At 51.5% G+C, this 285,334-nt stretch overlaps 4 protein-coding genes and 8 long non-coding RNA genes across 32 annotated transcripts, besides 1 other annotated feature; 5 read left to right on the plus strand and 7 right to left on the minus strand.

Annotated features, from left to right (window-relative positions):
- Positions 1-32,072: 32,072 nt before the first annotated feature.
- Positions 32,073-39,177, minus strand: Gm33579. 2 transcript variants are annotated; one of them, XR_001778678.1, is made up of 3 exons: positions 38,999-39,177; positions 34,620-34,757; positions 32,073-32,540 (listed from the first exon to the last, which is right to left on the minus strand). It is a non-coding gene; the product is annotated as a predicted gene, 33579 (long non-coding RNA). The 2 variants fall into 2 exon arrangements; XR_388118.2 differs by having other exon boundaries at positions 33,585-34,757.
- Positions 39,178-51,310: 12,133 nt separating this feature from the next.
- Gm46071 lies at positions 51,311-53,517 on the minus strand. Its single transcript, XR_001778763.1, has 3 exons — positions 52,969-53,517; positions 52,750-52,815; positions 51,311-51,374 (listed from the first exon to the last, which is right to left on the minus strand). It is a non-coding gene; the product is annotated as a predicted gene, 46071 (long non-coding RNA).
- A 16,924-nt stretch (positions 53,518-70,441) lies between these two features.
- Positions 70,442-98,670, minus strand: Fendrr (Foxf1 adjacent non-coding developmental regulatory RNA). 2 transcript variants are annotated; one of them, NR_130109.1, is made up of 7 exons: positions 98,534-98,670; positions 89,083-89,630; positions 82,225-82,406; positions 81,167-81,339; positions 80,388-80,558; positions 75,802-76,289; positions 74,362-75,376 (listed from the first exon to the last, which is right to left on the minus strand). It is a non-coding gene; the product is annotated as a Foxf1 adjacent non-coding developmental regulatory RNA (long non-coding RNA). The 2 variants fall into 2 exon arrangements; NR_045471.2 differs by lacking the exon at positions 82,225-82,406 and adding an exon at positions 70,442-70,612 and having other exon boundaries at positions 75,045-76,289; positions 81,154-81,339.
- Positions 98,671-99,945: 1,275 nt separating this feature from the next.
- On the plus strand, positions 99,946-103,714 carry Foxf1 (forkhead box F1). Its single transcript, NM_010426.2, has 2 exons — positions 99,946-100,934; positions 102,279-103,714. The coding sequence occupies exons 1-2, from the start codon at positions 99,959-99,961 to the stop codon at positions 102,437-102,439; spliced, it is 1,137 nt and encodes a 378-aa protein (NP_034556.2). The 5' UTR covers positions 99,946-99,958; the 3' UTR covers positions 102,440-103,714.
- Positions 103,715-107,187: 3,473 nt separating this feature from the next.
- Mthfsd (methenyltetrahydrofolate synthetase domain containing) lies at positions 107,188-123,973 on the minus strand. 18 transcript variants are annotated; one of them, NM_001372388.1, is made up of 11 exons: positions 123,848-123,897; positions 123,082-123,202; positions 122,430-122,533; positions 121,134-121,247; positions 119,952-120,065; positions 118,474-118,564; positions 116,984-117,096; positions 116,679-116,804; positions 114,559-114,712; positions 114,268-114,331; positions 112,165-113,485 (listed from the first exon to the last, which is right to left on the minus strand). In NM_001372388.1, exons 3-11 carry the CDS (start codon positions 122,490-122,492, stop codon positions 113,422-113,424), a joined length of 903 nt encoding a protein of 300 aa, NP_001359317.1. In that variant the 5' UTR covers positions 122,493-122,533; positions 123,082-123,202; positions 123,848-123,897; the 3' UTR covers positions 112,165-113,421. The 18 variants fall into 18 exon arrangements, 17 of the variants coding, with proteins under 17 accessions (NP_001359318.1, NP_001359317.1, NP_001359316.1 ...); NM_001372389.1 differs by lacking the exons at positions 112,165-113,485; positions 123,082-123,202 and adding an exon at positions 107,188-110,806; NM_001372387.1 differs by lacking the exon at positions 123,082-123,202.
- A 7,757-nt stretch (positions 123,974-131,730) lies between these two features.
- Foxc2 (forkhead box C2) lies at positions 131,731-134,455 on the plus strand. The gene has a single exon (NM_013519.2). It carries the CDS (start codon positions 132,175-132,177, stop codon positions 133,657-133,659), a length of 1,485 nt encoding a protein of 494 aa, NP_038547.2. The 5' UTR covers positions 131,731-132,174; the 3' UTR covers positions 133,660-134,455.
- An 8,789-nt stretch (positions 134,456-143,244) lies between these two features.
- On the plus strand, positions 143,245-146,204 carry Foxl1 (forkhead box L1). The gene has a single exon (NM_008024.2). The coding sequence runs from the start codon at positions 143,522-143,524 to the stop codon at positions 144,530-144,532; it is 1,011 nt and encodes a 336-aa protein (NP_032050.2). The 5' UTR covers positions 143,245-143,521; the 3' UTR covers positions 144,533-146,204.
- Positions 146,205-182,475: 36,271 nt separating this feature from the next.
- Gm33633 lies at positions 182,476-183,744 on the minus strand. Its single transcript, XR_388119.3, has 2 exons — positions 183,395-183,744; positions 182,476-182,889 (listed from the first exon to the last, which is right to left on the minus strand). It is a non-coding gene; the product is annotated as a predicted gene, 33633 (long non-coding RNA).
- Positions 185,663-186,699: an enhancer, noted in NCBI's record as "VISTA enhancer mm241". NCBI's record gives its function as "enhancer in: branchial arch[8/11] | heart[5/11]" and the evidence as "EXISTENCE:transgenic organism evidence [ECO:0001131][PMID:17130149]".
- Positions 187,884-198,963, plus strand: Gm42046. 2 transcript variants are annotated; one of them, XR_879267.1, is made up of 3 exons: positions 187,884-188,671; positions 189,125-190,557; positions 198,846-198,963. It is a non-coding gene; the product is annotated as a predicted gene, 42046 (long non-coding RNA). The 2 variants fall into 2 exon arrangements; XR_879268.1 differs by lacking the exon at positions 198,846-198,963 and adding an exon at positions 192,805-194,823.
- Positions 198,964-215,635: 16,672 nt separating this feature from the next.
- Positions 215,636-219,056, minus strand: 5033426O07Rik. Its single transcript, XR_388120.3, has 3 exons — positions 218,430-219,056; positions 217,103-217,186; positions 215,636-216,046 (listed from the first exon to the last, which is right to left on the minus strand). It is a non-coding gene; the product is annotated as an RIKEN cDNA 5033426O07 gene (long non-coding RNA).
- A 10,310-nt stretch (positions 219,057-229,366) lies between these two features.
- On the plus strand, positions 229,367-238,277 carry Gm33739. The gene is made up of 4 exons (XR_879269.2): positions 229,367-229,559; positions 234,690-234,798; positions 235,728-235,882; positions 237,460-238,277. It is a non-coding gene; the product is annotated as a predicted gene, 33739 (long non-coding RNA).
- A 39,071-nt stretch (positions 238,278-277,348) lies between these two features.
- On the minus strand, positions 277,349-280,134 carry Gm33823. The gene is made up of 3 exons (XR_388123.4): positions 278,811-280,134; positions 278,019-278,179; positions 277,349-277,652 (listed from the first exon to the last, which is right to left on the minus strand). It is a non-coding gene; the product is annotated as a predicted gene, 33823 (long non-coding RNA).
- Positions 280,135-285,334: the final 5,200 nt, after the last annotated feature.

Raw genomic sequence — 285,334 nt, forward strand, 5'->3', positions numbered from 1 at the left:
ACATGTTTGCCCCTGGGGGGACTTCTGGGGTGCTCCCGTCCCAGGAGGCCATTTGAGCTCTCTCTCTCTCTCTCTCTCTCTCTCTCTCTCTCTCTCTCTCTCTCTCTCTCTCTCTCTCTCTCCCTCCCTCCCTCCCTCCCTCCCTCCCTTTCTCAGCAAGGAACAAAACGTGGGAGAAGAAAAGGAAAATGGGACCAAGGGGTGGGGTGATGGTGGTAGTGGAACAACACCTGTCCTAAAAAAGATCTTTCTGGCAAGTTCCAGAACCATCTATAGCAGTGTTTCTCAACCTTCCTAATACCTCCACCCTTTAATACAGTTCCTCATGTTGTGGTGACCCCCAACTCATAAAATTGTTTTGTTGCTACTTCATAAATGTAACTTCATTACATTTATGAATCACAATGTAAATATCTGATATGTGACCCCACCCCACAAGGGGCTCAGACCTGCAGATTGAGAACAGCCTATGCCAGAGTATCTCAGTAAGTCAACAAGTTCTCTTTAATGAGCCTGGCAACTTTGTATCTATTTTTAAAAGTTTATGACCCTGGATCTTCGAGTAGAAACCAGCACAGGGCTGCCCGCAGCTGCAGCTGCGCAGGCCTGAGAGCTTGGCAGTTTCCACTGCCCTCCGAGTGCCATCCATCAAGATAAGGGAGAGGGGGAGTGGGAGCCAGACTCTTGAGACCGCCCAGGCCTGGCTGGGCGGCTTAGATGGATGGCACCCTAGGCCCCAGCCTTTAGCCAAAAAAGGGCGCTACAGCCAACCTCCATCCTAGGCTACTGCCAGGGTATTGTCTAGGGCTCCCGGCCAGTGCTCTTCCCAGTACTATCTGCTTCCTTCTGGGACATGAAGAACCAGAATGAGCAGGCACAGAAAACCAGGAACAGGGAAGAAAAGGGTCTTGTTGGGTATGAGGGCCCAGTGGCTGCTATCACCATTTTCTATAAACTGGGTGGTGGTGGTGGCGGGGAGCGTCGCTTAGAACCAAGGAGTTTGTCTGCCCACTATGAAATGTGAAATGAAGGTGTTCGCAGCTGCCTTCACTCCCAGAGAGATTCCTTCCAGGCTCTGACTACTCTGGGCCTCTTATCCTAGGATTCCCCGATGTCACCCAGGAGGGGCTCATCTAAGTGTCTCCTTTTCAAACAATTCCAGCTCCCACAGCCGTAGTTAGAGATGCCTCCTTCTTGGGCTGCCGTCCAATGAATCACACCTACATAGGTGTGCATGCCTCTAGGTCACCCCGAGTGGCCCAGGGTCCCCAGGCTCATCTAGCCTGACTTCAGTTGCATCTTAGGGGATCTATGACACCCCATTCTGGAGGTCAGAGTACCCACAGGCCCTCACAGGTCATTGCCAGAGGCAGGAACTGTGAAGTTGGTCTAGATTCAAGCTCCAGGTCCCCTACTTACATGACCCAGTTCCTTCTCTGTCAAGTAAGAATCATAAGAGTATTTTACACACCCCCTGAACCCAGCTGCAGAGAGCATAAAGGAGCTGTTGGCCATAAAAGGCAGAGCCGGCAACCACCCAGTGAATGGGACCTTGGACTCAGTCCCTTCAGGGTCTCGATGTTAGGACCTGGACTCCCTATGCTTCCCCATCAAGTTCATCACAGGGCTGGCCCTCATCCTGAGAACCAAAGGTGGTTCATCTCCCAAAGCCTGACTCAAGCTATTTAAATCCATAGAGCCCTCTATGCAGGCATATCCGCAGAAATCCCAGTGTCAAGCAGATAGAGGAATGTTGGCCGCTGGCGCTGCCAGGGGGCGTGCGATGAGGAGGAGCCAGGACCTGCCAGGAGCCTCCCAAGAGCTGCTGTGCTAAGAGGCTCAGTCATGGGCCCTGGAGGAGCCGAGCTGTCCCTGAAGATAAGAGCTCTGGCTCCTCTCTCCCTTCCCCCTTTCCCTTCTTTCTCTCTCCAGCTTCCATGATGCTGGAGACCGAACCCAGCAGGCCACATCTCCAGACCCCTCTTTACTTTAGGTTTCCCTGACTGGCCTTGAACTCATGATCTTCCCACCAAAGAGCCCTGAGTAGGCAGGGTTATTGGCCTGAGATTTTTTTAAATGCCCTTCCTGTGAACATGCTAGGTATCCTGGTTAAGGTTAAAATTCAGTCTCTCTCTCTCTCTGTGTCTCTCTGTCTCTGTCTCTCTGTCTCTGTCTCTCTGTCTCTGTCTCTGTCTCTGTCTCTGTCTCTCTGTCTCTCTCTCTCTCTCTCTCTCTCTCTCTCTGTCTGTCTGTCTCTCTCTCTCTCCAGGGTTTCTCTGTATAGCCCTGGCTGTCCTGGAACTCACTTTGTAGACTAGGCTGGCCTTGAACTCAGAAATTCACCTGCCTCTGCCTCCCAAGTGCTGGGATTAAAGGTGTGCACCACCATGCCCAGCTTAAAATTTATTCTCTTTAAAACAGCCAGTTTAGCTGGGCAGTGATGGCACATACCTTTAATCCCAGCACTTGGGAGACAGAGGCAGGTGGATTTCTGAGTTCAAGGCCAGCCTGGTCTATAGAATGAGTTCCAGGACAGCCAGGGCTACACAGAGAAACCCTGTCTTAAAAAAACAAAAACAAACAAACAAACAAACAAACAAAAACCAGCCAGTTTCTTTTAAAGTCCAAAGTCTTAGAAAATCCAAGGTCACCAGGTAGTGGTGGCGCTCGCCTTTAAACAAAACAAACAACAGGAAAATCCAAGGTCTCTCAACTGTGGGCTCCTGTAAAAAAAAATAATAATTAAATGCATTCTTACTTCAAGAGGGAAGAACCTGGGTACAGTCACGATCAAATTAAAAATTAGACTTCAACTGGGCAACACCTTCACCAGTGGCCTCTCCTGGACTCTCTTCGGGACTCCAGCCCTACTACACAGTGCCAAACCTCAGCTGCCCTCCATGACCCCTTCATGCCTTCAAGACCAGCACCACCTGAGTGACCCTTACACTATCAAATTCTGTTGCCAGCACAAGGTACAAATTTGGCTGCCTCTGGACCACATCTCCTGTGTGCTGACCCCGAGGAGACACTTCCCAGATTTCACCCCAGTGAATGCTGGTTTCTTCTTAATCACAGCTGTCTCTTCAGCCCTGGCTGACTGGAACCACAGATTCTTCACACAAATGGTCCAGTAGAGTCTTTGTACGACTTCACAAGCCAGGCTCCATGGTCTGCATTTTTGTCAACATTCTTATCTCCCAAGCGCCTACAGAACAGCTCGCTGAACTCCCGACACTTAATGGCTTTCCTAGCCCAGAGTTCCAAAGTCCTTCCACCATCCTCCCAAAAGCATTGCCACAACGCCACCCCGCTATCCTGGTGCCAGCTTTCGTCCTAGTTAGGGTTTCTACGATTTGCTCTGATGAAAAGCAAATCAAGCCGGAGAATGGACTGACTGGTTTTGTGTGTCAACTTGACACAAGCTGGGGTTATCACAGAGAAAGGAGCCTCCCTTGAGGAAATGCCTCCCTGAGATCCAGCTGTGGGGCATTTTCTCAATTAGTGATCAAGGGTGGGATGGTCCCTTGTTGCCATCCCTGGGCTGGTAGTCTTGGGTTCTATAAGAGAGCAGTCTGAGCAAGCCAGAGATAAGCAAGCCAGTAAGGAACATCCCTCCATGGCCTCTGCATCAGCTCCTGCTTCCTGACCTGCTTGAGTTCCAGTCCTGACTTCCTTTGGTGATGAACAGCAATGTGGAAGTGTAAGCCAAATAAACCCTTTCCTCCCCAACTCGCTTCTTGGTCATGATGTTTGTGCAGGAATAGAAACCCTGACTAAGACAGAGAAGGAAGGGGCTTTTGGCTTACACCTCCAAATTGTGATCCATCTTTGAAGAAGTCAGGACCAAAACTCATAAGGACAGGAATCTGGAGGCAAGAGCTGATGGAGAGAGCACGGGGTGCTGCTTACCAGCTTGCTCAGCTTGCTTTCTTGTAGAACCCAGGGCCACCAGCCCAAGGATGGCACCACCCCCAATGGGCCGGGCTATGCCCCATCAATCACTAAGAAAATGCCCTATAGCTGATCTTATGGAGATATTTTCTCAATTGAGGTTCCTCCTTTAGATAACCATAGTTGACATAAAACTAGCTGGCACAGCAGGTCAAGAGACAAGATGGAGGACTTGCACCTTAAACACCCACAAGGATTTAAATACATATAGGTAAATACGCACATACATGGGCTTGGTATGGGAAGCACAGCATCTGGCCCCCCGTGCAAACCACACAGCCACTGTAGTCAGCTCGTCTCATGTCACGTGACTGCAGCTCACAAAGAAGCTAAAGGTAGTGGGTGAAAACACTTGTGTTTGTGCTGAGTGGGTTGGTTTCTAGGAATAATAAACAAAATGATGTTTAATACATGCCCAGTCCTGCCCCAGGTGGCCTATGGCTAGACCTTCCAGACATCTCTGCTCTTCACTCAAAGGGTGACTTGGGATACAAGGGACACAGAGCATCTCTTCATGGCCTGGCCACTCCCCTACACCAGTTCTGTTAAGACTTTTAACTTCCCAGTGCATCCAGAGCCTGTCGACAAGGCTCTCCCAAAGAACAATCTATCTGTTGTTATCATCAGGTATCGCCATCACATATAAATACCTACCTAGTAATCAGTCCCCATCTCTCTGTATGTCTGTCTTAGTCAGAGTGTCACTGCTGTCAAGAGACACCATAACCAAGGCGACTCTTATAATGGACAACATTTCATTGGGGCTGGCTTACAAGTTCAGAGGTTCAGTCCCTTCTCACCATGACAGGAAGCATGGCGGCCTGCAGGCGGACATGGCGCTGGAGGAGCCAAGAGTTCTACATCTTGATCCACAGGCAACCAGAAGGAGACTGTGCTCCACAGTGGGCAGAGCTTGAGCATAGACAACCTCAAAGCCTGTCCCCATAGTGACACATTTCTTCCAACAAGGCCACACCTCCTAACTGTGCCCTACCCCCACCCCCCAGTGGGCCAAGCAGTCAAACACATGACTCTATGGGGTCATATCTATTCAAACCACTATATGAGCTATCATCTATTAATCATCTATTAATCACCCATCAGCCACCACTGTCTATTATTTACGTACAAATGTCAGTCAAACAGTAAGGGCCCAGTTTTCAAACCCCAGCAATTGCCCTGACTCCCATTAAGAGTCGCAGATTTGAAATGACCCTCGTAGCTGAGTTGTGTCCTCCACCGAGTGTTCTCATGGTGTGCAGTATCTCAGGATTCGGAGAGCTCATCTAGATTCCTACACACCATGGTGTGATGTAAATGCCAGAGCATTGCCACCACAGCCAGGAGCCTGAGACCCTCAGTGAGAGAAGCTCATGGAGATCTGTCACATGCAATGTGCCAGGCATCCACAAGGAATACCCCAGGGACGAGAGGCTCTTGTCCTGGAGGAGATCAGCAGCTGATAAGGATGGCTTCCCATAGTACGGAGTGTACTAGAAAGCTAGTCATTAGTGTAAGCTGGACTGCTCTGTGGGGGAGGATGTCGTATAGATGAACAGCTCAGCTGAATTTTTAAAAGGCAATGAAGGTGGCTAAGGGGCTAACGTGCCTGCCACTCCAGCATGAGGACCCGAGTTTGATCCCTAGCACCCATGCAAAACACTGGGAGTGGCATCATGTGCCTTCAACCTCAGCCTTCGATTAGACTGAAGCAGGAGGTTCCCTGGGGCCCATGGGGCAGCTCATCTAGCTGAGAGGCCCTATCTTAAAAAATGAGCTAGAGGGAGGAGGAAAACACCCGTAGTCAACCTCTGACCTCCAGCATGTGTACACAGGTGGAGGGTGCATGTGCATGTAGACACACACACATACACATCACACACACATACATGTGTATACATACATGCACACACATATACATCACACACACATACATGTGTATACATACATGCACACACACATATACATCACACACATATATGCACACACATACATGTGTATACATACATGCACACATACATATACATCACATACACATATATGCGCACACATACACATCATACACACACACATGTGTATACATACATCACACATACATACACACATCATCTCACACATCACATACATCCACACGTATCATCACACACACACTCACATATGCATACCCCCCCCCACACACACACACACACGAATGAAGATGGTGACAGGTGGAATGTAGACCATTTCCTGCCTAGCCTTATTTTCGGTGCTGGGGATTGAACCCAGGACCCCACACCCCAGGCATGAGCTCAGCCTCTTTTTGACTTTGCATCTCGAGACAGCTTCTTGTGAAACTGCCCAACCTTAGCCTTGAACTCACTGCATAGCCCAAGCTACCCATGATCCTCCTGCCTCAGCTTCCTGAGTAGCTGGGCTCACAGATGATAGCCCTACACCTCCACTGGGAACAAAAAGCAGAAGTCCCTAGACCAGGGGGAAGGGAGCCTTGGTCAGCCTGTGGCATTTTCTAGGATTCTCACCGTGTTCTTTCCTCCCTCTCCTCACTCTGTGGGGTCAACTGCGGGGTCAAATGGGATCTCGTGGTTGCTGTTTTTCTGGCTCTTGTTGTGTTTTGAGTTGACATGTAAAGTTACTTAAAACATTCGCTGAGTGCTAGCGTTTCTGTGCTGAATTTCCTGACATGAAATCAACACTCTATCTCGAAGGCTCTGTCCTCCGGGGACTGGCTGGACAGCAGACCTGTTTCCCTTGGCAGTGGCTGGGTTTCTCCCCCACGCCAACAGTAAGATGGGCTGATAAAGTGGCGTTTGGGTCTTGGTTCCTAGGAAAACACCCGCAGTGTGGCATCCTCTGTGCCCAAATGGGGTGGCAGGGTGGCTCCAAGAGAGTGCTTGGGGTCCCGGGGTAGGGGTCAGTGCAGAGGCACAGAATGACCGGACACAGAAAGGGCTTCTATCACTCTGTGTCATACCTCCGGAGACACACACAAGGCAAAACTTGCAAAGAAACCTCCTTGGAAGAAACTTCCTAGCAGAAGACAGTGGGGCATGCTGTGCACGCACAGACTATGTGCAATTCCAGGCACACCTAAGAGGCAGCAGACTGCTCTCTTCCCACAATGCTTCCACCACCAAGATTTATGAGTTTTGGCCCTAAAGGAGTATCCATGAGGCAAGGGTCACTCTAAAAGGCCTGGTGGAAGGTTCTTTGGGGAAGGGAAGCCATAGAGCAGACAGGAAAAGACCCTGGGATCCCCAAACCAGTCTTTTATCTCCACTACCCCCAGCCCCACCAAAGTGCTCAACAGATCTCATGACTTCAGCTCCTCCAGATGGGGGATGGGGAGTAGGGGATGGGGAATAGGGTACCCTCACTCTTTCACCACCTCCAGCAAAGGCATCCTGAACCGCAGCCCCTCACCCTGGCTCTGAACCTAGTCAGTTTCTCCTGTACCCAAGCCACTGTCACCTGATGGTATAGCACTACCCACACCCAGGGCTGCAGTGACCTTAGGGCTCCCAGCCCTTCTGCTGTTCTTTCCTGCCATCTCTGGAACCAATTTGACAGCCGAGTGGGTTTTACGGGCTCTAAGCATCCATTAGCTGACCTCATCATTTTCAGAGATCAAAAAGCCAGTGTTATCTGTGGTCCCACCTATTGCAGACTGGGATGGGGACGGCTGCTTCCTCTCTGCACTGCTTCTCCAGAGAGAGAGGCTTACCCAAGGAGGGGAAGGTCTGATTGGAAATATTTTCATTAAAGAAAGAACTCAGAAGGCTCAAGGGGACTGATAGAAAAAAGAACGTGGGGGCTGAGGAGGTTCAGTCAGTAAAGCAACTTGCCGCACAAGTGTGAGGACCTGGTGCGGAGATCCCGAGCACCCATGCAAAAGCCCAGCCTGGTGTGACCCTAAACACTGTGATTGCAGAGACAGAAAGATGCCAGAACTTGCTGGCCAGTCTGGGCAATCAGTGAGCTCTGGGCTCTGGCAGAGACACTGTCTCTCAAAAACATTGAGGAAGACACCAGATATTACTCCCTGGCTTACACACACACACACACACACACACACACACACACATGCCTGTGCACACAAACACACACTACAGGATATTGTGTTGTACCATAGTTGACCGACATGCACAAAGTCCTGAGTTTAATCCCTTGCCCCTGCCCCCGACCCCTGGGGCAAATCAAACAAGGTGTGGTGACTCATGCCCAGGAGCACTTGGGAAGTAAAGGCAGGAGGATCAGAAATCCAAGGTTACCTCCAACCACATAATAAGCCGGAAGCCAGCTCAGGACCTGGTCTCAAGATGGGGTGGGGAAGGAGAAGGAAGAGGCAGAAGCAGAGGCCCAAGGTCTATTTGTAGCATTCGCATTCCGCTGCGGTGGCAAGCCCTCCCCGCTATGGGCTTCAGACACCACTGGGGGACTGCGAAGTCAGAGGCCACACCTAAACACACGTGGTTCTTTCCAGGGCCCTGACCCTTTCTAGCCATGGGCAGTGTGATTTCTCCTTCGTGGTACTGACTGGGGTTTCTTCCCAGCACACCCTGGCAGGGTGGTTCTAACCCTGCAACCTTGTATCCGTCTCAGTCACCGAGTAACATTGTTTTTTGGAGAGCCCCGCCCTCTCCACCTCAGTGGTATCCAGGTCTGCTCTCCATCACCTCCAGACACTCACTGTTGTTGCCCCTGGTAAGCACAGATTCCCGGCAGTGCCACAGTCACCCCACACCCCACATTGCACCCCTCACTTACAGAGATCCACCCACCTCTGCCTCCCAAGTGCTGGATTAAAGGCGTGTGCCTACCTTGCCCGGCTCTATTCTTTGTTTATATTTGTGTTTTTAATTGCTTCCACCAAAACGCTGTGTTGGTTTCCACCCTCTGTGTGCTAACAGTTTGGCTTATTTCTTTCCAAACTATCATCTTCCATACCACAAAATAGTCACTGTGCCTCCAGCTACCATTTGCAGAAATCACGGCAAACAGCAGGAGAAGACAAATGCTTTCTTCTTTATATCTCTTGTTTTGATAACAAGAGAGTTTAGAGAGAGGAGACTGTGTCCCTCACTGAGCCAGAATAATCCAGGTGGACAGGTTCAGGGGTCAACATACCGAGTATGACACTCTATGACAGTGGCAGAGAGCCTTCCATTCACGTGTCTCTGCATTTCCAACTGTACATGCTGATGACACTGGTGCCCTCTTCAGAGATGGAGGTGAGTGGTAACCATACTTGGGAGTTCGGGGACAGCTCAGCCACAGGGACCCACCAAGCTCTGACCATTCGGCATTTGTCTTCTCTGCCTTTCTGACCAGCCTCGGTCAGCATCCGGCTTAATAGACCCTTGAGTTGCTGACTGATTGACGGGAGGGGAACTTGACATCTGTGAGACCAGAGAAGGGGCTGAGGTGTCGGAGACACGGGGGCTGACAAGCACTAGCCGGGGACCACCCAGCTTGCCGCAGGCCGCCTGCTCGGTGACTGATCCGTGTCCACGTCCCAGCCATCCACACTTGGCTTTCATCTGGCCGCCCCTCGGCCTCGGCTGACACTGTGTCAGGGCCCCGCTTGAACACCTCAGGTGCCAGCTCCTTAGTCAGTCAACACAGGCTCTCTGCTTGTCAATGGCACCGAGCTCTCTTGCTGTGCAGATCCATTGGCCACCCGGCCAGACGGCCCCCCTGAAAGAGCTGTCAACTGGTCTATCCTAGGCTGTCCATGTTGACTCAAGAGGGGTAAAACCAGGCTCTGGGTCCACCATGAAGACATGTAAGGGGCCAATCAGGACATGGCTTTAGGAATCCCAACCCTATGCACCACAGAGGCAGGTTTCAGGCTTTGCCCCTCTAACTGGGTGTCCATCTCTAGACATGGTCCTTAACCTCTCTGAGCCTCTGTCTGCAAACCTAGAGGGTTGAACACTCTGGTCAAGTCCTTCCAGTCACGAGTCTACAGTCAGTTTCAGAATGTGTGGCAACAGACGGTGGGGGGTGACAGTGCTAACTCAGAGAGGCTAGGGACAGCTGAGTGGATCATCAGAGGTCCTGGGTGCCTTCTGGCAGTCATATCTGCAGGTCCTCCCTCCATGGAGGAGCAACAGCTCCCTGTGATGCCCATTCCTTCCCTAGACCCTTGTGTGAATCTCCCAGGACTGCGCAGACAAACAATGCCCCACCAAGGCTTCTCACAGCTCTGGGGGAGAGAAGACCAAAGCCAAGGGGTTCCTCAGCAAACCCCTAAATGAAGCACTAAGGAGTGTCCTTCCCACCTTTGAAGACTCTGGTGACTGTTGCCATCCCTTGGCCTGGAGCTGCCCCACTACAGTCTCTGCCTCCACCAGCATGGAGCCTGTCTCCATCGCTGGTCAAATCCCCTCTTCTGCTAAGGGCACTGCTTGATGGGTTTAGAGCCCCACTAGCCCCAGGATCACCTCATCCAAGATCTTCCCATCTGCAAACACTGTTTTGCAAGATGTGAACCACTATGACAGAGTAAAGACGAATCTATCTGTCTGTCTGTCTGTCTGTCTATCTATTTTGCTATTTATTTGAATTTTTGAGACCTATGTGAGAGTCTCGCATAGTCCAAGCTGCTTTTGAACTTACTATAGCCAAGGATGACCTTGAACTTCACACACACACACCTTCACCTCCAGACTTCTGAAGTATTAGCCATGCATTACTGTGCTCAATCTCTGGGGTGCCGGGGATGAACCCAGGGCCTTGTACGTGCTTGGCACACTCCTCACAAATCGAGCTACGTCTCCAGCTTAAAGACACTTTAGATTTTAAGAGCTGGATGATGATGATGGTGTATCATGGTTGGGGGCAGACTGCTTATGCCACAGTGTACATATAGGGACTGTCAGGGAGTCAGGGGACAGCCCTGTACAGTCTGCTCTCTCATCCCACCTTACATCGGCTCTGGAGATGGAAGTCTGGCTATCTGTAATGTTTACACTGCACAGCAAAACTCTTTACCTACTGACCTGTATCTCCAGCTCCGGTTAAGCCTGCACAGTGGTTAAGCTGCCCTGGAACACCCAGCCTCCCACTGGCAGTGACATGGCCTCGGGCTTAGAAAGGCCTGCGTGCTCACTCAGGTGTCCAGGGCACCTCACAATGCTCTGCAATGAAGCTTCTCCATGCAACTGAGAGGAAGCCCACAGGCTGGCAGAAACCAGTGTGGTAACAAAGGTCGGGCAGGTGCACTCTCGTGTTGATGGCTGGGTGTGGTTTCTACGTCTTCCTTCCCGGCCCACTGTGTCCTGACAAAGTCAGAAGGGTGGAAATCAGCCTCGGGCAAATGTAACGCCAAGAAGGTTCAACCCTGAGGAACAGGGGCTCCAAGTCATCGTTGAGAGCAGACAGGGTGAACTGTGCCAGCAACAGTGTGGTACTGTGTTCTCAGGGCAAAGCCAGCCCAGTGCATGGAAAAGCCGCCCTTCCCTCCACGATGCCCCAGAAAGCAGCCAGGATTTCTGTGGCTGGTTCCTCGGCGTTGCCGGCTGCCTGCTCTTGCCTGTTGTTTTCGGATTAAGCAATCAGCCTGTTGTGTGTGTCTCCAGACCACAGCTAAAAGGCCTTCAGATGAACTGGCATTTGCACAGCAGAGACACTGCAGGCTCCTCTGCCTTGGACCTGGGGCCAGTACAGCAGGCTCAACTTGTCCACGATGTGGCTACCGAGATTTAGAAAGCACTGGCAAGGGGTAGACCCTGAGCTCCCAAGAAAATCCATCTTCCCTCTGGACTGGAAGTATTCCAGTGACCGGACTAGTGACCTGGGCACCCACAGGACCTTTACATGACGAAAGCAGGCGACCACCACTGCTCAGCAGACACTCTGAATCCTTTAGCTTGATCTCCACAAGGACCTTTCAAGCCAGGAGCCATTCCATCCCTCAGCCAGGCCTTTCCATGTGAGCCCCAGACAGAGATCAGCCAGCTTGGCTATGTCTTAGCTGAACTCTTAGCACATAAAGGGCCATAGAATGAAGACAAGGACCCCAAACATGGAGTCCAGACCAACAGTGCTCTACAACAGTTAGAGGCAGATGCCTGCCAGTCTGCCCTCAGGCCACTAAATATCTCTGAAGTCATGAGACATATCTGGACCTTCCCTAGAAGAGAATCTACAGTCCCACCTGTGCCTTATTCCAGTTTAGAGCTCAGGGCCTTGGTGGCCTTGGTGGCCTGGGTGGTGGGGTGTGGCAGCTCCTGTGACACCTGCGGGACCGAGGCTGTGGGTGTACCTGCAGCCAGCAGAGCCAGGCACGCAGTGGGGTAAGAAGGACAGGATACAATGACCCTCAGGGACTAACTACCTGCCCCCCAGGATGCTAGAACTAAAGGCCCCTCCTGACTCAGAGTATCCCATGGGCTTCTCCAGAGCCAGGGATACAGTTCCATCCTGTCCATTGCTGCCTGCCCTGGCTTCTCGGAGGAAGGCAGGAAGGTGCAGAGGAGGCCTCCACAGGGCAGAGATGCTGCCCTGAGATGCAGCAGAGACCAAGGATGCCATGCCCCGGGGGCTGCTGGGTACTGAACCCCTGTGAGGTGGCTTTACAGCTCAACTGCTTTCCAGGTGAGGAATCAGAAACCCAGCCCTGCTGCTGCAGCTGCATGAGAGCTTTAGAGCCTTTGCCTGCCCCGCCCCCACCAACCTGCTGTGTTCTGCTCCCCGTCTTTCCCAAGTCTCCAGTGTGCTGCCAAGTTCCCACCATGCCAAAAAGGAACCGGAGAGCCGGAGGCCTGGGTTCTGTCCCTTTGATTTCTGGCTTTACAAGTCTGCTCTTGGCTGAGTTCACCAGACCGCTGCAGATGGTCATCCTTTGTCTCTGGTGGCAGAGAGAAGCATACATCTCTCCCTTCCACCCTGCCTGGCTTCTTCGCTCCCCTCCTGGCCTCACTCCTCCTCAGGCTGCCCTGTGGACTTCTGGTCTGTGCCTCCAGGTGCATCCTTCCGTCCACCTGCCAGAGTTGCGAGAGAGTCAGGGTTGTCTTACTTCCTCGAAAAACCTGGGTGTGGAGTGACCCTGGGTGCTCAGAGGCGAAGCCTGGGATGTGCCTGAAGTCTGTGACAGACTCCGATGCTGACCCCAGCCAGCCAGGAGGAAGTCTTTCTTTGCACCAGAGGTGCAAACAGCCAAGCTACACTTGCACCTGAGCCCACAGGCTGCCTAACTCTGACCTCACTTGTGAGTGCTAGATCACCTATGGGATATATCACCCCTGGCCTGGAACGGTCTTCACATGTCTCATCCAAGCGCATAGTGTCTGAGAGGACATCAGTGGGGTGCTGCAGAATGCCTACCTCCAGGGAATTGAAGGCCCTCATCTCTGAGTTTAAGGAGCCTGGGCAGGGACAGGGCCTGCATCTTTTTTTTTTTTTTTCAAAAGATGTACACAGTGTCCCACTGCCAGGAAGGGACAGAAAGTTCTAGAAAAGTCAAGAGGTCCTGCTAAGAAAAAGCCTGTAGACAGATACAAACCCCGTTCAGATTAGTCAACCTTCAACTCTGCCAAGTGGCTATTGTTAATACCTTGGGAGCTGGGTGGAGCCAGGTCCTTTCGTGTTCACCTTTGACCTTACCTCTGTGCTCTGTTGCTCATGCCTGGTGGAGAAAGAGGACAGGAAGCAACGCAGTCCTAGGTCAGTGCCCACCAGCCGTGAGTCCCTCAGCCTAGCTCCAGTCTACACGTGGGTAAACTGAGACCCGAAACACTATGCTACATCCCCAGGCTGGAGTCACCAATTGGCATCTGTTAAGCCTCCAGGGCCTGCTTGATGAGAGCTTAGTAACCCAGGCACCGTTAGCACACAATCAGGGAGCTGAGACAGAAGGACTACAAGGTCAAAGGTAGACCGGGTGACTTAGTAAGACTGTCGCAAACTCAAAACAAGACGGAACAAAACAAAAAAATAAAAGAGCTAGAGAAGCCGGGCTGTGGTGGTGCACACCTTTAATCCCAGCACTTGGGAGGCAGAGGCAGGTGGATTTCTGAGTTCGAGGCCAGCCTGGTCTACAGAGTGAGTTCCAGGACAGCCAGGGCTATACAGAGAAACCCTGTCTCAGAGAGAGAGAGAGAGAGAGAGAGAGAGAGAGAGAGAGAGAACTAAGGCTAGACCCTGGCAGAGGATCTAGCTTTGCCTAGCACGTGTCAAGCCCTGGATTCCATCCCCAGAGACAAGAAACAAGCAAAGCTTTAGCCCAAATGGCTGAAGCCGGGGCCTCATCCTAAGTGACACCCGCACGGCAAGGCTGGGAAACTGAGGCAGAGGCAGGTGGCAAACACCTAGCCATTTGTCATCCAGCCCATGACAGAACTGTCTGCTGGGCCCTGCACTCCAGTGCTGATGTGTGACATTGACTTTATTGTCTCCACGTTTGCCAACTCCCACCAAATATCCAGGGGTCCCCTAGCTGCACCTCTGTTTAGGCTCACCCTTGTTCTTGCAATCCCACCATGATAAACCCTGTCAACATAAGACCGATCCCTTGGGGACATTTTCTAAGTGGATGATCCCAATGGTGACAGAAGCAAGGGTCACAGACCCAGTAGCTCAGGCTATCGCCACTCACGGCTGGAAGGTATGTCCATGCTGGCTGGCTGGCTGTGTGTGGGGAGAGTGTCCTGACGAAGGTGACGCCCCCACATCAATCCCACAGCGCCCCAACTCCGACAGGAAGCAGAGTACAAAAGCCGGAAAGGACATCAAATGTACCGGCTTGGCAGAGGCGTGGATGTGTGGGATTGCTGTCAGAGTTCAAAGGAGGGGCTAAGACAAGGAGGGTCCTGCGCAGCGTCTCCCCCTGTGCCGGTGCTCCTCGAGGGCACTGGAGACAATCACAGGCTGCACATGGTCTTCCTGATGGTGACCTGGAGCCTGTAGGTCTGCCTGTGGCTGCCCTTGCGATGCATGCTGGGAGGCAGATGAGGTGATGCTGGAGGCCAAGTGCTGATGGCTGGTGTTCTCTGAGATAGTTCTATACACAAGGACCGTGTCCATCCTCAGCACCCTCTCTTCACTGCCCCCTTGCCTATCTTTTTTTAAACCAGCAAAGTACGAAGAAGGGAATACTCTCGCCTGAGGACTAGCAGCCAGGGAGCAAGGAGAACTTAGAGCCAGGGAGAGTAATTAAGCTGGGTTTTGACGGATGAATAGGAGTTTTATAGGAAGCAAGTCAGGAGATGAGCTGAATTCTCCATTTCAGAGCCCCTGTTTACATTGCATCTCCATTCCCTTCCCTCCCTCAGCCTTTAATAATATTCTATTATTAAATGTGCTAACATATAGAAGAAAAGAAACCCTTTATTTATTTGTTTGTTTTTTTTTTTCGAGACAGAGTCTCTCTGTGTAGCCCTGGCTGTCCTGGAACTCACTCTGTACAACAGGCTGACCTCGAACTCAGAAATCCGCCTGCCTCTGCCTCCCAAGTGCTGGGATTAAAGGCGTGCGCCACCACTGCCCCACAAGGAACCCATTCTTTAGACTAGGAAAACCTGCTTGGGCTTCCTTTATGGTGGCTGAGGATTTACTAGAACTCAAGCCTTTATGATACTAGCACGGAGTGGGAGGGGCTTATAGCCCCGCCCCCTAACCGTGGAGCCATCCACACCAGCTGGCTTCTAAGAAAAGGTGAGTCAGTTTTCTGTAACTATGTAGCGCCTGGCAGTTTGGTCCTACTCCTGTGGATGGTCACACACCCAAGAACCCATAGCAACACAAACTGAAGTCAAAGGATTATTAAATTAAAAATAAAGGGAGATGGGGGGGGTCTGGGAGGAGTTAAGGAGAGGAGTCAGGAGGAAATAATATCAACATACAATGTTTAAAATTCTCAATTAATAAAAATATTCACTTTAAGTCTTGAAAAATACTCAGAGATAAAGTGTGGATCTCTTATACATATAAAATGTGTAGTGCAGAGGCTGGGGAGATGGCTTAGCGGTTAAAAGCAAGGGCCGGAGGTTCAATTCTCAGTAACCACATGGCCACTCACAACCATCTGCAACTCCAGTCCCAGAGAATCCGATGCCCTCACACAGACATACAGGAAATGAAAAGGTTTTTTTTTTAAGTGTGTAGTGAATTTAATTCATACAGATATCATAGCTCTTAGTTATGGGCACTGGAAGGAGTTGATTTTGTTTGTTGGAGTGGGTGTGGCCCTGTTGGAGTGGGTGTGCCACTGTGGGCGTGGCCTTAGGACCCTCATCTTAGCTGCCCGGAAGCTAGTCTTCCACTAGCCGCCTTCAGATGAAGATGTAGCTCTCAGCTCCTCCTGTACCATGCCTGCTTGGATGCTGCCATGGTCCCGCCTTGATGATAATGGACTGAACCTCTGAACCTGTAAACCAGCCCCAATTAAATGTTGTCCTTTATAAGAGTTGCCTTGGTCACAGTGTCCGTTCACAGAAGTAAAACCCTAACTGAGACACACAGTATCTTGGGTATTGAGCCAGGTGATGCTCCAGCCCTTAGTTGGGGAAGACAAGAGACAGACAAGTTAGTTAATGTGTGGAATTGCCAGAGCTAGGGAGTGCCCACACAGCACTGTGGCTGCTTAGGGACAGAGACTGCCCACGGGGATATAGGGGGCAGGCATCAGCAATGAGGTGGCATAGATATAAGATTTCAAGACACCTGGAAGAGCCAGGAGAGACATGGGGGAAAACGTGGAAGGAGAACAAGGAAGAAAGGATCATTAAGTAATCGCCATCACTGTCACCATCTTTACCACCAACAGCACCATCAGCACCACCAGTGTCACCAAGGCTATCAGCATCACCAATATCACCTGCATCATCATCATCATCACCATCACTATGATTACTATCATTACTGCATCAACATCACCACAATCACCGGCCTCAAATCTCCATTACCATCATCGCCATCACCGGTGCTATTACCATAATCATCATCACCATCATCACAACCATCACTGTAATCATCACCCTCACAATGGCCATCATAATCACTACTATGATTGACATCATCAGCATCGCAAACATCGCTATCACCATCATCACCAACTTGGCTCCACCACAATTACTACTGTTATTACAGTTATCACCATCACCACCATCACCACCATCATCACCACCACCACCACGATTGCTGCCATTGTTCTCAACATCCCTCTTTAGAAAGCTTGTCCTTAGCTCTGAACATCTCTAAACAAAACATGCTTAATGCTGACATGACACCCATCAGCAGCCAGGATCTTTGACTGAGAGGAAGGGAAAGCCAGGGCATCTCAGTCATATCGGTCTTGAAACTTCTTCTCCCCCCTCACCACCACCACCACGGCCTCACATCTACGTGTGTCTTTACTTCCTGCCACTGAATACAAGCAGCATTTTCAGAAACAAGCAGAGGCTCTGGAAGCCCTGCAGTTATCCACTGCGTATCCTCAAGAGGACTGAAGCAAGTCTGAAGCTTCTGGCATCCAACAGGAGTCTGAGACTTAATCACGCGGGAGCCCAGGCCCTCAGCGCTAACAGGATGGCCGCTGTGGTTTGGGTTTGTGAGTGTCTGAGGAGGTCGAACGAGAGAAGCATTTAAAAGCTAAAACCCGGCGGTGGCCGGGTGACCAGCTCTTTCTATCAGCATTGATGTATTGTCTAGGTGGCTTTCCTAGTCCAAATGCACTCCTTTTATGTTAAAGATGAAGCGCTGAGGGCCATCAAGCAGATAAAGGGGTTGCCATCAGGCCTGAGGACCTGAGTTCCGTCCATGGAATTCACAAGGTGGAAGGAGAGAGTGGAGCCCCACCCACATGATGCCCGGTGTTCTCGCCACCCCTCCCTGGATTGCCAGTGACCTCAGGCTCTGGGCTCTGGAGGTCCTTGTGCCTCTGCAGAGGTCAGAGATGACAGACGACTAAGACGTGAAGGGAAGGCCTCTCTATCTGGCTGGGCGGGTCAAACCCAGCTCATCCCTGACTGGGAAAACTCATTAGCCAGGCTCTCTTGGCCTCAGCTTCCTCTTGTAAAATGGAATTGATAAAGGAGGGCAGGGGGAGCCGACGACACCGTGCAAGGGAAGTTGCCTGGAACAGGTGATCTCTCTCTCTCTTAACAGAGGCAAACACAAGGTGGCTTTATTAAACTCTTTCTCTGCTTTGCCTTGAGACCATGGTGGTCTGATTGACAGGTATGAAAAAGAAAGCAAGAAAGAAAGCAAAAAAGGATAAATAAGAGGGGTATACTAAAAACACATGAACACACACACACCTGCATACACACACATGCACACATTCATATACATATGCACACATGCATACATATGTGCACATATATCCATATGCATACATGCACATGCATGCACACACATGTACACACATGCATATATACATGCATACATATACACATGCACACACGTGTACACACATGCATACATACACACATGTACACACATGTATACACCTACAAACAGAAACCCACCCCCCCTACACACACACACACTCACAAAAGCCAGTTGAGCGACCCTGTTAACGTATAAACAAAAGGTGGGGGGTAACCCTCGAAGGCTTCACTCTGACAGCCCCCGGCGGCAGTGATGAATTCGAGAAGTTATCTCATTTCCCACTGTTTTAATTAGAGACTTGGGCTCTGAGGCCTCGCAGCTGGCTGCTTTGTGCCTCGTTCTGTTGCCTGACAGAGAAAAATGTCTCCATGATGTCAGCCAAGCTCCCTGCCAGACCCGAGCAAGCAAAACTTCTGAGATTCATAAACTTGTGGTTTGGGGCCCGAGTGCCATTGAAGCTGGGCCTCCGTGGGGAGAGGGTGACACAGACAGTCCTTCTCTTGGGTGACCTCTTTCAACCAAAGTGGGGGGCCTCTGGCAGGACTGCAGGAGGAGCAGGTGGGGCCCGGGACACAGCCTAAGATGATTTCCTGCATCTCTGGGTCTAGTTTCCAAGAAATGGACACTCCTTGCGGCTCCTAATTGAGTCAGCTTGGAGGAGGAGGCTCTGCTTCTCCAAGACAATGCCTTTGACTGGGGAGTGTGCTGTGCGCTCGGGGTAACTGAATCTGATGCTCATCTTCTGCCAACGGAGCCTTTATGACAGTGCCATAGCATGCGGCTGGGGCCAGGTTCTCTGGGTCTCTGTCTCCCCTGTGATCACCTGCAGAAAGGCGGCTGGCAGGTGGAGAGAAGCCAGCTAGGGAAACAGCCGCCTCTGACCTCAAATGGTGAGCACAGCTTGGAGATCTATCTAGCTTGGAGCTTGTCTCTTTGCAAAGACCCTAAGTAGTCACCTGGCTCAGAACATCTTGAAAATGAACTCCAGGGAAGGGAAACTGCTAGCTCAGAACTAAGGAAATGGTCCCTGTGAGGCCCACATGCGACTCTGGTAAGAGGCATGATTAGGTCCTGCTTGTGTGCACTCCTGCTGAGACCACCCAGGACGGCCACCTTGCTCAATGCAGACACAAACTCTCTAGACTCTAAACAGCTGTCCAGAAGTGACTGTCAGAAGTCATCTCCCCCTGCCTTAGAGGATCTCACTCAAAGTCAGCATCTGGGGGGTGTGGAGGGGGGCTGCACATGCTCTGTGAGCAGCAGATGCCCAGAGCTAGCTGTGGTCAGCAGACAGTTACCTAGGATCAAGCCTGTGGTCGAGGCTGTGGGGGGTGGGCAGCTGGCTGAGGCTTGATCTCTTGCCTGGACATAAGAAAATCTTTCTCAAATAAGGGAGCTTACAGGTGCTCCAGAGATACCTGTAGTAGGTTGACTTCTTGATCCAAAAATAACGTAGTTGCTATAGACTCCAGAGTATGACCCAGTTGCTCGCTTTGTTCATAGAAACCAACTCTCTAGCCCATACTAGATACTTAAATAGTTATCGAAACCAGTCACCTTTTGATGATAAAAATGTAAGTATTAAAAAGATAAAGTTTTTTAAAAAAATATTTTTAATGTTGCTCCTGGTCAAAATAAATGGCAAGTAACTCCCCTAATGTACATTTTAATCATGAAACTGTCATTTTAAAGTCATGGAGCTATCCAGCAGTGAAGGGCAGTGATCTGAAAGATCAAAAGTGAGTGAACAAGCCAGGCAGCTTCCAGTCTGTTTAACTGACTCTTTACAAACCCTAAGAAGATCGAGAAATTAAAAAGCACCCAGCACCCAGAAAGCAAAACGACAACCCCTGACATCAATCCAAATGACAAGGCACAGGGTCAGAAGGGTCACGTGGCAAAATAAGACATGAGATCACAAAGGAAGGGCAGAAATGGACCCAGAGACAAACCCAGCAGACAGAAAAATCAGTGCACCAGGGCTTGTGGGTCAGACGGAAGTGGGGAAATGAGCAGAGGTGCTAGGTGTGTTTTGTAATAGATTCCAATCAAGGTCATGAAAGATGAGCCTAAGGCACTGAAGGAGAGGGGCTTGTGCCTTGAGGCTGGACCAAAAGGAACTACCCAAAGGGAAGTACAGAGAGAAAACCTGAAGGAGTAGATAGGGGCCCTGAAGGAGCACAGGGAGGGGAGGGGGAGGGGAGGGGGAGAGAGAGGCAGGGGGTGGAGGAGAGGAGGGAGTGGAGAAAGGGAAGGAGAGGAAGGGAGGGGAGGAGTGGGGGAGGAAGAAGGGAGGGGAAGGAGAGGAGGATAGGGGAGGGAGGAGGATGGGAGGAGGGGGAGGGCAGAGGGAGGAGGAGGAAGGGACAGGGGGTTGAGAGGAGGAGGAGATGGAGGAAGGGAAGGGGAGGGAGAGGAGGGGAGGAAGAAGGGAGGGGAAGGAGAGGAGGGTGGGGGAATGAGGGAGAGGGGAGGAGAGCGTGGAGGAAGGGAGGGACAGGGACGAGGAGGGGAAGAGTGGAAGAGGAAAAGGGATGGGAAGGAGAAGAGGATGGGAAAGGGAAGGGGAGGAAGGAGGATGGGAGGAGGGGAAGGGGAGGGGAGGGGAAGGGATGGGGAGGGAGGACAAGATAAGGGGAAGGAGAGGATCACAGGGGAGATTGAGGAGGAGAGAAGGGGGAGGGGGAGGGTTGGAAGGAAGAAATGGACACAAATACTTGAAGAAATAACCAATGAAATGTTTCCAATTATGGTCAAAACTGCAGCCCAATGACATCACAAGAAACATACGTGAAACTACACCACGGCATAGGATGATCAAGTTGTTTAAACAATCAAAATCCCCCAATAAGAAAGAGGAAATTCCCCAGCTGTGGTTATGCCTGCTTGTGATCCCTGCACTTGGCAGGAGGATTCTTGTGAGTTCAAAGCCAGGCTGGGCTATATACAAAGTGAGACCCTATCTCAAAATAATAAAATAAAATTTAAAAGCACAAAACATCACAGTGACTATGGTGGGTAGCAAATTTCTTATGGAAACAACACAAACCAGAAGACCATGGAACTGAAAAGGGTTAAAAACCAACCCCCCCCCCAAAAAAACAACAAAAAAACCCCAGCTTCAATCTGGAACCTTACACTTATGACAACAGCTTCCAGTAGCAAAGGCAAAGAGAGGATTTTTCACTCCAAAGCAGGAAGAATTCATCACCTGAAAATAATAATAATGACGATGATGATGGAACTTGTGAGGCCAAAAGTGGGAACACAAAAGAACAAATAGGATGGACACCAAACTATGGCAAGACCACAGTTTTAAACATAATCATATCAAAACCACACTAAGTGTAAATGGTACAAAAACTTTAAAAGGCTGAGATTATCAGACAAAATAAAAAAGGTAAGTCCTGACAGAAAGGACAAAAGACATTTTTCTTAAACTGCTTTAAAAGAAAAGATTAAAATGGCAAAGATGCATCTGGGGATTGAAAACACATTTATTTATTATGTGCCTGAAAATAAGCACAAATGCCAAAAGAGTAGAAGTGGAATAGGCCGTGGCTATGTCTTGTGTGAGACGTACCACAGGCAGGCAGCCTGAGGTGTGCCAAACGTGTGCATCCCATGTTGTGTTCTCAGGAACAACTAAAAATAGAACCTAAGATAACTGCTAAGAAGCCAACAAAAGGAGACAGAATGAAACAACACCGAAATAATAGCTGGTTAATTAACAGAGAGATAGAAAAGGAGGAGAAAATGGAGACAATACAGAATAGCAAATAGCAAGGTCTGCGTAAAGAGCTGGGCGGGTGAAGTTTTTACCCAGCAAGCATGAGGCATGTATGCATCCCCAGAAATCACATAAAAGCTAGGTAGGTCACCACCTAGGACTCCGGAGCCAGAATCATGGGATCCCTGGGTCACACTGCTTGCTAGGCTAAGATTCATTGAGCTCTGGATTTATCAAGAGCCTGTCTCAATGAATACAATGGAGAGTCATGGGTAAAGATACCCAACAACTTCACCTCCTGCATATGCATCCATGTGCCCACTGAAATGTCTTCAGGTTGTATGGGCTGTGAGCACCTGTGTGGTTCCTATGATCCAGTTAGATCTGCTCCAGGATCATCACTACTCAGGGAATGACCCTGTGGCAACAGCAGCAGAGTCCCGAGGGAAACCCACCACAAACTCATTTGAAAACTTTGCTTATGTTTTTGCTGTAACATCCCAGTAGCTGGATCAAGTTTGAGTCCATGTCCCAGAGTCACAGAACAAGGGAACACATGCAACCCTCAACGAACGGAGCTTCGAGGCCCAAGATAAAGGTGTGCGCACACAGCAAAGTAGGGAGTCTGGCCAATACTGGAACCCACCCTGGGCATAATTCATGTCTCACAAAGAACCTTGAGCCACAAGATGTCACAAGCTCACTCACACTCTACAAAGAACAAAATCGAGTCTAATCAGTATCCAGTTTTTCTCACACCCAGAACAGGGCTGGGCAGTTTGTCTTGAGTTTGGAAGCACAGATGTGGTAGCGGCAATGTTCCTCTACCTTTACACACTATGGTGACCACAACAATGTAAGAGTGGCTGATAGGGGCTGGCGAGAGGGCTCAGTGGTTAAGAGCACTGACTGCTCTTACAGAGGTCCTGAGTTCAATTCTCAGCAACCACATGGTGGCTCATAACCATCTGTAATGAGATCTGACACCCTCTTCTGGTGTGTCTGAAGGTAGCTATAGTGTACTCATAAGTAAAATAAATAAATAAATCTTTTTTTAAAGAGTAACTGGTAGGTTCCAGTGTCTATTGTGTATTAACACACAAACACCTGATGCACACTCTTTTCTCCTAAAAGAACCTCGATATTGTACAACATCATGGGGAGACAATGTGATAGGTAGGTTGGTGTGTGTGTGTGTGTGTGTGTGTGTGTGTGTGTGTATGAATGGATGGATAGATTATGGATGGATGATGGGTGGATGAATGGGTGGATGGATGGATGGATGGATGGATGGATGGATGGGTGGATGGATGGATGGATGGATGGATGGATGGATGGATGGGTGGAAGGATGGATGGATGGATGGATGGATGGATGGATGGATGGATGGATGGATGGGTGGATGAATGGGTGGATGAATGGGTGGATGGATGGGTGGATGGATGGATGGATGGGTGGGTGGGTGGATGGATGGATGGATGGATGGATGGATGGATGGATGGATGGATGGGTGGATGGGTGGATGGATGGATGAATGGGTGGATGGATGGATGAATGGGTGGATGGATGGATGGATGGATGGATGGATGGATGGATGGATGGATGGGTGGATGGATGGATGGATGGATGGGTGGATGGGTGGATGGGTGGGTGGAAAAATGGATGGATAGATGGATAATGAATGGATGGTGGATATATGGATGACAGATGGATAAATGGAGAAGTGATGGATGATTAATGGATGGGTGAATGGTGAACGGGTGATGGATAGATGGATGAGTGACTTGATGGATAGACTGACAGATGAGTGATGGACAGCTATTGGGCAATCAAGAGGTGATGGCTGGATGACTGACAGTGTATCAATGGGTGGATCATGACTGCACTAAGTTCACCGTGGCAGTCCTGGCTTCATCGCTGGCACCTCCCTGTGTGGTCTTAAGAGCTTCTGAGCCATTTCCTTCCACTTTTTAGGTTAACAGGTTGACCCCCATCTCCTGTGCAGACTTACCAACTTGCTCCACTTAAAGCTATCCCCCATAAAAGCCCCTTAGGCTGAAGGCCCTTTTCAATCCTACAAAAACTGGGGCTGGAGGGTGGGGAAGGGTTAGGTAATTCTGACGTGTCTCCTCCTCATCTGCTTCCACTAACATTTGCTATATAGGGCCCTGCTATGGATCATGATAAGGCTGGCAGCTGGATTTACCGAAAATGAGAAACCTCACCCCTTCTCAGTGACATGCCTAATTAAAACCAAGGGCTGAGGGCCTTGGACTTGAGAGCATTAACCATGTCCTGCTATCGGGCGGAGGGAGTGCACTGCACAGGAATGCAGAGGCCACAGCTGCAGGGCACGGAGTTGGGGCTTTAGACTTTGCCCTCTGTCCCTGGGCTGGAGGACGGGATCTCCACAAGGATGATGGGACTTCTTTGTGGACAGGGCTCTGCTGGGGCCAGCATCTGCCTCTGCACACCCCTCCCGTCCCTGCTTGCTGTCTTCCTCCCTTCTCTCCGACGTCCTGTCCCTCTCTCCATGGCTCTTCTGCCTCTCCCTCTCCCACTTTCTCTGCCCACTTGCGCTTGCCCCTCTCAACCTGTCTCCTTGGTTCCCCCCTTTTACTCTCTGTCTTATCCTTCCTTCCACCCCGATCTACTCTTCCACTCCATCTTCTCTTCCAGCTCTCCTCGTTCTCTCCTTCTCTTGCTCCCTTCCTCTTTCTCCTTCTTCAGCCCATTTTCAATCTCACCATCAACCAACTGATACAGCGCAGGCCTTAGCCAATCCTTGGTGCGGCATTACAGTAGAGGACTGCTCTATCTACCCAGCAATCCTCTTGGGCCATGAGGCCATCACTAGGCCCATTCTAAACCAAGATGCCATCTTGGGTGTAGTGAGTCTCCTGAGCTGGCAAATCTTCCAGGAGCACTAGGGCAGCTATCCTGTCTCCTTGGCCATGTCAGGGACTTCAACATCTCAGCTCTAGAGGCTAACATGAGTCTGGTCCAGATGGAGGAGAAGAAGAGGTTTGAGGAGGCAGAAGAGAGGGGAGCCAGGGCTGCATGGGGTAGGGGTCTGGCAGAGCAGAGGCTTTGGATCTTATGGCCAGGACACCCTGGTCACTCACAGGCTTAGTTCAAACAAGTGGGTGTGGGTATGTGCTGTGTGTGTTTTGTGTGTGTGTGCATGTGTCTATATTGTGCATGTGCATGTGTGTTGTATGTATTTGTGTACACATGTGTATATTATGCATGTGCATGTGTGTGTGCATTGTGTTTGTTGTGTGTGTATGTATATGTTGTGTGTGCATGTATATGTTGTGTGTTTGTGCATGTGTGTGTATATGTTATGTGTATGCATGTATGTAGAGTGTGTGTGTGTATGTGTGCATGCATGAAGGTTGGGAGAGATAAGACAATGTAAAGAAATGCACTCAAAGAAGCAGACTGCCTGGCTTCTCAAGACTTGCTTGGCAAGACAGTCAGATGGAGGAAAGGACAGGGATGAGACTCAGAGACAGGGAGACCATCCAGGAGCCAGTCTCATGAGAACATGGAAGGAAGGAGACTGTAGAGAGGGAAGCTTCCCCGAGCCCAGAGGGAGAGGCAGCAGCTCAGGCGGGGGAAGCTGTAAAGTCGGGAGCCATTACTTGGAGGCTGGTGAGGTACCAGGCATCTGTCAATTGCCCTGTCTGGGCCCGTGCACCTTGGCTGGTAACCCTAGTGTGGGATTTTGTAAGTGCAATTTGGGAGCTGGCCACACCATCCATCTCTTAAGGCTGCCCATGGCCACCTTCCTCATGGTGCTGAGGCTAGTGATGCGGGTCACAAGCTTCCCAACCTGCAGTCAACCCCCCCCCACACACTCCCTCCAGACACTGCCTGCCAACTCAGAAAACTCGCTCCTTCCTTTCCCACTGTGCTTACTCCATGGGTTGTTTTAATCAGGGTCACACAGTGTGCAGAGAGCATGGGAGATGGGAAGGGGACCCTGGCTAGGCTGTCCTCAATGCTCCCACATCTGAGTCCCAGCCAGCACCAATGGGTCCCCTCTAATAGCCCTTGGCTCTCCAGATCCTCTCACAATCTCTCGCATCTTTCCACTGTTTTTTTCCTACAATAAGAGAGGCGCAACAATCTTACCTTTCTCTGCAGAAAGGCCTAGAAAGGCCTGCAGAAAGGGCCTAGAAGCCACCACAGGAGCTCCCACCAGGACCGCCAGAGCATAGAAGAGGTGGATGACAGTACAGAGATGGGGTGGGTGTAGATGAAAGGCCTGCTGAGGGTGGTGTTGTTATAAGGAGCCTGGGCTCTTGCTGGTTCTACCATTGGACACCTTCTCCTGTTGGAGGTGCTCTGTCATCCTGGGACACATTGTTCTCATTTCATTGTGAGCTCCTGCCTCTCACAGCTCCGATCCTATCACCTGCTTCCTAACCCAAGGCCTGGACAGAAGAGGTGCCATTCAGCGAGAGAGCCTGACCCTTGTAAGCCCCAGTATGGCCACTGCTCTCAGTTCCAGTCCTCAGGGATGGAATTCAACCACCTTTCTAAATGGATGCTACATCCTGGGGTTACCTGCACGCAGTGTGCTGCCTCAGGGGACCAAACACTGATTTAAAGAGATGCCCACTTCAAGTCCTCAGCCGTCTCCGTCCCCAGCATGCCTGCTCTGCCTTTGGGGCTCAAGTATTCAAGTCTCACAGAGATTTCAAACAGCATCCATCTTAGGTGAATAATGTTGGGGACCCAGGACTTCCTGGGAAACACACGCTCCCCAGATTGGCTCACTCTTGCTGGGAAATCTCCTATTCCCACCAAATAAACAAGAAGCCCCATCCATTTCCAGGCAGCCAGGAGAATGTAGGCTTCCACGGCCCCAGGACACCTGCCCTCCAGCAGGAATAGACCCCATTCAAGTAAACACCCTGCCTGGGGGAGGCGGCCAGTGGAGAAGGGATCCATCCGCCAGGCTCCGGACATCCTGGATTGCAGTCAGAACACTTCCTTCCCCATCTTAGAGAAAAATGTCATATTCGTCCAGCCAATTCTTCTTTCCTTTCACACGGAGAACGGTACCTGGTGTGATTTCCGAAAAGCAAGAACAGCCTGGCTCTGTTCCCCAGATGTCGGCCTGATGGCTTTCCTCAGTCCTCCGTGCCTTAGTGTTTACTCAACAGACATTGTCTGAGTCCAAGCTCAACCGAGAGTCCTGTTCCTGGGGCGCTGTGTGATGTGCGCACGTGACGATCCACTATGGTCAGCCTAATGAGGACCTTGCTGTCCCCCACACAAGACAGTGTTTCAGGTACACTGAGGTGTGACTGGCAGACCACTGTCCAGTCAGGAGCCCCTCTGATCGGGTTGTTCAGATGTGCTTGCCCCTAGCACTGAATAGCGAGGAAGTCAGGGACACGAGGACCCTATTATGAGCAAGAATGTTTTTGATTCCTCTATCCAGATGTAGTCTCTGATTGCAGAGAACATCTTTGTTCCACAGGAGGAAGAGCTGGTCCTACAACAACCCTCTAGAGCCACTAGTCGTCACTAGCTCTGGGAGTTGTGATTCTGGGTGTGAGGGCTCACTTGTTACAGCAGCCAAACTAGCCCTTGAAGGGGTTGAGCGGTGCCTACAAGCACCCCTGACTCCTCAAGCATAGAAATGGAGATGGAGTTAACCCAGCACCTTCATGACTCAGCTGCCTCTCATGTCTGTGTTCTGTTTTAACTTCCACGGCTTCTGAGGGAACCGAGGGGTGTTAAATTGGAAAGATCGTGGGCAACAAAATTGATAACTGACCCCATATCTGTCTATATTGGCTCCTTCCCTTCCATGAAGAAACCCCTGCGCTCTACCCTGCTTCCCACCATCGCCTCTGCACCAAGCTCAAACCATCCTCTCAATGTCTGTTCCCAGCAGAACCAAGCTACGACAGAGGAGCTCAGAGAGCCCCAGCAGATCACCCAAAGCTGCCCGGCGGCCTGCGGGCTGACCTGCCCTCTGCCTTGTTTTCTCCCTGTGATCTCATTGACCCTGGTCTTTCAGATAGTTGTAGTTTTAAAATGACAGCCACCGCCGCACACTCAGGGACACCCCTTGTTCAGAATCACCCTGAGTGCTCAGGCACAAGACTGTCTTGCACATTCTAGAGACAGTGTGGGCTTTCCTGGGCTAAGGAATGTTCTAGAAGGAGCTTGGCACTGCCTGCTGGCCAGTAGCCAGCCTGCGGTCCCCCTCATCCTGAACGCTGTGGGACCTCTGGTCTCCATGGAGTTGTGAGGAGATGTGGGGGTGAACTTGAGTCCTGGGCAGTAGGGGAAGGGGGCTCCTTCCACTTCCCCTCTGCTCTCTGAGCCTGCCTAGTACCTAGTGATAGATGGCCTCTCCACAAAGCTTTCAGAGGGCATCCCTTAGTCACCATGTTTGCCTGGGATAACATCACCAGGACTGCAAAAGACAGCTAGGACACACAGACCATAGTGTCACACAGACAATGAATTGTCTGTCACAAACAGGTAAATACAAGGCAGCCACAAGAACAGGATGGGGCCAATGTGGAGACCCTTCACTGGGGACCAGCAAGGTCAGTTCAGACCTCCTGGCGACATCTGACAGTTAAGTTCCTGAAGTGTAGCTACACCAAGCAGCCAGTCACCAGGGACACTCCTCTGAACGCCTGTGTCCCGCTTCAAGTTCCTGGGGGCACTTTGGGCACTGTGAAATCACATTTATGCAGAGGTGGGAACCATTCTGAGCAGCCATTTATCCCCCGACCTCCGAATAGGTTCCCAAGGCTTGTCAGAGGCAGAGGCCGTGAATAATATTTCACACTGCCCGGGGCTTCCTCGCTCCCTCAGAGCCTTGGCTGCTTGGGAGAGATTGGCTCTTCTGGAAGCCCAGGACCTGGTTGGACGCGCCTGTTTTTGCACCCTCGACCGTCTGGGTGTGCATTCACCAAATGGATGTATGTGTGTTGAAGTTGGCAGTGGAACTTTGGAAGTGGCTGGGCGCTGTGAGGAGATAGGGCCCTGGCTGAGAATTAATTTGCATTCAGCTCTCCCTCAGCCCCTCCGGGGCTGGCTTAGAAAGGAGGCTTATTCATCAGCCACCATGGAATTTGGTCCCTGGGGTTCCTGGCTATGCTGACCATGTAATCAATCATGCAAATAGCCATATTATCTGTGAAGAGAGATGGAGTCACATGGTAGAAGGGTGGGGGAGTTGGCACCAGTGGGGTTCTGTGACCCTGGGGTGGTGTGGCCTTACACTTGTTGGTCAAGAGACACCTAGGTCTCTCAGAGGGAAGCAGAGGACAGGGAAGTGTCTTGCTGCACAGTAAACTGGGTCTAGATCCCCCAAGGCGGTGAGCAAGCAGAGAGCGGGCAGGCCATCTGTCTTGTCTAGATACCTCTCACATCCCTAGTAGGATGCACGTAGGCCTCCAACAAAGCAGAGACAGCTCTTTACTGCCTTCCCTTCCAAGACCAGTATCTCACTGTATGTGTGTGTGTGTGTGTGTGTGTGTGTGTGTGTGCACACGTGTGTGCGCATGTGTGTGCATGTGTATGTGCATGTGTGTGCATGTGTGCATGTGTGTGTGCATTTGTGTCTGTGTACACGCACGCATGTGTATGCATGTGTGTGGATGTGTGTGTGCATGTGTGTGTATGTGTCTGTACATGTGCATGTGTGTGTGTGCGCGTGTGTGCAGCCACCCCACAATGGCCTCCTAACCTCCTTCTTCTTTGCCCAGGCTGGCTGACACACACACATGCTGATGCTGGAGAATCAGCTTTGATCACTAAGGTAAAAGCATCTCTCTTAGTGCAAAAGGCCAGAGGGAGGAAGCTAAGCCTCGAGTTACCATGAGGAGCAGGACACCCAGCCTGATGGCCATGTGTGTGTGTGTACGTGAACTCGAGTGTGAGAGCGGGTGGTGTGCGAGCAGTGTGGAAGCGTGAGTGTGTGCAAGCATGAGTGGGAGCATGCGTGTGTGCTTGCATGTGTGCATTTACCCACTGTGAGAAGAAGACCAACCGTGTGTCTCTAGCACCAGCTTGGTTGAGTTGACTGACAGAAAGGGACTCTATCTGGGGAGCAAGTGTGCTCTGTACTCACCTCCATTTGGAATGGCTGTCAGGGAGAGCACAGTGTGCCGCAGGGGACACACTTTCTTCCCGTGGGATACCTGAGGTTGACTTCTGGGACCGTTCTCTGATGATTTTTTCCCAGAAGGCTCATGGTCACCTGGCTCCAGCAGAGGAAGATATGAATTCCAATCCCACACCTCCACTGTAGTGGCGATGGCTGGCAGTTTTCCCTAGTGTCCCTACTACACGCATGCTCTCTTTGAGGCTCCGTGGACTGTACTCCCAGCTCACAAAACCCTGTGATAGAGCACCTGTCCAGCATGTGTGACCCCCGTGGGTTCCTCCCTTGTTATATTCACTAATAAGTGAGCAAGCAGTGCATGTGACTTCTAACGTGGCGTTAGTTGCCCATGTGAGACCGCCCCCCCCCAACAGACACCCTATTCACGATGAATCCTGCTCTGTCCTCCCAGGTCCCCTGAGTGATCTCGGTGTCCCTAGAAGCCCACAGTAGGTCTACAGGGTAAGCATAATGAGGCCTTTGTTACTTTAAGCCACTGGAACATTTGTTACCCTGCAGAACATACCCTTCTGACGGTCTAATTCAGCGGCTATCTGACCTTTAGTGGGTACTTGGCTCCTCCGGGCCTCAGTTTCCCCACAGGATGGAAGGAGAACATTTCACACTTCCTTTGGCTTGTGGAAGACAAAGTGGGGAGTGACGCCTGACAGAGCCTCAGTAGGCTTGGGTGTTCGGAGGACTGTGAGTCTGCTGCAGTCCTTGGCAGGCGGTCTGGGTTGATTCGCACTCAGCACCCACCGTCCCTCGCGCCTCCCTTTCCTCTCCTTGCCAGGCTCTGTTCCCAGGCTCCTCTATGTGTTCCAGGCCCCTGGGATTTGACGCGCTCTGTTTGACACCCAGGTGACATGTTACAAACTCCAGGAGCCTCTGCCAGGAAGGCGAGAGAGCTTTGCTCGCTCCTCAGCTTCCTTGAGCCCCCCCCCCCTCGTCGTCCCTTCCCCTCCCCCTCCCCCCCGCTCCCTGGCCCCAGGATTTTTTTTTTTCTTCTTCTTCTTCGAATACACCTTTTCCATTAACTGGACTTTTATAGCTTGGATGGAAGACAGCAAGCCGCACATGTTTCCAAGAATTCCCGAAGCCTGCTTCATGGCGTACAGAGCCCATTAAGAATGTATCAGATCCAGCTTTGGACCCAGAAACCCAAAAAGCCCTGCAGAGAGTCATGTGTGTCCCTGTGGCAGTCTGGGGTTTGTGTCTGGGCATCCCAGGGCCCCAGCAATGACTTATCCATCCACAGCCTGGTTTCCTGATCTCTTTAAATCTCGGTTTTTCTTTCCTGTAAAGTATAATAATGACAGCGAGTGCCTGCAGGTCTCCTGGCAGAGTCCTGCCATCCCACTGACTTAGAAGCTGAGGGAGGAGGATTCGAGGCCGTCTACTGCTTGAGCTTCAGGGTGAGTTCAAGGGCAGACTGCACAGCTCAGGGAAACTGTCTCAGAGGCAGGTGGATTTCTGAGTTTGAGGCCAGCCTGGTCTACAAAGTGAGTTCCAGGACAGCCAGGGCTATACAGAGAAAGAAGCCCTGTCTCGAAAAAAATAAATAAATAAATAAAAATTTTAAAAAAGTAAGAAAAGAAAGCTGAAGGGCAGGTCAGCGATAGAGCACCTGTCCAGCATGTGTGACCCCCGTGGGTTCCTTCCTCGTTATATACACTAATAAGTGTCATCTCTGAGGTTGATATTTGCTGACAGTATTTAATCCATAAAACCTTTCTAAAATCCGCGAGGAACAAAAGCAAGAGCTCAGCAAAACTTGCATGTTACCCTCCTCCTCCTTCCCTTCTTCCTCCTCCTCCCCATTGTCATCATCACCAGCATCACCCCCACCACCATCATCACCACCACCATAGTCAGCAAACCCGTTATTATTTATTCCCGTTTTAGACCCCAGACAGCCTGCCTGGTTTCCTATGGGGAATCTCCTTCCCATCCGCAAATATTCTCGGGCATAGTGATCTCCTGTGTGGCAAGTCACAAAGAATTTGCTAGGAAGGATGATTTACAGCGATGGGTGATTGATTCTCTGCTGTGTTAGAAAGTAGGCATGAGTCAGTGACCTTTCCTTGAATGATCTGCAGTCATCAGCCACAGCCTCCTGCATGGACGGCGCCTGGGCGTGGCGTGGGCTGTGGGACCCCTGCTCACCTCCCCATGCCCGAAGGACGCATGCGCAAGCGAGCCTGTGGCGTGGCGGGCTGAGAGAGGAGCTGCGGAGTCCTACATAGTGATTGCCTAACTAGTATAGATGGACAGACGGGCAGACAGATGGACTGAAGGACGGATGGATGGCTTTTTCTGTGCCCAGCTGGTGACAACCATCGCAGAGTCTGGCGTGCACACAGCACTATTCATCTGCTGAACAAACCAACAGAAAAACCAGCAGTTAAAACCTCCGAGGAAGACCATCCTGCACCCGTCCTCCCCCTCACCCCACCATACTTCTGGCCACTGCTCCCCCTGCTCCTGGCCACCCCTAGAGCAACAGCCTCTCCTGTGCTCCCAGCCACCGCTCCCCATGCTCCCAGCCATTGCTCCCTGTGCTCCCAGCCACCCTGAGAGCAGCAGCCTCTCCCGTGCTCCCAGTGACCACTCCCACTTCACAGCGGGAGATCTGGGGCCCGAGTCTTCATCTGAGAGCCCCAGATCTTAGCATGATTGATGTCTGCTGAGCACAACTGGGAGAGGGATGGAGGAGCCTACGGTTGTGTAGATGGCAGTTGTGTAGAAGGGACCTCAGAGTAGAGGAAGTGGCAGGACCATGGGTAAATAAAACTCGGCCATGAGCTAATGTGAGCTACAGGAGCAAGGTGTCCGCTGTAGCTTCTCTTCATAGCTTCTTCTAATCTTGTCTAAAGGAGGCTTTTATTTTCACAGAAATCACATGCAAAGGAGCCTGACTTTTATGCCGGCTGCCAGTCTCTGCTGGTCTCTGCTGGGAAGACCCAGGAAGACAGCAGCCATCCACCTAGGTGGACACACTTCCCTCCTCTCTTTTGTGGCTTCTCTGTTGAAGCTAGAGGGGAGTCTTGGGATTCGCACTGTAGACAGGGGCTCCCACTCTCAGAGGTTGACATCCAGGCTGGGAGAGCCTTTGCTGTGGGGGTTGGGGTAAGGGTAGGGGTGGGGTGGGGTGGGGGTGGGGTATGTGCCTCACTGTAGCAGTCACTTTCTTGTCTCCGTCTGTCACCTCTACCCCAGTGGCACCCCAAGCTGCAAACTGGGGTGACTTCAGGCACTGTCAGGTGTCCCCGGGGCACTCGGCCCTGGGTCAGAATCACTGAGAACGTGCTGCTCATTTCCATTTCCGAAGGAGATCTCAGTCTCAGGTCCTTCCTCTAAAATACAATGTTTCCAGTCCGCCAGGCTGCCCTGAGCAACAAGCCCGTTTGTTGAGCCCACCTCTTGGCTTTCAAGCCATCGGGCGGTTCCTGGGATTGTGTCGAAAGCGCTGGCTTTCACCTCTGTTTTGCCAAGTCCTCCGCAGGCCACATTTGGCCCCAGTCTTGCCTCTCTTTGGTCTTGTAGAAAGTTCCTGGGAAGCCGTGGGCTGGGCTGAGCAGAGGTCTACGGCAGAGGAACTGCTTTGAAGGACCCGGCCAGCGTGGCCTTCACCTCTCCATAGATTTCCTGGTGAGCTGGGGCCTCCGAGTCGCTGAACAATAGCCGCGGCTCCCGAGCCTCAGTGGCAAACCTCTTCCCCTGAGGTTACAAACCAACTCAGACTCAGAACATGGAGCAGAGCCAACACAGGGGAGCAGCCTCAGGTGTCCCCCTCCTTCCCTGAGTCACTCAGAGCCGCTGGCTGGGCTGCTGGAGCGGGCAGTGACCTGCCTCCAGCAACCTTCCAGGGCTCTGGGAACAGAGAAGAGGCCAAGGTCATAAGAAGTTAGTCATCTTCTTGTTGTGTGGCCTCCCAGGCCTCTTGGAGCCTGCCTGACCCTCCGTGTCTTCGCCTGCAGTGAGACCTGAATGTTTCCCTCAGGCCCCGTGGCTGTGTCTACAGGTAGCTTGCAGACCACACCACCGCACAGAAGCAACGGCATGGAAGGGACCGCTCTCCCAGGTGGAGGCTCTCCCAATTATAATCTTCTTCAATTACATATCACTACATGGGAAACTCAGGGCAGGAAAGAGAAGTCACTCTCAGAAGTCAGGTGACCACAGTGTCACCAAGGGTGCTGCCGAGGGAAGATGAAGATATCTGAGGCCCTTTGGGCTGCATGATGCGACTCTGTCTACAAAACAGAAGAAAAAAGAAGAAAAGAAGAGAGAGTCAGAGGAGAAAACGAGCTGGTAGGCTAATGGAGAGAGGAGGCTGCCATGAGTGTCTGACTTAACCAGAGCATGTAAGACGTGAGCGGGACAGTGTGCGGCCTCCTCGGGCACCACTCCACCTGGCGACTCTGCTTTGGGTGTTCTTAGATAACCACTCACGTGCTGACAGCCAGTAAAGATAACCTTCACGTTTGCACATGCTTTGCGTATTTATCCATAAAGCATTTCCTGCACGCTGGAGCACATCGTCCTTCTGAGATGTGAATCCGTAGAGTAGCCTGGTCACCACCGCCCTGTCTGTAACAGCAAGAGATGGAAATTCAATGTCCAGGAGGTGGGCAATGTTTTAAACGAAAACTGGGGCATGTTTTGAGTGAATGCGACACGGCGGTTAAATGGATGAAAGGAATGTCTGTCTGTCCAGGAATAGGAAGATCAAGCAAGATATAGCAAATCAAGCAATATATAGTAAATAGGGAGAGAGCTGGAGAGACGGCCTGACAGTAATGTGCTTTCCTTGCAAGTATGAGGGCCTGAGTTCGATCCTGAAAACTCACAATCTGAGGGAGGGAGAGAGAGGAAGAGAGGGAGGGAGAGGATAGGGAGGGAGAGAAAGAGAGAAAGAGAGAGAGAGAGAAAGAGAAAGAGAAAGAGAAAGAGAAAGAGAAAGAGAAAGAGAAAGAGAGGGAGGGAGGGAGAAAGAGAAAGGAGGAGGGAGGGAAAAGGGAGGGAGGGGGAGAGACAAGGAGGGCAGGAGCTGGGGCATAAGTGTGGTAATCCCAAGGGTTAGAAGGAGGTAGAAGTGAGTGGGTCCCTGGGACTCACTGGCCAGCCAGTCTAGCCAAATCCTTGAGTTCCAGGTTTAGTGAGAGCCTCTGCCTCAAAACTAAGATGGAGAGCCATAAAGGAAGACATCTGACATTGACCTCTGGCCTCAGATGACGCATGTGCATGGTTTTCTGGCTTCTGTGTGTGTGCACACTCACATGCGCAGTTACGGATCAGAATAAAAGAAGGCACAGCACTGGATGCACAGGATGTCATGGAAAGGTCATGGTCTGCCTCCTGTGCTCGACTGTATCTAGAAAGCAGTTACTCACTGACAGGCTGCAGCACCAAACAACCTGAAGCTTGTGCCTGAGTGACTTAGCAAACTCCACCCACAGAAGGTAATCAAGGGACAAGAGCCACTCCCCCCCACCTCCCCACCCCACCCCACCCCCATGCATCTCCAAGTCCAGTCCATGAGCAGCCCATCTTTCTAAGCTGGCTGTAGGCATGGAGGTCAGGAACGGACAAGGCAAGGCTCCCGCCTGGATACAGCGCTTGTCTCTCCTGCTCATAAGTCATTGGCAGATAGTAAATGCTTGATCCCCTTGGCCACAGGGGACCTGAGCAGATGCAGGAGACACAGATCCCCCTGGTGCCTGGGAGGGAGGAGCTGACCTATGTGGCAGAGGTCAAAGACAGAATGACCCCTCTCTGAACCCTTAAATTTTTTTCTCACTTTTAATAATGTGTGTGCACGTGAGTACAGTATCCACAGACTTAATAAGTGGGTGTGAGATGCCCAGGAGCTGAAGTTAGAAATGATCCTGAGAGCTGGAAACCGGACCCTGATCCTCGGTAAGAGCAGCAAGTGTTCTTAACCACTGAGTTATCTGTCCAGCCCCGAAATCCACCTCAAACATCCGGCCACCGTTATTCACTGCCCAAACGTGAGGTGAGAGTTTCTTAAACCTCCATTATAGAAGCTCTCAAAGGCGAGCCAGGCTCAGAGTAGCTCACACAAAACATCAGTGCCGTCGAGGCAGGAGCGAGGCCACAGCAGGCTGGCAGACAGCAGAAAGTTCCGTCCGTCCGTTCATCTCTCATGCATTCATTCACATTGCACCTACTGTGTGCTGGGGTGGAAAGGGCTCTACAGTTAAATAAGGAAGACCTGGTTAGCCAGGTGTGGTGGCACACATCTGTAATCCAAGCTCATGGGAGGTGGAAGCAGGAAGGTCAATCCAGCTTTGATCACAGCGTAAACTCCAACAAATGACAGGCTCTCCCCTGATGCAGTCAGTGGTTTGTAGTGATGTGAAACTCTGACCTGACACCAGATATTCATGTTCAAGTCCCTTCTCGGAAGGTTGTTTTCTTGCTGGTTCATACCTAGGAAGATTTGCTGCACCAACGTAGCTAAGGCAGAAGGTGCATTGGCTGAAACATGGGATGGGACAGCCCTGTGTAGAAGCAGTTACGCATCCTCCTGCCTCTGCAAGGGATGGCTGTGGCCTGCAATGTGTGTTGGAGGGGGCCCTCGGTCAGTCGTTCCTTTCTTTGGGCTGATGGACAGCTCCCTGAAGCTAACCAAATCCCTTCTCCGTACCTCCTCTGATCTCTCCGCTCACATGCTCACATGTACAGGCTGAGCTGGAAACCCGTCTGCCAGGAATAATCAACTTTGCATCTTATCAAAACTTTGAAAGCTGAAGCTCTGTTCGGAGGAAAGCATTTGGGGTCCGTGAAGGGGGTGGGGGAGAATGCTAGGATCTTGGGATTATCATGATTTGGATTAGTGTGCAATTTCCTGAGTCCCCCCCCCACCCCCACCCCTGACTTCACAAATGAGATTAGAAAGGTCCCTTTCTGAACGGAGCCCATTAATCTCCCGGCTGTGCGAGGAAAAACCGCAGTCGGCACAGGTGTGAACGGTCTCACTGTTATTTTTGGGAGCATGCGAGCTGAACAGTCACAGGAAGTGCACGGGCTCCCACCAGCATCCTGCTGTGTTATTTTAGGCTGCAGAACTGAGGTCTGTGAGCAGAACCCGGCTTTCAGCACACCTTTAAAGGCAGAGGGGCACTTGGCAGGCAGGAGCCCTGCTGCAAAGCCGGGGGACATTCAGACAACGTGTATGCTCAGAGGCCACACTCAGAAAGGGTCACCTGTGGACCTCCCGGGAAGCCACATCTTCCCAGGATGCAGTGGTCACAGCCCATCAGACAACGAGGAATGGGTGGGTGAAGCCCAGTTTTGTGGGGCTTCTGGGGCTTCATATTGAACACATGACAGAGCCCACAGAGGTCTGTAATAGGGCAGAGCAAAGGTTCAAGGCTCTCTGGGCTGCACAGCCCAGGAGCAGCGGTTCCACACTGTCGTCCAACATGACAGCCATGGGAACGGCCAATAATGAGCACCCAGACAGTATGTCATCATTTTCAAGGTTTTGACTTTTCAGCCATTTTAGCAGGTGAACCTAGACCAGGCTCCCCAGCTCCGGTCACAGGCATTGTTGAGGCCTTGAGGCATTGTTGGCCCCTCTACTGAATTGAGCGCATACTACCCTGATACCATCACCAGAGGCCTGTGGGCCGAGCAAGCACACATGACAGAATGCGAGCATATGGCCCATCCCCAGACTCACAAGAGAAAGGAGCAAAGAGCTAAAGTGTGGCCCTGCAGCTTTGGGAAGGTAGACAGGAAGAGTCAACCTAGGACCCTTATCTCAGCGCTGAACCTCAGAAGGCCTGTGTCCCCCACGGCTCTCCGGGGTATGGGCTTTCTGATTTGTTTGTTCTTCTATGCAAGCATTTCCTGGTCACCTGCCATCCACAAGCCTGGAGGTAGGACAGGGGTAAAGCTAAGACCCTGTCAGTCCATGGCATCCCTTCAGGGCTAGCAAAAGCACAGAACCTGTGTCTGAGGGTACATGTGATAAGACAGAGACCCAAGGGCATACTGGATGCCAGTGTGGAGCAAGTCAGGACAGTCCCATGCTGGAGTGTGTGAGGTAAGAAGTGGGAAGTGTGTCCAGACCATGGGTTTGGAACCCTCATGGCCTAGGGCACCTGTGGCTCGTCTCTTTCTTTCTTCCTTCCTATTTCTTTGTCTCTCTGTCTCTCTATCTCAATGTCTCTGTTTCTCTGTCTCTGTGTTTCTGTGTCTCTGTGTCCTTGTGTCTCTGTTTCTCTGTGTCTGTGACTCTCTGTCTCTCTCTTACCCTCTTTGTTTCTCTGTCTCCCTTCCTTCCATCTCTCTGTCTCTCTGTCTCTCCCTTCTTTCCCTCCCTCCTTCCCTCCCTGTCTTTGTCTTTGTCTCCCTATCTCTCTGTTTTTGTCTCTTCCTCCTTATTTCTCTGACTCTTTCTCTGTCTCTCCCTCTCCTCTCTCTCTCTCTCTCTCTCTCTCTCTCTCTCTCACACACACACACACACACACACACACATACACACACACCCACCACACAGCTATCTGTCAGTTACCTCATCCGCGACCACAATAGGGGGCACATCCTCTCCCCCCCCTCCCCCATGGGGCCAGGCTGACACTATAGAATGGGATTCCTCACTTTCTGTCCACCACAAGGATTTGGAGCTGCTGGGTCAGAAGGATGAGGGCAGGGGGTGTGGCTGCGGCCGGCCTCAGACACAAGTACAGGGCACCTGGGGCTGTAAGCAGAATAGCCTAGACAGACCCTAAATCTGACATCAGGGACCCCTGGGAAGACTGCTCTGGGAAGGCCTCAATGCTTCCTGGCCAGGAGCTCACCTCAGTTTGCTTCCATCTCTCAGTCTTTCCATCTGTCCAATGGGTGCAGCAGTCCCTATGCGATGCCTGCCAGACTTGGGACCTGAGCTGCCACCTTCCTATGAAGGACTGTCAGTGCCTTCCATAAGGGATCCGTGGGGTCCTTGCAAACGCGGATCCCAGGGGGCCTCCCTCACCCCAGCCTGACAGAGCAGCAACTGGAAGGGGCTCTCTCTCTCTCTCTCCTGGCCTCACATGATCAGGCAGGAAAGGAGATCGCCAACAACTTCAGTCATAAATACTGGCCTTCCCTTTTAGCACGTTTACAACGCTCCCTCTTTTCCGACGCAGTAACTTTCTCTAATGTCTTCCTCCCACTGCTTTTGCTACCCGCTGACATCTGTTTAAATGTGAGGCCAGGGGAACCAAGTAAATCACCGTCTGCTGATTGCACGGATTTGGTTCCACCGGGCGCTGCAGAGACCACGCCAGCTTCCCAAGGCAGGCCGGCAGCCACAGACCTTGAGCGAAGCTCTCAGCCTTATCTTGATGAACCAGACATAAATCGTAACTCCCCTCCTGCAAAGTGGGAGAACCCCGAAACGCTATCAGGCAGATCTGGCGGATGGAGGGAGGGAGCGTATGACTCTCCCACCGTGTGTCCAGGCAGCCATGAATCAGGTCTAGAGGACCTGCCACCAATTGCCAATGCTGAGACACCCAGAGGACCTGGGGAGAGACAGGAGAGACGTACCACTGGTCTCTTGAGCTCCTGTTGCATCGGAAAGACTCCCAGGCTCACTTTTGCTAAAGTCTTAAGTCCCTGAAAAGTACAAGTTCATTAGCACTGTGTTCTGCTGCACAGGAACAAAGCCAGACTGAACTTGTGGCTTATCCCTGCGACATTTTATTCTTTAACATAAAAGAGAGGCCCGTTCAGAGCTGAACAGTGCTTGCATGAAATTGTCTAAGGTCCTATAGCTCCTTTAGTTCCCTTACGGCCTAAGACAGCCGTTGAAGCTCCAGCTATCACATCCTAGCAGCAAGATGTCCAAAGCAAGAGAGAAGAGAGGGCATGCGCTTCCCTTTAAAATAAAAAGGAGAGAAACGGAACAAAATATGTTTTCTTCTGCAGAATGGTTTTAGCATAATGAAGAGTCATAGAAATCATTCAGAGAACCCCGTGAGCTCTGCCTTCACTAACGTCTTTCTCTGGTGTGGGGTCTGAGTTCCACCTAGGGTCATCTTTGACTGGAGACTCTTGCTTGATTGAGGCTGGCCTCGTTCTCCTGCCTTGTGCTGGTTCCCTCTGGGGATCCCACTCTCCCCATCCAGGGTCTCCATCCTGGAGCCACGCTGTCTGACTCTGCCCCTCGCTGCCTACCTAAGCTCCTTGGGACCCTGAAGCCGAGCCAAGCCATTGCAAGATGCAGAGACAGGAGCTGGGCCACAGCTTCGTGGTTAAAGTGTGTACTTACCTGCACACGCTGAGCTCAAGCTACAGTGCCTACATTAAAATATATATATATATACATACATATATATATATATATATATATATATATATATATATATATACTACATATACATATACTACATATACACACACATATATATATACTACATATACATATACTACACATACATATACTACATATACATATACTACATATACATATATCCCGGCATGGTGACATGCATTTATATTCCCGGGACTGGAGAAGCCAGGCATATTCCTGAGGCTCACTGCACACATGGCCTAGCCTACCTGGTCAGCTCCAGGTCAGTGAGAGATCCTGCCCCCGCCCCCCCCCCCCGAAATCAGGTGGATAGCCTCTAAGGAATGGTGACCAAGATTGTTCTTGGGACTCTACACATGTCCCTGAATACACACAAACACATGGATGTGTGTGCGCTCACATGATTCAGAGAGAGACTCAGAGAGTGCAAACCCACTGTGTAAGCAGGCATTCCTATAAGCTAGCCGCAGGAGCTATATCAGCTAGCTGCCCTGTTTTCGGGAGCCTGACTGTTCACATGGTCCTCTCGTGATCCAGACAGAACTGTGGGGAGGGCTCCGTGTGGAGATCTGGGATCCAGGATCTATTTTCTAAGATCTTCTCCTAGACCACATCACCTGCCCAGTGGCAGATAGCAAAAAAACGCTAGGATCAGGTTCAGGGCCAGACACCTCCGCACACCTCCAAAGTCTAGAACCCAGACAGGGTCATGTGACAACACGAGTCAGGAAGTGGGTGGAGGGGGGGATAGGACAGCTGGGTGAAGACACAGCTGGGGGAGGGGTAGAGGGGGACCTGAGTTCACTCTCCAGGGCCCATGTCAGTAGCTAGTCTTGATGACACATGCCTGTAATCCCAGCCTTGGGAAGACAGGGAGGCAGGAAGATCCCTGAGGCTCACAGGCCAGTCAGCCGAATCAGCAAGCTCCCAGGATCAGTGAGGAAATCCTGTCTGGAAATCAAGGCTGATCACTTCTGAGCACCCTGAAGTAGACCACTGGCCTTCGTGAGCCCACATGAGCACCCACATAAAAATGAACACTCTCTCTCTCTCTCTCTCTCTCTCTCTCTCACACACACACACACACACACACATAGAGAAAGGACACAAATGAGCTGATCCAGCTCTCAGAGCATCTCAGTGGTCTCCCAGGACAGAGGGGCATTCCTTGGCCGGTGCACAGCAAGGCTGGGGTGTCAGAGAAAGGGATATACCGTGGTCCAGGGCGGAGCCTGCCCTGTCACCCTTGGCAAACTTCTTCTGGAATTCTGGATTCGAGCTTGCAGCGCAGAATTGTAGCCTCCCTTGATGGAGTCCAGTCCAAGGTCCCAGGAACACACCGTGGGCAAAGTCCCTGCAGACGACCTTACAAAGGACTCCACAGAACCCCAAAGCTAGCCATCCCAGGAGCAGGAGGGAAGGGCGACAGGTGTTTACATTTGTTGAAGGGATCATTTGGGTGATGGACGACAGGCCCCGGCCTCAGAAGATCACGCAGACTTCGGCTTTCAATCTCTCCAGGGTCAGATACAGTGCAAGGCTGACACAGAGCTCAACTTCGGGAGCGATGCTGCTGTGGACAGCCGCATGCCTCTGCACTTCTGGTTTCTGGGGGTTGCGTAAAAGTGATACCAATGTCACACACACCCCTGCATGGCTAGGGTCCCATGTATCCTCAACACCTTGGCCAAGGATCCATCTGTGGTTCTTTATTCTGGTTCCAGTGGTCTTCAGTAGGTGCCCACACTGGGCAGAGCTCACCTCCAACTTGGGATAGTCTGTTGGGGTCTACAGCCCCCAGCCATATACAACTAAGGAAGGTGCAAAGCATTATGGGTAAATGATGGCTGACTGGCATCAAGACTAGCTTGGAAACTCTAATGATAGGTGATCTTAGCATTGAATGCCAAGCTGGCTGGGGCCTGTAGCCCTGCTGTCTCCAGAAAGCCCACCCAGTCCTGTGGAGGTATTCAGAGATTACTGGTCCCAGTACTGAAGACAGGGCCCCAACAGGGACGATCTATGTACTCTGTCATCCAAGAATGACCCGGCTGTCCACGGATATCTACACAGCAGCACCATGGCCGGGGACAGGACAGAATTTGCTCAGAGAGAGGCCTGTTATGTCTCTGGAAGGGCAGTTCAGCCATGGTGCCCGCTGTCACCTTGCTAGAGCTGTTCTGGATGGATCTTTGCGTGTGACTTTTCCAAGTGCCATTTCCCTTCATCCCTCTTCAGAGGCTGCCAATGCCTGGGCAAGATTTCAGAGGGATTTCCCATGGCAACAGCAAGATTCTCTCAGGCCTGAGCCTGAGATGGTTCAAGACACAAGAACCCCCTCTTCTGCCATCAGACGTTTCTGCCCCGTAACCTCCTGGAAGCCAGCTTCACTCTTGTCTCCCACTCAACACTGTAGGCCCCACAGGAAGGCAGGCTGTGAGGAACGAAGGTGGTGTATGCCGTAGGCTCATAGGACACCAGCCTGGCATGGTTGCCTCTCAGAGGCAGCAGGCATCAAGACTCATTACACATGGACTCAATGAGGCCCAGGAAGAATTTCTCTCCTGTCCTGTCAATGGCAGCCTGGGAGACGCTCTCTGCATGCCTCACCCAGAAAGATGAGGCAATGATGGTCCCAGCCACTGGAAGCCACTACAACTAAGAGCCAAGATGGTCTCTTAAAGGTAGCAGCAGACCCTGGCTAAGCGGGAAGATAGGCATAAACACTGACCCTTGACCTCTAGGCTTTTCCCCAGAAGTCACCTTAGTTGTGGCATTGAGACAACAGGAACAAGGAGAGAACTCTATCCAGGATTCACCACCCTGGGGGGTGGGGTGGGAGTAGAGGCTGCAGAGAGGAGCCAGCGCTGACCCTGGGGGGTCCTCTCCTCCCACAGACCTCAGGCTCACCACCCTCGCCAGCAGAGTCCTGCGAGCTTATCTCAGGGTTCCTAACGGGAAAAGGAGGTATTTACAAGAGGTGAAGTCCGCCCTGGCCACGGGCCAACTCACATCCTTCGCAGAGGGCAAGTGCTTTTTTAGACTTCCAGAGCCTGTGAAGCTGAAGAAATGCACTCCTGGTGCCTTTCTCCCTGGAGAACGAACGGGGAGGAGTCGGATGACATTTGCCTGGCTCAGAGCAGGAGAGCCCGCCTGCCCCAACTTACAGCTGCAAAATAAATCACATGGGAGGAGCGGGTGGGACCGGGGACAGCACTTGCCTAGCATGTACAGTCCTGGCTCCAAGCAGAAGAAATTAACTGTTTTTCCCTAACCTGACATCAAATAGTCCCTGACACACATGGGCACTGTACTGTTGTTATGTGAGGTGACCAAGAGCTGACAATTGCTAGAGTGAGTCTGTGGGTCATCTGGTCACCAAACAGGTACAAATCATCTGGGAATTGTTTTAATATATGTTTTACTTATTAATATATTATAATAATATATAATATGTTAATGTATAATGGGGTGTGGCTGAGTTGGTAGAGAGTCTGCCTAGCATACATGAAGCCCTGGATTCAATCCCTGCCTGGCACCGAATAAACCAGATGAGGTATACATCCTTTAATCCAGCACTCTGGAGCTGACAACTAAGAGCCAAGATGTTCTCTTAAAGGTAGCAGCAGGCCCTGGCTGAGAGGGAAGACAGGCATGAACACTGACCCCTGACTTCTAGGCTTTTTACCAGAACCCACCCTAGTTGTGGCATTGAAACCCCAGGGAGATAGGGAGTTCAAGGTCACCCTTGGCTGGCTTCATTGTGAGTTTGAGGCTAGTCTGGGATAAGTGAAATTTTATCTCAAGTAGATAGATAGATAGATAGATAGATAGATAGATAGATAGATAGATAGATAGATAGATTCATAGGTAGATAGGTAGATAACATACATACATACATACATACATACATACATGATACATATGATACAATATGGTATGATATAACATGATATGATATAGATAGGTATTGGTATAGATATAGATAGACAAAGATTCACAGGTGTGGTGGTGCAGTCTATAATCCCATTCAGCATTCAGAATCTAAGGCAGAAGGATCATAAGTTCAAGGCCGACCTGGGCAACTTTGTAAGAAGTCCCTGGCTCAAATTTTCTAAAGAAGCTAAAGATATAGCCCAGAGGTAGAGAGCTTACAAGTGTCTGTGAGGTTCTGGTGACATTCTGGGTTCCATCTCTAGCTCTGCGAATAAATAAAGGAGTAATAAATACATTTACAACCCCAGTTCATGTACAGACAATGTGAAGAAATGGAGAAAAAGCTACACAGGAAGAGTTGGTCAGCGAGTCCAACCAAGTGACTCAGCGGATGGAGGGCCTTGCTGCCAAGCCTGCCGGCTGAGGTCGGAACATACCTAGTGGGAGGGGAGAACCAGCTCCAACAAGCTGTCCTCGGACCTGCAACACACACACAGAGACACACACACACACTCAGACACACACATATACACACACACACACAGACACACACATTCAGACACATACACACACATGCACACACACAGACACACACACACACAGACACACACACACACACACAAAAACGGGTTGATCCATAGAGGTGTTGAGATCATGGGTCAGTTATTACTCTCAAATATAGGGAAGAAATAAAAATAAAATTTAAAATATTAAATATGACTGGATTTCAAGGTCACTTAAGGGGTTTAAAATAGTGAAGATGTTCCCAAGTGGGTTTGGGAGGGCTAGGTGGGAAGGAACCCTAGAGCCCCCCAGGGCCCCCAAAAGCTTGCTGAACCCCATGCAGTAGCAGGGACTTGAACCCTGTCTTGGAAAGGCCAGGACATGAGGCTTACCTTTGCTAAAGTAGAGTGTGTGTGGAGGTGCAAGGCTCAAGAGATCCCCAGAGTCTCTAAATGTCCACTCTGCACCCCCCGCCCCCTCTGTTCTGTAGTATGTGAGGCACCCTGGAACAGAGCTGGCCTGTGGGCTGTTCTGGTTGTAGAAGCGGTCAGCATGAGTCCATTGTGTGGCGCAGCCTTTCTCCTGACACTTCTCAGCATTGTTTGGCTCTCAGCCCTCCATCCCCCAGAACCAAGCAGCTCTGGATGTCCATAAAACACGAGGCCCTCACCTTCCTGTTTTTCCAGCCCTGGCTCCCTCAGGATATGCCTCACCTCGGGGAGTTTGCTCAGGTTCCCAGGCATCTCTGAGTGTGCAGCTCCAAGATCTGCAGCTGCCCAGAGCTTGACTCACTAGGGAGAGCCTTGATCCACGGTACAGGGGGCCGGTGTCCAGAAAATTTTGGAGGATGTATGTAGTTGGGCATCCATTCTTCTATTTGTGTGCTCAAACAGCAATCATTTAAGGAATACATACCCCATACATGGGCTCCCGTCTTCAAAGAGATAAGACTCCAAGGAGTGTCCCAGGTAACTAACGCTGTGTAAAGAGTTACCCCAAAACTTAGAGCCATAGCTCAGGAATCATCTGCTATTGCCTGTGTTCATTTGCTGAGAACGCTGGGCCAGAAGACCACTCCTACCACAGCCCCCACTCCAGGGAGACTTATGCAATAGAATTTTATTCTCTCAAAGATCTGGAGGCTAAACATCGGATAAAGAAGTGTCCACCGAGCTGGTTCACTCTTGGAGTAGGAGGGAGAACCAGTTCTGAGCCTCACCTGGCATCCTGTCTGCAGTTGGCTCAGGGCTCTGTGTCTTGCAGATCCAGCCTCTGCCATCATCTCTGCTTAGTGTGCTCCCGTGCCATTTCTGCTTCTGTCACTCTGGAGTCCAGCCCACCCTCGAGGCCTCTGATTGGCTACTTTGCTGTTGCTGTGATAAAACACCATGACTGGAAGAACATAGAGAAGGAAGGGTTTATTTCAGCTTAGGTTCCACGGGGCTAGGAATCCATCACAACGGGGAGACAGGAGTGGCAACTGGAGCAGGGAGCTGAGGGCACACACTTGCAGATGTAAGAGTGAGGCGGAGAAAGCAAACCGGTAGTTGGATGAAGCTATATACTCTCGAAGTCCGCCCCAAAGACACTTCCTCCAGCAAACTGCACCCCCTAACTTCCCCAAACAGCATCACCATCTGGGGACCAAAGTGTCCAAACACTGAAGATAACGGGGTGAACATTCTCAATTAAAGCACTGCAACTTCCTTTAATGTGAGCCTCTGTAAAGACAACACTACTGAGTAAAATCACCCAACAGGGGTTGGGACGCAACATCTTATTTACGAGGAAGGGTTCCTGTGTGCACGCTTGCATCCTCTCTGGGTCCCGTGGTTGCCACAGCAGGTTAAGTTTCTACCCTCCTTAGGACGTCTGAGCCTATGAAAGCTAGTCTCAAATCACATTGTGTCCCAGCTACTCCATGCCACAGTTGAACTTCTTTGTCACCTAGAATAGATACCTACATGCGTCAGTACATCCCAGAGACTTAGAGGCCTGGTGTGTGGAGAAAGCCCCTTCCTGTGCACCCTCTGCTGGGGTCTGGGTGCACAACCAGATCTAACACAGCACAGCATTGCAGGGTGTGTCAGCCTTCCTAGAGCAGAGTTGGCAACCTGAAGACCAGGGGCAAAGCAGATGCCCTGTCGGGTGACTGGCTGAGCATGGGGAGGCGGGGAGCAGGTGCCTCCCTGGAAGGAGGGGCCCGAGCTTGTCTCCAGGCAGATTCTCCAGGGGTCCCCAAGGCTTACACCAGTCACATCCGAACATTTCTGAGAACCTAGTGCCTCCTCCTGTCGAGACACGTGTCCAATATCATAATCTTCTTTTCCCCTTATGTCATAAAAACACTTGTCACATTGACAAAAGAAAGTGGGGTCCTCTAGACTCTGAGTTGTGGCGACATCACACTGAGGTGGCATGGCTGCTGGCAGGGTCAGACCTGGGAACAGAGCCGAGAAGCAAGGACAGATGCAGGCCACCAGATAGCCTTCACTCCGGGATGGCATCGGCTTCCTTTGTGAGCCTCCTTGGGCTCTTCCTCATTTTGTACACAGAGAAAGATGCGGAGCCAACCCCTGGATGGACATTTGCAATGTACCTTCAAGCTCAGTTGTTTCACAGAGTTGATGACTTCAAAACCAGAAAGGCTCCGCTGTAATCAAAGGCTTCCTCTAAAATTCCCTTCCACGGCTCAGGTACTGAGTGGCTGGAAGAGCCAGCAAAAAACTCAAAATGCTCCAAAAAGACTCTGGGCGAAGGATGGGACGCTGACCTTGGAAGATTTGGGGAGGATTTGCCTTGTGTTTACCAGCGTTTCGAAGATGTTTGAGGCACCGCAGCATCCATATTTTCCTTATTCTAAAAGCGATTAGTTACTTTTTTACTACCTTTTAAAAAATGTGGCAAGAGAAGTGAGCACAGAGCAGCAGGGGAGTTGGTGAAGCTGTTTACAGACAGGCCTAGAATCGGAGTTCAATCCCCAGAGCCTACAGAGCGGAAAGAGAACCAACTTGTGCAGTTTGCCCTCTGACGTCCACTTGTGGGTCATGACACGAGTTATGTTCACACACGTTGCGCAGAGAACAATGGGGTGTGATTTTCTAAGTGGACACGTAAGGCAGGACTTGGAAGTGAGTGAATGATGAATCACTGGTCCGCAGTGTTGCAGATGATTTTAAGAGCAGATGGTGACATGGCTAGGACCCGTCTCCATAAGACCCAGGACCTAATGGAGGGAGGACAGTTCCCAGCCTGGCCACGTCATCCTCTCCCTCCCTTTGAGGTCGACTGATCCTTCTGGCCTCAGCAGCACCAAGAAGAGCCCAGTGCTGAGGCTGACACAGCATCCTCTCTGCTGTTTCCATAGCAGCATGGGAACCATGACTGAGTCTCCTCTACATCCTTTGTCACGTGGGCACCATCACCACTATTCATCATTTGAGCAATCCCAAGGGGTGTGCGACTTTTTCTTATTGTGGTCTCTTCCCTTTGATTTCTTCATGGATGTGTGTCTTTGTGGGGTGTGGGTGCTTGTGTGCACTTGCGTGTAGAGGCCAAAGGTTGATAACCATGAGGCAGGATCCTCTACTCGACCTGTGGTTCACAGATTCAGATATTCAGCCCACGCTGAGAATCCCGTCTCTGCCTTTTAAGTGCTGGGATTGCAGGCAGACTGCCACACCAAGCCAGCTGTTACATGGGAGCTTTGGATCCAAACTCGGTTTCTCAGACCCACATGGTAAGCCTTTACCTGTGTATCTGCTGAGCCATCTTCCTGGCCCTTGCTACCATTTCTATTTGCATCTCCTAGCATGAGGTGAGGTTTAACTCCCCCATCTTGGACACAGGATAGGATGCCTTTGGCAGGGAGAACCCACCATCCACTGGGATATATTACAGCTGTCTTTCCCCGGGCTTTTGTGGTCAGCATTGGAGCCTTCGTGCTAATGTGGAGAGGAAAATGTACAACTTCAAGGGATGGCTCATCAGAGGTAAGTGGGAATGACCTATGGGGTGTGAGTCTGTGTTTATCAGATGCCAAAATCCAAACTGAATCCTGAGTGCCCCCACCAACCCCTACCGCTCATCGGGCACCAGATGTTTGGCATGGGGTGGTCACATCTGCTCACTGAGTGGAGTATTCCAGTTGTCAGTCTCTTCCAGACTTAGAGATCTATCATGCCTCACGGTCACACTAGGAAAGGCCAGCCTCATAGGAAACGGACCCTATCTATCCTGGGAAGTGTCCATACCACATCATAGTCTGCCCCCTCCCCCAGACACACCGCCCCCGTGAGCGGCCACTTTGAATGACAGTATTAAAGGGTCAGTCTAACACATGATCAAAACAAGCCAGGCACAGAGGGAGCGGCCCGGAGCTGGCCAGGGCCGCACATGGTTTCTTAACGTGGCCTCTGCAGCGAGGTCGGGATTTCACAGACCTGCTTTACGGCTCCCTTAAGTAACATTATCTTGTTAAAGACATTAACCTCAGGCCTTGGCTGTTACATATTTAGTTTTATTGTTTTTTCATCCTGGGGAGAGACCTGTAGGAGACACTCCTCGGGCGAGAAAAGGGTCGAGGGTCAAGAAAACATTGAATGTCAAGGTGGCCAAACGGCTGCTTGGGGAACGCTGGCCAATTACAGAGAACAGACCGTGCTGCTCTCCGTGGTCTGTTTTATGGTCTAAAAAGAAACCTATGAAATAGCAAACGTTAATAACCCTTTCATAGTTCTGCCCAGTGTGACACAGCTGTGTGAGAACGCTCCTAAGCTCCAGGGTGGACGTAGCAGGGAAAGGCTGTCTTCCTGTCCCACAGGGCTGAGGCCACCCCAGTCGGGGAGGGTCTTCAGAAGAGGGAAATCCATCCATCTGCCTTGGCACTCCACCTGCAGGCCCTGTGTCCCCAACCAGCCAGCCAATGGTTTCCATTCCTACTGGATCTACTAGGGGGACTCTGCAAACAGAACCTGAGCTTGTATGTTCTCATCTCAGCTTGTCTAAGAGTTAGGATTTCCTCATGTGGTGGTTTGAATATGCTTGTCCCAGGGAGTGGCACTCTCTGGACGTGTGGCCTTGTTGTAGTGGGCGTGGCCCTGTTGGAGTGAGTGTGGTCTTGTTTGAGTAGGTGTGTCACTATGGGAGTGGGCTATAAGACACTCATCCTAGCTGCCTGGAAACTAGTATTCTCCTAGCTGCCTTCAGAAATAGAGGTGGAACTCTCAGCTCTGCCTGCTCCATGCCTGCCTGGATGCTGCCATGTTCCCACCTTGATGATAATGGACTGAGCCCTCTGAACCTGTAAGCCAGCCTCAATTAAATGTTGTCCTTAGAAGAGTTGCTTTGGTCATGGTGTCTGTTCACAACAATGGGAACCCCAACTAAGACGCCTCATCTGGAGAGAAAACTCCAGGTAACGGAGGCTAGCGGGAGCCAGATGGATTCCCTGGAGCTGGGGTTACAGATGGTTATGAGCCACTTGCTGGGAACACACCCTGGCTCATCACCTAAAAAATCATCGCCAGGTACGATTTACAAACACCTGTGTTTCTTGTGCCTGCTTCCCTCCCACGTCAGGGCCCTGTGGTACTGGTCTCAGAATCTACACAGGAAGCTTGTCTGCGCAGGAACCCTGGACCTCAGTGCTGTAGCAGAGCCATGTTCCTTCCACATACCACATGGCTTCTCCTTGGTCATCCCCAAGATTGGCCCACAGAGTCTGAGGCCACAAATGAGTGTCAGAGAAGGTGTGACGGACGGTGAACCAGGGACTCGGATGTCTGAGGTTCCTGCCTGGATGACTCCTTTGCCTGCCTTCTTCTGACTAATTAGCGTTGTGAGTTCGTGGCCTGTCACTTGACCGTCCTGTATACAGTTAGCTTCTTGATTTGAGGCAGCTCTTCTGGTGTCTTGGAATGGAGCTGACTCGGAGCGGCAACTTGCCCACTCTCTTCCCTTCCCATGCACACACACTTTGGAAGCCCCAACTGGTCACAAGCTGATGCTGGAGTCAAGGCTTTCCTGAGAGGTCTGCACAGAAATCAGCTTCTCCATCTTTCCTTCCAGCCTCCTGTTTCCTTCTTCTGAAGGCACTGTGAAGTGCTGGCCCAGCTTCCTAAAGTAAGCAGAGTATTCCAACTTGGAATATCATCCGAGTCTCAGTGGCCAAACAGCCTCTGCAATACTGGCATCTCTTTTCAAAACCCTGCCTACCCTCAACCCTGCTCTTCAAAGTATAGACTTGTTCAAAGGGCTTTTCTGGAAGTCTATGTAGTAATATCTACCAACTTTGAATAAACAGCAACTTGGCTTGCCCAAGGTTAGGGATTACAGAGAGGAAATAATTAAGGATGTGTGTGCACTTGCCGATGAGATGTTCGCTGCAGTGATGTTTATCTAGATGTCCGCCCGTAAGCGATGCCAGCAGCCCTAAACTGCAGGAGATTCCATTCAGAGAACGAAAATGAACCGGATATGCAGCCACAGAGAGAGCCATCACAGCTGCCTGCCTGTATCAGTGTAGGAGCGTCTGGGAAAGGATGAGAGCTCTAGTGGAGCTCAGCACAAGGCCTTGATTCAGTTCAATCCCAGTGCCACAGTAATGGTGGGGAGGGAGGGAGGGAGAGAAGGAGGGAGGAAGAGAGAACAACAGGAAGGAGAGGGAGGGAGGGAGGAAGAGATGGAGGAAGGGAAGGAGGAAGGGAGGGAGGGAGGGAGGGAGGGAGGGAGGGAGGGAGGGAGGGAGGGAGGGAAGGAGGGAAGGAGGGAAGGAGGGAAGGAGGGAAGGAGGGAAGGAGGGAAGGAGGGAAGGAGGGAAGGAGGGAAGGAGGGAAGGAGGGAAGGACTGGGGATATGAATAATCAAGGCCTTGCAAGCACATGGACCCAAGTCCTATCCCTAGTACCTCACAAAGCTGGGGTGGCATCCCATGCTTGTATTCTAAGTCTTGGGAGGTGGGAACAGGTGAATCTCTGAGGTTTGCTGGCCTACTTCCAGGCTGATAAGAGAAACTACCTTTTAAAACATCAGGAGAATGAAGTGGCTAAGCGGGTAAAGGTGACTGACTGTGGCCTATCCTCAGCAGCTTGGCCACCGGATCCCATGGTGGAAGGAGAGAGCCAACTTGACAGAGTTGTCCTCTGACCTCCACACACATGTTACAACACACACACACACACACACACACACACACACAAATAAAACATGTGCATGACACAGCCAAGGTTGTCCTTGGTGTGCACACACATATGCATGCACACATGCTCATGCACGCACAAGTGCATACATATGCATGCATGTGCACACATACACGTGTGTGTACATACATGTGCACACCTGTGCACTTGCTCACACACACAGACACATACTGACACATGGACACACACACACATATGCAGTCACACACACATGCACACACACAAAGCAGACAGATCTGGGTGTTTGTCTCAACTTTCCTCTGTTTTCAGTTGGTCTGGGACTTCATCTCAAGGGTCTGTGCTGGTCATATTAGGGATGGGTGTTCCTATTTTGATTAATCCTCTCAGGAAACATTCTTATAGACACACCCAGAGGTTTTGTGTCTTCTGTGTGATTCTAAATCCAGCTGACAGTGGAGATTAGACACCTCAAGCCCACCCATCGCCAACTTGAGGCCTAGATCCAACCATTTTAGACCACAGGACTCTGTACCTGACCCTCACAAGCCTACCTCGCCTCATAATGCAAGATACCGTCAGTCCAGCTGCAAAGGTCAGCATGGTCTTAACAGTTTCAACATTTTAATATTCCAAAGTCTCATCTCATACTCACAGTCATCTCAGTGCGGCCCAATGAGATGAAAAACAAGTTAGACTCTTCCAATAAACAGCGGCCATCCTGTGGAGAATGGGGCATAGTAGGCAAAGACCAGATCAGAGCTACACCAAAACAGAGCACGGCAAAGACCAAGCCCTGCACCTGGGGCTCCAGATGGACTCTTTATCGATCCAACAGCTCTGAGTAGCCCCACCTACCTGTAGTATCTACTACCTGTAGCATAGGATAGCTCCACTCGGTGACTCCAGCTTTCCTTGATGGATGTTCACTGTCCTGGCATCCTGGCATCTTCAGTATCCTCAGCGACACTCAGGGCGTGTTGTCTGTTGTTCCACTGAAGAGCTGGAGGCTTCTCTTTATTGGCATTAGCACCTTCAACAATTACCGCTACTTTCTCCACACTGCCTGGCCTGAGACACGAGGCTTGCACACTCTTCCTTCCTAGACAAACAGGCTTTGCTGCTCGCTTGCTTGTGTCTGTTTGCTCATGGTTTTTCTTTTAGTCTTTCTGCTCTGCCTCTCACCAGACCACCGGCCGAGGGCAGCGAACAGTAACCGCACCACACCCTGGATGCCCTCCTGTCTTGAAATTTCCTATGTCGAAGAAGGCAGCTCATTACTCTTTAAAATCAGACTTGATCATCTACTTTTGAGGACACAGGCAGAATGTAGCCAGGTTCTTTGCCATAAGGTGGCCTGAAAGGCCTCTAGCTCGGTTCCCAAGAGAGTCCTCGTTCCCCTCAGCAACCGCATCAGGCACGTTCCTCAAAGCATTCTTATCTTCCAAGATCCCACCAGAATGGCCCACTGAGCTCTGCTGTGTCCCTTACCCCACAGCCCAGACTCTGCAACACTCCTCCAGCGTGCTACTTTCAAAGGCCAGAGTACCCATACTCCCATACTCTGGTTATCAAAGCATCGGTGTCACCTGGTGTTCTAGTCACTTTAACAAAAGCACTGAGAGGAAAGGAATGCTCCATTTTGTCTTGCTGCCATCAGAGAGGTGACGGCTGCTGCTCAGCTCTCCCTCTCCGTATTTTTCCAGGTAGGTCTGGGCACTGGCCCAGAAGGTGGTGCCACTCACACTTGGGGCGGGTCCTTTGTCCCCAGTGAAGCCTTGGTGGCAACACCCTCACACAGACCTCGAGGTCTGGTTCTCAGGTGAATGGAATCCTGTCAGGCTGGCAGCAAAGATGAACCATCAGATGTGTGTTTCCTTATAAATGCTTACAGTATTTCTAGGCAGAGCAGAGTCCTAATGGTGGTCGCCAAGGGGAGGTCAGTACCCAGTGTCTGAAACAAGGACAAGACAGGGGCAGGTGGATGCGGTCTTGTGTTTTTTTGTATTTTTTAAATCATATTTGTATTTTCTTAGGAGCAGGCCAAGCCCCTACGAGGGACTTCTCGTGGATTAAATGCTTCTCTGCGGTCAAGTTGGCTTGCCAGCCATCTTTTCCCACAACTGTCAAAAAGCACCAGGCTATGGTATGAGACTTTCGGCACCACCATCCTCCAAGGGCCTTTTCCCTCATGTAGACAGATTACCTTAGAGATACAAGCTGCAGCCCCTCCTCTCAGCACAACTTACGATATAGTCCCTTGGAGAAAGCTGGGAGCCCGGATGCCCCCACTCTCAGCAAAGAAGGAGAGAGAGCATGACCTGCCCACGGGTGGGATCAGGAGGGTTCTGACTCCAGATGCAGCTGAGGCAGCCACAGCAAGCACCTTGGACTGTCGGCCAGGAACACGCAGGGACACCTGTCCACATTACAGGATGGGGTTGTACTTCCAAGTGGCCTTCTGATCAGGCAGGCAACGGTCACGCATGCTCCTATGGCTTTGTCTGGGTAGAAAAGGCCTGCAGTTCAGGGGTGTGGGGGGGGACGACAATAGAACTTGCAGAGCTGGCAGAAGGGACAGGGGAGTGACGGAAGCACCCAGAGGCAAGAGACACAATGGTTCAAGTTTCCTACCCACCCATCAGTTGTCCTTCGTCGGCAGGGTCGGTGTGTACTCACAGCCGAGGTGCTCCAGACGGCAGGACTCGATTCTAGAATGTTCCGCAGACGTTTCTCTTTTTCCAGTTGACTGGGAGAGCTGACTCTGCAGCCCTGGCTTCCTGTACGCCCTCCTCCTCCACGGTAGGCAGCTGACTCCAGGACTGGGTTTCCCACGTACATCTGTGAGAGAAGACTGTCCCTCTTAGGTGAGCCTCAGTGGGCAGCGGGGCCAGGCTCCCTGGGTGTCACACAGCAGGAGCGGGGTGGGCAAGCTGGGAAGGTCTCAGAGAGGATCATCTGTGCCCATCCCTGAAGGAGCCATGGAGCAGTGGGGTAACTCAGAGGGACATGAAAACGGAATGTCAGGCAAATAGAGGAAGACTGCAAACACTTAGCCCATCAGGTACACTGACATTCACTCTGGTTTGTTCCAGACAGGTGTTCCAGCCTCTTACCCATCCCAGGCTGCCAAGGTTACCTAGTGCTAGCTCCTGGCAGGACCACCACCAACTGTTTCTCTTCCTCCGCCTCTTCCTCCTGCTTTTCTACCTCCTCTTCCTCCTCCTCTTCTTTCTCCTCCTCCACCTCCTTTTCCTCTTCTTCTACCTCCTCCTCCTCCACCTCCACCTTCTCCTCTGCCTCTTCCTCCACCTCCTCCTCTTTCTCCTCTACCTCCTCCTCTTCCTCCTCCTCCTCCACTTCCTCGTCCTCCTCCTCCTCCTCCTCCACCACCACCACCACCACCACCACCACCACCCACTCTGCCACCACTGTACCTAGGGCAGGGGATGAGGAATTTTCCCAAAGCGACAAAGAAGTATTGTAGGCTGAGCCAACAGAGTGAAAGACAAGGAAAGGAGTGGGGTGGGGATAGCATTAATACCAAAGCCACCATGACAAGGAGACTCAGGTCAGGCCTAGCTCCCAGCTGAGCAGTCTTGGGTAAGGAATAAAAATCCTAAGCCCTCTATAAAATGAAGACTGGATCAGCCACAAGGTGATAATGGAAACCTAGCACACTATGAATAAGGGGCAGTGTGAGTGACAGGAAGTTCCCCCCCCCCCCAAAAAAAGTGGCTTTGGTGGTCTAGGACCTCTCAACTGGAGATGGACCTTTGGGCCCAATTGCTCTGCTTCACAATGCATCTAGGGGATCGGTCTCCCTCCTGCCTTGCACTCTGTGTTCTCTCACGGGCTTTTCCTGCCACGATGGTGATTTAGTCACCAGCCCCACATGCACAGGTGATGTAGGACAAAAGAGAGACTATGTCAGAGAACGGCACGGAGGTTTCAGAGAGCTGTCACGAGGCCATAGTGATTGAGGAGCTGATCTGGACAGAGGGGGGAGGAGGAGACCCAGATCTAACAGCAGCTGGGGCCTCCGCCCATCGCTCCATCCCTCAGGCATCTGTAGAGTGGGTTGTTCCCAGGGTCACCCTGAATCATAGCGAAAAGGTGTCCATGTCTAATGGATACTGCCTAGACTCCAGCTTAGGGCACTTCCCTAAAAGTATATAGAGTGATCAGTCCCTCACCCCTCAGCTGCCCTAGGATGCAATCACCCATCCTGGATGCAGGGCACTCTTGAAGTCTAACCTCCCTGCCAGGGAAACTGAAACTGGGCAGTCTGTCAACTTTCTTCTCACATGTATTGTAGAACCTAGGGAGTGGGAAAGGGGTCCCACTATTTTAAAAAAAGGGGCAGAGACGACAGACAGGCGGGCTACCGCACTCTGCCCATCAGCCAGAGCAGGCATTGCCAACAGGGAGACAGACTCACAGCTCAGTCCTGCTGTCAACAGAAGGAATAAGAAGCTCTCAGTGCCCAGGTTCCCAGAGAGGCACAGACCAGGTGGTACCTGGTGGCCCTCGGGCAATTAAAATCAGAGTGGTTCTCACACACAGGTCACCACCTGGAGTCCTCTACCACCCTGTGACTCTGTGTGGAGACGCCCACCCTGAGCAAGCACCAGGAGGTGCATAGAAAACCTGTTTGCCCGTGGCCTGCAAAATGGGCCTTGTGGGACCTAGTAGGGTTTGTGACAGTCCCAAGGAAGCCTGAGGATGCAGTAGAACTGGAGATGGGTGACAGGCTAGGCTGTCCCTGGGTTATCTCAGGGTGATGGTTCATCTTCACTGTAGACTTGGCGGGGCTAGGGGGGTGGGGGGTGGTGGTCGTGGGGGTTACAATCATCGAGGAGATACATCGTGTCTTCAAGGATGTTTCCAAGGAGACATAATGATGAAGGAAGATACATCCCAATAGGGTAGCTCCATTCCTGACTGAATACAAAGTAACTAAGAGGAGGGGTTTATTTTGGCTCAGTTTGAGGCTACAAGACCAGTAGGGTGGGAAAGCACAGTGTCTGTCAGAAATGTGAGGCACTGGGCAGGTCCATGGCGTCCACGGTTGGGAAACAGAGGTGCTCAGCTCCCTTTAGAATGTGTCATCTCATCTCAACCAACTTCATCAAGACAATCCCTCCCAGGCCTGACCAGAGGCTAACCTAAACTAAGTAACTCCTCACAGACCTGCCTGCTGGAGGCCTGTCTCCTGGGTGATTCCAGATCCAGTCATGTTGACAAGCTATGTTGACTGTCACCATAAGCTTGAGGTCACCGGTTCTGTGGCTGGTTGCAGATCCAGTTCCTCTACTCCCTGATCTGCAGGTCTTTAGGCAAAATGGCGTAGGGTTTCGCAGCCTTGGCTCTGAAAACAGAAGACAGCAGAGCCTGCCCCAGGGTGGTGTGAGGGGTTGAGGAAACCATGAAGGCCAAGCTCTTGTTACCATGATGGGTAGGGCAGGCTCCCTGAGTGACAGTGAGTGGCCTTCCATTTGAAGTGGCCATGAGGAGTATAACAAGCCTCCCCCAGCACAGTGGGCACATCACCAACCATTTAAATACATATGGAAATATAGTATCAATGACCCAGAGGGAATCTAAATGGGGATGAGGGTGGGGAGGAGGCCTGAAGAAGGGCCCCCCGCCTTCTTTCTGACTTTCTGTTGTCTAAGCCACAGTTCAAGGTCATTGCCAGACCCCATGCTATGTTCCTGTTGGTGAATGGTGGAGAGGGAATCACATGCCCACCCTCTACCAAGTGATGATGCTGAGCTACACCAGTGCATCTGTGGCTTCAGCTCGCCAACCCAACAGATCATCTGGACACACAAGTGCTGTGGTTTAATGTGTCCCCAAAGTCATGTGTGGGAACCATCCGGCCATGTGCCAATAGGAAGAGGTGAGACCCCAAGGGGGAGACTGGGTCTCAAGAGAAATATCCTTGTGGCTGGGGTTAGGGCTTGAAGGGGAGTCCAGTCTATTCCTGTCATCCCTTCTACCATACAAGGACATGGCATTTGAGATGCCATTTTGGAAGCAAAGACCACCCCCACCCCCCACTCCTCACTAGACCTGGAACCAGCTAGCAACTTTCCAGAATCCAGAACCACAAGAGAAAGGAATAAAAACCTTTGCTGTTAGCCAGGCGTAGTGGTGCACACCTTTAATCCCAGCACTTCTGAGTTCGAGGCCAGCCTGGTCTACAAAGTGAGTTCCAGGACAGCCAGGGCTATACAGAGAAACCCTGTCTCGAAAAACAAAACAAAACAAAACAAAACAAAACAAAACAAAAAAACAAAACAAAACAAAAAACTTTGCTGTTTGCTTGTGGTGTCATGTGGTGGTCAGCCGTCATAGCAGACGACTCTCACACATGGGGTGCTCACCTTGAGGTATCCCCAATGGCTTATCTCATGAGGCAGTCACAGCAAACCGCGAGACCTAAGACTAGTCTCTAAGGGTATACCCCTGAAGTCCGAAAGTGTCCGTCACTTTGGGTAACGCATGACAGAAGCTTGCAAGGGCTGGCCATCTCCACGTTGTGTTCTGACTGATTCCCTTTCTTTCCTGGTCACTGAGTGCAGAGCCATGTCCCTTTTGCTCTGAGCAAGGGGCAAGGCAAACATACGCTTGTAAAAAAATCATCTGGGATAAATTTGAAATACAAGCTTTAGGAGGCTGGGAGATGGCCCAGTCTGTACAAGCATAAGGATATGAAATTTATGTCCAGTGCCCACATTCAGAGCCCAGTGTAACGGAGGAAGCGGAGACTGAAAGATCCCCAGGGCTCACTAGCCGGTCAATCTAGCTGAACGGGTGACCTCTGGGTTTAGTGAGAGAGCCTATCTCAAAAAAGTAAGGAGGGTGACAGAAGAGGAAGTGGATGTAGACCTGTGTGGCCTCCATGCAGAAACATATGCACCCACGCACGTGCCCACTTACGCAGCACGTGCCCACCCACATAGCACGTGCCCACCCACACAGCACGTGCCCACCCACGCAGTATGCACGTACCCATCCGTGCACCCGCGCGCCCACCCACGTGCCCACGTACGCACCACGTACGCACCCACGCATGCACCCACGCACTACTGGTAAGCATCTGCCTCTAGCACCTAGTTCTGAGTTCTGATTTTGACCTGTGTCTGGCTCAGGAGAGGGTACAGGGATCCTGGCCCCTTCACAGCAGCCCCATCCAACCCCCACCCCCACCCCCCCAGGAAGAGTCATTGCCCTTCCGGACCACTTCCTGGCTGAAGAGCAGCCTCCTCATCATGAACTTGATCATGAGTCAAGCATGGGGCACCGTCTCTCCTGGGCCCCCTCCGTTGGGCCCCTTGGAGCAGGTGTTCCCCGGGCGAGGTCTCAATGCTTACATAACCCTGGTTCCATTTGGAAGGATGAAAAATCACCCCGCGGTTCACTGTAAACAGGCTTAGGCTCACCCAAACACACCGAGGAAAGGTCGGCCGATTATTCATGAGCTTCTCCTGCCCCTTTGCCCCTCCACCCCACCCCAGCTGCAGACATCCTGGTACTGACCCTCTCCACCTGGCTATCCAGGACCTGGCGATGGGGGTCACGGGTCTCTTCAGTCGCACCTCACTGAGGACCCTGTCCTGGCAACCATTCCCACTGGGTCGCCAAAAGAGGCCAGGGGGAGGGGCACAGGAAGTTACTGGAGAGGCTGCAGTGAGTAGAAGTTTGCTCACAGAAAGGCCATCTTTCACCAGGACAGAAATGGAGCTGGGAACTCGGAAGGAGGGGCCGGAGAGTTTTGTTTGGAGGAACAAGGACTCGGCTGCACACCAGCTAACGGAGCCCCATAAGACCTTCATACAGTGCATGGAGCGTTCACAGGTAGCTCACACAGACTTGAGATAGCCTCTGTTCTCTAGGCTCTGCGTGGCTGCAGCTGGATCCCCATCCAAGATGGTACAAGGTAGATGGTGGCAGCTGATACCCCCCAGGTAAACGCTGAGACTTAGTAAGGGTCTCAAGAAGTGTCCCATTTGGAAATGTAAGCTGTCATAATAACCAGGAGCCCGCAGTTAGGCATTCTTTCTGCTAACACACGGGAATGCCCTGTTGATGGGATCCCAAATAGGCAGTAGCAGACTCATCTGAGAAATCGGTGGAATTAACTTGGGTGTCACCCAGATCTCCTGAAATGTCAGGGACATGAATGTCAGGACACTTCTATGTTCTCTTATTTGCTTGTGTGTGTGTGCGCGTGTGGATGGGGCTAAGGGTGCCCTGTGAGTGCTCAGAGAGAATAGTGCTGGCCCAGAGCCCATATGTGGACAGCAGGGTTAAGTGGGAATGAGGCGCTGAGAGAGGGCTCAACCATGGAGAATAGTTTGGGGGTCAAGATCATGAGAATTTGGGGAGTACAGTCAGGGCAGAGGCCGCTTAGGGTGAGTGAAGCATCTTGAGCCTACAAGTCCCCAACAAATAGTGTGATGGATCCCATAAACCCAGTCAGAGTTTCTATGGTCATATCTATTCTTAGTTCTTCATTTTTGATGGTGTGGAGGTTTGGATAGGAATGATATATGTAGATTCATGTGCTTAAATTCATGGACCACAGGGGGTGGCACCATTAGGAGGTGTGGCCTTTTGAAGTGGGTGTGGCCTTGTTGGACTAGGTGTGGCCTTGTTGGAGTGGATGTGGCCTTGTGGGAGGAACTGTGTCACTGTGAGGGTGGGCTTTGAAGTCTCAGATGCTTGACCCAGGCCTAAGCCAACATTTACATGTCTGCTGCCAGCAGATCAAGATGTAAAACTCTCAGCTTCTTTTCAGCCCTATGTCTGCCTGCACACTGCCATGCTTCCTGCCATGATGATAATGGACTGAACCTCTGAACCTATAAGTCAGCCCCAATTAAACGGGTTTTTGTTGTTGTTGTTGTTGTTGTTGTTGTTGTTGTTTATAAGAGTTGCCACAATTGGCCGGGCGTGGTGGCACACGCCTTTAGCCTTTAATCCCAGCACTCGGAAGGCAGAGGCAGGCGGATCTCTGAGTTCGAGGCCAGCCTGGTCTACAAAGTGAGTTCCACGACAGCCAGGGCTATACAGAGAAACCCTGTCTCGAAAAACCAAAAAAAAAAAAAAAAAAAAAAAAAAGAGTTGCCACAGTTATGGTGTCTGTTCACAGGAGCAGAAATCCTAAGACAGAAGTTGGTACCAGAAGTGGGGTATGGCTGTGATAAGCCTGACAGGCTTTTGTTTGGAGAAACGTGGACTTTGTAACTTTGGATTAGAAAAGCAGTTGAATGCTTTAAGTGGAGCTTAGTGGGTTGTTCTAATAGGAGCCTGGAAGACAGTGGTGCTGAGGATGATTTGAACTATGAACTACGGGGGTAGGGGGGTCTGGCTCAAGAAGTTTCAGATGAGAAGGATGTTAGTACGTGGCCTAGAGATCATTCTTGTGATATTTTGACCAAGACTGTGGTTGCTTTTGAATCTTGTCTGAGAAGTGTGCCTGAGGCTAAATTGAAGAGTTTTTGGATTCATCACTTTGGCAAAGGAAATTTCGAAACAGCCTAGTATTGACTCTGTCCTGTGGCTTTTATAAGTGTTCACTCTTATGCAGATCTATAATGCAAAGGAGCAGATTGGGCATAAAATTACAAAATGTACAGTTTGGGGAGAAAGGGGCACTGCTAAGTGAATGGAGCTAAGCCCTGTGTTCAAGGAGATGAACAGGCAAAAGAAAAGCCTGATGTTTAATGCAATGAAAGGGGGCCATGAACTCAGGGCAATAAATATCCTCTCAGCCGAGCTTCCAATATGTGAAAAGGAATCACAGGACAGCTTATGTGCAGAAGTGGTGGTGCACACCTTTAGTCCCAGCCCTCTGGAGACAGAGGAAGTTGGATCTCTCTAATTCTGAGGCCAGCCTGGTCTACAGAGAAGGCAGCCAAGCTTAGGCAGCAAAGGAGATCATGGAAAACCGAAAGCTGGAGAAGATGGGATTGAACGAGGGAGCCATGTTCCAGCCCCAGCAAGAAGCAGAACTTGGCAGCTTCGGCCGCGTGGTTCTGGCTTTAGAGTCAAAGACAGAAGAAAGGGGTTATGGGCTCTCCCTCTATAACCAGAAAGCTGCTCAGGCCGACCTAACATGCCAGGGGTGTCCCTGCATGGAGGCCTAGAGAGGCCATTGTGTGAGGCTGTGAAGGTAGAATCTAGATTGCCTTGGGGACCCCAAGATATTGGAGATGCGAGAGCCTTGGGACACCTGCGAGGAAAGCTGCTAACAGCGACTGGAACCTGTCAGAGGAAGAAGTTTGTTGCAGTCAACAAAGCTGCAAGGAGTTGGAGCAATGAAGAGCGCTTTGACATCGGACATGGAGATGCAGGGTTTGGAGTTTGCCCACCTGTTTACTGGTCCCCAGTATTCCTCTCTGTGTTCCCTCTCCTCCCACTTGGAATGGTCATGTATGTATATCCCATGTCATTGTAGGTTGGAAGTATGTGATCTGCCTTTTTATTTTGGTTTTATAGGGGATTACAGTTAAAAGATTGCTGTGAATCTCAGAAGAGACTTTGAATTTTTTTTAATTATTAACTCTTTGTGAGTTCTGCATCATGTACCCCAATCCCATTCATCTCTCTGTTCCTTCACCCACCCTCCACCTTGCAACCTCCCCCAAAACAAAAACAAACAAACGAAGAAACAAATAAAATAAGAAATAAATAAAACATATTTTTTTAAAAACCCTCATCATGGAGGATTTGGTGTGTAACAGTGTGTCCCACAGTTCACCCTTTTGCCCCCACTTCTTTACTTGCAAGTGTTCATTTGCAATGAGTCATTGTCTAGTTCGCTGCCTCTGGTTTCTGCTGCCCCATCAATACTGGACCCTCACTGGGACCCCTCTCAGACATCCTGCTGTTGCCCTGTGTCATGGACGTCCTGCAGTTTGGGATCTACAGGACTGGCCAGCCCTTTCGTGTGCCCCAGCAGACCACAGATGAAGTAGCTGTCGGGATGGGCCAGCTCAGAGCCCTGGATCTGGACCTGGGTGGCCGCTGAGTGGGTCAGCCTATCACCTCTCCTGCACTATCACCTCTCCTGCACCATGACCTCCAGGGGGAGCTCTCCAGCACTCCCTGGGCTAGCACACCCAACAGTAGCCAACAAGGGGCACGGCCAGCTCTCCTCCCTCACGGCCTTGGGGGAGGATCACCTACACCCATGCCACCAGAGCCAGCCCTACTGTGCTGCCCGGGGTCCCCACTCTCAGGAGTGCTGCAGCCGGTGTGGGGCGAGGAGGTGAGGGAACTCTGAACTTTTAAATAGGGCTGAGACTGTAATAGACGGTGGTGAGTTCAGGAGTTGGACTGAATGCATTTCTGCATTGTTTTATGCCTGCAAGCCTATGGGGGACCACGGAGTGCAATGTGGTGGCTTGAATAGGTTTGGCCCCCGTAGACTCATGTGTTTGAATATGCTTGGCCCATAGGGAGTGGCACTGTTAGGAGGTGTGGCCTTGTTGAACAAAGTGTGCCACTGTGGGAGTGGGATTTGAGGTTTCAGATGTTCAAGCCAGGCCTAGGGGCGACATTTACTTCTGCTGCCTGCAGATCAAGATGTAGGGTAGGGGTGATGATGGTGGTGATGGTGATGATGATGGTGATGATGATGGTGGTGATGATGGTGGTGGTGATGATGGTGATGATGATGGTGGTGATGATGGTGGTGATGGTGGTGGTGATGATGGTGATGATGATGATGGTGATGATGATGGTGGTGGTGGTGATGATGATGGTGGTGATGATGGTGGTGGTGATGATGGTGGTGATGGTGGTGGTGATGATGGTGGTGATGGTGGTGATGATGGTGGTGGTGGTGGTGATGATTGAGGTCACATGATATCAATGGTGGGTGGTAATAATGACACGATGACAGTAATGGTAAACTCTGGCCCTAGTCTGAATCTTAACAAAATGAGAAGAAGAAAAAAGAGGAGGAGGAGTGGAAGGAGGAGGAAGAGCATTGTGGTGCTTTCTCTACCTTCCCTCATCTCAGACACAATGGATCCAAGGATGTCTCCTACCTGGTTCCCACACCCACTTCACAGGGCACCTCTCAGAATCATCCTGATTTATTTCCTGGGCAGCTGGTCTCTTGCCCTGTGGATCCTGGGTCTTTTCCCATCATCGTATACAATGTTTGAGCAAGGCAGAAAATGTGGGTTTGTTTCCAGATGTAACTGTAGAGCGCATACTCCTTTTAAAAACTCCCTGAGCCCAGTCTCAAAGCTGACCTTCCCAGACTCCGTATGAGATGGACTCTGTGGGCTGCTTCAAGTCCAAACTCCAGCTCTTTGAGAAGAAAATCCCAGCATGGCTAGGAAAGTTTGTAAAACACCTGAAAACAAATGTTGACATCACTCACCCCACCACTCAGTATGGGTTTCTCCAAGGGGCTAGCCCTGGGCACCAGAATTTGGAAGTCTGCAAGCCTGAGGTCAGCTATTAGCACTTACAATTAGAGATTTGTGACTCTGAATAGGTCACTGTGCCTCAGTTTCCCAACATGTCCAAAGAAATAGTGTCTTAGTCGGGGTTTCTATTCCTGCACAAAACATCATGACCAAGAAGCAAGTTGGGGAGGAAAGGGTTTATTCAGCTTACACTTCCACACTGCTATTCACCACCAAAGGAAGTCAGAACAGGAACTCATACAGGGTAGGAACTTGAAGGCAGGAGTTGATGTAGAGGCCATGAAGGAGTACTGTTTACTGGCTTGGTTCCCCTGGCTTGCTCAGCCTGCTTTCTTATAGAACCTGGGACCACCAGCCCAGAGACAGCACCACCCACCATGGGCTGGGCCCTCCCACCTTAATCACTAATTGAGAAAATGCCTTACAGCTGGGTCTCATGGAGGCATTTCCTCAAAGGAGGCTCCTTTCTCTGTGATTACTCCAGCTTGTGTCAAGTTGACACAGAGAACCAGCCAGTACAAGTTGTAACGGCAGTAGTTGCCTAAGAGAGCTGTAGAGATGAAATGAGAAGTGTCTGGTGTGTGCTCATAATGGCACATGGATGTGTGCACGGACAGATGGCTGTGCGCATGGACAGACAGATGTGCTTGCAGACAGGTGGATGTGTGCATGGACAGATGGATCTGTGCACAGACGGATGTATGCACAGATGGATATGTGCACGGACAGATGAATGTGTGCACAGACACATGGATGTGTGCACAGACAGGCAGATGTGTGCATGGATAGATGGATGTGTGTGCAGACAGATGGGTGTGCGCACGGACAGACAGGTGTGTGCACGGACACATGGATGGATGCTAAGTGATGAATGAATGTGTGAGTGGATGGGTAGAGAGTAGACAGAGTGGGTGGGTGAAGCATTGGTGGAGGGTGAATAGAAGGTAGGTGGATGAATAGTAGAGAGAACAAGTGGACAGACATAGGTGAGAGGATGGGTGGGGGTGGGCTGATGAGTGAGTGGATGAATGGGCTGATGGGTGGGTGTATGATGGTTGACAGCAGATAAGCAGATGGAAAATGCACAGATTAGAGACGGTAGTTGGACTGATGGAGAAGAGATGGATGGGTGGAGGAATCAGTCTAATCCCACCACATGCTCCTATGCAGGCCTCTCTTTCTTTATCCAGCCGAAAATTACTAGACAGACTCTGGGTCCTCACCATATAACACAGCTTAGGGCTGGGGTGTGGTGCTGCAAACACATTATGGAAACCCGAAGCCGAGGCATTAAATGGATTAGGCTTCCAAAGTGAAGCTGGAAGCCTCTTTGAATCAACAAATTTGTGAGCCAGTCAGAAACAGAGCATGGGCCTGAACAGCGAGTTCTCAGCAGGAGAAGTGCAAACACCCAGTGGACTTTTTTTTTATGCTCAAGATCCATAGCCACCAAATAGATGACAACAAAAACTGCTTTGAGAGTCTGCTGGGAGAGAAGAGACGTCCATTGTCCAACCCAGGGGCGGAGCCCATGGGCAACAGTATCGATTTATCAATCAAGATGTATCTACTGGTGATAGTGGCTTGATGGCTACGAGAGTAACCAAGCACTTGATACTTGGAGCTGAGGCCTGTTTACTGTGAAGGAATGTATGCCTGATACTATAAATCTGGTTAAATGCTCATGACTCGGGAGATCATAGGCAGTAGGATAGAAACTACTACTGCTATTTTGCTTAATAGATGTGTTGCAAAAATATCTTGTAAATATTTCTGTTTCTACCCAGAGATTAGTGCTGCTCCTGACCTTGGTTGGGGAAACATCTTTTTGCAAGAGGCAGAAGTTAATGCAGACTCATAACTGGTCAAAGAACTAAAAAAAATGTGACGGTGGATGCTCAGCCATAGACAGGACATCTGTATCAACCATCTCTCTGCCCTAGGTCCAGGGAACATCACGGAAAGGGACATGGGACGAATGTAAGAGGCAGAAGATGGAGCAGGGCTGTGAAATGCTGTCCCCTGGACAGGACATGGCTCTTGCACTCGTGAACTCCCAGCAGCTGGGGGTACAGAGCACGACATCAAGCCAGACAGCACTGGAGCACAGATGGGGAGGGGCGGGGCTCGTGATGCTCCACCCCTAGACAAGGAGTTTTGACAGCTGATGGGGGCTGAGGGAGGGAGAGTGACTCTTCCTTGGGGTGTAAACACTGGTAGGGTGCCCATGCTCTGGTGACCCCACACCCATGCACACCTGGGCAGCACTACCTGAACCCTGTAGGTTTAAAGTAAATAAAGGGGAGAAGCACATGTAGTCCAGGAAAGGGACATGAGGGGATCCTGGGGACACCTGGAGGAGGTAGTGGGAGAAGATAGGATCAAAGTACATGGCATACATGTGTAACATTCTCAAAGAGTAAGTACAAGTTGTATAGTAACGTTGTAGAGACTACATAAAGGGCACACAGTAGCATGGGTGCTACATACACCAGGTCAGTGGGTAAAATCAAAGAAACAGAATAAACATGGCCTGGGAGACGGACAGGGGGAGGGGACAGCAAATTCCAGCCCAATCGCTGCGATACTTGCTGTTCCTGTGCCTCGGTGGGATGGCATACTCTACCGGCCTGAATTCAGTTCATATTTTAAAACCTCAAAGGACACTGGGGTATTCTTCCCATGTCACAGATGGGGAAACTGAGGCTCCTCAAGAGCATTGGACATTTACAGTATGCTTCTCCAAGGTCATCACAGGGCAGGAGGCTGAATCTGAGAAGTCATTTAATGGCTTGGATCCTCCCACTGTCTGAAGTGACTCAGTTTCCCCTCCTCCCTCAGCTCCCCTACTGAGTCCAAGCACATACTCTGAACCAAATCCCATGCTGGTTCAGCAGCCCCCTTTAATGACCCACTGACCTCTAATTTCCCACAAACTTGGAGCCAAGATTCTCGGTGGGGGGCAGCCATGGGAGTGCCCCCCCCCAAGCCTGCTCCAGGAGGCTCAGCAGCAACTCAGATGTCAGAGGCTTCATTCAAAAGCATCAAGGGGAAGCTCTGGGAGGAGGGGTCATGAGTCACCACAACTCCTCCCCACCATGGTAGTAATGCCAGCCTCCACCAAGCCAAACCAGGGGCAGGCGAGGGCTGCGAGTTCAGTTTATGGGTCTCTTGGGCCGTTTTCGGGTCTATATCAGCAGCAGGCAGCAGGTCAAATCTGTTATGACTGGGCCTTTTCCAGCCCTCAGTGGTTGGAGGCAAAACCAGCCTTACATAGTCGCTCATCCCATGTCCTGGCTACAGCTTTCCTCGATGACACTCCAACCTGGGCACTTTCTAATGTCCCAGTGGGGGTGCTCCACAGCCCCCCAGTACTCCTCTTCCTCTGCTCCTAATGAGAGGTACGCATGGCTTCTGAGGAAGATGGTGGGTCTTTCTGCATTCTGTTCTCACACTGGGAGCATCTGGGAATCAGTACTGCCCAAGCATGCCCCAGGAGTTTAAACCACAAGGGAGGGACGCAGGAGCTTCTACTTACAAACCAGCTCCTCCCAGGTATCAGTGAGGTAGCCTAGTCAGAGAGCCAGTTCTGAGGCTCTGTTCATGGTTGTCAGAGCCACAGGACATGAGAGGGATCAAAAATGAACTCCCCACTGTCAGCACTTCCTGTTCAGTAAATATGGGATGTGGCCAGGAATTGATATCATTGTTTATAGTTATTTTTAATTAGCATGCAAAGTAACGGGTTCCAGGGAATGGAGGTTGGGGCCAGAGATTTCATTTAGTGCGTATGACGCTCTGAATTCGATAACCGCTATTGTAAAGAGAACAGTGAGCTCCCTATGGCATGTCCATACTAGCATTGCTTTGTTGGACCCCCTCCTCCCAACTGTCAAAGCTCTTAACTGACAGCTTCTCTAAGCCAGGGGCTGCAAGCCTGTCAACCCAGCAGCTCCAGAGACTGAAGCAGGAGGATACAAAGTTAGAACGTTCAAGGCCAGCCTGAGCAACATGGGGAATTCACACCAACCAGGCAACTCCAGCCTGGATTGGGTGGTGGTTGCTGCTCACCATGTCAGTGACACCTTCCTCACCTTTCAGGGTCAGCCTAGGTCACTCCTAGAGCCACTCCAGGCTTTCTAGGACCCACTCAAGTCACACAGGCTCCTGTGTCAGAGCTCTGGGGTGGAGATGTTTAGGGTCCCCTAAAGCCAGCTGCTGAGTGACACAGCCCACAGGTTTCCTTGTCTATGCCTGGGGGGAGCCAAGAGCTGCCTTTGGTGGTTTTTGCTCTGAGATCCTCCCAGCTGCCACACCTAGGATGCTCATGCCCAGGTGCTTAAGCACAGGTGCCTGATGCAGGTGGTCTCAGGGAAGGCACCTGGCCTCTCTCCTGAAACATGGGTCACTTCGGTGCATAATGGGACTTCTTGCCTGATGCCTAGAGATACCTGGCCAAGAGGTGCCAACCCCACATCCCACCCATGGAATGACACCTTCTACTACCAGAGAGAGAGAGAGAGAGAGAGAGAGAGAGAGAGAGAGAGAGAGAGAGAGAGAGAGAGAGAGGTGGGGGGCTGCAGATGGACTGGGGTTTTAGGATTACAGGAACCTCTGGGTGACCTCCAAGTACCAGGCCAGGGTTGCCATATTAACAGTGACAGAGCTGGAGACCTGGGAGACCCTTGCTGGGAAGAGAAAATGACCTAAAACCTTTTCCTGGGCCAGGGCAGGGACTGGAGTGAGCTGGGAGGGGGGGGGGGCAGGCATCTAATTCACACACTGAAATTTAGATGAAAAAGCCACAAGGCTCATCTCTCCAGAGTATGCAAAGACTTTTATCAAAGTCTAAATGTAAAGGATGGAGTCTATGGCTCAGTGAGTGTGAGGCTTGCCCAGAATACATGACACTCTCAGGTTCCATTCCCAGCGCCATGAAGCTGGTATGCTTGCACATGCCTCTAATTCCAGCACTTGGAAGGAGGAAGTAGAAGGAGCCGTTTAAGGTCATGGCCATCCTTGGCCATACAGTAATCACATGACCTGCCTGTGCTACATGAGACCGTGCCTCAAAAAAAAAAAAAAAAAGATAAATTAAAACTGCAAAACTCCATAACAAGTATAAAATATCAAAAAAAAATTTTTGAAAGGACAAAAATAGGATTCTGACTTCCTAACTGGCCCCTCCCTGATACTGGCCCATAGCCTAATAAAACTTTATTTATAAAACAACAACAATAACAACAGCAGCAGCAGCAAACAAGCTAGCCAGTTACAACAAATAATGGTTTAGCATTTTCATTTTTGCTCCTACTCTAAAATATCAGTCATCATGATCACCCAGATTTCAGAAACACTTTCGTTTGTTTTAAGTTGCTGGAGACAGAACTCCGGCACCAGCCCACGCTGATAAAGTTCTCTGCCACCAGGCTGCACCCTTGTCCCTAGAGTGCATTCTGCAGGTGGCCCTGCCCTGTGCCTCACTTCCTGAATCTGCCTGGCCTGATGCGTGGTACACTTGAGGCTCATGAGTGGTAGGGCTTTGATTTGGGGGTGCAGCTGTGGTTTTTCTGGGTCCTGCCTTGCTTGGTGAGCCTGTATATTTGCAGAGAATGTTCTGGGGTTCATTCTGCTGACGGGGCACAGCCCTTGCCAGGGGTACTGGCATCAAAGTCTTCTCAACTTTAATGATGTATGACATTTTTGAGACAAAATACGGTTGGGCTAATCATATTTTAATAGCCCTACCTTTCTATGCAGCTGGCCCTGCCCTGTGCACAGTGATGATTTAATTTCCCAGCCCTGATGAAGCCTCATTCCAGCAAGGCATTCAGTTTCCCCACTTACAAGTTTCTCTCCCAGATGTCGGATGCCAGGGAACTCTCCTGAACAAGTCCACAAATACAATATTTAATATTGGATGTCAGTTTGGGTGTTCCACTCAATTTCCTGGAAAGAGCTTGAACCGTCTCTCCTTTGGGTGGGACATCCAATCAGCTCTGCACTCCCAGGCCCGTGGAGTGCCGCCGCGTAATACCACGGAACGGAGCGCTCTAATTTCTGAAACGAAAATTTGGAGCAGATGTAAGGAAAATGTGTCATTTATTTCCAAATGCAGCCAGGTTATCAGGCCAGGCAGGCAGGCAGGAGGGACAGTTAGCAAGGACCAAGCTTGTGAACCCCTTCCCTCCGCTGCACGGCAGGCTATCTGGGTAGCTTACCAACCCCCAAAGGAAAGGTGGGTAATGGTGGCTAGCTTAGCACCACATTCTTGAGGAGGAATGGGGTAAGATGCAGAGGCTCAGAACAGGCTTTTCACTGGAGTTGGGATTTCATTTTTTAAAAAGGGTTTGGTATAGCTCAGGATAGCCCCAAGTTCACTATGTAGCCCAGGATACACTTAAATTTATCCTGCCTCTACTGCCTCTACCTCCCCAGTGCTGCGATTACTGGCATGTCCATCACAGCTGGTCTATGCCCTGGGTGGAACCCACGGCTTCTCCTATGTTAGGCGCTCGACCAACTGAGCAGTATCCCTGGTCTCCGACTTGGGAGTTACAGAGCCACGTTCTTGGGATGCAGACACTGGGAAGAAGTCAGCCCGTTTCCAGATATCTACCCCAGTTGGAACCCAGGCTCATGAATGTCCTCTGTCCAGCTGTCTCTTAATTTCTTGAGGTCACCCAGTTCTTTGAGCCTCGAAGTTTCTGTTCCTGGCAGAGGTTCCTTGGTAACTTTATGCTGAAGTAAGCTGGAGAGAGCCCCAGGGCACTGTCATGGGTGGAAACAGAGCCTCAGACATCCAGGGCTGGAGTCAGGGCTGGAGTGTGCCAAGGGTGGGAATCCTGGATCAGGAGGCCTCTTTTCTAAAAAGCCCCAGACGCCTCAGTGGCCCCATCCCTTGAGGAAATAAATGATGGGCCCCTGAATCTGGTCCTTCCCTGCTGCAGATGGTGACAGAACTAACAGAACCAGGAAATAAAATGCCCAACTGCCTGCCAACAGGACATTTAACTCTTGAGACCTGTGTGCTCACTCTGGGCGAGCCTTCCGGGGAATCCGACGTGAAGTCAGGAGGTTGGGGTGTAGTTCCAGTTCTCACTGCACACTGCTCTTGTGTGGTGCTCATTGTTCAGTATTTATCACATAGTACTTACTGCACAGGGTAACTGGGACATTCTCTGCAAGGGCTAGCCTGGTGTTTGAGGGGTGAAATTGTGAAATGACCCAGGCAAAAGGAGAGAGCTCTTGGCTTCTGAAGAGAGCAAGCTCTCTCTGTAGACCACATGTTCTCACCCTTGCCATGGTAAAATATGGACTCTGGAGTCACTGCACTCTACCCGATCCATCATACGTCGCGAGACCGGGCAGTGAGTCCCAGTTAGGACTGTGTCAGTCCCTCTGCTACATCAGGCACACATTTGTCCCATGGCAAAAACCCTCCCACGCCGAGCGGTGGTGGCGCATGCCTTTAATCCCAGCACTTGGGAGGCAGAGGCAGGCGGATTTCTGAGTTCGAGGCTAGTCTGGTCTACAAAGTGAGTTCCAGGACAGCCAGGGCTATACAGAGAAACCCTGTCTAGAAAAAAAATCAAACACACACACACCCCTCCCACAGTCCCGACTCTGCTGTGAACACTAGGGACACACAGGAACGAAAGGAGCAGGCCCTGGACCCAGGTATACATACACCTGGAAGTCAAGCCACGCCTCCCAGCCTCCTTTGCTGGTAGCTGAGATTATGTGACCGCGCTATGGCTAATAAGATTAAGGTAAGAATTTGTTCATCTTATCCCCTAAACGCAGCAATCAGCTGACCAGAGTCCCCACCCTTCCTTCGAGGCAGTCCTCGTTCCTGCTGGCTGGAAATGTAGGCAATGCGTGGAACTTGAAGTAGCCATCTTGAACAAAGGTGTGTGAGGGCAGAGGGTAAGAGGGTGTCACACAGGAGAGAGCCACTGCCCTGGGGCCACCGGTGAAGCAGAGAGGAGTCCTCCTTCTCAAAGCTCCCGTTTGCTCTTTTGCCATTCTCACCTGGAGACCACTGCAACCCAGTGCAAGAGACTCTGGCTACACGGAGAGGGTGCCACCCTGTGGGAAGCTCTGGGCTACGAGGGGCCTGGCGGTTCCTGCTCTGCTCTATGAAACCGACCTGAGACACTCGTCCTGTGTCAAAGGGTGTGAGCCTCTGATAGGACGCGTGTCGTCCTGCACAGGACAGAGAAGCCACCTTCTGAGTGTGAAGACTGGTACAGCCCTGATCCCAGCTCCAACCCGGGGTGTACAGCACCTGTGGTGTACTCATTCCACAGCGCGCCTTGCACAGTGCTCATCACAGAGTGCGCACAGTGTGGTACTCATTCTACAGTACTTATCACATAGTACTCATCACAAAGTGCTCATCACACAGTGCTCATGTGGTGTTCACTGTTCAGTACTTATCACATAGTACTCATTGCACAGTGCTCATCACACAATGCTCATGGTGTGGTGCTCATTCTACAGTACTTATCACATTGTACTCATTGGCTCAAGCCTGGAAGCGTCCGGGTGCTCCTGGGTGTGCTAACTTGGTTCTCGGCTAGTTTTTGTGTTACAGTCAGGACTGAATGTCTAACCTCTGTGTGCATGATCCCAGCAGGCACCGGAGGCTGACAAATGCCCCAGTTACTCCAACATCCACAGAGGCTGCTGTGGGGAGACCCTCAACTGCAGACTTTGCAAAAGACAGCTTTGCCTAGCATTCCCAAACTGTGCAAAACAAACTCTTTTCCCATTTGGTTGGGGAGGCGTGGGGAGGGGAGTATCCTTTTATGGGAAACAGGCTCAGTCCTGTGTATGTTCCTCACATGAAAGCTACCCTGCCCTCACTTGTGGCCGCCTGACCACAAAACAAAATCTCTAATTAAAATCGGTTTGGTTGTGTGTATGTGTCTTTCAAAGAAAACCATGGAAATGATGTCTGTGAGTCAAGACCTGAGAGACGTTACTCTAGCTGCCTCTTCGTTTAGCCTGTCCCCTATGAGACACTGCATGGTTGGGAGGCAGAGCCACTGTGAGGCTGTGGCTGGAGAACCCCTCTGAGCATATTTGCCCTAGTCTTCACCAAGGGCAGGAGGACAAGGCAGAGGAGGATGCTTAAGGTATTCCCTATGGCAGGCCTAGGCCAGAGCTGGGGAAGGTCTGGCCCCACGTGGCTGGGAGGCCAGGGCCAGCCCAGATGCATCTGCTCATTACCCACACATGGCCAGGGGGGATGCGGAATCGGATGGCTTTTGGGAACTGTGTCTAGCCCAGGAATGAGCCTGCGGAGACCTGCGTGCCATCTAACATGTTAGCAAGATTAATGCTTAGCATTGTTTTTGGGAATCCTGTGGTTGGGCGTTCCGTGTCTTTTCCTCTGCCAAAAAAACTCGCTGCTCTCTTCACCCTTCACTCGCTGCAAAGGACAGCCAGGGCTGCACAGGACAGAGCCCTGCACTAGTGAGACCCAAAGCGCCAGGCTCTGCTCTCAGGCTTGCCCACCCTGAGCAGTGCTCTACTCCTGCTCTCAGAGACAGTTCCTTTTCATCACAGATCTTTTCAAGTCTGCAGCATGAACCTGGACTCTGGTGCAGCTGGCACCACCCAGCTCTCACTCCTTCCCAGCTGTGCTCTGATTCCTCCCCAGCTGTGCTCGGATAGCTACATAAGCCCAGGTGGGCATCTGGGCTGCTGGAGCCCCATGATCCAGGGGTGAGGGCAGAGTCCAACTGTGACAGGACACAGATGTACCAACCTGGGACAGGGAGTTAATTATACACGGTCAGTGATAGAATTTGCATTTTAATTTATGAGCAAAAGAGAGTCCAGAAGAATAAGAGTGGTTTCCTAGAAGAGCGGCTGAAGCAGATGCTGAGAGCTAGTCAAATGAGATGCAGCAGGGATTGTGTCGTCCACGTGAGCCCTGCACACCGTGCACGTGTTTCTGCAGCATATTAGCCGTCGTCTCACCGCTGTAACAAAAAGCACCTTAAAGAAGGAAGGGTTCGCGCTGGCTCACAGTGTGAGCGTGCACAGTCCGTCATGGCGGGGAGGCACAGTGGCAGGAACATGAAACAGCTGGTCACATGGCACCCACAGTCAGGAAGCAGAGAGGGGTGACTGCTGGTACTCCACTTGCTTGCTCCTTTTCATTCTGTCCAGGACCCCAGATCACGAAGAGATGGCACTGCCAACACGCAGGGTGGCTCTTCCCACTTCCGTGAACACACTCTAGAAGCTTCCTGACAGGCATACCCAGTGGCTGGTTTCCATGGTGACTCTGAGTCCCATACCCAGGTTTCCATGGTGACTCTCGGTACACATCCCAGTGATATACATGATGCATAACCGGATCTGTTCAGATCCCACCCTCAGCTGATGGAGTGAATGAGTGAGACAGACCAACAGACTCATGAGGCTGGCACATTCCCGAGCGTCATTTTGACATCAGGGAATTCAGAGTACTCACCCAGCAGCTGTAGATGCCTCCATTCAGCACAAGAGGCTGACACCAGGTCAGAGCTCTGGGTGGGCAGGCGGGTAGGGGAAGGAACATTGTCATCTGTCACACGCAGCTGAATAGCTGGTCCTCTGGCTGCAGGGGAGCTGCCTAGAAGATCTCAAGGTAGCTGGAAGTTAAGGAACAAAGCCAAAGCAAGCCCTGCTACCAGTGCCATAGAGGCATGGTGGTTGTGGGAGCCACCCGTTTTCTGACGGGATCTGAGGTCTGCTTCAGAGGAGGGAACACAAATCTAGTGCCATGCACCTAGTCAAAAGCTGTGGGTCCGGAGGTCATAGGCCCTAGGGGAGAAACTACCGGTTAAATGGACACGCTGTCAAATTGCCTTCTCAATATTTCTATTTATATCCATAAATTAGCATTGCTCAGGAAGCTGTTTCTTCCAGTGTAGTGGTTAGTGCTGGGACTCACGGCTTGATCAAAGTGCTAACAGTAAGTGACCGTGAGTGTTCACCCCTGATGGGACACCTATATCCACCTATCCCCTGTGAAGCTCAGGGGACATTATGGGAGAGGAAGCAGAAAGAACATCAAAGCTAGAGGCTGGGAGAGGGGAGTGAAATGCTGTCCTCTGGCCACGATGTGTGAGCATCGGATTCACGAACTCACAGCAGCTGTGGTGATTCACACACGATGGAGTCAGTCAATATCCAGCATGGACGGGAGAGGCTCATAAAATCCCATCCCTGGGTGAAGATCTACTTACAATGGATGCTTCCAAGGAAGGACGGCCGAGCTTCTCCAAAGGTATGGATGACTGCTGGTAGGTTGCCCAAGTCCCTGGGATGGCTCAATGCCCATGTGTGTTCAGGCAACACTCACTGGACTGGGTGTGGTTTTAAAGAAGAGGAGGAGGAGAAGGAAGAGGATGGAGGGGAGGGAGAAGAGAGGAGAGAGAAGAGATTTTGGGAAGACATGGGGGAGTAAGGGGTGTGGCGTAAAATATAATCAACAGACAGTACATGTGTACATGTATGGAACCATCAAAGAATATATATTCATTCCTTAAAAAGAAGGCAGACTCATTCACGGCTAACAGAAGCAGACATGGGAGAGCGCTCATCCCTGACCAGCAGCCGCAGAGAAGAGCATATTCTAATTAGCCTCATGTGGTCCACAAGATCCTTGGATAGAGGATTCCAGTTGAGGTACCATGTCAGCTAGGAGTGACTCTCAAGTGGGTGCTGTGGGCACCTGTGTTAGGGAAGAAAAGAAGGAAGCAAGTTAAACACAAGATCCAAGGGAGAGCAAAGATGAGAAAAGAGTAAGAGACCAGCAAGATGGCTCAGCAGGTACAGGAGCTTGGCGTCAAGGCTCATAATCTGGGTTCAGTCCCTGGAACCTGTATGGTGAAGGAACTAACTCCATAGAGAGGTCCTCTGATCGCTACACAAATGTGCTGGCAAACAAACAAACAAACAAACAAACAAACAAGCAAACAAGCAAACAAAAGTAAATGTAACAAAGAAAACATTAAAAACAAGGAAATAGGGAAAAAGCAGAAAATTAATGAAGACCCAAAGCAGTATCTTTGAAAGAGTTGATACAGGGGATGGATCTCTGTATCAAATGACCAAAAAGGAAACCGAAGGAAACAAAGTAACACACAAGTCACAGATACTGAGGACAAAGGAGGAGCCATCACTACAGACTTTACAGGTGTCTTTTTTAAATGATCTGCATAGCCTGGTGCTGGTGGTGAATGACTCTGGGCCCAGCACGTGCGGGACAGAGGCAAGTGAATCTCTATGAGTGTGGGGCCAGCCTGGACTACAGAGTGAGTTCCAGGACAGCCAAGACTACACAGAGAAACCCTGTCTTGAAAACAAAACAAAACAAAACTAAAACAAACAAACAAAAACTTGATCTGAAAAACACAGGAGCCGGGTCATGTTAATAAATTCACTGAGTTAAAATGTAGAAACTACACACACACACACACACACACACACACACACACACACACACAAATGCACCTGTCTAAGTAGCAAGACTATTTCAACAGCTGAGTCCACCATCTTCCTTGACTTTCAGGTCTTAGGCAAGCCTCGGTCCCAACACCCATACCTACTAGGTGACAAACGCAGCCTATGCACACTGGGCTCTTGGCAGACACCCCTATAATGCACCCCCTTTCCATATTTACCTCACAGAGTGAAGAAGACAGCAGGAGCCTGATCAGGGAAATGAACTCTCTTCCAAAGCCACACAGCTGTATCAGGGCAGGCCGTCAAGCTTTGAGAGTCCCCGGGCAGCATATGCTTTTAGCCACCAAAGTCTATAATCTCCTTCCCTCTCCTAAATAGGAATTCTAGCTAGCCAGCCGGACCTACCCAGTAATACAGCCTTATGGGACCCAGCAAAAGGCACAGGTCAGATAGGCTAGGTGATTCACTCGTGGCAACACAGCCAGGATCTGCATATGTGTCCTTGTAATAAACTATCAAGTTGTCCAAGATAGACAAGGGACCCAGTGCTAGCCACCCTGTCTGCCTCCTCCTGGTCCTGTCCTGGGGATCACAGGGTTTATGGAGGGGTAGTGCTAACCCTGATGCTGAGATTCCTTGAGAGATAAAAAGAAATACATTGTTGTAGATGAGAAAGGCAGCACCTGCTAGCCCTGCCCCGCCCGCTGGTTCCCAGCAAGTCTCACTCCAACAACAGGAGCCACCGAAGGTGGCAGCTATCATTCTGTTACGGTTAATCCCAAAAAGCAGCTCAGAGAATTGCATTAGCTTGCCTGAGGCATATAGCCATAATGGAACAATTCTATTTAAAAAAAAAAATGCTCTGGGGAGCTCTGAAATTCCTATCAAAAATCCAGCCAAAGTCCCTTCATGTTCTTTCCTGTCCCTTCTGGATGGCTGGATGGCTTCTGTAGCCTTATGGGTAGACCTTGAAGGGACTCCACCACTCTGAGCCAGTCCCCAGGCAGCCTGTGCTCCAGAGGGAATATTCTGTACACACACACACACACACAAACACACACACACACCACACACACACACACACACACACACACACACACACACACACACAGAGAGAGAGAGAGAGAGAGAGCAAGAGAGAGAGCTTGAGTGGTTTGGATATTTGGAATAATTTCTGTTCACTAGTGGAGCCAAATAGGGCCAGATGGCAGGGATGCCTGTTGTAAAATGCACTTTTCTTGGGTGGTGAAGCACAGAATGTCAGTCACTGCACTTTGAGGACATCCTCTTCTCTCCCTCCCTCTGTCTTTCCTTCCCAGAAGCCACCATCTTGCCAAGGCTGCAGGGAAGGCTGCCTTCCTCCTGGTCTGGGAACCATTTTGTGTGGGAAACGGAAGCAGCATTTTTGATGAAGGAACGGGACGGAGTAATCGCCAAGCGCGCACAAAATCATTTTCTGTGCTGGGAGCAGCCAGCACGCAGCTTAATTACACAGTGGCCCATGCTCTGCAGAGAGCAATTACACAGTGAAGCTTCTCCAGAGCATGCACAGGCACACACGCATGCACACACAGGTGCACACACAGCATTCACACTTAGGTGGATCCAAGCCTCCTCTCATCCCAAACACCTACCCACACTGCCTTCCTCCCCGCTCCCTCTCTCAGGAGTGTATGTGTCTGTCCCTTTCCAGGGTGCAGGAGTATTTGAATGGGCAACTTCTCACATGGCTGACCCAGAGTCCACAAGGCCATCGGCCTACATTTCTTGCCCCCACATCATCTGTCACCACATGTAAGCCTGGAGCTCCAGGCTGACAGCCTAACTTGTACCTTTCAGGGATCCAGTCATACTGCCTACCCATGCCTGATCCTTCTCCTACAAGGAAATAACTTCCTAACAGAGATGTTTGTTAGTGCTCTGTTCTACCTATTTACAGGGAATACACAAACACACAGCTCTCTGTCCCCAGCAAACACATGTATATGCACACACATACACACATTTGCATATGCATGTATATACACACATGTATACACATGTACATATGTACACATACCCGCACACATACACATGCACACACATACGTGAACATACACTTATACACACATATATGCACACACATCCACACACATGTTCACATACATATATGCACACATGTGCACATACACACATGTGCACATACATGCATACACACACATGTGCGCATACATACATGCACACATGTGTACATGCCTACACATGTGCACGTGGAAGACCGGACATGTGCCCAGAAGCGCATGCGGCTGGGGTCCCGCCCACCCCGTCAGCTCCTCTGAAAGGCCCCTTTGTGACAGGAGGGCTCTGACCCCACACAATGCCCTCTTGTCCACTGGCTTCCAGAGAAGGAAGGGAGTAATTTCGCAGCGGTTTCCCCAGCGCTGAATTCTGCCGGAGACTCACGTTTCCCAGACTGATCTGCAGCACAGACTCTCTCCCCAAGGAGACCCAGCCTGTGCCTGGAGAAAGCCAGCAGGGTGGAACACAGGAATTCAGAGCCATCCTCCCCGGATGCTGCAAAGTTGGACTGGGCTGTGGCCATACTCTGGCGGGCCACTGGAAACAAGGTACCCAGAAGAAAAACCCAGCCTGGCAAGCCAGGCAGGGCCGTTCTTCCTGTGATTTGAAAGGAAAGCTCTGCGTGTTTGGGAGGCCGATTGAACTCTGGATGCTCTGGGGTAGGAACAGATCTCTTCTCCTCGCTGAAGTGTCAATCACAGAAACTTTATCCACACTACTGCTTACAGGTGCCACCTGGGGACGGACCACACTCTCACCGTGGGACTTGCAGTCAATTTCTCTAGAACTCCTACCTTGCCCCAGCATTGCCCCCTCCCCAAAGATGTCACTCAGCCCCAAGACTCAGCTGAGGGCTGATTTGTGTTGAATCCAGCAGGAAGAAAGTTTGGGTTTTTGTGCTGGCTTTGGGTAAGCCTGAAGCCAACCTACAGCTGATTGGAATAAACAAAGCTGGCATTCGGGAAATTCTTTCCACGATTCTCCTGAGTTTGCAACAGGAGTGACTTCTCAAAACGTTCCAGAGAGGGGACCCTGAGACCAAACTCTCCTCCGAGTAAGGAGATCTGCATCCTGCTCCTGCTTGAAGATGGGCAGACACTCCCTGGGCTGCCAGCACAGCGTGACACAGAGCAGTGACATCCTGAGATGCCATAGAGCCATAGAGAATCACCTGTCTGACTGCCACTTCTCCATGTAATGGCTGTGTGACTCTCAGTAAGTTCCTGTATCAGGGACCCCATTTTCTCATATCTAAGCAGTATGTGTAACTACAGCCCGGGGTATACATAAGGAAGTTAATACTTACAGTGGATGGAGACTACTGATGCATAATAAATGTCCGGCATGTCACTGTGGCTGTCTTCATCCTCTACACACATGTGATGGCCCCATTATAACCACACGGGCAGGGCACAGCTCTACCAGGAGGGCACAAAGACCAGTGGTGGAGGTTGGGACTCACCATGCAAATTTGGACCTGGAGGATGTCAACACAAACTCTAATTAACAACACATCTGAGTGCACTGGTTGAAGAGTCTCAGGCCAGGCATGATGGCCGACACTGGCCTGCTTAGTACCCCAAATGGACCTGCAGGGCATATGGACGGTGGTAACCTTGCATCTCTGATCCGGCTGCAATCAAGCCCTCATTGCTCCCAAGGCATTTGGTGGACATGGTGACCCTCCAGCCCCTCTAGCTTTAAGTAAAGAAGGCAACCAGATATAAAGAAAAACTAGGATTTCCAGGACTGGGGGAAAGCACCGCAAGGCAGAGTGTTGGCACCTGTGTCAGAGTCTGGCTGTGGCTATCTGACAAGTATCACCACTGGTGGGCCGGCTGACTTGTTCATCTCCCTCCAGTGTCTCCCCACCCCCACCACAATCCCTCTCTGCACCATGTACAGAAGCAGGCACTAAGCCTTCACCAGGACATGAGCAAGCCTTCACCTTGCTCTTGGAATTCTGGGTGCCTGGGCAGGTGAGAAGTGGGTGTTTCTGTGTAAAGTGATGGGGTCCACGGCCTCCTCCTTTGAGGACTAGCACCCCATTCGTGTAACCACTGGTTCCGTACCTCGGTTCCGTACCTCTGGAGATCCGGGAAGGTCTTCCCAGAAAGTGTCACCATCATCTTCAAGCACCATTCCCACAATGTCGGTCCCTCCTGTGATGTCATCATGGGACATCTGGTCTGGTTCTGGTCACTCTGGATCCTGTTCATCTGTTGGTCTGCCTTGTCGTTTTCTTCTTTGTGTGATGTCTGGCACGACAGATCGAGAAGCCACCGGATATGGGGGTGAGTGTTAGGGATGTGCCTGTGGGCAGATCTACAGACTCCAGAAAGCCTGGACTATGTTTGTTCTAAATGTTTCTTGATTCTGTTTCTACCCTTGACCTCTGCCCTTAGGTAAACAGGAAGAACGAGGTCCTGGCGTTGATACGTCCCTTCCTCCAGGTTCCCACGCGGGAGGCTTCATCTTCAATGTGGCAGAGCTGGGATGTGGTAGGACATTTAATAGGCATGTCCTAGGGAAAGGTGGTTGGGTCGCTGGGAGCATGGCATTCAGCGGAGATTCCTAGTAAAGGACGTCACACTCCAGTGAGACAGCCCCTCTGAGTCCTTAACTGGGATCTAACCTTGTCATTCCAGGAGGAATGACACTCACTGTCACTATGATGCCTTTAGTCACACCAGGGCACAGCCAGGGCTTTAACCACATCTCACCTCATGCTGGTCAGGGTTGAATTTGTTGTTGTTGTTTTGTTTTGTTTTTCAGTCTTTTGTCAACCTGTAGGCTGCCATCATCTGGGGAGAGGGAGCCCCCTGCCTCTATCACACTGGTCTGTAGACAAGTCTGTGTGGGATTTTCTTGATTAATGTGGGATGGCCCAGCTCACTATGGGCGATGCCATTCTCTGGGCTCGTGGTTCTGAGTTAGCCAAGAAAGCAGACTGAGCAAACCGGTAAACAGCTTGGTCCTCCATGGTCTCTGCTTCAGTTCCTGCTTCCAGGTTCCTGCTTTGAACTCCTGTCCTGATTTCTCCCAATGATAAACTTTGAAGTGGACCTGTACCAGCCAAATAATCCCCTTTTCTTCCCAAACTGCTTTTGGTCCTATGTTTATCACGGAAATAAAAAGCAAACCTGGGGGGCCGAGCGGGCATGGTGGTGGTGGGAACTGGAGAGGTGGCTCAGCAGTTAAGAGCACAGATTGCTCTTCCAGAGGTCCTGAGTTCAATTACCAGCAACCACATGGTGGCTCACAGCCATCTGTAATGGAGTCCACTGCACTCTTCTAGTGTGTGTCTGAAGACAGCTGCATTGTACTCATATACATAAAAAAATAAATAAGTCTTTAATAAAAAGGAAGCAAACTAGGACCCCTCCCACCCCAACACACACACACTGGTATCAACCTTTTCTTTTTATAAAGTGCCAAGCCTCTGGTATTTTATCACAACAGAAAATGCACTGAGGCATATTGCAGGAGAGTAATCTGTCCCCAAACTCATAAGGAGACTCTAGAGAGGCAAGATTTGCATGAACTGACTGAGTTAGCCATCCCAGCCAGGGCGATGGCACACTATGGTAGGGCTCATTTCTGGGAAAACCTCCACAGAACAAAACCCCAAACCCCACAGACCCGCCCCCACGACGCTCTGCCTCATGGCGTCTCCACAGTGCTGGGAAGTTCATCACTGAAGTGGGTTTGAAGAAAAGCAACTTCTCTTGTTTGATATGGCCACATGTGTTATTTAATGGAGTAAAATCATTAAACCAAGGGGCCCCATGCAGCTTTGGGTTTTTATCTTTACCATCGCAGTTGACGTAATAATCGTACAATAACAGAAGCCCGAGAACTTTATCTGTCACCTATGACTTGCAATTCTGGATCTCTTATTTAACAATACATGGAAATTAGATTCTTTGTTGTAGACAGCTTCCTGGGACCAGCTTCTCCATTTGTCTCTGACTTGGGGCCTTAGACAGCACAGTCTATTTTCTCTGTGCTCTGGAGGCCAGAGGCTGGAAGGTGAGGGCACAGCTGGTCCTTCTGGGAGCTCTGGGACTGTTCTGCCTCTCTACAGTGTCCTGTGTCTCAGCCATCTCAGACCTTCATCACTGAAACGACCCCTCCAATGTCACCATAAGCCCACCTCTTAAAAGGGGTGGGGGCTGGAGAAATGGCCCAGCAGCTAAATGTGCTTGATACCAAGCCTGGTGGCCTGCATTTGATCCCTGGAACCCACATGGTAGAAAGAGGGCATATGTCCAGGTGGGCATAGTAGCACAGGCCTCTAATCCCAGCACTCAGGAGGCAGAGAAAGGTGAATGTCTGAGTTTGAAGCCAGCCTGGTCAAGAGATCTAGTTCTAGGACAGTCAGAGCTATACAGAGAAACCCTGTCTCAAGACAAAAGAAGGAGGAGGAAGAAGACAAGGGAGGGAGGGAGGGAGGGAGGGAGGGAGGGAGGGAGGGAGGGAAGGAAGGAAGGAAGGAAGGAAGGAAGGAAGGAAGGAAGGAAGGAAGGAAGGACGGAAGACACCTCCCCAGTTCACCCAATCTGAGACCAACTCATGAAGACAATTTTTGGCTACCCATGTAGTACACACCCATAATCCCAGCACTTGGGAGGCAGAAGCAGACAGATCTTTGAAAATTCAAGGCTAGCCTGGACTACATATTGAGACCAGAGGAGCAAGAGCTACATAGTGAGTCACTGTCTTAAACAAACAAACAAACAGAAAGACCATTTTATTCCTTTTTAATTGCAGAGTAACAAACCATAACAAGGTGAGCGTGGTTCTCAACATGCACTGAGACCAGCATCAGCCATACCAGCTCAGGCCTGCCTTGCTCCCTTCTGCCCCGCCCACACTCCCACCCCTCTCATTCGGCTGGGGTTTACCCTGTATCTGTGGGTGGGGCTGGCTTCCATGGAAATGAGACTGCTGGTCCTGACATATCGTGTCTGGATGAGGGACAGACACCCTAATTTCTCAGAAAGGGTAAAAGAAAAGAACAGGTAAGAATACACACATTCACATGTGTACACACATGTACACAGGCAGGCAGGCAAAGCATGCAGACTCATACATGGGCATGCAGACACATGCCACACACACACAAGTACACACACACACACTGTGATTCCAGGTGCTTAAAAGCCCTCAGTGACAGGCACAGATTAAGGACTCAGCACCCAGACACTTCTTCAGCACCTTCCAGTGGGAAGTGAACCCCACTGAGCTGCAAACTCAATCCCTGAAGGTCACGTGATATAGGGCATCAGCACCCCTGAGGACTCAGTCTCTCCATCCAGCTCAGCCCCTGGTCTGGATCCTCACTCTGCTCCGTCACTCCCTAGTGTGAGCTCCTGGAGTCCCTCCACCTCTCCCACTCCCCACTGTGACACCCTGGGGGGACCCCTCCACCTCCACAGGTTCTCATCAAATCCCTGTCTCCTCATTTAGCCTCTGTGAGCCTCACTGCTCTCCTGGGAACAAACCCTCTGTTTGCCTCCTAACCACCAACCAACACAGTGAACAGAGCCAGCAGCAAGAGGCAGAGGAGAGCTGGGGACCAGAGGAGAGGGCTGGACTTGGGCTCCCAGGCCAGGTCCCAGGTTGCCTCCCTCAGCTCCAGCCTGGGCTGAGCAGAAGAGATTCCAAGTCACCCCCTTCCAGTTTCCTCTCTCACCCCACTGTCCTGTACCTCACCATCCTGGGAACTGGTGGCCTAGGTGGACCCCAAGCCTTTCAAACACACTGAAAGTAACACAAGCCTCAGAGGTCACAGGTTCTTCAAGCCCAGATGAATGCTGTGACCCCTTCCCCTTTGGCTCCTCATTTAACTTCTTTGATTCTGAGAAACAGGGAGAATAGGATAAGGGCACCTGCCTCAAAGGGCTGTGGGGACTGAACCCCTGTGGAGAACCTACCATTTCCTTCCCAGGGTCACACGATATTGCCACCATAGAGCTCCAGTGACCTGCCCTGAAAATGCTCGTGTGTGTGTGTGTGTGTGTGTGTGTGTGTGTGTGTGTGTGTGCGCGCGCACGTGCGCCTGCTCATGTACATGTGAAAAGGATGGTAAGAACTGTCTCCCTTCACCAAGCCTGGAGGTCAGGCCCAGCCCCACCTAGGACTTTGAATGGTCACTAAGGAAGGAGAGCAGTAGCATGCGTTCTGGAGGCCGAGAGACTATGTGCACGTGTACATATGTGTCCGTGTCCATGTGTTTATGTGGTACATGTGTGTATGTGGTATATGTGTGTGTCCCAGCAGGCAGGGCCTAGAAGGCCCATCCTCGAGCCAATACAGCTCACACCACTGTGTGAGACACTTAGGATCTCCAGGCAGGATTATGGAGTATAAGGAGAAGGTCTTACTTGATCTTGTCTGACCTGGAAGCTGAAAGTTGAACCTTGGCCAGCTGGGCTGGACACCTAGCCCATATTCCTCTAGATCATAGCTGGTGTGTGTGTGTGTGTTTGTGCGCGCGGGTGTGCATGCATGCGTGTGTCTGTGTGTGACTAATCTGCCCCCCAGAGACCTCGGGCAAACATTTAGACTGGGGACTCCCTCCTCTCCTCTTGATACATCCAAATATTTGTAGCTTGAGGGTCACCCAAGCCACTTCCTGAGAGACAGGATTTGGGATGTGCCTGCCCACACAATCCTGGTTCCTCAGAGTGAAACTGAGAGGCTTCAGTGTGTTCCAAAGATTTTTGGGTCCACCTGGGCCACCTGTCCCCAGGACAGTGCGGCATGGGGCAGTGGGGTGAGAGAGGAGGCTGGAAGGGGGTGACTTGGAAGCTCTTCTGCTCAGCCCAGGCTGGAACCTGGGGCCTGGCCTGGGAGGCCAAGTCCAGCCCTCTCCCCTGGTCCCCAGTTCTACTCTGCCCCTCGATGCTGGCTCTGCTTATTCATTCCTCCCAGCAACCCAGAGTTAACCCTCTACTCTAGCTCACCCTTTCTCCTCCCCCTCCTTCCCTCCCTCCTCTCCTCCCTTTCTCTTCCTCCCCTACCCATCACATCTCCCCTCTTTTGTGATGGGATCCAACCCAGGACTTCAGGCAGGCTCTCCCACCTAGCTGCACCCCCAGTCTGACCTTCCTGCTTCTAGTAGTCTTTCCCTGACCTGCAGCCTTCACTGAGCTCTCAAGGGTTAACTCCTCTCAAGGGTTCTGGGAAGAAGCACAGAGAGGCTGAGTAACCCACCCAACCCACCCATGGCAGCCCAGCAGCCTGCAGACTGTTATCCATTCCCATATTGTTGCTAGCACCCCTGTGTACAGTCCTCTGGAGGATGCGTCCCAGCTGCAAGCCTGGTGGGCATTTGTCAGAACATCAGCTCCTGGTCCACAGCAGTGCAGCAACTCAGAGGCAGATGCCAGGCCTGCGGTGGGCACAGGCAATACCAGAAGAGCCTGGAAGCCGGCTGCTCCTGCCTGGGTCGCCTGGAAAGCCCAGCCTGTACTTAGCTCTCGTGGTAAATAACAACCCTGGTTTATGCTAAAAGGATTCATTCCCAGAATGCAGTCATTTCCATGCCCTGCTCCGTACAACCCTTATTTTATGGCTAAATATACGCTGTAATGAGGCTCTGGCCTGATAGCGTCGTTAAGGAGATATTTGACCTCGGGTTTAATTGCAGGATGGAAGAAATGTCTGGGGCGCACACAAGGGACCCTGCCAGCGCGTTCAGGACTTCGCATCTGGTGTCCCTGGCCTAGGAGAAAGTGGAGTGACAGAGAAAGCCTGGGACCAGGGATACTCAGCCCCGGAGACCCCAGACTGGCAACATGAGGGCCACCCTAATCCTGAAGGGCTCACTCTCTTATACCCTCCTGCTCCTGCACCCCAGGGGCAAAGGGAAAGGCTGGCCACTGCACAGGACAGACTACACACCCACACTATTTGATGGCACACAGGACGTAGACTGCACCTGTGCCCACCAGTCAGCCAGAAGATGGATGGGTGCCCTGCCCACTGAGCACCCAGCCCGGCAGGAACGTGGGCACGAAGTTGTAACCTCGCTGGCCTGTAGCCACAGAGAGGCTTCCCTTTCCGACTCCTTGCTCTGCGTTTCTCTCTGCAAGCTTGGATTCCTCTGGAGGCTGCTCAGTGTCAGTGCAGCAGAGCCTGTCAAAGGGGTGTCAACAAGTCCGCGGGGTTTGAAGAACGTCTTTCAAAGACAGCTGGCTGCCAGTAAAGCTTTGTTCTGCTCTGGTGGGTTAGGACCATCAGGGTCTGGGAAAAGTCAAGGTGCTGCCTGCTGTTGCCCCAGTACAACCACGAACCTCCCTCACCACCCAAGATCTCTCGGTGACTAATTAAGAAAAGCCCAGCACGGAGGTGTATGCCTTCTGTGCTTGAGGCAAACCTGATCTACTGAGCAAGTTCCAGGACAATAGGACTACTGAGAAAAACTGTCTATAGATAGGTTAGATAGATAGATAGATAGATAGATAGATAGATAGATAGATAGATAGATAGATAGATAGATAGATGATAGACCAGAAAAGAAGGAAGGGAGGGAGGTAGGGAGGGAGGGAGGGAGGGAGGGAGGGAGGGAGGAAAAATCAAATCCCAGCTGGGTCACTGGCTCCATTACAAAAGGTGGGGACACTGAGGGGCCAGCCAGTGCCCAGGAGCTCAGCACTCAGCCCTAAGGTGGCTGAACAGAGGAGCCAAGACCTCAAGTGCTTCCCATGAGAGTGTGAGCCTGCTGGATGCCTAGCCCTAGAGTTCATCAGGCCTGTCATCCCAGCCTTTCAGAAACTGAGGCAGGAGAATCCCAGTGAGTTTAAGACCAGTGCTCGGGAGCTCCAGTTATGCTGTAAAGCAAGACCCTATCTCAAAAGTAAATACAGACATATATTTTTTTCAAACCCAAAACTCTCCTCTTGAACGAACACCCCATCCAAGAACAGGCTTGTGCCGGAACTTCCTATGGGGTCACTATCCCAACCCACTCATGTTAAGCTCCTGACGTTTTACAGTTGGGAAGAAGGCCCTAAATGAGAAGACTGTGGTGCCCCCAAAACTGACTTGATGTTCAGCGCTCTAGGTGGGAAGTTGACAGGGCCCGTTCTCCCTGCAAGCAACCACACACACACCCCGAGGCCAGGTCCCATCTAGTCTGCACAACAGCGGAAGTGTGTCAGATAACCCTAACTGCCCAGTCCACCATCTTCCAGGAAAAGATCGGACAAGGCTCTGAGCTGACAGAGTGGACTGTCAGCTGGGTGGACAGTCCCTGAGTGGGTCTGACTTCAGGTCAAGCTGCTATCCTGGAAAGAGACTGGAAACACCTTTCCAAAAGTCGGTCAGCCCTCTTGTCCTGGTTCAAGCAGCTGCCCGTCTCCTACCTACTTGGACTACCACCCACCTCCCCTGCTTTTATTTTTGTATTCTGAGTTCTCCTTTGACAGAAGCCTGTTCCTGCAGCCTGCTCTCCCTGTTTTCAATAGGAGGAGAAAGAAGGACAGATGCAGTTGTTGGCGAAAAGGAGGGGAAAGATTGTCTTGGGATGGGGGACCTGTGTCTGTGTTTGGACAGACCACTGCTCTGGAGAAGGGAGATTTCCTCAGGAGTTCTGGAGAACTCCTGGCAAATTCTGTTGCTACGAAAAGAAAGGGAAAGTCTGGCTTGGTGGGGAAGGGGGAGGCCCTCCCAGGGCCCTTTTAGAAAGAGCCCTTTGGGTCTTTAACGAGGTTTTTCTCCTCTGTAAACCCAATTGCACTGCCGCCTGGGGCAGTAGGGTTTTCTAGTCGGGAGAGCCAGACGGATGCACGAGTTGGAGTGGGGGGGGGGGGGGTTCCTGCAGCACCACCCCATGCTGGGCGGGTTCCCGCTAAGTCTCTCCAGGCAAAGTGAAAGCCCTTTCAGTGTGGAATCCCCAGTGGCCCCTGACTCCGATTGTAGGCTGTTTGTAACCCCATCCCTTTTCCATTAACGTAAACACCACTTGAACAAAAATATACAGGGCCACCTACTTCGCAGGGAAGATGGTCCAGCGCCCACTGGCCCGCCGGCTTCTGTCCAGGCGGCGCTCGGGGTTGCCGATTGTCGCCGGGCGCCCCCTTCCCCAAGGCCGCCGCACCTCGGGCAGCTTTGAAGTCTGGGACTCCAGCCTCTCGGGTCTCACTCCCACCGTCAACCGGCTGGCGGAGCCGGGTGGCGGTGCGCACGTTGTCAGCTCAAATTCCTGATTAAGCCGCTTGCTGATAACACCCGGGGCTAGCGGACTTCTCTCTACCTGCCCGCCAGGACGCTCCCTGCCCTGCGGCACAGACCAGGGTGCCCGCCGCCGCCTTTGTGCTAATTGAGTTGGAGCCGGCAGGCCTTCTTTCAATTGGAGGCTGAGAGGGTAGGGGTTGGGGGTAAGGCCTGGCCTGGGACCTCAGCTAGGCGTTGGCGACTGGACCTTCTGGTGGAGTCAGATCAAACGCATGCAGGAGTGAAGGGTGTCTCTGCAGTCCTGGGTAACTGACCGCTGTGGCCTATTCGGAGCTCTCTGGTTTCCATTTGGGCCCTGTGATCGCTGGAAATGAACATTGAAAAATTAACCAGACTCCGCCGGCTTCCAGGGCAGGTGAAGCGGGAAGCCGGCCTTGCCACTGGCTCAGGCTAAGCCTCGATATAACAATACCCCCTCTTGATGTGTCTTCTGAGGATTTTGCATGACTGAATCCACGTCTCCCAGTGTAACAAACACTTCTTGGGTTTTCATGTCCACAGACGTGGTCACCTCACCTCAGAGGCAGCCTGGGCTGCACCCTTGCTCATTTCTTCCCTCCAGGCCCCAAGGTGGAGGCTGCCAGTACCCAGGGTTGAGTACTCAGAACTTGTCCAAAGGAGATGTCCAGGGCAGAAGGTGCTGAAGTGGGTCCCCCCAGAAAGTGGCTGATGTGTATCCCTGTGCCTTGGTCCCCTGACCGCCCCCCCCCCACCCAATGGCAAGAGCAGAAGGGAAGAAAGGTGGAAACCTACTTTAATCCCAACCCAGAATGGCCATTGCCCAGCTGGTATGTGTGGAGATGGGGTGCATTGGGAGAGAGCCTCAGCCAGTTTCCCAGAAGAACGGAGGGATCTTGTCCCGAGGGTCTTTCCCCAGTTTGCACTCCTCCCCCGGCTGGTGGAGGGAAAATAAACACCGAGTTCACAAAATCAGGACCCGTCATTAGTCCAACCGCAGTAAAAGAACTGCTCTCTGCACAGAGCAACGGGAACCAGCCAGGCACCCTCCTGCTGCCTTGCCCTAGGGGACTCAGACCCCGCTGCTGCTGCTGCTGCTGCTGCTGGGGTCAACCGCCCAGAACCAACCCGACTCAGTCAGCTGCTAATGGTACTTTCTGGGCTTTGCCGGTCATCCAGACCAACAACATACCGCCTCGGCCGAAGGCCATCGAGAGATGTTTTTCCCCCACCGGGAGACTACGATGGAAAAAAAATGCTCCCGGTAGACTCACAGAATCGAGTGTGTCTCAACTGCTTATAAAGGAGAAAGAGAGAGAGAGAGAGAGAGAGAGAGAGGAAGACTTAGGAGCAGGTAGGAGGCTGCCAAAGGTGCTCACTTCCAAAGGAAGGGAGTTCAGAAAGCCCTCAGAGCTGGGAAGGAGGGAGGGAGGGAGGAGAGAATGCTTGTTCAAGCCCACGAAAGAGCGAATTCGATTCCTAATTAGGTTGGTTTTCATGGCGAATTAAAACAGGTCTCAGCCCAATTTGCAGGAAAAATAATGACCCCCCCCATCAGAGGGCCGCAGTAGAGAAGACAGAGGGCTGTCTTCAGGTCTTCCCAGAGAGAAGGGAGGAACGAGGGAAGATTCCAAATAGACCTGACCTAAGGATAGTACGATCGAAATATTTGAACTATGTTTGCCTTTATATTTTCCAAAAAAAAAGCATTTAATTATGAATATCCTCCCATGCCAAGGACAGAATTTTTGCAGGCAATTAACTGAGAACTACTAAGAACACGGGGTGTGGGGGGGGGAGCTCCCTGGTGCTGGTGTAGGGAAGCCCCAAGTAATACGAGTGAGACGGGGAAATTCCTTTCAAAACGAACAGGGACTGGGGACTGCGAGTGATGAAACTGTGAAGAACTGGGGGTGCTTCTGAGCTTTGAGAAAATAAATTGTAAAATAAAAAAGAAAAGAAAATGCGATGAGGAAAACAGCTCAGCTGTGGTTTTGACTCCTTTTGTTCTGTGTGTCCATTTGTCTGGCTAGGCTGGGGATGTGTTGGGGAGTAAATACTGTTGGCTGGTAACACCTTGAAAGTTGAGTGGGTGGCAAAAAACAAACGAAAATAGCCCTAAAGAGAGGGGAGGCAGAGACATAGGGCAGAGGTGGAGGGAGAGAATATAAACTGCAAGGAACTAAGGGACACTCAGGGTACCAGTGTGTTTCTGCAAAGGCCCTAAATGGAGACCCTGACCCATATGCACTCACTCCCGAATCTGTTTGTGACGGGACCTGGGAGCTCTGGCCTCCAAATAGCAGCCCCTTGCTCAAAAGCCCTTCTCTTCCAAGTTCATACCTTGACCGACTCTCTCTTAACCCCCCTCCCCCAGCCAGGGAGATCAGAGGATGAGTCACCAACTGGGCAATGGGTCCGCTTTGAGGACGCTGCTGCTCCAGAGGTGGTCAGCCAGCCCCACTCCACCCGCTCCCGGCACTTCTCAGAAACGGGCAGGAGAAAGGGCTGCTGGGAAACTAATGCTCCACCACCCGCCCGCTCCCACTCGCCCTGCCCTCCTGCCCCAGCCAGGAGAGAACCGGTGGGTGGCAGAGCGGGCATGGGGAACTGGAGATGTGCGTTTGTTAACCGTGGTGGAATGTGGGTCTGACTCCTTTCATCCCAGCATTCAAGGAGAGGCAGAGGCAGGCAGATCTCTGAGAGAGTTCCATGACAGCCAGAGGGGTGTAAAAAAACAAAACAAAAACCCAAATAACCAAAACCAAAAACACAACAAAAAGGAAAGAAAGGAGAACGAGGGAGAAAGAGAAAGAAAAGAAAATGAAAGGGAAAGAAAGACAAAGGTGTGTGGCTGGTGGGAAGCTAGAGCACCCAGCATCAAGCTTGCCTTGAGGACGTCCAATCTCCCAGGTCCTCCTCGCTAGATGTGCTAGGGACCTCCACATCTATCCCAAAGGGAAGCCCCTTCAACCAGCTGTCAGGGTACTAAGACCATCCTGGATAAGCTTAGCAGTCCCACCATGAAACAGGCCAAGCTGGCAGGTGCTCCGAGCTTCCCCAGGCTACCCTGCAGTCTTCAGGGTGGCCCTGAAGGGAAGCCGGTGATTCATTTATCACCCTGCCTGGAAATCACAGCCTCTGGACGGGGAGGGAACCTGCCCCAAGACAGCACCCTACCAGAGTGGGAAACATCCAGGACTGAGGCCGGGACCAGCTCCGTGGAAAGGGGCACCTGGGCTGGCACCAGCTTCTCCGTGTGGGAAGTGCCTTGTGTTATCCAAGGGCCCACATCCTTCTCTCAGAAAGCAGGCACTTGTTCCTCACCTGTCCCTCCACCTCCAACCCTCCTTCCCATTAGCTCAGGTGCCCAGTAGGACTCCAAAACTTTGAGTGGCTGCATCAAAGAGGGATATTAACCCTCAACCTTCAATCCTGTAAAGAGCAAGGCTCCTGGGATCTCTGCACCTTGGGAAGAACAACCTGAGCCAACAATTACTATGTCTGGTCCTCTCAACCACACAGAAGAGAGGCTGTATCCTTATTCTTGTTTGCACAGAGAGGCAAGGCCACTGGCTCTGAGCCACAGAGCAATGGAACCCAAACGTAACCATAAATCCTCACTACAGGGCCGGAGTGGTTATGTGTGTTTGTTCGGTTAACAATTTAACATGGTTTGAGTTTACAGCATCTTTCCCTCCCTGACTGGCCAGGCTCCTAGAACACTAGTTCTGATGTTTCTCTTCTCTGCATCCCTGGGTCAGCCCAGGGATGGTCAGACATTACCCAGTTGGCAAGATGAAGAAACTGAGGCAAGAACCTTGACAGTCCTGTAATTTTTGCCTCTGGGATCTTCTCTATGTGCCAACGGTGGATAATCAGAGCAGAGTTACACACACACACGAGTATACACACACACACACACGAGTATACACACACATGAGTATACACACATGCACAGGCACATGAGGCACACAGAGATGCACACACAGGCACGTGAGCACACACACAGGCATAGGAGCGTGCACACACTCATAGGCACGTGAACACACACAGGAGTGCACACCCATCACACATGCACGGGCGCACAGAGATGCACACAGGTCCATGTACACACATACGGGCATAGGATCATGCACACATGCACAGATGTGTGTGCTCACATACATAAGGGCATAGGAGCTCACAAACATTCACAGGCACGTGAACATACACACACACACACTTGCGCATGCACACACACACACACACACACTTTTTCCCTCTGCAGAGCCCCATCCTGCAGCATACTCACACTGAAGGTTCTCACCCTGGGCTTCAAGCCTCGATGCAAGGAGGAGGAGAAGGAGGAGGAGGAGGCCTTACTCTGCTTCCACCTGGTCCTCCCTTTCCATTGAGAGCCTCCCCACCCCCTTTCCTGTCCTCATCCAGAGCATGAACCCCCACCCCCACACACGGACTTCCCATCCCAATTTTCTTTTCTTCCTCAAATTCATGGAGATCCTTCTGCCTCAGCCTTCTGGATTGCAGGTGCCAGCTATGTTCCAAACTCCTTTCCTCTCTGATTCCCTGAATTCTTGTGACCTGGATGCACCAAAGCAGGTCTGACCATGAGTATAAATATAATCCTTCTAACCTGGCTAGGACATAAAAGGAGAGAGGGGATGTGGATGTGTGTGTGTGTGTGTGTGTGTGTGTGTGTGTGTGTGTGCGCGCGCGCGCGCGCGTGTGTGTGCATACATACACACAATACTATATATATATATATATATATATATATATATATATATATATATATATAGAGCACATCGTAGATGGCAGGAGGTGTGCAAAGAGGGTGCCACCCCTATTTTTTCAGCCAAGCCTGGGTCTTTTGCTGGAAGCTGACAGGTGAGCTCCCTCCTCTCTTGCCGGCCTCCTAGGCTGGGTGGACTTTGTTTCTCTCTGCTAAAGCAGTCTCCCCGCTTTTCCATGTCCTCTAAAGGTGCTACTGGGGCTAGCTGCTGAGCGTGCTGTAACGAGGCTGCTCGCTGCAGCCACCCGGGTACTGAGCCCTGCACACCAGCAGGCTGCTGGCTACAAATTGCTGATTTTCAAGAAACAAACCTGAACTGGTTTCCGGGGGGCCGTTTCAGCTCATGGCTGCAGCCTCTCTGGATGACTCGAATCGCTTCCCCTCGGGGTGTTCCTGATGACTGTGTGCGTGCTGTGTGGGCTCTGTCTTACTGGATCTCTCCTAAACATGAACAACATAAAAATAAAAATAACTGGCCCTTGACACATAATACGCGTTGTGTTTTCCTGGTGGCTTGTTTTCGAAGCTCACGCTGCTTCCTCTCCACTTCAGTCCTGATTTCTCTGGGATCCCCCTCCCCAAACTCCTCCTGTATCCTCACCTCTCTGTGGTGATGAGCATCTCCCTGCTCCCCAGAAATTCTCTCTGGTGGCTCAGTCTCTTTCTGGCTCTGACACACACACACACACACACACACACACACCCTTCTCTCTATCTAAGTACAATTGCTCAGGCAGCTAGAATTAAAATGTTTGCAGATAGTTTGGGGTGTCTGAAGTGGGGGGAGAAAGCTGCCCAGGAACCTACCCATCCTGGAGTAGCAGGATCCGGGAACTGCTCCGGACTGTCTCTTTGGGAAGAGCTGTAAATTCCGGGACTGTAGTACCATCAAATATTTCACTGAAGGACGTCATGGAAAATGACGCTTTGGGATATAAGGGCCACTGGGAAGAAGCAAGTTCAGGCTTCTTTGGCACTGAGTGCTGACCCTCTTATTTACTTGTTTAGACAGCGTCCCGGAGCCCAGGCCACCCTTAAACTCAATGTGTAGCTCAGAAGGGCCTTGAATTTCTGATCCTCCTGTCTCTACTTCCCAAGCGACAGGATTACAGGCTTGTAACAAGCCTGATTTATCTGGTTCTGGTGTGGAACCCAGGGCTCTGTGCACGCTTGACAAGTGACTTTTTTGGTTTTTGTTTGGAAGATTTTGTTTTGTACACCTGTTGTTTGTTTGGGTTTTTGCCAATTGTGCCACATCCACAGCACAATTTATTAGTTTATTTTTTTAACTAAATTATTAACCTGTTCTGGGTTAAGTGGCTGTCTGTCGGAGATACAGGTTTTAGATGCTGACAGTGACCGTCCCTCTGCTCCCCTCACCTCCTTTCACTGACAGCAAGTCCCCCCCCCCACTTTGGCTAAGCAGAACACCCAGCCCTTCCTTACTTTAAAGTGCACCCCAATACAAGTAGCTGCCTCAAGCCTTGTTTCAAGGGTACCCCATCCTACACCCCTGACAGAAACCCGCCCACAGCGCTCTCAAGGCCGCCGTTTTTCCTGAGGCCTGTAGAGTTACGCTCTTCTACCTTCTGGGCACATATTTAGAACACTTCAGAACATTCCGCCTGTAACACACAGTCCTGTCCACATTCCTCCACTGTGCATAAAGCAGTCCCGCTCTGCAGGTAATTACACCTCACAATCCCGCGTTGCTCGTGCATATACAGGGCGTGTCCTTCACGTTTGTTTGCTTTTTAATCTGGGGGACAGGGATCTCAGATATCCAAGGCTGGCCCTGAATTTGCTAAACTCAAGGATGACCTTGAACTTCAGCTCCTCCCGACTCCACCTCGGGAATGCTGGGATTACCGATCACCTCACCTTTCTGTACACACGTTAGTTGGGCAATCTACCAACCAGGCCGGTGGATAGACTGAAGGAGAGTCCTGCCCAGTTAGAATCTTCAAACACTGATTGCACATGAAGCCACCACACCAGCCCCAGGTCCTCCAGGGCTTAAGGCATGGTATTCGTTTGCTATCCATTCACCCCTCTACATCTCCCTCGCTCTACAGTTCCCTTGGCAGTCCGTGGTGCCTGTCCCACCGTGCACTTTGCCCACAGTTACCTCATCGGGCAAGTGGCACTCTGAATTCTGGTACCCAAAGGCTGAATTGTCCGTATCACGTTCCCTCCCCTCTCCATCCCTGCACTTCGGCGCGTCCCCCGCGCTCCCTCTGGATGTCGGGGATGCGCAGTCTCGCGTGGGGTCGGCCCTTGCTAACCTGCAGCAGGGCGGCCGGCCTCGCTGTGGGTGGTCGGCGGCGCCCGCGGCCGGACGGCCGAAGCAGGATCTGGTTCCGCGCTCGGGTTTCGCCGGGCGCGCTTTCGGCCGGCGGCTTCACTTAAGCAATTAACCAGCGCAGATACCTGGGGCCCCGGAGTGGGGGGCGTCCTCCCCGAAATGCGGGCATTCCTGGAGCCAGTGCTAAGCGCAGGGATTTGATTTGAGATGCGGAGGGAGTCTTGTGGATTTTCAGCTGAGAGCAGGTATCACCCTATGGATCCAGGGCCCTGCCTCCCTGAGGCTGCTCCCCCGGGGGACTTTTGTGTGACATTCGTCCCAGCTCACTGCTGCCACAACCGTAAGAAGTGGGTGCTTTAGTTGGAGCCGCGTTTAAAGGGAGAAACTTGGCTCCATACAAAATGGTCTAGGCTGGGACCATCCAGACTTGTGAGTGATCCTACACTGAAATATGGGGGGGGGGGGGGGAAGCGGTCCCCGCGGCCTCTTAGGAGGGAGGCATGATGACCCTGCTCCTGAAGTCAGTCTCATCCTAGTTACACAAAATGACCAAGAGCTTGGCTTCCTCCCACCCCCTCCCGCCCCAGTTTCAGTTGACACTTTATAAAAGCATCGGTTGGAGATAGTTTATGGGGCCAGGAGACTCGTCCAGCAAGGGAAGCCACTGATAGAGCCCTATGACTGAACCTCCGTTTCTCCTCTTTAAAAATGTGGGATTCAGAGAGATCTCAAAGTGTCTGCGAGCTGTTTCGAGACACATAGGCAACTCCCCCCAACCCTCATTGCTTTATAACTGTAGAGGGTCATCCAAGCTATAGGCTTTCAGGGTTCCTACCCTCTTGGGTACCCACTTCCATCTCTCTCCTCAGTGGAAAGTGGGAATTCGGGCTGAGCCTCAGGCAACTGGGCTCCCCTGACCCTCCCCCTCACAGGCAGCCTTAGGAGGTAGGCCTGAAGACTGAAGGGCAAATGAAACTTCAGTTTCCTCCCCTGAAAAGGAAATTTCTCTACAAAATACCCTAAAGAGCCTCTGACAGCGGTCTGTGGGAGTTCGGGAAGGGGGGCAGATCTGGAGGTCACCTATGGGCACACATCCTTTAACTGGAAAAGAGCTTCACGTCCCCTCGATTTGGAGGCACCCTTGATCTGAGGTCAGAGGCAAGGCTGGACTGGGGCAGCATGCAAAATACAGCCTGTGCCGGCTCGGAAAATGGGCGCCTTCCTCAGCTCACTTCTCGCTAAAGGCCAGCTATGTAGCGCCCTTCTGAGAACTTCCCTCCCTGAGGTACAGCCCAGAGTCCTCAGGTCTGCAATTGCCAGTGTAAGAGGAAAAAAAAAAAAAACAAACCGTAAATAAAAAGAAAATAATGGAGAGGAAAAGAAAGGAGAAAGGGGGGGAGAAGAAAACTTGGGGGTGTGGGAATGTGTGGCCTGGGGTGGAAGGGTGCGCTCTGGCCTACAAGGCCCATTCTTGTGATCCTGTGGCTCTGTGTGGGCGAAGGCACAGTCCAGCAGCGTGCAGGCTACATGTGGTGCGCCCTTCCAGGGTGGGGCCCCTTAACTGTACTTAAGTCCCGTGAGAAGGCAGACGCCAGTCTGTGGATGGTGCTGAGGGGTGCTGTCTAGGCCGACTGTGTGGCGCAGAAGCCGGCTTGCTAGAGCGTCTATGTGCACGAACACATAACCACACATAAGCGTCCACCTCCCTTCTTCCTCCCTTTTAATTTAGTTGGACCACAGAGTTCTAAAGTCTGTCCTGGAGAAAGGAACGGGATGGCGACTCTCGCCTCCTGCGAACCCGGTTCTGCCAAAGGAGGCAGCTACAGAGCAACAACCTAAGTCAGTAAGCCCCCAGACCCTCGCACAGATGTGCCAGGCGCCTCGAAGACGACAAGGCGCCTACCACCAAAGCTGAAGGCGTGGGGGTGGGGAGAAGATGGGGAACCGAGAATCCAAAGAAACTTGAGGCCAGCGGGCTTTGAAGGAGACCCGCAGACATCTCTTCTTGCAACTCGCGCCAGGGCGCAGCCGCCTAGCTCCAAGGTCCCTCGCACCAACTCCTGTAAAGGTCCCCTTCGTCACCCGCCCTGCCACTAGGGCTTCCCGCGCGCGCGCGCGCGTGTCTGGGCTGCGGAAGGCCCACACTCACCTGGTTTCGAGCGCGCAAGTCCACCTGGGATCGTGAATCGTCCTGCGCCCCGCATCATCTCTCCAAGGCCGCGACCCCGCAGCCAGGGCCGCTCCCTGACGCGCTCCCCGCCTGCGCCACCCGCTTTCCGGAACCCGGCCTGGCGCGCAGCGTCGGAGGCCCCGCGGCGGCGGCAGGCCGAGCCCATAGGGGCATCAGGCCAACTCCCCCCGCGCCCGCGGGCTTCTCTACTCTTATTATTAAAGGATCCCCCGGAACGTGTTTACGTTGAGCCTTGTAAACTTCCTGCCCCGGACTTTGCCATCTCTCAGGAAATCAGAACCTGCGCTTGTAAAAGGGGACACGGGGCCGCGGGGCCAACTAAGCGGATTTCAGAGTTAAGCGTGGGGGGAGGGGGCTCCGAGGAGACTTTGCTCTGTGAATTCAGATCTGAGAGTGGCAGCTTCCCGGGGGACCCTGGGGAACGTGAGTGGGGAGCGCACTGGTGCAAGCCTGCGCGTCTAAGTTGGTGATTAGAGGATTCGCTTGGGGGCATCGTTGTGTGTGCGCTCCGGGCGCGTGTTAATGCACGCGTGTGCGCGCTTTCATGAATGAGTGCACGAAGCCGCCTGCTAGGGAACCTGTGCGGTTCGTGGCACTGCACGACCTGAAGCCACTCTCCGGGTCCCGCTTGCAGCGCTTGGAGACAAAGCGCCCGCTAAGCCGCCTGCGGTTTCGTTTTCCGCCCGCCCGCGCTCGGCTGGGGCAGTGGCTGCAGCGCGGTTGGGCGAGTCCGAGGAGCGCCGGGCGCCGGCGCAGCGCTTCCCAGGGCGGGGAGTGAGGGGAGGCGGTCCCTCTCGGGAACTTACGCCGTCCTGCCCCGGGGGCCGGGAACCCAATCGCTCTCTCTGCCCGCGCTGGTCACGACCCAAGGCCTCCGCCACCGCCGCAGCCCAGCGCGCCGGGAAGACCGGAGTCCCGGGCGCGTGTCCAGCCCGGTCATCCGGGCCTAGGAGGCGGGGACCGGCACACCGGGTCCAGGTCGGCAGAGGCGGGGCAGGCTTCGCAGTCCGGGGAGCGGGGGTGGAGGGGGGCTGGGGACGCGTGGGGAGGGACCTGGGGGGCTTGAGCCCACTGAATAGCTACGGGGGATCGGACACTGCAGGCTGCGGGGGCGCAAAGGCGTGCACCGGCGGGGGGGGGGAGTAGGCGGGGGGGGCGGTGCCGGGCCCCCTGATGCGCGTGGCCTCCCGCAGGGAGGAGGAGGAGAATAGCGCGCCTGGGGAGGGCGGGCTTGCGGGGGAGGCGCGCTCGGGAGCCGCAGTGACGGCAGAGGTGCAGCCGCCCCGCGCAGCCCCCTCCCCTCCCTCCCCTCCTGCTCCTCCTCCTCCTCCCGGCTCGGCAGCGCAGAGCAGCGGCGGCAGCGGCGGCGGCAGCAGCCACCCGATGTCCGCGCCCGACAAGCAGCAGCCGCCGCACGGCGGGGGCACAGGAGGAGGCGGCGGCGCGGGCGGCCAGGCCATGGACCCCGCGGCGGCGGGCCCCACCAAGGCCAAGAAGACCAACGCCGGCGTGCGGCGGCCGGAGAAGCCGCCCTACTCGTACATCGCGCTCATCGTCATGGCTATCCAGAGCTCGCCCAGCAAGCGCCTGACCCTCAGCGAGATCTACCAGTTTCTTCAGGCGCGCTTCCCCTTCTTCCGCGGCGCCTACCAGGGCTGGAAGAACTCCGTGCGCCACAACCTGTCGCTCAACGAGTGCTTCATCAAACTGCCCAAGGGCCTCGGGCGACCCGGCAAGGGCCACTACTGGACCATCGATCCGGCTAGCGAGTTTATGTTCGAGGAGGGCTCGTTCCGCCGGCGGCCGCGCGGCTTCCGAAGGAAATGCCAGGCGCTCAAGCCTGTGTACAGCATGGTGAACGGGCTGGGCTTCAACCACCTCCCCGACACCTACGGCTTCCAGGGCTCCGGAGGCCTCTCGTGCGCGCCCAACAGCCTGGCGCTGGAGGGCGGCTTGGGCATGATGAATGGCCATTTGGCTGGCAACGTGGACGGCATGGCTTTGCCCAGCCACTCGGTGCCACACCTGCCCTCCAACGGCGGCCACTCGTACATGGGTGGCTGCGGTGGCTCTGCGGCCGGGGAGTACCCGCACCACGACAGCTCGGTGCCCGCTTCACCGCTGCTGCCGGCCGGCGCCGGCGGAGTCATGGAGCCGCACGCCGTTTACTCCAGCTCTGCAGCAGCCTGGCCGCCCGCGGCCTCCGCGGCTCTCAACAGCGGGGCCTCCTACATCAAGCAACAGCCTCTGTCCCCTTGCAACCCAGCCGCCAACCCCCTGTCTGGCAGCATCTCCACGCACTCCCTGGAGCAGCCATACCTTCACCAAAACAGTCACAACGGGCCGGCAGAACTGCAAGGTGAGTGCAGGGGGCTCCAACCCCAGACCCAAGCCATGACAGCCACTGTGAACCGATCTTGCTTCTAGAGCATTAGCCCCAATTCTTTGGGTACCAACTGCTCTCTCTCTCTAAGGAGAGTTTTGATGTCCCCAGTTTAGACTGGTCGAGTTTCGTTTCTTGTTTCTCTTTTCTGGCTGCCCCTAGCCTGACCAGGTAGGCCCCATTCACACCAAAAAGACTCAGACCCCAGGCTCTCTTAAGTCCAGGGAACATCTGGGTTCCTTCGCCTCTAGCAAAGGCCCTGTGTATCTAGCCAGCGGCCTAGCCCTGGCCAACAAACCCACCTTTCTGATACTTCCCATGCAAAGAATCTGTGTCAGGCAAGAACGGAAAAGTTAGGCCCAAAGCAAGAGTTAGGCCCAAAGAGGCCTGGACCAAACACTGAGAGGCCCAGCCCAGGCCCTTCAGGAAACCTGGTTTGGTGAGTCCAGGGGCATTTTGTGCAGACTTAAGCTGGGTCCTGTGTGGTGGCCAGGCCTGGAGTTGGGGGTCAGAGTCATAAGCCCCAATGCTCTTTGTCTTTCAGGATCCAGGTTTCAAGGCCCCTCAGAGCCCACCCCAGACTCCCCCACTGAAAAAGAAGATAGCTTTCAGCCTCCAAGCCTAGTTCTGGAAGGAAAAGTCGGTAGAGGGATAGCCATAAATAAGCTGTCAGGGCCACCCCAGGGAGGCAGACCAGAGGAGAGAGGTGGTTAGCTGTTGGTCCACCTCTCCACAGGGTCACCCCACACACACACATATACACACACCTTATGCCTGTCCTTAAGGGGACTCTTCAGCTGCCTGAACCTTGATGTGGGCTTTGAATTCTGTTGACCCTGCATTGGGCTTCTGGCTCCACCAGGGTGGAAATGGCAACTGCAGAAATCTCAGCGTTCCAGGCTCTGGGGCATGAGGCCATGACGGACGGACGGGCCGCCTCCTAGGCCTTCCCCTTCCGCATCAAAGAAGCCCTCTGCCAGGCAAGGAGTCCAGACTGGAGAGGCCCAAGCGGCAGGAAGCAACCTCGAGCAGGACTTGGAGTTAGTGATTTAGTCCAAATCCAGGAAGGCACAGCGAGGGACCACGAGGGACCACGGAGGACTCCGTAGTCCCCTTTCTCAGTTCAGTTCCTGCCAAATGCTGGGAACCCCAGGAAGGCCAGTTTTACTAGGAAGTGGGGCTAGGAGGAATGTGTAGAGCAGGGCTGAGTTGCCTGCTTACACATAACCAAGTTCATTGGGGCTTCTAGGCTGGGTCCTGAACTCATGCCCTGGAAGCTAATGTTTTGCTCCCTCCTTTTGCTGTCGCCCTACCCTACAGGCATCCCTCGGTATCACTCACAGTCGCCCAGCATGTGTGACAGAAAGGAGTTTGTCTTCTCTTTCAATGCCATGGCCTCTTCTTCTATGCATACAACAGGCGGAGGATCTTACTATCACCAGCAGGTCACCTACCAAGACATCAAGCCGTGTGTGATGTGAGGTGAGGCCACGGGGCCCTCCAGCCCAGCCTGGCCGGCCCAGGGACCAGGAGCCCACCGCCACAAACTGCTTTACTCTGGAGGTATAACCCGTCAGCAAGTGAAAAGGGATAGCCCCACCCCTAACGGATTATTTGTAAAGAAAATCCCAACACAGACTGGGAGCAGCGTCTCTACCCTCACTCCCTCACTAATTTCTAAAAAAACAGCGGCAGCCGGGGGCCAGGTCAGACTGCAGCTGTCAGTAAATAAATACTTTCAACCCCACTGAAACCAGCCACGGAGGTGCTGTGTCATGTCGGGGGAAGCCAGATACGTGGAAAGAATTCTGCAGAGGTCTCTCCGCCCCTTCCACACCAAGGGACAGTTTTTAGAAGCAGGGGAACGTGAGACCAATCATTATCAAATACTTTGATTTTTTTTTTTGGTTGAGTATTTATCTTTTAGTTTTTAACTTTTTGAAAGAATGTCTTGAAATGCACACATCTCCCTTCCGCCATCTTTTTCCCCACTCCCGGGGAGGATGGGACCAGGAATGGTCTCCCCTCTCCCAACCCGGGGTCTCCTCCAGCAATCACAGGTGAATCTCTATGGGAATGGCACACATACCTGGAGCCACTGTTTGTCTTTTTAAAAAGGAAACAGTGTCACAGAAGTTGCTCCAGCCTTCAGCCATCTATTTTTTTTTCGACTCCAGTGTCTTTCACCTTGCTTGGAGTTACATTTTGACTTTTCCCCTGGGTGTTCTTCTGTCTCTACTGTGACTCTCTGAAAAGAAAGGAACACACTGAGATGAGGGAGTGGAGGGTCCATCTGGCTGGTGTAGTTCAGGCTCACACTCTGACGCCTTGGCAGGCTTGGCCTGTTATTTATTCTGCTTTACCTTACTACTCAAAACACCACGTAGCTCTGCCCTCTCAGTATTAATGGTGTGACTTGGTTGGCAATATTTGCCGTGTAGAGTTGTTGTCATTATTGTGGGTTTTTTTGGTTTTTTGTTTTTGTTTTTTTTTTTTTAGATAACCATTGTAAATTTGAAACAAAGACCAATCTGTGTAAAAACAAATTTCCATATGTTTTATATAAATATATATAATATGAGGGACTGTCCCCCCTTTTAGTCTTTTGGCCGCAGAGGTGCGGCATCTGTGACACGTATTTTAAACCTCCTTTCTGCACTGTATAAAAGGGACAATCTGAGGGTATTGCTTTTTGTGTATTTTTTTCCTACAAAAAGAACAAAAATAAAAATGTATAACATTTGTACAAGGACTCTAAAACTCTTGTGGCTAGACATCAATCCGAATAGCTGGGGATTTTGGGGGGGGGGTAGTAGACCCAACTCATTACCATTCCAGGATCTTCAGCTCTCTGCGGGGAGGGGAATTAAATCTAGGTGATTCTAAACTTTGTCTTTCCTACTCAGCCCCCTTCTTCCTTTATTTCACGCGGTAGTAGAAGCCGTAGGAACAACTTTTCCTTCATTTCTGTCTTTTGAAGATGAGTCCTCCGTTGTCCCTCTAAAGATTCTTTAACTTGAAAAAATAATCACGCATTTAAAGAAAAAAAACCTTGTAGGCTTTCATCCCAGGGAAAAGCAAGTGTGTGTACACACGCACACGCAGTCTTTACATACACTTATGCATAATTTTCTGCTACCCTGAACCCAGTGAGCCCTTCATTCCAGGGGCTAGCGAGCCTTGCATTCTGTTGTAGATAATGAAGCAACTTCAAAGGTTTGTTTGTTTGCTTGCTTGTTTTTTCTTATTTTGTCTACTTGGTTTTTGTTTTTTAATTGCCTGATACCCTTCTCCTGTGGAGGCCTGTAAAACGCAATCAGGAAGGGACGGAGCATCCGTGGGTACTCAGGGCTACGCCCACGCTCCTGCCCCGAACATATTTCCCTTTTAAATCGTATTTTTTCCTTCCTCTTCTGGAGACAACGAACAGCTAAGCTCCAGTCTCCCCTGACCACCATCTCCATCACCAGCCGCCCACCTAGGAAAACAAACATAATAAGCCGCATTGTCGCTGCCGCGGTCCTGACCCACCGCAGTGTCTGCGCACCGTGGGGTCGCGCCTCAGAGCCTGCTTCTTCTCAGACTTGACATTCTGGACGGGAGGGTAATTTCTCTGGTGCTCTGTTACATCAAAATTATCAATAAACTAGTCCGGGCAATTAATGTCCCCAACTAACAGCTGTCTATAAAACCCAGATAAAGAGGACAGGGAAAAGCCGGAGCTGGGGAGTCTGGAGCATCGAGCGGGGGCTGCGGCCTCGCTGCTCTCCGGGTTCCATGTCCTGGAACAGGTTCGAAACCAGGAACCAGCTCTGTCCTCCACAAGCTGAGGCCTCCCTTCGGGGAGGAAAGCAGGTCTAGGGAATAGGCCCTCAGGCACTTGAGCCACTGCCTGGAGCCGGAGCGCCTCCCTTCCCAGGGCACACTGCGCCCCAGTGAAAACAAGGGGAGCACGTAGGCAGCCCCCGGGGCGCTATGGCTCCTGATCCCGGGATCGAATCCGTGTCCTGGTGGTGGCGGCGGCAGCGGACCCCGGATTCCAGCTCACTACCAGGCTCCTGTGCGGATTTCAGTGGGATTTCCCAGCTCCCGACATCAGGGCCAGCTGGGTGGAAGGCACCAAGAGTCGCCCCGGCAGAACTGGCCAGGACCCAGGGGATGGGGGCCTGGCTCTGCCTCTCGCCTGATCTGTCGCCGGAGGGTGAGAGGGAAAGTCCGGCCTTCCCCAGAGGAGGGCTGGGCTCCAGGCAAGCCTAGAAGGGCCGATTCCATGGAAAGATCGCTAGCAGCGTCCCGAGGTCTCCCTCCGCCGCTTTGGTGGCGCCCGGGTTTCTCCAGGGTCCATTTTGGCTTAGGGTCGCGCATGCTGCGTGGTAGGGAGCAGCCTCCGCGGTGCCCAAGAAAACATTCGGGCACCTGCAGGTCACAGGTTTAAACCCAGCAGAAGTGTGACGAAATTGAGTGTGAGTGCTTACTGTCTGCTCTGGGCGCACAGGGAGCGCGTTAAGTTATGGTCAAATGACCCTTGCAGAACCGTCAGGACGCAATGGCTCTGTGTGAAGCAGAAGGTGTGGAGGTTGGCAAGCCGCAAGGAGACACGAAGCTCGGCCCTGTGGGTAAATCACACGGTCCCCTCCTCAACCTCCTCCTGCGGACAAGGGTGCACAATCTCCAAGGCTCAGGCTCTGGGTCCCACAGACCTAGACAGGAAGAACTTCCCGGACACTGAACCCAGGCAGGTCCTACAGCAGCGCCAGAGAGGGCAACAGGGTTTGTGAGCTGTGACGTGCAGGCGCCTGGCCCACAGAGGCGCAGTTGATACACTGTTGTCCTTTCTCTTTGGGATTGAAGGGTCAGGGCAGGGAAGAGTTGGTACTGCACCAAAAAACCTGGCTCCCTGTCTGCCAGTCCCCCACCAGTGACTGTGTTCCTAGGACGGAGTGGAAATACTGACCCGGAGTCCTTGCCCTGAGGCCACCTGGCATTGTGTAAACCAAGCCACCCCTCATCTTTGAATTCCTCTTCTCTGACAATGTTGTTCCAGTGAGATGGTGCTCAGGAGAAAGAGGACATATTTTCCTGGCACCCAGAAGGGACAACGGTGGACTTAAGACTCCTGGGGTTTCTCACTATAAGGATGTGTGTGTGCGGGGGGGGGGGGGGGGGGGGAGACAGCAAGTAGGAACCATCCCACATTTTCTAGGGCCTCCTCTTGGGAGCTTCCTGTGAGCATCCCAAGAGTGGAAGACAACTGACCAGCAGCTTTGGGCCTGAGACTCCCGCACAAACTACCAGAATTTTCTGCCACTTGGTCCCAGGATGGGAAAAGAAAGGTCACTTTACTTATACCAGTGGCTCTGTGAGACCCACCACATGGAGGTGGGGTGGGAGTCTGTTCCAGTCTGTAACTATCTGAGGGAGAGACAGGGAGGGGAGTCCCCACCCCTTGGCAGGTCCTCCCCACAGCTTGACAGGAGTTGCGGTAAGGGCTGAAGTGAGAGGTCTTCCTTGGATCAACTCCTGGAGACCCTGCTGAGGTGGCTTGGTCTGGCCTCTGCTGCCCTCTCCTGCCTGTTCTGCCTTCAGTGGCAGCTTGGGAAAAACTGGATGACCAGGGTAACAGGCAGCATTCTGGAAACATTCTTATCCCAGCAGCCCAGCCCTCTCCACAGGGGACACCAAAGCCCACCCTCACAACAACCCCTTTCACTCTCCCCTCCCCCCACCGCAGGCACGAAAGCCAAACTCAGAGAGGACAGGGGTAAAATAAAGGCCTGGGGCTCAGGCCCTGGGCTTTCTGAGCCCAAAGCCTTGACCTGTTTCAATCTTGATAACCCATTGTCAGCAGAAGGGAAATGTTGAGGGAGTCCCAGCTCCGCTTTCCCACTGAGCCAGGAAGGGCTACAGCTCCCAGCCAGAGGACTCTGACTTCCCAGAGTCACAGAGACTGCCATTCCTATTTCCCCCCCAGGGCTCTCTGCCGGCTCCCTTTCTTCCTCCAGCCATTTGGTACAGTGGAAATAAATGTCAAGCAAAAGTTGACACAGGACCGGAGAAGCTGTGAATGGCAGTAGGGTGTGGCTGCCTGATTCTGTTTCTCAGATGTGGGCTCGCCTTAAGGAGAGGAGGGGGTCTTCTTTCCTGCAAGCACCCTCCCAGGGGCGGGGACGGGGGTCTGCAGTACCAGTCACTGGACTCTGAGCTACCGAAGAGAAAGATGGTGGCTCCCTGGAGCTTTAACAATGAGTTTTATTTCCAGCTTGTATTTCCTGACTTCCCGCCCACTCCTCCCCCCCGCCCCCCACTTTCTTCCATGGGTATTGTAACCAGGGTCTCACTCTTAGGGTGCCATGTACCATAGATCTCTGCTCCCAAGCCTGTGATACTTTCTGGCCTGCTTTGACAGCCCAGAGAGGAATATGATCCAACAGGTAATGGCTACAGATGCCCAATCCACCCACAGGGAGCACCCGTGGATGCCTGCCATTGGACTCCTCCATAGGGGACAGGTGGGCACAGCCCTGCCATTGCCAGTTGCTGTCCACAGTTACCTGGCTGGCCATATAGAAGACGCCCACTTTGAGCAAAGCATGATGGAAGGGTTGGCTTACCAAGGTGGGACTGTGCGTGCTTTGTTGAGACCAGATGCGGGGTCCTGCCGCTGTTTCTAGTACCTGGAAGGCTCACATGGATCCCCTGAAGGGATGTCACTGGGCTTGGGTCACCCGAGAGACAATGGGGTGTAGCAGTCTGAACTGAGCAAGGAGTTAGCCCTTCTAAACTCAGCCATAGTGCCGGCAGGGCCATTTCAGTGGTCTGTTTGCCTGGCTAGGGCAGACAGTACAGCTGGGACCCAGCCCGCATTGCTCTAGCATAGTTCTGTTGTTCAGTGGCCTTGTGGTGACACAGGACTGGCCTGGGGAGGGACCATATGCTAAACCTCTCTGAGCATCTTATTAAAACTACTGACATCACACCGGGGAGGCAGGGACCCCATGTTCCCTGACTGTCCCAGGTCACGACCATGTGGAAGAATGCCAGGTTCTTAGATGTCCCTGTAAAAGGACAACTCGACTGTCTTTGGGAATGTGTCCTGGAAAGCAAGTTCTAGACGGGCACATGATGTCTCTGGGTTTCTGTGACGGGGGTGGGGTGGGGTGGGGGGAGCTGACAGGCCTGGGCTCTCACTGGACCCCAGCATTCGCTCCAGTAGTGGGGCTGGGTCAGACAGATGGACCTGAGTGTGACCTTCCGGCTACACGGGAGGGAGGGCAGGGCAACAGGTAGGCAGAGGGCGGGTGTGTGTGTGTGGGGGTAGCAACAGGCCATACTTAGTTGCGGTGTCAATACAGGGAGAGAGCTCAAGGTCAGGCAACCCTTGAAAAGGAGAGGGAACCTCGGAAACTGCCTGAGAAGCTCCGAGACTACCCTGGGAGTTTGTCCCTAGCTCTCTCTCACGAGGAGACAGCGCCGCCTGCTGTCCGTTTCTTACAGTTCATGTTAGAACTCCGGAAAGCGGCAGGCATATGTGCCCAGATGAGCGGACCCTATAGAAGGCCCTTGGTTTGGGAGAGTTTAGGGGAAATTGAATTAATTGTCTTTTCCTAGTCGCACGAACGATAGGGCTTCAGAAAAGTGGAAGGTTGAAGTCACTTCCAGCCCAACCCCAGGCGACTTTGTGGCCCGTGGACCCTGCACATGGAGACCCTGTGGCCCCTAGAGAAGCAGGTAACAGATGTGCTGGTTCAGGGCTCCAGTTGGTCCACTGGGTGGAGTTCCTTGCTCCACCTCCTCCTAACTTTGCTCCCCTCCTCTGGTGCATGGTGGGTGACCTAAGAAGTCTACTGCAAGTCTCAAAAGCGTTAAGAAAGAACTCAGGCACAGAGAGGGTGAGCCGTTGCCTGAGGTCACACAGCTAGAAGACACTGCAAACCCAGCCCACCCTTCGGGCGGAGTGTGGCTCCGACTTGGAATTCTTCAACCACTGAATGTTCTCTGTGTTCTGACAAGCCGCTACGGCTTCCAGTTGGCCTGAAGGCCCCTGCTTGTGGCAGGTCAGTGTTCCCCCAGGGAACAGTTTTTTCCACTCAACAGGGCCAGGCTCCAGGACTTCAGCCAGTTCTGGCCTGAGACCCTTCTTTGGAAAGCTGCTCCTTCTGGTGGGTTTGTTGGACCTGCAGGTGGGAGCCATGTTAGACCTCCAGGCCGGTGCTTATGGCTTCCAACCACCAAAGTGTGGCGCATCCATCCACTCCACACAGACACACGTCAGCTCCCATTTCAACCCTCGAGATCTATGACCCTGAAAAAGAAAGGGCTCCATTCACAGGAGACAGCCCTGTTCCTGCAAGAGAGCAGAAGTGCAGCTCCTTACTTAAATCTGCTTGTCTGAACATCTCTGTGGCGGTCCTGGGGTGACCCAGACTCTCTGGGGTTTGGCAGCATGGTAAGGATGGGGGAGACCTCCAGTGTCCTTGGGACCTCCAGCATGGCCGCCACAGGAGCACCGAAGGACAGCGTCCAAAGCCTAGAGGTGAGAGGCTTGAACCAAAGGATGCAGGACAGGCCCAGTACCCTGGGTGACCCCCATGCCCATGCCACAGACCAAGTCCATGTTTCTTCTGCTGTAGGAAGACTGACGTTGCTGCACAGGGGAGGGTAGGTTTTCTCTTCTGCCAAACGCCCCTGGCTTGATCCTGCTCACTGGGGGGGTAAAGAGCAACTTGGCTCGGCTTCTGGGACTCAGCTGCCTGAGGAGCCTCAATCGCAATTGTAATGGGGGTGGGGGGTTTTACGGTGCACCCTCTTCCTATACCCTGTGACTTGCCATTCTTCAGAAGAACACCTGATTTATGTGTGCCCATAACCGTCTGAGAGGTGAGACTATAGGATTCATCACCAAGGAAGCAAACATTTGCCCCCAAGTTTAGTGGCTTAAGACCATAAGTCGTTTTTTATACAGCTGCCTCAGTGGCTCCTCGGGGCTCTTCCGCTTGGCCTGGGATCTCTTCCAAACTGGCACACGGTCCTGGCAGTGCTGGGCACCTGGCCCTCTCTCCATGGGGCAGCCCAGCACCATCACTACATGGGACTGGTCTCCAGATGTTAAGCCAAGTATGGTATGACTTTAGCCAGACTTGGGGAGATGACTTCCGGTGGGAAGGGCTGGAGCATTTCCTAGGAAGCTGCACCAAGCTCCAAAGGGTGCTTCAAGTTATTGGGACACCTTTCTCCCAGTCACAGGAAAGGGGACTCTGGAGTGTGAGGTCCGAGGGCAGCTTCTACTAAAGAGTGCCACGGACTGGGTGGCACCTACACCACAGCCCTTAGATGTGGGTCTAATTGCAGATCTACTTTGTAGAGAGCCTCTGATATTTTGGAAATTTGAAGTTGAATGTGGTGGGAGGCACAGGCAGTCAGATCTCTGTGAGTTTGAGGCCAGCCTGGTCTGTAGAGCAAGTTTCAGAACAGCCAGGGCCACACAGAGAAACCCTTATCTCAAAAAAAACAAAAAACAAAAAAACAAAAAAAAACCAACAACAAAAAACAAAAACCAAAAAAAAAAAAAAACAAACAAAAAACAAAAAAACAAAACCCAGAACACAAAAGGAAATCCATAAGTAATAAAATTGATGTTCTCTTTAGGGCATATCTTCTATCTGAGGTGCTAGTCACAGAGCACAGATAAAGGCGCTGGAACATGGCTGTCTTTCCTCACTTCTGCTGGGGCTCTGAGGACAGCATCAGGCCCAGGTGCCTGGGATGTGGGGTTGCCAGGTAACAGCATCCCAGCTATCCAAGACCCACCATCAGGCCAGGACTGGGAGGAGAGCCTGTGTTGGCTCCTTCTATAAAGACAGAAAACTGCATCTCAGACCACAGACAACCATCAGGCCTGTGTCTTTAAATGTGTGTTTTCATGGGCCTGGCCATCCAGAGTGCTGGGATGGTCTGTGGGTGCCTAAGGGACAGACACCCTTCCCCAAACGGGATGGCTGGTCTTATACCAACTTGACGCAAACTGGAGTCATTTTTGGAAGAGGGAGCCTCAATTGAGGAAATGTCCCCAGTAGGCAGGCGTGTGGGCAAGCTTTTGGTGCCCTTTCTTGATGGATGGCTGACCGGGAGGGCTGTTCCACTCCTAAGTTGGCAGTCCTGGGCTCTACAGGAGAGCAGGTTTAGCAAGCCATGAGGAGTTCTCCTCTATGCTCTCTGCATCAGCTGACTCGCACCCCTGCCCTGACTTCCTTCAAGGACAGACAGTGATATGGACAGGTAAGATGCCATGATATGGACAGACTTTCGGCCACGGTGTTCTACAGAACAGAAACCCCAAGACCTATAAAGTAACCCCTTGGCTCAGCAGCCTCTTCTCTAGAGTTCTAGCCTTCAAGCCTCCCATCTCGCTCCTCAGAACAATGGTTGCTGTTGCTCTGGCCTCTCCTGCTGGGGTACCCTGTCTTCTGTATTGTGTGGCTTCACCATGACAGGCCACAGGACTGGAGAGTATACCTGCAACATCACCTGGAAGCTTGAATCTTGTAACCAAACCTCATATCCAAGCCAGGGCCTAGAAGCAAGCACTGGGTAGTGCCTGCCCTGAGGCTCCTCTGCCAGCTGGCTTCGTTCTGTTTACACGTTCATGTCTGGGTGTGCATGTGGGGGACCATAGGTCAACTTCTGCTGACCTCTGGTCTTGTGGGTAACAATTCCCGATGATCTATCTGCTTTCTTAGTTCCCTGGGGAGCGTCTACTGAGATCTTGCTGGCCATGTCGGAACTGACATCTTTCTGCGGTTCTGCAGCCACTTTCTGTAAAACTCACCACCCAGTCTCGAGTTTCACTGCTAGTGTGCATGTAGCTTGGGTGTGCGTGCACGCAGTACCCATGCAGGTCAGACAAGGGCATCAGATCCCTGCAGCTGAAGCTGTAGGTGTCTGTGAGCTTTGTAACATGAGTGGAGGGAACTGAACTCAGGACTTCTGAAAGCACAGTACAGGCTCTCACGGTCTATACCATCTCTCCAGCCCCTACTGTTCCGTTTCTAGATGTTACAATGGATGCAGGGAAAGCTGTTTGATTGTATCTCTCTGCATTACCTCGTTAGCTCCCACAGGAGGGCATCAGTCTGTCATGCCAGAGGCCGAGTTCTGCTCTCATCAGGACAGCCAGGACACAGGGCAAGCACACACAGGAGGAGGCCAGTATGTTGGGGATTTTTATGCCAAACTGACGCAAAGTAGAACCATCTGAGGAAGGAACCTCAATTGGGAAAATGCCTCCGTAAGATCAGGCTGCAGAGAAGCCTGTAAAATATTTCCTTATGATTGACTGATGTGGGAGGGCCCAGACCACATTGTAGGTGGTGTCATCCCCGGCTGCTGCTGATTTTGGGTCCTATGAGAAAGCAGGCTGAGTAAGCCATGAGGAGCAAGCCAGTAAGCAGCATCCCTCCATGGCCTCTGCATCAGCTCCTGTTCCAGGTTCCTGCTCTGCTTGAGTTCCTCGCCTCACTGTTTTGTTTGTTTGTTTGGTTTTTTGTTTTGTTTTGTTTTGTTTTTGTTTTTTGAGACAGGGTTTCTCTGTGTAGCCCTGGCTGTCCTGGAACTCACTCTGTAGACAAGGTTGGCCTTGAACTCAGAAATCCGCCTGCCTCTGCCTCCCGAGTGCTGGGATTAAAGGCATGCTCCCACTGCCCAGCCTCACTGATTTTGATGACAAACTGTTATATGGAATTGTGAATGAAATAAACCCTTTCCTCCCAAGTTGCTTTGGTCTTGGTGGTGCATCACAGCGACAGTTACCCAAAGTTAGCCAGTCAGGGTGACTGCAGCCCTGAGAACGAACTCTTCCAAATAGGTCTTGCTCAGGTCCCCACATTGGCAAAGCAGAAAACCATGAGAGGAAGTGTGGAAGAGCCCAGAACCCTGCAGTGACACTTTGCCATCTGACAGTAGCTTTCTATCCATTTTGATTATGTGTGCTATACAACTGTAGTGACAAAGGACACAGTGACTTTTGTCACTTGTGGGTCACGTCACCTGGAGAACCAGACCTCAAAGGTATCCTGAGACAGGGTTCACCCTGTACCAGGGCTTAGATTGAGGGCACCCAGGCTTCAGCACTTACACACTTTACACAAACATACAAGCAGCTTAGACTGTGTGTCAATGCATCTGGATTATTCTGGCTCACGTAACATGGATTTCCTGAGTTGCTCATGCCCCGCTGGTCTGCAGCAGGAAGAACAGACAGCTCCATCCTGCTAAACTGCAGGCGCTGTCCCACTGGGACATCAATGGTAAGAAGATAAGAAGGCAAGGGTGCAAATGCAGGCGGAACCCCCGAGGAAAGCTGAGCAGGTGAGAGTGGGGTGGACAGTGTCTGGTGGGCAGGAGTGGGAGGGGGCGCAGGCCAGGACAGAGGCCAGCACAGCCTGAGCCTGCGTCCCTCAGTCACTCCTCATGGCACCTCTGACAGCTTGGAAGCGCTGGTTACTGAATTAGCCGTTTTCCAAGGCTGAGTCCTGCAAGGAGATGTGTGTCACAAGCTCTTTTCCTTTAATATGAGCGAGGCCTGCCCTTTTGGGACAAAGGACAATGCTAATAGACGCTGTGGAAGACCCATTGGTAAAAACAAGAAACTGCCCAGGTGTGCAGTTTGAACAGGACAAACCCTCCACCTAATGCTTGTTTTTCCTTAGGCTCAACGGCACAAGTGCTTCTGAAAGCACACAGGCAGCCGCCATGTTCACCTGAGAGATGGCATGACTAAGCTGCCTGGGTAGCAGCCATCACGCATGCTCACAATGCAGCGTCTCCAGGAACAGAGCTCCAAGTTTGTGTTCTCTGGATGCAGAAGCCCGCCCTCCCCGCTCCTGTTCTGCTAAGTGGGTTCCCAGTGGTCGTAAGGACACCCTGCTCGGCCACATGCCCTTGATCCCCGAGACGGCCTCTTCTCTGCAGGCCTCCGCTCTCCTTGAACACCCTGAAACAGGTCTCCATTGTCTACCTCTTGTCTGGACTGCTCTGTCCCTGAACCTTCTGCACCCAGAGAACCTCACGTGGATTTCACAAGAACCAGACCAGGAATGGGCCAGAGCTCACAGCATCCTGGGTGTCGAGATGGGCTGCTCGCCGTCATCCCTGCCCATTAGGGAAGCATGGCCCCTTCCCAGGAAGAACAGAGCAGGTGCCTCACACGGCAGCCGGTCATCACCAATGGCAAACTGTCACACGGCAAACTGTCACACGGCAGACACATCCCAGCAGCAGAAAGGGCGCTACTCCTCTGCTGGGGGTTACTCACCAGGTCACATATCCCTCTGCTGCCCCAGTGACACCCTCAAGGCGTTGGCACCCAGACGTAGGCCCTGTAGGAGAGAGGCGGCCTGCTGGGCAGCAGCTGAGTCTGTATAGTGTAGAACTGCCCTGTGCTGTGGCCCCTGCCAGGTAAGCCTCAGGGGCACCACCCCCAGCTCCTGGAGGACTCTCTTCAGCTCACGCACACGAGTAGTGAAGGGCAGGTTTCCCACACACACAGTGGCAGCTAGTTGGGTGTCCGCCCCCTGCAGGGGACTACGGGACCCTCCTCGAGAACCTGTTTGTGGTCTATCCTGGGGTCTCCTGATGGGGCCTGGAGCTGGCTGCTGGCTGCCAGGCTCGTCCCGGAGAGTGACATCCTTCCCAGCCTGTTTCTCTCTCTCCCGGAGGTTCCTGAGCACTGGGATTTTCGTAAGCATCTCACAGCTGACCTGAAAGAGAAAGCAGCCACAGGGGGGTCTTAGGGTGTCTGAGGAGTAGTCATACCAAGGCCACGCCCACACGCTCAGGAGGAATTCTGGCAATGCCACACCCCATATGTTCGGAAGGCTGTTGAGGGCCCAGCTCAGTCTCTGGGGAGAGAAGCCTCCACCGCCCTGGAAGTGAAGCACAGGCCCTCACAGTCAGGACACGCGTTCTATCACTGGGCTACAGCACGGCCACTTCTTTCTGCTTTGAGACAAGGCCTCATCGTATTGCCCAGGTTTGTCTGGACACCAAACCTGCCATTCTCCTGCCTCAGCATCCACGGTGTCGGCATGAGAAGCCTGCACTGTCAGAACCGGCTGGGATTCCATTGCTTAAGAAAGTCACCAACCCGCAGCTGACCCCACGTCAGCCTGAGATTCGCGGCACTCTGAAGCTGTCCAGATTGGCCCTTCATGTGCCATATAGGGTGGAACAGGCCTCTGTTTTCCCTGGAGGCCCAGGAAGTAGAAAGAACTGGGCTCCTTTGTGGGCTACCTGCTTACGAAAGGTTCTTGCAGTCACTGGTATTCACAGCACAGGGGGCGATTCCCTGCCTACCTCCGGGCAGGAGGGTGTGAGCTTCTCCTGTGCCTGCGGCTGGGATGGAGTCCTACGGGCTTAGGAACATCTCTAGGATGGAAGCGAGGCCTGGCCCTATGCACACAGCCAGGCAGGTCTGACCCAGCGCATGACTCATACAATCCTCCCTAGCCCAGGGCCACCGACTCGCTAAATAAACAGTCGGAGCTCAGCGCCGGCCTTTGGGGTTTATTACGCACAGGCCACTGGTGGCCCTAACTGGCTGGTACAGTTGGCCACAATATCCCAACAACCTGCAGAGACAGGGGAAGGCAGGTGGACACCACATGCACACAGTGTGCCCTGGACGGTGAGCCAGGAGCCTGACCCATGTGCACAAACGTGGCTGGAAGCCTGGGGACCCTGAGAGCCGTGACTCCGAGACAGACTCTACAGTGTGCACATGAGGTCAGCTCTCTACAGTGTGCACAACAGGTCAGCTCTCGGGCGCTGAGTTGCTTTCCTACCAAGCTGAGCAGCTCAAACCAAGACAACGACAAGTCTCGATGCTCAGGCTGTGGTGAAGCCAGGCATCACTCCTCTCTAGAGTAGCCTGTTTTGAGTAGGGAGTGATGACGCCCAGCATGGCCCTACCGGCTCCGCCATTTCCCAGCTGCTCACATCTGGGCTTACAGACTGAGAGGTTGCTGCTGCTGCCCAGGCTAACATGGGACCTGCTTTTCCTGGCTGGCAATTAGGAATGGTCAATATGCTCTGTCAACACACCACATGAAATGAAAACGCTACGTGTTAATCACACAGACGATAACCATTCCATCCTCCAAAAACTAAAGGCAGGTTTCACTTTCACATGTCAGCCGCCTAGACGTTTGCAATCCCTTGTTGGGGCCGGCAGTGTAGGCTTGTTATCCCGGCTACCTGAGAGGCCTAGGCAGTGAGCCCTGCCTCCAAAACAAAATAAGCAAAGGGCCCTGTGTGAGGCAGCTCAGCATCACAAGGCCGTAAGGCCAACCCCAAAGAGCTGCAAAACCAACCAAAACTGGAAAGCCCGCAGGGCACAGTGGTGCATACCCTGAGGAAGAATGTCCAAGGCTGATCTCTGGCCTCTGCACATGCACACACATGCACACACATGCACACACGCACAGAAACAGAGACAGAAAGAATGAAAACCATCGACAAGGGAGCCACAGTGCAGTGACTCTCCCCCCCATCACTGCTTTCTGGGTAAGACTCTAGGACTCAGCCTCAAGAGGTGATTCAGGCTACACCATTCAAAGTTGCAGCTAATATCCATCCACACAGGCTAGTGGGCAGCGGCCAGGACACACACGGAACACCACGAGAGACACTACGGCACTGTGCCACGTCGGCCGTGTGATGACCCACCTTGGACCACATGATGCCCGTTGGCTTTGGGCGTGCACAGCCTGTAGTGATGACCCTGGTGGGAGTGAGGATGTAGTCAACTGTGAGGTCGTGGTCCTCCACAAGAGCCTCGGGGATGTCTACGACCTGGGCAGGGAGGGAGTTGACAGTCAGGTTACAGCAGGGCCTGCCCAGCAGGAACCACGCATCGCCCATCGCCATTCGATACCTCTAATGGTGTGCATGAGGAGGAGCAGGTGTCTCCCCCGACCCCCAACTCCCGGAGCCGATGTCAGGGACACCTGTCACAGGTCCGCAGGACATACCTGGCAGTCGTGGACAATTGTGACAACCGGTGTCCCCTTGTGGACGGCTCCCATTGACACCATCATGGCGTATTCAAGATCAGCATAGCCTTCCCCTTTCCCAATTCGCCAGCCTGAGGGAGGAGAAGGGGCACAGTGGAAGTGGATTCCTGTCAGGCCTCTGTGGAGAGGATGGGATCCCGGAGTTCCTCTTGTCCACCGTTACCCACGGTGGTCCCGGAACACGAACCCACAGGCACCAAACGCTGAAAGTGCACAGTGACTGAGGGAGCCTCAGATGCCCTGTGCGGTGAACACGCTGGCACTTGGAGGGGCTCTCGTGACAGCAAGACACCGTGAAAAGCAGTGGGCAGGGCCAGGTGCCCTGGCACAGACCTACCGTTAGCACTAAGAGGCTGGCTCAGAGGAAGGCGGGGGTTCTGCCATCAGAACCGAAGTCAGTGTGTGAAGACAGAGGAGAGAGCTCTACTTCGAGGGACAGGTGTTTGGTTTTCCTGTCCTGGGAAGGCAAGGCGGATGGAAAGGGGAGGCTGGGTGCAGTGGGGCTTCACAGCCGTGGGCCCATGCAGGCAGAAGAACATAGGACCACAGCAGTGAACAAGCAGCCTTTGGATTCCAGTGTGGACCTGGGTTCTCCTCGCCTGGAGTCTGGGTACCACCACAGCATCACTCAGGAGCAAGCACACCACTAAGATGACTCTCTAAGACTGAGACCTGCCTGAGCTCCTGAGAGAAGAAAACGCACAGGCAGAGGAATGAGACAGAGACAGAGGGACAGCAGACAGTACATGCAGGCTACATGGCGAGGTGAGAGGCAGGAGACTGGCAGGAGGTCCCCAACCATCTTTACCCTGCAGCCCTTTAATAAAGTTCCTCACATTGTGCTGACCCCCAACCATACAGTTACCTCAGTGGTACATGTGTATGGCTGTGGTTTTGCTACAGTTATAACTCATAACGTAAATATCTGATAAGCAAGCACCGAAGGGGTCACGACCCACAGTTGAGAACCACTGTCCCACATGGTGGCACATGTGCATGGGAGTCTGGAGGGAGGTGGATAGGAGGCCTGGGAACCTGATGAGGGAAAATGACTATGAGTATACAGTATAGAAAACTGTAGGGACACTGTAAGCTAGCCTGGGCTAAGCAACATTCTATCTTTAAAAACCAAAACTAAAGGCAGGAGAGAGATTTTATGGTTCACCACCAGTCTGCTAATAGTTAATGTGGGATCACTACAACCATGAGCGGGCCTCCACACAGGCCTGGGAGAGGACGTTCTACACTGTGTTGGTTGAGGTGTGAGAGAGACTCGATCCCTCCCATCCCTATCACACTCAGCCTGCCATGTGGACTGACTGAACAGCAGAAAGCCTGCAAGGTGAGCGGCACAGGGGCTGATGTCAGGCTCTCAGCATGGACACAGGCAAGTGGGGAATGCCCAGGGTAGCCTTCAGGAACATCCAGACAGCCTGTCTCTAGCTTACCTTTCTCAGACACAGCAACAGATCCCACCACAACTAGATCCACAAGAACACTGGAATCCAAGCCCACTGGGACGCTGAAATTCCGCACACCCTGTGAAGGGAAACGTGAGCCGGCAGAGTGGGTGCGAGTCCCACACCACACTCCAGGAGGCAGTGTCCTGGGACAGCCAGTTCCGGGAATAATCAGATGGTGTCTCCTACAGTCCCTATCCCAGGAAGACGGCCAGAGGGAGCTGACCACACAGAGTCACACAGCACTAATGCTGGGGAGCACAGAATGGGAGGCACACCAGCAGGCCAGAGCCTGGTGAGTCACAGCACAGGGACACCAGGATGCTTGAGGCCACAGGTTAGGCACCTTAGACTAGACACTGCAGGTCCCCCCTTGTGGTTGTGCACTCTTGCTTCTGGAAATGGCTCCCAAGTGTGGCCAGTCGTCCAGATCATCAGACGCTGCATAAAGTGTGAAGCGACTGCACCTCTGAGGCAGGTCGGAGACGTGTGGGTCTGTCTAAAGCACATGGCTGGGCACGCCCGAGGCACCCACCCTCTATGCCGTCCCTCTCTGCAGCCATGGGAATAGGCTCCTCCCTGCCTGGGCTGTGGGCCTGGGACTGACCAGCACCGCGGTTCATCTTTCCCTCGTCTTTCTTTTAAAAATTTTTTCCCATTTTCTCAGTGATGGGATGGGATATGGCTTCTCACACATCTGCAGAAGAGCTCCAGTGAGGAGCACTCTATTGCGCGCGTGCGCGCACACACACTTCCTTTTTATCTTTATTCTGAGACGGTCTTGCTGCGAGGCCAAGGCAGGTTTGGACCAGCAGTGCTCACACACCAGCCTGCCCAGCAGCTGATTTCAGATGTGCACTCACAAATCCAGCCCTCTGTGCACACACATTATATCTTTATAGCACATTTTTGTAAGCCGCAGACAATTTTTTAAGTCTATTTTATTTATTGTTATTTTATTCACATACCGGTCACTGCCCCGACAACCCTACTTTTTCAATAAGAAAAATTATGAGGAAGGAGTGAACCAATCGGCCACTACATGTGAGACTCAGGGGACAATATGGAAATGACACAGGGTTTGTGGTTCTTTAAAAAGCCACCAAGTGTTATTGTATGTAAGACGCGAACCCTGGCTCTCCATCCCTCGAGTGTGTTTCCAGACCAGTTTAGCAGGACTGTGAAGTGTCTGGTGACAGGCAATCAGGCTCCTGTCAGCGGTTCCAAATGACAGAGGCTTGCTTCCCAGCCTGCTCTGCGGAGGGGACCATCACTGTTTCAGCAAGCACAGGTGCACAGCCCCAAAACCACCACAAGAGGGCGCCAGAGTCCCCAATACTGGGATCTACTGCTCGGATGGAGCTGCTGACCCTGTCTGCTCTCATGGCTTTGCTCCGAGGTGTTCTACTCTACAGTGTACACTGACCCACAAGCACAGCCCCTGAGGTGGGGTTTCCAGCACTCACCTGGGAGGTGGCACATTTCCTCAGAATGTCTTTGGTGGCTCCAGGGGGTGGCGTGATCTTGTTAAACAGCCCTGTTCGCAGTCGTGGTGTTGGGACCAGCAGTGTTTTTTTGCTCTTTGAGGGAGAAGACAGTCAGTCAACTACAGGGCGGGCGCATGCTTTCTCCACTGCAGGAGGAAAGGGATACGGGCTAAGGAACACCTGAGCAGACCCAGGCTGCTTCCTTTCTCCTGCCTAGCTCCCCTCAGGGCCTCAAGGGAACTGCAGGTGACAGTACAGGAGAATGTCCGTCCCCTGTGGCCTCCATCAGCCACAGTTCCTTGCTGCTCCTTGCAGTCTCACGGGCCAAATCCTGCTCAATCCTGATCAGCTTAGGGAACAGGGTGGGAGCCCCACATCGCTGCCCTTCCTTCCTGGACCATGTGGAAGGTGTCCTGCACAGCTGTGACAGCAGTGGGAGACAAGCAAGTCATCCCCATGGCCTCTGGCAGTTCCAGGGGGATCCCCAAAGCCCCGTGCCTGACATGCAGTGCCAACAGCAGCAGACTTGGCTCAGCAGAGCTACCGTAACATTACATTAACTGTGTCCTTCCATGACACCTTTGCGGGTCTGTCTTTAATCACTCTGCCTGCTTTGGGAGTTATAGTCGCTTAAGAGCTAGGAGCATTAAAACGCACACCGGGTTCTCTTCTCATACTGACAGAGATGCTATAAAGCAGTGTAAGGGGCTGGTGAGATGGCTCAGTGGTTAAGAGCGCCGACTGTTCTTCCAAAGGTCCCGAGTTCAAATCCCAGCAACCACATGGTGGCTCACAACCATCCGTAACAAAATCTGATGCCCTCTTCTGGAGTGTCTGAAGACAGCTACAGTGTACTTATATATAATAAATAAATGAAAAAAGTTAAAAAAAAAAAAAAAGCAGTGTAAGTCCATGCTGGGTTGCTCCTTTTGCTTTGAGATGTGGCCAGACTCTGCTGTATGGGAGACTTCGTATCAGACTTCTAACTGAGAAGGTTTCTTTGTTTCAGGGACTAGAAGAGTAACAATGTAGTGAAAGAAACAGACTGTTGAGAATTGAAGTCATGGCTCAGTCTAGCTCAATACACTGAGCCCACCCATGCAGCAGTGGGATGGAAGTTGAGCCTTCAGGACTGAGGGCAGCTTAGGAAAGAGGAGTTACCTGCAGTGCCAGGAATCGGACACCTTCCAGGGGCTTATCAGGGTCCACTTTCACTTCCTGTGTCCCAGCAAAGACTTCCAGGTCTCTGATGCTCTGGCCAGCCAGGTAGGACCCCTAGTTAGGCAGAGACAGTGCCACCCTTACCTCCAGCACCAGGAAGCGGGCGTTTCTCTGAGGAGCGTCCGGGTTGACTTTAATGGTTCTGGCCACATGGAAAGCTTGCAGGTGTGGGAGGTGCCCCGCAGCCTGAGCAGCACCCTGTGTAGACGTGACTGTGTGTCACTGTGAAGACACGGACGGGCCAGGTCTGGCCTGGGCATCACAGCCCAGCATCCGCCCAGATTCCCCCAAGGAGACAGAAAGAGCCCAGGGTAGGAAGGGGCTAACCCAGAACTCAGTTCTTACGTGAAGAAAACTCTGAAGAGAGCCCAAATCCCAAGGGCAGAGTCTGCGGGATTTCCACAAAGAACGGAGCTTGTGTAAGGACAAGGATGCCCCGAAGGCCTTGATTTGTCTGACTCAGTCCCGAGACCAGGAGCTGGCCCTGTGCTTCCTGTACCCTCTTTCCTGCACTCCATCCGTTTCCCACAGATCACAGAAACAAAACTACTTGGAATGATGGCCTCTAGGGGCTATACAGTCTGCAGCACACTCGGTCAGGACCAGAGCGAGGCCAGTGTAGGAAGAAAGTCCTGGCAACACAGAGTGCTGGTGGATACCTGGTTTTAAGCACACGAGGGCCTTGGTATGTCTTGACAAAGCACTTCAGGTTTTTTTCAAACACCACCCCCCCTCTGAGACAGAGTTTTCTGCAGCCCAGTCAGGCCTCCAATTCACAGTGTAGCTGTGAATGACCTCAAACTCCTGACCCCCTGCCTCCACCTGCCAGGTGCCTCTGAGCCAGCACCTGGCTTACACTGCCTCTTTCAGGCAAGCTATTTTCCATGCAAACTATCAGCAATAGTTGGGTTGACTTATGTTTTGAACAGTTAGGACACTGAGGCCCAGGGCTGGTACTAAAGGCTGGGCTTCCCTCTGTGGGCTTCACAAGCCCCCCTTAAGTGGCTGAGGGAGGCCAGCTCCGTGAAAAGCACCAGGAGCTGCCACAGTGCAGAGACCATGGCCTAAGGGGTAAGGGAGTAGGACCCGTCCAAACACCACGTGTCCTCCAGGCCCTCTGGACTCTGCCTCCGCACACTGTGCCCCCCAAATCCGTCCCACCAGAAAGCAGTGGAGCTATGTCACTGGCACAAATAGCCTAATCCCTTTCTAACAATGCCAGGGACACTTCTGTACCTTGAAGTTGGGGATCCTGTGATGAACGGGTCGGGGAAAGTCAGCTATATCATGGGATTCCATGTAGTCCCAAATCCGTTCACGTATGCTTTGTTTGGAGACACCTACAAGAAGGAAGGACTGTGACGTACTGCTAAGAAGCAATCCCATAATGCACGTGGGCACATCTATACCTGCCACTGTGACACCACTTGCATAGGAATTTGCGACCGAGTCAGACCAGCTTAAGATAACCAAAAGTATTAGTTTTCCCTCGAGCTCCCTGGCCAGTTGAGAGAAGCACCTTCATTTCTGCTAGGAAGCTGGAACACACTGAAACCAACTGTAAATCAATCTGTAGTCTTTCCTCGGCAGTGCTAGGGGTTCCTGCATCCCAGGCAAGCTCTCTACGAGTGAGCTACACACCTTTTTGAGGCAGGGTGTCTCTCTGATCAAAATGGGGCTTGAACCTTTAAGTGCTCTTCCTTCAGCCCCCAAATAGTGAGGTTACGGGTGTGCCACCAGGTCTGGCTAGAAGGTCATCTTTTGAACTAGTTAGTGATCCAGTGGGTCACACCTGGGGCTTTAAGTGTGCTAAGCAAGAACACTATCACTGAGCCACACTCCCAACATGTCCTTTAAACTGTTAAATCTTACAAATGACCTTACAAACCTCACAAGGCAGGCGTATAGAAAGTACATTTGTCTTCCTTGATATTTATAGCTGGTGCAAGCCTTTAATCCGAGCTCTTGGGAGGCAGAGGCGCTCTAAATCTCTAAATTTTGAGGCCAGCCTGAAATACAGAGTGAATTCTAGGGCAGCCAGGATTACACAGAGGAACCCTGACTCGAAGAAAACAAAACAAAACAAAGCACAAAGATGTATTTATTGTATATGTGCACCGCCAGCAACCGAACCGGCGGGGTGTGCATGCAGGTGCGGGAGGGCACTGGGTCCCTTCCCGTGGAACTGGACTTGTGAGTCACCGCATAGGCTTGCTGGGCCTTTCTCCCTCCTCTCTTCTCCACCTCCCTCCCTTCCTCTCCCGCTCGCTCTCCTCTTTCACTTCTCTCCTCTCTCTCCCTTCCTCCCTCTCTCTCCTGCTGGTATCACAGCGTTTGCACCAGCAGACCCCACTGACCAGCAATGGTTGCCTTCCCTACTTTCGCGGCCGGTGCACTTGTCGAGAACGCTTTGCAGCGCGGGCCGGGTGCCTGCTGGGCGAGTGCTCGCCGCCGCTGCGCGACCTCCCCAGCCTGGCTGGCTAAAACCTGTCCAGCCAAGCAAGGCGAGGATGGGACTGATCCTCCCTCCCGGCTGCCAGCCTCGGCGTCCCAGCCGTACCAGGCCGAGCCGCGTCCTCCCCCACGCATGCGGACCACGGGAACAACCGCGCCGTCCCAGCCTCGGTTTCCCCATCACCCTCGGTCTTCCTCACCCTCCTGGGTCTCCATGGCTAACACGTCACCGAGCGACGCCCCGTAGCATGTCCCCGCGCGCTAGTGACGCCAGACGCCAGCGCTTCGTGCTGCACCTGCGCACTGAAGCTAGTGACCCGCAAGGTTCGCGCACGCGCGGTTGGTGCAGTGGGCGGACTCCCGTTCTGGGTTTGGGGTTCCCTGCAGTAGTAGCACCGACGCATTAGAGGACCAGAGGTCACCGCTGGAACTGCCTTGCAACGCGGATGCCCAGGATTTCCCGAGACACACACGCACACAACACGCATACATTTATACCGTATGGAACATATAACACTCTAGGGCGGACGAGATGGTTCAGCGAGATAAAGGCGCTTGTTGCTAAGCCTGACAACTTGAGTTCGATTCTCAGGACCCACACAGGGTAAAAGGAGAAAAATGACTCCCGAAAGTTGTCTTTTGAGCTTCACAAGCTCTGTGTGTGTGTGTGCGAGTATGTATAGTACCTATAGAAACATCCCTTGAAATTCAAGGTTAACAAGGAAACCTGTTTATAGGAGTGGATCTAGGGTTTCCAACTTTCTTTTCTGTACCATGAATTGTACCAGGAACACGTGGTTAGACATAAAAATAAAGACTGTTTATAAAGGAAAGGCACTCCTGAAATGAAGAGGGTTGTAAGTCAGGGACAGCTTGGTCGATTTTGTGTGTGTGTGTGTGTGTGTGTGTGTGTGTGTGTTCCCAATGCTTGTAGTCAGCATACTGTGCATTTGGAGCATCTGTTGGGCTAAGGATGTACAAGTCTGCACTGGCCACTCAGCTCCACACATCCTAGCCTCTGATTGGGGGATGTGAGGGCAGCTATTGTCTGATTGGGGGATGTAAGGGCAGCTAGTGTCTGTTTTGCAGCTTTGCCTTTGCACCTTGAACAGACAAGGCTTCCCTGAACTGCCCTGTACCTGAGAAAGGTGGCGTCATGGGTGCCATCTTCACGGATTCCCCGGTTGGTTAGAGATTGTTAGCACTCAGTCCTTCCTGCCCACTAATCACCAAAATGATTAGTACACTTTTTTTTTTTTTTTTTTTGAGACAGGGTCTGACTATGCAGCCCTGGCTGGCCTTGAAACCACAGACCCACTTGTCTCTTCTCCCAAGGGCTGTGAAGTTGTGAGCCACCATGCCTGGCTAATGTTTGCCTTTCCTGCCCTTCCCCAACCCCAGCTTCCTTTTTCTCTTCCTCTTCCTCCCTCATTTCTTCCTTTCTTCTGTCTCTTCCTGTTCCTTTAGGTGTTTTGAGACAGGGTTGTACTCTGTCCTGACCTTGAACTCACAATCCTCCTGCCTCAACCTCCCAAACTCCCATGTGCTAGGAGTACAGCCCAGTGTCACCGCACCTCAGCTTGCATGTTCTTGCGTGTGTGTGTGTGTGTGTGTGTGTGTGTGTGTGTGTGTGTGTGTTTTGGAGTCATGCTTCCTATGTGTGCAGGTGTGAAGAAGCTGGTGACACCCTCAAGAGCCACCCAGCTTGTTTTCTGACCCACTGCCAGGAATCAGCCTGTCTTTGCTAGATTTTCAAGTGCACACTGACATACCCAGATTTTTATTTTTAAACTTTAACATGGGTGCCTCTGACAAGGCAAGCATTTTACTGACTGAGCCCTTTCTAACTCCAAATGCCTCTGACTGAATCATGGAGCAGTGTCCTGTCCGGTGTCCTCTGATTCCTAGAATTATCATTACTGTCAGATTGTCCTCAGAGAAAGGACTGGGATCTGGACTTTTCACAGCACCTTCTGCATGGACACCAGGCTGCCCCCCCCCCCCAGTCCCCTGAAACCCTCTCTTAGATTAAACATGCTTCCCTGGAAGAGGAGAGGACACCTCTCCAGCAGGGTTTTAACAATCATCTATTTATTTATTTATTTATTTTGGATTATGAGGCAAGACCTCAGAGTCCAGGACCTACATGTTGGAAGGACAGAGCTGACTTCTGACTCCTGGAAGCTGCCCTATGACCTCAGCACAGTCAACCTGGTGCGTGTCCCCCTCCCCCGGACACATAAATGCAAAACATTTTTTAATTAAAATAGGAAGAGATCCTAACAACATGGCGTCTAGCCTGCCCAGATTCCCTCTCCTTCTGCTGTAGTGTGGCCTGGCAGCAGATACAAGCAGTTCCCACCACACTGAACTGGCGTAGCTGGAAAAAAATGGAAGAGGGTAAAGGGCCGCGCGTGTCAAGTACCTGAATGTGATAATGTGATGGACGGCAAAGACTCAGCGGGTGCGATGGGCCTGGAGATGGTCCTGGCTGAAGCAAAGTGACCGTGATCCTGGCTTTGTCACTCCTAAAGGTAAAGCAGGTGCCATGTCCAGGCAGTGGCTTGATCCCCACCGTGCCCCGGCTCTGCCCAGTCCATGTGCATCTTATTGTCCCAGAATCCATCTTCTTGTCACTTTGAGACACTAGTCCAAACTGGGGAGGTTGAGTACAGCTCTCAGCTATTCATGGCCTGAGTCTTAGAAAATCCCAGAGCAGTGGGAGAGGGGACCCTAGGAGGTTCTTGAACATTCTCCATCCACTGACTGGGGTGGAAAGACCTTTACTCTCTGCCTCATTTCTGTTCTATTTTCAGAATTATAATGATATTTTGATTTTTAAAATTTTCCTAATTTACAGAAAAATCTCAGGGCTGCTACAATGGAGGCACTAAGTTCAAAAGCCCCTATTTTGTTACATTTTGATACATTTTGTTACATTCATGAGACTCCGGCTTCCTATTTCTGTCAGCTGTGATACTTAGTGTCCACTGTCAGTTTGACAGACTCTAGGCTCACTTGGGAGAGGGGACTGGGAACTTGTGTGTGGGGGGATTATCTTGGAGGCATTAATTGGGGGTGGGTAGTGGGGGGGAGGATCCAACACTGTGGTGGGCATCACATTCCCTGACTGGGGTCCTGGACTGTGTGAAACAGAGCAGAGCTGAACACCAGCCCCCAGGTGGTCACCCTGGCTCCCTTCACTGTGGCTATAGTGTGTAGTTCCTGTCGTGTCTCTGTCCCCCTCCCGCCACATTGCCACTACTGCTGAAAATTGAGGAACTGTGAGCTGAAATTTCCTTTGTCAGAGTATTTATTGAAAACAGGCTAAAGTCCCACCCATCACTAGTCAAGTACTTACTTTCCCCTCCCTTCCCCTCCACCCTTTGCTTCTTTCTCCCCCCCCCCCACTTCCTTCTCTCCTTCCTCCTTCCCTTCCTCTATCCCTGTCTTCTTCCAAAGCGCTGGGATGGAAATCAGGGCCCCGAGTGCCTGGCAATTGCTCTGCTCCATGACACAACCCTTTTCAAATACTTTAAAAGTTGCAGAGGCTGTGACATTAGCTCTAAATATTTTGACATGTGCTTGCTACAGGCAGGGCGTGTTCTTATCTGAGCACAAGTCCTATCTCACTCAGGAATCTCAACCTGGGGAAGACGGCTGTCCAGGGCACACTCTGGATTCCAAATGCCTCAGACCTGCCCTTTGTTATGCTTTCTGCCATGTGGCATCAAACGTGGCATGGAGTCTCTGGGATCTTTAATGTCTTGTAACTCCTATCCCCACCCTTTCCTTTACTGTGGCTACTTCTAGAAAATTCTCACTAAAATGACTTAGGACCCATCAAGAAGTGAGACTTTTGTCCCGAGAAAGGTTTTTTCCAGAGGTCCTGAGTTCAATTCCCAGCAACACAGGGTGACTCACAACCATCTGTAATGGGATCTGATTCACTCTTCTGGGCAACAGTGTACTCATATACATTAAATAAATAAATAAATAAATAATCTAAAAAAAAATATGTAGCTCTGAGGCGAGGCAGTGGTGGGGCACACCTTTAGTCCCAGCACTCAAGAGGCAGAGGCAGGCAGATCTCTAAGCTTGAGACCAGCCTGGTCTACAGAGAGTTCCAGGACAGCCAGGACTACACAGACAGAGAAATGCTGTCTCAATCACTCAACCAACCAACAGCAGCTCCGATGCTGGGGTGTGGTGTGCATGTTTAATCCCGGCACTAAGAAAACATATCTCTGAATCTCTGTGAGTTCCAGACCAGCCAGGTCTACTACATAGAGAGACCCTGTCTCCAAGGGAAGGGGGTTCCTCTGCCCCTGTCTATTCCACGGGCCAGTTTTCAAGAAGCCTTTGGGAACCTGGGACTCTTTTGCTATCTGGTTTTTAAAACAGAAGGCATCTCCTGGGCCCAGAGGATGCTGAACAGAGAGTTGAGAACAAAATCTGCTTCTAGCTTGTCTGCCTTGGTCCAGGCTGGGCCTGAAAGGCAGAAGTCTCCAGACCTGGCTTTCATCACACATCTGAATAGTCAGCTCTCTGCTCAACTCCACAGCTCTTCTCCACAACACAGCTCTGCAAGTAGAGGCCAATTTGTTAAACAGCCCTGTGGGGTGAATCCAGCCTTCTAGCCAGCCACGGGGAGAACCTCCTTGCTTCTCTGGAAACTTCCAGAAGTCTCAAAAATGTTTCTGTTTCTTAGCCTCAATACAGAGCTTCAGTGAAAGAGACCCCTGCCAGTGTGTGTGTGTGGGGGGGGGAGCACCCTCCTGGACCCCAGATTAGGTACAAACCGCACCCAAACACCGGTTTTCACAAAGAAATCCTTTAATCGGTGGAGAAAAAAGGTTAAAAGCCGCTTTCTGACTCAGGAGGAGAAACAGCAGACCTTGCAGGAGTAACTTTAAAACAGCAGACCTTGCAGGAGTAACTTTAAAAAAGAAAAAAAAAGGGAGGTCCGGGTTAGAACGGGCTAGGGAGCTGTAGTATGTTTTGAGTGGTCATTAGTTGATTAGGTGAAGCAACCAGGGCTTCCGATTGCAAGACTTCAAAACTTTGATATCTGGACCTTGGTATTTAGCCTCAGGAGGAGGAAGTGGCCAAATAAGGGAATAGACCTTCAGGGCTAACGTTAGGAATGTAATCTAAGAGTTTTTAGCCAGGCAGAGGGAATGAGAGAAAAGGGTAAGGCTTGCCAGAGCCATGTTTGCCACGCTCGAGCTCAGAGTCCCTTCATTCGGAAAATGGCTTTTCATAAGCCAAGCGCCAGGCCCAGTTGGCTTCTTTATGGGTTTTATTCTTGCAGTGCAAAGCGTCGTGGTGTCCACAAGGTGTCAGCACCGTCATTAGAACCAAACCTGACTGGCTTTCCTCGCTGCTCCCCGCCGCCTTTTCCGTAGTAGTTCCACAACCGGCCTCAAGATGGCACCACCACCCACGGAGTATTCGCCAGGCGCCTCCAGGTGATGAAGCCAGGGCGCCTGCCGAGGAAGAAGGGCCGGGCGGGAAGCCGGGGAGGCACCTCCCTGCCCTTTTCATCGCTTATTATTTGACAAACACACAGGGCCCTCTGGGGTCTGATTTGCCTTCGACTCGTTGACAACAAGACAAGGAAGAGAAGGAACAGGCAATAAGCAAGAATGTAGCAAGTCTCAGAGAGCTGAGGCCTCTGCTGGCTGCAGGAGCCGGACCTGGTTCCTGCCAAGTCCAGGTGTGTGTGCAGTGTTGTTTTTAGAAACCGGAACAAACATCTCTCTCAGTGCTCCACAGAAGCAAGGAGGCCAGGTCCTGCGCGAAGGAACGAGCCTCCCCAGGAGCCCCCACTCTTTCTTTAGGAGAGGGGTCGTGGGTCGATCCATTTGAGAATTTAAACCAAAGTTCTTTTAAGAAGACACTGGTTTAAATTTGGCATACGCAGGCAGAAAGTGGCTTATGGCAATTTAGATTTCATAGTCTGAGGCGTTCGGTTTCTGCCCCGTGCTTTGATAAAGCTGTTTAACACGGGGACAGACACACACACACACACACACCTCATAAAAGCAGAGTAAATTGTGCCCCTGTAGGAAGCCCATGGGGAGGGGGTTGTTCTTGATCAGTGAATGGAATTTTCAGCAACATCGTGAGAAAAATTCAACACTACTTGCCACGAGTTTCATGAGGGGCAAGACGTTTTCTGTCACAGTTATTTTTTTAAAAAAAAGTGAACGAAAACACACTAAGGACATTGGAACAATAACTCTTAGTGAGTCCCTGAGAGGGGAGGGGAAGGCTTAACCCCCTACCCAGATCTACACCGGACATGCACCAGAAGCCTGACTTTGCTGCTTTAAGGGAGGGGAGAGAGGAATTAGTCAAAAAAAGAATCCAGGACACCCACAAAAATGTGTTTCCCGAGATTCTCCATCCAGGTCAGGGGGCCCTGTGCAGCCCTGTCCTTTAAATTCTGGTTCTCGAGTCAAAGGTAGCACACATAAAACCTATTTTGCTGCTTCGGTACGTCAAGCAATGCCACTAAAGTTTCCTCACCCGCCAAAGCTGAAACAGTGAGTTCTAATCTCTCAAAGCCTTTTGCCGAAAATCTAAAGGGGGTGGGGGGCTATGGTGGTGGCGTGGGGGGGGGGTCGGAGAAGAAGAAAGACTGAGACAAATGTTTTATCTGTCGCCTTCTTCCCTACCCAACCGGACCAACAACTTCCAGAAGGTTCTGCGAGGCATAGAGCCATTCCGTAGGGACATCTCGGTGCTTCTGAGGAAGCGGACCGAGCAGGGATCCGATGACGACTGGAGATGTTGAAGGAATAAATACCAGTCCACAAATAAACAAACTGTCCCCGGGATTCCTAGAGGGAAGGAGCACGCTTGAAGGTCGGGGAACTCCGAGTCGCTGTGCGTCAAGGTTGGCATAAAATTAAAAAAAAAAAAAGTCCTTCAGTTACCAGGCCCTCTAAGGAGCCCCTGGTCCTCAGCTCACCTTATCAAAACTCAGTAAAACAAACAGCCTGAAATACAGTCAATTTACAGGATCCCAAAGATGCTGACCGCGGAGTGGGACCCACGCCGGGCCCCGGCAACAGCTAGGGAAGCGGGTCCGAGGCTACACAGTGCCGCGCTCCTTTGCGTTTCCAGTGACGAAGCCGGCGATGGAGTGCAGGCTTGGAGCTCCCCACGCCGAACGGGGACACCAGCTCCCGGGGGCTGGCTGCCTTGTCCTAACCTCCAGACAGCGCTTTCATAGGTGGGGAGAAGGGAGAGGCCGGGATGGATGGCAGGGAAAGCTAGCCCTCGTCTATGCGGGAGAGGAGACCAGGAAAGCAACAGTTGGGTTCACGCGCTTCCCTGAACCCCACGAAATTGTTTGGAGGACTCAGATGGATCACCTAAGTAGCAGCGAAGACGAAGGACCAATGGTTCCTTAGGTGTTACCTTCCCAGTTTGGCATTCCCACTAAGCCTTCCCTCCCAGCCCGACCCCGTCGTGAAGGGGAGAGGAACCGAATTCTCCAACCCGGCCTCCTTTGTGGGCTCTTCCTCAACCTGGAAGCGTCCTGTGAATTATCCATCACTGCATTCAACAGGCCCTACACGCTCAGTCCGTTTGCTCTGAACCCATTACAACTAGGCCCCGATAATTAAGAAATCTAATTATTCGCCTCTTCATCCATTAATAATAATAAAAAAAAAATCTCCAGGCTCTTTCCTACTTACAAGGTCTTGGGGGCAAATCTCTGCCCAACTTCATCAATTCGATGTTATATTTCAAACTAAACTTCTTTTTATTTTCCAAAGGAACAGGGTTTTTAATTTTTGCTCTGGACACGTGGTCTCGTTAAACAAAATGTGATAATAAAATAAAATTTTATAAGATGTAACTCATTTTTAAAAGTCCTCAAGTTAACTTGAGCTGGGGGGGGGGGAGATCTGGCTAAGAGCATCTGGGTCTTAGAGCCGACGGATTCAGGCGCTCCTCGTTTTGATTGGTGCCATCCTTCTCGCAGCTGCCAGATGATTGGTGCAAACTTCCTGGAGGGGGCGCGGCCTGAAGAAAGTAAAAACTCGCTTTGAGCCAGAAGACTTTTGAAACTTTTCCCAATCCCTAAAAGGGACTTTGCTTCTTTTTCCGGGCTCGGCCGCGCAGCCTCTCCGGACCCTAGCTCGCTGACGCTGCGGGCTGCAGTTCTCCTGGCGGGGCCCCGAGAGCCGCTGTCTCCTTTTCTAGCACTCGGAAGGGCTGGTGTCGCTCCACGGTCGCGCGTGGCGTCTGTGCCGCCAGCTCAGGGCTGCCACCCGCCAAGCCGAGAGTGCGCGGCCAGCGGGGCCGCCTGCCGTGCACCCTTCAGGATGCCGATCCGCCCGGTCGGCTGAACCCGAGCGCCGGCGTCTTCCGCGCGTGGACCGCGAGGCTGCCCCGAGTCGGGGCTGCCTGCATCGCTCCGTCCCTTCCTGCTCTCCTGCTCCGGGCCTCGCTCGCCGCGGGCCGCAGTCGGTGCGCGCAGGCGGCGACCGGGCGTCTGGGACGCAGCATGCAGGCGCGTTACTCGGTATCGGACCCCAACGCCCTGGGAGTGGTACCCTATTTGAGTGAGCAAAACTACTACCGGGCGGCCGGCAGCTACGGCGGCATGGCCAGCCCCATGGGCGTCTACTCCGGCCACCCGGAGCAGTACGGCGCCGGCATGGGCCGCTCCTACGCGCCCTACCACCACCAGCCCGCGGCGCCCAAGGACCTGGTGAAGCCGCCCTACAGCTATATAGCGCTCATCACCATGGCGATCCAGAACGCGCCAGAGAAGAAGATCACTCTGAACGGCATCTACCAGTTCATCATGGACCGTTTCCCCTTCTACCGCGAGAACAAGCAGGGCTGGCAGAACAGCATCCGCCACAACCTGTCACTCAATGAGTGCTTCGTGAAAGTGCCGCGCGACGACAAGAAGCCGGGCAAGGGCAGCTACTGGACGCTCGACCCGGACTCCTACAACATGTTCGAGAATGGCAGCTTCCTGCGGCGGCGGCGGCGCTTCAAGAAGAAGGATGTGCCCAAGGACAAGGAGGAGCGGGCCCACCTCAAGGAGCCGCCCTCGACCACGGCCAAGGGCGCTCCGACAGGGACCCCGGTAGCTGACGGGCCCAAGGAGGCCGAGAAGAAAGTCGTGGTTAAGAGCGAGGCGGCGTCCCCCGCGCTGCCGGTCATCACCAAGGTGGAGACGCTGAGCCCCGAGGGAGCGCTGCAGGCCAGTCCGCGCAGCGCATCCTCCACGCCCGCAGGTTCCCCAGACGGCTCGCTGCCGGAGCACCACGCCGCGGCGCCTAACGGGCTGCCCGGCTTCAGCGTGGAGACCATCATGACGCTGCGCACGTCGCCTCCGGGCGGCGATCTGAGCCCAGCGGCCGCGCGCGCCGGCCTGGTGGTGCCACCGCTGGCACTGCCATACGCCGCAGCGCCACCCGCCGCTTACACGCAGCCGTGCGCGCAGGGCCTGGAGGCTGCGGGCTCCGCGGGCTACCAGTGCAGTATGCGGGCTATGAGTCTGTACACCGGGGCCGAGCGGCCCGCGCACGTGTGCGTTCCGCCCGCGCTGGACGAGGCTCTGTCGGACCACCCGAGCGGCCCCGGCTCCCCGCTCGGCGCCCTCAACCTCGCAGCGGGTCAGGAGGGCGCGTTGGGGGCCTCGGGTCACCACCACCAGCATCACGGCCACCTCCACCCGCAGGCGCCACCGCCCGCCCCGCAGCCCCCTCCCGCGCCGCAGCCCGCCACCCAGGCCACCTCCTGGTATCTGAACCACGGCGGGGACCTGAGCCACCTCCCCGGCCACACGTTTGCAACCCAACAGCAAACTTTCCCCAACGTCCGGGAGATGTTCAACTCGCACCGGCTAGGACTGGACAACTCGTCCCTCGGGGAGTCCCAGGTGAGCAATGCGAGCTGTCAGCTGCCCTATCGAGCTACGCCGTCCCTCTACCGCCACGCAGCCCCCTACTCTTACGACTGCACCAAATACTGAGGCTGTCCAGTCCGCTCCAGCCCCAGGACCGCACCGGCTTCGCCTCCTCCATGGGAACCTTCTTCGACGGAGCCGCAGAAAGCGACGGAAAGCGCCCCTCTCTCAGAACCAGGAGCAGAGAGCTCCGTGCAACTCGCAGGTAACTTATCCGCAGCTCAGTTTGAGATCTCAGCGAGTCCCTCTAAGGGGGATGCAGCCCAGCAAAACGAAATACAGATTTTTTTTTTAATTCCTTCCCCTACCCAGATGCTGCGCCTGCTCCCCTTGGGGCTTCATAGATTAGCTTATGGACCAAACCCCATAGGGACCCCTAATGACTTCTGTGGAGATTCTCCACGGGCGCAAGAGGTCTCTCCGGATAAGGTGCCTTCTGTAAACGAGTGCGGATTTGTAACCAGGCTATTTTGTTCTTGCCCAGAGCCTTTAATATAATATTTAAAGTTGTGTCCACTGGATAAGGTTTCGTCTTGCCCAACTGTTACTGCCAAATTGAATTCAAGAAACGTGTGTGGGTCTTTTCTCCCCACGTCACCATGATAAAATAGGTCCCTCCCCAAACTGTAGGTCTTTTACAAAACAAGAAAATAATTTATTTTTTTGTTGTTGTTGGATAACGAAATTAAGTATCGGATACTTTTAATTTAGGAAGTGCATGGCTTTGTACAGTAGATGCCATCTGGGGTATTCCAAAAACACACCAAAAGACTTTAAAATTTCAATCTCACCTGTGTTTGTCTTATGTGATCTCAGTGTTGTATTTACCTTAAAATAAACCCGTGTTGTTTTTCTGCCCAAAGTTCGGACAGTGTCTTTGTGTTCTTGAATTTTAAAAGGGAAATTGTAGTAAGCCCAGTTGTGATTATTTTTGTGATGCAGGTGGCCTGGTACTTGGATGCATATACAGGTTACAGGACGATGGAGCTCTCGATTAGTAATAGAAGGGGCTCTTGATTTGTTGAACTATCCCGTCCTGAGATATTTTTGTTTTCTGCTCAAGGTAATCTGAGAAACTGTTCTCCATCCACACACGGACAGGGCTGCCTGAGGGCAACGTGCTGCTGGCCTGTTAACGAAATGCTTTGCGGGATGCAGAAAACTGTTGCCAATTGTCAAAACAAAATGGTGTCACCCTGTCTCGGTGTCCAGCTGTCCTCTGTTAGAGGGGAGAAACCGAGAAAGGACAAACGGCCTGCAGCTTGCTAACCTCAGCGTAGCAGGAGCCTGGGTGAGTGCTCGGCTCCCTCCATTTCCTTAGATGCGGACTTGTTGCCCCTGTTGGCGTTTTAAGAGTGCCAGCAAGAAGCAAAGAGGGTTGGTAGGTCTCTGGTATTTAACTGCCGGCTTTGGGATCAGATTAGAAGTGAATTTCAGTCTGATTTATTTCTTAATTTGGGCTTTAAATATTTTACTCCGGCGTGGTGGAAAAAGAAGCCACTGTGCGCCTCCAGCATGATATTTTAGCGCTGAAATGGCTCTGGTTTTCAGCATGCTAAGTAACAGGGAGATTATTTTTCTTTTTGATTCTTGTATTTCATTTCTTTAAAAAAAAAAAAGGAAAATAGATCGGGACAAACCTCTCTAAAATGTACCTGGCTGGCTGGGGGTGGGGGTGCCTTACCAATCTGCTGCCTGAAAGATACAGCTTCAGCACAGGCCTGCGTGTTGGACTTTAGGCATATCATGGATTCCCACGCCAGTTGGTAACCTGGACTGTGCTAATGGAAGTTCTTTCTGCACAGAACATGTAGGCCAGGAGGAGGCAGGGACCCGGGAGGGGGGTGGACTTTGCAGGTCATCTGCTTAGCTTAGTGGTGGCCACGGGTTAACACGTATATAGTGTTACTGTTGAAACTGCAAGTTTTATATCTGTGCTGTTTTGATGTAGAATTTGGGGAGGTTCCTGATGATACTACCCTACCCGTGTATGTAAGACAGTCTTTCAACCTGCAGTGCCAGAATGTGACCCACACTTCAGTATCTTCCATAAAGTGGGGGGACTAAGAACTGGACAGGGGTGCTGTGGAGGGGGGCAGGCCAGGTGTATCTTGGTTCCTGAGCAGAGCAGAGAGCTTAGGAAGGGGTCGGGAGATCTCTGGTTCCTCCCAACACTGGTTTCATTTTGCATGGCTCTCTTCAAACCTCTTGCCCCAGGAGAAGCGAGCTTTGTCCAAGCCAGCTGGCTCGCTCCTTTCCCAGATGTTTTAGGGGCCTCCCTGAAAGCTTGCCCTCCTCTTAAGATTCAGAACTCCTGACCCAGGGAAAGATAGGAGGCTTTGTGGATGGGAGCTTTTTTTTAAAGAGGACCGTTCTCGTTCTCAAGTAGGTAGCTAGAGAGAAGCCCCCTGGAGCAGGCCCTACTTGTGACTGTCAGGGAACCCAGGTTGTGTTGTAGGCTTTTCCCAGGCCTCCCAGAGCAGCGGTGTGAAAAAATGCGGTCCTGGGAAAAGTTGGTCTGGGGTGTTGCTTCCTCGAGCAGTCAGGAAGGGAAAGGATAGTTCCCAGAAGGTCAGATTCCTAAGGTTTGCGCTGAGTTCACATGCTAGCAGCCCTGCTTGGCCCAGCCTTAGAACTAGGGGCTTCATCTTCATTCCAGATAAACCCAGAATCCACCACACCCCACCCCAGCAATATTGCCAGCAGCAAGGGGGCATGGTGGGGCCACAATATTGGAGTTCATAACAGCTGCTATTGAATGCTTGGTAGTTTTTGGATTAAAACTTCTATGGGGACACAGGTTGTTCTTGGCCCTACATGGGTCTATCTTAGGTTTCTCTGTCACTAGCAAGTCCAGTCCAGGGCATTCTAGGAAAGGAGGGGGGGCAAGGAGTTCTGAGATGGAAGCCCTGGAGTGCCTACCCCAGGCCATCCAACTCTGCCAGGATGATTCTGCTCTTTACACAAACACAGCTTTGTCTGATAACCAGGACCCAAGAAGCCGATGCGGCTGGGCAAAAGATACGGCAGATAAAAACCGAAAGCAAACGCAGAGACACGGGCGGAAACCTTCATGTGGGTTTATCCCAAGTACAGGCCGGCCTTAACCAGGTGCACTGATCAAACACCATCCAGTTTTGAGGACAGATCCAGGTCTTCGGAGAGCCCTCTGTGCCATCTTAGGCTGAAGTTTTCAGGAAGTGCCTGCTAGCAGAGTCCCTGCCCGGACCCTCCCCCAACCAGGTTGGATAGGCAGCCACAGCCCTCACTCTCTGACTCAGGTGTTCAGACTCCACAAATGAAGAAATTGAGGATGACTTGGATGCGGGATGCGATGCGTCCAACTGGGAATTCAACTCCTACACCTCAAAGCACAAACCCCTGTCACCTGGGAGTCACCAGGGATCCTGAGATTGACAAGTTCATCATTCTTGTCTTCTCTTACTGAGGTAAATGAAGGTCAAAGGTTAGAAGGAGCTGAAAAGGAAGGGTTTCTCTGGGGGGATACTGGTGTTTGCCTTGTGGACCCTCAGGGTTCTCTTCCCTGTGACCCTCCTGCCTGGATCTGGGTAAAGCTGGTGAACATTGAGTTTCCAGCACCCTCCCTACCAAAGTTTGTTGGCTGCTGTCTTCTTCATCCTTGTTCTGGCTCCCAAATCCAAAGGTGGGGGGTGGGGTGGGGGGTGGGAGTGGAGATGGGAATCTCCAACTTCGTTGTTGCAAACCAAAACAGACAAGTATGAATAAAGATACTTCGAAAATGCCTCACAGCCCACACAAGGACTAGGATCTTGAGAAGGCGCTGGGATCTCCCAGCTTGCAGAGCTCCCTAAAACTGCCCCACACCGCTGTGCCACCTAGCCTGCCGCTGGACACCCTGGCCGACCGACTTCTGTGCCCTGAAGATGGGTCAGTGGGTGGCTCAGCTAGAAGTGGAGACATCTGAGTCCCACTTGATTTCCAATTCAAGTGGGGTGCAGGACTGGGTCAGAATTCACAGGGTGCCATCTCCCCTGCCCCTCAGACCCATCGAGTCCTGAATATTTGGGATGTTTTCCCAAACTTTGAGAAGCATTCCCTATTCCCTGCCCGCCTTCCTCGCCTGCCTTCCACTGGCAGGGCCTTTGAAATGTGTGCTCTTTTTTTTTTTTTTGAGACAGGCATGCAACCGGGTAGCATACTTCCAGAGCATTAGGTTGTTGGGGACAGTGTCTGGGAAGATGCAATGCGCCTTTAACTTACATCAGCCATCCTTTCAACACCCCTGTGCAGGGACGACAGCAGTCCTTTCAACACCCCTGTGCAGGGACGACAGCAGAAAGACACGCCGTGGGTATTTTTCTATTTTGGAGCCTTGTCTTTTGGGGTGGCTGTTTGTCTTTCTAAGAGTTCAAACCCACCCTGGGGTCCGTGAGAGTGCACAGAGCCAGGAGGAGCAGTAGTGGAGGTACAAAGAGGTAGAGCCCTGTAGTGGGAGGTTTTGACCTGTCCTGTCCTGTCGGGGAAATAGGGCCCCCGACAGGACAGGAGTTTTCAGACCTCAGCCTCTGGCAGCCTCTGGCCTTCCAACCCAGAGTGCCTGGCGATTCCCCCAGGCACTCTGCCTCCTGGGGACGGACATTCCAGGCCCAGTACACCATCGTTGTCTAACTTCGTCCCATCCCCTTAAGTATTGGGGCCAGTTTCTTGGGTGATATTTCTTAGGACTGTGAAAAAGCATTGTAATGGGTGTGGGTAATGGGGGCAGTCCCAACTTTTAACTCTGCCAGGCGGGCGCTCTCAGAGGGATGCTCCCATCTCTCTTGCCTATCTGGACGGCTTTGAGTGGGGTAGTGGACACGCCCCAGGGGCGACCTTGTGAACCTTCCCATCCTTACTGGGAACAAGGTGCGTGCGCTATAAGTAAGTAAGTCATTTGGGAAACTCTGCTCAGCTCTCTGGGCCTCTTCTTTTCTAAAGGCCCCACCTCCCATCTACACACCCTAGGGAGAGCAGGGGTGGGGGAGGGCAGACGCTGCTGGGCCCTTCCCAAAGGAGGAGGGAGAAGAGCAGAAAGCCTTCCAGGTTTGAAAGTGAGGATTTGGGGGTGCACTGGCTGCGTACCTCTAGCATCTCTTCCTTCTCTGCTCTTCCTCACTCTTCTGGGGACACCTGAGCATTCAGGCCTCACTGTTTCCACTTTTGAGGACAAACTGTGACTCCTGATTCCATTCAGTCAGCAGTAGCTGGAGAGTAACTTTGTGGCTTAGCCTCAGTTTCATGCTCTGTGGAATGGGTGCATCCTTGAGGCATGTCTTTCACATTGGCCGGGAGGGTTATTTTCACAGGAGTCCTGAGTGCCTCATATAGGGCACCTGTAAGATGATTTTGACCCTGTCTTTGGGACAGGTCTCTCTGGGAGAATTGAGATAAGTTAACACAGCCTCAGTTTCTTGATCTGAAAAAAAAATGGGAATAACAAATGCTTCTTTAATTTGTGTGTGTGTGTGTACTCGTGTACGTGTGTATATTACTGGGAATTGAAACCAGGAGTTCTCACACGCTGGACAAGCATGTCACATTACTCTCCCTACAACCCCTTTATTTAAAGTCGTTTATTTATTATTTTCCAATTCTGTCCCTGAGGCTAGAGTTACAGGTGCTTGTGAGCACCCCACCCCCAACCCGCAATGTGGATGCTGAGAGCCAGACTCCTTCAGAATGAGCGCTTGTAACCCCTGAGTCATCTCTCCAGCCCCAACCCCCCCCTCTTTGAGACAGGACTTCATGTACCCTAGGTTGACCTCAAACTTGCCATGTAGCAGAGGATGGACTTTGAACCTCTGATCCTCCTGCTTCTACCCCTTAGATGCTGGGATTGCTGGCATAGGCCTCTATGTCTGATTTATGTGGGCTTCCTGAATGCTAGGCAGGCATTCTAGCAGCTGAGTGATAGATAACCCCCCCATCCCTAATTTTCTCTCTCTCTCTCTTTCTTTCTTTCTTTCTTTCTTTCTTTCTTTCTTTCTTTTTTTCTCTCTCTCTCTCTTTCTTTCTTTCTTTCTTTCTTTCTTTCTTCTTCTTCCTTCTTCCCTTCCTTTCTTCCTTTCTTTTTTTAAATTTTGAGACAAAATTTAAAAATCTCACTGAGTTTGCTGGCTTGCTAGGAACTCACTGTGCAGCCTAGAGGGAACTTGAACTTGGGATCATCCTGCCTCAGCTTCCTGAGTAGCTGAAGTGGCAAGACGCTCCAGGCTGCTGCTTCTTGTAGTGGGGGTGAAAATATTTCATGCAAGCACCTCCCACAATCAATTACACAGCACACTGTGGTGCTCAATACACTTTAGTCACGATGCTCTCTGTCCATAGCCCCTCCCCCATACAGGGTTTCCCTGCGTAGACCCGGCTAGCCTCAGACTGAGATTAGCCTGCCTCTGCCTCCCGAATGCTGAGATTGAAGATATGCATCGCCCGGCTGTAAAACAAGTCTCTAGAAGCCATTAACGCAATAGATAGAATACGGACTGTCTGCGTTTGTCTGTGCTCTCTTGGAGAGTGCCAGGAGAGCATAAAGAACTCCATGTGCGTCATGTATTATTAACCAAGTATACCCGTGGGAGAAAGGAGGTGGCTTCACTTAGCAGGTGCTAACAAATGCCCGGGGCCCAGTGAGCCTGTGAACTAACTCCCTGAAGGCCAGAGAGGCAGGCCGACCCCACCCCCACATTCCGCTGTAGATTCTAGCTGCTGCTGCCACCACCACCCCAGCGTTGTAAGTTGTCATTAAGGTGACTAGTCCGAGTCCCCACCCCAACACAACACAGTAGGTAAGATCCCAGGCCCAGAGCTCTTGCGTAGAAAAAGAATTGGGGTCGCTGGGAGAATACTGCCGGGCTGGGCCCGTCATTTGGAAGCCTGCTTTGTTCTGGGTGTGCCCTGGGGGCAGTGGGAGAAGATCGTGGCTCTCCTGCTGAGGTTTGAAGGGCCTGTCTCCTCCCCATAATCTCCGGGAGAGCGCACATCCGCTTTGTTCCAGCAATGGGACTGTGGCTGTCCTCATCCCACGCAGAAACCACTGCCCATTTCTGCTCCCTGGCGTCTGGTCTGAAGAAGCAAGGGGCTCCTCTCCTGGAAGGGAGGTGGCTGTCTCCTGTTGACTGCCCAGTACATAGAGGGCTGTGTGTGTGTGTGTGTGTGTGTGTGTGTGTGTGTGTGTGTGTGTGTGTGTGTGAGCGCGCGGGGGCGGGTAGGTGGGTGGGGGTTGGACACTTAAGGAATCTGGAACCCCTTTTCTTCTCTGGGACAGCGGACACCTACTCCTCCCAGGCTCCCCCACCCAACCAGGTCTGAGTTCACAAGACTAAGCTTCCGCACGAGGGCGCATCCGCTCCTAGACTCAGGGACTCCCGGCTGTCTTATGAGTCGCAGTCCCCGGAAAGGCTGGACTGTGCCTCTGCGCAAGGGTCGCCCCAGAGGAGGCCCTCTAGGGCTAAGTAAGGCTCGTTGTCATCTGAGAGCCCAGGCTTCAGACTGCGCCCAGAACGGGACCGGGTGCACCGGCCCCAGTCTCCTGCAGACGCCGCCAACTGCAGGCCCTGCTCCTCCAAGCTGCTGGTGCAAGTCCGCTGGAAGTTTCTAAACTTTTCCCCCTTTACGGTCTGTGCCCCGCCCACTTGCCGGGCGTGTCTCCGCCCGCAACCAGCCCACGACTAAAGTGGGCGGTGCTTATTGTTGAGACTCGAGCTCAGATTTGCCTTAGGGTTTGGAAGAGGCGTCTGGACAGCGCAGCCGGGCGCGCACGAGTTGAGGCTGCCCGCTAGACTTGGGGTCTTGGAGAGCTCTGGGATTGGCGGGGACTGCGGAGGTGAGGGATGGAGTTTTCCAGTGACAGCGGTTTATTTCTGGGTCTGGGTCTGTTAAAGCGAGTGCAGAAGCGAGGGAACCGGTTGCAAAGGTGAGGTTGCTCACACATTTCCATCCCAGAATTAAAGGGTTATTCTGGGTGAAAGGCCGAGTTCCGAGAGAGAAACACACTCCGACCCTCTGGGCACCAATCTTCCTCCCCAGGATCTAGCTCAGTAGCCAGAGCTGCCTGCGGGACTCAGGTTAGAAATGTTGAAGTCACAGAGGAAAGTGGAATGGGAAGGGCCAGCTGGCTACACCCACAGGCCTATCAGTCACCCAAATCGGTGTGGTGTGTGTTTGTTTTTGTTTTTTCAAGCAGAAATGAAATTTTTCTGATTCCTTGCTGGCATCTTTGCGGTGGTGGGATGCTAGGACATCGTAAACGTGAAGGCTCTATTCTGGATTCCTCCCTTTGGAGTGGGAAGATCAATACTCCACTTCTCCACGTTCAGAGGCCATATGAGTACCAGCCACTGGTGCAAGCCTCAGTGTGTCTTCCCCTTCCAGTGGGTGGCAGAAGTTTTTTCTTTACCTATGACACCACCAAATAACACCACCAAATGCTTCTTCTTTGGCAGAGAAGGAAGGGGTGGGGGGCTACTAACCCAGATCTTGACACAGTTTCCACTTGCTTTCAAAGAATAATTGCGTGCAGACATCATGAACAGAGACTGCCTCCTCAAGGCTAACCTGCATCCGTACCGTACCCGGATGGAGGGGAGCCACTTGGAGAGATGCCCCTTTTAGAATGAGCAGCATCCAGGAGTTTGGATTCAAAGTTTGACATGGTTAAATGTAAAACGAGACGGGTGGGGGATGCTTACACCCCTGGGTGGGTGGGTGTGTGTGTGGGGGGGACCAGCATGCAGGCTTTACAAATGCTTAATGTAATCACCAAGCAGCTGCACACACTTGTAAAGCTGTTGTAACCCCCTCCTTGTTATAAACAGGAAAGTACAGCGTATGGAGCTAAGGACCTACATTCACGAACACCAGCTCCCCGCCAGCTGCCACCCTCCCCCTTTATGGTGTGCCTGGCTAGGAACCTTAGCCAGACCCAAGGACCTTGTTGTCCCCCCCCCGCCCCCCCACACTTTCCAAGGGGAGTTGTTTTGTATTCTTCCTCTGGCCAGCCAAGGTAGGGGACCAGATACTCTGCCCATCCACAGCTTTCCAGAGCTGTCTGCTTTCCACCTCCAAAAACGTTGGCTACTGAGATCCAGTCATTTGAGTCTCCTGGAACCCCGTTAGGTGGGGCCTCTTCGACAGTAGTCCCCTAGAGAGTGCTCATCTCTGTAAGGTGTGTGTGTGTGTGTGTGTGTGTGTGTGTGTGTGTGTGTCTACTGTCTTCCGAGTTCCCAAAGTGCAGACAACGGTGCTATCTCTACAATGCCCTAAGCTTGGGGAAATCAAAGCTCTTTTGTGGGAGGATCCCCAAGACCAGATTACAATGTACCCCTTGGCTTCCCCACCCCCATCTCCATTCCTCCTTTCTGGCCTACCAGACCCAGCTTGGGGAGAGCCACCCGTCCCTCCACATCCTGCCTCGCTGACTGTGTGCTTACAGCGTCAAGGGGTGGACGTGGTATTTCAAACATCAGATCAGTGCGTTTATATATTGGGTGCCCGGAAATTTTTCCAAATAAACACAGCTTGATTCAACTTGGGTGGGCGGACTTATCAACAGACTAATTCTATAAACAAATGAAGACTAGCCCCGAAACCGATTGGTTGGTATCAAAAAGACACGTGGAGGGAAGAGCTGGGAGATTTTCAGCAATGAAATTTTAATTAATGTGGGTGGGCTGAGAACACAAGGACTGTTTATCATAGACAATTTATTTTCCAGCGCTAAGTCAACACATAATAGCAAACTTACAACAATTATTTAACATTTTTAAAGCCATGAAGAAGGGACAAAGCGCGCAGCGGCTGGGGAGAGCGGCTGATCGCAGGGCAGTCGCACAGAGGGCTCCCCAGGAGGGCCCTGGTGCGGGGCAAAGTCCTTAGGACTCCCCGGTGGAGCGGAGAGGCTGCTGTCGCCATGAGCCACCTCTTCAGTCCCCCGCTGGCCGCTCTGGCAGCCTCGCCGCTGTTGTACGTGTACAGCCCCGAGAGGCCTGGGCTGCCCCTGGCCTTCGCCCCTGCGGCTGCACTGGCCGGCCCGGGCCGCGTCGAGCCCCCGCAGAAGCCGCCCTACAGCTACATCGCTCTTATAGCCATGGCGATCCAGGATGCTCCCGAGCAGAGGGTCACACTGAACGGCATCTACCAGTTCATCATGGATCGCTTCCCGTTCTACCACGACAACCGCCAAGGCTGGCAGAACAGCATCCGCCACAACCTGTCGCTCAACGAGTGCTTCGTGAAGGTGCCACGTGAGAAGGGGCGGCCGGGCAAGGGCAGCTACTGGACCCTGGACCCCCGCTGCTTGGACATGTTTGAGAACGGCAATTATCGGCGCAGGAAGAGGAAGCCCAAGCCCGCCGCGGGTTCCCCGGAGGCCAAGCGCACCCGGGTCGAGCCGCCGGAGTCCGAGGTGGGCTGCGATGTAGGGTCCCCGGACCTGGCCACTGCACTCCCGACGCGCGCGCCGGATCGCTCCCAATCCCCGGCAGTAGGCACCGCGCGGCCCGCGCTCCTTCCCTGGCCCGGCCCTGAGCCCCGGGACCCCGACGCGGACCTCACAGTCCAGGGCGCAGGGGCAGTGGCAAGCGGCCAGCTCCAGCGTCCGGCACACCACCTGGGGTCCCCTCTGTGCCCCGCCCCCAGCGGCTCCCCAAAAGGTTCCAAGTCAAAGAGTTTCAGCATCGACAGCATCTTGGCCGTGAGACCGACGCCAGCCTCAGGGGCCGAAGCACCGGGGATCCCTAAGCCCGTGCCTGGCGCGCTGGGCTCCTCTCTGCTGGCTGCCTCCTCCGGCCTAGCGCCTCCCTTCAACGCTTCGCTGGTCTTCGACGCGCACGTCCAGGGCGGCTTTTCCCAGCTGGGGATTCCCTTCCTTTCTTATTTTCCTCTGCAGGTTCCCGAGGCCACAGTGCTTCGTTTCCACTAAGGCGGATTAGCGGCTGCTTCCCTGCCTCGCGATCCCCCCACCTCCAGTGAGCCAATGCCTGTGGGCGAAGGAGTCGCCCCGGTCTCTGCCCTGGCAGAGACTGAGGGTTTGGAGCAGCGTACCCGTGCCGGCCAAAGTCGTGCACTGAGGGGCCTCGTCCATCTGCTTTCTCCGAAGATGACTTAACCAGCCACCGGAAGCTTTGCAGATTTAAAAGACTGGTCCAGTAGAGGACATGGTCGCCGCACACTCAGCCCTCACGGTTCGTCTCCAGCAGAAGCCCCTCGTAGGCTTTGGCGGCGTTGTACAGTGACCACCACAAGTCCCCACTCGGACCTGAGTCTCCTGCTGACCCTGAGGGCAGGACTTAGAGATATAGCGAACAGCTCTATGTGGAGGTTCAACTGGATCATGGAAGGCTCAGCGGGCTCCGTGTGGCATAGGCCTTGGCTTTGATCTCATTGGATGTGGGGAGCTTGCAGCCAGGATGCTGGGGATGATCCGTGGTCCGCAGGCTCTGGGAAAGATGTAGGCCTGGTTAACGTTTACAACTAAGGTTGAACAAAAGCAGGCTCACCGGAAATGCTCAATATGAATAGATAAACCTTCTTCCAGACAGGGAAAGGCTCATTTATTCTTGGCTTATAAACCAGGCTCCCCTTTGCTATAGCTAGTAGCTTCTTTTAAGGAGCCCCGTGTGTTTGGCACGTACTTTGGCTTTACAGTGGCACACCTGCCGCATTCCACAGCATAGTCCTCTGTTCACTTCTGCTTTTCTTTTCTTTTTTTTTTTTTGTGTGGGGGGGAGGGGTTCGAGACAGGGTTTCTCTGTATAGCCCTGGCTGTCCTGGAACTCACTTTGTAGACCAGGCTGGCCTGCCTCTGCCTCCCGAGAGCTGGGATTAAAGGCGTACTCCACCATGCCTGGCCTGCTTTTCTTTTTAAGGCACCAAAAAATTTCAGGGGACACAGAAGGGTGTGTGATCGGAGGGATTATTATGACTCAAGGGCGGGTTTTTTTTTTAACTTCTGTAGCTTTTTAAGATCTAAGTCCCCCCCCCATCTCTCTCCCCCCCCCCACTCACACTTTCCAGAAACACACACACAGTGAAGGACTACATGTAATCAGAGAGGCTGGGGGAGCATACTACTCCTGAGTGTGGGAGATAGATAGCTTCCAGGAGTGACAGGGACTCTCTTCAGACAAAGCCTGTGGTACCTCAAGTCTGTGTTCCCTTTATATCCCTCCAGGGAGATCTAGATATTGACATTACATAAACCCATAAGAGGTGACCAGAGAGCGGGGTTGAGGGGGAGGGGGTGGGGAGATCAACAAAGTGCTGACTAAGGCAACTAAGTTGGTTACCGTGCAGTGCAGTCCTGCTTCCAAATTTGGGGGAAACTCTCAGGCCTTTGGGGTGCCCATGTTTAAGCTTGCTGGTGGGCTCTGCAACTCAGCTTTCAGAGGAAGGAAAGTGCTGGTCCTTGATGTAAAAAAAAGGACCAAAAATTAAGAATTCTAGGGCATAGGTCCACAGTGATGTCTCACAACAACTAAGGTATGCCGTGCATCACACCTGTAATCTCAGTCCTTGCAAGGCTGAGGCAGGGGGATTGCTGTGAGTTTAAGGATAGCTTGTGGCACAGAGTTAGACATGTCTCAAACTAAGGGAAAAAAAATCCAAACAAATGACCACTTTCCAGGACTTGTGCAAAAATGCTTAAGAACTCTCAAGTCCCCTGCTGGTCAGCGTTGGAAAAGCACTTTGGGCGGTTGTGACACTATCTGGTCCACAACCCAGGTCCCACCGGGACTGGACAGGGGCTGTATCTGAAGGTCATTGCTCAGACTCCATGGTGGACCCAGGTGGCTGTGACTGAGCAGAGTGCAGCGGCAGGCACCCATTGGATGTTACCCATGTGTTCAGCCTATGAATAAAGGTTTTCTTTTCATTAACCTCTCACTGACTGGTTCAGTGGATTATGAGGACATAAACAAACAGCAAAGCAGGAGAGAGAAAGCTTAAGATTATATCCGGGAACCCGGTCAGCATCTTTGGTGGCCTTGGCTTCCGAGGGTGAAGACAAGCCGCAGAGGAGGGACCAGAAACTCCCCTGAGCCCTGGAGGAAGGGTGAGCAGTTCTGAGGGACTGGGTGCTTTTAGTTTTTCTTTCCATTCTTGTGTTTGACATGCGGTCTTGTGCGTGTTTGTTGATTCGTGACAACCGACTTGAAGAAGCAGCTGATTTAACGCTGCTGTTCTTAGAAGGTGGTATTTTAGGGTTATAACTCAAGAAGCGTTTGTAAGACCATCATTTTTAAGGGGCAGATGGATGCAAGAGCATGTATCTACTTTGTGTGTTTATGCAGGAAGAGTCTATCCAGTTTCCGCTTTCATCGGGCACAGAGTCGCTGGAGAATTGGACTGTGAAGATGTTTTCTATTCAGTGTGTGTCAGTCTCTGTGTTCCTTTCCTACTGAGGAGAAGGGGCAGGGGCTGGGTCCTCGACAGCCAAGCAGCTGCTCTGATGTCCATGTATTTAACTGGCTTAAGTAGTATAGAGTATTACTACAACAACTACTACTAGTATTATAATTTATTTATTATTATTATTGTTATTATTATTATTATTATTATTATTATTATTATTATTATTGATTAGCTAGATAAAGAGTGGTTTCAGGCCAGGCATGGTGGAGCATGCCAGTAATCAGGAGGCAGAGGCAGGCAGGTTGATCTCTGAGTTCAAGGGCACCCTGGTCTACATAGGAGTTCCAGGGCACCTAGGGTTACACAATGAGATCCTGGAGAGAGAGAGAGAGAGAGGGAGAGAGAGAGACAGAGACAGAGACAGAGAGAGACATAGACAGAGAGAGACACAGAGAGAGACAGAAAGTGAAGTCTGCTAGTAATTAAGACAGCACTCCAGTTGTGTTTAACGGGAAGCAGAAGGGAGACTATGATTCTATTCTCACGCAATCAGAAGGTCATCTCTGCACAGAACAAAGGACTGGATCTCCGCTGAGCTCTCTGTGTGTGTTTGTATATGCGTGCCTGTCTTTTGTCTCTCTTGAGTGTGTGTCTGACTGTCTTTGTCTCTCTCTTTGTCTCCCTGTCTCTGTCTCTCTCTGTATGCACCTCTGTCTTTTGTCTCTCTCTGTCTCTCTGTCTCTTGTGTGTGTTTGTGCTTGTATCCGTGTGTTCATCTGATTCTCTTTGTGTCTTTCTGTTTCTACCTGCTTCCCTGTCTCTGTCTCCCATGCAGATAAACCCACTGGATATGACAACAGGTAGATTATTGGTGAGCATGTGCATGGATGTGAACACACATGCAAGTGTGTAAGTGTACATGCAAATACCTACATATGTCTGGGCAGTTGTACAGGGCCACTCAGAGACTTGTGCATGAAGCTGGGACTTGGATTGAGTGCTGAACTTCCTCTGTAAAACTATGTGTGCATGTATGCTTGTGTGTGTGTGTGCGTGCGCACGTGTGTTTATATGTGTGTGCATGTTCATGTGCACAAATGTGGTCATGTGTGTGCTTTGGCATGCATGTGGAGATCAAAGGACAAGCTCTGTGTCAGTTTTCATCTTCCATCTTGTTTGACTCAGGGTGTCTCTTGTTGTTTACTTCTGTATACACACACAGGGCTAGTTGACCCACCAGCTTCTGGACTCTCCTGTCCTCACCTCCCATCTCTGCAGAAGTCCTGAGATCATAGTTGCCAGCATCTGGCTTTTCATGAGTTCTGGAGATTTGAACTCAGGTCCTCAAGATTGCACATCAGGCATCTACCCACTGAGCCACCTCCCCAGTCCTGTAAACGGCTCCGCACAGTTTCATTTTTCTATGTCGTTCCGACTAGGGACAGATTATCCATGTTTCTGTATTACTGTGATGAGACTAACTCAGGCTTGGTGTCTCCGAAGACCCCCTGACTCTGAGCCTTTGCCACTCTTGATATCAGTAGAGAGTTTTGTAGACCAGATGTTTAGAATGCTAAGGGTCTGATGCATATTTCTGAGGACATAAACAAGACCTGTCTGGGGCATTCAGGGTGTGGCCACTAACTCCAGCCATTCTCAGATGGACCCTGGAGCCATGTGTCCTCCTCACTACTTCAAGAAGTGGCCAGTGACTGCTCAAGACGGGGCCACAGATGGTGGCTATTATGGGAGCCAGGGCTGGCCCGCCCTCATGTCAGCTGCCCAAGGTTTCCACTGCGTGAGAAAATGGATACATAGTCTCGGTTTTGTGCACTGGCTGTGCCTCATGGCGTCTGGAAACAGGGTTGCTTCATAGAGTAGAAAGGCTCAATGACAAAATCATCTGCTGTTAAAAAGAAGGAGTGGGGGTTTGTGGGGAAGGCAAATTCATTTGCTATGCCTCAGAGTCCTTTAAAACCACCCACTGGCATGTGGTCCTTGGTGCTGCTCCTGCCTCAAGGTCCCAGGGCCAGGTTCTGCAGGCCCAGGCAGATGCCAGAGTGCTTGCAGTGACTTGGGAAGGGCTGAGACTGGATGGCAGGGATTCTTGTCCATTCAAATGGCATCCGAGTGCTGGTGGCCCTGGGCAAGATGCTCATAGGCCCAATTGGGGAGTGAGCTGGATACATGTACTATGGGGGCTGGGGAACATTATCTTTGGGTGCCCTTGTTTATACTAGTACCAGGTGTGGAGGAAGGAGGGCAGGTTGTGGGGTAAAGGTTGGCCTTGAACCTCCTTTCCTATCAGGTTTGAGAATTAGGGTCCCACAGGAAATTGAAGGGAAATTGGGGCTCCACAGATCAATGAATAGGATCGTATTGTGGGGGCTGGGGGTCAGGCGAGGAGACCAGATTGATTGGTAAGGTGAGTACATGCCCCACCTTTACCTCCCCTCCACCCCAACAGCTCCACCCCTCCCCCAACCCCCCTTGGCCTACCTGCCTTATGCTGCCAATACCTCTGACTGGCTGTTACCTGCCAGAATTCTAGCCGCAAGGAAGACTGGGTAACAAGGCCTATAGAAGATGAGCTATATACTTGATGCATACTTGGGACAGAGTGGGCCTGAGCAAGGGCAAGCCCAATGACAGGCTGAGAGGTCCTTCTTCTTGGGCCTGTTGGTGGCTGCTGTCCTGACCACCATGTCGGCGATTAAGAGCCAGACTGGGATGTTTCAGATGGTGCTGGTCTGAGCCTTGACTTCCTGGAGATTTGGTCCCTCTTGGGCAAGCTTCCAAGAGGACAGAGCAAGCTCTAGTCACTAATCCTGAGCCATTGAGATGGGCGAGGTCCGGAGCTGGTTGTGGCTCCCAGGGGACCCATGGCTCATGGGTCAGGTGGACATTGGCCGGGCTGACTTTCAGCAGTGACTCACAACCCCATGGTGTACAGTGAGAGACGCTGTAAGCCTCAGGGCACCCTACTCATTCGGCTCTCATATCCTTTGCTGTATAGCTGGCTACCATCCACCGCCCCGTTCTTTGGGCATGTTCCCCCTTCTGCACACCCCTGCCTGCCGCTAGCCTCCCAGTAATCCCTCGCCCATGTGGACTCAATGTGTAGGCTGGGCGCGAAAGAGTCATCAACTGTGTCTAGTGAAGTTGGTGACCAGCTCTGCCTCCACTTGCTGCCGACTTCGGCAAATCGGCCAGACTCTCTAGGTCTTGACTTTTGTCACACATCCGACGGAGGGAACATTCAGCACTGCCTCTGTCCCACGGAGCTGTCACACCCAGTGACCTAACAGGTGGGCATAGCCTGCCCTGGGTTAGCTCCTTCAGCTTAGCCAGAGTTTCAGTTGGGTGTGTGGGAGTGACAGGCTCCACTCCAACCTCAACTGGAGACTTCTCAGTCTCGGGGCATTTTCTGGAACAGCAGCTCTGCTAAGGAGTTTCAATTTTGCCCATCCACTCCCGCAACCCGAGCAGGCCCAGGCTAGCCCTATGGAGCAGGCCCAGGCTAGCCCTATGGAGCAGGCCCAGGCTAGCCCTATGGAGCAGGCCCAGGCTAGCCCCATGGAATCTCCTTGTTGCATTTAGTTTATCTCTTGGAATGGGCTGAGCATGCAAACACGTAGAAAGCAAAAGAACTGACTGGCTCAGCGGTGGGGGGGGGGGGGGGAGAAGGACAGTGGGAGACATCAGGAAGATGGGGGGGTGGTGGTGAGGGAGGGGTGGAGAATGAAAGATTCCCAGGGACAGCGAGCGGAATGAAAACCCTGCACACATCTCTGCTGTACCCAGGCACTGAGAGGGCTTCAAGGACACTTCCTGGGACCCGAAGTCTAGTTTACAGATTTACAAAAGCCTGTCAGTTCCGCCCCAGCACTGAGGCCTTCCGTGGGGCAAGGAAGATCCCAGACCCCTCTCCCGTGGCGAAGGGGGCCTGCAGGAGGCTTTTGCCAAACCTTCCATCTCATGGCCCGCCTTATAAAGAGCGTGGCTTTTCAATGCTGCTGCTAAATATAGCAAGGGCTTGATCAGCGGGAACGCTTTTAGAAAGCACATTACAAATCAGGAATGTTTGGTGGGAGAAATAAACTTCCCCACATTTTTTGGACTTGGCGTTGGCACTATGTGTGCTCCATCTTCAGCACAGGATGGAAGCGGTGACGATAATCCACGTGGGCACTACCAGGTTCCCGACTGGTGCCCGAGGACACGGACACCTTGCAAGGATCCAGGTGGTGAGACAGAGGCTGGGTGAGGCGCTCTCAGGGGGAGGATAGCACTGAGTCTCCGTCAGGGTCACTTAGCCAGCAAGGAAGTCAGATGCAAGAAAGGAGCCTAATCCCGGGGTTCTGCTTCTTGTCTCTGCTGGTTTTCTAAGAGGCATTCACTGAGATGAGATCACAGCCACGAGGCCATGGGCCGCCTACTCTGACTGGTGACGGCTTCCTGGTGCCTGTGTCCTGTCCCCAGAGGACAGAGTCAGCTGGTGGTGGGACCAGATGGCTGAGTTTTTGTTTTTAATTATTTTTTTTTCAGGATGCATTTTTATTTTATGCCTATGGATGTTTTAACTACATGCACATCTTCAATGCCCACAGAAGCCCGAAGAGGGCATTGGCAGAAGACAGTGAGCCACTGTCTGGGTGCTGGGAACTGGATCCAGGTCCTCTGAAGGGGCAGCCGGTGCTCTGGAATGCTGAGCCTTAAGTTCTGGTGGGTCAGTTTTTTTTAAAAGCTCCCTTGAGTGAGCATGCAGACTGTGACGGGCAGATGTCACAATTTAGGATTTAGGGATGTAGGGAGAATGAGGGGAGGAGAAGCTAACCGCAGATCACTGTTTCCTGATGCTATCCCACGCCTGTCTCTTACATCTGACCTACCATTTGCTCTGAGGATCTGTGAGCAAAGCTGTCCCTTTCTTGTCTTTGCTCTCTCTGATGACATACATGACCCCCACAAAGCACCGAAGACAGAAACCCTCTCCTCCGGGACACCCGGGTGGTCAGGGAGTGTGTTCAGTGTCTCCAAGGCTCCTTGCTATTTTATTTTTTTATATGTAGTTATGTGTGTATCTTGATTTATTTATTTTTTTATGGTACAGGAATTGGGACTCAGGAACTTGCACATGGTAGGCAGGTATTCTACCGTGGTGCCCTCCCTCCCCAGAATGTCTATAGATGGTTATATCAGTGGAACGCCATCATCAGGTAATCATCACCATTACCAGTGCCACCTTCACCATCACCATCCCTACTACCACCACCACCATCATCACCAGCACCATCCTCATTGTCGCTGTGAGCAGAATGTGTTTACCATTCCCCGTGAAGCACAGAGATCTCTGGATGTAACAATCCTTTCCTGCGTGCAGCCTGCGTGTGGAAAGACGTAAACAGAGAGGGTTGCATTAACTCAGTAAGGTTTTTTTTTCTTTTGATGCAGGATGAGGAAATATCCAGGAAGATAAGAATTATCTTATTCAAGAAGGTCCTCTTTAAAAAACATAGATCACAGGGCTGTAGAGATGGCTCAGCAGTTAAGAGGAATCGCTGCTCATGCAGACGACCTGGGTTCCACTTACAGCGTGTTGGGTAGTTCATAATGGCCTGTAACTCCAGTTCCAGAGGATCTGGTGCCCTCTTCTGGCCTCCACTGGTACTAAGTAATCACATGGCGCACATACACATGTAAGCAAACATTCAAACACATACTGGTTTTAAAACCTTTACATATGAAATCACAGGACACGGTTATGTGTTTTCTCTCTCTCTCTCTCTCATGTGTGTGCGTATGCATGTGCATGCATGTGTGTGCAGATGTGTAAATGTGTGTTTATGTGTGTGTATGTATGTGTGCATGTGTGGTGTGTGTGTATGTGTGTATGTATGTGTATGCACATATGTGGGGCACATGTGTGCCACCGTGCACGTGGAGATCAGATGCTTCCGTGGAGCTGGTCCTGTCTTTCCTTTACATGACTTGCAGGGAGAGAACTCAGGTTGGCCGACTTGCATCTTAACCCACGGGACCATGTTGTTGGCCCTTGTCCAAGAACTCTCATGTCCATTTTTCTTTCATTTTAAACCATCCTTATATGCAGTTTTGTAAATACTCACCCCTTCTCTCTGGAGATCAGGGGACATGTCCAACATACATAGTTACTTTAAAAAAAAAAACTCCCATAAAGGGTCAGTAAGATGACCTGAAAGGTGTCCTCTAACTGCTGCACGAATCTCTGTCTCTCTGTCTCTGTCTCTGTCTTTGTCTCTGCCTCTCTCTCTCTCTCTCTCATACACACACACACACACACACACATACACACACACACACACACACACACATGCATGCATGTGCACATGCCTGTCCATGCACACACACATCCTCCATAAAATAACCTTTCAATCGTGTAAGTCATGTATGAAATACAATTAAATTAGGATTAACTTAATGTTCACACGTGGGGCTCATGCCCAAGATGGCTCACATGCAAACATTTCAAGAACCTGATAAAATCTCAAACAAGAACCTTTCCCTCCAGTCCAGATCTTTTTGGACAAGGGTCCTCTCCCTGTGGCACTGAAGGTTGGCCAGCCCCTTGGGACCCTTTGTGACCTCTCAGCATTGGTTGGAACAAAACCCATGGGACAGACTGGTCTTTTGTCATCTTGTCTCCCTGTAACAGGTTCATGGAACTCGGGAATTCTCTTTCCCTTTCTTTCTGTGGTGCAGGGGATGGAAGGTCGGACCTGGGGCCATTTGTCACCTCTAACTGTAGTTCTTAAACTCAGGGAGTAAATGGCATCTGTTTTCCTTCTAGACCAGTGAACCAAGAGAGAGCAGTTCAACCACGGGTGGTGGCTGCATTTAAAAAGCAAAAGTAAGCAGGCGAAACTAATTTTAGTAACGTATTTGATTTAACCTCAAATATCCGACCTCATATAGCAAAATATTATTTCGCTGGGTAATTCAGTATGAAGAATTACCATGATATTTTACGTGTGTGTGTGCGTGCGCATGTGCGCGTGTGCATGCCTTTGAAATCCTGCGTGTGCATGCCTTTGAAATCCTGTGTGTGCTCAGTGTTCACAGGAACCCTTTGTTTATACAAACTGTGTTTTCCACACTCAGGGGCAGAGGATGCTTACACCTCATGGCTGCTGGGGTAGATGGCACAACCCCATCCGCCTTGGATCTCCCCATCCAGGTGCCTTTGTAGAATTCAGAAGGGCTTCGTGGTAGCTGCCCATTATGATAGTTTGGATAGTATTCCCCCACAGGCTCAGATATTTGAATAATTGGTCCCCAGTTGGTGGCGCTGTTTCCCCAAATAGGTAATGGGGAGGTATAGCCTTGCTGTGGGAGAGAGGGCACACATGGCTGCGCTGGGGCTTTGAAGCATCATACCAGTCCCAGTTCGCTGTCTTTCTTTGAGCTTGTGGTAAATAATGTGATCCTCACCATCTTTGGATTTGTAAGCCTAAATACCATCTCTCTTCTATAAGCTGATTGATTGTAGTATTTTATCACAGTGATGGAAAGTAGATAGGACACATGTCACCACCACAGCCACCATCATCGTCATCATTGTGATCATCACCACCACCACCATCACCACCACCATCATCAATAATCCCCTCACCAGCATCGTCACCATGGTATCATCACCATCACCATTGCTGTCATCACCAAATTTAAAAATTGCTCAGGGGGACTTGCTGGTAATGTGCTTGCCTAGCCTGTGTGAGGCTCCAGGTTAAATTCTTAGGAAAAAGGAGGAGGAGGAGGAAGAGAAGGAGGAGAGAGAGGAGGAGGAGGAGGAGAGAGAGGAGGAGGGAGAAGAGAAGGAGGGAGAGGAGGAGGAGGGAGAGGAGGAGGAAGAGAAAATGACTCTGTCTTAGATGTATACCTCTCTCCCCAGCTGTTCCATGGACAGCCTATTAGGACAAAGGTTCTATCATTCTCTCCACTTCCTTGTTTGCCCATGTGGTGGCACATACGTTTGTCACTCAATACCTGGCTCTCCCACCTGAGGGGAAGGGAAACAGATATAGACAGTGCTTGGTGGATTCGTGTTTCACTTCAGAAAGCATCTCTTCCCACATCCACCCAGCCCAGTGACTAAGTGGAGAGTATCCCACCTTGGAGAAGCCACAGCCTCCAGGTGAGCTGCTTTTCCAGTCAGTGTTGAGTGCCTGGGTGTCTTCTTGGTGATGACCTCAGTACAGAGCCAGGAGGGGATGTGAGCGCTTCCCCTAAGCATGATGCCACAGTACCAAAGATGGAGGGGTTTGGGCCCAAGAGTGCATGCAGGCAGGACAGTGTCACCCCAGTGAAAACCAAGACAGTATTCACCCTGGGTATGGCTGGACTGAGACCCTCCCTGAAGAGTCAGAGAAGAGACCTCATGGGTAACCACACTCCCTCCTGAGGGACATGGAACCTGGAGCTGGTGCCCCTGGGTTGACTGCTTTCTGGTGGGTTCTATTGCCTGCTTCTGGCTAGAGCGGTACCCCGTGAAGGGTGGTGTTTCGGTACAGGGGATGTGGGTGGTGGCTGGGAGCATGAGACATGAGGCAAGTCCTTCACATTCCAATGAGAGTGACTGGTCATCTTTCTTAGCAACTGAAATTCCCAGTGGGTCCCATAAGTCACTGTGCTGAGCCTGACTTGATGCTAGAAGTTGGTCTGAATGGCCATGGAATGGTGGTTTGCTTTGTGTGTAAACTCGAAGGGCAAATGACTTTGGCCAGGGGTGGGGGTGGGCCATGAAGAATCTCAACCCTGCTCTTGTTCTGATCGGTGGGGATGGTCTACCCCCACATCCCCCTTGCCACTATCCAGTGAGCTCTGTCATTGTCCCAAGCCTTTGTTTTTCTTAGCAAAGCAATACGTGATCATCGTTGTTAAAATAACTACATTTCTATTTTAACATCTGTAAAGATGAGGTTAAACAGTGTGAAGCCCATTAAACCATTTCATGGCCTGGCGCCATAAACTGCCCTTCATTCCCGTGGCTTCTTCAACTGCAGAGTCAACTTTGGAGATGGGTTCCTGCCATGGAGGGTTATTTATAGCGGCTCATTCATCAATAAAATACTTCAAAAGGGATCTTTTATTCTCCAATTGGGAAGCCAAAAGGATGAAGAAAGAAAAAAAAACCTCAAAAAAACCCGACCCCATTAAGAAACAAAGTGGAGACCACCATAAGACTCTGGTTCACTAAAACTCAGATTTCTAACAAATGCTCCATCCGGGGAGAGATGGCCAGCGACCCAAGTCCATTTAAACAGCTCAGTTCCCAATTGGATAGCTAAAATAAGCTGTTAAACTCTTGTATTTACCTTGGCTTCAAAGGGCTCAGGCCCCTCGCTGGGCTTTAAATATGTAATAGGTTTGTGATTTTTGATGTGGTGAAGCGATTCTTTCATCTCAAGCCCTGTGTATGTGTGTGAGTGTGTGTATGTATGTGCGTGTGTGAGAGAGTGTATGAGTGTGTGTATGTGTGTTTATGTATGTGTGTGTGAGAGAGTGTGTGTATGTATGTGTGTGAGTGGGTGTGGGTGTGTGTATGTGTGTGAGGGTGTGTGTATATATGTGTATATGTGAGAGTGTGTGTATGTGAGTGTGTGTAAGAGTGTGTGTATGTGAGTGTGTGTAAGAGTGTGTGTATATGTGTATGTGGGAGAGTGTGTGTGTATGTGAGTGTATGTATGTATATGTGTGTATATATATGTGAGATTGTATATGTTTGTGTGTGAGAGTATGTGTGAGTTGTGTATGTGTGCGTGAGGGTGTATGTGAGTGTGTGTATGTGTGTGTGAGAGAGTATATATGTGTATGAATGTGTGTATGTGTGTGAGTGTGTATGTGTGAGAGTATGTGTATGTGTGTGCATGTGCATGTGTGTGTAAAAGTGTGTATGTATGTGTGTGTGTATGTGTGAGAGGGTATGTGTATGTGTGTGAGTGTGTATGTGTGTTTCCATTTTGCTCACTGCTTATGGTCCAGACCTGCAGCATTCTTGGCTCTCCCTGGGACTCTTGGTGATCAGCAGAGGCTGATTATGGTTATGGGAATGTCTTTTTCCATCACTCACTAGGGCGCTATGATAACCACAATGGTAACAAATGCAAATGGTTCCATTTAACAGATGGAAAAACTGATGTTGAGGGAGTTATCTGTGTCTATCAGACTGTGTAGCAGCCATGCCCCTGCCTTTGGTGGCTTTGAGAATTACAGTGTTTCTTTTTATGTCCAGGTCTCCCAGCAAGCAGAACCAGCTAATCTACATGGATATTTATGGGCCTTATTAACCTGTGCAACACCTGGCTATCTGTGAAATGGGTTGAGAAGACCATAGAGTGGCACAGGTGGCTGGTTGCCCTGTCGTTTCTGTGCCTTTGCGTAGGCAGGTTCTGGTCTGTGCAAAGCCGGTTCCCTGGGAATGCCATGAGGACTCTTCTGGGTCTCATTTTGCCCTGTCCTGTGGTACAAGGTCTGCCATTAGGCTCGTGAGAAGAAGGTTCAAGGTTGCCCACCCAGGTAGTTGGCAGCAATGGCATTAGAGCTTCCCCAGAACAGAGCTCATAAGAGACACTCCGTCCCCATCCTAGACTACAGAGGTGGGAAGCTCTGCATTCAGAAAATGCCCTAGCAGCCAGGGGTGGGGGTGCAAGAGATTTTAATCCTAGAGGCAGAGGCAGGTGGATCTGTGTGAGTTCGAGGCCAGCCTGGTTTACAAAGTGAGTCTCAGGGTTGTTATACCTGAAACCCTGTCTCAATGCAAAAAAAAAACAAAACGAAGAAAGTGTCCTGGCATCGAGCTTGCTAGCTGCCCAGAGCCCCTGCAGAGAGAGAGACGGAGCTGATTGGATGGATAGCCTGCGTGACTCCTGCGCTCCAAGTCGAGGCGCCTCCTAGGCTCGAGATGGTTCTGGAGCCAGGCCTATCGGACTGGGAATCTGGCTTTGCCAGTGGTTAGCAAGTCACTCAGCCTCCAGGAGCCTCGGATGTCTCATCCCACAAATGGGGCTAATAACGCCAAGGCAGTGGGGAGGATTAAATGAGATGAGGTCATTTCTGAGGGGTGATTGGCACATCGTAACAAGAGCAGCGGGTACTGCCTAAGCACTACAGCCTCAGCAAGTGTGGACTCATGCAAGGCTGCCGTTCCCATTCCCCCTGTCCCCCCCCCCCCTTCCCAGAAGCTGGAGGCTCGATGTCAGGGAAGCTGGAGAGTTACCAGTATCATACAGCTCTCTAGGTGTGGCTGGCTGGGAGGCAAACGCAGGCACTGAGGTGCCGGAATTCGTCTCCTTTCACTATTCACATCTGTGTCTCCAGTGGGCTCTGGATGCATGTAGACAGACAGAATGGAGGGTGAATTCCAGTTCCACTGTGCAGACAGGGCTGGAGCAACCTTGGTGTGTATTCTGGAAACTTCTGGGAGCTTTATGTGCCCAGCCCTGGGAAGCACAGTCACACAGATTTTCAGTCATGTTCTAGGTCTTAGACATCCAGATTGTTGCCTTGGGCTGTGCTCAGCGGTCTTGGGCTACAGCCTCAGTATGTCCTGGGGACTGGGAAACCCCGGTTCTATCTGCAGCCTCATAGCTGCTTGCCCCTATGGGTGACACCAAAGACCTAGACACTAGTCTGCTCCACTGAGTTGAGGGTCTTAAGGGTTTGCAAATGTCTGGACCTGAGGTGTCTCCTGCTGTCTTGACAGTGGTTGTGAATGGACATCCTGGACCTTGCATTCCCTCTGAGCCTGGGATGGGGTCTGGCTCAGCTCATTGGATCTGCTGGGCACCATGTTGGTTTTTTTGTTGATGGCTGAGGAGAGGAGTTTAGTACTTCTCTCAGTGTGCGTGGCAAACAGAACACCCACAATCTTTGTCAATCACCACCTCCTGAAACTTCCTTTCCTGTCCTCTCACCCTTCAATAAGGACAGGGGTGGCCGAGAAGCCAATGGCCATGGGCGGTGTGCACCCCACATGCTTAGAGACACTTCCTCCCAAACCTAGCAGTTTGGACTTTCTGACCGTTTCACACTGTTTGAAAAATTCACGGGGTTTGATAATTCTGAGACGCTACTTGCCAGCCCCCTTCTCCTTCGTGTCTTAAATCCTTGTGGATTTGAAGGGGAATTCACTCCATATGTGTCTAGCTCATTTGCTCGAAACTCATCAAAACCTTGTTTCCAAAAAGCTATTTGATGTCCGAGGAGCCTCTGCAGTTGGGTGGGTTTTTAAATCTTCTAAAGTCCTTGTTTCCCGGCTTTGAAATGAGATGATGTCGCATTTTGCCAAGTGCAAAAGGACCCCCACACGAGGAAAAGTTCATGTTTGGCTCATAATTAGCCAACTAGAGAACTGTGAACTCTCAGTGGGTCACGCAGCAGGCAAGGCCTGGAGTCCTTTGAAGACCTGTCAGAGCAGCCTCCCCCAAATCTAGAACCAGGCCCCCAGCCTTGTAGCGAAGAGCCTTCCCACTGGGTTGGGGTGACAGGAAACAGGAGACCCAGGCACACAGAACAAAACTCATTCTTCCTGGAGAAGGGTGACTGTGGGACATTTTGAGGAGCACTTGACCTACATTTTAGGGGAATAATGGCAGGGAGACTTCTAATGTTCTTGTAGAATCTGAGTTATGTTAAACCTTTATGATTGCAGATGAGGGAGGGCGTAGAGGAATGGCTCAGGGGTCGAGAGCACTGCTCTTCAGAGAACTCAGTCAGATGACTGCAACTGCCTGAACCCAGCTCCTGGGGATGGGAGGACCACTGCTGGACTCCAAGGGCACATGCATGTATACCTTCCTATGCATAGGCACAGACACACATGTGTGGACACACACACACACACACACACACACACAAAGAACAAAGAAACCCTTAAAGTTTAAGAACATGCAAGAGCTTAGAGGACTTGTCACCAGAGGCTGGCACAGGTGCCTCCCACTACACCTGCCCTTTGACCAGGATGGGAACTGAGATGTGGGTCCACCTGCAACTCATGGCCTTCACCCTGTCACCTGCTTCAGGATGGCTGCTTCAGTTCCATTCCAGGTGACTGCCAAGTGAATTCTGAACTTACATTACTTCACCATGAAATGACTCAGCATCTACTTTTAAAGGATGAGGAAGAAGGATACACACACACACACACACACACACTCACACTCACCAACAAACATACACAGAGGCACACATGCACTCACATACAAACACTCACAAACATACTCATAGACACATGTGTACCCATACACACACACACACTCACATACACAGAGACAATCATACACAGACCACAGGCACAAACAAACAACCCCCCCACACCCACATCCCCCCCCCACACACATGCATACACACACACACACACACACACACCAGCTCCTTTGGATCAGAATCTAAACAATGTTGTGCACTGCTTGTGTCGGTTTAAAGAGCTCTCTCCTCTTCCATCTCTCATTCACCGTTTTTCCTTCTCTCTCCTTTCTCCTCCTCCTCTTTACATTTTACTATTTTTTATTTTCATAAAATAATTTAATTAAAATCACATTTACATTCTGACATACATATGCTGATTTAAAGAATCTATTTTATTCTAAAAATTGTGTGTGCGTGCATGTGTGAGCAGGTGCCTGAGGGAACCAGAAAAGGACCTAAGATCCGGTTGTGAGCTACCTAAGTGCTGAACTTGGATTCGCTACAGGAGAATTAATCCTTCTAAACCTTGAGCCATCTCTCTGGCCTGCTAAAAAATAAAAAAAGTTTTTTTTTTTTTCTTTTCAAGATAGGGCAATAGGGAGTCCCTCTGTAACCATGGCTGTCCTGGAACTCGCTCAGTAGACCAGGCTGGCCTCAAACTCACAGAGATCCACCTGCCTCCGCCTCCCTAGTGCTGAGACTAAAGGTATGCACCACCATCACCTGGTCCATGGTCTGTGCTTCTGCCGGAGGCCATGCTGATGTTTGTGATCTGTGCTCCTACCTTGGGTCAGGTTGATGCTTATGGTCTGTGCTGCTGCCAGAGGCCATGTTGCTATCTGTGATCTGTGATCTGCCAGAGGCTGTCTGTGGTCCATGCTGCCTCCTGGGACCAGGTGGATGTCCAGGATGCTCTCTGTTCTGAGCAGACAGCTTCTCTGGCAGTTGTATCAAGACTTGAGAATGAGAGGCACTGAAGGCTTCTGTGACAACTCCCCCGCCCCCACCCCCTAAAAAACCACACAATGCAGACAGGAAGCTATTGAAGAGATCCTTACAAACTATGATAAAGATGCTGAAGTGCTGGGCTGGTGAGATGGCTCAGTGGGTAAGAGCACCCGATTGTTCTTCCGAAGGTCCAAAGTTCAAATCCCAGCAACCACATGGTGGCTCACAACCATCCGTAATGAGATCTGACGCCCTCTTCTGGAGTGTCTGAAGACAGCTACAGTGTACTTACATATAATAAATAAATAAATCTTTAAAAAAAAAAAAAAAAAAAAAAAAGATGCTGAAGTGCACCATCACAGTTGAGATGGCATCTGGCAGGGGTGGGGATGGGTTGGGACAGGGGCTGGCTGCTGGGAGTCTGGCCATGCTCCAGTGAGTGTATAGGCAACGTAAAACTGGACTTGGTTTTTGTTTCTTTGTTTGTTTGTTTGGGGGGGGGCACAAGGGAGGGAGGATGGGCCTGGGAGCACTGTGATGGAGGTGCACTGCAGTAAATTTACAAATGATTAAAGGAAATATTAAGTTGGGGGAAAAGGCAAATTAACAACAACAACACCAGCGTCAAGGTACCCACTGCATCCAGGAAAACAAAAGTTAAGCATGAGGGGAAGTAAAATCAGGCCAGTGTGTCTGGGAACAGACTGCGCTTTGTAGATGGTCTGAACCTTGGCTGTCTTTTTGGCTAGCCCGAGAAAAGCCTGGGCTAGAGAAGCCCACTTCTGGGCATGCCCATAAGGCTATCTCTAGAGATGATTGGCATGTGGGAAAGCAGCCAAGGGGGAAATCCCACTCCTGAATGTGGGTGGCACTGGCCCAGAGCAGTAGCAGAAACCCAACGGTCTGTCTGTCTCTCTGTTTCAGCCTCAGTCTCTCTGTCTGTCTCTGTCTGTCTCTGTTTCTGTTTCTGTCTCTGTCTCTGTCTCTCCCTGTCTGTATGAGGTGAGTACCCTTACACTTCCACACTCCTGATGCTGCAAGATTCATTTTCACTCAGACCCAAAGAGATGGAGCCATCCACGTGTTCACCCCCCTCAAACCATGAGCCCAAGCCAACCTTTCTTTAAATCAGCGGTTTTCAATCTCTGGGTTGAAACCCTTTTGACAAACCTCCACCTCCAAAAATATCTACATTACAATTCGTAACAGTAGCAAAATCACCATTATGAAATAGCAATAAAATAATTTTATGGTTGGGAGGATGTCACCATATTGGAGGAACTGTATTAAAGGGTCACAGCATTAGGAAGGATGAGAACGGCTCCTTTATTTATTTTATTTATTAATCATTTTATTTGTTTACATTTCAAATGTTATCCCCCCCACCCTCCCCCCTCCCTTTTACCTCTAAGAGGGCGCTCCCCACCCACCTTCCCACTCCTGCCACATCCCTCTAGCGTCCTACTTCTCTGGGGCTTGGGAGGACCAAGCACCTCCCCTCTTTTAAATGATCTGTCTATTTGTCCCAACAAAAAATAATCTAGACCTCCCAGCACCTGGGAGGCAGAGGCAGGCAGATCTCCATGAATTTGAGGGCCAGCCTAGTCTACATAGTAAGTTCCAGCATAGCCTGGGCTATGCAGAGATACCCTACCTCAAAACAACAACAAAAAAAGCTGAGGCTCTATATCTAGACTTCAAGGCCCCTCCTGTTTCTCTCCCACTTCCTTCCTGGTGGCGCCCACTCTCAGCCTCCATTACTTCCTGGGAGAATTGTTTCAACTTGATGTTCCAGCATGTTTATAGGATTCATACATTGTGCAGCCTAGCTTGATGCCCTCCCTCATTTCTGGGTGGATTTTAGAGGTGGCATTTTGTGCCTGATACTTTTCCCTGATACACTTCTGTAAGAGCCAGCTTTCTGGCATTGAGCGGGTCTCTCCCTGTATGGACCACGCGTTCTACCATTGTGATGGGCAAGTGGTAGCTATCCTCTAGACTTTATTACCACAAAATAGACACAAAGTAATCCTAAAATATGCCCAGGCCCCCTGTCCTACAACCGCTTAAAAATGCAGGAAGGCAAACAATTTGCCTGCAAAAACAGGGAGTTGAGTCTGATCTGCAGGACCCAGCTGGATGTGGTGGTGCTGGGGAGGGAAAGCCAAGCTGTCCCCAGGGCCCACTGGAAGCCAGCCGACTTGCTGAGTCCCAGGTTTAGTGAGAGACAATGGGGGCTAAGGGGCAACCCTGAGGCTGACCTCTGACCTGCACCACAGACCAGGGCAGTTTTTGCTCAGGTGTGTGTGTATGTGGGGGCACACCATTTATCTGATATTTTCTCTAAGGCTAGTATTTTATTTCTGATGGAATTCTCTCCAGTTGTGAAGACCAGCTCCACAGAACCCAGCATCCTGTGTAGGCTAAGCATGTGACCCGCCACCAAACTCTATCTTGGCTCGTTTTTTTTTTTGAGGGGTGTGGTGTGAGAGTGAATGCCTCACAAGCGCGTGTGTAAGGTCACAGGACATCTTGTGGCGGTCTCTCTAGCACGTGGATCCTGGGGACTGAACTCAGCTTGTCCCACTTTTATCGGATAAACCCTCCGATTAGCTCCTGGAATCTTTCTGTACCTAATGAGAGGAACCTGGAAAATGAACACATCGCTGAGTCAAGCAGGCTTTGTGTTTTGGGCGGTGCTCGGATACCAGGGACAGGTAGGTACCTTTGCTTCATGCTGAGGTGGGGAAACGCTTCCCTTCTCACCCACTCCCAGGCTGCCCGATTACATCAGAGAGAGTCAGCTTTGTGGCTAACTGCCTCCCAACACCTGCCAATCTTACCATTTAACAGACAGCAAGCCCCGGGCGAGGCAGCCCCAGAGGGGAACAATGTCTACCTAGACATTAATCATGCCAGGTTGTTTTCCCTGTGTCCACTCAGTTCCATTCCATCCATCACAACTGACTGCTGCTGCTGCTGCGTGTGGCCCCGGTGCTTTCCTCTTAAAACTGAGTCAACCTGAGGGAAGTGTTTACCAGGTGGAGGACAGCAGCCTGCTGCAGCTGCTCCTGAGAGGTCTGCCTGGTGGCCTGAGGTCTGAGGAGTAGCTGGGGGGCCCAGGAGGCTGTGGGTCATCAAGTCTCGGGATCTGACAAGTGCCTGGCCTTCGGTGGCCACCCCACTTCTCCCAGATCTTCCCGTGTCATCTGGTAGAAAGGGCTGAGCACCCTGCCTGGGCCCCACCGCCTCCCAGGGCTGCGGCTGGGAGCAGCGTTGATAAACGTGAAAGTGCCTTGTAAACTTTAATTACCGCACAGCCCTAATGGGCTCCTCTGCACTGGCTAGCTGCTGGTTGCTTCAGCCACCACCTCCCCCCTCTCTCCTCTTCCCCTTCCTCCTCCTCCCCCTCCTCCCTTCCCTCCTCTTCCCCTTCCTCCTCCCTCCCTTCTTCTCCCTTCCTACTCCTATCCCTCCTCCCTTCCCTCTTCTCTTCCCCTTCCTCCTCTCTTCCTTCTCTTCTCTTCCTCCTCCCCCTTTCTCCTCCTTCCCTTCCTCCTCCTTTTCCTCCTCTCTTCCTTCTTCTCCCTTCCTACTCCTCCTCTTCCTCCTCCCTTCCCTCTTCTCTTCCTCCTCTTCCCCTTCCTCCTCCCTTCTTCTCCCTTCCTCCTCCCCTTCCTTCTCCTCTCTTCCACCTCCTCCCCTTTCTCTTGCCTTCCTCCTCCCCTTTCTCCTCTCTTCCTTCTCTTCTCTTCTTCCTTCTCCTCCCCTTCCTCCTCCCTTTCCTCTTCTCCTCTCTTCCTCCTTCCCTTCCTCCTTCCCTTCCTCCTTCTCCCCTGTCTCCTCCTCCCCTTCCTCCTCCCTTCCCTCTTCTCCTCTCTTCCTCTTTCCCTTCCTCCTCTCTTCCTCCTCCTCCCCTGTCTCCTCCTCCCCTTCCTCCTCCCTTCCCTATTCTCTTCTCTTCCTCCTCCTCCCTTCCTTCTTCCTTCCTCCTCCCTTCTTTCTTCTCTCTTCCACCTCCTCCCCTTCCTCCTCCACCTTCCTCCTCCCTTCCCTCTTCTCCTCTCATCCACTTCCTCCGCTTCTTCCTCTCCCTCGTCTCTTTCCCCATACATTATGTCTCTTTAACACCCCCCTTCCTGCCTCACGCAGACCCTTCTCAGCAGCATGCTGGAACTGGGAAGAGCCTAGAAGGTAAACAGACTTTTCTAGAAGGCATTGGGTCTGGCCAGTCTCTACCCCTGGCCATGATTGGCCCATCTTCAGACACATGGCTTTCATTGGGCCAGTCAGAGTTGGCTCAGGGCTTTTGCTATGGAGTCTCGAGGCACTACCTCCTTCGCTGGGGTGGCTGTGGCCTTCCGGGTGGGCAGAGAGGCTGAGAGCCTTTTTTCACTCTCCTGACTCTGTGGACTGCTCCATGGGGTCTCAATGTGTGGCTTTTGTTTTTGCTTGGAAGGAAAAACTGAGGGTGGGGGAGGGGGGAGAGAGAGAGACAGAGACAGAGACAGAGACAGAGAGAGACAAGAGTAAGCTAAGTCCAGGGGCCGCCCAGGAGCACGTCCAGGGGCCCGTCCAGGGGCGTGTACCCGTCTGGCTCCCAGAGGCCTGCTGTGCTCCTGAGCTTTGCTTGAGGAAGCAGACAGATTCTGAAGCCAACCTGGGTTTCGGTCACCGTCACTTTCCAGGGCACACACTGTACTGTGTGTGACATCTTGAACACGGACATCTGCAGTGTGTGTGTGCGGGCACACACACACCCATACCATGATGGGGCCTGCCCGTGGTATGGTCCAGGTGCCAGAGCTTCTGAGCTATTTTCGGTGACACTGAAGAGCCAGAGAGAGGCTAAGGACCAACCTAGGCTTTCCATGAAACCAGGAAGTACTGCACCTTGCACCCTGCACCCCCTCCTCAGTTTTTAGAAGATGGGTGTCCTGGGATGCTGTCCTTTCTCAGAGCTGTGTGTGTGTGGGGGGGGGGGGCGGGCTCAGAGGCTCCGCCCCTGTGCTGTCCCTGAGAGATGCTCCTGCTGTACTGTCCCTTCAACCTCCCATCCTTTCTGGAACTTGAGCAGCCTGGTGCATCCTGCCTGATCTCTGGCTGGTTCTGTCCTTTCATCACCAAAATGGGCCTTGTAGATCTTTGAGTCTGAAGCCATTGGGCTGTGGAGTGGTGTCATATGTTTTGTAGTCGTGTGTGTGTGTGTGTGTGTGTGTGTGTATCTGTGTCTGTGTGTTTATCTCTGTGTATGACTGTGTTTGTGTATCTGTGTGTCTATCTCTGTATGTCTGTGTTTGTATGTGTGTGTATATCTGTCTCTCTCTCTATGTGTATCTGTGTCTCTCGGTGTATATATATGCGTATCTGTGTGTATGTCTGTGTCTGTGTGTCTGTATCTCTGTGTTAGTGTATGTCTGCATGTGTGTATCTGTGTATGTTATGTGTCTCTGTGTGTGTATCTGAGTCAGTGTGTCTGTATATTTGTGTGTGTCTCTTTGTGTGTGTATATCTGTATGTCTCTGGGTGTGTTTCTCGTGTGTATATATCTGTGTATATATCTAGTGTATGTCTGTGGGTGTGTGTGTGTGTCCATTTGTCTGTGTGTCTGTGTGCATGCACCTACATATCAAGGCCAGAGGACAACCCTTGGATGTTGTTCCTTAGGGGCCATTAACCTCTTTTTATGAGACAGACTCTCTTGTTGACCAGGAAGCCACAGATTAGGTGAGGCTGACTTGCCACTGAGCCTCGGAGCTCTGGCTAGCCAGTGCTGGCATTACAGACCTATGCCACATTACCTGGCTTTTAATGCAGCTTTGAGGGATTAAACCCTGATTCCCAAGATTGAGCAGCAGGCACTTTAGAGATGCCTCCCCAGACCCACATCTTAGCTTTGATGTCTTCAACATCATGTTTACTGTATAAAAAGCAGGCAAGGACTTACCAAGTCTTACATTCCTGTGCACACTCCCGATCACCACCTGGATAGGATGTGGCCCACTCCGTGACCCCACAGAGAGGAAGGAGACTGAAGATGCCTTCTCAGAGGGCAGAACTAACAGTTTTTTTTTTTCCTTTACTATTTACTTATTCAAAACCTGGTCTTGTGGAACTCAATATGTAGCCAAGACTGGCCTCAAAATTGAGCAACCATTCTCTCTCAGCATCCAAGTTCTGGGATCACTGATGGGACCCAGCACCCCCAGACAATTACTTTCTTTCTTTCTTTCTTTCTTTCTTTCTTTCTTTCTTTCTTTCTTTCTTTCTTTCTTTCTTTCCTTTCCTCCTTTGTTTTTATTTGTTTAAAACACAGCCTCACTCTGAAGCCCAGGCTGGCCTGTAACTCACTCTGAAGCCCAGGCTATCTCAGACAGCAACTCACTCTGAAGCCCAGGCTATCTCAGACAGCAACTCACTCTGAAGCCCAGGCTGGCCTGTAACTCACTCTGAAGCCCAGGCTATCTCAGACAGCAACTCTCCGCCTTCAGCCTTTGGAGTTCTGGGACACAAATCCCTCTTCCCAACTCATAGACACCAGGAACCTTTTTACCAGCATAGATGACAGTGTTTCTTCAAACTCTTGTCAGAGGACCACAAGGTGGTGTCAGCATACCCGGTTCACAGATGAGAGCCAAGGCTGGCGCAGACACCCCCTGCCCACACATTTGTAGGTGATGGAGATGGGACACAGATTTGCCCAAGGTCCAGGTTCTCCATCCTGGTCCCATCTACTCCTGAGCCCTTGAAGTGCCCCCCCCCCCCAGTGCCCTTGGCAATCCTTAACGTCCATTCCCCAAACCGTTCCTGCAGTTTGTCTGTCGCACAGCAAAAGAGCTTTTCTCCTAGACAATCCTGCATCCCCCGACTCTCCAGGGGCTCCGTGTGTTTATAAAAGGCCCCGGGCCTTCTCCCTCACTGGCCTCTATTGACAAATAAGTCACTGACTCACCCGGATAAAAATACACTTTTGGATCTGGGCCGGGCAGAGTTATTAAAAGTTTGTTGTGTCTACTCAGACGGGACAGCCCTGCCTGGGTTGAAGCAGTGACGCCACTGTAGGCTGAGCACTGAGAGCCCTGCATCTCCTCTCCTGACTCGGTAGCTTCCATGTGTTCCTGACACGGTGACAGGCTCACAGGGTTCCTGGTGACAGCTCCCCTCTGCTCTCCAGGCAGATCGTAGTGTTATGTCTGGAGCTGTGAGGAACGATGAGTGTCACAGAGCTGTCCCTTGTCAGCCGTGTGACCCAGGGTGACTCACTTGCCCACCAGAAGCCCGTCTCCCTCATCTATAAAATGAGAATCATGAGTCTACCTTTAGGGGTTGGGATGCAGTTTCCTCAAAAGGTGTATGAATGCCTTCTGTTTAAGAGGCAACTGGAGGATGTTGGTGGTGAGGTGGGAGGAGGGGTTTGTGTCCCATCACCCAGGAGGCCGAGGCGAGGGGGTTTCTGCAACTTTGAAGCATGCGTTGTCTTGAAATGGCATTGGAGGGCTGGAAGTATATGGGTTGGGGATACTCTGCTACCTGCCCCTCTTGTGTCCCTGCAGACATTGCTAGTGGATCACAGAGCTTCTCCCGCTGGGTCTGGAAATAGAGTCAAGACTTCTTAGGCTATGGCCTAAGAAGTAATCTCACCCCTCAGTCAGAGTTGGTGGGGTTGAAGCCTATTTTCAGTTCTTGCTGAAGATCAGAATCCCCCAAATTTGCAGCTGCACGACATCTTGATCCCAAGATGGCTGAGGCAGGGGCATCCCACCCGAGGCTGAGGCATTTGGTTTAGAAATTCGGGAATCAGTTTCCTCTTGACTCCACGATGAGGAATTTCTCAGTGATTGCTGCCTATGTACACATGGGATAAGGAGCCTGTTCTCCCATTAGCCACAATGACGGTCCATCCGATGCTCGTAAGCGGGAGCACCTGCATTCAAGGGTTCCACTCATTTCTCAGCTGCTCTCAAGGCTAGCTGCTTGCTCCTTGGGCTCCGTTGTCTGAGGCACACGGAGTTATCTTGTAAACCAAATTGAGTGAGCCACTGAAGAACAATGTTAGGGTCTGAGTGTGCTGCTGGGGTGACGAGACACCAAATCAGGGGACAGTGTGCCAGGTCTACCATGTTGGGATTGTGAAGGGTTTAAAGGTTGTGAGCCGGATGGAGACTTTTAGAATGCTGGATGGTGCTGTGAGTGGAGAGGGAACATGGGCTTGGGTGGGTTGTTTTGGGGTGAAGGTAGGGAAAAGTATGGGGTATCATTCATGATGGGTGCCTAGGTGACAGCTTACCTTAGTGACAGGTCACTAAGGAAGCACCGATATGCTGGCTACCAGGGTTCTGCCATTTACAGACCTCAGGTTGTTCAGTGTTTAAATATATTTCAGATTTATGTATTTTATACATAAGGACATTTTTCTTGCGTGTATATTAACGGGTGGAGGTCAGGAGAGGGTGTCAGATCTCCTGGAACTAGAATTACAGACAGCTATGAGCCACCGTGTGGATGCTGGGACTCAAATCCTGGTCCTTTGCAGGAGCACTGAGTGCTCTTAGCTTCTGAGCCATCTCTCCAGCCTGCCCTTTTGTTGAGACTGCCTCCCATGTAGCTCCCGATGGCTTTGGGCCCCTCTAGGTAGCTGAGGATGGCCTCAGAGGACTGATCCTCCTCCCATTATCTCCCGAGTGCTGGATTTACAGATGTGTACCACCACACCTGGTTTATATGAAGCTGAGAGTCAAACCTGGGGCTCCAAACATGTTAGGCAAGCAACGACCAACTGAGCTCTCTCTCCAGCCCAGATTTTTTATTTTATTATTTATTTTTTAAAAAGTAATTCTTTATTTTATGTATATGAGTACACTGTAGCTGTCTTCAGACACACCAGAAGAGGGTGTCAGATCCTATTACAGATGGTTGTGAGCCACTGTGTGGTTGCTTGGAATTGACCTCAGGACCTCTGGGAGGGCAGTCAGTGCTCTTAACCACTGAGCTCATCTCTCCAGCCCCCCCATATTTTATTTTTGATGGTGGTAAAAATCCACCTAATGAAAAATTTACCCCAATCAACCTTAGTGAGTTTTTGACCATGTGTGTGTGTTGACCATCACAGTCATTCACTGCTGGTTCATGTCCAGCATCCCACATGCAAACACGAACCTCTACTCCTTCCCACTCAGTCTTGGCTCCTCTATTAATGGTCTGTCATCTACAGTTACACTCCATACTCCATCATTCAAGCTAGCCACTGTCTGCACTCCGGCATCCAGACTACAAGGTCTGCAGTCCACAATCCACATTCCGCCACCCAGGCTCCACAGTCTACACTCTGACTTTGGGGATATCACTGTCTCTGGTGGTCAGTTACACAGCCCCTGTCCTGGGACTAGCTTTCCTCATGTGTCAGAATGTCCCCAGCTTCTTTCTCGCTGGAGAAAGTTCCTGCACCTCCTTCCGAGAGTGGCTGATCCACAGTCCACGATGTGCAGAGACCTATTTCGTTAACCTCCTTTGTCACACCGGCTTTTCAGCTCTCGTGAGCGGCGCTCCTTTGAATGTGCCTATGATGTCGCTGGACCCCTGACCGAGATTCCTTGGGAACTGTCCTTCACCCAGCACCCAGTCCTTCACCCAGCACCCAGTCCTTCACCCCACAATTTTATCCTTTAGTGAACGACAGAATTCAGCGAGAAGTGGTCAGCTAGGCCAGCAGATCTCACAGGAGAGAAAGGATTTCCTGACGGCCCTTTAGCCGTCAGTTCTATGTTAAAGTTTCCCCAGGAACAGAGTCAGGGACAAAGGAGGACTTTGTCTCTGAGGTAGTTGTGGGAAGCACCTGCAGGGGTGTGGGGATGTAGGTAGAGAGGATGCTGAGATACAAGAGATGCATCTGTGATGGGCCCGCAAGAGGTACTTTAGAGGTGACTGCAGAGGGAGCTGGGCACAGCCTCCTGGGGTCTCCAAAGATGAGCAAGGGCCTCAGTTGTCCCAGGCAAGGGAGAAGGACTCCGTGGCACTGGTGTACAGATACTGGCTGGACCTAACTGTGAGCTCACTTTCTGATGTGCATGATGGCTGAGCGTCTCTGGGAGGGATGTCCACAGGTAGGTGGGAGACCCCTGTCGTGGGCAGGCGATAGAGCATAAGGAAAGGACTCTAGAGTCTTACATACAAAGAGAGGTGCTCAGAGCCCTGCTCAGTGGCTCAAGGCTGGCCTGTGTTCAGTTTGCAGCTCCCTGGTTGTCAGGACCTATCTGCTCTCTGCTCCTCTGCATGGATGAGTGGTACATCAGAAGGGACTTCCCTGACAGTAAAAGACAGTTCGGCCTCACTTTGCCAGGAAGGGATCAGCCATAAAGATACCTACTGACCCTGATCCTCTCTGCTCACATCAACATCCCCCATGGCATGACGGGGCTCTCCCTCAAGGGTCTTAGCATCCCTAAGGTCATAATGGTACAGGGGAGCAACTCCCAGGCTCCCTCACTCCACAGTGGGATCTGAAGCTGATCTTAGGTGCCTCTCTGCTTCCTTATGACAAAGCTTTCCGTGAATAGCACTTGTTTCGTGCAGGTGCCTTTCCCAAGGGTCCTGAGATGACCTTGTGCCCCACTCTTGACCTTGAAACCACTCCCTGGTTGCTGGCCTATGCAGTCACCTCCTCCAGACCCAGGGAGGGCCCGCAGGCTGAGGGTGATTTAGCGACTGCAGTGTGATGATATTTCACATGTAAGGTATGAAGCCAGTCACCCCAAGAGGCTAAAATCGTGTCTTTGACCTCTGAAGTGGCACTGAGTTTCTGAAAGCCCCAGTGTCACAAGGGGAAGAATTCTGACACTGAAGGAAAGTACATTGGTGTGTCTCCAAGCTTGGCTTTGTGGGTTTGCATTTGATGTCCACTGTCCACTGTGGTCCACCACTTCCTTCAGGACAGTGGAGGGACCTGTATGAGGCCTGCAGGAGGCACACGGAGGACATGTGGGTTCCTCCAGGAAGTGATCACTCCTGCCTCAGAAAAAACACCTTCCAAAGACATGCATAGTTCCTGCCAAGGAGGACCCATCACCGGGAAGAAACTTGTCCAGCAGATGCTACTTCCCAGAAGATAGGCATGGCTTTTCACCTTGAATGATCCCTTTCTGGGACTTACAGAACTCTTAAGGACCCACCACAGCAGAAACCTAAGGCTCTTTACAGTTTTGAATTTCAAGTAGGTGGTGTGTGTGTGTGTCTCAGAGTAAAGTGTTTGCCAGGATGCCTTGGGTTCCATAAGATAAAACATGGGTCTGTGATATTGTCAGGATTTCAGGAAGCCATGGCTCACAGCTATCTTGCAGCATTGCAGTCTTGCAGCAATGCAGAGGCCACCATACTGCACACAGGCTGAAGCTCATGTTTGCTCCATGTTTGCCAGGGCACAGGAGACCTCTGCACTCTAAACCTTTCTTAGGCTGTCTCTCACAGCCTCTCCCAAGATTTCTACCTCATGTCCCCACTGACGTGTGCCCAGTAAGCAGAGCCAGCCGGTGACATCAACTTCTCCTGCCGCCTCAGAAACCTAGGTCAAGATGAAACCCAGGTGTCCAGGAAGATATCTTTTTTTTTTTTTTTCTAGCTCTGAGATCTGAGGAGGAAGGTGGGTTCTGACAGTCCCACAACACATTTAGGAAGTATCCAACCACACAGCAGGGTGGTGCTGTCTCTGTGGTCTCTGAGGCCAGAGGGTGAGCATTGCCAAAGATACCCTTGTGGGAGACAGGATGAAGTATGGATTCAAGAGGACATGCCTAGTCCGTACCCAGAGCCTCTTGGTGACACACCGGTGCGCAGTCTGGGGCTTGTAAGATAGAGGGGAAGCTCCCGCTGCCTACCTATGTAAGTACAGTGGATTCATGGTGATTGCCTGCTCTCTTCACTGGGAAGTGGGTGAGAACAGGGCTTTCTGCATCTCAGGGGAGCCAGAGAAGACTTCTCCCAGGGCAGTGGGGAGGCACTGGGAGGAGCATTAGTTTGCATTTCTTGCACCAAGCGCAGTGGGACACTCCCTGACCGTCATCCACTCCGTTCCTGCTGCCTGGTGTCTCTGAGCTCTTGTCAGATACTAGCTGTATCTGTCCTCCATGGAAGGTTCTAGAACTGAACTCTCACCATGCGCAGTCCCCACAAGTCACACACAGCTGTGAACAGCCACTTGGAAGGGACTTTTGTGCCCATCTAGTGCTAACTCTCTGAGACTTGAGCTCAGAGCTGGGAACAGGGCCGAGATAGAGGCCCAGCGCAAGGGCAGCCTTGACGGGAGATGTGAGCTGGGCAGGTGATATAACCGCCTGGATGCAGCCTTGTTAAATTTTCTATTTTGAGCTGACTTCATGGGGTCCAAGAGGTGCTGAAACTGTCCCTGGTAGCTGTACAGCTCCTGCAGGGGCTCTGCCTGGCCTGGCCTGGCCTGGCCACGCCCCTCCACACATTCCCGCAGCACCAACAAGGATAGCTCCTCAAACACTGCAGTTCCACTCACTGCACAGCACTGACTGGCACGTCCACACCCTGTTCGGTATCTTCCCCTGCATCTGCTTACCTGTTTCATCCAGTCTGACATCCGAGAGTCTTTGCTTTCATTTATCCATTCCGCATCCGTTCTGTCTTTCATCCATCATCTGCCTCTTCATCTGTCTATCTGTCCGTTCATCTGCCCATCATCCACCCACCTACAAGGTCATCCATCCACACATCCATATATCCACCCACTCATTTATTGTCCTCCCAACCACACCCCTACAAGTACATTTATCAATCCACCTGTCTGTATATCTGTTCACGGCACACACATATACTAATCCACCTGCCTACTACCTACTCACCCACCCATCCATCCATCCATCCACCCACCAATCAATCATTCATTCACCTATCTATCTGCATATCTATCCTTCAACCCATCCATCCATCTATCCACCCATCTACTCTCCATTTACAAATCTATCTGCTCTGCATCCATCTATCCACCATCCATCCATCCACCCACCCACCCATCCATCCACATACCCACACGTCTTTCCATCTATCCCCCCACCCATCCATCCATGCATCCATTTATCCATCCATCCATCTATCCTTCCTTCTGTCCTTCTTTCCATCCATCACCCTTACCCACCAGTCTCTCTATCCATTCGTCCTTCCATCCATCCAGACACCCATCTTTCCACCCTCCCATCCCCCACCCTCCTCTATCAGACAGGTGCAAACAGGACTGACGGAGCACATGATGTCATTTAATAATGGCTCCACTCTTTGCTGTTTGGCGTTGTTATCTCTCCTCCTCTGGCCAAAAACATGAACAGATCGAGCTCTCCTCCCATCGCCCACACAGGTTCAGTCAGGAAGGGATGGCTCCTCAGTCCAGGGTGTGGCCAGCTAGCCCCGGGCTGTCTGTCTTGTATCTCTTCATCCATGGCTGAGCATGTGCCTTCCACGTTGGGAACCGTGAGCTGGCAGCCACACGATCTGATACTAGGCTGGGCCTGGGAGGCTTCTTCGTTCTGTCAACCCTGCAGCCCTGGCGCCGATCACTCTGCCTGAGCGCAGGGGAATGGGGCTGTGAGGCCCCACAGTCACCTTCTGCATGCTTAGACACGGCCAGACAGCCTAGACAATCCGAGCACGCAGGGAAACACACTCGGTCTGGTTGCCACTGGAGCCCAGGGTCCCGGATCAAGAGCCTGTTCTGACACCAACTGCTGGAGCCTGTCTTCGGGGCTACTTGCTGGAGAGCAAAGAGCAGGTGACCTGGGGGTCAGGAGGAAGGGGACCCTCACGACTAGAAGGCAACTTCCACTGACAGATGTGAAGTCAAAACTGTTAAAATTGTGTTAGCTAAAATGTCAATGTGGATTTTCCTTTTAAAGTCTCCGTTTTCAGCCTCTGCCACCAGTGCTTGCCAGTCCTTTATGGCTGTTTCACTAAAGTAAAAATAATTCATACTAGTGTTTATCACATCCACATAATACCTCCTTCTGTCCTCATGAAATCCTTAGAAGGTCCTTTGTGCAGTTGAGAAGGGGACCAGAGAGGTTAAGGAACCAAGATCCAGAAGGTGGGGCTGACCTGGGACTCCTGCCTGGCTGCTCACACAGCCTCATTTCCTATCCCTGACTGTCACTGTGCTATGCACACGGGTCATGCTTCACGGAGTCACATTCATGGACTGTGTTCCACACACCTGGAGTGGAGGCACTACAGTGGAAGCCCTGTTCTCCCTGACCCCTGACTGGTCTGCAGATTCCCTAATGTGTTGTGAGCACCTCTGCAGAGATACACAGGGCAGAGCAGCAGAGAGGCAGTAATTCCCATGGTCATGTGCCCTTGATGTGACGCTATGTGGATGCCAATTGCCCTGTGCTCCCAGGGGCCCAGGGTGCACACTCAGGAAGCCACTCAGAGGTAAGTGTGTGAGAGCAAGGGGTTTGTCTAGGAAGGGGTCTTGGGTCTGTCATTGAATCATAGTCATCTCCCAAAAGTTAGTGTCAGGATACAACCATGGCCACAAATTTTGCCTGTGACTCGGGCTGGGGCAGAGCTGGTGGCCAAAGTCATTTGTTATCTCTGCAGAGTGTGAAGTGTGATCCCCATAGGGTGTGATGTCCCACCACAATGTCACTGTGGCCTCTGGTTGTCACTAGACTATATGATGTTCAGCCTCATGGGCATCTCCCTGTAACATCACCACTTCAGTCCACTACACAGCACGTACTTACCTTTAATGCTACAGAAGACAAAGCGCACCGTGCTATCTAGGAGCTTTGAGCCGAGCCATGTTCCTGAACTCCACAAGACAGTCCAGCTCTGAGGAAGCAAGGTTGGGGGCAAGGAGGGGGAAGAGCCAAAAGGGGCTATACTGTTGAGGATTGCCTCTTCAAGGACCTGTCTGAAGTACCCTAGATTTCTCTCTGTTGTAATAAACACCACCACCAAAAGGAACTTGCAGCGGAAAAGATTTATTTCAGCTTACAAGTTACATCACTGGGGAAAGCTGGGGCAGGAACTCAGACTGGGACCTGGAAGCAGGAACTGAAGCAAAGACCACAGAGGAAGGCTGTTTGCTGGCTTGCTCTCAGATGTTGGGGGATATGGAGATCAACCTTGTGAAGGAAAAAGGGGGTGCAGAGTGAGGCACCACAGGCTCCTGTGATCCCTCAAAGAATCCTGACCTTCTGTGTGGCACTAGACCTTAGGTGGCTCCTGGATACCGGTGAGACACTGAGGCCAGGGCAGTGGCAGCTTCCCCTGCCTTTGAGGAAGTCCTCACAGGTGATGATGCCCTCCCCCCCCCCAGCTCTTATGAGTTACTTCATCAGGCAGGGCTTTTATAGAAGCGAAGTAACAGTGTGGTGAGAGATGATGGGCTGAGAACTTAGGGCTTGGGATTGGCTCTAACACTGTAATATAAACTTTTGTGCTGGGCAATAAACTCAGACCTGCACCCTGATGCTGCTCTCCAGAGTCTGATTCCCTGGATTCATCATGCGACTCCATCACCTCTCACACCCATCCTTGGTCCTGGTCACACATCAGACTCGTAGTCAACTACTTCTCTTACACAGCTCAGGGCACCTGCCTAAGGATGGTGCTGCTCACAGTGGGCTGGACCCTCCGTTATTAATTAGCAGTCATAAAAATGCCCCCAGGCCAATCTGATGGAGGCAACCCCTCATTTGAGGTTCCCTCTTCCCAGATGTGTCAGGTTGACAACCACGATGAGCCACTACAGGAAGCGGCTTCCACACTCTCGCTCTTGTTAAACCCCAGTGGTCTAGGACATGAATATTTGGTTTATTATTTTATCATTTGAATGTACAAATTTTTTCTGAAAATTTCTACCAAAAACACCCCGTAGAAACTCAAAGGCATCTTAGGAGCAGAAGCACCCAGGGGTCTCTGAGTCTGTTCAAATTCAAGGGTAGGCGATACTGTGCAAGGTGACAGATAGATCAGGAGTTATCTTGGTGGACCGGGAGTGGGTGTACAGGAAGCTCAGGGGTAATGGGACTGCCCCCCATTGTGTTTGCACAGTATCCTTATAAGTGAGATGCTGCTAAGCTAGTGTTTCCTTCTACATGCCCCCAGCAAACCAAAGGCTACATTGTAGCAGTAATGGGCTAAACTGCTTTGGCTAGGAGAGGGTGGAAGGGGCCCACCTGCTCAGGAGCTATCTGGATTCGCAAATGAAACACACACGCACACACATACACACACCAGTTAATATGAATATGCCTTGACTAGCTCAAAGGCTGGGCAGTTCTAATCCTTCCCACTGTCAGCAAACACGTCTCTCCGGTACTTCTGAGTTAGGATCTTTTAAAATCTATATTTCGCCTCTGCTAACCCAAACACAACTGAGGAAGTGGCCCATGTGGCCACAGTCCCTGAGTCTCACCTTTAGATCTGGTCTTACTTTTTCCCTGCCATAGTTATCTCTCCCTCTCTTTCCCGTTCCTAGCCCTCGCAACTCCACAGGCCCTGCCTCAGTCTACCTGCCCAGCCATTGGCTATACAGCAATTCTTTATTGCCAATCAAATCCCGGGGTTGGGGGGGGGGGAGACCCTCAGCATCTGGGAACACAGTTTTTTGGGAGCCAAATTTAATTGAGATAGCATTAGAACCAATCCCTAACACTCCATCACTAAAACAGCTTGGGCAATGGACCAGGTTCAATTGCCCTTCCAAAAATTCAGGTTGTGTAGGTGTGTGTGTAGGCTCAAGACTGACCTGGGATATTATTCTCCGGGAGCTGTCTATCTTGTGTTTTGACACAGGATCTCTCACCAGAACTGGAAGCTTATGGATTCAACTACGCTGACTGGCCAACAAGCCCCAGGGGTCAACTTGTCTCTGCCTTTCCTCCGATAGGATTAAAAGCATGTGCCACCACACCCAACATTTTTGCATGAGCTCTAGGGATTGAACACAGCTCCTTACACTTCTGTGGCAAGCATCTTATCTGCTGAGCCACCTCCCCAGCTCCTAAAATGTCGATAGAGGGCTGGAGGGATAGATAGCTCACTAGTTAAGTTGCTCTTGCAGGTGGACCAGGGTTTAATTCCCAGCAGGCACATAGTGGCTCACGACCATCCACAATCACTTCCAGGGGATCCTACACCTTCTTCTGGCCTCTGTGGGCACTACATGCATGTGGTTTATAGACATACATGCATGGAAAATATTCATACACATAAAATTTTTTAAAATGTACATTTTAAAAGAGAATCTTTAGATAAGACAGAAACATAGGAAGGTTTTTGATTGCCATGATAAAACAACATAGTCAAAAGCAAACTGGAGAGGAAATGGTTTATTTCATCTTACAGCTTGTCGTCTGTCACCCAGGGAAGTCAGGGCAGAAATATAATATACAACCTGGAGTCAGGGACTGAAGCAGAGACCATGGAGGAATGTTGCTAACATGTGGCTTGTTCAGTCTGCTTTCTTATAGCACCCAGGACCACCAGCCCAGGCATGGCTCCACCCATAATGCACTGGGCTCATTTATGTCAATCACTCATTAAGCAAACGCCCTCAGACTTGTTCACAGGCTAATATCACACAGGCATCTCCTTAGCTGTGATCCCCTTTTCTCTGATAACTGTAACTTGTGTCAGGCTGGGACAAGCAGGTGACACCGGGAAGTCAGAAAAGCTGCAGGGAGACCATGTCTGGTTTTCTAAAGTCGTATAGAAAGCAGCGCATGGCCTGCAGCTCCATCTGGGGAGCAGAGCCGGGTCGGTGGTGCACTGATGGAGGAGGTCTTGGGAGGGCCTAGCCTGAGAGAGGACGCTTTGCTTCTTAGGCACAGTTCCATAGCTTCTGCCCAGAGCATGGATGTTGGCTGAATCACTTATCTGAACACTACTCACTCCTGCTTGCTGCTGGAGTCTCATTCAGGTCCTCCTCCTGTATCCGGTCTAGGGAAGTCAGGCACTGAGCCACGAGGCAGGCATCTTTTTTCCTGAGCTGCAGCTACCGGACTCAAAGGCACAAGGACCCAGAGCTTTAGTCCAGAGCTACCAGGTGCCCATTAAGCTGAAAAAAAAAATAGCCATCACAGTTACAGGTTGCCACCCTTCATGTGTCTGGCTTGCAATCGTTCGTGCGTACATGCATTCGCGTGTGTATGCATGCAAGTGTGTATAAGCTGTCAGTCTGGTTTGACCTCCAGCTAACCTCACAATCTTTGGAAATTTGCTCAGATTCTCAGAGCCTCCTCTGAAAGATAGGACCAAGGATACAAGGTACAGATGTTGATCTGCCATGACCAACTAGAGTTCTTTCTCTCCTGTCTGGTACTCAGTGAAGACTGCAGGGAGCCATGACATCATTGGAGACTGCAAGGAGCCATGACATCATTGGAACCCCAAACCTGCTCACCTGAGCTGGGAACCAGGGCACCCTGATGGCTGTTCTTCCCTGTCGCTGGAGCACTTTCTGTGATAGATTGAATTGGTTCTTTGGTGGTGAGGCTGGGAGTCACGTGCCACAGAGGGTGAGAGCACCCCAGCCTTTGTGTGCCTGCAGAGTACATATTCACACACACAAACAACCCAGGTCCAGAAGGTGACAATTCTGGGTTTGTTCAAAGGGGAGCAAGTGGCGGGCAACGTCATTAGCCAGGGCTCCATCATTCAATGCCAGGCTCTGTGCCCATCTGATAAGACGTCCAGAGGTTCAACAGCAACAGTAGGGACTGCTGCCAGGCCCCCAGTGGAGTTGGCTGAGGCCTGGGGCGGGCGGAGACGCTGCAGACAGGAGGGAGGGAGGCTAGTGCAGGGATAAACTTTCAGCAACACAGAGCCCATTCACAGCCCAGGCCTGGCTAGGGTGCCCCAGGGGTGCACTTTGTCCTCTGTGAACCACTGCGAAGGTGATGGAGTCGTCATTCTCGTGAATGGTCTTGGCTTTCTGTCTCTGAGTTGCATGGAGAGAGAGGCAGGGCTTGGGGCTGACGGGACACAGACCCGGAGGGAGGCAAGGTGGCTTCCGGGAGGCTGGGACTCCCCAGCTGCCTTTCTTGACTGATGTATCCAGGCTTTCCCAATTGGGTGGAGAGAGACTCACTCCACTCAGGAAATAAATAAAAAATTAATTATTTTGATATGCATGATTGGTTTGCTTGCATGCATGGTCTGTGCGGCGTTGCATACCTGCAGTGGCTGAGTTGGAGCCCTTGGGATTGGAGTTACTGGTGGTTGTGAGCTGCCACGTGGGTGTTGGGAACCAAACCTAAGACCCCTGGAAGAGCAGCCAGTTCTCTTAACCGCTGAGCCATCTCCCCAGCCCTGAAACCCAATTCTTGTTGTTTCCATCTCTATACTTCATCTTAAACAAGCTTTTTGAGGTTTATAAAGACTGAGGCGGATGTCTAGAAAGTTCTTGCATGTAAAAGTTAGGCCTGGGTTCTTCCTCCCAGCTCCATGCTTCCAGAAATGATTGAAATTCAAGCTATATTCACAAGTACCTTGGTCATATAGCCAGGCTCTTCTCTGACTCACTCTAGTGTAAAATACCCCATTTATTTTAACCTACATTCTGCCATGTGGCTGGTTACCTGTGCTCAGGTACCATGCGTCTGATTCCTCACATCTTCCTGGGAAAATCTCCCTGCCTGGCTCTATCCCAGAATCCTTCCTGCTTCTTGGATGTCCCACCTTCTATTTCCTGCCATAGGCTTTTTAATTGACAGGTGATGCATTCAAGATATTCTCTCTACACTTCTATGCTCTGCCTCCAGTTTCCTCTGTTAAATTTTACATCAGGAAAGGACAGCCAGAGACAGCTGGTTGTCCTGTCTCCCGGGGCTGTGCTGGGTTGACCCTCTTCAGAGCTGACTTCTTTGGTCTTTGTAGAGGGCGCTTGCACTGGTTCCTTCTGTGGCTTTCCTTAGGGCTAGGCAGGATGGGGGTTCAGGGCAGGATGACCCCAGGGGAAGTGCCGAGACCCCACCGTCACTTCCTTTGCCTCATTTTCACCCAATGCTGACATTGACTATGATTCCCTGACCATGCCTGGATCTGTTAGGTTTTGGTGTCATAAACAGACCACAGACCAAGGAAGTTATTCCACCTGAGTCCAGCCTGGCAACCTGACCAGGTGACTCCAGGCAGCTGCTCCCTGAAAAGCCACCCCCAGCATCTGTGACAATTCATTCACACACACTGCCTTCCTGAAGTGCCCTGCCAGCTTGTGAGCAGCTTCCCTGCAGAGATCTCTCTGCCGGGAGATTGTTACTGCATGGGGAACCTTCGGGAGGGGCTTTGGGTCATAACTCTCTGGGCCTCCCGAGTCCTGTAATTTTCCTGGGCTCCCGAGTTTCTGCTCCCAAGTCTGTGAGCCTCTCTCCCACCTCCAGGAGGAAATGCTTCCCTTCAGAGGGACATCTATAAGACAGGGCTTGCCACTGTGAAGCCGCGACCTTCCCAGTCTTCAAACACTGCTCTGGAGGAGACAGTACCTGCGCAGCAGGGCAGTGGTTCATGACTCTAACTTCACACCACGCCCTTTCCCCTCTGGTCCTGTGTCAGGATTCAGCGAACCATTTCTGCCGAAGTCCAACCGCAATAGGTCTGGCTTCATGAGCCACCTGGGGCCGGGACCAGTTCCTTACCCTTTGCTGTTAGTGCCTAGAAACGGTCATAGGTGATGAGCAAGCTCATGGATACAGCCGTGTTTAAATAAATAGTAATACTTATTTCCAAAGGCAATCTGGCCAGGCGGGTAGCCCAGTCAATAAGGTGCTTGCTTATAATACTTATAAGCATGAGACTCTGAGTTCAAGCCCAGCACCTGTTTATAAAAACCAAACATGGTTGTGTGTGCTTGAAATCCCATTGTTTGGGAGGGAGGCAGAGGTAGGGGGATCTCTGCTGATCAGCCGATGTAGCCAGTCAGTGGATCCAGGCCAATGAGAGACCCTGTCTCAAACAATAAGATGTGAAGACGACACTGATGTTGATACTTAGACTACACACACACTCACACACACACACACACACACACACACATACACACACATACACACACATACACACACACACATACACACACATACACATACACACACATACACACACATATACACACACATACACACACATACACACATACACATACACACACATACACGCACACATACACACACACACATTCTACACAGGTGTGCATACGCACATGAGCAGGCATGTGTGCATGTACAATTGCACACACACAATTGCATACACACATGCACAATTGCATACCCATGTGCACACATAGCTGGAGGCTGGGCCTGCAGGCATGACATAGCACTGAATAACTGACTGCTGCAGCTCTCTGTATTTGTGGGTGCGCCTATGGAACCCCACTGCCAGGTGTTCAGCTCAGTTCAGAGTCTCCTGCAGCTCAGACTTTCTTGACCATGAGATCAGTTATCCTTTAGGAAAAATCCCCCAGGGGACCGTGGCCTCAGGATCTATGCCTGTCATGGTCTTTCATCTGAGCTCTGAGCATGGACATTCGGCTCCATATGGGACTCAGAGATGGGTCTGGGGACGCTCGTGTGGAAGGAGGTGTCAGGTCACAGCCCCCTGAGGCTCCTTCCTGTCCCCGAGCTGACACTGAAGAGGTCACGTTTGGTTGCGTGGGCTCTGAAGAGCAGTCATGCACCCGCCCAGCCTCAGCTCTCAGGATGACATTGGTCTTCTGCAGCTGTAAAGTGGGGAGCACATAAACTGAAAACCATAGAGAGAAGAGTGTAAGAATGGGGGAAAGACAGATAGGAAGTGCACAGGTTGGCCCCTAGGACCTCATGCCTGCTGCCTACAAGTCGGGTGGGGGTGGTCATGAGGAAGGGACAGACCAATCTCGTTGTCTAATAGGAACCCATGAGGATGTTGGAACCTGTAAGGAGGCTGGGAGCAGTCAGTCTTCCTTTACCCCAAATATTTACCAACTGACCCTAAACAGTATTCTGATTAAGCTTAGGGGAAAAGACCAACAACTTAGCATGACACAAGAAACTGGCTGAGGGTGAACGAGGCCGTTGGACACTGAAGTCTGGCCTCGGGAGGGCATGAATACCGTCTCTGAATTCACAGAGCTGGCCTTGAACCCAGTCGGGGTTTGGTGGCGTCTCCACTGACTCCCCGCTTTCTTCCCTCTCCCTCCTCCTCTCTGCCTCAGGAAAGCCGTGCACGGGATAAACACAGATGTCCTTTGCACTGTAAGTCAACTTACCATGCACATGACATCAACTAAATGCCTCTGGGTAATGGAGCAGCCTGGGGTTTTGGTTGCAACTGTGAGTGACAGGGGCCACCAGGGATGGAGTTGGGAGAGGCTGCCATCTTCAGGGTTCTGTGTGTAGAGAGAGCCTGGAAATGGACAACCAAGCTCTCCGGTGGACAGCCACCTCCAGTCACACAATGGTGGCCAGGTTTTCTTGTTCTCCCCACTTTAGTACTCTGGGGACAGAAGTACAGAAGGCTGGGACAGGGTGCGGCTTCTGAGGGCTCAACTTGTGTTTCTAAGATGGCCACCTCTTGCTTCTCTCCTGCGTTACCTTTTTCATGGGGAAGCTGGCCCCACCCCTTCTTGCATTCTCACCCCACACTGTGACATAAGCAAGCAGTGTGACAGCTGAGGTCAGCTGTCGAGTGACCAAGTGTCAACCGGGAATTCTTGGGATGTTTGTATCTGGAAGGTGGCTATTGTGCTTCCAGGAAGCGCAGAAATCACTCAGAAAGGCCACATCTTGGTGTCCTAACCTCAGAACTGTCTGAGGTGTTGATATCAACCATATACCCAGGCTCTGGTGCCAAAGACTCCTAATCTGCCATGAGTGACAGTGACCTTGATCACATGGCACTGCAATGGGTGTCAGGTATTTTCTCATGAATGTTCAGTGCTCAGGGTTCATAGGGAGGAACCTGGGCTGTACCACACCCTCAACAAACTGGGTCCTGTTCCAAGGAGCAGAGGGCATGGCCCACAGCCCCACATTCTAAATGGGGAGGCTACCATTTGTCCTACCCACCAGGGACTTCTAAGGTCAATATTGGGGTATCCAGGGTTTAGAAAGATGGGGTGCTTTGAAAAGGGTGGCAGTTTTTGCCTGGGAGTTCATTCAGCCAAGGCGTGGGTACCAGGCCCTGGGACAGACAGCAGGACACAGTGCTTTCCAGTCTTCTTAACAAACTGAGTTCGTGGCTACAGTTGCCTGCCTCTGGAGCTGGTGGGGTGAGAAGGGCAGTCACGGCTCGGCATCTGAATGAAGACGTGGGATTTAACCTGAGGGGATGGGTGAACTGGGCCAGGGAGGAAGTGCGGAATTCTTTGGTGTACGCTTGTTTGAGTGTGGCTGTGCTCACCCAACCACCTGCTTCTGGAGGCCAGAGATTGATGTCGGTGATCTCCATTAGTCTCCGGTGTTCTCCATGAGTCAGGCTCTCTCTCTCTCTCTGTCTCTCTGTCTGTCTCTCTCTCTGTCTCTCTGTCTGTCTCTCTCTCATTTCTGCTTCTAGCTCTAAAGCTATGGAAGCCAGATGGTGATGTGGCTTTCTGTGGGTCCACGGGATTAGAACTCAGGTCCTGTTGATTGTGCAGTAAGCACATTACCACTGAGCCACCTCCCTAGGCCTGGATGTTGGGCTTTTATTTTCTGCTCAGCTAAACACTCTGACATGGTGGTCCCTTGGATCAAAGCTGTTATCTGGGTTGCTTTAATGAGTGTCTCCAGAGGTCCATAAATTCTGTGTCTACAAATGTCTCATATTTGAGTCACTCTCACCCAACAAGAGGGTCATATGGAGCCACGGGTTCTAGGAACTCGCTTGTAAGCATCGACACCAACCTAGAAAATTTTGGAAAATCCAAAACTTTTCTTCAGGTACGAGGTGGCTTCGCTGGCACTCTTGTGGTCTCTATGAGCTCTGGGATTTTGCTGTTGCCTTTTTCTTGACACCACAATGCAGGATTTTCTTTTTAAAAGTGACTAGAGAGAAGGCTCAGCCACTAAAAACTACACTTACAGCCAAAAGAGCAGAAGAGCAGAAGTTGGGTTGCTAGCACCCACCGCTGTTTCCTTAGCTACCTCTACACAGACACAGACAGACAGACACAGACAGACACACACACAGAAACACACAGACACACACAGAGACACACACACAGACACATACACAGATACACACAGACACACACAGAGACACACAAAAACACATACACAGACACATAGATACACACACACATACACCCAGCCACAGACACACACAAACACACACACAGACACACAGACCTAGACCCACAGACACACATATACACATATACACAGACACACACAGATACACACATAGACACACATACACAGAGACACAGACACAAAAATACACACACACACACAGACATATACCCAGACACAGATATACACAAACACACACACACAGACACACACAGATACACATACACAGACATACACATACACACACCTCACATTTATAATTACTCCAGAGTCGATGCTTCCTTCCTCTCTGTCTTTTCTTTCCTAATTTTGGGGGAGGGGCAGGGAACGCGCCTCACAGTCCCAGCCAGTTAGCAGGTCCAGGACGTAGGAAACCATTTTCTAGTTTGGGACACATGAGCCCGGGAATTAGTGAGCATTCCAGGTCAATTAGGGAAACAGCTTGCAGTTTCCCCTAACTACTGCTGTCTGACGCACATCAAATGCAGAGCGTTGCTGTCCTATGTCAATGTCAGAGGTGAGGCCAGGCCCCTTGGTCTTGATTTCAGGCATGGCTGGCCTGCCCCACACATGCCCGGGACCAGGGGCAAAAAAACAACAGGCCTGTGTCCACAGCCCAGCAGCTCTTCCCCTGGCTCCCAGACCTCCTGCCCTACCCCAGGGGACTTGGAGACTAAAGGCTGGCTGCGTGCACGTAAGGAGACAGATAGTTGCAGTTCTCCTTCTGCCTTACTATTGGGCACAGACAGGTCACTCCTCAGAGAAGACAGAACTTTGTTTCAGCCAGAGGATGCCCTAAAACCGAGCTCCTTCCAGTGCTGCCAGGGAGAAGGAGAGCCTGCAGTACTTAACACCAACGTCAAACGTGTGACTCGCTTAGAAGTCTCCTTCCATAATGGCGATCCTGTGTCACCACCCCACCCCCACTTCCTGACACACTCAGTTCTGGCCAGATTATCTGCCATACAGTCAGACGCTCCGAAGACCTCACTTCCACACCCGCCTTATCCGACCTTCCACGGAGGGAAGCCTTTTGATTAAGCATCACTTCCTCCCGCTAGCCACTCCATCTCCACCCAGAAGTCCCAGAAGGTTATTAACTTCCACTTTCTAAAATGCTGATAAAATCCTGTAGACGTTTGAACCCTGTCCAGAGAGGGGAGCGGCCGTGGTGGATCGGGCTGTGCCCAGCACCCATCCCTGGGGCTCCGGGGGCTTGGTGGTCCTCTTTCGGCATGTGTTTCAGCCACGCACCATGAATGTGAGGTCATGGGATTATTCTACAGATATCCATCTGGCGGCCAGCTCTCCTATTCCTCTGTTGGGTGAGTGGCTGAAGTTTATCAAAGGACAGGGTGACTTTATCAAAGGACAGGGTGACTTAGTGGGGATTAAAACGAATCTTCTGGAAAGCCAGCACCAGACTGCGCATGCGTGTGGGGAGTGCGCAGATTCAGGCATTTCCCCTTCTTTTCAGGAGAGAGTGAGGCTGCTGCCAAGAGTAGGCAAAGGCCTGGCTGGCGCCAGGGGCAAGGGCAGCTGCTTTTGTTCGGAAAGAACTGTGTTCTTGGTTCTCCTTCCACAGGAGCCGGGTCACAGGAGTTCTGACCAGCAGGGAGCGCTGACCAAGACACCCTCCTGCAGTCTATGTCCACCCCCCTTGCTCTCTGCTCCCTGGGGATAGCTCTGCTGGTCCTGTCTCTACTGACATCCCATATGGCCACAGATCCTGCAGGCCTGGCAGTGGTCTTAGAGCTGTCTGCCTGTACTCCTGCTGAGATCACAGGGACTATACCACTCCCCTCTGGGACCTCTGAGTTCCGCCACTGCTCTGGGTTAGCAGCACCCCCCCACACACACACCCATCCCCAATAGTTTTCTCTGCAGCCATGAAATCCAGTGGATGGTGGGAAGGCGGCAGGTTCTAGAATGGAGGATCAGACCTTCACAGCTCTGAGCACAGAGTCAGGGCACAGACCCCAGTTCTCAATGCCTTTCTCGACAACGGGATCTTGGTAATTTCTCTGGTGAAGCTCATCTTCTGTGGCCCATGGCCCCTAGACAGAGAGCCTTCCTTGTCCCTCTCAGAGCATGGACTCTCCTGGGGGAGTGCCACCAACTCTCATCCTGTCCTACCTTGGACCAGATGAGATGTGGCAGGGACTTCCCAGCCTGAAGATCTCTGAGCCAGGACCCAGGAGGCCTCAGGACAGTAGGACAGCATCTCCACGGGATTCTGAGCATTTGGGTCACAACTTTGGCTCTGAAGGGACACTTGTAAGAGACAGCTGGCTGCAGACTCTAATCACCGAATCAAATGCATGGAAACGGAGCACCATTAAGCCCATGCTGTATCTGGGAATTGTTCCCTCCCCTCCTTTTTGAGATAGGGTCTCACTATGTAGCCATGGCTGGTCGGGAACCATCTAGATTGGGTTGACCTCAAACTCACAGAGATGGGCCAAACTGGCCTCCAGGGCTCAGAAGTGGGGGAACGGAGCCTCCAGCTCTGCTCCCACAGGCTGGGGCTTTGCAGTGGTGAGTGGTGACTCTTTTGGCCTCTTGTTTGAGCTGAAAATGGCCCTGTCCATGGAGGACCCAGGGAGCCATTATCACATGTGAGCACTTCTTCTTTGATGTTTGGGACTGGGGGACCAAGGCAAGGTCTCCACCATCCTTAGCTTCCTGAACGCTACTGAATGCCCACAGAATGGACCCTGGGTTCTGGGAAGGGTCATAGGCACCCCTACCCACACAAACCTTGTGCTGAGTTCTTGTCTTGCTAGAGGAAGCAAGGCAGGCAGACACTCTGGGCGGAGGTCTCAGGGGTCATACTGTCTGCTTGGTTCTCAGACTCAGCCCAGACAGGGGAGGAAAGGTCAGACGCGCCTGGAGCTGAGAGTCCCCAGCCGTGGGGACTGGCCATCCTGTGAGCACAGAGGCTTCTCAAGACAGTTCCAGTCCCGCTTCCGGGAGCTCCTAGGCCACACACTGTACTTCCGGGGCCTTGCTGTCTGATGACAGGAGTGATGGATGGCAAGTCCCATCGTCAAAGCACAGTCCAGGCCCAGGGGAAGAACTACAGGCCTTGGGGACACAGCCCTGTCATTGGTCCCTGTGGCTTGGGCTAGGTGTTGGGGACAGCCCCTAACCTCGAAGGATTCTAAAGGAGCAGCATTTGGAGAAGGCCAAACCTGAAGACGCGCCAAGAGTCTCTGGTGGCTGCTGAGGTACAGAGGACATCATCTTTGAGTGTTATGCTCATGTGTGTACAGGTATGTGTATATGTGTGTAACAGGTGAGTGTATATGTGTCTACAGGTGTGTGTGTGTTCATGTGTGGACACGTGTGCATGTGTGTATAGGTGTGTATATTCATGTGTGTACAGATGTGTGTATTTGCATACAGGTGTGTGTTCATGGTGTGTGCAAGTGTGTGTTCACATGTGTACATATGTATATGTTCATGTGTGTAGTTGCCTGTGTGTGTTCATGTATGTGCATGTGCCTCTGTGTGTGTTTATGTGTGTGAAGATGCCTGTGTTTGTGTTTATGTATATACAGTTACCTGTGTGTGTGTGTGCACATGCACTCGTATGTATGTGGTGGTAGAGGTGGTGGCAGAGGCCACCCTTGGCTGTCATTCTTCAAGTGCTGTACACAGGCCAGTGAGCCTCAGGGACTCTCCTGTCCCTGACTTCTCAGTGTTGACTTCCAGCTTTTTTGTAGGTTCTGAGGATGGAACTGGGGTCTTCATGCCTGCACAGCAAACACCCTTCACCTCCTGATCTTCCTCCCCAGCCCTCTCAAGGACACCATTCTGGTGGTGGCATTGATGGGGCACCCTGTGAGTTTTAACAGCGGCCCCATGAGCGAGGTTCTGCTCTCATGCCCACTGAATGAGTAAAGAAACTGAGGCATACAGAGTTTGAAGTACCTGCTAACAGTCACTGTGGAAACCTGGAGGGCTTGGTGGGATTCACAATGGCCACTCAACCTTGGTCTTGAGCAAGACACTGGGAAGAGGAGATGACTGCCTCCCGAGCATTCAACCAGCAGTGACAAGGGCTCTCTGCGGACTGCCCACTCTGTCCCTATAGCATCTCTTCAAAGCTGTATTGCTGCCTCCCTCCCCAACAGAGAGGCTAAGTGACTGGCCCAGAGTCACACAGCTAGGAAGTGGAGGAGACGGGGTTTGAATCAGGCCACCAGGCAACTGATCTGCAAATAAGTCTAGCACTCGGCCTCCCACACGTGATCCGGGGCGGGAGGAGACTGAATGGGGTGGGCTGGAATGCACCAGAACCAACTACAGGTTTCAACCATCTGGGACCTCTGCACTCCCTCTGGCCGATCCTGCATCTTTTCTCTGCCGGAGGGCTCAGCTTTCTTCCAGCTTTGGCTTCCAAACTGTTGAGAGTCTGAAAATGAAGGTTTAAACCATTGGACCTGTAGTTAGCAAACACTATCCATCAGGCGTTAGGCCTTGTGCAGTTGGTAGGCTGGGAAACACTGCGCCCCCTACAGACCCCTCCTTCTGGGGCAGGGTGTTAGTTGCGAACAAGTAGAGAGCTTCTGATTGGTCGAGACCTTGCTGCTCCGTGTGTGGGGGGCATCATTGGCCACTGGGTAGCCAATGAGCTAGCTGCTCTCCGTCAGAGCAGCCAGCTCATCAACTTGCCCTGACCCCGAGGTTCAGCTTCCTCTTCCGGGGTCTTGTTTTTATTAGCTATTTTGTGTCATTTACTAAATTATTTGTTGACTGAAAACCAGGAATTCCACAATCCACAGAAGAAAGAAAGGCAAGCCTTGGCGGACTAGGGACCGTGCCGCCTTTAGCTCAGCCTCATAGCAGTGACATTTTCCCCAAATGTTGGCTAATACAGTGAGTTCATTCGTAGCTGAACCTATGTGAGCATGCACATTTTGGGGGAGGGGGCTGTGTGACACAGTTTAAAGACGCAGTCTTGGTGTACCCTGATTTTTAAATCACTTAACAGCATTGACTGGCACTTGCAAACAACTTAGGGTTTGTGTCTGCGAAGGGGAGGAGTCTTCCCTAAACTGCAGACAGACCTGCTCGGGCCAGGGGGCGGGAAGTTCCTGGAGTTCGTGTGTGCCTTTGCTGCGACTCTGTTTCGTCCGAAGGGAACGGTTGGCAGGTATTAATATGAGGGAGAAGAAAGGAAAGATTGGGGGGGGGGGAGGCGGGAGAACCCGACAGCATGTTTTAATTGTGAGCTGGAAACTTTATAAACACAATTTACACACACAGCACGTGTAATCACGACGGTAATTATGATAAATCCGTTGTCAGCCGGGTTTGGAAGTCAGTATGAGGTAGTCGGAAATTAGTTCTCTTGCTACGCTACACAATAGCTCAATAAAAACGCAACCCGACCTCGGCCTGTCCCAGATGGAATTCCACTGGGCCAAACTCAGATGTTCGCTGTGTCGCACTTCCACACTGCCAAACGGCTTGTCAGGTCAGCGTAAACACGGCTTGAATCCATTAAGTTGCTTGTTCTCCCCCCCTCCCCCCCCCCCCCGGCCCCCTGCTAATTAGCCAGAAGTTGAACACTTCAAGCACAGCAAGTCAAGAGCTCGGCTTTGGGGTGAGGTGCCTTGGTACTAAAGCAAAGCTGGTGCCCCTTGAGGACTGTGCGGCCTTTGAGGGCCCTTGGCCTTGCTGGACAAAGTTGGAGATAGGAGGGGTGAATCAGAGGGGTGCGTGGCCTCAGCCCAGAGCTGCTCTTTCATGCAGCCCCTGGGACTCAGGCTAGAAGAAAGCCCCTTGAACAGTCACATGTCTCCTGGGGTGATGGGGACCGGCTGGGATATCATGTGTAAGGACAGGCGGCTCCCTCCTCTCACCCACAGAGCACACCCAGCAGAAACAGCATTCTGGTGACATTCTGGCTTCTTCCTCCAAATTCAGGGAGTTTAGTGGCTTTAGAGGCGGAGGACTCAGAAGATGGTGAGAGTCTTAAGGACTAGCACATCTGACTCTCGCCTGTGCTAAAAGGAAGAGTGGAGAGCTGTGGGGACGGAGGACACGTGAGCAAAGGAGACTCTGGAGACTCCTCCTCCTCCTCCTCCTCCGGGTGGGTCCTCTCCCTCCTCCTCTGGGTGGATGCTCCCCCTCTGCCTCCTCCTCTGGGTGGGTGCTCCCCCCTCTCTGGAAGCATGTTCCTGACCTCATGCTAAACCTAGAGGGGTCCACAGATCAGGGTCCCATGCCCCTGTTTATTGCCAAAGGACCTGAGGCAGGGGAAGACCTTGCCTAATCATGGGTAATGAGGAGTTAGTGGGGTTTTAGATCTCTTCTAGGACACTCAGGCCTGCCCTCTTCCCTTATGGGTGAGTTCTTAAAGGAGTCAGACTGGAAGACCTGGAAGAGTGACTCCCCAATTTTATTTATTTATTTATTTATTTGGCATGACCTCCTAAGCCGTCATTTTATTTGGCTCTGCAGGTGGCACAGTAGGCAAGCTGGCCTCTAGCTTCCCTTTGTAACTCTGATCAGCAGAAGCGCCAGTCCCAGCAGAGAACTACATTTCCCAGCATTCTCTCTGAGCTGGGAGGTGCGATAATGGGGAGGAAGTCTGGCCTCTAGATAGGATGCTGTGTGGCTGGTCTGGAGTGTGCTTTAAGTGCGAAGGAACTCATTTCCTCTTCCTTCCTGTCTCACTCCAGAGGCTGTGAGCCAGATGAGGGTCACCACATCCCCACCTGGGAAGCAGAAAAGATGGGGCAGCTGGGAGCCTGGATGACCCCTGGTCACCTCTGGGCAGTCACTGGAGGAGGAATGAGGTCCTATTTTTGGAGGGACACTATACTTCCTGTCTCTTGGTTACAGTATGTGCCATACCAGCTATGCCCAGGTTCCTCAGGCATTCACAAGTGTACATACGTGCAGTCATAGGTTTGGACACACCAATATGTTCATGCATATGTATTTACCACAGGTGTCTTATGCACAGTCTTGTGTGCAGCCACACATATCATCCGTGAACAGATGTAGATCAGCTCAGGTGTCTCAGAGGTTTTGCGATCCAGAGCGATCCTTTCTCCTTCAAGCTGTTCTCTCAGGCGCTTGTGGGCAGAGCTACCCAAAAGAACTAACGCCGTGCTCAACTGGAGTGGCCATCCAGGGTGCCTGGGCTCTCCTCCTCCTGCTTGGGTGCTGGAACACGTGGGTGGTTTTAAGATACAGGGAGGTGAAGGGCTAACCCTTCCAGCTGTGAGTCTGACAGTTCTGGAAAACCACCTCTGCACAGTCTATTTTAATGGATCTAGGACAAGTCCCCATTTGAAAGGGGGATGTGTCAGTGCCAGGAGTGGCCTCTGGTCTGCTAGGTGCTTTTGAGGTCTGAACTCTAATGAAGCAGCCTCTTTCATTCCCTCAGCTTCCTGGACAGGCTGTGCCAGGAGTGTGTCCTTGTGAATGGAAGGTCTCTTACTGACCGGTAACTCTGGGTACCCAGAAGGTCCCCGAGACCCCTTCTCCGCAGAACACAAGAGGCTCTTCATGGTCTGTCATTCGCTCCTCCAGTTGTGTGGTCCAAGATGGCAGCCACCTCAGGATATTTAAACTTAAGCGAATAAAGACAATACTGAAATGGCAGTCCTCTTTCTGCATATTGTGTGGGTGTGTACACACACACATACATGCCTGCAAGTATCAAAATCCTCTGGGGCTAGAGTTACAGGTCACTGGGAGGCACCGGACACGGTGCTGTGTTTTCTTTCGGGGAAGGGAGAAGAAGGAAAGTGTCTGCTTCATGCTCCATACAGATGTGACTGCTTGGAAACACTCTTGCCCTGAAACCCAGGCTTCCCCGGAACTCACGGCAATCCTCCTGCCTCACCATAAGATACATTTCCTTTTTGCCACGCTCGCCTGTCAGTTGATTGAATGGTATGTGACCTGTACCACTGAGGGTCACCAGGTTGTTAGTTCCCTCAGGCTCCCCAACATCTTTCATTCCCCAAAGCCGTGAGTAGCTGTCTGCGACCACACTAGGCATCTCAGGTGGAAAGCTGAGACTCCTTCCTGACCCCCTAAGGGGTCTGCACGTGTGGGGGTGGGTTTGAGTATGCATGAAAGTTCAAGGTGCCTTCCCGGGCTCTTTTTAACCTCACCTTTTGAGACAGGGTCTCTCACTGAACCTGAAGCTCATGGATTTGGCTAGACTGGCTGGCCAGTGAGCTCCAGAGGTGTCATTCCCCTGCCTGAGTGTGCGGCCATTTTTGAGGTCCAAGTGGTGTCTGCCATAAGGCTAGGGAAACTGGCTGTTCCTTTTGATTATTTTAAAAGTCAAGCAATGTATGGGGACTCCCCATCTCAGTTTCTGACGTCACTATAAGATGAGGAAGGAAATCAGGTCACCCACAAAAATGCTTTTAAATGAGATCACCATTTGGTCAAACAGAAAAAATGGTCAAACATGCTACCCAAGTGACAGTGGACACTTCCCCTCGTCCTAAGCAGCCCCCATACACTGTGGGGACAAAGAACAGTACAGCCAATGTTCTGAGCTCCAGACTGCCAAGACAGGACACTGGGTCTCTCCCAGCCTCAGTTTCCTCATTGAAAAAAAAAGCTTATTTGCCATCCCTTGTCCACCTACTATGGCTGATGTGACCCCTGTCCACCTATTATGACTGATGTGACCCCTTGGTGCTGCACGCTGTGGGAAAGCAGCAGAGAGCCTCAGTGTGTCTGTCCCTAGAATTCTGGAGGTCCCCAGATCTTAACCATGTCATCTGGGCTGAATAGAGCAGCTTGGGGACCATCTTCCTGCCTGTGGAGGCTGGAGGGGCTGAGATGATCCTAGCTATACTGAGAGCCCAGCAGGGTCAGAACTCTCAGCAGCCGCTCCTTCTCATCCTGTGTGAGCTAGACTCTGCCACCTGGTTCCCCGAGATGTCCTAACAACACCACATACCAGGAAGACTCTTGAGACTGCTTCCTAGTGTGGGGAAACTGAGGCACAGTGACAGGAATGGCCTCTCCAGCACTGTAAAACCGAGCCCTGAGCCTAGCTGGAAATGGGCTTCCTACCAGCTTGGGTAACATGGAGGGGCTGGCACGGGCAGGGCTGGCCCCTTCTTTGAGGGCAGTAGAGGTTTATTTGTATACATCTATTTGTGTAAATATAAACTATTCACAATCATGGGTGTGGCATTTTCAGGCATGTATAGAATGTGTTTGGATTTTAGTGACTCCATTTCCCCCTCTACTTTCTCTCTCTCTCTCTCTCTCTCTCTCTCTCTCTCTCTCTCTCTCTCTCTCTCTCTCTGTGTGTGTGTGTGTGTATGTGTGTGTATGTCCCAGTAGTTTACTGAAAGTTGCTTAGGTGGTGGATGAGAGGCTCTTTATAGGACTTGCACACTTGGTCAGTGGTGTAGAGAAAGGACAACTAACTGGGCAGTGATGGTGTACACCCTTTAATCCCAGCGCTCAGGAAGCAGAGGCAGCCAGATGTTTGTGAGTTCAAGTCCAACCTGGTCTACGAGCTCCAGGACAGCCAGGGCTACAGAGGATCTCTGTCTTGAAAGAAAGAAAGAGAGAGAGAGAGAGAGAGAGAGAGAGAGAGAGAGAGAGAGAGAGAGAAGGAGAGAGAGGGAGGGAGGGAGGGAGGGAGGGAGGGAGGGAGGGAGGAAGGAAAGAAGGAAGGAAAGAAGGAAGGAAGGAAGGAAGGAAGGAAGGAAGGAAGGAAGGAAGGAAGGAAGGAAGGAAGAAAAAACAGAAAGGAAGGCAGGACAGGGTGGCTGTCAACAAGACAGCCACCCAGCTTGGAAGCCTCTCGCTCCACTAACACTCTTTTGCAGGAGTGCCCTTGAATGCCTGGGAGTTCTAGCTGCAATGTGCGCCAGTTTTTCACCCTCTCAGCTTGAGATGTGCCATTTCTTCACCTTCTTAACCAGCAAACACTGAGGCAGATGAACCTCCAAGAAGAAACTCACCCTAGCACCAAGGCAGGGGCAAGTGGGAGCTGAGGGCACAAGGCAGGCAGAAGGCAGCTAGCTCTCTCTGAGGTCACAGTGGACTCTGAGGAAACTTTCTAATTACAGCTAGAAAATGCTTGCATCGCTACACAGTTGACTGGATGGCTCTGTCTACTGAAACCCATTTAATATATACACACACACACAGGCGCACACATACATACATACATACATACATATATACATACAAATACATATTCATATATACACATACATATATTTATGCATATATACATAATACACATTTACACATACATACACATAAATAAGCACACATACATATACATATACATACATTTTCATACATGCAAACATTTATTCATACATATAGATACATACAACACATACATACTCATATACACACATGCACATACATATATACATATGTACACACACACACACATATATATATATATATATATATATATTTATCCATACAATATATTATACACACACACACACACACACATACATATATATATGTATATATATATAATATATATGTAAAACACTGGGTTTATTTCAAGTTGAAACAAAACTCAGTAAATATTTTTGTACTCTCTTTTTACCCAGCCCCAAATAAAACCTAACGAGCTGGATGTTGAGTTAGCCCTCTGATTTTCCCCCTCTGTAGACAAGCGAGATAAAAGACAAAGAGTTTCTTATTTGGGGTTCATAAAACATTCCGCGTTTATGGGTTCATTTTTCTGAAATGCAGATCAAAGCCAGGCTGTGAAACTTTACTGTCCCACTGCTGGCGGGACTGTTGACTCAATGAATACTTCAAAAAATCCTTCCCACAACCCCCTCTGACCACCTCACTGGAAAAGGGGGGGGGGGCAGACATTTGAATCTGAAATATTCAGGAGGAAGATTGACAGCTTAGACTGGGGGGAGCTAAAACAACATTTTTCTGGGCCGCAATTAAAAGAATTAACCTTACGCATGGCGAGCCCCCCTCCCCCAGCAGCCCCCTCATGTGCTGCTTCTTTGTGTCCCTTTGGCGACTTGGGTCCTTAATGGTCCCCTGCTCTCCGTCCCCTACCCACGCACACTCCCTCGATGGCTCCACGGTCTTTGTTTATATTAATTCCCAAAGAACTAAGTTTCATTTCATTTTATTTGGGAGGGAAACCCAGCAGAGAGGGGTTCAGGAGACCCGCATGCTTCCGTAATTGCCTGGGGTTATGCGTGTATTTCAGGCTGACAGCTAAGATAAAAAGCCCCTTGTGGGCTCATGTGGGGAGTCATTTTTCAATGCTGTGTGTGGGAAATTGAGCGTGGATGGTAACGGGGAGGCTGGGGAGAGCGAGGTGGTGGGGGCTGCAGGGAGAGGCCCCTGCAGTTGTGTTCAGCCATCCTGAGTTTCCTTAGCGGGCTGCGCCAGGCTGGAAACCCGGGATGGAAGTGGGCTGGAGGAGGCCTGGCCACTGTTTATCTCTAATTTTGTGTTTTTTAAAATTGCTCTAATTTTCTTTTTCCACCCACTTGGATAATTCTTGTGTTCAGTGGTGGTGGGAACCAACCCAGGACAGAATACTACAAGCTGTTCCCACAACAACTGTGGCCGTAGCCCAAGCCACACCAGGGATGCGTCATGAGGAAAGCCAGTGGCTCCAGGGACACACTGGGTTCCTCCTTGCTCTGTGGATGGGGGAATCTGCTATGCGGAAATGTCGCAACATTTTGCCTTTATATTCCCCATCTGTGTAATAGGCCCATTCTGTCCAGCCCCTTCTTACAGCTCTAAAATTCTCTGCAAGGATTTGCAGTATGGAATGGCTCTCCCGGCGACCTTCATAGACTTCCTCCCTGGAGGACAAAGGCCGTGTGATCTGGCATCTAAACTCCTCCCGCTCTGCAGAGCTGGTCCCAGATGGCTTTTAGTTTGGGGAAAATTACAGGAAGTGCTCAGAGCGGTGGTTCTCAAACACTGTGGTCCCAGGCAGGGTCCCTTTAATAATTTTCAAGATTATCAAGGACTGAGGAGACAGCTCAGGCAGTTAAGTGCTCGGCTGGAGACCAGAGAGACCTGAGTTTGATCACAGAGCCCATATAAAAAGCTGGGTATGGTAGTGTATGCTCTCCCAGCACTGTGAAGATGGAACTTTCCTGGGACTTCAAGGCCAGACAGCCTAGGCTGACAGCAGGGTCCCAGTCAGGGAGAGACCTCATCTTATGGAACAAGGGGACAGTGGCCGCATCGGCGGGGGAGATGGCTCACTGCTTAAGAACTGGAGTTTGGGTAATGTTCTGAAACAAACAAAATATGGAGGAAAGAATTCCTTCACCTCACAGCTCACCTCTGTGTTTGGCGAAAAAAGCGACAGCTCAGGTTTTACACTGTGACGTTGTCAACCAATGGCTGCAGAATTTGCTTGAGAGCCACCACTCTGAAACCCAACATGTGGCACGTCCCCTCTCCCTCCCTGCCCCTACCACATGTGTGTGTGAGAGAGATGTGCCTGTTCACACGCATAAGCTTGCCCATCTCTGTGTGTCCCTGTCTGTGTATGTGCACTGGAGGAGTCCCATGGGGCCCCAAGGTAACACAGAGTGTCTTCCTCCATCACAGCGCTCTTTCCTGATGCAGGGTCTCTCTCTGAGCCTGGCTTTCTGACTTGGATAGTCAAGCTAGCCAGCCTGTTTTATAGATCCCATCTCTGCCTCCTACACACTTGAATTACAGGAGGGAAGCCATGCTCACCCTGCCTTTACTGGGTTCTGGCATCCAAACTTTGGTCTTATCTCCCCAGCCCGTGTGGCACTTTCCCAGTGGCCAAGACTGAAGCCTGAAATCACTACCCCGAGTTTTTCTACTTGGTTACATGAGCTGTCTAGAGTGGGTCTCCCACCAGCAGATGGTTTGCTAATGTCCGTTCTGGTCATCAGGCAAATATCTTGTCCTGGGCTCTTGGCCCCTTAGGACTCTCACATGTCTGATAGCATGGTGTTTAAAGAATTATGTTAATTAAATTGCTACCAAGTCCTTCCTCAACAAAAACTCCAGCAACTGGGTTTTTTTGTCATTTTTTTATTCATATTTTTATTTTCAAGTGTGTGTATATGTGTATGTATATGCATATCTGTACAGTGCACAAGAAGCCAGAGGAGGGCATTAGATGCCCTGGGGCTCAAATCATAGGCAGCTGTGGGCAGGTGGGACCTGGGTGAAGGAAAGCCTGATTCAGGAGACAGCGGACTTCCAAGTTCCAGCCCTTCCCTTGAATGAAGAAAGTGGGTTCTGGAGAACAAGGTGGTGGGTGCATCCTGAGCTCCTATGTGCTGGATGATTTCACGTCCTCAGCTCATGTGTGTTGAATGATTTCACATGTTGAGCTCATGTGTGTCGGATGATTTGGAGTCCTCAGCTCATGTGTGTCGGGTGATTTCATTCAGTTACCTCTATTCCTTTCTGTTCTTCTTTCTTTTGCAGGGCTGGGGATCGAACCCAGGACCTTGGATGTACAAAGCAAGCAACATAGTGTTATTGGCCCGAGCACAGGGGCATATTCTCTCTCTTTTCGTTCCCCCTCTCCCCTCCCTCTCCACCCACCAGTGAGACAGGGTTTCTCTGTGTAGCCCTGGCTGTCCTGAAGCTTGCTATGTAGACCATGCTAGCCTCGAACTCAGAAATCCTCCAGCCTGTGCCTCCTTAGTGCTGGGATTAAAGGCGTGTGTCACCATCACCCAGCCTGTATTTTCTACCACGTGTATTTCTTTTTGCTTCTGGAAGAAGATCTGTGGGATTTGACTGTTGGGTAAGAAAGCTCCCATCAGTGCAGACACACTCCTTAGGGCCTTCTGTCTGAGTTACTTTTCTATTGCTGTGACCAAAGGAACTTGTAGAAGAATGGATTTATTGGGGGGCTTGCAGCTTCAGAGTGTGTGTCCGTGACTAGGATCGTGGAGAGCTTGGTAGCAGGCCGGCAGGCATGGCGCTGGAGCAGCTGAGAGCTTACATGCGATCGATAGGCAGGAAGAGAACACAGTTCACTGGGAGTGGTGTGGGCTCCTAGAGGCTCCAAGCCCATCTCCAGCGACACATCTCTTCTAACAAGGCCATACTTGGGAATCCTTCCCAAAGAGTGCCGCCAACTGGGGATCAAGTATTCAAATATATGAGCCGGTGGGAGCCATTCTCAGTCATACGCCACGGGGCCCCTCTCCAGGTCTGGATGCTGCCTACACCTTGTCTGCTGTTCTTTTACTGGACTGTCAGGTCCTCGTTGATGGTCAGAAGTGTCAGATGAGAGAGGTAGGGAGATAGACAGACAGACAGACAGACAGACAGACAGGCAGGCAGGCAAGCAGGCAGGCAGGCACTCTTTTGCCTTTAATTCAGTCTTGCTCCCAGCCTCTGTAACAGCAAATACCCACATTCAGGTGATGCCCTGTGAAAATACCCTCACGGCTACACCCACGTACGTGCCTTACTAATTCCCTAGAGCAGTGGTTCTCAGCCTTCTTGATGCTGCCATCCTTTAATATAGTTGCTCATGTTGTGGTGACCTCCAAACATAAAATCATTTTCATTGCTACTTCATAACTGCCATATTGCTACTGTTATGAATCCCAATGTAAATATCTGGTATGCAGGACATCTGATATGAGACTCTGGGAAGGGGTCAGTCAGGTGGCTTTTGAATCAGGGTGTATGTCACATGTTGGCTCCTCCTCTTGTCTCTCTTAAGAAGGGCGCCAAGCCGCTGGTCCAGCCTGTCCACACGTTGGCCTGCATCGCCACATTGCAGTTTGCACAGGAGACAACCTGACAGGCCAGCTGTCATCTAGCTCATTAGAAAGGGGCGATGCTTTCCTCCGCAGAACTGTGGGGAGGTCTGAGCTGTGGAAACAGGTGGGCGTGGCAGTTGTTGTGACCAAAGCAAGAGTGACTTCCTCACTGGACCTCCTGGGAGCTTCATGTGAAACAGAACTTTACTGACTCCATGCCTCATGTGTGGGGAGCCATCTCAGCTTGTTGGGTGCTGTGAGCCTCTCTCGGACATGGAAGAGCATGACCTGCAGCTCTCGGAATCCTCTGAATTTGCCTGACCACAGCTTCTCTGCTGCGGCCAGAGAGGATCTGTTGTCCCTGAGTGCTTTGTGTTTCTCTACTTTCTAGATTTCACCTCAGAGAACTCCAGCAGGACAAAGAGCAATGCTAAGAATCTCTGGGAGTAAACAAGGCTCCAACTTGCACTTACACACTTGCACACACACACACACACACAACTGTCGTTAAACACAATTGCTCTGCAGAGTGGAGGAAACCAACGTCTCACACCGGGACGGTGCACAATGCAGACTGCATGTTGACTTGTAGGGCTGAGTGCAGAAGTGTGAACCCGTTTGAGTGTGAATGTGGGTGTGTGAGAGTGGGATGTGCCTGCCTGTTTGTGAGTGTGTGACTGTGGGTGTTGGGGTGCACATTTGTGACCCTAGTCCTCGGAGATGCTCAGACAGGACTCCAGGGCTCGCTGGCCAGCCAGATTAGCAGACTTGATATGCTTCAGGTTAAATGAGATCATTTCCAAAAGGGAAGAAAGAGAATAAGGGAGCCAGTCAGACAGACAGACAGACAGACAGACACACACACACACACACACCATAGTCAGTCAGTCACACACACATACATACACACACACACCAACACACCACAGTCAATTACATACACATACTACAGTCAGACAGACAGATAGACAGGCAGACACACACACCATAGTGAGTCAGTCATACACACACATACATACACACACAGCAACACATCACAGTCAGTCACATACACATACCACAGTCAGTCAGTCAGACAGACAGCAGACAGACAGACACACACACACACACCATAGTCAGTCAGTCACACACACACACACACACACACACACATACACAACACACACCAACACACCACACCCAGTCTCACACACACACACACACACACACACACACACACACATACACACACACACCACGAGTTATTGTTACTGTGTGCTGACTCTTGTCTCCACAGCACGGGAAGCTCTCATCAGGGCCTCACCCTTACAACCCACAGAGACACCTTAGAACATCCACTGGGGTTTAATGCATATAGGACACTCCTTGGAAAGAGCAGATGAAGGACACAGACCAAACTGTGCTCTAAGCGACCGGCCACAGACTCACGGATCTCAAAAATTGTTTGAAAGAAGTACTAAACTGAGCAAGTACCCAACTTTACCTTCCCCCAATGTCACCACATCAGACCATCATGGAAAGAGCCAAGGAGCGGGATTTCAACACCAGAGGCCAGTGACGCCCACAGTCACCACATATGGAGTAGTTTGCTTCATTTAAAATGTATCCCAAAGGAGACAATGGCTGTAGTTCAGAACTCTGCCTGCAGAGGCCTGGCATGTGTGGTTGGGGTGACAAATGCATTTTGGTGAAGGGCAGGGGAAGAAGCTGACATGGGACAGAGAGGCTGGGGCCACTCTGTGACTCTTGGCAACTGTCCTCCTGTCCCAGACACTTCTGTAGATGATGATTAGGTCCGAATAAAACAAGAACCAAAACTTACGCAGAGTGCCATGGCCTGAGAGCCAAGTGGGGACAATGTAGTAGGACTGGCCATGTTTCCCACTGGCATGGCTGTGCTTTCTTAACACGAGCTAGGTTCACTTGAGAAGAGAGAACCAAAACTTACACAGACAAATGTGTCCATCCAATCTGCATGTAGGCAAAACCGTGTGACGTTTTCTTGATTAATGATTGACATGCCCACTGAGGTGGCACTGAGAGGAAGCTAGCAAGCATTGTTCCTCTATGGATTCTACTTCAGTTGCTGCCTCGACTGCCCTCCATGGTAGACTATAAACTGTAAGCTGAGCTGAATCCTTTCCTCCCAATGTTGCTCTTGGTCATTGAGATGGTTTGAATGAGAACGGTCCCCATAGTCTCACATATTTAAATGCTTGGTCCCCAGTTGGTGGAACTGTTTGGGAAGGATTAGGAGGTGTGGCCTCATTGGAGGAGGTGTGTCACCAGGAGAGGGCCTTGAGGTTTCAAAGGCCCACACTAGGCCCTGGGTGCTCTCTCTGCCCCGGGCTTGCAGATAAGGGTGTAAGAACTCAGCTACTGCTCCAGAGCCATGCGTGCCTGCTGCTGTGTTCCCCACCATGATGGCCATGAACTCACCCTCTGAGACTGTAAGCCCCCAGTAAACTCTCTTTTGTAAGTTGCCCTGGTCACGGTGTCTTTTCACAGCAATAGACAAGTAACTAAAGCAGTCATGGTGTTAATCTCAGCAATGGAAAACAACCCAGGAGACCCACCATGTCTTGTTTCATGGCCTGGGACTCCATCCCTCCTCAGCTAACTGACTCGTCCTCACTGGAATTGGGAAATGTTCTTTTATAGGCATCCCCCAAACCCACCACCATAGGGGCAGGCTACCTCCCATCCCAGGTGTCTCCTCCAAGGGACCTGGCATATTGGGCTCTCAGAGACCTTCCAAGCTAAGTCCCATCTCCATTCACAGCCTCAAGCTGTGATGTATGCAGAGGCCCGGGCTCTCAAGGTGGCTTTTGTACCTTGTTTACTTGGGGAAAACACAGAACTCATGAGAGTCCTGAACCAAGGCCAGGCAGCCACTCTCTGGCGGGCGCTCCAGCTGATTTCCTGTCGCGTACTGGTTTCCCGGCCAGGGCCATGTGGGAAAACCAGGAGGTGAACTCACACCCACGTCCCCCTCGACGCTGTGACCTCAGTTCCGTGGCAAGAAGCATTGGGGCCACTCTGACCTCTTTCTGTTTTGGACACTGCTGGCTGCTCCCTGGCTGGCCTGTTCTCTGAGCTCTGGCAGTGTGGGCTGGCAGGCGCCAGGTTTGGGCAGAACACAAAAAGTCCTAGGGGAAAGTGCAGGAAGGGACAGAAGCCAGGCCTGCCTGTGTTGTGTCTCAGTGCAGGGGCTCTTGAAGGCGGAGGGCCGGAAATGCAGGGCTGACTCAGCAGGCAGGACCCGGCTCCTGAGTCACCACCACACAAACCCACCTTGGCTGGAGTAGAGGAAGCCACAGAGGGTGAGGGCAGGGTTAATGAGAGAACAGGAAGTGGTTAAGGACTGCTGAGAAGGAAACACTCCCAACCCAGTGCACTTTGGGGGAAGATGCCCTGGAGGGGGGAGTACACCCAGCACCCTCCAATCACCTCAGAGTCAGGAGCCCCTTGCAGTGTCTGTCACAGGCCCTCTATCCTCTCAGCAAGCAAACTTCTGATGCAGCCTCTAGTGCTGGGACATTCGGGGGTTTGGGCTGTGGGAAGGTTTTCCAAAAAAAAAAAAAAAAAAAAAGGCTCATACCAGCGGGCACATGGCTGTTATGCCAGACCAGTTGGCAGAGGAGCCCAAGAACAAACAGCAGTGCCTCTCCTTGTCACCAGTAGTGTGGAGGGGATGCTTCATGCAGCTCAACTCGGGAAATTACCAAAATGTTCAGTCCTAGATGTGATTGAATGCTCTGAACCCATACAACGGAGTACTAGATAGCTGTCAACAAGGAAAGAGGACGTTTTATGCAAACGTCTGCACAGTGGTTCCCAGGGTTCTATTAGTGAACCATCAAGGAAGAAAAGACATAAGTTCAGAATGGAGTGTGTTGTACTGTGCTATTTCTCAGATGTGTGGATATATATGTGTGTGTGTGTGTATAATTTTATTTTATTTACTATATTCACTATTATTCTCCTTATAACATTTCACGTATAGTAGGTGGCTCACAACATCTTACAACTCCAGCTCCAGGAGGTCTAATGCCTTCTTCTGATCTCCATGGACACCGTCGTGGCGAGGCGCACAGACACATAGACACACAGAATTAAACATACTAATAGTAATAAATCATTAAAACACTTCAGCCCACCAGGGTGGGGGACATTGTAGGGATGAACCCACGCTGCTCTTGTGTTGCCACTCTAGGTTTTGGCTTAGGGATTTTGGGGTTTCACTGTATGCATATCTGTGGTCTTCCCGCTCTGTGTGTCTTGCTTGGGTGAGAAGTCTCTTTAGAGAGTGGGGGTCCTGTCTGGTGGCTGAGTTGCTGCAGTAGAGGTGAGCAACAATCTTCTGTGGTCACCACATGCTGTGCCAAATTCCCAGAGTTCAAACTTCGGGGTGTTGGAAAGAACAACAAACCATCAGGGCAACCCCTAGATCCTCCATAGCAGCTAGTTCTCCCACTTTTCAGGAAGCCCTGATAGCTGGCTATGTTCTTCTTCACTCGCCATGACCCCCAAACAATCCAGCTCTCTGTCTTGTGTTCCCACACACGCAGACCCTCCCTTGGGGCAGGCGCTGGCTGGGGACCGGAAGAGAGCCAGCAGTGGATAAGCTGTGCGAGATTGCTGGTGTGTCCCAGCCAGCCTGGCTTTCATGAGAACACACTGCATGGAGGCCTGTGCGAATCCCCTCTCCCCATGGGGGGGGGCGGGGCAGGACTCCCACCCAGCAGTGTCTGCTCTGGTGTTCATCCAGAATGTGCCCAGCTCCGATGGCATCTGGAACTCTGGCCCGCCTCCGTGTACAGCCAGTTTTCCCCTTGGGTTCTGTGCTCATTCTTGAGGACAGTTCTGCTATCTCAGCCTCGGGCACATGGACTATGACTTTCCTATCTGAGTGGCTTCTCAATTGCTGTGATAAATCACCGTGATTACAGCAGCTTAGAGAAGAAAGGAAGAGAGGCATCACCATCACGGCCAGGAGCATGGCGCCAGTCTGGCAGTCTGGCAGGTACGGTGACAGGGCAGCAGCTGATAGCTCTCATCTGGATCCATGAATAGGAAGTAGAAGCAGCACCCTGGGAATGGCCTGAGTGTTTTAAAACCCCAAAGATTACCCCCAGTCACACGCCTCCTCTAAAAAGCCCCGCTTATTAATCATTCCCAAACAGTTCCACCAGCTAGGAACCAAGTATTCAAACCTATGAGCCTGCAAAGGTGACTTTCACTCAAAACAACACACCCTCCCCTGTAGAATTTTGAGGGGAGGAGCAGGTAAGGACCTGGTGTCTGTTCTCTTGATTTCATGGCTTTCAAGCTGTGCTTCCGTGAGCAGATTGCTTTCCCTCTCTGGACCCCGATAGTAAAACAGAAGTGCTAAGCAGAACCCAATGCTCTCAGCCACTGATTTACCTCCCTGAGAAGCCCGCGGCTCTGAGACCTGGCCCAGGTTTGTCCTGTCAGAACCGATGTCTTGTCCCTGACCTCTCAGGATGCTGTGGTATACGTGCGTGGCTGTCGTGTCTCTGCTCCTCGACGACCTGGGGTCTCGCTCACACACAGCCACATGGAGGTCTTTCTCCGAGAAGCCCAGGTCTAAGCTCAGACATTCACCTCCCACACCTCACCGCTGTCCATGTCTGTCAGCCATTCACTTCCCACTCTGAGGCAGGATGGGAGCGAGCTCTCCAGGCAGGTTCTGCCAGCGGGTCGGGTCGGTGCAGGGGGCGCAGCATCCCCTCTCACACCGGTGCTGACTTCTGCAGGGGATGCTTTCCTAGCAAATGACTGCTACCGGTTCCTTGAGACCACTCTTCTGAGCAGTGATAGCCTGTCACCTGGACAAGGGGTGACACTCAGCCAGCACAGGGTGGGAATGTTCTGAGTTCGTGTGTGTGTGTGTGTGTGTGTGTGTGTGTGTGTCTGTGTGTGTGTGTTTTGTTTTGTGTTGTTTTCCTTGTATGTATTTGACACAGTGTCTCATGTACTCCAGGTTGGCCTGAAGCTATCTATTTTATGTATCTGAGTACACTGTATCTATCTACCAGAAGAGGGTATTGGATCCCATTATAGAAGGTTGTGAGTCACCATGTGGTTGCTGGGAATTGAACTCAGGACCTCTAGAAGAGCAGTTGGTGCTCTTAACCACTGAGACATCTCTCCAGCCCCCCTGGAGCTAGCTAGCTACATAGTCAAAGATGACCCTAAACTCCTGATCCCAGCAGATTAAGGGCTTCTTCTACCACACCTGGTTTGTATGGTGTCAGGACCTTCCACGCACAAACACATGCTGGGCAAGCACTCTCCCAAATTGCATGACCCTCCCTCAACCCCGTTCTGTCCTGTGGTCAGGATGGGTCCTTGATGGAGTGTATGGGAGGCAGGGTGCAGCTGGTAGTGACATGGGACACTACACATACACATACATATGAAGAAGTGTTACTTTGGCTCATCCCGTGACATCCCCAGCGAAGAAGCAGAGAGCGATGGATGCTGGACACACTCACTTTCTCCTTTTTATACCATCAGGATCCCAGCCCCGGGGATGATGCTGCCCATACTTAGTGTCTTTTCTCCCCAGTGATCCTACTCTACATAAGCCCACACAGATACGCCCAAAGGCTTATCTCCAAGGCAGTTTTAGATCTAGGAGTGTTAGCATTTAACACTCCCTGCCTGATCTTCCCATCATCCCCTGTCCCCCACCGCCAGTGCTATACTCCCTGCCCCAGGGCCTTTGCACAAACACTGTCTGCCAACTTCATTAGTTCTCTTCTCCCTGAGTTCCCAAAGTCAGCCACATCTCCTAAATCCCTAGATCTAGGAAACTTCTGTTGTACTTTACAGCAGTGGCTCACACCTCTCTCTCTCTGTACCTAGAAAGCTGGTACGGGAGCGGAGCTGGCAGGAAGACCTGCTTACGGCTTCCCTACCACCAGGTAGCTTAGCTCTGAAGCTAGTGCTGATCCCTGTACACACCTTTGGCTTGTTGAGGGGCTCCATGGTGCACCAGTTGCTGTGGTCACACCAGCAGGATTCCCTGTGTGTGCCTTAGCCATTCTTGCTGCTAAAGAACCCTTTCCCCCTGAAATCAGGGCTCTTCCTGTCTCCCCTTACGGTTGCTTGGAGTCCCTAATGCCAGCTAAAGGCTCGCATGCATCATTCCTGCATCTTAGTGGTCCTGCCTCGAGCTCAAGCTCTTTAGAGCTTTGCTGACAGGAAGAGACTCAGTGTGTCTTGAGATAGAAGGCACTGTCCCAGCTGGCCTCCCTAGCAAATCTCAGGCAACAGCTCAGATTGCTTATCACGTTATTGCCTGGGCTTGTATCCTGTCCCTGTCCACCTGGGCTTTCACTAGAGCTAAGCAGGGCCAGGGGGTAGGACCAATGTCCCGTTTCTTGGACTTAAACCTGTGTAGAAGGGGAAGCAGGACATACCATCGACGTGGAAGGTGCTGGAAACCTGACAAACTTCAAAGTCTTGGCTTAGTTTTGCGACGCCTAGACACTCAAATTGCTTCCTAGCCAGTGGGCAGCTGGGATGCGGCTGTCCCCAGCTCTCCACGCCTCCGTTTCTCCACCTGGGAAATGGACTTTTTTTTCCCTGCCCAAGTCATTCAGCCATCCTGATTAGGACTACCTAGGTTCTTCCGACCTCTTTCACATGTCCAGAAAGGATAGAGGGTTGAGAACCGGATGGAGTACAAGATGGAGGTTAGCTCTGACAGGGCCAGTTCTCAAAAGCTCGGACTTGCTGGACACCTACCTACATGAGACCCTCAGGTGACCTCAGATGTTGGAACTTCCTGCCTCAGGGATGAGGATGCCCCTCAGTTTGCTGCCTGATGGCGAGGGGGCCCCCTGCATCAGGTCCTTAGGTATCCCTACCACCATCTTATTCGCCATTTGTTCTAGTCAGAAACTCTCCCCTCACCCCCCATGGGAAACAAAGTATCTTGGAAAGAAGGCCAGAAGGTGAAACGCAGTCACCAGCATGGACGGTCCTCTAGTCAGAGCCTGATGCCCGGGGAAAGCCCCTCCCAGTCTGACGTTTTCTACTTACATCGTAACATTGTACTTAAGTCCGTTTGTTTTGCTTTCTGTCTCCACAACAATTAGTAAGATTTATTTCTTACTGCTCCAGTGAGCTCTGCCAGAACCACACTTCCTTTTGTTTTAAAGGAACAGCCGTCCTGGCAGCAGGACCCAAGTGGGTAGCCTTTCCTTGTCTTTCTTTACATTTTTTTTCTTTTTATATTTATGTATTTTACATGTATGGATGTTTTGCCTGAAGGTATATCTGTGTACCATGTGCGTGCCTGGGGATCCGAAAAGGACATTAAATTCCTTAGAACTGGACTTATGGATGGTTGTGAGCCACCATGTGGGTGCTGAGATCCGAGCCCAGGGCTCTGAACCACTGAGCCATCTCCCCAGCCCCCAGGGAATCTTTCAGTCACAGGAATGAAACAAAGAAACAAATGAAAACCTGATATGAGCTGTCCTCTATGCAAGACCCCTGAGTGGCTTCTGGGTTCTTCATGGTTCACAGCTGGGTTCAGGTAGCACTTCCCAGCTTAGCCCTCAAACTGGCGGCATTGTCTGGGAGTAAGGGAGTTGGGGACAGCATCCCCCCAGTACCTGGACCACCAAGAGCTCAGAAAGCCTCCATTTCTGACATCTCAGGGGCGCCAGGCTCACATTCACCATGGGCACATCTTCCTGAAGTGGTGTTTCAGAGTAAAGGCTTCCTTGAGGTTGTCTCGGCTGATCTGGAAGTGCCTGGCCATGTCTCATTCAGGCTGCACATAGACATGGTCTACCAACAGCACCACAGGAGCATCGCTGTCCTCTTTTTCCCATGCACAGCTGTGTGACTATGACAAGTCTCCTTCCGTCTCTGGAAACTAGAGTGACAACAGCACCCCTGCCTTACTGCAGAGATGATAGTGATGGGCTTGCAGGGCCTGGCTGTGGTACCTGTGGTCAGCTGGATAAAGGACACATGAGCTGTCTGCATCTGCATCCCAAGAGCCTGTGTGTACGCTGCCCTGAAGCATTCAGGAGCTGTTGCCAGGGTGAATGAGCAAAGAATCAACCAGGGCTTGTCATCTGCTAAGAGAGGCTCAGAGTGATTGGCTTTGAGGATGAAGGGCTGGGTCCTCCCGAGGCCACAGGCACGGTCCTCCCAAGGACATGGGCAGTTGTGATGAGGACTCTCTATCGGAGCACTCAGTAGGATCCTCCTCATCCATGCCTGATTTTGGCCTGGGGCTCTGGAGCAGATGCCCATCTCAGAGTATCTGTGCTTCAAACACTCAGCCTGGCACTGCCCCTCAGTACCTTGAAGCTGCCTGTCCATCCCCTCATCCCTCTCTTCACCCATCCGTCCATGTAACCATACATACATACATCCAGCCAGCCATGTACCTAGTTGTTCATGTAACCTTTCATCTACATATCTGTCTATCCATCCATCCATCCATCCATCCATCCATCCATCCATCCATCCACAAATCCATGCATGTATGTATCATCTGTGAATCTTCCTATTAATGTACCATTTATCCACCCAGCTATCCAGCAACCTACCCAGGTACTAATCCATCCATTTATCCCTCCCTCCCTCCCTCCCTCCCTCCCTCCCTCCCTCCCTCCCTCCCTCCCTCCCTCTCTCTCTCTCCCCCCTTTCTCCCCTATACTCTCTTCCTTCCTCCACCCCCCTCTTCCTCCCTCCCTACTCTCTCTCCCTTCCTCCCCCCTTCAACCCTCTTTCTCCCTCTCTTCCTCCCCCCTCTCTTCCCTCCCTCCTTTATCCACCTGTCTGTCTATCTATCCCCCCTTCCTTTCTGAGCACCTGAAGTCTGCTAGCAGCATTTCTTGGGGAACCATGTCTCAGGAGACCACAGGTCTCTTCTCAACGCTGCAGCCAGCCTTTTCTGGGCACAGGGACCTTGTCTTCCAGACTTGGGGGCTCAGAATGGAGCATGGTCTCCTGTATGTGGGAGCTGCTCTGGGAGTCTCCTGTCTGCTTGGCCACCCTGCTGTCTTCTCCGTGTTCAGATCGGCTCCGGAACACAGAAGGGCTCAGTATCTGTGATGTATGACTATACTGGTGGCTCCCCCTTCCACCAGCTGCCCTTAAAGGTCTAGCGCTGTCATGGCTCTGGAAGGCCAGGGCTCTGGTGCTGTCTTGGAGCGGCTGCTGCCCGGTGCATACACATATTCATGAGATCAGAACATGCTAAGTTTGTGCTCAACGTATGGGTCATCTTACCGTTCCCCTTTCCTTTTCTGGATCAGGTAACTTGTAGCCTCCTGGCACCAGCCATGTGTAGGTTTCTGAGGAGTCCTGGAAAAGACCACAGCTTCAGAGTCATTTCTGTCCCATCATGCATCAGGGTCCAGCTGACTTCTTCAAATGTCTCTCTGTCTCTGGGCAGGAGGGATGGCTCAGCAAAGAAGAACACAGGCTGCTCCTTCAGGGGATCTGGGTTCAATTCCTAGAACCCACAGGACAGCTCACAACTGTCTGTCCTTCCAGTTCCAGAGGATCCAATGCCTTCTCCTGGGACCCGTGAGCACTGTGAGTCTACGGTGCCTAGATAGACACGCAGACAAAACACTCACATACGTTTAAAACTACATCACTTTCTCCTGTTGTGGTGGCATGTGCCAACCAGCTGGGCAGGTCCCCTGTCTCAGGCTGAGTGGGACTTAGGGACATCTATCTCTTCTTTGATACCCTCTGCTTTTGTCTTCCTGGACTGCCATAGCCCCCAGCCACAGACAGGGATGGGGGTGAGGAATTTCTCCGTGACTTTAGGCTATAGAGGCTGGAGGTCACGGTGTGGAGAACCTGGCCATCCTGTGGGCTATGGGCTGGGATCTGCAGCAGGTTTAGCCTCAAGGGCTGACTATGTTTGACCGTCATTGTTTGCTTGCCTGTAGCTGCCCTCCTGGCCTCTGCCTAGCTCTCCTGTCTCTCTCTGTCTGGTTATCTCTAGGTACAAATTTCTGGGGACATAGTCTTACTTGGCCAGAGCCACCGGGGAATTTTACTAAGCCGATGATGGTGTTCCTTTCTTTAGATACATTCTGACGCTGCAGTGGGTTGAGGTGGCAGCGCCGCCTTGGGACTCAACCCTGGGATGCTCAGGTTGTAGTTTCCTGTTACCTGCTTCCGTCGTTCTTCCCGGAGCCCTTGAGGGTTCCTCCTCTTGGGCTTTCTGAGCATGCTCTCTGGGCCTCATGAGCTGGCAGGGGCTTGGGGGAACAGAAGGGAGGCTGTGACTTTTCTGCACATTGATGTATCCTCTGCAACCCAGTGTGAGCCTGACACATAGTAGGGGCTCAGTGTGAGCCTGACACATAGTAGGGGCTCAGCAGATGTTTGTTGAATGAATGCATGAACTGACTCTTCGTGTCCTCCACTCAATAGAGCATCCCCTGCAGCCAGAACATGGCGGCTTTGCCAGGCTGGGGCCTGGCCAGAGAGAGTGGCCCATAAATGCTTGGGAACTAGAGTCACGGTTCAGTCCAGTGGTGAGACTTCCTGTGACTCAGTAAGTCACTTTAACTAATGGAGACTTCCAATCCCAGTGGAATGGATGGCTCAGCTATGCCGATTATTTCTGAGTTTTTAAAAAGTGACTCTTCAAAGAACTCAGTCCCTGGGGGCTTCTGGCTCTCTGTGAAGGCTGACGCCACTCTCTCAAGTAGCTCATGTTGGCCTCCAGACAAGAGTCGACGGTGGTTTTCAGAAATAATGCTTTTTGTTTTATGAAAGTAGAATTAAGAAAATTTACAGAAGAAGAGGGGATGAAGGGGAGGAAACCATCCATCAGCCACAGGCCTCGGATTCCATAATATGCTGTTGCGTCTCCTTCAGGTTATTCTTATATGCCTGCTTTTATTTGATGGTAAACAAATTTAAACGGGATTGGACTGTCGCTCATTTCCACGTAGCATGCATGCTGTCTGGGGATGCACGCAGGTGGGGTGGCAGAGAGCTGGAGGTCCAGGCCTGGAAGCAGGCGATGGCCTGAGCTCGAGGAGGGTGGGGGGACAGACCACCTTGCCAGTGTGTGGGAACTGCTGGTCCAGGGCAGGGTCCTCTGAGACCTTGGCCTGAGTGTCGGTGTGCCTTGCCTTGCATGAAGGTTCTCAGCCCACAGAGTTCAGCACGGCACAGCCGGGTCCCGGCCCCAATCTCCAGCTCACCCACAACTTGCACTTCTCTAACTATGAGGCCTCCTGCAGCCTGGGTAGGAAAAGCCAAGCTTTCTAACCAAGAGAGCAGCCCCTGATCTGCTGGACCAAGTCAGCCATGGTATTCTGGAGGGGAACTCACCCCTCCTGGTGGCTGGGTCCTGTGGTAGCCACTGATGTCATTTCAGAGAAAAAGCCTGAAGAGATGTTTTGTTTCTCAGGCCGTGTCTCTGAAATTGCTGTTGTTGTTGGGGTGTGTGTGTGTGTGTGTGTGTGTCTTATCCAATATTGGCATTTCATCCGAAAGCAAATGTTCCAAACCCCAAACCGCTAATCCCGACTCACTGGAGGCCTCTTCCCCGGTAGGGCTGGCGCCAACTGGGAAAGACGGGTCGCCTGGTTCAGTGCACCACAGGGCTGGGGTGATGGGTGAACAGCTGCGGGAGGTGGGGGGGGGGGGGACACCCAGCATTTATAAGGGCCAGGAGCTGGGTGGAGGATAAGAGGCCAGGGAGGGTGAACAGGAGGCATATGAGAAGGACGTTTATCTCCTAGGAGCTGTGGCCAGCCAAGAATGCCACAGCAGGCCTTCCTAAGTGTGTCTTCCAACTGTGCAGGGGAGGTTCACCCTTGGCTGACATGCTGGGAACACAGAGGGTGTCGCTGGCATAGACTCTCTCGGCCTGATCCACAGCAGGCTGGAGGGCAGCCACCAAGGAGGCTTGCCTTGCTGTTGGTGGCCTGGAGGGTGAACTGTGGCTTGCAATGGGGAAGCCCCCTCCCCAGACCTACTGGAGGGCAGGATGAGTCAGTATCTTAACTTCCAGTACCTTTCTAGGTCCCTTCAAGTCCCCACCTGGGACTGTGCTTCCTGGTGAATTCGGTATACCATAGCCGGCCACAGATTAGCATGTAAGAGTTATCTTTGGTTGCAAACTATCAAGATCCCACTGTATGGCCGACTTCTGGGCTAATGGTATCCTGCATACCACCATGGGTATGTCATCACACCAGTGATGTCTAGGGTCCAGGGACCCACTTTGCAGATGGAGAAACTGACACTCACAGAGGCTAAGAGACATGCCAGAACAGTAGACCTGGACTCTCTCCAACATCAGGCTATCCTTCGGTAGGCTGAGTGTCCCCTACTCAAAAGACGTGCCTGTGTTTGAACTGGACACCCTGTTATGATTTGTCTGGGCTCAGCCCAGGGAGTGGCACGATTAGAAGGTGTAGCCCTGTTGGAGTAGGTGTGTCACTGTGGGCATGGGCTTTAAGACCCTCATCCTAGCTGCCTGGAAGCCAGTATTCTGCCAACAGCCTCCAGATGAAGATGTAGAACTCTCAGCTCCTCCTGTACCATGCCTCCCTGGATGCTGCCATGTTCCTGTCTTGATGATAATGGACTGAACCTCTGAACCTGTAAGCCAGCCCCAATTAAATGTTGTCCTTATAAGAGCTGCCTTGGTCATGGTGTCTGTTCACAGCAGTAAAACCCTAACTAAGACACCCTTGAGTGAAAATCGGGTCTCTGCTCTTACAGTTGGTATTTAATCTCAAACGGGGGTTTTCCACCCTGCCTTTGGTCATCCAGTTCCCAGATAAAAGACCCACAGCTTTTACATTTACGATAAGCCCTTAATTCACTAGAGCTGGACAGATATCTACCCTCTGAGTTATTATGTTTTCACGACCTCCCTGCCAATAACCACACACTAGGACCTGCCATGTCCTGTCTGGGCTGCTCTTAACTCCAAGTGGCCAGCCCTCGCAGCCATGTTTTTAACATTCTTACCCCATGGTGCTTTCTCCTCTCTCCACTTTCTTCCTCCTCTTCTCTTCTCGTGGTCTCTCCTCAGACCCCAAGCCTGGGAACTAAAACCCCTGCTTATGTCCTGCCCAGCTATAGGTTCATGGCATCTTTATTTAACCAACAGTTTTAAGGAGCCAGGTTACATTGTATGCATGAATTCTCTCATCCCTGTGGGTAACCAGGTCTGGGGGCTGGGGGGATATATTTAGCATTACAATACATAGCAAAAGACCAAACCTGGACACTCTGCGGGCTTCATCCAGAGGAGAAGTCCGGTGGGTTCAGAATGGGCCCTGAAGCCCACTATCTAAGTGCCACAGGGGAGAAACAGCAGGCTCTGAGCACATGCGCTTGAGTGCCTGTCTACCCCAGGAATGATGGTTCATCCCCCTTGGTGACAAGATGTTGCCCCTTCACTAGAAAGTATTTACCCATGGCCCACCATGGGGGGTCCTGGCCCCAGGAGTATGGCAGGGGCCAGCTCGAAGTCTGTCCATCCCTCTGGGCGGGTCCTCTGAGGACGGAGAAGAATGAAAGGAAGAAAGGGGGGGGGAACAAGAGGGAGAGGGAGAGGCAGGGAGGGGGAGGGAAGGGGGGAAAGGACAGAGGAAGGAAGAGAAACAGGGGAGGGGCAAGGAAAGAAATGAAGGAGGAAGGGAGGGGAGGAAGGGACAGAGCGGAGAGGGAAGGGATTTCCAGGTGGTGAAGGGGAGAGGGGTGGAGCGCGTCTGGAAAGGTTGCTTGAGGTGTGGTGGTGGGGATACTTGTCAGAGTGTCACTGTGGTGGCAGGCCAGGGGCCAAAGCCCCAATTCTTCGATTTGTGACAAATGACTCCCCATTACCCCAACAGTGACACAATGCTTCAAGGACTGTCGTCTCGTTCCAAAGTCTAAGAGTCGATCTGCTAAAACGGCATTTCTCATTGAGTTCTTCCTTCACCGAATAGAAGTGGGGCTCATCTCGAAGATTCTTGGCTCTGGAGTCAGGAGTCAGATTGGGAGGCTCATAGCTGCCTGACAGAGGCTGGGGCTGTCGGGGCTTCTCTCTACCCACCCCTCTCCTCTGAGGCTCTCCGTCCCTGTCTCTTCATGGCCAAGGAGGAAGGGCATCTAACACATCACTCAAGGGCTATCATAGCAAGGGTCTGCCATGCCAGTCTTTGTTTAGGGTGTAGCTGCACGCCACCAGGCACAATCTCCTGCTCTCCCTGCTTGCCCCTGTAGAGGTTCCTACAGGCAGTGCTCAGCTTGGAAGCCTCCCCCACTTCGGTCTGTCCTCCCTGGCCACGTGAGCACCTGCTAAGTCCACACCTAGGAGCAATGGTCCGTGCTCCTTCCAAGACATGGTGACAGCACTTCCTGAAGCAGCATTTCCCCCTCCCCCCACACCTACTTTGGGTGCCTGTCCAGGTGTGACTGTGGACTTCCCAGACATGTGGGGAGAGCTACCGCAAATTTATGTTTTTAACATTTATAACCAATAAACTTTGGCTCCAACATCAACATAAGAAAAGACAGATGATAAATCCTCTCGGCAGTGAGGGACAGAGGCCAGCCCACAGGCTTGCTGTCCCGTTTGCAAAGCTGCTGCCACCGGATGGATGCTGGGCTGCCCAGCTTCTGAGCTGAGTGTCCACGGTCGTCATGGATCCTCCGTCCAGCTTAGTCCCAGCACAGAGCGAAGGGGAACCGGACTCAGCGCCGGCTACCAGTCTGTCCAGACCTGACCATGTGAGCTCTCTCTGGAGGACTGCTCCCGTCAGGAAAGCTCCTTTGTAGAAAGGCAAATGGAATATCTCAAAATCTACTGCAGCCTTCACTGTGATGGCTGAACTGGGCTGCCACAGCAGGATCCAACGGGCTGGGCTGAGGGTTTACAGAAAGCTGAGAATTAGCTGGTGAATTGCATGTTCAGCTCAGCTACACACACACACACACACACACACACACACACACACACACACAAACACACACTCACACACAGAGCACCCCCCAACAGTCAGATGCATACACACACACCACACACACTCTACACACAGATATACATATACACACCACACACACACCACACATACACTACACACAGATACACAGACATACACAGGCACACACCATACATACCACACAGAGACACATACACACATACCACATACCACACACACCACACACACATACATACAGATACACATGCACACACAGACACACACCATACATCACACATACATACCACACACATAGATAAACATAGAGATACACACAGACACCACACACATAACACAGACACACATAATACAGACAGACAGACAGACACATTACACACATACCACATACACACACACACACACACAGACAAATCACACACCACACATGTAACACAGACAGACAGATATCACACACACACACACACACACACACACACACACACACACACAATCTCAGGGAATTCCTCAGACTTAGGGAAGGCAGGAAGAGGAAGCCATTTGCCTACAGCCAGGCATGCAGAGAACAATAGAGAACTCCAGGGAACCCCAGAGGTGACTCTGATAAGATTAATAAAACTGATGGACAGCTAGCCAGACTGAGCAGGAAGAGGGAGGCCAGGCTGTGTGACATCCGTGAGGTCAGTGCTGACATCACTGCTCAACTTACAGAGGCGTGAGAAAGTGGCCAGTGTGCTCAGAAGGTGTGATGTGCTAAAGTGACAGGCGAGAGGTGGGAGTGGGAGCAGGAAGGGTGGGAGAGGGGGGAGGGGGATGCAGGGAAGGAGGCTTGAGGAGCAGGCACTCAAACAGGCGTGACCCCCCCCCCTCCCCAGGACACTCCAGGCCCACACGGCTCCACTGAACAGCCCGGTGGCACAGTCCCAACATCCCAGGATGAGGCAGTAGGATCACAAGTTCAAGGCCAGCCCCTGAAACTTACCGAGAGTCTGTCTCAAAACTTGGTAAAAGCCCGTGGATGTAGCGTAGTGGTGGGGCTCTTGTCCAGCACACCCAACAGAGGATTCTAATCCCAGCACAGGAGAAAAAAAAAAAAGTCACAAACTTTTTTTTAGTAAATTGAGTGATGAGAACATACTTGCTTCACGGCCCACTTTACGGGGTCATCCAGACACTAAAACCAGTCAGAAATGACAAGAAAACTGCAGACGGCTCTCCCCAGAAACACAGAAATCAAAAACTCCAGGCAGAGCTTGAGACGGGAAACCCAACAGTAAACAAAAACGATGATGTCATGACCAGGAGCTCTGTCCAGGGAACTGGAGGGTTAGAAATCTCAGCCAGTGGTGGCACACACCTATAGTCCCTGTGTTTGGGGGTGGAGGCCACAGCGAGGCTCCTCCTCCAACGAACTGAGGTCTGGCAGTGTGGCTCAGTGGTAAGATGCTTGTCTGGCATGTTCAAGACCCTGACAAAGAAGGGGGCAAAGAAGGGGTGAGGACGGAAGCCGTGGAAGGAGGGAGAGAGGGGAGATCTGTTTCTGTAACCACTCACGTATGTGAATAATAATAATATTCACGTATGTGAATAATAATCGGGAAGAGGGCCTCGCCATCACCTCCCTACAGCAACGTAAACATCCTGATGTTGAAGAGACTCCCAGAGGTCAAGGAAGCTACAATTACAACACACCCAACTTCTGGGGAAAACCTTGAGATTTCCTCTGCTGGAGAACTCTACCAGATCTTTGACCAATTGTGCACAATGTTTCGTAAGAAACGCTCAAGGTGGGTCCACCTTTCAATGTGCTTCATGGAGCTAGAACTGTCAGAATGCCAGTTAGATATGCATAGAAAAAAAGACCCAGAAAACTATATTTCAATAAACATGGGTTGGTCTAACAATTCAAAATGACATCATCCCTCAAGGGTGTGTATTATGCTCCCTCCCCTCCGACTGCTGTCCTGTGACAACAGATGAAGCCCAGCGGAGTCAATGCCCTCAGCCAGAGCCAACCACCCTAGACTGTGCTGGAGAGACCACAGTGGGTCAGCTTCTGTTAACAGGCTTGCCTTAGCTGTGGCCATATGAGCGAGGTCTCAGAACTCTGCAGACAGACTCACACTGTCCACACACCAAAGCACCAGGCTCAAACTTGTTCTCTAAGGGAACCTTCCCTGAGCTCAGGGCAACCGACCCACCAAGTCACGAGTGGGCCCGAAGCCAGCCATGATTCAGTGTTCAGTTCCATGCACACGCTTTCTACCGTCGATGCCATCCCCCACGGGCAAGTTCTGTGCGACACTCACCTGGCTCTGAGAACATCATTCAGAGAAGTGCTCCTTTCAAACAGGGCAGAGAGAACACGCCACACAGCTGTGCGTGCGTGCATTTCTTCCAGCACGAACCCGCCCAGCCTGCAGCCCGTATGAGCTTTTTCCCTTTTCCCCTTTGATGCTGGGGACCTCAGTAGACCAGCAAGCCGCAGTCAGGATCAGGAATGTGCTCAGAGACCATTAGGGCAGACAACCCAGAGAAGTCTCAAGGAACTCAAAATGTATGAGCTGGAAAACACGCTATGAAAGGCCCTTTCAGGCCGTTCCTCTGGGAGTTTGCTTTTGGATTAAAAGGGGGTTTATTCAGGTCTTCACAAATAGCTGAGCCGGGCAACCCTTCCGTCATGATGGATTGCAGAGTGGAGACTGGCACGGTCTGACTGGGGATGCCAGGACGAATGGCACAAAACCAGGTGACACACCTTCAAAGGACGGAGGCTCAAAACATCCTCAGAAATGTGGCCAGGTCCTGTGACAGAGAAGGTGCGGGTGGAACACGCCGCCTTGGACTCCACTCTCCATTTCCTTACAGAGGGAAGAAAAATGACTGAAATGGCATTCTTCTGTTTTCTTCACTCCTAGCAAAATGAGTGCGGCTCCCACCCCTTCTCTCCCTGGTTCTACAGAGCTGATGCTCTGGCCATCAGTGTTCCCAGGGAAAGCGCTCAGTTGTCCCCTCTAGTCAGGGGCTGAGGGCAGGCCCAGGCCACGCTCCTGCTCAGAGGTCAGCCTCTTTCATGCGTGGGTCTAGTGGGTCTAGAGCAGATCCCCTGGCCTTCCAGCTAGGGCTCCTCCCCCACACTATTTCACGATGGGCAAGCTTTGATGGACAGAGGCCTCGGGTCTTGGTCAGTGAACCCCAGCTCCTCCTCTGCTGGCTTCGGATGAGACGACGGAGCTCTGTGGCCTGCCACTGGGCAATGTGCAGGTCCAGGTCCCCGCGCCAGCAGAACCTCTGAGGTGTCTGACCCCAGATGCACCTTGACTGTGGCCAGCTGGCCAGGCTGCCCTTTCGTTTTCCCTCCATTTTTAATCCTTTAATGGGTATGCGCCCACCCGGTCCTAGTACTCATTAACACATATTTAAATAATTATGGAAAAATCCGCACTTTATGCAGCCTCAAGCACTCTGACCCCCAGCTTTCTGCAGCTGGTCTTAGGGTGTTCCAAATATTTGGCACCTTTTAATCCCTGCACTGAAAGTGCCTCTCTCTGTGCTGTGGTCTCAGTGGCCTGCGCTGCACACCTGCCTCGACCCAGGCTCCCAAGCGCTCCAAACACTCTCTTGTTCTTTCTCTCTGCCTCCCACCCGCTTCCTGGCTAAACTTGAGAGCTGGGATGAATGCGCTATTGAGAAGCCCCTGGCTGGCTGCCCTGCGAGCTCAGGGCTCCTCTGGGTTGGTAGAGTTTTTCCAGCTTAGACCAAGGGTAGGTAGAGGGACCAGGAGGTCCCATCGGCCAACACAACTGAGCTGACTGACTGGAAGGTAGAGTGAGAGCATACACACACATACGTGTATACAAACAGGTGTGTGCACACATGCACAGACCTGTATATGTGCATGCTTAGACGAGTCTATAAAACACATGTATATATACTTACATGTGTACTGTACATGTATGTTGATACAGATATATATCTAGTACATGTACATGTATGTACATGCATGTACACACATGATCATGCATGTACATACGTGTACATAGATGTTCATGTATGCACATAATGCATGTTCATGCATGTACTTACATGTCCACATAGAAATACACAAATGCATAAGTAACTGTAGTGTGCATACATATATATACATATCCACACACATGCACATATCTGTACACATAAACACATATATAACGTGCATATATTTATATATGGTAGAAGCTGCATACTGCTCACAGATATCCACAGAGGGAGGGACAGTTTCTAGGCTGGGGCTATCTTCTAAGACCCAAGAGCTCATCCAGGGTAGAGCTTCCCCTGGAGAGAGGTGCCTGTGTTGCTAAGATGTCACTCCTGCAGAAACAGGAACGTTGAGAGGTGTGACCACAGTGGCCTCACCTGAAGCTGCCACAGCCTTAGTCACATCCCATGGGCATAACAGCTAACGGGGTCGTGCCCTTGCAACTGATGGTGAGGGACAGATATCCACTGATGCCACAGGGTCTGGATGGGTCACTGTCCCCACAGGTCCCCCAAAGAGAGGACTTGCAGCGCTCATAAACCCAGAAAGTTCCCTTCGCAAAGAGAGCCGGCTTCCCCACACCCCTCCCGAGTAGCAGAGAGAGCCTAGTACCTATACACTTGGCAGAGCCCTATTTGAAAAGCTGCAAGGTTGGCAGCCCCATCCCTCAGGAGCAGTAGCTCTTCAGTGAAGCTGCTGTGACCCCCCTTGAGGATTCTGAACGTTCCAGGTTCCCATGCAGTCCTTAGTTCCTGGGGCCTGTGGTTCTATTGGAGAAGGCAGGGTGCAGGAACTTGGCAAGTACAGGACCAACCCTCTGCTGCCCTCAAAGAGCCCGAGGAGGCCGTCAGGCTGTCATGTGACAGAAAACCGTAGCACATAGCTCCTAGGTGCACTGGGACAGCAAGCAGATCTGGGATATATTTTGTGGCTGATGATCCCAGACTTGGGTCTGTGTGGCCCAACTGCAGATGTGGGTGTCTGGCCTTCTCTGGGCATGAAGACAAGACTCCTGCCCAGGAATGACAGACTGACTGAAGGGTCAGTTAATCTTCATCTGTCCTTTCTTGAGGGAAGGACCTAGGGACAGGACCCATGGTAGGACACAGGGTTGTACTTTCTGGTGGAGATCTATATGTCAAAAATGTATTAGCTAGCTTTTCTGCTGCTGAAATAAAACACCATGACCAAGGCAATTTGCAGAAGGAGGGGTTTGTTTGAGCCGGCAGGAGGCAAGGGGAGTAACAAGCTGAGAACTTACATCTTGAACCAAAAGCAGAGAAAGCAAATTGGGAAGGACATATGGCTTTGGGACCTCAATGCCTACCCCAGTGATATGCTTCCTCCAGTAAGACCACAGCTCCCAAACCTGCCCAACGGATGCCACCAAATGACAACCAAGTCTTAAATGTCTGAGACTATGTGAGCATCCTCACTCAAACCATCCTAGATAAGACCCACATAGCAAGTGTAGGCGGGAAACCTTGGATGTCTTTGGGGGACACAGCAAGGTGGGATTGCAGAAGGTAGCTGAGGTTGGGGTCAGGAGCTCCAGCCAGGTTGCTAGGTGGGGCACTCGGTCTCCCTGGTCCTCTGACCAGGGTTGACACACCCCATGAAGACTACACAGCCTGAGCAATGGAGGGTGCTGACAGGAGCAGTTGTCCTGGAGCTATCACACACACACACACACACACACACACACACACACACACACACACAGACATGCACAGAGACACACAGACACACAGACACACGCAGAGACACACATGCACACACAGAGACCCCCCCACACACAGAGACACACACAGACACACACAGACATGCACAGACACACTCAGACACATACACACAGACACACACACAGAAACACACAGACACACGCAGAGACACACATGCACACACAGAGACCCACACACACAGACACTCACACAAACACACACAGAGACACACAGATACACACAGACACATACACACACAGACACACACATACACAGACATACACACAGAGACACACAGACACACACACATGCACACACATACACAGACATACACATACACACAGAGACACACAGACACACACACATGCACACACATACACAGACATACACATACACACAGACACACACAGACACACACACATGCACACATATACACATACAAACACACACACACACCTCCACACAATGAGGAATGTAGCTCAAGGTACATCAGCCCAGGGCATCAGCTAACAATACAACCTGAAGACAGCCTGGACGCCTGCCAGGCCATGTCTCCTTAAGTCCTACCCTGTTCAGTTCAGGAATCCTGACACGCCCTAGTGGTGGTCGAGTGCCACCTGTCTCAATGTGACCCGCACAGGGAGGAAGCATCACCACCCTGGGGCTGTGTATGGAGAGCTGTACCCCAGCGTCTGTCCCCTCAACTGGACTCCCAAGTGTGTCCTCACTGCACAGCGTGTCAGAACATAGGATCTATTGTGTGACCCTGCATGCCCAGGTCAGTTTGGCCCGAATAACAGATGTTGACACCCCTACTAAGTGCTATTGATTAGTGCGCCTCCCTTCCCGCTCTGTGGACTGCTCCTAAGTGCAGAGCAGCTCAGGACCCACCCCATGACCAGGGCTCCTCAGAGTCCCTGAGGCCCTGACACACTGGCTTCTCAAGCTCCTCTCACAGGATGGGGACATGGGTTCCAAGCCAGTGTATGCTAAGGGTGACAGGGTGGTAGAGCCAACTGGCAGCTTCCTTGGCTCAATCTCTATGCTGCTCTGGGTCACTTGAGCCACATTGAACCAGTCTCAGAGGACCTAGCCAGGAAGTGCACAATGTCCCCAGGGAGCTTGAACACAGGGAACAGCAGGTCTCCAGATCAACTCTGACAGTTGAAAGGTTTAGGCCAGGAACCCCACCCCATGTCTTCCTTTTTGAAAGCCAGGGTTTGACTCAGTCCAAGCCGGTTTCAGATGCCGTACAAAGCCAAGGAGAACCTTGAAACTCTCTTCCTTCTCCCTCTAGCTCCTGTTCTTATCTCATGGCTAGTGAGATGACCCTTGGGACTCTGCACAGCTTTTGGAGGCTGGGCACACAGCACAGCCACCAATGTTTCTCAGACATGACCCCATCATGCCCACCGTCCTTCAGCTGTCTCTTGTTTCAGAACCCTCTGAAGACTGGACCATCCCCCATCCCCATCTGACAGAGAAACCCTCTATCCCGCAGCACACCTCTTCAAGTAGTCCCACTGCAAACCACAAAGTTAAGGCCCAAGGAAAGGACACTTCATCTGGACATCTCTGGAAGGCTTCCTGCGAGTCCCTGAGGGGTTGAACAAGTGTCTCTGACCTGGCTTGCTCTCTCCTGGACTCTCATAGCCTGTGTGTGCTGTGGTACTCGTGGCCTGTGCTGTGTCTCTCATGGCCAGTGCTATAGCTCTTGTGGCCCATGCTGTGGCTTTTGTGGCCAGTTCTATGGTTCTTTTTTTTTTCTTTTTTCTTTTTCTTTCTTTTTTTTTTTTCAAAACAGGGTTTCTCTGTGTAGCCCTGGCTGTCCTGAACTCACTCTGTAGACCAGGGTGGCCTCAAACTCAGAAATCCACCTGCCTCTGCCTCCCAAGTGCTGGGGTTAAAGGCGTGCGCCATCACGCCTGGCTCAGTTCTGTGACTCTTGTGGCCAGTGCTGTGGCTCATGTTGTGTTTTTTGTGGCCAGTCTTGTGGTTATTGTGGCCAGTGTTGTGATTCTTTGTGGCCCATGCTGTGGCTCTCATGGATAGTGCTGTGGCTCTCAAAGCCTGTGCTATCAACAACCATATAACTCACCTAAGGCCTTCCTCCCCGTGGCCCTAACCCACCGGGTATCAGTACCACAGAGGCTACTTAGGCTCCATCCAACACGGGCCTATTGACATCTTCTCTGTTCCCCTTTATACTGCACTATGTTCACAGTTTGGGTGGATACAGGAGCACCCCAAAGCTGACTGGCTACCCCTGCCTCTTAGGTTGGGCCATGAACGTCCTGGAAGGAGAGAGATGGCTCTCACAGTGTACGGAAACTGCTCATGAGCAGACCAGTGCCACATGTCACCTTCCCAAGCCCAACTCCTGGTCCCCCTTCCCCCACAACACACTGTCAGCAACTGGGGAAACATGGCCAAAAGCAAGCCAGGAGGATACAGGGGAGTAGGCTTTCCCAGCTACTCTTGGGAGCTGAGGTGGACAAGGGAGGTGCTGGGAACCTCACCCGTGCAGAAAATAGAAGCCAAAGGAACGAAGGCCCTGGGGGTGGGGCACTTGGCAGAGGTCCCTCCCCCTGACAGGCATCCCTTTCTTCACACTGACTAGAAGATGGAAGCTCCCAGAGCAGCAGGCAAACAGATCTGGTGTTTTCCTAATTTTGGAAATCGTGGGAGACCAGCTGTTTTATCAGGCTGCTAAAAATAAAAAAAATTAAAAAAATTTTTTTTTAATATGGCAGAGAGATGGGCCATTCATGAGCAGCAGGAAGCGGCTTTTGGGGTGCAGTCACTTCTCTGCCGCACCCATTAATCTCTTGTAATGAGATGATGAGCCCCGAGAAGCTGGGTCACCTGCGAGGCCCAGGCCTGGCTGTGCTGCTGGGGGGACAGTCGCGCTTTGAAGGTTTGTTTTGCTTTCTTTGCTCTCACCCACCCCCTGCCAATTAACGCCAGGGAGAAATTACACCCAGGTGTGGCCCAGTCCTGACCCTGCCAATCAGGGTTCTTTTATCCCTCGGGAGGTGGGGGCTCAGGACCATGACTTCAGAGGCCAGTGCCTGGCAACCAGAGAGTCAAGGCGAATTGAGAGGCCTGTAGTGTGCTAGACCACCCCAGGACCAATTGGTGACCACAGAGCTGACACACCCAAGGGAGAGCCTTCGTAGCTGTAACCCCTGTAGTGTGAAATGCTCTCCCTACAGAACTCCTTCTGGCCGGCTTCTTTTTGTTCAGGCTGGGGCTCCGATGCTGGCCCTCTGGTGGGAGCATCACCAGAGGTGTTGCTTTCCCTGTGGAATTGGGGTGTGAGGTGTGTTTATTCCTTCTGGAGTATTTGTTATAATGCAAAGACATCCTTAGGGGGGGGGGAAAGATCTATTTTATTATCTGACTCTGTGTAAGTGAATGTATGTGAGCAGAATTCCCAAGGAGGCCAGAGAGAGAGAGAGAGAGAGAGAGAGAGAGAGAGCATCACAGGCACCTGTAAATGACCCAGTGAGGGAGCTGGGAACTGAACCCGGGTCTAGCCAGAGCCGTATATACCTTCAACAGCTAAGCCATTTCCCCAGGCTCCAAAATGTGTTTGTTTTCCTTTTCTCTGGTCATGCCTCTTGAATCTAGCAGCCATGACTACAGGGCATGGGGGTTGGCTACCGTCACCTCTGAACCCTGGGTTGGTGATATCAGGCGTTCGCTAGCACCTGCTGTCTGATAGGTCACTGAGGTATCGACACCATTGGCCACATCACAGCCAGGGTTGGCACTGGGTGATCTCACACGTGTGCATGCACACACTCGTGTCTACCTGAGCATATCCACCCCCCCACTCACCCATCTCAACAGCTCTTCAAACACAGTGCCATAAATCCCTTTCATGGATGGGGAAATTGGCTCAGAGAGGGTGTGGACGTGGCTAGGGTCACACAGCTGGGGAGTAGGTTTGGGGTCCGGGTGTTGTAGGATTTCTATTGCTGTGGAGAGACACCATGCTCACGGCAACTCTTATAAAGGAAAACATTTCATTGAGGCTGGCTTACAGTTTGGAGGTTTAGTCCATTGTCATCATGGAAGGAAACATGGTAGCCCACAGGCCAACATGCTGTTGGGGATAGAGCCGAGAGTTCTTCATTTTGAGCCACAGGCAACAGGAAGACAGAGTGAGATACTGGGCGTGGCTTGAGCATCTGAAACCTAAAGTCCACCCCCAGTGACACACCTATTCCAACAAGGTCACACGGCCTAACAGTGCCCTTCCCTATGGGTGTATGGGAGACATTTTTATTCAAACCACCACAGCAGAGTTCCCCCTTGAGTAGAAATGCCCTTCCCCAAGGCTGTGTGATGGTGGCTCTCTGCTGCCTGCCATCTAATAATGCCTGACTCAGGGAAGTACAGGAATCCACCACCCAAGTTTGCAGGCTGGGAGGTGTTCACCTTAGTTACACAGGCTGTTGATGGGACTGGTGTCCTTAGAGAGTCCGAAGCTTATCTGTTTGGCTTTCTAAGTATCTCACATGGCCCTGGGCATTTGCCAGAGGGCAGTGCCAGAGAAGACCGATTGTGTCAGAAGTGTGGGCACACATCAGGCCAGTGTTTAGAACTGACTTTACATTCATGGACAAGCTCACACACAGAGAACATGCTCCTACATGTGTATCCGTGTATGTGCATATACACACCTGCATGCCACACTGACTGACTACACACAATACACTTTCCCCCTACTTCTGAGCAGAGGGACTGGACCGTTTCTGACCCTGACACCTGTGGGTCGGGAGAGACTCTTGTGTCCTCCCCGGCCATGTGTTCTTGTGTTGATGGTCAGACCTGAAGTCGGGGCTTGAGAGAGGAACAGAAGGTGAGGACTCTGGGGCTCCAGGCACAGGCTTGTGAAGGACCCTGGGGTGCTAAGTGGCCTCAGCTGAGTCTGCTCCAACAAGTTCTCTGGACTTGAAGATGGGTCTCCATCTCAGGGTGCTGGGGTGAGGAGGAAGGAGAGAGCTTTGCCTTCTTCTGTTTCATAAGCTCTGGAAGAGGAGGCAGGCACCACAATGCTCATCTCTGTCCCCAAAGGTGTGGCTACTCCTGGGGTGCTGGGATGACTCGGCTAGTTGGCCTAGGGTTCACATGTGGCGCACACCCGAAGCATGGGGGTCATTCTTACTCTTAGAAGACATAGCTGTCACCCAGACAAGGCTTGGCATGGCAGAGCCTGGAGCTCCATGCTTTCTGCCAGGTCACAGCTGGGACTTGGGAGACTCAGTGTGCCCTACTTGACTCGTAGGGTGGCAAGATCAGAGGAGCCTGGGGTCACATCAGGCTTGAAGGGCCAAGAGCCAGGTACTCCAGCCCTGCAGCTGCAGATGGAGGATCTTACTTGCTTTATAGGCTTACACAGGGATGAGAGAGGGTCTCGGGCAACACAGTCACCCAGTGGTCCCTATCTGTGGTCACTATACACCCACCTCCCAAACAACCCAGAGTCTGCTCTGAAGTTCCTTTCCTTTGAGTCCCGGCATTCTAGTGACCGAGGGTGGCACCAGACTTCGGAGAATTAAATAAGCAAATCTTCTATTTCCTGTTCCTTCATGTCCTAGACTGTCTTGGGGGCTTTGGAGAATTCATCAGAATTCAAGTCACAAGAGTCATTAGTCTTTGCTCCTCATTAATATTCATCTAGCTCATCTGCACATAGAAACCATGGTGCTGCTAGTCCTGCCTGACACTGCCCAGGGCGGGCTGTGTACCTGAAGCACAGTGGGTACCCTCCTCTCTCGTCTTGGTGGAGAGGGATGGATGGGTGGACAGTTGCAGGTCCTGAGTCCCAGTGGGACAGCATGGTGTGGAGGGATGTGTCCCTGTGGCCAGGATCAGGGGAACTGTCTAAGGGTGCTCAGAGTAGGGCAGACAAGGGTGTGAAGCAGGGCACAGACCAGGGTGCTAACAGCCATGTCTTTAAAAACGAATTGTGTGACTCAATAGTGTGTTGGTCTGAGCAATGTGCTCAGTGAGTGTCTCAGCATAGAAATTTAAAAAGAGATGAAAAGGTAGATAGCACCCAAGGAATGACACCTTCCCAAAACACACTCACATGGACAAGCAACACACACAAACACACACACCTATGCACCACACACACTTACATCACACATAAACATGCATACACAAAAGTACACATGCACACACATATACCTCACATACACATGCACACATTCACACATGCAAACACACACATACATCATCCATAGGCATACACACACTCACACATGCACACACACATTCACACTTGCACACACACAAACACATGCACACACATACACCACAGATACACACGTGTACACACATGCAAACACACACATATACCATACACAGGCACACACACACACATACACACACACACACACACACACACACACACTTGGAGATGGACTCACACACAAACTCATGCACGCACGCAAAAAAATACACATATATACACCACACAAACACACATGCAAACATACATGGAAACACACATGCACACACATAGAGAAGCCATTCTCTTCTGAGTGCGACATAGTAAGACAAAGGATCTTGTAGACTCTGCACTTTCAGAGCCCTGACGCACCAAAAACCTAGAAGTTCAGGCAGTGCAGACTGGTCTCTATCAAAACAGATCTCAAATGCCTGCCACGGTGGCTCAGGTCTGTAATCCCAGCACTCGGGGCAGAGACAGGAGGATCACCAAAAGTTCCAGGCCAGCCAGGGCTACCTCTGGAGACTCCATCTCGAAAAACATGAAAAAGATCTTGCTGCCAGCCGAGACTGGGACCTGTGGCACAAGCTGCAAACACTTTGGCCAAGCTCACGAGTGAAACTGAGCAGAATAGTGTGAACCCTCAGAAGGTCACCGTGGGGAGCGAATAGGATACGCGTGTAACATTCTTAACGCGGTGAGAGCACCCGTCAATATCCAGGAAATGGCAGCATGGCAGGCCTCACCCTCATCATTAGCCAGGCACAGTTGCTTCTTTGTCTCCATGCCTTGCCGCCACACACCCCAATCTCAGTTGGCTCCTGAATCAAAGCTTCTCTGCCCGCTGGATTTCGACACAGGAGGCCCGGCTTCTGGGCTCCTTCTGGCCTGGCTGGAACCAGATCATCTGTGGCTGAGACATCAGGCACCAAGGTGCAGCGGGCGAGGGAGGTGCTACGCCCTCTAGTGGACGGAAATGGCTGCTGCGCTCAGGTGCGCAGGCATGTCCTGCCTTCTAATGCGTTCTCCCCAAGCAGACATAATGAACGAACAAACAAACAGACAAATAAACACAGAGGGAAATACAAAGAGAAAACCAGAGCCAGGTGCCTCCACACCCTTAATCCACACTGCGTTATTCAGACTGGATGTTAAAGGAAGCAAAGGGTGGGGCCGCCGGTCTATAAGGGGGGGGGGAGGGGGAGGGGGGTTTCTTTCCTAGTCGATGTAGGTGTTTAACATCATCAGTTTCGCAACGAGCAAGGTCTCTCCCTCCCTGTGGTCACAGCTCCGCTCCACTAACCACTTCCTTAGAAGTTTTTAATCACAGGAGATCCCATCTGTCAACTGTTGGCCGGACTTCCCAAGTGACTGGGATTCTATTGAAAAGAGTCTTTGCCAGCGCCCAGGCCCTGAAGTTTGACTTCAGCCTCTGTCCATCTTAGGATTTACGGTAAGGTCTTTGGTCCATCTTGGGGCTGCTATGAGCTAGGGATCCAGGTTCATTCTTCTCCATGTGGCAACCAGTTTTCTCGTGGCCACTTACTGAGAATATTGCCTTTTTATTTTATGCGTATGAGTGTTTTGTCTGATGTTCCCCATGCATGCCTGGTGCCTGCAGAGTCAGAAGAGGGCATTCGATCCCCTGTGATTGGAGCTATAGATGGTTCTGAAACACCATGTGGGTGCCGGGAACAGAAACGGAGTCTTCTGCAGAGTAGCAAGTGCTCTCACCTGCCAAGCCGTCTCTCCAGCCCTATTTTGCATCTTTAAAATTGTGTGTCCAGTGAGTTTTTTTCCTGACTAATTTGTAACAAATTAGCAAAGAAAATCTAACTAATGGGCTTCAGGCATACTGGCAAGTAACCTACTCAGAACTGTGCCTGGGGATTGGCCTCAGATGGAGCTGAGAGGATGGGGGTGTGTGGGTTTCCCAGGCTAACTTAAGCTTTTGGATTTAATAGGTTAAATTCTATTTTTTGATGGACAGAGAATTAGTGACGTCATGCAACCTGACAATTCATATATTGGGTAAGGATTGGTCCACACCACCTCCTAAAATATTAACTAAAAAAAAAAAGTTATGTAAGCTGTGCCTGGTGGCATATTCCTTTAATTCCAGCATCTGGGAGGCAGAGGCAGGACGACCTCTGTGAGTTCAAGGCAAGTGTGCTCAACTGAGTGAGTTTTAGGACAGCCAGGGATACACAGAAAAACCTGTCTCATACAAACAAAAAGTTACCACAGGTGGGGATGACAGGGCAGGTTCATGGGGTGGGTGGGCACAAGTGAGGGATAAATGTCTCCATTTGGAAGGACAGCTGTAGATTGACCTGGGGTTGACCCTGAGTCGTGAGGCAGGCAGACCTCTTATTCTTCCACCTTCAGAGTAACTGTTGGGTCTAATAATAAACATGTACTTCAAGACATCGATGGAATTTACCCCAAATATTCTCACGTTCTTTCAAACCTAACTGGAAAGGTGGTGTGTTGTACCCTTTTCCGTTTAGAACATGGTGGTGTGGGGGTGGCGGGATGGTTCAGCCTGTGCTCCTCTTGCAAAGGACCTGAGTTCAGTTCCCAGCATGCCGTCGGGCAGCTCAGAAGCACCTCTAACTCCAGCTCAGGGAATCTGATGCCCTCTACTGGCCTCCACAGGCAATTGCATGCAGGCACACGACAAAATTCCAATAGGAAGACAAAATGTGCCAGTCTCTTACTTATGGTCTCTGCGTCCCCAGACATGATTCCCTGACATTCCCCTAGAGCTGGCCAGAAGTGTGGCTTCCCTGGGCCACCCAGAGATCCCGTATCCGGCCCCTGTAAAGCTGCTTCTAAGAACCCTGTGGAACTGGGAGTATGGGCTGATGGGAGAAACGACAGGCTAATATGTGTCAGTGCCAGGATAGGTATGAAGAAGAGAAAGTCATGGTAGCACATCACCCTCCCTTTCCAGGTTCACCTGTGGTCATTTGTGGCCCTCTCCGTTCCCTGGATGTCACAACAGAAGGGCAGAGCTGAGCTTTTATTTATTTATTTATTTATTTATTTATTTATTTATTTATTAGCTTTTGGTTGGTTCTTTGTGAATTTCGAATCATGCACCCTAATCCTACACATTTCCTCCTCCCCTGTACCCGCCCTCCACCCTTGCAACCTCCCCGCAATAGAGAGGAAAAAATCTCATTGTGGAAGCGGTAGTGTGTCACAGTGTGTCCCACAGTGTACCCTTTTGTCCGAACTTCTTTGCAATGACTCGTTGGCCTGGTACAAGGCCTCTGGCTTCTGCTACTCTGTCAGTACTGGCACCTCACAGGGACTCCTCTCGGGTCTCCTGTTGTTGCCCTGTGTCATGGAGGTTCTGTAGTTTTGGATGTACAAGACCGACCCCCGTCATCAGCAGTTCATCAGTGGGGTAGATGTTGGGGTGGACCAACTCAAAGCCCTGGATCTGCGCCTGAGAGGTATCTGACATGGTCAGCCTACCAGCTCTCTTGCTCTCACACCCTTGGGGCAGACAAGTTGTGGGGCCAGCTCTCCCATGTTCATACCCTTAGAGCTGGCTCTCCTGCACCCACTCTCAGGGTAAGGTCTACTGTGCTGCCCAGGTGAGGTGCCTGCTGAGCCTGCTCCCCAGGGTGCTGCAGCTGGTGAGGGGCGGGGATAGCAGGCAATTTCATTAGTTCCCAGGCACACTTCAGGGATTTTTTTCAAGACAGGGTTTCTCTGTATAGCCCTGGCTGTCCTGGAACTCACTTTGTAGACCAGGCTGGCCTCGAACTCAGAAATCCGCCTGCCTCTGCCTCCTGAGTGCTGGGATTAAAGGTGTGTGCCACCACGCCCGGCCAGAGATTATTTTTAATCTTTAAAATTAATTGTATTATTTTTCTAATTATCTATTTATTTGCATGCATGCGTGTATGCATACATGCGTGAGTGCGTGTGTGTACCTAGATTGGAGGGAAACTTACTGCAAGGACAGTACCCTAGAAAGATGGAGGGAAGGGCCCACAACTGTGTCTGAGTGAGTCGTCCTCCACACAACCACCTCGTGGACATGAACCTCAGAGCAGTGTGGTTATGGGGGAGACACTGCCACCTTGAGATAATAGCCTAAGTGTCACTAGTGTGACATCACGTCCTGGCTTGGCTGATCCAGTCAGTGACTGGGGTGAGCTTGTGTTCCTACACTGGAACTCCTGAGCTCAAGGGGAGGTCAGGGCCACATTTGTCACACTGGCTGCCGTAAAACTTCCCTACGGACCATGTCTTATGTAAGCGGGAAGCGGTGTTGAAGAGAGTCTGTCTAAGGTAGCAGGGACCTTGCAGTCAGAGATGAGGGAATGAACTGTTCTCTTAAGCATGTGTTCCATCTTGGGGGGGGGGGTTGGGGGGAACTGTATCACAAACATGGCAAGGACCCAGCGTTTTAGCATCAGACATGGTAACTGCTCCTGGCACATGGCCAGCAGACGTAGTTAGGGAGCTTAGGTGCTGGAAGCAGGTTTGGGTGACCCTAATGGGGTGGGGGGAACTATGGGCTGGGCCCTGTCTGGACTCCCTCTGTCCAGTGGAGGCCTGGAGGCTGCAGAATTCTTGGTTAGCATCATAGTTTTGGAGAGGGAGAATCTCATGAGACCCAGGCTGACTTGAGGCTCTCAATGTCACCTAGAACAACCTTAAACTTCTAAACCTCCAACTTCCACTTCGGTGACACTTGTAGCCACCGTGACCTTGGTCTTATAAAGGAGAGCATTTAATTGGGGCCTGCGTACAGTGTTTGGAGGTTTAGTCCTTTATCATCATGGCAGCGTGCAGGCAGATGGTGCTGGAGACAGAGCTGAGGGTTCCACATCTGGACCCACAGGCAGCAGGAAGAGAGTGACTCTCGGCTTGGAATGGGCTTTTGAAGCCTCAACCCACCTCCCTCCCCTCAGTGACATGCTTCCTCCCGCAAAGATGGACCTCCTAATCCTTTCAAATAGTGACCAAGTATTCAAATCTGTGCCCCTGTGGGGACCGTTCTCATTGAAACCACTGCAGACACAAAGCCTGGTTCTGGGCGTGGAACCCAAGGCCCCATGCATGCCAGGCAGGTGTTCTACCAGCCAGTGACGGTTAAGCTTGACAGTCGACTGGATTAGACTGGGAGAAGCTGAGATTAGTAGGGCATACTTCTCTACATCTCTTGAGGGAGTTTTCAGAGAGGGGTGATGAGTGAGCCAGAAGGTGAGGAGAGAAGTGTGTCCGTGTGTGTTCTGGATGGAAGCTGTTGGCTCTCAAGAGAATGGAATTCTGAAATCCCTGAACAGAGGAACAAAGCAAAGGAGACCTTCATGAGGACAGACCCTGCCAGACACCATATGTGAGAGAGTTCCCCCCAACAGCCACATCTGGGATGGCCAGCTTGTCAACCTGACCGGACTTAGAATCACCAGGGCGACACAGCTCTGGGCATCTGCAGAGAGAGCACCTTTGGATGGGTGGCCCAGATAGAAAGAGGTCTAAGGGATGCAGACATGGCATCTCCCTGAGGGAGTGTGTGTGACTGCAGAAGTTACCGTCACTGAAGACGGCAGCCTCTTTGGCCTTCCAAGTGGATTCCAGTGCCCCCCCCCCCCCCAGGAAGCTCTAGGCCTTCAGTGTCTGACTGTGACTGTCAATCTGTCCAGCCTTGAGGGCAGGATAGCTACGGGAGTCTCTAGCTTGCAGGTGGCCATTGCTGGACCGCCCAGCTCCTTTTGTATTAGCCAAGCTAATGAATGTCTTTTCATAGCACACATGTTCTATTGGCTCTGATCGAAGACAAAATCCACACAGACAGGAAGTAGAATGGGGGAGGGTGAAGGAAGCTGGTGTTTCAGGAGGACTGAGCTTCAGTCAGACTGGGAAGACTTCCCAGAAACAGAGAGTGTTAGAGTGAATGTCCTCGATGTCACCAAACTGTGCGTTTAATGATGGTTGGCATGGTGGAGTACATACCATATCCATTTTGCTGCAATATGCATTCTTGGGGCTGAGAGATGGCTCCGTATTAAGAGCACTGACTGCTCTTGCAACAGATCTGAGTTTGGGTCTCAGCTCTAAGGTGGTAGCTCACAGCCACCTGTAGCTCTTGCTCCAGGGGATCTGATGCCCTCTTGTGGCCTCTGTGGGCACTGCACTCACGTGCACAGACATGTAGACACATATGTCTACCCACAATCAAAAATAAATCTTGTAGGAGAGAAGAACTAAAAATTTTATATATATATGTATGTATGTATGTATGTATGTATGTATGTATGTATTAAAATCATGTCATTGTGCCAGTGGGTAAAGGCACTTGCTGCCTAGCCTGGGACTTGAATTGGATCCCTGGGACCCACGTGGGGAGGGAGAACTGTGACCCCCACGGGCACAGAGTGGCACTCATGAGCCACACCAAATGCAAACAAACAAACAAACAAGTATATTTTCTTTTAAGTTCTTAAAACAGAGCATCTGGGGGGGGGGATCTCAGCAATACGGGCCCAGCGTGGGTTGTTTTCTCTGTCCCAATGTGGTTCGCACTCACAAAAGCCTCTCGGATCATTAACCACAGCGAGGCCACCTGTCCCTAACTCTCTTGGATATGATCTGGAATGTGACCTTGCCCCTGAACGTTCCTCCCGAGCAGTTCCTCCCAAGCAGTTGCTGACCTGGCGTTAAAAGTGAGTTATTTTGTGTTATTCCCACCGAACCTGTTGTGTGTTCTAAAACACACTTTATAGGTCTCTGTCTGTAGTGAGGCTTGATCGGGCCCATGCTGGTCCCGGCCACCTCACTCAGGCATCAGGACAAGCTGTGTGGTATAGGGAAACAGAGGACCTTCCTCCATTCCTACAGACAGCACACACACAGCAGAAAGAGAAGGGGAAAGGTGGGTTGTACCCCCTCTCCCATGTCCGTGTGAGTCACATGACACTTGGCACGAAGATGCAGGCTGTTCTCCCCACATGCCCAAGGCCAGTGGTTCTCAACCTGTGGTCCTGACCCCTTTGGGGAGGTGTGGGGTAGAGGTGTCAAATAACCTTTCCATAGGGGTCTCCTAAGGCCAGTGTAAAGCACAGATATTTATATTCATATTCATAACAGTAGCAAAATTACAGTTATGAAGTAGCAATGAAAATAATTTTATGGTTGAGGGAATCACCACAACATGAGGAACTGTATCAAAGAGTCACAGCTTTAGGAAGGTTGAGAACCAACCACGGCCCTAGGGAAGATTTTCCGGGAAGATTTTTGTATTCTGGGGCAGGGCTTTGGCTGTGGAGGGATAGGGTACAGTGCGATTCCTGCTTCCTGCTCCTGGCCCTGCTTGCTGCTGCTACCTCGTGGGCTCATAGAAGCTACCCCTCCTCTCCCCGTGCCTCAGGACACCTAGCTCACCACTGTTTTCTCCACCTTATCACAAGACCCTCGCTAATGTTCACTTCCAGAGCCAGCTACTCAAAGGCTTCAGCCCCACCCAGCGTGATGAATAACAGGCAGGAGGCAAACAGGCAGACACTGGCTCCCTTTTCTCCATAACTCGCTACCTCTATTATTTATATACAGTTTAACTCGCCAAGGCGTAACTCTAAACCTCTTGTCGCCACAGCGATCCCTCTGCGCCTCCCGGGTGAGAGCTGATTGGCCGGCCTGACCTCCTCTTTCGGCTAGCCTGCATTAGCTTGACTACTGTGAAGCCTCCCGGAGCCGTGGCCTGGACATCCCTGGCTGGGCTCAGCAGTTCAAGGCAGCCTTCCGCTCAACGTGAGCTCTGTTTATTATTGTAGAGAGGCAATTTTCAAGGGGGGCGGGGGCTGTGGTACTTGTTCAAATTAGGGTGAAGAATGTGGACCACATCCGGACTCCTCACCTGATGCCTCAAAGACCTCTTGTGTGTCCAGGCCCCACCCACCTGAAGGTCTCAATTAGCTCCAGCGAGGATGAAGACCAGGGCCAAACAGGGTGCCTTACTGCCGCGGCACCTGCTGGGCTGTGGACCTCCAGTCAAGAGACTCTGAGCGTGACTAGAGACGAAGAGTGTGCATGATACACATGCGCCTTAAGGCCGGGCTTTGCTCTGGCCGTGGACTCCGCCAGGCTAACGGATCAAGGAAACCGTCCACCGTGGCCTGGCGGCTTCTGGCATCTCAGAGTCTGGGTTGTGTCGAAAGGAAAGAGTGTAGCGTTATGACAAGCTAAACTGCATGCAAGCGGAGCCCTTTAAGGAAACCACCAAGGGCTACATCCCAGCACACACAGATGTCAGGCTCCTTCCAAGGACTCTCAGCGTTCAGCGGCTTTCTGTTTTCTGTGGGCGCACTTCTCTGAAGTGTGGGAACTAGGCAGACCTTGTTTATTTAGTTGGTTTGTTTTGTGATGCTGGGGATGGAACCCAGGGCCTTACACTCTAGGAGAGTAAATGGTCACTGTCCAGCTATACACTCCTTTCTCTCTCTCTCTCTTTCTTTCTTTCTTTCTTTCTTTCTTTCTTTCTTTCTTTCTTTCTTTCTTTCTTTCTTTCTTCCTTTCTTTCTTCCTTCCTTCCTTCCTTCCTTTCTTCTTTCTTTCTTTCTTTCTTTCTTTCTTTCTCTCTCTCTCTCTTCCTTCCTTCCTTTTTCTTTTCTTTCTTTGTTCTCTCTTCTCTTTCTCTCTCTTTCCTTCTTTCTTCTCTTTCTTTCTCTTTCTTTCTTTCTTTCTTTCTTTCTTTCTTTCTTTCTTTCTTTCTTTCTTTTTCTTTCTTTCTTTCTCTCCCTCTCTCTCTCCCTTCCTTCCTTCCTTCCTTCCTTTCTTCCTTTCTTTCTCTCTCTCTCCCTCCCACCCACCCTCCCTTCCTTCCTTCCTTCTTTCCTACCTTCCTTTATTTCTTTCTTGTCTAAAGACAGGCTATCACTGAGCTGCCTAGACTGGCCTGGACCTCACTCTGCACCCCGTACAGGCTTTGAATTGGGAGCCTCCCACCTCAGTCTCCATGCTGCTGAGATGATAAGCTCCTGCCTGTAGTCTGGCTATAAAGCTCTTCAGAGCAGGGTTGGCTGTGGAGGGAAGGGACAGAGGGGACAGGGCCCAGTGGCCAGGTGGGACAGTAAGCCTGTGTCATGATCGTTCCCTAGTGATGGAGCCCTAGCATGTGCTAACTCTGTCTCAGAATCTGCCCTGAGCTGGGTGAGCACAAAGAACCACAGGAATCCCTCCTGGATTGAAGCTTATGCTTATAGGGTTCTGGGACCCCTAAATCCCATCTTCCCAGAATTAGAGAGCAGGTGATAGGCCACAGGCAAAGGGCTCTTGGTGCTGTGTGAGGTGCACTCCATGTAAGGGTTGCTGCATCCGACTCCTTCTAGGTGACTGGTTGCGAGTGGCTGCACGTGGTAAGGAGCACTCTCTTCAAGATGCTGGGAGGATGGAGGCTGACACCCCAACAGGATGCTGGTCATCTCTGCTCCTGGGAGCACCTGAGCTTGGGATGCACAGGACACCTCCTAAAGAGACCTCTCGTGTCCAACGGTTAACAGTAGAAGAGAAGGGGCACTGGGGTTAAGCAAAGTGCAGAATTTTTTTTTTCTAAAGCGACTACATAAAACCCATCATCCTCAAAAATGCTTTAAAATGGCATCTTTAGGTTTAGGAGCAAGGCAGGGGTCTCCAGTCCCTCCCTGCTCCCCTACCCCCACCCCTGCTCTCACCTCTCAGAGATGGATGCCTGGCACCAAGTGGCTTCATCCAAACTCTGGTACCAGTAGCTCCTCAGAGCTAGGTTCTGGGCTTCAGGCTGTGTTCTTGATTCACGGAATCGACTTTGTCTGAAGCCTTGACACAATGTATTCAGTGAGCAGGAAGAGGGAGCAGGGGAGGAGCCTTGGGCACAGACAGACTCCAGTGAAGATGGGGTCCTCCACATCACAGACATGGATGTGGCTAACCATCTACTTTGGCTTCTGTTTTCTGTGGAAATGTGGGAGGCTGTGTGTCCAACTGAGGCCTCTTGTCATAAATATCACCGGAGTCTTCTGGGAACCACTCGACTTCCATTCTCTTTGGTAACTGTGTGTACATTCACCGCCATTGACAAAGGTGCTGGGCCATTGACAAACTGTTTCTAAGTAGCCAATACTAACCCAGGCTTCCCCGAGTTTGGGGCAATCACAGCAGGCTGCAGTGAACGCTACTTCGGGGCTAAGAAGGTGGTGGCTTTGCTGTAGGGAAGTTGGCTATGTTTCTGGGTGGAGGTCACAGGTGCTGAAGTAAGAAAGCATTAGTAGTAGCTCTGTGGCCTGTGGGGGGCTGCATCTGGGGGTCGAGTTGGGGGAGCTATGGAGTCTGTCTGGGCCTTTCTGCCTGGGGTGTGTGGGGGACTCCGGGTGTATTTGCAAGCTAGTACATTCCTTGTCAGCACGGCGAGCCCTGTGGGAGAGCTGCCAGTGCCAGCACTGAACAAATCCAGGGCAATTTGGCTAGTGGGTGGTCTCCTCATCACCTGCAATTAGACGCAAGCAAGCCCTGCCCCAAGACACATTGCCACGGTGATGGCAGCGGTGACACCGCAGCTGCTGCTGCATGGACTCGAGTCCTGGGGTTCTTATCCACCCCAACAGCTTCGGGAACTGCTCACGGAGCCACATCTGGGCCTCCAGGCAGGGCCTCTGAGGTGCTTCGGGGTGTCTCTGCAACAGGTTGAGATGCAGCCACCACGCTGGGAGGCAAGAGTTAGTGCCATATCATTCCTTGGAACAGAGTGAGAAACATGTTCCCAGAAGGCTTAGCTGGAACAGGCACGAAGTCAGTCCACAGCACATGGGAATGAGAGGAATTCTTTTTATTCATCTGGTTTTTTTTTTCCTCCATCAGATAAACCCGCCAGCCCCATCCCCCACCTTTTCCCATGTGTCAGGGTTGGGCACCGGTGTCACTTTGACCCCTTTATCTTTTGGGTTGTGGGACAGGGTGGAAGCTAATCCTTAAGCTTTGCTTCTTGGGCAGTGTTGGGATTGGGGTTTGGTGGTCCTTCTGCCTGTCTCTGCAGAGAGGCAGGGTGGGGATCGTTAGCTCCGGGCAGAGCTGTGAACTCACAGGTGGCAGCGGAGGGGCAGTGGAGAAGGCAACCTGCTGTGGGCGCACGATGGCCTCTCTGCCAAGTGCTTCATGATGTCTTGACCATCACCAGGTGATATGCGCATCCAGGAGCTCTGGGAGGCGAGCCAGTTGCTTCATTCACTGCCTGCTGAACAAGTCCTGGGCACAGCCACAGATGCTGTGAATCAAACCCAGGGTGCCTGGTTACCTTGTGTTTCAGATGCCATAATTGAGTTGGTATCCTGTGTCTGTTGGAACAAATTGCCAAGTGGTGTGTGTGTGTGTGTGTGTGTGTGTGTGTGTGTGTGTGTGTGTGAGAAAGAGAGAGAGAGAGAAAGACAGAGATGCATACACAAAGGGATAGAGACAGAGAGAGAGACAGACAGAGAGAGACAGACAGAGAGCAAGAACATCGAACAGTTTGCAGACTAGTCAGGGAGTGGCAGGGCCTCTCCCTCTGAGTTGCTTCCTGCCTTTTCCACTCAGGTGGCCCCAGGTGATACTTTGTTTGTGTCACTGGGGTCTCCATCTTTGTCTCCACATAGCATCCTCTCTGTGTGTCTTCGGGTCTTTGAATATCATTTTCCTGAGGATTCAGGGAGTTGGTGCTACCCTTAGTCCCCAGCAGGTTTTACTGAGCGATGCTGCTGATGGCTGCCTCTGAGGAAAGAATAGTCTGGAAACATCTTGAAGAAGTGGAGACTGGAGGCTCAGCACGGGACAGGGTGCCTGGGACTGAGTTTTCCATCTTGTGGCTTCAGGTTTTTCAATACTGGCCTTGTCAAAAAGCCTTTGAGTTAAGGGAGGGAGAGGGTTTGGCCAAAAGGCAGGGTCACACAGTGTTGACTGCATGGGTCTAGATATCTTATCCAGTCAACTTGAAGATCAGAGACAGATAGAAACTCCCAGAGATGGCTACTGTATGCATAGGGGACCACTATATCTTCTTACAAATACAGGTTATTTATGGAGGGAAAAGAAAGTTCACGGCACACAGGAATAGAAACAGTAGCAGCATTATACATTAATTTATGTCTCTATGATGTACATGTATATATACTTATGTACATTTTTTTTTCTGGCTTGGTGGTCATTTATTCCTAAAGCTTGAGATGTGAATCGCACACCCCAGAACCAAGAGCCACCACCCGCATGCCAGCACATCACCGTGGAAATGAGGAAGCAAGTATTTCCTGCTGCCAGGCTCCCCAGCCTTACTCCTGACCCTAACCCTTGTGCCTAGACACAAGGCAGCCACGACTGACCCAACCGGAGCTGGAGGGAAGTCTCAGCCAATGGTGTGGGTTGGCGGGTTGGAAACAGAGAAGTCTGAGCCAATGGTATGAAGGGGTGGGATGGAGACAGCCATCTCTGCCAATGATGTGGGTGGGCGGGATGGAGAAAGAGGAAATCTTGAGCAGACAGCGAAGTGACCCCTGGAGACACAATCCAGACAGCCCCACATAACTGGGGTGGCTGCGGAGGACCACCCTGCCAACCAGAGAATGACAGACAGCACACCAATGCCTTAGTGTGTGTCCGTCTAGTTAGAGCTGATAGATAATTACACACCCAGAGAGGGAAGGGGAGCCACGATGCATCCAAGGCTGGGAAGATCTCGCACTTCAAGCTGGGGACCACAACAGTTCCTCCGACATCCAAGGGTGCGAAAATGCTCCATGAAAACAAAGCCCAGGCAAGTTGCCATTCCAGATGCAGAAAGGAAAAGGCCATCTTGGAAACAAGGAAACCCCAGATCCTGGGATTCTATAAACACCTTTGTCCTTGTTCTGATGAATGCAGCAGGTCCAGAAAAAATCAACCTCGTGCGGTGCTAAAGAGCATCCCTTTCTGCTGGCCAAGTGGACCCATGTTAAGGGTAGGTCTCCCCCTCAGCTGCCCACGTGCCAATCATGCCTGTACATCCTGGCATAGGCATACCCATACTCAAGCCCTACCTACCCCCAGCGTCTCTCCATCCTATCATATGCACCGAGGGGCTCCAGAGTCGCCATACTGAATGAGAGTACTCACGGAACAGAGCCTTTCCTTGGTCACTTGAGCATCTGCTCCATCCTCATGTGGACTCTGAGTGGGTATCCAGCCACTGCCAACACTGAGTCAGAGGGCACGCTGCCCTCCCAAACTTCCAGCCCCTGTGATGCACAGTCCAGGCAGACCTAGCTTCTCTCCCACCAGATCAGTGCTGACAGGAACCAGGGAACCACACACCGAGTTGCAGACACCCTCTGAGCAGCAGCCACAGTACTGGCTGCCTGTTCACACAGGCCTTGGGCCATCAGGCTGAGCTCTAGACTCTTTCAATGAAGGCCCGGGGGTGTAGCTGGTTGCCCACTACCCATTGGAAGATGAGCTTGAACAATTCAAAACTTCCTCTTCCTGGAGTTACAGACAGGTATCCATGCAAGAGAGCATCTGCACACATTGCTGATGTGGTTTGCAGACCACAGGGAGGCAGCAGGGAATCCTTGGCTTTCTGCTGCTTCAGGGTCAGCTTTGGCTTAGCGTTGCTTAAAAACCATTCAGCTCTTTTTCCATAGGTTCTCTCTGGACCATGGGATGGAGCCCAGAGCATCAGCACGGCCCACTGTGAGCATCCTCTGGATGCTATAGTAGAACATGTTCCACAAAGGAGGTCTGGATCTTTGGCACAGGTTGAGCAGGTCCCTGAACAGGCCTGGTGGATAAACACCATGAGGTTGGGATGCGCAGGAAGCGGGTTCTGTAGGTGGATGCACCTGGAAACCAATGCCAGCCTTAAGTGAGGGACGCCTCTGCCTCTCACTATTCTGCATCTTTGAGACTGGAAGAATCCCATCAGCCCCAGCTCAGAACCATATGCCGGCTCGTTCCTGGGCTGTCTCCAGATTGTTTTATCCCCAGGAAGCAGTCAGAGAGGTAAGAGCATATGGACCAGTAGCGGCAGGTGTGTCTCCATCAATGGTACCCTTTGGTCCAAAGGCACAGAAGCCAGTTCTGCGCCTCACTCTGCTGACATCTAGAGAGGCCGCCGCTCTTCCTGCATCCACTCACCCACAGGTCTGTAACTGTCTGCTGGTAACCTGGTAACAAAGTATCACTTTCTTTGTGCTTGAACAGCAGCCGTTTATCACCCCCCCTCCCCCCCCAAGGCGCTGCAGAGCTGGTCTTCCGAAGCCTCTCTACATACCTTGTAGAAACTATCTGCAACCTGTGTCCCTCTTTTTACGTTCATCCCTTTAAAATAAAGTCTATGCTCCGGGTGTCAGTTCTATTGGGTCAGGGTCACCCCCCCGACTCCTGTGAACACAGTCACCCTTCAAGCGACCCATCCCCAAACATAGCTATATTCTGAGATCCCAGGGCTGAGGCTTCATCCCATGGGTTTGAGGGGTCCTTTTGTTCATGGTGAGGCTAAGCCTAGCTGGCAGCAGGAGCCGGTCTATCCTATTTGTCAGTAAGATGGATGGTAAGTGGTGAATGGGGTGAGGCCTCTTCCCCTGGGCTGGCTGCGGTAGAAGTTACATTGTGCTTCAAGCGAGCATCTGAGAAAGGTGAGGCACAGGAGGGGATGCCCAGGAGAAGCGGCCAGGCAGGGGTTATGCTCAAGGGACGGGGCATCTTGAACCCAGATTGAGCTCTGAGTATTGACAGGTAGGGGAAGTTGACCTGCAGAAGTGACAGGTGTGTCACCTGTGAGGCTCTAGGGACCTAGATTTCCCTTTTACTGTTGTTATCAGCAATTAGAAGTCTCTTTCCCTGGGGGAACAGGGAGGGAGGGCTTAGCAGGTAAGGGGCTTTCTATGTATGCATGAGGAAGACATGAGTTCAAACACTTGCACTTGTGTAGAAATCTGGGCGTGGTATATGCCTGTAAGCCCAGCCCTGGAAGGCACAGACAGGTGGATGCAGAGAGCCCGCTCACTCGCTGGCCAGCCTAGCCAAAATGGCAAGCTCAAGGTTCAGTTTGAGACCCTGTCCCCAAAACCAAGCTGGAGAGTGATAGAGGAAGACAGTGAAAACCTCTGGTTTCCACAAGAGCACCCCTGTGTGTGAACACATGGGCATTAGTGTGTGCGTGCACACACACACACACACACACACACACACACACACACACACACACAGGCACACCACATGCCATGCATAAAATCATGCTTTTAAAAAATGAAGTCCTCCTCCGGTTGTTCTGACGTAAGAAGAGCAGCGGTGAGTGATGGAATCCTGGCTGTACCGTCACCTTGGGGAGGCCGTCAGCAACCTCCACCCACATCCCCTGACTAGCCATGAGGCAGGGTGCTGGGCTGCGGAGGCGACCCAGCTGGATGGCATTACCGCGGTTACTGTAATAGAGAACAGGATTCGCTGACAAATTTGATGCTTTCTCCTATGGCTGCCGTGAACTTGACAAAGTGTGAGGCAAACCGCAAGCCGTCAGCATCGGGCAGCAAAACAAAAACAGGCTGGCAAGAGAGGAGGCCATGCTGCGCAGGGTCGGCGTCAGCGCTGTGGTTCTGGGCAGAGTTTGCTGGGCTAGGAGATACTGAACACGGCGTGGGCAGGGGCAGGGGAGGTGGGAGGGCGGTGGGGTAGGCTCAGGTCGAGGCCAATGTGGGGGGTGAGCTGGGGTCAGCTTGCTTGCCCTGTTCCCCTCCATCATGAGCTCTGTGCCGGGCACTTGGCCCCCAGCCTGGACAGGGCACCCCCTATAATAAGCAATCAGAACTCTGGGTTCCTTGGAGTGGTCTTTGTTGGCGCTGGGACCCAGTATAGAGCAGGTCTCTTGTCCTTAGGCCAGTGCAGATGTTCACATCTGTTACGGAAGACATTACTGACCCTCCCGGTTTAATCACCGAGCTCCACGTGTGCAGCTAACCTGTCAGTGCTGTTCCAGAGCCTGCTCTGCCATTGTGAAGGAGGTGAGCTAGTTAAACCTCAGGAAATGACTGTGTTGTCTAACCCAGCTCGAAACAGGCAGTTCACGGCCAGGAGGACAGACAGCAGCTGGAGGCAGAGAGGATGGTAAGAGGCTTTTAACACATTGCCTGGTTCTGCAGGAGAGCTTCCACTGAGACCACACATAGGATTTAGTTGTCTCACCAACATGGTAGGCATGTCCCCTGTGGCCCATTTTCTTTTGCATGGGAGAGTGTTGGGTCAGCGTGGGTCCCCAATGCACCCCAACACTGGCACGTGATCAGGTCATGTAGGAAACCCTCTACTTGGAGTATCCTGCCTGCTGTCTCAGAATCCCCAGCTGCGTTCACAGAAACTCAGCTGAAAGCTTGCTCATCTCAGAGACCCCTCCAAACCAGAGGGACAAGGGCATGTCCTGCCTACCTGGGACTGGGGTAGGGCATCAACCAGTTTCTCATTTCTCATGGTCAGTCAATTTGGGACCATGAGTCTCCTAACATTTGGCTGCTCTGGGACTGGAGCATGTTGGCAGGAAGTCATTCCAGCGCCCCCTTGTGTGTGGGAGGAGTAATGGCAAAATCGGCCACTGCTTCCCACCAATGTCACCAATGGATCTCAGGACTGAAAGACATGTCCGGTAGTAAAAAATTAAGCCTTTCCTTTCCCTTCTGGTTTTTATTTACATTTTCCTTTTCTCTGTATGTTCAGTGATCCACCTCTGCCCATTTTGCCAGCTCAACCTTTCCCATCAGTTTGCACCTATACCCTGTCTAGCCTGGTGTTTTTTGTTTTGTTTTGTTTTGTTTTTGAGTTTGGGTCTGGTAATGGCTATTGTGTTTGGCTTGAAGTCTCCCTGGGGACCCATGCCACCGATATCCAACCAAGACAATTCTACGAAGTCCCCTCAGATCTGTGGCCCGTCCTCTAGAGCCATGCTTTAAGACCATTGCCACCAAGGTTATCCAAAGATTTGCTCCCCTGTGACCTTCAGATCTGGAGTCCTGGGTAAAGCCACGTGGCCAGGGCCCCTGAAACCAGGGACAGGACCCACTAGCAGTTCCTGGGCCTTCTCTCCTCCCCGCCCTCCATCTGCAGACACTTTCTAAGACTCTTCTTCATTCTTGTTCCTCAGCTGGTGGCCCATGGCTCTGAAACCTGACACCCCACAGGCAGCTAGTGATGTCTCAGGGAAGGAAGTGAGCCTGTGATGTGGACCGATAGGAATCTCAGTGTTTCCTCAGGGGACACAGATCACTCAGCGCTGGAGAGCTGACTGTGGTGGGTGCCAGGGATGAAGGACAGTCTATTCCCGGGGGGGGGGGGGGCTTCTAAGATGAGGTCGTTTCAGGGAGGAGCACAGAGGAAGCCCCAGGGAGAACTTGTCAGTCGCCAGTCCTGGAGAGAAAGCCCATGTCCCAACGTGAGCCTTTTATGGAGAGCCCTGTGTCACATGGAAGCCTGTGCCCGTGGGGTGTGGGGGCTACTTTTCCAGCTATTTTCCCTGTGACTGACTGTGAGCCTGCTCTTGGCTTATAAAAAGTGTGTGCTGAAGAAGCCACACATCAGGCAGGCCCCAGAGCCTCCTGGGAACTCATCCCTGCCCACAAGCACCTCCCCACAATGGAAAGAGCACCTCAAATTGTATTGGGTGACAGAGATGTGGCGACCATCTCTACCTTGCTGGGTAACTGGGATTCCTGGCCAGTTTTTTTCCACCTCTAAATTCTGTCTATGGGTTTCATTACAGTTTTGATTAGAATAATTATATATCTACTTTTTATAATAATAAATTATAATATAGTAAATAATAATAATAATAATAATAATAATAATAATAATAACTAGTTTTTGAAACAAGACCTTACCATGTAGCCTAGGATAGCTTGGAATCCACCATGTAGTCCAGGCTAGCCTTGGGATTCCAGCAATTCTTCTGCTTCAACCTTTCAGGAGCTGGGATGACAGGCATGGGCCGCCCTGGGCCACACAGCTGGTTAAGCAGGAACTGGGCCTTTGCAAACCCAGACACCTCTGAGAGTGAACAGCCTCTGGCTCTCACTGACCAAATCGTGCACTGACTTATTTAATTAGCGACTGATTCACGTGCAGATTTTGAGACAGGGCCTCGGGATGGATGAGGCAGGGTTCGTTTGATGGCTGAAGACTGACAGGTTCTCCCTGGGGACTCCCTCTGGGCTTCCCTGTAATATCTCTAGTCTCAGAAGCTCCCGGGATGAGACACCACGGCAGCCCAGGCTGGCTTTCCACTCGTGCCTCCTGAGTGTTGTGAGTACCACGTCAGGCTGGATGGAGTGTTAACAGGTGGACAGTCGCTTCCGAAGGCACAAGCCCGTGGGAATTCATGTCCTCAACCCAGAAGCCTCAGGATGAACTGTCAGCCCTCTCTCCCCTGTTGCTTTACAGCCAGCTCTCAGGTAAATGTTCATCTTCCCCCAAAACGCCCTGAGTGGCACGGCTGCTAGACCCGAAGAACTCTTACTGCGTGCATGTTTTCAGTCAGGACCTTGAGCTCATCCCAGCGGGACCCTCCCAGCCTGGCTAAGGACGGGCTTGCCATCCCAAGAACACTGAACACTCTTAAAGGCATGGGGCGTAGTGAGAACTTTGACTTCCGAGTAACAGGTTGACTCACATTTATTGTATTACGAGATGAAAATGGAGTTTTAGACATTCTTCACCCATGATTTATGTTAAAGTCATGCATCATATGCTCATTTTATATTACAAGAATATATATATACATATATATGTATATGTGTATATATATGTATATATATATATATGTGTGTGTATATGTGTGTAATCATAGGGAACAAAAGCATGCAGGAATGAGTGAGCTTTGTTTTATGGCCCTGGCTCTTCAGCACCAGGCACGTAGAATGTATGCCGGCCTTGGAAGTATCTGTCACATATGACATTGGGTCTCCCAGCTCCTCTAACACAGGGTAAGACATCATCAGATTGCGGAAGGGAAAACCAAGGCCCAGAGGTCGGAAGCTGCTAGCCTGAGGTCACAGGTGTACGGCTGATCACAACCTGTACTGTGCACAAATGTGGGCTTCTTCCAGAGACTGGCACAAGAGGTAGCCAGGAATGAGCTGTTTAAAACCCTGAGTAATGGAACTTAATGTCACTCAGAAATGGGCTTCCCTCAGATGCCCCCATCTCCTATGTGTTATCCAGGTGCTGCCCCAACCTGATGGCCATTGGCTGGCCGGCCCTCCCTCCCTCCCTCCCTTCTTTCCTTCCTTCCATGTACCACCAGGCCTGTTTTATTCCGTGCTGGGTATCAGACCCCTAAGGGTCCAAGGGATAGCAACCCCTTGGCAAAGCCGAGGAGGTACAAACAGTTCCCCTACTCACCACCCACAAACCCAGGAGCGTCTCTGGCTTCCAGTGCACATGAGCCTTTGCCTCCTCCTGCCCCTGCCTGATCCCTGGACAGACAGGATGCTCTGCCCAGGGTCAGCTCTTCTGGGTTTGCCCAGGAGGGCAGAAAACAGCAACTTAAAGTGACAGGACTGACTTTCCTATGCTATGCCCCGGGCCTCTGAATCTCCCGGCATGCCTGGTGGCTGAGCCTGCGAATGTTCTGCAAGGTCATTTGGTGGCAGAATTGTGGCGGGAAACAGAGGCAGACACAGCCCAAGCTGGACTCCACTCAGTTCTTCTGGCTTCAAGGATGCATGAAAGGAACCTGCCTCACAGACAGCGTTTAACTTATGAGTTGTGGCCACCTCGGTGCAGGCATGGCCTCACTTCTCTGTTGCCTGGGAAAGCAACCCTGTGGCCCTGGCTTTGTTATCCACCATATGTTGCACAGGGGGTGGGAGAGGATCAATCTGTGTGACACTGAACAAGCTCTGTCACCTCTGAGGCTCTCTCTCCAACCCTGCAATACAGAGGGCAACTATATAATAGCTAGCCAGGTGGTGGTGCATACCTGCAACAACCCTAGTTCTTAGGAAAAGAAGCTGAGGCAGGAGGATGAATTTTTACAAGTTTGAGACTAGCCTGAGCTACATAGTCCTCCCCAGTAATAATAATAATAATAATAATAATAATAATAATAATAATAATAAAACAACTTATGGTTATATTGAGAACAACTCAGGATGGAACGTATTTATGCTCTCTAGCTCCTACTCTGCATGTGATGTTGGCTTTTACAGATGGACTCTGCTCTTTCTGTCTCAATGACCACAGGCCACAAATGCATGTCTCTCCTTCAGTGATTCAGTGGAGGCCGGTGGTGGACACTGAGGCTAGCTCCGATGTTGGAGTACTTGCTTATCATGCACCAAGCCCTGGGTTTGATCCCCAACACCACACACACACACACACACACACACACACACACACACACACGGTAACACATGATAGAACATGCACAACAGCCCAGCACTCCAGAAGTTCGAGGGCATTCTTGACTATAGAATGAGTTCTTGATGAGTTTGGGGCTAGCCTGGGCTACAAGAATGAAGACAGAGCGCAGACTCAGTGTGACCCTCCAAGGATAATGAAAACTTCTTCCTTGAACCAGGTAGTGTGATCAGGGTGTGGGGAACGCATGACGGAAGGTCACCTTGGTATCAAGAAGCACAGCTTTTGAGGGGACAGGCCCCTGTGCTGGGGAAATGCCCACAGTTTGCCCACTCCCAGGAGAGTGGCATGTAGCAGAAGGGCATCCCTGCCCCAAGTGGGACTAGCCAGAGAGTCAAAAGTGGCTGTGTGTTTGTAGTAACACCTGCCACCCATTACTGCCACTAAGCCGGGCCATTTAATCTCAGTAAATCTCAGAATAATGCAATTAGAGGAGATAACCTGGGCCCAGGACCGAGGAAAGTTTCACCCTTTCAAAGCCAGGCTTAGGATAATCCGCAGGGCAGCCATCTTCTTTATTTTCCTGTCAGCTAAGGTTTCTCTTTCCACTCGGCCCCCTCCTGCCCCTGCTCTTTTTTCCCAGGCCAAAAAAAAAAAAAAAGTAATGAGAGGAGGGGGAGAGAAAGAAAAAGGATACAGAGTGTGAGAGTTCTGAGACAGCAGCAGACCTGGGTTCTGTGTGGCATTCTGTCTCTTTTCTGATGATACACACACACACACACACACACACACACACACACACACTCACACATAGCACACACATATGAATATATACATATATACATACACACATATATATGCACACACCCATATATATACACATATACACATATATTTGTTTATATAAGCACATATATGCATACACATATATGCACACGCATACATACACACACATATATGTATATACACATATACACACATATTTATACACACATATATACATACACACATATATGCACACGCACACATATATATATGTATACACACACACACATTTCCCCCTTAGTCATTACTTGTGAATATTCTGAAAGTTTTGCATTCTGAAATTTTCCTTGGCTCTCCCATTTTAGAATTTTCCAGAAAGATAAGACACGAAGGGTCCATTAAAGGACCAGTGAGAGGTGAATGCCAATTAAAAAAAAAAAAAAAGCCAATGTCTTTCCTTCCACACTGCGCAGATGGCTGCCTTGATCCCTTTTGTTTGGAGGCTTGGAAAGTTCTTCCTGGCCTGTACTTCCGCTGATGTGTGGTGTTTCCTTACAGCTCAGTTAACCATTTTGGGGCCAGAGGACGGGACGGTGGAGCCCTTCCCTGATTGGGCCACACGCCTTAAAGCATCAGTGACACCCATCCTGGGCTGGGTGAGCTCAAGGGGTACAGTGGTGACCCGAAAGACAGACTGATGTTCAGGATGGAGATGGGGATTTCTGTTTACAGAATAGTTCAAAACCAGGGGAAACTGAGTCACGGGGTGCTAAGTACCAGGGGCACGGCCAGTTCAGACGTGTTCAGATACCTTCTCAGGAAGTGACTTCCACGACTGACCCTGCCCAAGTGGGGAGCCCGTGAATAGCAGCCACCAGTGAAATCCTGACTGACCCTGGAAAGGTTGTCCTGCAGTCCCTGTAGTGGCGCAGAAGGGACACGCCTTCCTGGTCAAGGGGTATTTAGTCACCTCTTCCAGGCTTCCTATGGGAATGACCCTGCATATGCTTCACCCCGAGACATGGGTGCCGAGGGCTGGCCACACGCACTGTCCCTACGGCTTCAGTTGTTCACAGTGTAGTGGAAGGGTCTGCCACACCTAGATCCTACGGCCTCTATGGCACACAGGTTTCATACCGCAACAGAGGGATCAGGATCTGCTGGTGGGACTCACTGGGGAGGGTAAAGCCTCACACGGAGCAACCGGTGTGACACCAAGACCAGGGCACCCAGAAGGAGCTCCCTGAGCCGGGAAGGTGCTGGGACTCAGATGTCTCCACCCCTCTCCTTCTATATCCGGACTGGCGCAGGAGGTGGATTCTTCAGGGATATCCCAGGGATAGCCTGGGTCCTTTCTATGCATTTGGGGTCAGCTCAGGGGCAGCCACACTGAACTTGTACCCAGCCATTGAGAAGGCACTTAGGACAGTAGGGGGCACACGGCTCTGCCCTGCTCCTAGTGGCTAAGTGGGGGAACTGCAGCCAGTGCTGTGGTACCCAAAGCCCGCAGAGCGCCTCTGCCTCCCAAGGGAGAGGGCCTGCCCTTGCATCCCCTGGGTTTTCATTAACGCACAGGTCTGCTTGAATTTCCTCGTGTAAGCAAGTGAACAAGATAAAAATTTAAAACACCTGGAGGTTTAAAATGTATTCATTAAAGAAAAGACGGCAGTTAATATGAGTGATCGAAGGAAAGATGGGGACCAGATGAGCTTGGCCTCCTGCTCCGAGAGCTGAGTTCACATGGCTTCTTCTCGGAGCTGGGAGAGGGGGCCACAGATCAGGGTCATTCGGCACAGGTTTCCAGGGGACTTGTGACTGGTTCTGTGCATGTGCTTTCTTGACCCATGACAGGAGAAGGCGCCCACAGGTGCATAGGGCATGCCCTGGGGCAGGTCCAGGTCTGTCTGTCCTCAGTGTCCACCAGAGCCTCTCCTGGATGGGTAGGACCAACTTCATTACCCACTCCATTCCAAGGAAGAGGGGCTCTGACTGTCCTTCCTTTCTCCCTCCTCCCTCCTCCCTCCCTCTTTTCCTCTCTCCCTCTCTGCCTCCCCCCTTCTTCCCTTTCTCCCTCCTTCCCTTTCTCTCTCCCTCCTTTCTTCCCTTTCTCTCCCTCTCTCCCTCCTTCTTCCCTTTCTCTCTCCCTCCCTCCTTTCTTCTCCCTCTCTCTCCCTCTCTCCCTCCTCCCTCCCTCTCTCCTTCCTCCTCCCTCCCTCCTTCCCTCCCTCCTCCCTGCCTTCATCTTTCCTTCTTTCTCTCCTTCCTTCTTTGTCTCCTTCTCCCTCCCCTCTCTAGCTTTCTATGTTTAAAATTTAGAAAAATATTTCTTTTAAATTGTATGTATGTATGTATGTATATATGTATGAATGTATGTATGTGTGTATGTATGTATGTATGTATGTGCATGCAGTTGCTCATGGAGGCCAGCCGAGGACATCAGATCCCCTGGAACTGGAGTTACAGATAGTTGTGAGCCACCATGTGGGTGCTGGGACTCAGCCTCCCACACCCTGGGAAAGCAACCAGCGCTCTAAACTGTGAGAGCCACCTCTCCTGAGCCCTCATTCTTTTAAACAAATGCTATAGGTTTCCCCAGGCTCCGCCCTCCTCTCTCTGAAGCCAACTCTGCAGGTTATCCTCAGACACGTGGACATCTGAGTGTCCCACTCATGCTTGACTAAGCAAGTCCGTGCTGTCTCGATATGCCAAAGCAGAGCTGAAGGATGCTTCTAGCCACAGTGTTCTTGGAGACTCAGCTTGGACTTGTGTGGCTCTGCACAAGAAGAAGCTCTGTGGAGAAGCTGTGGTGGGTACTGGGAGACAACAAAGCTGGTGGAGGAGGTAATGGAGGCCAGGACAGGAAAAGTGGACACTAGGGGAGGTCAGGGTAAGGTCGGATCTGAGAGTACCTTGCACTGTGGTAGAATGTTCCAGAAGTGCATCTCCTGTCTGCTGGTCAAATCCTCTGTTCTTATTCTTTCGCTTTACAGCCATGTTGCTGCCTCCTGTCTTAGTTAGTGTTTTACTGCTGTGAACAGACTCCATGACCAAGGCAACTCTTATAAAGACAGAATTTAGTTGGGGCTGACTTACAGGTTCAGAGGTTCAGTCCAGAATCATTAAGGTGGGAGCACAGTGGCTTCCAGGCAGGCATGGTGTAGGAGGGGTTGAGAGTTCTACATCTTCATCTGAAGGCTGCTAGCAGAAGACTGGCTTCCAGGAAGCTAGGATGAGGATCTTAAAGTGACACACCTACTCCAACAAGGCCACACCTACTCCAGCAAGGCCACACCCACTTCAACAAGGCCACACCCACTCCAGCAAGGTCACACCCACTCCAACAAGGCCACACCCACTCCAACAGGGTCACACCTCCTAATAGTGCCACTCCCTGGACTGAGTATATCCAGACCATAACACCTCCTCAGAATCCCTGCTTGTTTTCCTAGGAGCTCTTGCACCTGTGTAGATCCTGAATTCCGTGTGTGGGAGGGGGGGTGGGGGGGGAGGAACAGGATTTTGGCTGTACCCAGATAATAGGGCTCATTGGTAAACACAGACATGGCACTTTAGGGCACTATGGAACTTCTGGAAGCATTCATCCCATGTGTTCTTCTCTTACCTTCCCCATGAGCCTTTAGAGCTTGGATGAACAACCAGGCCCAAGATAACTCGGAATATGAGGGGAGCAGCCTGTCCACACGAGAGAGCTCTGTGAAGAATCTGGCCTAAAGCAGGGCCCAGAACTGGCAGAGGAAAAGCAGAGGGTCTTTGGAGATGTGTGTCCAGCAGCTCTCAAGACAGGGCCTTGAAGGGCTTGCGCAAGGATACAGTCGCTTTCCAGTGCTACACAGTATCTCCTATCCCACAGTGCTTTGCAGCTGTCCCGTGCAGACTCTGCCCTTGGGAGGGGCCCAGCCATGTATCCGTCTCTTCCAGCCAACCCCGTTGAAGAAGGCAAGAGCCTCATGCAGTCAGAATTTTGTGGAACCTCAGACCTTCTGCAGGAGAGGTTTTGGATACCAACACTTGAGTGAAGCTGCCAGATAAAATGTATGTATGTATGTATGTATGTATGTATGTATGTATGTATATGTGATTATGATTGTGTGTGTGTGTTCACGCATACGTGTGCGCACGTGCGTGGGTGCTTGCCACTTGGATTTCAGATTTAAAATAATATGTTGTTTCTGTAGTTCCCAAACTACACATGGGAGATACTTGGCCAAATCTGCTAAACGCAGTGACCCAGGTTTAAGGTCTCCCCCAACCTCGACGCCAGAGCTGGTGTTCACTGTCTGTTGGACCACCCAGCCTTCAGCTCTGAAGACCAACAGTTCTGCAGACAAGCCTGGACCAACTGAGAGGCTGGGTGTGAGCCAATGATGAAGAACAGAGTCTGGAAAGGAGACATTAGTGACTCCCGGTGACATCACCAGCGTGTGGCTTCTCTACCAACCGTTCCTGGCTTTTCTCTCAGTGCAGAGACTCCACCTTTGGGAAGATGCCCTGGTTCTCAGTGTCTCTTTTTGTGTGTGGAGGTGTCGAGTGACTCTAGTGCACACCTCTTCAGACTTAGTTCTCGGGTGAATGAGGTAACACCTGGGGGTAGAACCTGAGGTCACGTGAGGTCACGATGCAGCCTGGCTCACGCCATGCAGGTTACTCAGGAGAGTCCACTATCTGAGCTGATGATGTTTGTTTTTATTTTTATTTTTTATTTTTTATTGTTTTTGGCAGTGGCCACAGTGGCTGTCATTACTCATTTTCTTGGAGTCTTCTGTCTTCCAGAATCTTGGGGAGAACTCAAACCTCTTACTGGGTTGCTTGCATGGGCTCTGGGATGATGTGAGACCATTGCATACTCTGTATTCTCTGACAGTTACAGATTCAAGAATGAGATGGTGACAGCCAGAGAAAACCCTAGGACTCTGTGTGTGTGTGTGTGTGTGTGTGTGTGCGCGTGCAAGCACGCGCATGCACTCACATGTGTGCATGCATGTATGTGTGCATGTATATATGTATGTGTATGTGTATATGTGTGCATGTATGCATACATGTGCATATATTTGTGTACATGTGTATGTGTGCATGTGTATGTGTGTATGTGCATTCCTATGCATGTGTATATGAGTATATGCATGTGTGTATATATATGTGTATGTGTGTGCATGTATGTGTATGTATGTGTGCACATGTGCATGTATGCGTGTATATGTTTGTGTACATGTGTGTGTGTATGGGCATGCCTATGGATGTGTGTATGAGTGTGTGTGCATGTGTGTGTGTGTGGTGCATGTGGAGGCCAGAGGTTGACACTGGGTGTCTTCTATTGCTCTTCATTATATTTAAAAAAACCACATTTGTCTATCTTATGGAGTGATCGTGCCACAGCGCGTGGTACCAGAGGACCACTCTCTAAAGTTGGTCCTCTCCACACTCTTGTGGGATCTAAGTCAGATTCTCAGCTTGCTCAAGAGCACATTTGCCCCCAGAGCCATCTTGACAGCTCTCTAATTTTTCAAGGCAGGGTTTCTCACTGAACCTGTAGCTTGCTGATTTGGATAAACTGGGCGGCCAGTGGACATGAAGGCCTTCCTGCCTCTCCAGCCCTGGGATTTCAGGCTTATCTCTGTGCCTGGCTTTGGGGCTTCTGTGAGTGAGAAGAGGAAGGTTGCCTCCCTTCTGTGGCTGAGCAGAGACTTTGACTCCCATGCAGCTAGAACCTGCCTGCCTCCCACAGGGATATCATTCTGAAGGCAAAACAGCTGGAGCAAGGCAAAAACAGACCGAGAGACACTGGCTACTGCCGGAACAAGCCAAGCCTGAAGCCCACCTGTGTCTGGACTTCCCAGCCATGGAAGCTAACACATCCCTGTTATTTAGACTAGCTTGGCTCTCTGCTTCTTACAGATTCACTGAAGCGCTTTTCCCAGTGCAGGGTCTAGATCACTGGCTCTCAGCTTAACAAGACTGTGTGCGAAAAGAATTGAGCCTCCAACACTCACAGGCGTGACACAGAATCAAGATTTCCGCTCCTTCCCTATTGGATTCAGAACAGCCACGCCATCAAAAATTAGATTTCCAGACTTCACATGGCAAGATAGACTCATTAGTCTGGACTGTTTGGGGCTTTTTCAAATAATTGCATGCCTTGGGAAATATTACTGTGATGTCCTCATTTTCCCCCTGAGATCATGAATGTGTCACACTAACCCACTTGGAATCCTGAGCTATGCTTGAACGCTCGCTGCAGGGCTGAACGCACCACTGGGAACTGGCAGAGTTTAGTTAAGTTAACATTCTCATAATTTCTTTCCCACTGTTCTGCTAGCTGCTTGAGACCTGAGATAACTGCATCTCCTTAGGTTACCAGGCAACTCTCTCCTCCTTGATGTGGTCCAGAGACCTAGGCTCCTTGAGCCCGGGTAGTTCTCAGGTCCCCAGCTGGAGTTCACTCTCTGCACTACAAGAATCCAGGGGGCCCTGAGCTGGGAAAGAGGTACCATCTCCTGTCTTATCAGCCCTGACTGAAGCAGCTTTGCCTCTGTAATGTACAGGAAGAGATCCCCTGCACCTCAGACTTGAGTCTAACCTGAGCCCTGAAGCTTCAGTGTTGATGTTCTCTAAGGACATGTGGCTCAGAAGTTTAGGTCATCAAGTCACGCTGCTGACACACTGTCACACACTGCTGACACACTGTCACACACTGCTGAAACACTGTTGCACACTGCTGACACACTGTCACACACCACTGATACACTGTTGCACACTGATGACATACTAATGGCACACTGTCGCACACGGTCACCCACATCACAGTGCTCCAGTTCCCTCCCCCCTCCCAGCATTTCACAGTAAGGGGCACATTGTTGTAACAGGTTCCCGTGGGCAGGGCTTCTCCAGACATCTGAAGGGTGAGGCCAGATGAAGATGCTGCCCACAGTGTACACATCAGCAGGATGAGGAGGATGCGGAAGCAGACACAACCCACCATTTCCATGGCTGTGGCCAAGACAGGGCCATCATGCTCATACTGCAGGAGAAGGCCCTAGGATCAGGCCACAACCAGATGCAAGGACCAGGACACACTGTCTCCAATGGGCAGCACTAGCCAGTGTTGTGGGGACATCTGCTCCCTATAACAGACACCCAGAACTGTGCTGGCCACTGTGTAGCTGCCTGCTGTGGTCTTCAGCTGCTGCTGCTGCTGCTGCTGCTTGAGTGATTAGTACGCTGGGGCGTCCCCAGCGCTGAGCTGCCTGGTGGGTAGGGTCATGTCTGGTTCATCCTTCCCTCCTGGCCCTGAGAAGGGGCTGGTGTGTGTGGTAAGAACCAGGAAGGACAGGGATATTAATTATGGCTGTATGGTTATCTTTGCCACACTTCTGTTCCTAGGACAGGAACGTCAAAAACCAAGGGTCTGGTGTCACATGCTGATGTGTAATGCCACTTCTAAGTCCCAGATCACAAGTATGCCACCACTTTTGGATGAGTTGTCTGCCTCATTCCTTGCCACATACATGAACACACGTGCAAGCACACAATCAATTCCACATGCACACATGCATGCAAACACTCATGTGCATATACATGTATATATAAGCTGGAATACACATGCTTATCCACATGCACACACACCCTCCATGTGCCCAGGTGCACATGCACACATTCACACACATATACACTCACCTACACATGGTTACACATATGTACACATGTGCATGTACATACACACAAATGTGTGCACATATATACTCACATGTGCATACACTCACATGTACACATGCATGCATGCATGCATGTATACACTCACATGCACACATCCACACACACACATACACTGACGTACACATGGCTACATGTATATACACGTGTGCATGTACATATATGCAAATGTATCTGCATATACATTCATGTGTGCATACAGTCACATGTTCACAAGCATGCACGCACGCACACACTCACACCATACACACATAGACATACATGTAGACATGCGCTCACCCATGTGTACACAGGGCATTGCCTTCTTCCTTGTTTGACCCCCTACCTCTGCATGGAATATTTATGATTTCTAATAAATTGGGGCCACGGCTCATTAGCCTGCCCAGCCGCTGCTAGAAGCTGTGAAGGTCCCACGGCTGGCAGTCCCTCCCTGTCTCTGAGCACACTGTATTCCACATGCCACAGTGATGACCTCACAAGAATGGGCTCTGTCCCAAGCCTGGGACAGCACTCATCTTTCAAAGCAGATTAAAAGAAAACAAGAGCGAGGCCATCCCCGGCTCCGGAGCAGGGCCCGTGCCCTGTACTGCTGAGGCTGGAATGTGCTTCTTCTTAATTACTATTTCTTCTCCATTAGTTACCATGTGAAGTACAGCCCCTGCTGAGCTGGCTCTGCGCACCCCTCGCACCCCTCGCCTGGGGGAGTGGGCTGGGAGTGACTGTCCAGCCGAGAGCTGACTCATCTGCCTTGACTGGAGAGGGGTTTCCTGTCACTGTGCCTGCCTCGAGAGGGGAGAGGGAAGGCCCCCAGGAACAGAAAAGAACCAGGCATCTATTTCCCAAACACAAGGAAACTACAAGGACTCTTTTGCTCCCTACACCGTAGGGGCAGAGCTGAGCGCTGGCTACTTTAACTCCAAGGATTGCTGGGGCAGAGGAGGTGTCAGGAGGGGGTGGTAGCCAGCTTAGGTAGGAGAGGGACAACGCAAGCAGGATGACTGAGGATGGGGCAGAGCAGAGGGTGTGATGGAAGCTGTGTGTTCTTTCTGTGGGCAGCACACAGTGGAGCTGCAGGAAGCACACAGTAGTGCTGCAGGCAGAACAGTTAGTTGCTCAGGAACCAGGTACTCACTGGGTGCCTGAGTTTCTGCTAATCAGACTAAGAACACAGGCTGTAACCCAGCAGCCCTCTTGCCCCAGACCCATCCTCTGTGGAGGGTGACAGGGAAAGGAGCCACCAGCTCCTGGTGGGGCTACAGAGTGGCACACATCACCTGTATGCTTGTTAGAGCCAGCCAGGGCATGTAGGCAGAAACAAGGGCTAATTGTTCTCAGAGACACAAGGGTTAAAAAAAATGCTTCATGCTCCACCACCTCGGAACAAGTAAAACCCCAGAAGGTGTCGATGATAATCGCGCTGGTATTCGGGCCGTGGGCTCAGCAGGTCACACAGTTGCACACTCAGTTCTCCCACACTGTCTCGAGTGTGCCAGGAGAACGCATGTCCATGTGATGATTGAGGGAGCAGAGATTCCAGAGGTAAGGGAGGAGCCATTGTGAATGCGAGGTCAGGGTCAGCTGCTGGCAGGGCTTGACCCTGAGGTCCAATGTCCTTCGGGGATAAATAGACACAGGCCAAGGCACAGAGCATCGGCAGGAAGGGCTCTGTGAGCGGAGGGCACCCGTGTCACCGACACAAAGCTAGTGAGTGACACCTCACTAGAACCTTGGGAACCATCCTGGGACTCACTGAGTTGTTTTGCACAAAGGAGACTTTAAAAAAACAAAACAAAACAGTTTCTCTGGATTTATTGTGTTTTGTTTTGTTTTGTTTTGTTTTGTTTTGTTTTGTTTTGTTTTTACCCCTGCATTTAAAAAGCATAAGAAAGGAAAAGATAAAGCTGGGTGATAAAAAGAAAGCGAGAAGAAGTCGGTCGGTTGGTCCCGATCTCTTTCCAAGAACAAACCTTCTGCCAAGGTTAAGATGGCTGAACTCCCACCAATGAATATCGACTGGGGTTCTTCCCTTTGTTAATGGCTGTTTCTTTTTATCACGTTCTGAGAAGCAAGTCTGTCCTCCTCTGCATTGCCCGTATCGTGTGCACACTCAGACAGCACACCGTCTCCGCACCTTTCTGATTGCACTCCACCCACCAGCCCACCCCAGCTGTGCAGCAAGCACACACTCACCTCTTCAAACCATCTCCCATGAAGGGAACCTGCACAATCCCGTGACGAGGGCTTGACCCCTCAGCTAGAGACCAAACCATGGTTTCATCTAAGACAACAGAGCTGCCGCTCCCATAAGAGGGGGTGGAGAGAGACCCCTGGGTTCAGCAGACAGCCTTTGATTCAAATATGGTGCAGCCAAGGTAACGATGCCACTTCAGAAGCACTCCAGTAGGCTTTGTGTATGAGCTCTGTTCTCCAGGCTCTGGTGAACTTCCTGGCAGCAAGAAGCAATGTAAAGGAGGAGGGGTTTGCTCACTGGCTCTAGGCTGTGGTTCACAGGGATCTGGGGTGTGATTCGGGTGGGATGGCATCAGGAATTGGCTATGAATCTTGTCATACCTTGGTGGGTCAGGAAGAAGATAGCTGGAGCTGGAAGCTGACCATGCTGTAACCTCCAGGACCACCCCATCCCAGAGACCTACCTCTTCCAACGGGAGCCTTAAAGGTCCCACAGCCTCCTGAAAGAGCAGCACCAGCTGGAAAGCCACTGTTCACACATGGGAGCCTGTGGGGACGTTTCGCATTTATGCTCAGAGACCTCATGCAAAACAGTTATATGGTGTTCTTCTTCTTCTGATACCTTCCCCTGTTGGATGTCCATCATACTGAATAATGTCACCAAGCTGGTTAGTAGCCTTGTTCAGTAAGAGCCACGATTGTATCTGACAAGCGCTTGCCATTTATATCTGACAACCTGAGTTCAAACCACAGAACCCACAGTGAAGGAAGAGACCCCATTCCCAAGTCTGACTTGCATATAATAAATAATATCATGAAGCATCTGTTTTCCAAGAAGCCCCCCTCCACGAGGATAATGGTTGTTCTTAAGGAAGACTATGGGTCTCCACAGGGCAGGTTGTACCCTAGATGGACCATCAGCACCACAGAAGTAGGTTTGTGGGTCTGGAGGTGCGAGCCCGACTGTGCAGACATCACGACCTTCAGGGTGATTGATATGTGTGACTGTGTCACTCCTCCAGACCCTGGCCATTACTCTACTGCAAAGCAGGGAGTCACCCCAGATGACTGCCCTGGTAGAGCATCAGACTTTGAGGGGATCCGTTAGAATGATCTACCGCCTCCCTTTCCTCTCCCAACCTCGAAGTCATGGAGGCCAGGGTCTTACATAAATTTAGTGAAGAGGATTTGACATCAGAAATTAATCCAAGCATGCGTGTAATAGTATTGTTGGTGGCTCAGCAAGGCGGAGGTCAGTGGAACCTCCCCACTGTTTTATTCAGGGATAGGAATCTCTGGCTTCATCAATGTAGCTAGATAACCTTCCCCCTCAAAGCTTTTACTCCCTTGAGATTTCCACTATTTAGTCTACTTCCCTGCAGGGCAAGAGTAAGTCATATTTCCCCAGGGTGACAGTGACATTTCCAGGCTTGAGGCTGCAGTATTAGGCAGCAAAGGAACCAGGTAGGTCCCAGGTGGTATCTGATGTTATAAGCCAAAGAAGCAGAGGTGTGGGCCTCCTGCCTCCTGCCTCCTGCCTCCTGCCTCCTGCCTCCTGCCTCCTGCCTCCTGCCTCCTGCCTCCTGCCTCCTGCCTCCTGCCTCCTGCCTCCTGCCTCCTGCCTCCTGCCTCCTGCCTCCTGCCTCCTGCCTCCTGCCTCCTGCCTCCTGCCTCCTGCCTCCTGCCTCCTGCCTCCTGCCTCCTGCCTCCTGCCTCCTGCCTCCTGCCTCCTGCCTCCTGCCTCCTGCCTCCTGCCTCCTGCCTCCTGCCTCCTGCCTCCTGCCTCCTGCTGCTCAGGGGCTTAGCATGATGGGACCCCCCACACCTACCTTGAAGGAGGAACAGATGGCTGAGGAATTCTTGTCCCCAGGAGTCCTGTCCTGAGAGTTTCTGTTGGTCAAGGGATGCCCTCTCCAGGGAAGCTATCTCCTGCAGAGCACTTGTATTTGTTCCAATACTAAGACACATGAGTGTCTAGTCAGTTATCTATCCAGTCAGTTCTCCAGGTCGGACCATATATGGGATTCACCTCCAATTACCACATTCTGCATGGCAGCATACAACAGAGCTGTGGCTCTCACCATGGCTGCGGCTCTCACCACAACCAGAACATGTTCTGTGTCCCGGGGCAGACTGCAGGTCTCCGTAAGGCGTCCACAAATGTAGCTGGCATCACTCTGCCTTTGATCTTTTTCAGGGCAGGAAAAAAATATATATATACATATATACATATATACATATATACATATATACATATATACATATATACACATATACACATATACACATATACACATATACACATATACACATATACACATATACACATATACACATATACACATATACACATATACACATATACACATATACACATATACACATATACACATATACACATATACACATATACACATATACACATATACACATATACACATATACACATATACACATATACACATATACACATATACACATATACACATATACACACACACACACACACACACACACACACACACACACATATATATATATATATATATATATATATATATATATATATATATATATATATATATATATATTAAAGGAACAAAAGGCAGACAGGGCCAGGGAGAGCCTAGCCTGGTGGTGCAGGTCTGTCCCAACTGAGGCAAAAAGGTTGGAGGTTAAAGCCAGCTTGGGTGATTTAGTGAGATTTGTATCTAAAAACAAAACAAAACAAAACAAAACAAAACAAAACAAAACAAAACTGGGGAATGTAGCTCAGTGGTAGAGTGCTTGCCTAGCATGTGAGAGGAGAGAAGAGGAAAAGGGGAGGGAGGGGAGAGAGAGGGGGAGGGGAGCTAGAAGGAAGGGGACAAGAGGGGAGAGGGAGGAAGGGAGGCAAGAAGGGAAGGAGAGAGAGGGAGGGACGGGAAGAAGGGCGGGAGGATGCTTCTGTGCTGTGTAGCTCAGCTCCTCTCAGTCCCCTCTGGGTTGGTTTTGTCTGTGTTGTGGGAACGGGCCACATTTGTAGCATCTCTGTGTTGCCTTTTATTGGCCTTGTAGACCCCCCCCCCATAGTCCTGCTCCCTCCAGGCTGGGGTTCCAGAGCTTTCTGGTTGTGTGTGTCCATCACTCTCTGACCCAGGTAGCTAAAAAATCCATGTCTGCTCACCCTTGGTCACAGTCAGAGAAGCAAGCCCCCTGGATGTGCCCTGTGCATTTCCACAATGTAAACACTGCAGCTGTCCCGAGCACCCCACGGTTCTTTCTGTCTCTCCTTTCTTCTAGGCTCCTTCTGTTCTGTATCTTCCTCACCGGCTGGCCACATGCAGGGCCTTGAGAGCAGGGGCTTCATCTTATCTGCTCCATCCTCAGGGCACAGAGAAGCACACAGTAGGTATTCAGTTCATCCTCAGGGCACAGAGAAGCACACAGTAGGTATTCAGAGTGTGTTTAAGGTGGTAGATAAATAATAAAAATGTGCAGGGCAAAGAGTTGCTGTTGGCTTGTACCGGAGGAGGCAGAGCCCCTCAGACACAAGAACCCAGTAGCTCCCAAGGAGAAGGATGGGCCCACTCAGTAGGCCATCGAAAGACCCTGTGCTTGGTCAGCTCCAGCCATATACCCACCCCGGGTTCCAAGTAACCCACCCAGAACCCCAGCAGCCTTTGGTCACAGTGCCCGCCCTGTGATTAGCAGATGACTTACTGTTGTTGCACTTCTGGGCACAGGTGGCCTTTGGGCCCTTCAGGTACAGTTTGAATATGTGAGAAGTTGAATTATAATTGGTTTAATTTTAGTTTGTTTGAATTTAAATATCCCCATGTGGCCGGTGGCCATGACCTGTTACATTTAGCAGAATCTTAGCACTGCAGCTCAGTGCTGGTGTGTAAGGCACGGTGAGGAGCTGGTGTGTAAGACACGGTGAGGAGTTGGTGTGTAAGACACAGTGAGGAGCTGGTGTGTAAGACACAGTGAGGAGCTGATGTATCATTCACAGTGAGGAGCTTGTGTGTAAGGCATGGTGATGAGCTGGTGTGTAAGACACGGTGAGGAGTTGGTGTGTAAGACACAGTGAGGAGCTGGTGTGTAAGACACAGTGAGGAGCTGATGTATCATTCACAGTGAGCAGCTTGTGTGTAAGGCATGGTGATGAGCTGGTGTGTAAGACACAGTGAGGCGCTGGTGTGTAAGGCATGGTGATGAGTTGGTGTGTCATACACAGTGAGGAATTGGTGTGTAAGGCACAGTAAGGAGCTGGTGTGTAAGACCCAGTGAGGAGTTGGTGTGTAAGACATGGTGAGGAGCTTGTGTGTAAAGCATGGTGATGAGCTGGTGTGTCATACACAGTGAGGAGCTAGTGTATAAAGCACAATGGGGAGTTGGTGTTTAAGCCACAGCGATGAGCTGGTGTGTAAGCCAGAGTGAGGAGCTGGTGTATAAGCCAGAGTGAGGAGCTGGTGTGTAAGCCAGAGTGAGGAGCTGGTGTGTAAGCCAGAGTGAGGAGCTGGTGTATAAGCCAGAGTGAGGAGCTGGTGTGTAAGTCAGAGTGAGGAGCTGGTGTGTAAGCCAGAGTGAGGAGCTAGTGTATAAAGCACAATGGGGAGCTGGTGTTTAAGCCACAGCGATGAGCTCGTGTGTAAGCCAGAGTGAGAAGCTGGTGTGTAAGCCACAGTGAGAAGCTGGTGTGTAAAGCCAGAGTAAGGAGCTGGTGTGTAAGGCACAGCAATGAGCTGGTGTGTAAGCCACAGCAATGAGCTGGTGTGTAAGACATGGTGAGGAGCTGGTGTGTAAGGAACCTTGAGGTTCCTCGAACATAGCAGATGCTGCACAGGTAACAGTGACATTTTGAATTTCAATTAGAAACAGAGACTTATGATGCTGCCGTTTTGTTTCACTGGAAGCTTCTAACTCTAAGCCCCAGAGGAGAGTGAGCTTCCGGCAGGGAGTGTGGTCAGAACAGAAGGTCCTGAGGATCTGAGCCGATGACATCGAGTGCCAGAGTGAGGTGGAGAGCCCCAAAGTGCCAGCCCCCCTTCAGATGCCAGAACAGCCAGGTATGGCTGCCTGGGGAGAGCAGATCTGGGGGCTGCAGTGACTAACCTGTCCTCCTCTGACAGTAGAGAAAGCATACTTTCTGCGCAGGGAAGGGGCTAGAGAATGCTAAGGTCTTGTGAGCCAGACCAGGGACAGGATTTGTCTCAGGGTATCAAGGTCATTCCAAGCCACTTCCCTCACATACATGGAGAGGGCAGGTGGGGTCGATCTCAACTGGTCTAAGTCCCCCCTCATCCCAGGGTGGGTCTCTTCAATAGTCACTCCCCACTGCATGGCCAAGTCAGGAAGTGAGAGTGACCAAGCCAGGGACCGCTCCTCCTCCCTCATGTCACACTTCCCCTGCATTGAGTCACCGTTCTGCCTGTCCCTAGCAGGCTGGCCCAAGGCCACCCGTGGGTGAAGAGCCGAAAGGTCAGCTGGGGTGTTCCCATTGCATCATGGGTCCAATCTGGAATGGTCTGAGGATGTGGGTGGGAACCACCCTGTGTTTCACCGTGCGGTCTCCATGGCAACTTCAGGGGATCTGGCCATTGCTATCAATCTCACAGACAGGAGTGTGAGCTCAGAGTGGTCACTGGCTTGCCTGTTCTTCTGTCAGACAGCATCTAGACCAGGTATGTCCTGTGCTGACGTTCCTAAAATCCATGTGGCCCTTGGCGCTCTAGACTGCATCAATGCTCTGGAGCACACAGACTCTGCAGGGCACCTGGATTCTGCAAATGCCTCTAGAGCCAGCCCTGCCACAGGCTAGCTGTGTCTTCCTACAGTCCTGGGCAGACAAGAGCACAGAGGTTCAACGTACCTGTGCTGAGTAGCAGAGTAAGAAAATAGTTCAGTGTGGAGCTTGCCTTGTATGGCTAAGAATGACTCCTATAGACTCATACATTTGAATACTTAGTCTTCAGGGAGTGGTGCTATTTGAGAAGGATTTGGAAGTATAGCCTTGTTGGAGTGGGTGTGACCTTGTTGGAGTAGGTATGGCCTTGTTGGAGTGGGTGTGGCCTTGTCAGAGTGAGTGTGGCCTTGTTGGAGTGGGTGTGACCTTGTTGGAGTAGGTGTGACCTGTTGGAGTAGGTGTGGCCTTGTTGGAGAAGGTGTGTCAGGCTCATTCTCTCTCTCTCTCTCGCTCTCTCTCTCTCTCTCTCTCTCTCTCTCTCTCTCCCACCTCACCCCATGAATCAGAATGTACCATAGCTCTTAATGGCTTCCCCAGCACCATACCTACACACTACTATGTTTCCTGACATGATGATAATGGACTAAACCCATAAACTGTAAGCCAGCCTCAGTGAAATGCGCTCTCTTACAAGAGCTGTGTGCTCAGGCTGTCTCTTCACTCGGATAGCAAGTGTGAGCACCTGAGTTCTACCCAGAGCCCGCATAAGGCTGGAAAGATGGTTCAGTCATTATGGGCACTGGCTGCCCTTGCAGAGGTCCCAGCCACAGTGATTCATGGCTATCTGTGACTCCAGTTCTAGGGGACCTGATGCCCTGCGCTGGTCTCCCCAGGCAAGAGGCATGCTCATGACACACAGTCATGCACACAGAAAAATACGTTAAGAATAAATAAACAGTGAGGCAGTGGAAACACAGTCCTTGAATCCCAGCACTCAAGAGGCAGAGGCAGAGGCAGGCGGATCTCTGTGAGTTCTAGGACAGCCAAAGCTACACAGAAAAACCCTGTCTCAAGAATAGATAGACAGATAGACAGATGATAGGTAGTCAGATGATAGATAGTCAGATGATAGATAGATAGATAGATAGATAGATAGATAGATAGATAGATAGATAGATAGGTAGGTAGGTAGGTAGGTAGGTAGGTAGGTAGATAGATAGATAGATAGATAGATAGATAGATAGATAGATAGATAGATAGATAGATAGATAGAAGAACTAACTAGCTAACTAACTAAATCTGGTTGTGGTGGAGTGGACTGTAATTCCAGCAATGGCAGCAACAGGAGGATTCCTGGAGTTCATGGCTGATGGACGAGCTTCACTTACTAGGCGATGCTTCAGACCAATGAATGACCCTACGCCAAAAGATGGATGGCATCTGAGGAATGATCTCCTTCATTATCCTCTGACCTATACACACAGATTGTGTGTGTGTGTGTGTGTCTAAGAGAGACAGAGAGACAGACAGACAGACAGACAGACAGACAGACAGACAGACAGACAGATAGACAGAATGACCAGGTTTCTATTTGGCCAGGAGCTTTAGAGAACCAAGTACCTCAGGAAGCCAGGCAAATGCTTCCCTAACCTATGCAGAGGCTGAGTTTAATCCTCACCCCTATGCTGAAGTTTCTGCCCCCGAATCTCTGTCCCTCACTCAGGCAGGATGCCGGGTAACACGTGACACAGCCGGAGCACTGACACAGCCAGAGCAAGAGTGGGAAACACCTCACCTCCACCACAGGGGTTTGGAATTGACCTGTTGGAGCTGCCAGCAAGGACGCAAGTCAGATCCTGCAGGGACTGACAGGCGGTGTGAGTAGCGCTTCCCAGACATGAAGAACAAGCACTCGGCACCCTGCACCGAAGCTCTCCAGAAGGGTGTTTTATTGACCACAAAATGCAATTTCACGACAGACCCAGGGCTGCCCTCCTAGGTCCATGTGGAGCCTTTTCTTTTTCCTCCGCTCGGTTTATTGATGATGTCACGACATGCCCTGTCAACCCTTAATTAGAACCATGGCTTCAGCACCAAACTCTCCTTAAACCGTGAAAGCTGGGGCTTTGGAAGGGTCCCTGGGAGGGGCCGGTGTCGAATGAACCAGGGACCTCATCAGCTCCCTGAGTGTTGCTGGGAGCATTCAGGCAGAACCCAGGAATTTCCAAGGTGTTGGGTTCTGCAGGAATGGCAAAGGTTAGGCACGTGGACGGTGTCCCCTACAAACAGCGTACACTCGAGTCCTCAGGATCTCCCATATGAGGGTTATTGAAAGCATAATTAGGGAGATGATGTCATCCTGAGGCAGGATGAGCCCCCTAATTGAATATAGCTTATATCTTTATAAAAAGACACGAGAATACTCAGGGGACACACTTGATGACAGACATCAGGTTGACGTCTCTACAGACAGCAACGCAAAGGCAGGAAGAGGTCTGGAAACAGATCTCGGGGTATCTGCCTTCCCAGCTGTCAGCCTCCAGGTCTACAGGGGAACACGTTTTGTGGGTTCCCCATGTCTGCATGGTCTCCGTGGCCTCAGAGAAGATTTAGCCAGGCTGCAGGGCTCATAGCGGGTAGATCGAACTCCTTCTCTTGAACTTGGTCCCATCTGGACAGGTGATACTGAATTTAGAAGTCAGGAACCAGGCTGGGAGGAATGGCTGCAGGTTTAGCTTGCAGCCAGGGTGTCCCAGCCTTGGTGACCAATAGCAGTGGCTTGTGGACGGGGCTTAGAAGGCCCCTTGTATGCGTTTGTCTGCACGAGACTCCTCACAGGGCAAATGATTTGCTTGGCTTTGTGTGCCAGGGCCACCTGACAGGATTGAACTCATCAAAGGCCATGTATGAAGTCCCTCTCTGTAACATGCTCAGAGATTCTGTGCCCTTTCCTGTCTCATTTCCAGACATCGGCGCACCTTCCCCCAGTGTGCAGGACCATCCAAGTGAGGCAGACACACTGGGTGTGACTGGCTTTGGGATTCGCATGCGCCTCCCCTTATCAGCTAGTGGCCTTCTTCAGATGAGGTTTTATTGGGTCAAGCACTCTTCTTTCTCTGAGGTACATGTATATGAAAACCCACCTACTGTGTGCTGTGGTGCTATGTGCTGATTTTATCATTAGGAAAGTGTCTGGTTGCCTGAGGACTACAGACAAGCCGTCGTCACTTCAACTATATCTCGGCAATGGTCCACGGATGGGCCATGCTCGCTGCCCAGAATTGGGCTTTGAGACTGAAGCTTTCATTCTGGCTGAGCAGTGACTGTTGCCACGGTTGATTTCTGTTAAGTATTTAAACTTCATCTTGGCAGATGGGGGCTATTAAACAAGACACTGGAGACCTGAAATCCCCTTGCGGGGAACTGGCTACCTTGTACCTTCTTCTGATGCCTGATTTAGTTGGGATTCCAGGGGATCCCCCGATCCACCCTAGCGTGGATCTCCTCAGGGTCAGGGAGGTCAGGGGTCACCCCACAGGGTCTGAACCCATCCCCAGTTGGCAGCTCTAACACGGTTATCCAGTATGGGAGTTACAAGGCCAGTGAGGGGTGAATGAACCCTGGCACCACAGAATCCGTCTGTGAAGGTGTTCTTCTTCGAAGCCGGTGAGCACAGTGCATCTCAGGACTGGGGAGCTTCTAACGACCCTGTTTCTGATGGTGGGCTTGGAGGGACCGTAATACACCAGGGCTCTTTGCAATAAAAGGAGGGAGAAGTCAGCCACCAAAGCTCTCTCAGATTCTCATCCCACAGCCTCAGTGCCTCACGGACCAGGCGTTGGGAACAAAGGGTCACACAGTGGGGGAAATGAGCATAGCGGCTCAGTTACAAAGAAAGCCAGGTCTAAGGGACACCAATTGGTAACAATTAGAGGAGGGTCGGGTAGGTGAGAGAGAGTTCAGTGGCCCCTGGGTGTGTTTATCTATTGTTAGCCTGTGAGTTGATATCAGCTTCCCCTATCTCTGACCCCATCCCGGTCTCTTGGGGAAGCATTGGCACTCCACTCCGTTCCACTCCGCTCCGCTCAGGCCATTTCTGAAATGACAGAAGCCTCATTTCTCCTAGTGCCTGAAGTGTACTCCACTGCCTACTAGGAGCAGGAAAGCGCAGGGACCTCGGGTGGCAGGCAGGCAGCAGTGGTTGGGACTGAGGCTCTCTGAGAGGAGCCCAGCTCCTGTTTTGAGAGGGGGATCCTGGCCCATGGCCGCAGGGTCTTCCAGGGATGGCACGGCAAATGGACTAACAGGTGAATTCGCTTAGATCCGAGGGTGCCATGGCTCCCTACATCCTGCCAACTTGCTGCATTTTGTCTGAAAGTCCATCTTGCTCATGAGGCTACAGGGTCAGGATCAGAGCTCAGGTGGAGCCCCTCTCCCAGCCAACGTGTCAACCACCTACTTCCAACTTTGCAAGTGTGTCTTCCCAATTCCCCGGAGGTGAGGCTGGAGCAGAGTCCTGTGCCCAAGGAACTTACACAAGTGCTTGGTAACACAGAGTTCTGTGCCCTACAGAACTAGTAACTAACGTGGCAAGTCCTTTTGACTTAGAACTTGGCTATTCACGTCACATTTTAAAGCGCACCGGATGAGGTCCCCTCGCCTTCCTGCTTCCTTGGTCTCGTTACATTTCTGTTTCACCATCAGTAGGATTTTGTGATACAAATCCTAGCTATGTGTCTGCTGTGTGTTCCAGCCTGTGAATGTCCTTTCAATATTACATTATACATTTCTGTAAATATATTCTGTGTCGTTCTGTTCTTGTTCAACCCAGAACAAACCTGTCTGAACAAATGAGTATGTATGTATGTATGTATGTATGTATGTATGTATGTATTTCATGGGGTCTCATGTAGCCCAGGCTAGCCTCCAACCCTCCAACTCACTATGTAGCCAAGGATGACCCAAACATGGCTGAACAAATACATTTGTGTGTGTGTTTCATGGAGTCTCATGTAGCCCAGGCTAGCCTTCAACTTGCTATGTAGCCAAGGATGACCTTGCACTTCTGATCTTGCATCTACCTCCAAGTGCTAGGGTTAGGGTCACGCACTGCCATGCCTGGTTTGTGTGACGCTGGAGGTGGAACGCAGGGCTGCGTGCATCCCAGCCTTAAACCAAAAGTAAAGTCTCACTGATGATTCTTATCTCTGTCCCCTTTTCGTATGATGCTAAGATTTGCCAACCATGTCCTCTCACACTGATTAAGTGACCTCAGGTTACCAAACGGCACTCTCCATTGCTGAGTACAGTCTGCCACCTAGTCAGTTCCCCTCTTATTGGTAGGCTAGCCTCACTGACAGGGCACCCCAGCCTCACTGATGGGGCATCTCAGCCTCACTGACGGGGCTTCCCAGCCTCACTGATGGGGCATCTCAGCCTCACTGATGGGGCATCTCAGCCTCACTGATGGGGCTTCCCAGCCTCACTGATAGGACTATCCCATCCCTTCTTGAGTGCTAAGTGCTCGCAGCTCAGGGTGTGGTTTCAGTAGAAGGATGCACATCCCGCCTGTGCCAGTCGGTTAAACAAGATCAATTTGTTAACTGAATACTGCCTGCTAGCTGCTCTCAGTAGGTCTTCAAGCTCCGTGGGCCCAACCCGCAGCCCTCAGTCCTCTGCCTGCCTTGGCCCAGCTTGACTCTCTCTGAATCCTTTTTATAGGACCACCAGTGACGCTGTGGGCTGTGGAGCTCATTCAGTCACATCCCATCAGGGAGGCTGGGATGCCCTGTCAGTGAGGCCGAGATGCCCTGTCAGTGAGGCTGGGATGCCCCGTTAGAGAGGCTGAGAGCCTCCACACTCTCTGCTGAACCTTAGCCCTCACCTGGGTCTGTGCCCTGCGTGAGAAAACAAATGGGTCTTGGGGTGAAGACGGATCTCTGGTGTTGTTGATTAGTTTGCTCTGTTATTTTAAAATACTTAACAGACACAATAAAAGCCGATAATCCAGGGTCACCTCCCTTGCCTCAAGATAATGCGTCCCCAAATCTGGGACTTATTAGGTGCTTATTGGGACCTCTCCAGCTGACCAGGAGACAGATCCATTACTGCTTGTTGGGTGTGGGGTGCTCCCTTGGGGTGGGATGCTCCCCTGCTGTGCGTCCACCTGTTAGAGCCAGGTTCCTGAAACCCATGCTCACAGGCAGACGAGCCAATGGACCACGCGTTTTGGTGTTCAAGTTACTTCTGTCCTCCCAACGGCAGCTTTCCTCTCCCCATCCACGCAGCCAGCACCAGCCTTCCCAGCTGAGCAGTGAGCGCCTCTCTCCCCACAGATGTGAGGTTTGTCTTAGAACCTGGGTCACTTGTGCTCACCTAGGGAGCCGAGGAGGTCGCCATGCTGGGCCCACACTGTGCAGTGGTTAGCTAAAGGCTTGGCCACCTCAGGGAGTGAATGATTCTCAAGGCCGTGCAGCCCGGGTCTGCAGCCCCACCCTGAAGTCAGGGAAGCAGGGATGGGGGGTGGGGGCTCCACTTAGCTCTATTTTTAGGATCAAAGTCACTTCTGACCCCGAAGATCTTGGGATTTCCAAGATAAATTAGGGTTTAATAAGAGTGCTGTCAGTCAGCCGCAGTCCTGCCTCCATTTGGGCAAATGGCTCTGGCTTCTCAGGGGCCAGGCCCTCGCGTCCAGCAGAGAAGCAGATGGGCAGATTTTCCACTCCTAGAGAATTTTTTTCTCTCCCCTTAGGAGGGTGCAGAAGCCTCTGCTAAATCGCCACAGTGGTGAAGGCCAGAGGTCCCGTAGCACCCCGGCCCTGGAACTGTGCAGTGAAGGTGAAGTCTGACGTGGGAGCAGAGGTCAGAGCCAGTGAGTCACATCACAGTTGTCCTGATAGGAGACGGACGTATCCCGCGCTATCTGAAGGATGTTTTAAATTCAGCTTTTATTGGGCATCTGCTGTGTGACAAGCACCGGGCTAAACTCTGGGTGGGGTGGGGGTGGAGGTCCGGCAGTCAGTAAGACAAGTGAAACCCACCGCACAGCAAGAGAGAAGCAATGTGCCAATACACAAGCAGATGCGTGGAAGGAAGGATAGATGTGCCAGGAGAGAAAACAAAATAGGACGGGGGCTGCAGTTTGACGGGGGAGGGGGGGAGGAGAATGAGAGGGAGGTGTCGACAGGGTGGACTGTGGCTGCTGAGATGGCACGGTGCCTGACAGGTAAGTGGGTGGGTAAAGTTAGTGATGGTGACAGGGATGCTGATGGTGATGGTGGAGATGATGATAAGGATGATGGTGATGATGGTGATGATGGTGATGGTGATTGTGGAGATGGTGACTGTGTTGGTGATGGTGATGCTGGTGGTGTTACAGTGGTAGTGACAGTGGTGATGACAGTCACAGCAGAGGTGTTAGGGATGATGCTGGCTCCCCGGAAGGTTCTTGACTTCTTTGTTTTCTTACTCATCCTTGGTTTTCTTACTCTGTACATTTTCATTTTCGGATACAATGTCTCAGAACCCGGTCTAAGGGACAAGATAGCAAAACCATGAGGGCTTCATTTTCAAGATGGCCACACAGTTCTAGCTCTGAGTAAAGGGTTTAGAATAAATGCTAGTGCTTTGTTTGCTATTAAAAGGAAACACGGGGGGCTGGTGAGATGGCTCAGTGGGTAAGAGCACCTGACTGCTCTTCCAAAGGTCCGAAGTTCAAATCCCAGCAACCATGTGGTGGCTCACAACCATCCGTAATGAGATCTGACTCCCTCTTCTGGAGTGTCTGAAGACAGCTACAGTGTACTTACAGATAATAAAAATAAATAGATCTTAAAAAAAACAAAACAAACAAAAAAAAAAAAACAAAAGGAAACACGGGCCAACTTGTTAAATGGTGGTGTCCCCGAGTTTGTTGGTGGAAAGCTAACCACCTTGGGTCAGAACAAGACTGATTCTCCACAGAGTCCTCTAAGAACTCTCCAGGCTGGCCTGCTGTTGTCCTGCATCATTCCCATGCTGTGTGTGAAACTTGGGACTCTCGCCACATGTCAGGTTGTGCCACTAAATCAGACCTGCAAAGCAAATTAGCAAACAAAGCGGGTACCCACACTCCTGGCCCCTTGGTGACTCTGCGATCTTCCCTCAGCCAAATGGGTAAAATAACTTTTTAAAAAAGAGAATGCAGGCAGAAGCAGCTGTGGGAGCAATCAGAGGGCGGCGCTCCTCCACAGTCATCCTCCTGTTTCTACCTGGGCGCCCTCGATGGTGGCCTGGGATCTGAGAGACGAGGAACCTTCCCTTCCCAGATAGCTTTTTGTTCGCAGGGGTTTATCCCAGCTCCTCAAGGTTCTCAGGAGACACAGCTCATAAAGATGGACTAACTAGTCGCTGTTGTAACTATGTAGCTAACTGCAGAAGCCAACGAGAGAGGATAAGTTTTTAACATTTACCGCCTTGTACCTGATACTGAAAGCCCTGTGATGCTTCATTTTAGAAACTCTGAAAGACACAGAGCCAAAATGGAGGAAGCAGGAACAACGTGCTGACCAGAGCTTGGTGTTGCTGCCGTGGGTGCTTAGATTCAACCTTGCTCTCCTCTGGCCTCTGGGCACCCATGGGGTACACACTCATGGAACTGCTGTAGAGGCCCGGTGCCAGGCTTTGCCCAGGCAGCACTGGAATGTCTCAGGTGGGCACCTCCCACATCATACTGATGCCACTCTTGAACCGGTCTCTGGACTCCACAGGGGGAGTTAGCCACCAGTGTTCCTGTCATGTCACTGAGGGGGCGCTAAGAGAGAGGAGGTGACCGCTGAGCAGACACTCAGGCCACGGCTGAGACAACTTTGCTCCCAGGCTGATCTGGAGCTGTGGATCCCTCCCAGCTGTGGCGAGTCGGTGCAAGGCAAGAAGCCGGGAGCCAGGTGGGGACAGGCAATGGTGGCCGTGCCCCCCGGAAACAGCCTGGACTCTCACCAGGGTGTCAGCTGTGGAAGGAAGAGGTGAAGGCTGCTTGAGATAAAGCCTGTCGGTCTACTGACAGATTGGGTGTGAGGGAGATGCCGGGCAGCCACCTCACTGTGTACTGAGCAACTTGGCCAACAGGGGAAAGAGCCACCCTTGGAGGTGTCGAAATCAAGAGCTCAGGTTTGAGCATGAGAAGTTGACCAGTCTGAGCAATCTTATTGTGTGCAGATACGAGGAAGGCATGGAGCCCAGTGCCTGGCACCCAGGAAAGACTCCACGATGCCTCCAGCTCACATCCTGCACATATCCCGCCTGCAGACCTTGGAGGGACTCCCCACCGGCTCTTCCTCATTCCTGTCAGACTCTCCCGTTTTTTTGCTCCCACGCCAAAGCCCAGGAAATATGAGCTGCGGCCCTGTGGGCCGTAGGGCAGTCGGGGAGAAGACAAATGTTCTGTGGGAGGGGTGGCTCCAGGGTCACACCGGCGTCAGCAACAACTTGCTGCCTGTCCTCGTCCTGGGAAACCAGACTGCAGCCTGGGCTGTGACTGTGTGGGGGCCTGCGCCTCCCCAATCCCCCCCCCTGGCTGCAGGTTGGTCCTGAGTTCTCTCCTCGTTAAATGAGCTGAAGACAGTCACCCTTGACAGGGAAGGGGGGGCAATGAGAATCCCTGCAGCTCTTCCTCTGTGATCTTATTTCAGGGGCACTGTGTTCCTGGAGTCTGCTTCGAGGCAGCCAGGGATGAAGGACCTGAAGTGCTCTGGAGCCCAGGGATGACCCTGGGACCGATCCCACGGTGCGACAGTTTCTGCAACCGTTCTCAACTCTCTTTCCAAGAAACCTCCGCAACCCCGACCTGAAGGAAGTAATTATCGATGCCGTCCGACAAGCTCGCCTCTCTCCTTCTCGACCCTTCGTCTTCTTGTAACAGCTTCATTGATCATGGCTAGTGAATATGATTATCCTTTATCCACCCTGACCCTTTCTGTGGCTGAGACTGGGTTAGGGACAGAGTTCATCTCTCTTGGTTTCCTTTGTGAATTCTGGAACTGAGCGTGAAGCCTGTGGGTTCTCGGTATGTAGTCGTCAACAGTTGGCGTCATCTAGGCAGAGTGGAGAGAGAAAACGAGATTTGAACAAATATGACTGTGATCACTGCTCTGAGTGAGCACACACACGAGAGAGAGAGAGAGAGAGAGAGAGAGAGAGAGAGAGAGAGAGAGAGAGAGAGCGCTCACAGCAGTCTGGTTGTGTTCATATATACAGTGGCGCTGTCCCAAGAGGCCTGTGACTGTGTGTGGGGTCAACTGTTGTTGGCATTGAAAACTTTTTTTTTCTTGTGTAAAATTTCAGACATATACTTTAGTGGGCAAGGGGCCCAGTGAGGATTCATGAAGCCAATTGACTGCTCTGGTTGTCCGAGTGTTGAACGAGACCAGAGATGTAGAAGGAACCTTACACTTGACAAAGAAGCTTTCAGATTTCTCCTGCGGTCAGAAGCAAGTTAAGGATGCCAGCCATCTCTGCTCCTTTCTGACATTTGTATCAACAGTCTCTCCACATGCGATACCACCGTAAAAGAAAACTGGTGGCCAGGGAGCTAGCTCAAAGCACGTGTCTTATGTCTTAGTCAGGATCACTACTGTTGTGACGTAGAACACTGCGGCCAAAAGCAAGTTGGGGACAAAAGGGTTAATCTGGCTTATAATTCCACATCGTGGGTCCATCATTGAAAGCAGTCAGAACAGAAACTCAAGCTGGGCAGGAACCTGGAGGCAGGAGCTGATGCAGAGGCCATGGAGGGTGCTGCTTACTGGCTTGCTCCCCATGGCTTACTCAGCCTGCTTTCTTATAGAACCCAGGACCACCCGCTCAGGGATGGCCCCAGACACAATGGGTTGGGTCCTCCCCCATCAACCACTAATTAAGAAAATTCCCCCACAGGCTTGCCTGCAGCCCAATTTTATGGAGGCAATTCCTCAGTTCAGGTTCCCTCCTCTCAAATAGCTGTGATAAATTGGCATAAAACTATTCAACACACCATTAAGACACAAGGTTTTAAGTTCAGATCCTGAACATTCACATAAAAAGCAGAAAGGTAGACAGGAAAAGTCTTAGGGTTCACTGTCAACCAGTCTAGCTGTATCAGTGGGAGACCTTGTTTCAAAAACAAACAAACAAACAAGGACAGAGTGATCAAGGAATGCCTCTGTGATGGTTTGTATATCCTTGGACCTGGGAGTGGCACCATCTGGAGGTGTGGCTTTGTTGGAATAGGTGTGACCTGGTTGGGATGGGTGTGTCACTGTGGGTGTGGGTATAAGATCCTCACCCTATTTGCCTGGAGGTCAGTCTTCCACTAGCAGCCTTTGGATGAAGACATAGAACTCTCAGCTCCTCCTGTGCCATGCCTGCCTGGATACTGCCATGCTCCCACCTTGATGATAATGGACTGAACCTCTGAACCTGTAAGACAGCCCCAATTAAATGTTGTTTTTTATAAGACTTGCCTTGGTCATGGTGTCTGTTCACAGCAGTAAAACCCTAACTAATACAGCCTCCATAGGTGACCTCTGTCCTTCATGTGCAAATACACACACATGCATTCACACCTGTAGACTGATGTGCACACACACAGAGGAAAGGTGGAGTGGAGAATCTGTGCACGTGTTAGCCTGGTGCTCAGGAAGCCAAAGCAAAAAGTTCAATGAGTTGAAGCTACCTTGGGCTATGCTGTAAGACTGTCTCAAAACCAAAACCAAAACCAGCTAACAACCAACGAATAGGAAGGGAGGCAAAATTGACAGGAAAGAAAAAGAATTATGGAAAGAGATAAAAAATGTGGTTGTTGGTAGACAATAGTACCATCTTCAATGGAAACCCAGCAGAATCTACAAGGTAATAACAGCAGTAAATAAGTCCCGAGAATGTACCATCTTAGTTTTGTTTCTGTTATTATAATGAGGCATCCTGAGAAAAAGCAACTTGGAGAGAAAGGGCATTATTTTAGCTTAGAGTTCCAGGTCACAGCTCATCACTGAGGGGAGGTCAAGGCAGGGAGTCCTTACAGGGTCACATCACATTCACCATCAAGAGCAGAGAGATATGAATGGAAACAGTCAGGACGCCCTGCCTAGGGAATGGTGCCACCCATACTAGGCTGTGTCTTCAAACATGAATGAACCTGTTAATTGAGACAATCCTTGATGGACATGCCAACCTGATCTAGACAGAGACTCTCTTCCTAGATGATTCTGTGTCAAGGTGATAATTAGTGCTCACAGCCCATGGCCTGGAAAATAAAAAAGCTAAAAATCTACTCGATTCTCACCAGATTGTAATCACTTAGGAATGTGTAGAATTCTACTCTCAAACCTCTCATGAATAATTCTGAGAAAGCTCTGAAAGACAATTTTGTTGGTGATTCTGAACACTGTCTGAAGAATGGGAGAGATCTGAGAGCCTCCAGACAGGAAGGCTCTGTATCAGGATGAGATTTTCAAGTCTCACAGGCAGTGGCCACAAAGCTGCCAGCACGTTTTTTGAAAATGCCATTTGACAGACTCACCCCAAGTGGGGTAGGGGTGGGATCCCAGACTAGCCGAGGTATTTTGGACATAATAATAAATGATGAGGTGAGGGAACTTGCTGACAGATGTTACAAGCTAATACGCAAAGGAAAGAAATTAAGGTAGATAAATAATTCAACAACACTGTCCGTGATGTACACTCAGTCCATGGCTGTTTGTTGAGCTGCTGTTATGTACCAGGTTGTCTTCCACATGTTATCTATGCAGTTGTCTGATGTCCACTCCTCCAGGAAGCCCCGGTCTTGAGGAAAAGTACAGATAGTCCATGGATAAGTCTGAGGCACAGTAGTGTTGTCTGCAAAAATAAATCAAGATGAGGAGAAGGCATGTGTGTGCATTTGTGAGGAGGGTAGACTCTGGTCTGAGAAGGCTACCAAGTTTACTGTAGGATGAGCAATGAAGCGGGACTCCCCACCCACCTCCAGATGAACTAAGGTCCCAGAACAGGCTGAGACACAGCGAACTGGGCAACGAGTTCAGAGTAGCTAGGGAAAGCTAATGGGGAAGAGATGAGGACGGCCAGAGACTTGGTGCTATTTGCAGCAGGGCAACAGTAAGAGGAGAAATTTCCATGGTAAGAAGAGCCCATTTGAGTGAGAGTAGAGCCTGCTCCAAGATCAGGGGAGGACAGAGAACCGAGAGATAAGCATGGAGCTGTCACCCAAGTTGTCGAGGGTGCTGGAGGGGCACGAAGAGTTAGTGGGTCCCCAAGAGAGTGAAGCAGTGGTGTGTGGGGTTTGCTGTTGTCTTGGATGAAGACATGAGCAGAGACTCTGGGCTGGTGAGCCAAGATTCGCTTTTCCCAGGACAGGAGACACGGAGCTGGACAGACAGAAAGGACAGACATGTAAGACGTTTGTTTAGACCGCCTGCTTTGCCCTTGAGAGCTCCAACAAGCCTGAAGAACACAGGCTAACTACCAGCTCTTATCTCTCAGTCCCAGGGTATGAGGTCCCGCAGGCACCCTGCAGGGAGAGGCCTGGCTTAGTCTAATATGGGGCCAAACTGAGCTCTGATTCATTTTGACCAGTCATGTGACCCGTGACCTGCCTACTCCCTCCCTCCCCCCTAGCTCCAGGAGCCCCTTCCAACCCAAAGACTCTGGGAATTCAGGAAATCCCAATTTAGATACGTGGCTTCGGAAACTGGCAGCCACCAGAGAACGGAATCCGGAAGGCCCTGCCATTGTGCGCACAGTCTAGACTCGGGACTGGATCACTGCGCCAGGAAGGAGTGAAAGTCCCTTTCTCGGCTGTCCACCTTTCCAGGAAGCAATAACCAGGCACAGCTCTGCCAAGCTCTCTCGGGGTCCAGGGCCACCCCGGGGCTTGGCCAGCCGTGTTATTATTCCCGCACCCCTTGCCAGATGCACCACGCCCAGCTAGTGCTTCCTCGGAGATAACACGGGTAGAGTGACCACATCAACCTGCACAAACAGGTGGCACTTATTTACATGGGGACAGGGAGTCGCCAGTCCGCATGCCAGGTGGGAGTCGAGCCTGATAAAGCTGCTTGCTTATCACAGAGGGTTAGAGGTGTTGTTTTCTTGTTTGTTTGAAGTTAGGGATCTGTAAAGTCCAGCGTGGCTGTGACCAAGTTTAACAACAGTTACAGAGAGGCTCAGAGAAGATGAAGCCGCAGGAGCTGGCCTGCTCTGTGTGCGTGAGCCGCACCATGGAATCTGTCGGGCTGGTTTTGACAGGCAGGGACAAAGTGAGGATTAATGAACCATTTGCCTTTGGACAAAATGACACGTTAAGTAAACCTGTGGGTGTTCCACACCGGCACTGCACCCTCGGCTTCGAGTCAGACACTTCTGCGCATGCTCCCTCGGCTTCCGGGGTGGGGAGGTGGGGTGGGGGTGGGGAGTTGTCAGTCACTTCTGCACATGTGGCGCTGAAAGACTCAGGGAGACACAGGCCTGGCGGTCAGGCCAGAGTCCGGTGATGGCTTCCACAGCCAATTGGCAGCCAGATGCACACAGTGACTGGTTGGGTTCAGGGCCTCTGTTCCAAGTCACTCTGCTCTGTCTTGGAATGTGTCATATACATCTTCTTCGGCTGGTCAGTCAGATGCCACCTGCTGAGGTTCTGCTAGACAATCAACGCGTCTCGTTTTATCCTTGGAAAACCCAAGGAGATGGCACCTGGTCAGGCTTTGCCGCTGCGGATGAAAGAACCAGACAGCAAGCTCCATCACCCAGGAGATTCCGTTTGCAAACTTCCTGGGACAGTCCAGCTCTAGTGCTGTGGAGTCCCTAAACCAAGAGCCAGACAGAGCACCCACATGTGGGTTCAGAAGCTTCCGTAGCTGACCGCTCCCATGGAGAGACAGAGCCAGGCCCCTTAGTACCATCTTGGAGTTTCTGACCTCTGAATAGGGGCCTCTTCCTCTCCTGCCATCCTGTGAGGGAGTTTGGGGTAGAGACCTCAAGAGATCCTGCGTAGACAGGGAAACATTCAGGCCAGTGTGAGCTGCAGATGATACACCTGAACCCTGGGAGAATAAACAGAAACCAAGACAGTGCCCAGGCACCAGACACTGGGCACCAAGGAACCTAGGCTTTCGCCAGCCACGGGACACGCAGGCAGCAAAGTGGCCCGGCCAGTTTTGCCTGCCTCTGTCTGCAGCCCAGCCTGGCTGTCCGCCTCTCTGGTTTGGGTGGCAGTGTGGCAGGCCATCAGATAGGCAGCACATTCCACTGGGGATTTTCAGGTTGGGATAATCTGATATGTGTCTGGACACGCCATTTCTGCCACTGCCGCTGTGATATCTATCGCCTGTTCAAATCAACAAGGGCAGAGAGCAGGAAGCCTTGTACAGATCCACTGCAACCTCTTCCTCTCCCTCCTCCTCCTTCCGACTTCCTCTCCCTCTTCCCTCTCCTCTCCTCCTCCTCTCCCTTTATCTCCCTCCTCTCCCTCCTCCCCTTCCTCCTCCTCCCACTCCTCCTCCTCCCCCCTCCTCTCCCTCCTCCTCCCCTTTATCTCCCTCCTCTCCCTCCTCCCACTCCTCCTCCTCCCCCTTCCTCCCTCCTCCTCCCAATCCTCCACCTTGCTTCGTAGTGTCCTCAAAGCTCCCTGATGGCTGCCCTTCCCTCTGGCACCCACTTGTCGGTTCCCAGCACTGTCGAGTAGGAAGGTTGCCAGCATGAGGGGAGGAGACTGTTCAGAGGGCTGTGGTCAGTCTCAACCTCTGCCTGCTAGGATCCAAAACAGTTGGGCAAGCCCTCACCTCTGAGCCTCACCTTCCCCACCTGTAATGTGGGGGCAGGGCTAACATGCAGACACTTAGCAGAGCTCTGATGGCCGCCGCCATTCAATGGAGCTGACGAGCCTGGCTGGGATCCCAAGGCAGGCAGGCTTCCTGCACATCAGCTATTTGCTGGCACCTGTGGAGTGAACTTGTTTTGGTTTTGCCACAGACATTGTTGTAATTGATTGACAGAAACAAGCTAAGGGGACATTTATTTTGGCTCTTGGTTTCGGGGGTTTTGGTCAATGATAGCAGGGAGAGCCGAGGGCCATCCATGGCAGTGACAGGGGGCAGTGGAAGCTTGTCACCTGGTAGAAGACCAGATACTGAGAATAAGCAGGAACCACTGGTGTGTGTAACTTTCAAAGGCCACCCCCACCCTCAGATCTGCTTCCTGCAGTAAGGCTCCACATCCTAAAGGTTTCACTGGCTCTCCAGACAGTGCCATCCGCTGGAACCAGGCGATAAAATATGAGCCTGCGTGGGACATTCTTGTACCAACCACAATTCACTGATAGGACAGTTATCTTAATGAGTGAAGCCACAATCTAAAGAAATGTGGGACCAATATTTGAGGAGCATGTATCACCACAATAAAAATGGAAGTAACTTTGCCCTAGCAGTCAGACCTAAGGCACCGGTATCCAGCCTGGGCCAAGGCCCAGCTTTGCCATGTTCAGGCTCTTTGACCTTGGACAGGTGTATCAATGTCTCTGAATTTATGTTTCTTTACAATGGAGGTACACCTAGCATACATTTATGGGGTACGATGAGTGTACCCATAAGAACTCACTGATGGAATCTGGGTCATTGCCACGTCATGTCCACAGTGGGCACTGGGTGAAAGGTGACCATGGTGAAGAACGGGGACCAGGGAAAGGGAGAAAGCACACTCCATCCATGTGTGTGCTCTTCCCTGAGGGAGGACAGCAGGACGGAGCTATCATTACCTTAAGCCAGGAGGGGAAGTTCGGTCTGGATACTGGACTTAGAGGCTGCTGTCTCTGCATCTGCAGCCAAGAAGCCTGGGAGGAGGGATGCTACAGCTAAGCTGCCGGTCCAGGGCAGGGGGCCATGTCCCTTCCTCACCCCAGTGCAGGACAGGGACCCAGTTCCTCCCTCACTAGTCTTCAGAATTTGCTTAGTTGCCTTCTTTAAAACAAGAAAAAGGAAAAATTAAGTTGACCAAGAACAGTAGGCTACACAGGATACAACCAGATGCAGAGGACAGGGCTACAGCACCTCTGACCTTGGCTCAGCCTGAACGAGTCAGTCTGCCCGGGGGCGTGCAGCCTGAGCCCTCCAGGCCATGGAAATCGGTTTCTCCCTTGCCTCTCTAAGTTCTATTCCCAACCAAAGAGACAGAAAACCCACACTGAGGGTGTTGAGGACACTGGAGAGACTCCCTCATGAGAAAGTGAGTCTTTGGATCTCTGTTAGTTGGGGATACTCTGAGGATGAGGAGGCCATGGCTCTGACAGTGGCCATGTGGAGGGTGGAGTTGTCCACGGGCACGAGCTATTCTGCCATGAAATCTGCTCTTACTGCTGGGTGGGTTTGGGTATGCTTGAAACTTTTGACCCCTTTGCTGTCCTTGTCCAAAATAAGAGGCCAGAAGCACGGCGGCTTGAGGCCGAAGTCACGTTAGGTACCAGGCCTCCCACAGACCTCGAAAGTGGATCTCCAGGGTCAGCATGACGGCTCAGAGAGTGGGGGTTCACGTTGCCAAGCCTGAGGACCTGGCCTGAGTCCCAGGACCCACACAGTAAAGGAGAGGACAGACTCTTCAAGGTGTCCTCTGACCTTCACATGTGCACTGCAGACACACACACACACAGAGTGAAAACATAAATAAATGGGGAAAAAAACTTCTTTGAAGTGGCCTTTCTGGACTTCCTGCACTGGTCTGGTCTGGCTGAAGTGGGAGGAGACAGCCAAGAATGTAGACCATGGGTTATCTTCAGGCGCATATAATCCAGCCATGGCGGCGTCATGAGTCTGGGCAGGCTGGCAGGTAGCAGCTGAACAGGCCCACTGAGTGGGCGTTGCCGCTAGTTGGCCGCTATGGGCTTTGTTTCTGCTCAGCTCTTCCCACCTGGACCCTCGTCCTAGTGACCACACATAGGCTGGTTCTTTCTACCCCAGGGTAACAAGACGGGAGATGAGCATTCACTATCAGGGCTCCATGACTTTGGTAGTCCCTTCATCTTTTGAAAGTGGGAAGGAATGTGGAAGTGGGAGACCTAGAAACAGTCATCATGGAAGTGGGAGACTTAGAAACAGTCATCAAGCAGGCAGTGGGAGCCAGCTGCTCAAAGACTGTGGGGAGCCAGCAGAATGGATTCTCTTAGACTCCACGGTAGCTAGCAAACCATGGGGCCAGCAGGCATGCTCCGGGGTAGTAATGAAGCCCCACAGACAATGCCTTCTCATATGCTGAGCAGAGAAGAGGACTGGCCATGAGTGGGAACACAGAAGCACAGTGTGCGTGTGCATGTGTGTGTGTGTATGTATGTGTGTGTGTGTGTGCTTATGTGTATGTATGTGTGTATGTGTGTGTGTATGTGTGTCTGTATGTGTGTGTATGTATGTATGTATGTGTGTGTATGTATGTGTATGTGTGTGTATGTGTGTATGTATGCGTGTGTGTGTATGTATGTATGTATGTGTGTGTATATGTATGTGTGTGTGTATGTATGTGTATGTATGTGTATGTGTGTATGTATGCGTGTGTGTATGTATGTATGTATGTGTGTGTATATGTATGTGTGTGTGTGTATGTATGTGTGTGTATGTATGCATGTGTGTGTGTATGTATGTATGTGTGTGTGTATGTGTGTGTGTATGTGTGTATGTACGTGTGTGTGTATGTGTGTATGTATGTGTGTGTATGTGTGTATGTATGTGTGTGTGTATGTGTGTATGTATGTGTGTGTGCGCATGTGTGTGTGTGAAGGTCAATGCCCTAGTCCCTGACACATGCTCAAACAGGTCCCAAACCCACCTTTCTCTGGCTGTGACTGCTGGGAGCCAAACCCAGAGGTGAGGACCAAGAACTGGGAGCCTCTCACTCCCCCATTGCGCTTGATGCCAGAGGCTGCCCAGGGTGCCAGGAGAGAGCAGAGGACTCTGAGAGGACAGGGTGGCGGGCATAGCTCTCTGCACGTGGTGATGTCTCCTGCCTACCTGTGGTCCTAAGGCAGGACAGAGAGGGGCCTTTGCTCAGAAGACACTGTGGAGGCGCAGTTCATGGCTAAGCCTCAGTGAGTTCTGTGAGGGACCATGGCCTTCTGCTGTGGGACAGAGAGAGTCAGCGACTTGTCCCAGGTTCCAGGGCAGAGGGTAAGGAAACCAGGATTCTCAGCCTGCAGAGACTAGTGGGTTCCAAGCTGCTTAAATTAACCCCTTCCGTGCCAGACGTCCCGGTTCCTGCAGCTATGTGTGCAGGAATGGGCATGTCCACCCCACAGCACAGAGCAGCTCAGGACACACGGGCTTCCTTAGATCTGCCTCTGATCTCCGTGTCAGCCGTGCTACATGCAAAAGAGGGACCCGTACCTACCGTGCCCATGGTCCTTTGTCTGGCTTTCTCACCAGCCTTCCTGGCCTTGATTTTAGCTTTTTGAACACTGCTGAATACATGGATTTCTTAACAGGGGCTGGCGACCTGGAGCTCTGAGCAGGAAGCTGCCAAGTGACTCCACATATCTGCCCTGCCAACGCACTGGCCTCAAGCTCCTTCAGAAAGCCCATCTTTCTGAGCCATCAGGATGAGAGCACCAAAGAAGGAACAGACATTCAGGGGGAGAAAAGGGGCACACACTGTGACCTGTGACTGTGTGTATATGCTCTGCCCAGGAAGTGGCACTATTAGGAGGTGTGGCCTTGTTGGAGTGGGTGTGGTCTTGTTGGAGTAGGTGTGGCCTTGCTGGAGTAGGTGTGCCTTGTTGGAGTGGGTGTGGCCTTGTTGGAGTGGGTGTGGCCTTGTTGGAGTGGGTGTGGCCTTGTTGGAGTAGGTGGATCACTGTGGGCATGGGCTTTAAGACCCTCATCCAAGCTGCCTAGAAGCCAGTCTTCTGTTAGCATCCTTCAGATGAAGCTGTAGACCTCTCAGCTCCTACTGCACCATGCCTGCCTGGATGCTGCCATGTTTCTGCCTTGATGATAATGGCCTGAACCTCTGAACCTGTAAGCCAGCCCCAATTAAATGTTGTCCTTTATAAGACTTGCCTTGGTCATGGTGTTTGTTCACAGCAGTAAAACCCTAATTAAGATACACACCCTCCAATTCTGGCTTCGGCGCACACAGCAGCAGCACACCAACCTGACAAGGAAGATCTGCCAACAGCAGGGCTGATCCTCCTCCCCGGTTGCCTCAGGCTCAGCGAGGAGAACAGACTCTGCCAAGAAGGCACAGCCAATGACTGGGCCTGGCTCTTCCTCACCCATCTCTTGCTGCCCATTCCCAGAGAAAGCCCTGGCCTCATCAGAAGCTGTAGCCAGAACCAGCATGGTGGTGGTCACTGGTTGTTCCAGTACTGGGCGGGCTGAGGCAGGAGGATGCCTCAAGACAGTCCCTGCTACATGGTGACACCCAATCTCCAGGGGCAGCCGTCACAATCTCGTGCTGCCAGGACAACTCCCTACTGAGTATGAACACCCCACGCTGGTCATGCCTCCCTTACTTACATCTCTCATGACTCACACTCCCTACTCCGGGAC

This window comes from Mus musculus, chromosome 8 (assembly GCF_000001635.26).
Source record: "Mus musculus strain C57BL/6J chromosome 8, GRCm38.p6 C57BL/6J".
Taxonomy (NCBI): domain Eukaryota; kingdom Metazoa; phylum Chordata; class Mammalia; order Rodentia; family Muridae; genus Mus; species Mus musculus.

Excerpts from the sequence above, each read along its gene's own strand:
- Foxf1 (NM_010426.2), top strand. The coding sequence starts at position 99,959 with ATGTCCGCGCCCGACAAGCAGCAGCCGCCGCACGGCGGGGGCACAGGA. Across the intron at positions 100,935-102,278 it reads CGGGCCGGCAGAACTGCAAG|GCATCCCTCGGTATCACTCA; the intron begins GTGAGTGCAGGG and ends CCTACCCTACAG.
- Foxl1 (NM_008024.2), top strand. The coding sequence starts at position 143,522 with ATGAGCCACCTCTTCAGTCCCCCGCTGGCCGCTCTGGCAGCCTCGCCG.
- Foxc2 (NM_013519.2), top strand. The coding sequence starts at position 132,175 with ATGCAGGCGCGTTACTCGGTATCGGACCCCAACGCCCTGGGAGTGGTA.
- Mthfsd (XM_006530935.4), bottom strand. The coding sequence starts at position 123,782 with ATGCGTGGGGGAGGACGCGGCTCGGCCTGGTACGGCTGGGACGCCGAG. Across the intron at positions 122,534-123,550 it reads AGGGAAGGCAACCATTGCTG|GTGTCTCCAAACAAAGCATA; the intron begins GTCAGTGGGGTC and ends TCCTTCTTGTAG. Across the intron at positions 116,805-116,983 it reads CAATTGTCCACGACTGCCAG|GTCGTAGACATCCCCGAGGC; the intron begins GTATGTCCTGCG and ends CTCCCTGCCCAG.